This window comes from Astatotilapia calliptera, chromosome 15 (genome assembly GCF_964374335.1).
Source record: "Astatotilapia calliptera chromosome 15, fAstCal68.1, whole genome shotgun sequence".
Lineage (NCBI taxonomy): Eukaryota > Metazoa > Chordata > Actinopteri > Cichliformes > Cichlidae > Astatotilapia > Astatotilapia calliptera.
This window is the reverse complement of record NC_137436.1, coordinates 21,371,266-21,631,195: the sequence shown is the minus strand read 5'-3', so window position 1 is coordinate 21,631,195 and position 259,930 is coordinate 21,371,266. Positions and strand designations below refer to the sequence as shown.

Below are 259,930 nucleotides of genomic sequence, written 5' to 3'. Positions count from 1 at the left end.
ACCCGAATGGTAAGCAGAACCATCCTGGCTATGGTGCAGGGGAGGAAACAGAATGAAAAGAGCACCATGACAGCAGTGACCAGAAATACCGCTCTCTTCAGCTTGGTCCTATCCCCGACTGTTTTTTTCCTGAGTCGGTTGACGATGCGCACAGTGCAGTAGAGCAGGATGACAAACGGGATCAGGATCTGAGTAAAGATTACAGTCTCTCTGATGCCATCCACCACATCCTTAGATAGGGGGATAAAAATAAAAGGGAATGTCAGCAGTCTAACCTCTGTTTAAAAATCACTTTGCATGACTGCTGTGGAGGATTCCTAGATTTAAAACAAAATTAAACTCTTATTAAACTGTTATAAGTATTAAGACACAATGACCTTAATTTATGCACGTGTTGTCTACAGTAAGAGAGAATAAGGCATGAAACAAGTAAGCATTACCTTGATCACGGTAGCATTTTCTTTAATGAGGCTGTAAGAGCAGTCAAAGTTTTTGAGCATGGTGGGGATGGTGAGAGGCAGAAGCAGCACCCAGATGAGGACAGAGATCTGTGGAGACTTCTTAAGCGCTTTTAGGGGACTTTTTCGACCAGGGTGCACCACATGAAAATACCGATGGATGGAAGTCGCTGTTAGGAAGGCGATGCTAGCTCCACGGTTTAAAAACAACATGAAAAGCATGGCTTTGCAGACAGCGTCATTGTTACTATTTCTAACTCCCTGGATGAAGGTATAGGCCTTTATGGGCAAGCAGATCAGCAGGAGGATGTCAGCCAAAACCAGGTTGAAGAGGAAGATATTATTTGTGCTGGATTTCCAAAACCTTAGCTTGAAAATAAAGAGGTGGATGACAGATGCATTCAGAGGCAAAGCCAAGATAAAAATCACAATTATTGCGGCTGCATAGAACTTGTACACTTGTATCTCGGCAGCTTCATCGTCTTCAAGAGGTTGTTCAGTTCCATTGGTGCTTTCCATTTTAGCAGTCAAAAAACAAATTGCCTGGGGGTCAGCAAATATTAATTCCAAGCTTGAAAACAGAAACAGATTCTACCCTGGAAGCATAGAGCAAAGCATTGTCTCTAAAGTGAAGAGGAAATCACTTCAAAGATCGAGTTCCATCCTGCAATCAAAACAGAAGAAATCCTGTCAAACAGGTTTCCTCGGTGTCTTTAGTTTTGGTCCTTTTTAAAACTTTAGGTTTCTTCTTTCAGTCCTTGAGTCATTGCTACTTTATGTCCTTTCAGGCGAAAGTCAGTACCAGTTCCAGTTAAATCTGGAAGTAAGTCAGTGTGCAGGTACAGTAGGCATCTCTTTTGTACTGCTGCTCTGCCCCCAGTTTGTAGCTCCTCCTTATTGCATGAGGGGGTGAGTCACCAGCTGTTATTGCACTGTTAGACCAACGGGACTTACATAGACCAAAACTCACTTGTAAAATAGATATAGAATATAGAATACAAACAATTCAAACATCTAACTACGAAGCAAAAGCACCTTTGTTTTTTAATCATGGCATGTAAACAAACTTTCTGTGTAGCCTCGTTAAGCCCTGACAAGGTCTGTGTAACCAAGTTAAAACAAGCACTGATAGCACCAGCTTGACTTTTGACAGCGTGACAGCGGTATGGGGAAACATTGTGGGAACATTTCAGGTTTTTGAGAAAGAATTAACCATCTTGCCTTTGCTAAGCTACTGTGTCACTTAGTTTATCTAGAATGACAGCTGTCAAGCATCTCAGCTCAGAGATTTTTGCGTTTGTATCACTTTTAAAAGTGCAGGCCTCTTATGCAGATGCTAAAAATGCTACTTGGGGATGTTTGGGGAAAAACACGGGGTGGGGGTGGGTGGGGGGTGTATTGGCCTTAGGCCTCACTTTGCTCTGCATGCCTTCACTGCTTCAGCAAGTCCAAGCATCTCTAAAGAGTTAGATTCTCCCTCCAGGGTCATTGTGAAAACAATACTATTCATGATTTTAACAAGACTGGCTGAAAGACAGTTTTAAATAGTCTTTTAACTTTCTTTTGCTATCTTTAATTTTTCTTTTTGTTTAAAAACATATAAAAAATTAAGGCATAATGTTCTTATGATAAAAGTATCTTGAAAGAGAGAACACTGTCAATAGAGAACTTAGATGTAGATGCTTCTGCTTTTATAAAATATTAAGAGCAATACTGTAAAACCACGTGATCAATGTTTTTTAATCAATATTTGTAGCCTGTCAGACGTTAACCTGCTGTTTCCAGATTTTCAAGCCCACTTTTGAGTCCACTAGCATTCAGTTGTAACGTTGTACTTAAACTAACTAACGTTGATTAGTTTGATTATATTCAATTCAATTGAATTTTATTTATACAGCGCCAAATTACAACAACAGTCGCCTCAGGGTACTTTATATTGTAAGGTAAACCCTACAATAATATATATTGAGAAAACCCCAACAATCATATGACCCCCTATGAGTAAGCACTTTGGCGACAGTGGGAAGGAAAAACGTCCTTTTAACAGGAAGAAACCTCCGGCAAAACCAGGCTCAGGGAGGGGCGGGGCCATCTGCTGCAACCAGTTGGTGTGAGAGAAGGAAGAGAGGACAAAAGATGAGCTGTGGAAGAGAGTCAGAGATTAATAGCAAGTATGATTCAATGCAGAAAGGTCTATTAACACATAGATAGTGAGAAAGGTGACTAAAGAAGAAATACTCAGTGCATGATGGGAATCCCCCAGCAGCCTACACCTATTACAACATAACTAAGGTAGGATTCAGGGTGCCTCTCACACTGTACAAGTCACCGACCTTGGATTTAGCAAAACAGCCCCAGACCATCAAACTTCTTCCTCCATGTTTGACAGTTGATGCCAACACTGTGGAACCATCCCTTTGATACTCGATGGCATTCAAAGATCCTGCGTGGTGAACCGAAGATTTCAAATTATGATTCATCGGTCCAGAATACCTTCTTCTAGTCTTCAGTAGTCCAATGACAGTGTTTCATGGCCCAGGCAAGCCTCTTTGTCTTATTCTGACATCTTAGCAATGGCTTTCTTGCTGCAACTCGTCCTGTCAAACCTGCAGCTCAAAGTCTTCTCCTCACAGTTGAAACTGAGACTTGCTTACCACGACCACTATCAAGGCTGTGCTTGAAATGGTTGTCCTGTGAGCCGCCTATCACGTAAGCCGTTAACTCTCAGAAACCTGTCCTCTGATTCAACTGTGGCTTTGGGTCTGCCAGACCTGTTCCTGTCACAGTTTGCCCCAGTTTCTGAGTGCTTTTGATTGTGAAGGAAACTCTACTCAGTGACACCTTGACTTTCTTTGCAATTTCTGTGGAAGAAATACCTAAATTTTTTAATGTTATGAGGGTCTTTCTTTCTTCCATTGTTAATTGCCTTTTTCTCACCATTTTTGTAGCATCACACTACTTTCTGCAGTACAATACTGTTCTACTGGTGCTCACGAACATATGGTACCAAGGTGTGTTCCAACACTACTTTTATCCAGGCAGAGTAATCCAGGCAATTTGAAACACCTGTAGGAATTAGTAGCACCAGCTTTTAAGGCTTGGTCAACCACAATTGCTGCAGAACAGCTTTAATTTGTTAACCATTTTGTGTTCCCTGAAAAAGGCCTTTTTCAGAACAGTAAAACCAGAGTTAACCCTGCATGCTGAAGTGGCAACCCCTAACTCTACTCCAGTAAATTTAAGTAAATGTTAATGCTTGGAAAAATGTACTTCTAAAAGTACTTTTATTGCACCATTTTCATTTACTCATGAGCTGCTGTAACATGAATCAAATGGCTGAATTGCCACCTCAGCATGCAGTCAAGTTCAATAGAGCAGCGGTACCGGGGTACTGGTTTCCAAGGTTTTTATCGTTAACTTGGTTTCCCTGGGTCTTTTCCCGTGTTGTAGTTGTGTATCTTATTTTGAAAGAAATATTTATGCATTACCATAGCGTCCAGAGAGCATTAAGGGGCAGAGAGGAGGATGTTACTGTCAATGTTGTTGGTGCATTTCAGGAGGACGCTGCTAATAAAGTTACACAATAACACAGTAAATTTGCATTTATTATTATATTTACAAAATACCACACTTTTTGTCTTGGTCGTATCATTTTATTTTGTTGTATTTATCCGCGACACCTTAAAGGCCGGTCCGTGAAAATATTGTGTAGATTGGGTACATAGCCCCAAGTGCGATAGGAGAAGGATCGTTGAGTGCGAGGGGAACTGACCTGAAAAATAGGATCATGGCCAAGCTTGAAACCTGGATCCCCCGTAGCCGGTTACCAAGATTACGTGAAGTACCCTCAGAAGGTCTGCTAGATGATGTTAATGCAGCACTACGGTTGCAGTAGATGGCCGTAGTGATCGATGTAGCGGTTCCGAATGACAGCAATATCAGGAAGAAGGAACACGAGAAGCTGGAGAAATACCAAGGGCTCAGAGAAGAGCTCGAGAGGATGTGGAGGGTGAAGGTAACGGTGGTCCCCGTGGTAATCGGAGCACTAGGTGCGGTGACTCCCAAGCTGGGCGAGTGGCTCCAGCAGATCCCGGGAATAACATCGGAGATCTCTGTCCAGAAGAGCGCAGTCCTGGGAACAGCTAAGATACTGCGCAGGACCCTCAAGCTCCCAGGCCTCTGGTAGAGGACCCGAGCTTGAAGGATAAACAGGGGCGTGCTGGGTGTTATATATATATATAAACATAAAAACATTATTATACACTTAAGTAGCTTTTAACAATGCTGCAATTATTAGTTTTTATTGGCATGTAAAATTCTTGGTTAAATGAATGAAACCACACCTGTACATTCTTTACGCCACAAACTATTGATTTGACAGCTATTCTGCAGCATTGCTTAACAAACTGCTTCACATTGGTTAAAGAAACATGTTTCACAACACCAACTCTCCCGCTTGGCTTTTGAAACACCTTGTATGGCCTTTTGATGCATAACAGAGGGGAACCTTGTGAAACTGCAGTATATCTGAGGCATACTTCAATAATTATTTACTATCCTGCATTGATGAAAAGCTAATTTTAGTATTCTTTGAGCAGTGAACCCTGCTCACTCCTTCAGTGTGTGGGTTGGAGAATTGGTACCACTGATGTTACATGGTCGATTGCATTAAGGATCTCTGTACCTCAACAGTTCTTTCACATTAAATTTAGTTTTTCAGTGCAAGAGTTAAAAATATGACAATAATGTGGAAGCTGATAGTTCACTTCCTTTCATTTGGGAAATTACCACTGATGACTAATCCTCATTTTACCTGTCAAAGACCATCTGTTTGTAATTGGTTTTCTGTATTTATTTGAAATAATTGAGTATTGAGATTAAATTACATTCTGGCATTAGTCTGCAGTCTCATCTACTGATGATTACTTTGTGCGTTTTCAGCTGTTGGTACTTAGCTGGACAAGTTGCTGCCTGTCAGCCTTGGTACTGCGCTCTCTTGCACTTTCCTTCGTTTTGTTTATATTCCGTACATTTGGTCACTCAGACCACATCACTTTTTTTTCCAGAGATCAACTGCTAAACATCAGACAGTCATCTCAAAATAGTTTTTATCCTTTTTTCATAAACCTGGAAAGTTTTTTGGAGATTTTAGTCAAGGCACAGCAGCTCTCTGTGGCGCTTGAAGGAGACGCAGACGGAGGACCCGCGCTGGTGCACTGGTGAAATCACGTTGGCATTCCGCACGGCACTCCCCTCCATTCATCTTGCGAATCTCTGCTCTCTTCCAAACAAAGTGGAGGAATTACTGCTTTTAAACCGGGCTAACAAGGACTTTGCACGCTCTGCTGCCCTGTGCTTTACTGAAACCTGGCTCAATGAACGAATCCCAGACGCTGTCTCAAATGTGCCAGGCTTCCAACTTCACCGGGCAGACCGCAAAACGGAGCTCTCAGGGAAAACAAGGGGTGGTGAAGTCTGCTTCTAGATTAACGAAGGTTGGTGTACTGCTGTCACAGTGTTACAGAAATACTCCGGCCCAAACCTGAAAACTTTTTTCATCAACTGCAAACCACTTTATTCACCGTAGGAGTTTTCTTCCTTCATGCTTGTTGGAGTTTACATCCCTCCTCAGGCCAACCCGAACAACGCACTGTGCGAGCTGGCTGACCAGATTACCACCCTGGAAAGAAAATCCCCCAATTCCTTTACAATTGTCCTTGGGGATTTTAACAGAGCAAATCTAAACCACGAACTTCCTAAATATAGACAGCATATAGACTGCCCCACCAGGGACAACATGACACTGGACCACTGTTACACTACATTACAGTTTTTTTCAATCGCTAACAAGCGCCTACCCATACTTCAGATACTTTTTCTAAACTCTTAACACAGACTCACACCTACAAAACACAATTGGCCAAATGGATAATTTTCTTCTCAAAAATACATTTTGTTAAATATATACTAACTCTTCATTTCAAAATAGAACACATCTTTCTCTGCACACACTAACTGTACAAAAACACTATAAATCTGACTCAAAATGAAATTAGTCTGTCAAAGAATAACACTTGTTTTCACCTCACAAGGTACATGCAGTCAATCAAAGTACACCTTGTTTCAAAATACTGGCTATTATTGACATTACAAAAACTGCATAGACTTTTATGTTTCAGTTTTACAGGTATTTGCATGCGAAACATGCAATCCACCATTTTGACACCAGAAATGTCTTGGTTGGTAACTGTATGTCCACATGTACAGTAATGTTCACATTCAAAAGCATTCCAGTAAAAAGCAAACAAGTTTTTGTTTCTTTACTGTTTACTACAGGAGGTACAGTAGAAACACGGTATGATAGGACAGAGAACGTTTTACAGTATTGCTTACAGTGAACAAAATATCCATGAAACACACAAGAGCATTCTGAACAAAAAAACAACAGCAAAAAGCCAAGATAAAAAGGGGGGAGGGGGGCTAATAAAAGGCAAAAAAGTTGCATCTAATCTCTGCGATCTTCAGGGTTAGGCCACATGTTTTCATCAACATCACATCTGATGTCAGCCAAGTCGATGCACCTGGGATAAAACCGCCTGGTATGTCGGATCCACCCTTGGCAATCGTCAACTGTGATGTCCCTGGAGCCAGCATCCATGGCTTCAAGGAGGGACATCTGGTCATGTGGCTGATGGTCATAAACCTTCCACCTCCATGCAGAAAAAAACTCCTCTATGGGGTTGAGGAAAGGTGAATAGGGTGGAAGGAAGAGACTTACCAGTCTTGGGTGGACTTCAAACCATGTTGTTATTGCTTGCGAGTGATGGAAAGCCACATTGTCCCAGGTAATTACAAAGGTCCTCATGTTTTCACCCTCCTGACCCTGCTCTGGAACCAGGCGCTGGTGGAGATCATTGAGAAAGGCAAGCAAGCGCTCTGTATTATAGGGTCCAACCTGACATCTGTGAAGGAGTAATCCTGCATTTGCAATTGCTGCACACATGGTAATGTTTGCCCCTCTCTGTCCTGGCACATCAACTGTGGCCCTTTTTCCAATTAAATTTCGTCCACGTCGACGCCTTTTGGCCAGATTGAATCCTGCCTCATCGATGTATATGAATTCATGAGGGGCCTGGTTGGCCTCCAATTCCATAACTCTCTGAAACAAAGTTTATGTAAGTCATGTTATTACTGTATACCATACTGTACTGTAACCTAGTATTGTGTAGGTTACCTACTTGCAAAGTGCAAAGCTTATAGAACTGGACATTGGATTGAATATACACTGTACCTGGACATATTGTCGTCGTAGCTCCTTGACCCTCTCACTGTTCCTCTCAAAGGGAACAGTGTAGAGCTGCTTCATCCGCACTCTGTGTTTGGACAATGTCCGCGTAATGGTTGTGAGGCTGATTCTATCGATATTGTCAAATATCTTATGGTCCGCCACAATTCTAGTTTGAATTTCACGTAGTTTTATTGCATTATTTGCAGTAACCATTTCTACAATGGCAAGCTCCTGATCATTACTGTGGAGCTTTCCTCTTCCCCCAGAGGGTGGAAGACGTTGCATTCTTTAGAAAGACAGACAATTCAACATATGCATTACTGTATGACCATATTGACATGTCAAGTGAGAATAGAAACAATCCATGTAAAATGCAATACTTACCTGTTGGTTTGTTGAAAGATGCGTATAATGGAGGCAACCGTTGACCGCCTCAAATTGGGCTGCACTCTTTCACCAGCCTCTCTTAGTGAAAGACCATGGTTGATTACATGGTCAATGATAGTGGCACGAATTTCATCACTGACTACTGTTCTTGCAGCCCTTGGAATGCCACCACCACGCATTCTTACACCTCTACCTTGCCCTCTCCTTGAGCCTGCTCTTCTCCCTGGGCCCCTTGCTCTTACTCTTCCTCGACCAGACATTACAGTGTTTGTCTTTTTTTTGTTTCCAAAAACATCACTCCTCAAGGTCTTGCCTTATAAACCCCACTGAGTCTAAGCCAGAATGGAAGAAGCTGTCGTTGGCCCAATTTACCCAACATAAATCAGCTGTGTGTCAATTATTCAATTGTTTGTTTATTATCAGCTGAGATATATTTTTGATATTGATATTGTTTTTGTACTGATATCATTGCAGAAGCAGAGGTTTTTATACTGTATCTAAGGTTTGGAATATTGTTTTTGCTATTGTGGGATGTTGTTTGTTAACATTTGTAGATACTACAAAAACAGTCCATAATTTTGTTGGGAGGTATAGATTGACTGTTAAGAAAATGTAAGCATTGTGGAAATGTGTTCACTGACTGCATATTGGGTGAACACGACATGAAATGTGTGAATGGTATGGCCACAACAGACCGATGCTGTGCTAATTGTGTTTAGAGTTTTGCAAATGTGACAACTGTTTGGACAAACGCTTGTTAGCGACTGCAAAAAACTGTAAAAGATGCCTATTGCTCTGTCCCCCAGGCAGCTTTGGGACATTCTGATCACTGCCTGGTCCATCTTATTCCAGTTTATAGGCAATAACTAAAACGTGCCAAGTCTATAGTCAAAACTGTGAAGAAGTGGACTAACGCAGCAAAGCAGGAACCAAGGCCAAGGAGGACGCCTACAGAAGCGGTTACAGGGCCCTGTAAGAGCAAGCCAGGAGCACACTGACCAGGGAAATCAAAGCGGCTAAAAGGATCTACTCCCAGAAGCTGAAAGAGTTTGCCTACCAGGCAAACAGGTCGGTGGACGATGCGGTGAACATGGGACTGCATTACATCCTGCAACATCTTGACCGCCCAGGGAACTTGTGCCAGGGTCCTGTTTGTGGACTTTAGTTTGGCATTTAATACCACTGTGCCTGAACTTCTCTCCTTCAAACTCTCCCAGCACAGCGTATCACCAGCTACCTGTCGGTGGATCACCAGCACAATGGGGGGGTGTTGATATAACAATGCAGCTGAAAGTCAACAAAGAAAGATGTCGAGGCAATGGTGCATCTGCCGCTATGGCTTGACTCCAGGTTTCCCCAATCTTATAAAGAGTACATTTGCATAATAACTGAAACTAGCCCACTGAATGAACAATGGGATATGAAGTCAGTTCCTTGATCATAAATATGCAAATTGTCATGACCATTGATCAACAACCACTGATCAAAGTGACTGATGAAGTCACTTGGATGACTGACGAAACGTGTCTCCCACTGAAAACGCTATGTCCAGATAAACAGAATCAACCTTTTGGGATTTCCTTACCTGGATGACTTAGCATGCATCAAGCCATTTCAACCCACTTTGGCAAGGACTGGCTAAAGCTTGTACGTCAGTATGAGCAAACAACACGTAAGATGGCGGACTACAGGAAAAACCTGAGATTCAGCCTTCAGATGCAGACATAAACAAGGTTACTCCTAAAAGTTTGCAAATGAGCTCTTCAGTTAAGGGCCACCGAGCAACCAAAAGCCTACATAAGGCACAGCACCAGCTGCTCAGATTTTACCATTGACTTGCTAAAATTTAAAGTGGAGTGGATTCGACAGAGACTTGCAATGCTTCTAGATGAGAATATTCTTAAAAAGGTGTTTGGATTCATTGAGAAGACTCGTCTAGCACAGCATGAGAAGTAGGGATGGGTATTGATAAGATTTTAACGATTCCGATTCCATTTTCGATTCTGTTTAACGATTCGATTCCTTATCGATTCTCTTATCGATTCTTTTTTTTTTTAAAGGAGAACACTAAAGTCGATTAGCTTAGAACTGTGTTTTATATCTTCTCTTTGAACAAGATAGAAATTTAGGAGTAACATGGCCTTACAAACCCAACAGTGAGATCTTAAGAGATCCACAGCCTACGGCTCTTCAATGGGGTGTCACAGGGTCCCCAGGAAAAAAAATGTATATGTAAAATAATAAAATAAATATTCTCCTGTAGCAATAACAAAGTATATAAGGGCGACCGTGGCTCAGGGGGTTGGGAAGCGTATCTGTAACCGGAAGGTCGCCGGTTCGATCCCTGGGCTCTCTGTCCTGGTCGTTGTGTCCTTGGGCAAGACACTTTACCCTACTTGCCTACTGGTGCTGGCCAGAGGGGCCGATGGCGCGAAATGGCAGCCTCGCTTCTGTCAGTCTGCCCCAGGGCAGCTGTGGCTACAACCGTAGCTTGCCTCCACCAGTGTATGAATGTGAGAGTGAATGAATAGTGGCATTGTAAAGCGCTTTGGGTGCCTTGAAAAGAGCTATATAAATCCAATCCATTATAACATAAATTATTCTGTAGCAATTACACAAGAATATCCAGTAATGTCCCTGCCTACAATTAAACACATTCACTTACCAAAGTGAAATCGGGGGCATCTGCTGTGGCAAATGGGTGCAAGCCTTTGACCACAAACTTAGTCACTGCTCGGTGACATTTGTCTATCCTGGCCTGAAAGGATACGCTACCGGTAGACTGCAGCGAGAACTGCCAGCATCTGAGCCAGCCAGACTCTGTCTCTCTCATCATGGTTATCTAAATGCAACGCACAGTAATAGCAGGTTTTGTAATAAGGTAAATCGCGCTAACATAATATGCAATGCTAATTGATTAGTTACCTGCAGTATTAACGGGAGAGGACGTGGAAACGCTACCGCTGCTGCTGGGTTGAGCTTCGCTAGTCCGGAGCGGATCAAAAACACGACATTCGTTGAAAGCAATCGCGTGTTTTTTGAGCAAATGTTTTTGCATATTCGTAGTGTTTCCTCCCTTTGATGAAATCTCTACTTTGCAAGTATTGCACGTTGCCCTGTTGTCATCCTTTCTCATAAAGTGTAACCAAACTTTTGAGCGTTTGTGCCGCTCAGGCGCCGTGTTTCCTACTGGGTAAAAGACGCTACTCAACGTGATGACGTCATTCGGGGCGACTGGAATCGATAAGGGAATCGTTTTTAAAAGTGGCAAACGATTCCAAGGAATTGAAACAGTGGGAACCGGTTCTCAACAAGAACCGGTTTTCGATACCCATCCCTAATGAGAAGTCTAAGACCAGGCAACGAAGGAAGTTTGACTTACTTGTTGTGCGTCAGAAACCACAGGAAGATACAAACACAGTGTCCTCAGTGGCCAGAGGAGAAGAAGGATGCCACAATGAGGATGTGGACCAGTGGGTGAAAAATATGTCTGACAGACAGCTCACCCAAGCAGAGAAAATATTCTTGCAAAAGGGTTGAACTTTGCTGTGATGCAACTGGAACTGATCACAGCTACAGAAACAACAATTTGAAACACCAACATTGCAGACATGGAAGCAGAGCAACTACAGACAAAGTTTTCTGCCTGTCTCACCAATGCAAAGCCCCCAGTATCCAACATAAGTATGGAGGAGAGGAAGGCACTCACATCACTTAGTAATGACAATAACATTATCATCCTTCCGGTAGACAAGGGTAGGCACATGGTTTTTGCTAAACCAAAAAGACTATATTGAGAAAAAAGTTTCACTGCTCAGTGACAAAAATACTTATGAGCCCCTGAAACAAGACCCAGGAAGTGGTTACAGGAAGAGGGTGATAGACTAGCTATGTCCCAAAACGTAGGCTGCATCCTCCTGTGGCCGCATTTGAAGGCCGATTACGTCACAGCGACGCGACGAAGGCTGTCCCAATCCGTCGACTCCTCCGAATCCGGTAGACACATGCGTCCTCCTTTTCCCCAGATTTGAAGGATGGCCCACCATATCCCAGAATTCATAGCATGGCCCAGCCAATTCCATTTTCTAACAATGGCGGCCGCTACTAATTTTAATATTACTATTATTAATCTTTCTGGGTCACAAAATAAAATTTTAAATATATTTTCAGACGAGAAAGTAACCGTGTAAACTTCAAATAGGCACCTAAAGAAAGCTCTAGCCGATCCAGGAGAGAAGGACAACCGCTGCCTAAGCGAAAACCTGTAGTGATCTTGTATGTGTCAGGAGTATCGGAACAGTCGTGACACATTTTTTCTAAACACCAGGTCTCTGTGGCTTTTAAACCCCAAAACACGCTGCGTCAAAAATTTGTCCACCCCAAGGATCGGGTCCCCCGACACAAACAGAGTAACATAGTGTACGCTGTTAAGTGTCAGGAGGATTGCCAGGATTTATACATCGGGGAAACCAAACAACCTCTGGTGAAGCCTATGGCACAACACAGAAGAGCTACCTCGTCAGGCCAGGACTCTGCAGTCTATTTACACTTACAGGCCAATTGAATTGTAGACATCCTGGACAGGGAGGAACACTGATTTAAGTCAAGAAGGCCATTTACGTGAAAAGGGAAAGACCATCTCTGAATCAAGGGGGGCCTAAGGGTACATCTTTTGCCATCTTACAATGCTGTGATAGCAGCTATTCCCCAACTCTCTGTGAATGGTACTCATGGCCCTTGATCAGTGGTCCTTGATCAATGGCCATTGATTGATGGGCTTTTATCAGTGACTGTTGATCAATGGTCATAACAATTTGCATATTAATGATCAAGGAACTGACCTCTCAGCCCACTGTTCATTCACTGAGCTAGTTTCAGTTATTGTGCAATTTACTGTTTATGAGGTTGAGGAAACCTGCAGTCAGCTGAGGCTGAAGAAGTCCTTGGATGACTGATGAAAATTTTCTCCCATTGAAAACGCTACGTCCAGATGAACAGAATCAACCTTTTAGAATTTATTTAGTTGGATGACTGAGCATGCATGAAGACAACCACAGTTTTGGTTCTTGTGCAGTCATTTCCCTTGTTGGAGAGTTTAAAAAAATGACGGTCTTGATTTTTGTAAAGGAGTCGCTCTCATGACTCATCAAGTGACACCACTCACTGGCCAAATGGTAATATTGAGGAGGGGCTCAGCATAAAACCACTACCCTTTTTGTTAAAAAGAGCCAGCCAGTCTGATTCAGTTTTCTGACAAGTGTTCCTCCTACTGAGAGGAGACATCAGGCAGGATACTGAACACGTTGGACAGATCGACGTTTGGCTTGGATATGGTTTGGTATCCACCCTAAACAGCTGGAGGCACAGGTTTAAATCTTGGCTCAATACATACTTCCCCAAAGAAATTAAAGGAACACTCTGAAAACACATGAGATCTAAATGAGAAAAATAAAATCATGTTGGGTGTCCATACTGATATGAAATGGGTAAGGTTTTAGAAACAAAAAGAAGAAAACAATTTGATTGTTTGATAAAAATTGTTTGATAAAATTTTCATTTCATTTATTGATTGAAAATAAAAATTAGCAGCCTGCAGAGGCCTGACCTCAAAAACCCACCAAAAATCTGAGTGAAGAAATGATGCAGCAGCCTTGTAGCAATTCAAACTGGTACTCACGGTGTGACGTAAAGCGGCAGTTAGACACAGCATGGCGTAAATCTGCACAAACATTTACAAATACGCTTGTACTTCTTGAAGTCCACATATGAGTCACACACAGTGCTCCTGTACATGTTTTAACAAGTTTACACTGTATGTTTGTCTTGTGACTGTGCATGTATTTCTGTGTGTGTGTGTGTGTGTGTGTGTGTGTGTGTGTGTGTGTGTGTGTGCGTGTGTGGGTGCGCAGGTCCACAGGCAGCAGGTGGAGGCTCTTCAGCAGCAGTTTAAACAGAGAGACAGTTTGTAATCAAATGGCAGCTGCTGAGTGAAAACTGCCCTAATTAGAAAACTCTGTTATGCCACACTGCTGACTAGTGGTCAGATTATGTACTGCCCCATCAACTACTGAATGCAGACTGGCATACAGCAGACTGTAAAGTAAAATACAGTCTGTGACTTTGTCTGATGTAAATGTATCACATTCGAAACAGTTTTTGAGTATCCAGAACTGTGAACTATTGTTGCTTATCTGAAATAAAATATTTCCTGACAAAATAGTGTCATAAACTATAGCAATACAAAGCTCAGTATACAGGCCAAAAGTTCAGTTTCTTTCTTTAATTTTTCACCTGTCAACTGTGTCTCATCCTCACTGCTCACTATGAATTTAACCAAAAGTCCTTCTAAAAGCATGCCTTGCTGACCGGAGAGCATCAGTTTGAAAAAATAATTTTTAAAAACCACTCAAAGTTTGATAAATTAGCCTCAAAAGATTTCCTTTGGATGGCAAAATTCCACATTAAGGCTTCAGCAGCATGATCAACATATCTGGTTGAGCCCATTACAGCACATTGTGAATGTCGAGCAAGCAGGAAAGAGAAACTATATACAGACAACCACAAGTAATTAGCAGAGTAGTACGTAGCAGGCTGCTGGACCACAGATATTTATGTTACCACACAGTTTAAACTGGTCTGAATCTACTGTGCACGAGTGCAACAGCACCATTTGCAACAATCTGCAGCATGTCAGAATTATCCATAGAGCTGAAAGAATTTCATGGACAAGCGGCCACAAGCAATAATCACCTTTAGATTCACCTCTTCAGATTGTTGAACCTGATTAGAGCCACCTGATCAAAAGCTCATGCACATTCACTCATTTGCACAATCAGCACCGCAACAAACTCATATAAGGCTGACCTTTCTGCTCCATTTGTGAGGCGTTCATCTCACAAAAAAGGAGATTAAAAAGAATCTCACACTACAGGGCTTTAAATAGTTTCTGATCTCAGCAAGCAAAAGGATGATGGGATTATCAGTGCTGTAACATCTCTCTGCTTATATATTGTGCTTTTGTGCCTGTTCTCACCTTCGCCAAGTGCTTTTTCAGAGAGAAATGACTGTAGTTCAGATATCTTTGTTGATGTCTGTGTCTTGTGTAAAATTCATGCATACTGAGGCATTTTACATGTGTTCCCAACAACAAATGGAACAATTTAAGAATTCATAGTATTAATCGTATTTAAATGTCAGATAAGAAATGAAAGTTCATACAAGTGGTTTTTATTCCTGGCATTGCAAACCCTAAAACTCAACACCAAAACAGTAGATAGCCACTCAGACAAGCTGTGCTTTGAGGTCACTTTTTTCTTAACCAGCTATTAACTGAACAAATGACATTGTGGCTTCTGTGGTACTGTTTTCCTGGTGCCTTTCAGACATTCATGTACTCTACAGAGACAGAGAAGGACTCACTTGTGTTATTATGACTATTCTCCACGCTGCCCTCTGCTGATGCCACTTTCTCTGATAAAGAGAGATTTACTGGAAAGACAATTTTACATCTCAGAAATATATTAAGCATTTATTATTTGAGTAAGTATGCCTAACATGCCATGGAAGACAGGAAATGGACTGAGATACGCAATAATAGATTCCAAGTGTGTATCACGTTGCTGAATATGCTTGTTTTAATGTTTTTTCCCCCCCTTTACAACTTGTTTCTATTGTACAGAAATTCTAGAGTCCACCTTTGTGTCTGCAGTGCAAATCTTGTCAGTATCAAATTATCCAGGTATATAAAGGACTGTTAAGTGGTTATTAAGCACCCCGGCAATAATTTATGTGAAAGGACAAAAGATGATGTCAAAGCACTGACTGACCTCATTATAAGTTCATGTGGTGCAAACTGATATGTTCCCTGTGTCAGTTCAGTCGCTGCACAAACTTGATTTTTACTTCCCAAAGTGCATTAGTTCCTCACATGGAGCATAAAAACATGATTTAAAATTTTTTTTAAATTGCAGCAGCATAGTGTAAATAAGTCAGTTGACTAACATTTAAGCTAACGTTTCAAACTAATACATCAGATCCTCCCCTCCCGTGTCCATTATGTTTGCATTCAAAAATCAAACCTAGTTGATTGTGAAAAACCCAGCCGAAGGCTTCATAAATGGGGTTTAACTAACCCAGTGATTGACCTCACGATGGCTGCATCTGTCTTTTATATACAGTCTGTGTGTAGAGCTGATCATGACACACATGTAACAGCTAGCATATGTAAGGTGGAGCTGTGGCAACCAGACACACTGTTAGTCACGTGGCGAGTCAAGGCAGATGTGGGTCATATCTGGGCCTTAACATTTATTGTTTTCTGCTTTATAGCGTAAACCAGAGAAATATCACCTACACATACAGTTTCCTTCTGATATTTGAAGCTTTGCACTGAGTTGTAACTCATTATTATGACAACAAGCAAACTCTACACAGAAAGTTCCCAGCCAGATGGTTGAGTAGAGCAGGGCGATATGACCAAAAATATTTATCACGATATACATTTGAAAGTTTGCGATAACGATATAACTGACGATATAATTGACACAAAATACTTCACAACTCCACAATTTTATTAGTGCAAAAAAAAAAAAAAGAACCCATCAATGTATTTTCACTTAAACAAGCAGCTGTTTTTTGCATTAAAGTTATATAAAAATTTAACAGTGCAAATGCAAATTCCTTGCTGACAGTTAACCAAAAGGCATTTCCGGTGGAAATTGGCCGACATATCCTCAGCATAACCATGTATAATATCCACAAAACTTAAAAAGAGGTTATACACACACAATACGCCGCCGTGCCTTTTTCGCCATGTGCATATGAAAACAAAGGCACTGCGCATGCACGTTTTACCCATATTCTATCGTGATATTTCATTTTCTTATCGTTGCATGAAATTATACCGGTATTATCGTGAACAGTATGACATGGCCCAGCCCTATGGTAGAGTCAAACTCAGGTCCTTCTTGCTGTGAGGCAATAGTGCTAACCACTGTTCCACTCAGCTTTAATGCTATATACCTGTCCTTCAGGCAACTTTGAAGTCCACATTTTCACCAGTTTTGTGCAGAACCAGATCAGATGCGTGAGAGCAGCAGAGTTCATGGCAAATCCCCTCTTTCTAATAGATGTTTTCAAAGTTTCAAACAACTTAAAGAGCCACAGTACATTTCAGAGCCACACGACAAAAATGTGTACATTAACTACTTTAATTAGAAAAGAGTCACTGTCTCACAGCCCATTAAAATATGTGTTCACGTGTGAGTCTGTCAAAGTCCACTACTAACCAATAACGCTTTTTTATAATCATAAAAACAATCAATCACAGATACGTTTGTCTAAAAGTTTCTTTAACAACCACAGGTTTTCGTGTGGGTCGTGTGTTCTAACATAAAAGCTAATCTTGTTCCCGTGACTACAGCATATAAAGAAACTCAATTTACCAGCAAATTTGATCATATTTAACATATAAATGAAATATGTTCTGATGCAAGCTACACAAAGGGCTGTAGGATCCTCACTAATGATGTGTTAGGTCAAATAAACAAACCAACCCAGAAAAAAACAGCCTATCAGAGCCTCCAACCCTAAAGAAAACAGTAGAAAAGCACCATGCAGTATAAGTGAGTATTCATTTACACCAGCTAGAGTATGCCACAGGTTAAGTTGATTTGAAGAATTGGCTGATCAATGGAGGATCTTTTGGTCCCCACAACAGCGAATCAAAGTCAGTATCAGCATCCTTATCTGCTGTCACCTTCTCTTCTCTCCTGCTCTTCATCTTGTGTCCTTTGCCTGAAACCAACTGTCCAGTTAGGCTCTGAATCTCCTGTAGGACTGTCCTTATGTCCAGTTCGTGCTGCGAGGCTTTCAGAGTAGCCCTGTTAAATGGAAACGTCCTTATGAAGTCTCCAACCTTCACTGGTGGAATATTTTGTCCATTCCCTGTGGTTTTCTCCGCAGTGATCCGAACTGGCTTTGTGCTGTGAACGTTTGAAAAGAGTCAATTGTCATCCCTTTTTAAAAAAATTTAAAGGTTCTCAAACTGGCTTCAGTTTTATGAATTTCAAGGCATAAAAATGCAATTTTCACCAAAATTGTAAAATATTCCAAGTCAGAAGTAATTTAAGCAATAGTAATAGGTCAAACTTTCCACTTTTAAAACCAACGATTTGTTCTTCGTTTGACATTTTGCAAATTTACAGTACCTGTAAATGTTTGGGAGCTTCCAGGACGCAGCAGGCCGTGTGAACGCTTCCTCACTCTCCTGGGTGTCAGGTGTCAAAGAGGAAATGTCTGTCTCTCCTGAGCGCTGCCTCTCAGCTTCAGTTTCAGAGTTGTCATGGTTTGTAACATCAGACCTGTAAAGAGACCCGTTGTTCATGAGGTACGATACAAGAGGCTGACGAGACTGTCTGTTCAACGCTGACTCATTTGTCCTTGAATCCTGGCCCAGTATCGGGTTTTGGGTCTGGTTGGTGTGGAGTTTGATAGCACTGGTGTTAATTATTCTGCATCTAGCTTCACGTATCTTCGATAATTCAAAAGGCGGAAGGCATCTTTGGTAGTTGGCTTCAAGGTCACGCTGTTTAAGCTTACCCCGTTTTGTCTTTTCAGGCTGATGAGACGTTTTTAGCAGAGGGAGAATTTGAGTGTGTGAGCCCTTGTTACCTCTCTTTTTCTTCTGATGGTTTAACGTTGAGAGCACAGGTTCAGACGGGTGGTTCGCCTTAAAACAAGGTTGCTTGTACCTATGTTTCCGATAAGCTCTGTCTCTTAAGCTGTCGGTCGATGTGTAGTTCATCATATCAATGACATCACTGACTAGCTTTTTCTTCACTGAAATATCAGCTTGGCAGTCCAGTGTGAGTGCAGGGCTGTAGTTGACCTCCAGCAGCCAGGGCTTAAACTTGGCATCTATGAGGATGTCAAATCCAAACAACTCCACACAGTTAGGACAGGAGGGCACTGATGTAGCAATGGCGAGGAGCGTCAGAGTGACGATGTTGTTGATCCTCTGCCACAGAAGCAGCTCGTTGATCTGTTGACTGTGGAGAAAGTGTCTGAATTTGCTCATGGTCCACTTACATCCCCGGCCCACTCTTCCTTTTTCAGTTTTGTAGAAGGGACCGAACTTGTTGATGCTGGTGTTAGTGAGGTGAGCATACAGGTTATGCAGAGATGACAGGTTGAACTTCTCAGTGGCAAAACGCACCAGGCCTTCTTGATGAATGTACACAGTCAGTGGATGAAAGCTCTTCACACACACATAAATCCTCAAGTCAAACTTGTAGCCGGAGATCAGCAGAGAGCTGCTAATGTACCTCTGAATGACAACAGAGCAATCATAAACCAAGTCTTTAATATCCTCGAAGATGAAGATCCCTCGGCCTCTGGAGAGATCCACAGGCTTAACTATCCAGTAGACCGATGTTCCTCTGGCCAGACGCAGTCTGTTGTACTCAGCCAGGAAGCAGGTGTAGTCATTGGGGAGGATGAAAGTGGTGGGACTGAAGTCATAGAGAGCTGAACCAAATGTTGCTTTCATTCTCCTCAGGTTGCGTGCCAAGCAATCCTAAAGAAATCCGAAAGAAATGCAAATAATTCATTTGGTATAAATTCAGGTTTTCTTTTTAAAAATTACTTTGTTGAAAATGATGTAAAATCTTCCCAAATTAACTAAAACTATCAACAGAATGTGAAGAGACAACCACTGACTTTATATCACAAACATTTATGTGGTGTGCTGAAGATATTTCAGAAGTTGAAGTCAAAGGGCAGTAGATTACCACTTTGCACCACAGGATCATGAGAAAGTGAATCAATACAACCTGTATTTAACAAGGAAAGTCATTAAGAATGTTGTTAATTGCATTTTCCACCAGAAAAGACGAAGCCTGTTCAGGAAATAAGGGCAGGGAAAATAAGAAATATCAAAGAGAACAGCACGTCTGAAACTCAAACACTGGTATAATGCTGACCCCTGGTGATAAAAGTTTAATCAGCAGAGGGTAACGACAAAAAGTACATTTCAAACGGACCTATTATGCTCTTCCTTGTTGTTCTCATGTACATACTATTACACTTGGTTGAAGTTTCAGATGAAGTGAGCGTATGTACAAGTAGTCAGAGTCTACTAATCATCCATTTACAATTTTTTTTCTTTAATATTTTGCATTCCTGCCCAGATGGCACAGTGGTAGAGTAATTACCACGGACCCTCACTGCAGGAAGGTTCTAGGTTTGAATTTCCTGGCCCAAAATCATGCTTGTTAGTTGAACTGGTTGCAGATGTGTGAATCCCAGAAGTTATGCTTTGTGCTTTTCCAACATTTCAAGCACTGACACAAAAAATTTTAAACAGCTCAAGAGCTGAGTTTTGTTGTACGAGAGTCGTTTACATTTCTCGACGTAGGAATGAGATTCAAATGAACAGTTTCTTTTTCTGGTAATACATCTGTCATGACATGAAGTTAAAAAAAAAAAAATCTATGTAGACGTGCACCTTGCGTGTGATGCCAACAGTTTTAGGATGGTGGTTGAGGCGTTGCCACGGCAGCAGGTTGTGATATTGTGAGGTCTGAAATAAAGAGCCTCTCCAGTAAAGGTTCCAGTCTTCCTCCTCACGCTCTCCTTCATTATACTCCTCCCAGCCTCGCTCCAGAAGCACCTCCCTCACCAGCTCGGGGCCTCTGTCGTGCAGTCTGAACACCAAGGATGCAGCCATGCAGCATCACCCACTATAGATACAACAGAATAACGTCAGAATTTTATTGTAACTTAATTTAATAACCTTACATTAGCATTTTAGCATTTATAAAATTGGAGGATGTGGTGTGATATAAAAGGAAATTTAGCATGATAAAGTGCCATATAGGAGAAATAGTCATCACTTTATCAAATATTGGCAGACCATAAAACGTGCACGGATATCATCCAAAAAAAACCAACATCCAAATGCATCGCAAAAACATAAGAGAACCTAAAAAAAATAGAGCTGTTTTCCTAAAACACTAACAGTTTAAGCTTTCCAGAAAGTTTTATTTACATTTGATCAAAAGGTGTCATGTCCAAAATTATTCATACCCTTTACAAACTTTCACAGTCTCTGGGAAAATCCAAAGTTCTATATTATTCCAAAAAATCCAAGATGTTCTAAAGCATCCTAAATACCCTGATTAATTGGGAATAGCTGTTTTAATCAGCTCAACAGGTGAAAAAGAGCAGTTCTCTGCAGTTGGCTTGTGGACAGTCATGGCTGGGACAAAGAAGCTCAGGGAGGACCTGCGGCTTTGCATTGTGGCTGTTCACAAGTCAGGAAGGGGCTACAAGGCCATATCTAAATGTTTTCAAGTTCCAGTGGCTACAGTGCAAAGTATTATTAAAAAATACAAGGTGTTCCACGCTGTGGAAAATTGCAGAGGACGTGGTTGGAAGCCAAAAATAACACCTGTGTTGGCGAGGAGGATAGTGAGAGAGGTGAAAATGAATCACCACCAAGGCCATCCTGGTGAATCTGTGCTCTGCTGGTGACAATGTCTCTAGGCAGGCACTCCAACGGACTCTGACACTGCTTGGTTCCATGAATGCAGACCAAGGAGGACGCCACTTCTCCAGATAAGGCACACAAAAGCCCGCCTGGCCTTTGTAAAGGGTCATCTGGACAAAGAAGACGACTTCTGGTCTTCTGTGTTATGGTCAGATGAAACAAAAATGTAATTGTTTGTCCACAATGATGTTTCCTTCATTTAGTGTGAAAAATGAGAAGCCTTCCACCTTAAGGAGACCATCCCCACTGTCATGTGGGAACTTAATGCTTTGGGGGTGTTTTGATGGACCAGGAACCCTAATCACAGTAAATGGCACCATGGAAAAAAGAGCATATATATCGAACAGGTTTGATTACACAGAGCTGCCAGATGTGCCAACTCAAATCTGCGTCAAAATATAAGCATCCATTTGCTTGGCATGTTGATCACAGGCACACCAGTGAGTTTGTGAGCAAAATTACTAGATTTTGAGTGGGAAAATTTCCACATCCTTTTTGTATCTTCTAGGCAAAATTCAACTACAGTTCAAAGGTTTCAAACAACGTTGAGCTGCCACTTAACAGTTTATCTCTTGGCTGGACACTCAGCACCTTGTGTGTAATCCAAAGCATTTACACGCTAAATCTGAGACGCCCAAACAAAACCGACACTTTGTCCACCGTCTGCCAAGAAAGAGGGATCAGACTGGAGCTTCAGTATGCCAGCTTACCAATAGGCTCCTATTTAAAAGGGGGACTATGCTGCATTCCAGACTTTGAAAACCTCTTAAAAACATTTGAACATATGATTGCTTCTTCTCACACAAAACAAAAACAGTGGCAAGGATATTTCCTCACAATGTTTGCAGCAAAGGACAAAATGCAAGAAAGTCTTCATCTGCACTGCTTAAAGAAAATGCACTAATGGATGAAAATTGAATATAAATGTCAAATTTACTGAGCTTACCTTTAAACTGAGTTGACTTTAAAAGCCGTTGTTTCCTGACAGATAAATGAAAGGTAGGATGCAAAAGTCTTTCTTCTCTGATCACGTTACCCACAGCTTAATACCGACAGGCTTCCTGTTCTCTTAGCTCCTCCTACAGACCAAACTAGACTCTCAGCCTGCTACTGTTGATCGTTGTGGATATATGAAGTACATTTAGAATACAGCACTGGATGTCTATGTTCATATTACACAGTCTCCTTTTCAGACTGGACAAACTTCCCCACAATACCTCCATCACTCGATGTCGAGTCATGACTGATCATCATATACAGCTTTTCAAATGTCAATATTGAGCCTGAATCGCTCTAAACTTTTTTGTTTGCCCCTTCTGCTTTTACAAATTTCATCTTTTGATTCTTGCATGTGGCATGATGCTACTGTAGTGTTTCTGTTGTTCATAAGAAGACGACCATGGTGGCAACAAAAGTTATTGCAACACAGATAAATTTGACTACTCTGCTTAGGCAACAGTTGGATTTCCATTTGTACTGAAGCGAGACCTGCAAGACAGATGGGGTGGGGGTCCAGAGTCTGTTTCAAGTACTTAAAAAAAAATTGGAAATCATGAAATAAGGATGACTTCAACTTACAGCGGGTAGTGCATTATAGAGCTGGGATCATATTTTAGGTTTTGAGTGTTTCCATGCTTCACCTTGAGGTTATTTTCTTTCCCTTTAAGGAAAAAGACAGTAATGGTTGAATAAACAGAACAAATGGCTCAGAAGTGCATTTTTTTGTTTATTGCTGCGCGTCAGTATCCCGATATTTAGCCTGCTCTGGCCGTTTGTTTTAGAGGAGCTGCAATACCAACCATCCTGGGATTTACAAAGGAGTAAAGAAAATTAAATTAGTAAAGGAATTCATATTCTACTAATGTAAAGTAATCCAAGTCACTCAATGAACACCAACCTGCAGCTGAGCTGGTGGTATTCACGGTTCTATTGTATCACAATAGAAGTGTTAGAAATTCTTTAAGTCATCATTGTGTTCTAGCAAATCTAAAAATAGTGCAAGTGCATTAACTGATCACCAGTCTGGAGCAGAGCTGGTGGCATTGTGGGTGCAATTTTAAAAAGAAAAATAAAAGCATAATCTGAAAGAGACACGTCCAAAAATCTATCATATCATATTAGAACTCTTACAATAAGGGGAATTGCTGCACATTTCACACTGCATCCACTCTGAAATCTACATGCATGTAGTCTGCACCAACATCCAACCTGATGAGTATCTTTAGAAAAAAATAAATAAATAAAAGGACACCAACTGAAAGTTAAACTTTAAACATAAATACACTTTAAATGTTACTGATTATAAATAAAAATAACCTCTAGAGCAGTGGTGTCCAAACCCAGGCCTCGAGGGCTGGTGTCCTGCAGGTTTTAGAGGTGTTCTTGATCCATTACAGCTGATTTAAATGGCTAAATTTAAATCAGCAGGTTTGGCCATCGCACACTAGAACAAAGACTCTTAAATAAAAATGAGAAAGGGCTACTTTAAATGCATCATGTTTTTAATTTGCAAGTTCATAAGCATTTTCCCTTTCCATTTCACAATCAATTCTACCCCCAGATCAGAAATAGGTCTGGGAAAATGTCCCTAATATATTATTTATAAATACACCCGTCTAGCGGTTAATTGCATGGAGGCAGGACCTCACAGCAGAAGCATACTCCATAATGTGTTGTACATTATATGTACTGTGGTATTTTTCAATTATTGTATTTACCAACATCAAGAAGACATAAGCAAAGAAAGACCACACAATGGTGCATGTTTAAAAAAGGAGAGTTTACTGGTCAAAATTATTTATTAAACAAATAAACCACTTTTTTTTTTAAACCAACAAATACACGTTCAAAGCAACAACGGCAGCCCAATATCAGACAGAATTCCACTCAGCAGAGTGAGCAATCATTATGAAGCAGTTGGTTCTCTTTTGTGGATTCAAGCTGCTCTTCATATTTTTGGCCAGCAGATGTCACCAGAGAGGACTGCTGAAAAGCTTCGAGTAATGAACCGTTTTTTCAATACAAGCTTCAGAAAGCTTCATTTGGCCATCACTAATTATTAATATTCAGCTAAAAATCCACACTTTGTAGAACGTATGTTTTTATGCTGTACCTGTTGACATGCAGAAGGCAGCCAGCAGCCGCAGAAGGCAGCAAGGAATCTTTTGAGAAAGAAAAGTTGTAAAAGCTTTTGTCTCTCAGATATATACATGTTACCATCTCCACAGGTGTCATCACCTCCACTGATTACAGCGTTGCAAATTACAATTAAACCACAAGATGACGCTACATTATTCCTGTTTGGCTGTGATAGAAGAGACATTTTACAGGGAGGCGACATACACTTAATCTTGAACTGATATTATGGGAGAGACAGCAAAATGTCATTTATTATGCATTTGAGCTGAAGGGGAAACTCCTGAGATTAATAATTGATTTGTTTTCTTTACCCTTCTGAACCAATCTATAAAATACGCTGGGTATAGAATTTTTTGTGAAAGTGTCTTTTTATTTTTTTAATGAAAACATGTTATGTCATGTATTTGTTCTCTAATGCCCTTCCTATGTGGAAGTCATGGGAATCTAATGTGCTTGCAAAAGATGTGTATTCTCTCTCCCCCCCATCACCTGTGAATCTGTCCAGTAAAATCCAAATAAACAACTACCTCGAACTCTTCATATGTATTCTGGAGATATGACTGCTTAAATGAATATTTGAATGATTACTGGAAAAGTATTTTAAAATGACTGCTGTGCAGCGTAGTGATGTAGTGATTAACACTGTTGGCTCACAGCAAGGTGTTGGGTTGAATACACTAGCTGAAGGATTTCATATTTGTGTGGTGTCTCCACTTCCTCCCATGATGCAAAGATTTGCCTGGGTAACAATAACAACAGTGTTAAGACAAACTACTCCTGTCAGGCAGGAGGTACTGCAGTATCAGACCTAAGATAAGACCTGAAAGAAATTTCAGGGTTGCTTTTGTCTGTGCCACATTTACTGTCAATTCAACATGTAATGGTTATAAAATGAAACACGCAATTGTTTAGTTTCACAATTTACCACAGCTGTAGAGTTTATTCAATCTTTCTATGTCCAGCTGGCTCAGATGTTTCCTCTGACCTATCTCCACACCACTCTGCTTAGGCAACACAGTTGGATTTCCATTTGTACTGAAGAAATCCCTGCAAGACCAGGGGGGAGGGTAAACTTATCTGGAGTCTGTTTCAAGTACTTTAAAATTAGAAAATAAAATGAGGAAGTCGTCAACTTACCGCCCGTAGTGCATTATGGACGCGAGATCATATGGTAGGTTTTGAGTGTTTCCATGCTTCACCTTGAAGTTATTTTCTTTACCTTTAAGGAAAAAGAAATCCAAAATGGCATAGTTGAACATGATGCACCTACTGTATCACAATAATAGCCAAAGTAATTTCTTCATACTCAAGTTAATGTTCCTTTTTTGATGTGCATTACAAGAGACAGTTATAGTTCTTGTTTCAAGAAGATGAAGGCTTTGACAAGGAGGGACTGAGCTGGCAGGAGAGGATCTTAACATTCATGTGCACAAAGTCATACTTTACATTCCATCGACACCACTGGGGGCATATTTTCCATTATACAAACCAAGAGGTCTCACTTTTACTGACCAAAGACTTCAATTGCATCCAAAGGAACTGGGCTGAGTGAACAATCTGGATACAACTTGTTTTTAACTGCATTACAACTAATGCAAAAAGCAAACAAGCTTGTGTACCTGCCACAATATTCTGCCAGTTGACTGTGACATATTTATCCCGGTCTTCACGAGTGTGTTCATGATACAGTCCCAGAGCATGGAGCAGTTCATGGCAAAGGTTCCCCACGGTGCACTCTGAAGCAAAGAAGAGCCGCTGGGCTCCTCCTTGACAACCAACGAATGAGGCACAGCTAGGTGCAAAATAAATAAATGTTAGAGTTCAACCACTCAGTTCTGACCTGAGATTCTCCCTTAATGTCTGAATATATGGATAATGGAGGCTGAAGCCAAAATGTACCAAATTGAATGGAACAGGCCTCAATTTGTGTCACAAACTAGTAATAAGATTAAATAATTGTTGGGTAGGCTTTAATGAGTGCCTACTTTATGGGCTTTCCCTTTTGCTGCCAAGCATGTCGTTTCCCCATCTATTAATCTTTCATTAAAGCTTTTCTTCCCCATCCCTTTCTAGTATCCAGTGTTCAAGTCTCTAGTGAAACCACCACAGTATAAAATGGGATTGAATGATTGAAGCCTTTAGAGACAGACCTGTAATAAAAACAGGAGTGGCAAAGGGCAGGCCTGCAAATGCTGGAAGTTTCTGATTTTCCTTACTGTTGCTTTGCCATAACAAATTGTTTCCAAGGAAACAATTTGTTATGGCAATTTCCTGTACTGCTTCATCTTTAACAAAAATAACGAACCTACCCAGAGATAGTTGACTTCTTACCCATTGCCAGTCACAAGCTTCAAATAGCTCGACTCGGTGTCTCGTTTCTTAAAACGAATACATGTGACATCCGATATCATCTTAAAGGCAGCTTTAATTTCTGCCTCTCGGGAAACTGTTGGAGTCAAAACCAAATCCGTTATCATTCAGTAATCAAATATCTGGTCCTATTTGAGGGACAACAACCTACCCAGTTCATCAGTGATGATGTAAGAGGTGGTGGCATCCGGCCACAGAGTGTGTACAGCATTTCTGCTCTCCTGCAAGTTTAAACATACAGCAATCAGCAGTACCACACAAAACATAAATAAATATAAAACCCCTCCATCTTACCGGAATTAGAATGTCCCCCTCCTGGACTGGCATGTCTTGATCAAACTCTGACAAAGTGCAGGATTTAAAAATCAGAAAAAGTAGTCATTGGACATGAAAATTAAGTGGTTTAGTGTGGTCCACTAATCAAGAGGCTGGTTTTTCCATCTGGAGTAAGGCTCAATTTTGTGATTGGCTGTTCCATGGCCATATGTGCAAGGCAAGAGGCAGCGAGATAAGAAAGATCCCACAACAGAGCCAGCTGATTGGACATCGATTAACTGAAATAGTGCTTGATGGGATCTGACTATCTCATCTGGGCTGGCTAAAGCATCTTAAATACTGTCTATAATAGGATGTGTATAAGTGCTAACACTAGCTAATCTGCCAGGATTGTGGCCAGTCTAATCTCATGCTATGCTCAAGTTTTACCTTTCAAAGTTTCTGCACTCTTGTTCTTTGAAGATTCAGGTTCTGGAGCTGCAGCACCTGCAGACAGCCACATATTTAGAACACCTCAAACATAAAACCTGACAGTCTGAAGTCTTGTGAAAACAGACCTGGAGCAGAGCCAGTTGTATTTGAAGTAATGTGGGTGTCATTGAAAGATGTGGCGTAGTCTGAAACAGAAACGCATTCAACGTCCATCATGTTTACACTTTTAAGCATGTACAAAATACTAATCTAAAAACTAATTGTGAAGATGTAAACCACAAAAATAATGACCAACCTGCAGCAGGACTGGTGGCATTCAGGGCATCAGTTAAAAATCGTGGACCAACTAAACCAACTACAAGTACGCACAATGTTTTTAAATCAAGGATACAATTAATCTGCAGGAGCTGTCTGTCAATGTCTAATCTTAGAACAGTAGACTAGTGCAAGTGAGTCAAGCCAACACAAAACTGTAGCAGAGTCTGTATTATTGTGGGTGTCATTCAAATTTAAGGGATAATCTGAAACAAACATCCAATATTGACCATCTTTCCAATTTTTAAGCATGTACACAGTAAACTAACACTAATGGCCTTCCAATGACAAAGCAATTATTTGCACCAACCTTCAGCAAGACTGGTGATATTCAGAGCATAATTTAAAGGAGTTGCACCACCTGAAATATAAAGCACATCCAGGGTTTACATTGTGCAGTACAGATTCCATATAAATGACCGTAACAATACAAAAATAATAATAATCAAAGAATTTCACACACCAACCATCCTGGGATTTACAAGGGAGTTAAGAATAATGATGGAATTCATATTCTACCAATGGAAAATAATCTGAGTCACTCAGTGACCACCAACCTGGAGCAGAGCTGATGGTATTGAAGGTGATGGCATTGTCTGAAACAAACATCAAGTTTCGCTTTTTGAACAGGCAGAGTTATATTAACACTGATGACTTTCCAATGACATAACCCACAGAAACACATTAGCACAAACGTTCAGCAAGACTGCTTGCATTCAGGGCATCATTTAAAGGAGCTGTGCCAACCGAAATGGAAGCAGTGTTTATAAAGCGCACGAAACAAAATACTAAATCTGTTCTTTGGTTATACATAACCATAGAAATGGTACAATTCCCAAAACAATTTTCTTAATTAGAGAAAGTAACAAATGTATAAGGGTGCTAGTGAATTAACCAGATGCCAACCTGGAACAGAGCTCGTAGCGTTCAGAGTGTTTTCTAAAAAAATATGATCTGAAAGGCAAAGACCAGTATTGACAATTTCCACTTTTAAGCATGTACAAAATATATTGGACAATAATGGCTTTCCAAAGACATAACTCTAAAATAATTCCGAACCAACCTTCAGCAAGACTGCTGGCATTCAGAGCATCATTTAAAGGAGTTGCACCCACTGAAATGAAAATCCAGTACATATATTTCATATAAATGACCGTAACGATACCAGAATCAAATATTCTGGGTTACTGGACAGCCATTGTATGCAGTGGTCCACACTAAATAATACCAGATGCACAACAACCACCCTGGAGACAGTTAAGTGGACTGGATTCATGATCTAGCAAATGAAAAATATTCTGAGTGATTCAGTGAGCACCAACCTGGAGCAGAGCTGGTGGTATTCATGGTGGGTTTTAGAGAAAAGGCATAATCTGAAATAAAAATACAGCTAATATCAATGATGTTTCCACTTATTTTTAAGGGTGTAAAGAACTTTCACCATATGACACAAATGAAGCAAAAAATATTCTGTCTGTAGAAACTTCTATTGTATCAAGTGTTAGAAAATCTTTAAGTCATCATTGTATTCTAGCAAATCTAAAAACAGTGCAAGTGCATAAACTGATCACAAGTCTGGAGCAGAGCTGGTGGCATTGTGGGCGTAATTAAAAACAAACATCACATCAAAAATCTATCATGTCACAAGTAAGGGGAACTGCTGCACATCTCACACTGCATCCACTCTGAAATCCACACACACCCCCACACCCACACAAAAATAGGCACTAACTGAAAGTGACACTTTCAATATCTTAACTACATTTGGAAATGTTATTGATTATGAATTAAAAAACAAACAAACTCTGGAGCTTACCTCTTGGAGTCGCTGCAGTGGTGCTCTCATACCCACCCGTGGTAGTGGCATTTAAAGAAACATTACCTACAAAAATGTAGAATCCTCAGATTTGATATGTTGCAGCATATGCAAATCAAACATGCAAATGAATTTAATGAGCACCAACCTGCGAAAGGACCGGCGGGACTGATGGGAACACTGCCAACTACATACACACAAAAACATTATCACTATTAAGCTAAAAATCCATACTTTGCAGTACATATGTTTTTAGGCTGTACCTGTTGACAGGCAGAAGGCAGCCAGCAGCCACATAATGCAGCAAGACATCTTTTGGCAAAGAGAAAAGCTGTAACAGGTGTTGTCTCTCTGATATAGACATGTTACTGTCTCCACAGGTGTCATCACTTCCACTGATTACAACGGTCCAAACTAAAATTAAACCACTAGATGGTGCTACATTATTTTTGGTTGGCAGTGTAGGAAGAGACATTTCACAAGGAGGCGATATAACACTCAAACAATCTTGAATTGAGATTATGGGAGAGACAGCAAAATGTCATTTATTATGCATTTGAGCTGGATATCATGCCTTTTTTTAATGTGTCATATTATGTATTTGTTCTCTAATGCCCTTGCTTTGTGGAGGTCATGGGACTCTAATGTGGTTGCAAAATATATGTGTTCACCTTTTTGTCCACCTGTGACTCACCTGTAAATCTGCTGTCCAATAAAATCCAAATAAACAAGAACTACTTTTAAAGGACCCTCATACCTCTTCAACTCTTCTTCATATATATTCTGGAGATCTATGACTGCTTAAATTAAATTTTTTTTTAATGAATACTGGAAGAGAAAGTACTTTTAAATAAATGACTGCTGTGCAGCAGTGGTGGCGTGGTTAGCACTGTTGGCTCACAGCAAGAAGGTCCTGGGTATGAATACACTGGCTAAAGTATTTCATGTTTGTGTGGCGTCTCTCCACTTCCTCCCATAATGCAACGATGTGCCTAGGTTAGGTTGCTGTAACAATAACAGCAGTAAATACCTCAGATTGCTTAGCTGGCTCTGAACCAAGGTTGTCAAACACAGGGACCTGAACCAGCTTGCAAACAAATGTAATCTGGATATTTTTGCAAAGGTGAATATTTTTTGGATTTCATTATATCTTCACTGTTAATTTCATCCAAATCACAGGCCTGAATTATTGCTAATTTTATAGCCTTATTACTGACAGAGGCAGTACCCACAGCCTGGTATACTAAACTAACAAATAACAGATTAAATGTAATAAACTGAAAGTTTATTACTTTGTAAACAAGTAAGTCTGACACCTTTCCCAGTTTCGTTGCTCGAGCATGACCACAAGATGGCGCAAAATGAAAACCTAGAGAAGCTTATTTAATTGTATTTAATGTAATTTGGTCCTGAACTGCAGTTTAGTCACAGCTATGTTCGCTATCAGACTGAAGGATGTCTCACAGTAGAATCCTCTAATAAATGTTGTCAATGTTTCACGAGTGGAAGGTTAGAAGTCAATGAAGCGACTTCAGAACAGGATTGACCTGTAAGACAAACTTCAGGGCTAAATACTTCGAGTCAACCTCTTGGCTATGTGTCATGAGAAATGTCGCATTCATGTAACGTCGGACATACAGTGACGTATTTGTAACTAGAAAAATTCAACTTGTTTATTCTGTCACTTGGAGAATCACAAGAGTGATAAAATCTTTTCTTGTTGTTAATTCATTTTTTAATCAATAGTGATGCATTGGGGTGATAAGTAGGTTTGATAGGTACATACGTTTGACAGTTACAATAGCTCAAGTCATGATTGTGTGACATGGGTTTTTTGTTAGTGAGTAGCACTGTGTTGTAAATTTGTTCTGTTGTGTATTTTCTTGATTAACTGAAAAAATGATTAAATCTAATTCAGCCCAATTACAGTTTGTTTATCTAAAACTACAGCCCAACAGTCGTCTCAAGTCATCAAATGCAAATATTAGCAATTAACTACGGTTTAGAGTTTGTGAAGTTTGAAGTGATGACTTGGAAAAGAATCTGGTTCAGCACAGCGCAAAACAGTTACAATAATAACAAATGGTTAAAAAAATATGTGTGATTTTTAGTTTAAAGTGGTTTATTGCATGTGGGATTAAAAAAATATATCAATAAAACAACACCAGTAAGACACGTCATTTTTAGGATTTGTTGGACATCAATAAAAATATTTCAACACTTTAAAAAAATTACAATTTTTAAAAATCCATATAATGTCTTACCCTTTAACACAAAAAATCATGAAAATGAAAGAAGAAGAGTTGATGTGACTGTTGTTACTGTTAATGCTACTTGTTGCTAGTTTCCACATTCATAAATGTAAATTTACAATTACTTTCTTGCTATATGTCCTCACGTATGATCATTTTCTCGTTATTTTGTTTGTCCTTTTCTGTTTGACACATTGCTTTTGTTTCTATTGTTTGTTGGTTTGTTTGATTTGTTTGGTGTGTGGGGTTTTTTTTTGGTTTTTTTTTCATTTGTAACCTTTCCTAATGGTTCGCTTGTGTATTGGCTTGCATGTTTACCTAACAAGCAGCAGATATCCGGGAGGAGACACAAATTCCTTCTGTGGCCACCTGTTGTGAAGAAGTAGGCAAAATTGTTTTATTACCCCTGGCTATTACTTACGTCACACTTGACACTTTACACTTTTTCACGCGTTTTCAGATGTCAGATTTTTCTCACAGACAGCGAACGCCCCTTCAGTCAACATCATGAGAGTCATGTGATGTCCTGTCATGTGATGAAGTCACTTCCTACTGATTTGGTGAGGAGCAGAGACACTCTGCTGTATCATGTCGTCTTAGTTAGGCTCCACAGACGTTACCCGGTACAGTAACCATCATGTTTGGGTATAAATGTTCTCGCTTCGAGCCTCTGAAGCTGGCTCTGTGGTTCGCGGCCTTTCTAGGCTGTTTGTTGGTTCGGTCCGGAACGACGGAGAACAACAGCCCGTGGTACCAGGACCTCTGCAGGTAACAACACACACATACACACCTTCTGGGGGTACAAACACTGCAGCTGCTGACAGATTAACAGCGTTAAAGGTGCAGCCGTTGTCCTCTCGTGTACACACATCGTCTAAATAAACTGAATTGAGAAATATGTCTACTAATGCTTATTTCCAGTCATAGGTAGTTTTATTTCTTATTTAGCAAACAGCCTAAATAAGTTTGATTCAGCTAGCAAACCAGTACAGCTGAATCAGACTACCCCTGAAACTCACATACCGTCGGTGCTAGTTAGTTTTTCTTGTTCATCGAGGAAATAAGTGAAGCTTAGCTATAAATGCCGAAACGTGCACAAAACTGCCGTGCTTAATTGGGGAATGTTAAACCTTAACAACATTGCGTTTTTCTCACAGAGCAGCGGCGTATTTATATAAATAAACGCACCGGAAGAGAATAACAACATAAATATGGGAGTTAAAATAAAGTCAGCGTTGTCTCAGTAGCTGCTGTTCAAATATTGACTCAGCAATAAAGCGCAAATGATAACCCGGTGACTCAACGCTTAGGTTCAGCCTGGGTTAATATTACTTCCTCGATTTGGCAGCTTCCGAGGACCTTGGTTAGAAACACACATGGCTTACAGTTAACTTCTCCCTTAGTTTCTGTTCCTCGTCTGTTCCTTTACAGTCTGGTTTAGGTCAATATCCGTATTGATGTGTGGGATTACTCCTTACGTTCAGAGAACACGGTGTATTTGTGTATTTTTTAGGTTTTACAGCACCTGTTTTATTAGGAAAAACATAATATCACACAATACCATATCACGTTATACCCAACAGGGGGGAAATAATGATGCTAATGATCAATTCATATTTTAATAAAAGTGAAAATGACAAGAGCATTTCTGAACTGTTGGAATTTTTAGTATACAACCATTAAATACTGTCCTCACTTCTGTGTCATAAAAAGATTACTTCAATATTAGTTAAAAATCAGAAGTGAAACCGTGTGTGTGTGTGTGTGTGTGTGTGTGTGTGTGTGTGTGTGTGTGTGTGTGTGTAAGACTTGCACATGTGTTTTCCACACTCACTGAAATGGAAGCATGGGGCTTTTAAAAATTATTTTATGACCTCCTCCTTTCTTATCTCTGTTTTTAATCCCAGTTGGTTTAATCTCACTTAACTCAGATTAGTCCATTTTGTTTATTGTTATTGTTACATTTGTTTGTTAAAGAAAAGAATGCCTTAAATTTAAGTTTTAGGTATTTAGAGAAAGGCATCAGTTATTTTCTGCCAAGGATTGAAGTGGTAAATTTAGAAGAAGATAATTTAAAACTCGAAGGCACGTTTGTATTTCTTGTTTTGTCAAATCAGAAGTCAAAGCTTCAAATTTCCTCAAAGGTTGCGTGATGGAAAAAGCTGAAAAACGTACATTTGCAAAGCACGAACCGTAATTTTTACATAAATGCTGTACTTCTGTGAACCACTAGATATTTTAAACTGTCATTTATATGTCAGTGTGTTTTTGCTATACAGATGAGTGTGATTTATTTTATAGGAGAAATAAGTAAAAGAACACGAGTCACAGTATAAATTTTTAAAGATTCATTTCCCATTTGTTCATTGTAACTATTTTAACAATTTTCAAAAAAATTTACAGCCCAAAACAATGACTTATCTTTATAGTAGCAGTGGAAATGATAGTCATTTGTTGTCCCAGACTGTAATTTTGTGGGGTCGGGGCCAACAAGCTCATTTCCTGGGTATCTATTTGCTTATTGTCTTCTATTCCTTGTCTTGCAGATATAAATGGGAGGCAATAGATCAAGATAATAAAGTGAGATATACACTAAAGCTCTGTGACTCTTCACCACCAACCAGCTGTGGAGCTGACACTGCCATGTGTTTACGAAACCTCACAACCAACAAAGAGCAGTCTGTTGGTGAGTTTTCTGTCTGCCTTGTTCTTTATGTGGGTTATAGTGCCCACCAACCTGCCCACTGTTTGTTAGCTGTTCCTCCTCTTGCTGTCCCATCATGCTGAAGAATGACTGTTCTGCACAAATCATGATTCTGGTGCAGGGGGTAAAATGCTCAGTTCAGTGTTTTGTTTTGTTTTTTAAACCTGTCACTATCATCTTAAGCCTGAGATCCAGTATTAGTATCCATACAAAACACAATCATCATAGCAGGCTGGCTTCGTGTTACTAACTTTCTACATACACAGCAGACTAACCACAGCGATCAACTTCTCTTTGATTTTCTTGTTGAATGGACAGGCAGTCATCTCACTCTCTCGGGTTATTTTCATGACTTTAGCTGATTAGCTGGCACTTGAAAAGTTTTTCATGCCAAACACTGCAAACTAAGCAAAACAACAAATTCACAATTCAGTTTGGGTGATGCACGATGTCATCCCCATTGAAAGTGGATGAGAGATGCTGATTTAAAGCCTGAAATGCATAATCCTGCATATGTTGCTCATCAAAAAAATGGATGACCTCTACCATACATTAAGATATGCTCCAGAAATGCCCCTAGAAGCACAAATGTGCTGGAGCGATGCAGTTAACTAATTTAAAGTAGAGAAGATGAGACCTACGTGCATGTATCAGGACACCTGTCAGCCACAGCAGCCATGGCTTTAAAGCTTTAAGAAGATCCAAATGGAGAAGTTATTCCCTATATATATACGGATAGACCGTAAAGATGCTTTTTAGTGCCGTTAGGTTGGGTATACAGCTTGATGGCTGTTGGCTTTGAGGTTTTTGTCCAAAGGATTTTGAAAACTCTCAACAGCAAAAAGGGTGGAAGATGCTTCATGTAGTAGAAAGCTAACACAAACAGTCTACTTCTTGAGTCAGACTGTTCTCACTACAACCTACTGAGACAGACATCCGCCCACCACTGGTCTGGTTTTATTTGGGATCCTTTCAACAATAGTGTAAAGTGCCCTGGGATGACTGATCTTATTATTTGGCTCTATATAAACAGCACTGAATTGATGTCAGTAGGACAGCGTCTTGAATCACAAATCAGCCAGGCATGGCAGCATCCAGATGGCTCATTATAGTAGTATAGTGCTAGTAATATAGAAACTCAGTATGTTGTCTTCAGCGTGAATACAGTGCAATTTCCATGATAGTACTACAGCAAGACGCTACGTTAAGTAACTTTCGCTGTTCTGAGAGCGATGTTTATTGTGTGGCCAGTGATAGAGCGCGTGTGTGTGTTTGGCTAAGAGTTAAAGGAAATGAGTTACCGGTAATCTAATTCCTGCTAATTTGAGAGTTGAGTTTTAGGCGTTAGCTTTAGGCTTGTATGGAAAAACAAACAGGTTACTGCTGACTGAAAATCCTCATTAGTTGGTGTCCTGTGCACATTCAAGCATCTTATTGCTGTAAAAAGGATTTTATCTTACAATCATTTTGGTCTGTTTGCAAGCATGCTGTTAGCTGTGTCTCATGACAGTCACGCGGCAGAGTGCTTTACAGATCGTTAATGGGGATGTGTTGAAAACATGTACATCCTGTGGATGCTAAATATTATATTTTACGCACAATTTGGTAATATGTGCACTCTTCATTTTGTGTCTGAATGACGCATGAAACTGGACTTTGTCTTGAACCTTGAAGTCCTGCTAAAAGGCAAATGTTTTGTAGAGAAAAGTGTGTCTTCTGTAGAACTGATCTTTGTTTTGTTTTTTTGGTCTAGAATCCTAATATAACGTCTTTACAGGGTCAAAATTGTGAAAAGTCAGAGGGAAGGAAAGTGTTTTATTTATGTACTTATTTAAAAAACTTTTCCTCATACAAATTATTTGCTAACTACAGCTTGCCTATATACAGTGGGGCAAAAAAGTATTTAGTCAGCCACCGATTGTGCAAGTTCCCCCACCTAAAATGATGACAGAGGTCAGTAATTTGCACCAGAGGTACACTTCAACTGTGAGAGACAGAATGTGAAAAAAAAATCCATGAATCCACATGGTAGGATTTGTAAAGAATTTATTCGTAAATCAGGGTGGAAAATAAGTATTTGGTCAATAACAAAAATACAACTCAATACTTTGTAACATAACCTTTGTTGGCAATAACAGAGGTCAAACGTTTACTATAGGTCTTTACCAGGTTTGCACACACAGTAGCTGGTATTTTGGCCCATTCCTCCATGCAGATCTTCTCGAGAGCAGTGATGTTTTGGGGCTGTCGCCGAGCAACACGGACTTTCAACTCCCGCCACAGATTTTCTATGGGGTTGAGGTCTGGAGACTGGCTAGGCCACTCCAGGACTTTCAAATGCTTCTTACGGAGCCACTCCTTTGTTGCCCGGGGTGTGTGTTTTGGATCATTGTCATGTTGGAAGACCCAGCCTTGTTTCATCTTCAAAGTTCTCACTGATGGAAGGAGGTTTTGGCTCAGAATCTCACGATACATGGCCCCATTCATTCTGTCCTTAACACGGATCAGTCGTCCTGTCCCCTTGGCAGAAAAACAGCCCCATAGCATGATGTTTCCACCACCATGGTTCACAGTAGGTATGGTGTTCTTGGGATGCAACTCAGTATTCTTCTTCCTCCAAACACGACGAGTTGAGTTTATACCAAAAAGTTCTACTTTGGTTTCATCTGACCACATGACATTCTCCCAATCCTCTGCTGTATCATCCATGTGCTCTCTGGCAAACTTCAGACGGGCCTGGACATGCACTGGCTTCAGCAGCGGAACACGTCTGGCACTGCGGGATTTGATTCCCTGCCGTTGTAGTGTGTTACTGATGGTGACCTTTGTTACTTTGGTCCCAGCTCTCTGCAGGTCATTCACCAGGTCCCCCCGTGTGGTTCTGGGATCTTTGCTCACCGTTCTCATGATCATTTTGACCCCACGGGATGAGATCTTGCGTGGAGCCCCAGATCGAGGGAGATTATCAGTGGTCTTGTATGTCTTCCATTTTCTGATGATTGCTCCCACAGTTGGTTTTTTCACACCAAGCTGCTTGCCTATTGTAGATTCACTCTTCCCAGTCTGGTGCAGGTCTACAATACTTTTCCTGGTGTCCTTCGAAAGCTCTTTGGTCTTGGCCATGGCGGAGTTTGGAGTCTGACTGTTTGAGGCTGTGGACAGGTGTCTTTTATACAGATGATGAGTTCAAACAGGTGCCATTCATACAGGTAACGAGTGGGGGACAGAAAAGCTTCTTACAGAAGACGTTACAGGTCTGTGAGAGCCAGAGATTTTCCTTGTTTGAGGTGACCAAATACTTATTTTCCACCCTGATTTACGAATAAATTCTTTACAAATCCTACCATGTGAATTCATGGATTTTTTTTTTCACATTCTGTCTCTCACAGTTGAAGTGTACCTCTGGTGCAAATTACTGACCTCTGTCATCATTTTAAGTGGGGGAACTTGCACAGTCGGTGGCTGACTAAATACTTTTTTGCCCCACTGTATCAGAAGACAACAGGTGTTTTCTCTTTATTTTCTTTTATAACAGTTCATTTAAACTGCATAAAAACTACAAGATATGCAGTGAGCTCTAAACTGAATTGTCTGGAAGATGATGAAAAAAAAACAGATTTAAAAAAAAAAAAAAAAAAAAAAAAAATTGTAAATCAAGAAATACTTAAAACTTTGAATTGTGATTTTTTTGCCTGTCCTTCATTTCTTCCACATGTAAAGTATATTTGACAGCAAAGCACAATCAGCTGTATTTGACACAGACTGTCAGATTGTGTTGAGAATGTTGACGCTGGCAGACAAATACAGAGTAGGTGCGCCCCACTGAAGGCAACAGTGTTAATTAGAGCTAAAATCAGTAGTCAGTTAATCTCAATTCACTGCTGTTAAATTTAAACTTAACTGAATTCAGTGCGAGACATTAACGTCAGCATTAAGTCATCTTATCGACTGACAGAGGTTTACCCCGACTTTTACAAACAGCAGTGTTTTTCAAATACAACACTATGTTCTCCTGCTTGGAAAGGACAACTGGGTGAAACAAATGTGATCAATGCATTCACTGTCTACTGAGGTAAAGCAGACTAGCCCAGAGTTGCTTTGCAAATCTTTAAAGAGCTTTACTGTGTGAATCAGTGAAGAAAATTACAACTTAGTCTGCAGTCAGTTAGTGTTTATTATAATCTGTAACGAGTGGGGGACAGAAAAGCTTCTTACAGAAGAAGTTACAGGTCTGTGAGAGCCAGAGATTTTCCTTGTTTGAGGTGACCAAATACTTATTTTCCACCCTGATTTACGAATAAATTCTTTACAAATCCTACCATGTGGATTCATGGATTTTTTTTTTTCACATTCTGTCTCTCACAGTTGAAGTGTACCTCTGGTGCAAATTACTGACCTCTGTCATCATTTTAAGTGGGGGAACGTGCACAATCGGTGGCTGACTAAATACTTTTTTGCCCCACTGTAGGTAGCCTGTTAATGTGCTTATGATTTATTATTATTTATTGTCGGTGTCATTGTAATGTTGATGCCAGCTGTTCCCAAATGTGAGACTGCAGTGGCTCATTTCAAAGTCTGAAAACTTGCTGTGGCCTACCTAAACATTTAGTCACTAAACAATCGTTACAGAAACTTCACTGATTCCCTTCGATCCTCTAAAGATTTAATGGTTTCCATCACTTTACTTCTAGCCTCAGCACTGTGCCATTTCACTGCTAATGAAAGATGTAAGAAAAGTTCAGGAACAAAAAATACTTGAAAGTGGAGAAATTATTATAATTATTACTTTTTTCATTCTGCTTCAATTTTAAATGTCAACATTTCATGTTAATTAAACTTGAATGTTAAAAGTAGTTATGAAAGTCTACTTATTGCTAATAATGTCTCATGATCCATCTGCAGTACAGTCAAAGCCTGCACTTTGTAAGAATATATGAGTCTGTTTAAAAAAATTAGATAAGAGGGACACGAGAGGATGCTATCAAACAGAGCAACGCCAAAGGTTAAATACTGTTTACATATTAAAATGCCAGAATGAAACCCTCCTTTCACATAGTGCCGTTTGCTCATCTGTGACATTTAACTTCCATAAACTGAAAATGCAATAGTTCATCACGCTGTGAAGCGAATAAATTAATGCATAAACGGGCAGCTACAGCGTATTCTGCATGGTGTTGCCTCTATTGTCGCAGGAGCACTGATGGAGAAAGTTAATTTCAGATTTATTTTTAGTTTTTGAAGACCACAACCCCCCCCCCCCCCCCAAAATGAAATCACAACATGCTTGAATATACTTTGGATTTTCCTTTCAATCATTTTTTTTTTCATTTCATTCATTTTCATTTTTCATTTTCATTTCATTTTTTCCCTACAAGATGTCACAAAACGGTTTATAAATGCTCTTTAAAATGTGCAGTATTGTGTTTGAATATATTCAAATCACGTATAATAATTACTTTTCTGTTGATCGTGTCAAAGTATTAAAAAAGAAAAAAGGCTCATAATTACATAATTTTGAGTATAAATTTTTAATACTTTTGGAAGAGAGACCTTATTTGGTTTAGAAGGTGCATATATTATTGCACTTTCCTGTTTCGTAGGATGACAAGTGAGAACATTAGTACTGTTTTTCTTCTGGAAAATTTCAGTGTTGTTGCTGACAGCAGGGGTTACAGTGCTAATTGTCTTTCAGAGCTTCATCAGAGATCCCGTCTCTGTGCTGATCGGTCTGCTGATGCTGCCGATGCTGTGTGTCAGCAACATCCACAAACAGCATCTGTCTTTAAAGGCCTCTTGTGTCTCAGTGTCTTTATTCATCGTCCCCCAAATTGTTTGAGGGGTCCATCGTCTTTTTGCAATTCAGCCGAGCGAGTGGCTCTCCAACTTTTTCTGTCATGGTTTGTTTTTGGAAACAAAGAAAACGCTTTGTCTCAGGACCTGCAAAATTAATTAAGTTAAATAGAACTGGTGTAATCAAATGAAGACATCAAATCTATAAACTAGTCAAATAAGAATTACTTTGGAATCAATCTGATGATTGATGGCTTTATTAACCAAAAGTGCCTGTCAGGTCTTTTAAATGTGGTTCTTTGTTGGTTCTTCTAACCATTTAAAAAGTGACGTTGGGCTCTCAGAACTTGTAAGGTGATAAATCAAAACAAAAAGAAGTGTTATGAGAACTATTAGATCTCATAAAGTAGACATTTAGCAGAACAACACCTCTTTTTAGCTAAAAATGTTTTTAGTCTTTTAAAATGCCAGAATTTGACTTTCTTTTTTTCTATTACTTGATAATGAACTAAATATGTTTGTTTAGAGTAGTTCTTGGCCAAAATAAAACACTTCACCAGAGTAAATCATGAGCCACTAGAATTCATCACAGACCTTGTCGACCATTGTCTGTGTTATGCTCTGGTCTGCTTTGCTTTTCTGTTCTACTCCACTCCGTTACTTTTTTTTCCTGTTTACAGAACAAGTCTATTGTTCCTTTTACAGTCCAAGAAGTATTCATTCTGTCCTTCTGTTGAGAGGGGGAAAATGGTTTGGTACTCCTTAGAATTGATTCCAAAGTCAAGCTCAAGGAGTTGAATTTGTTTTCTGTTTTCTGGCCCAACACATCAGCTATTTTGATTCAAGATGATAACGATGATGTGAGATGAGACAATTTATCTTAAAAATTGTGAAGTTGTAGAAAAAGTGAAGATCTCAAAATCTAATATGATACAAAAGCTTGAATCTAAAATGAATGTAAATATTACAGGCTGAGGTGGTAACGATTTCCTGTATCTGCGACTAAGATTTTGGAGAGAGTGTTCAGTTGTATGGTCATTAAGTGGTGTTGTGGATCATCTGGACCCATTTATTATCCTCATCCATTCACACAGCCACAGTTGTTGGGATGAGCCTTGCATCAGCTGACAGAGGAATCCAAACGGTGTGTTGATTCAAACAGCAGCAGCAGCAATGACAAATTCCCTCAGCGAGTCACATGGATGCATTTCTTCAGCTTCAGTATTCAGGCCACAAACGTTTCTTTGCAGTAACATATCCAGGATGGCACCACGTTTCAATCACAGCTAGTGCAGTCTTGCCACATTCCTTCTTACCGCTCAGATTAATGTCCCAGTCCACCGGAGAAGCCCCGAAGCCATGTTTCGTTACACTGTATGAGTGTAGCATTGCCTCTTTGCAATGCTCAACAAAATGCATCAAACTGGACTCACAGTGCTGTTTAAGGCTTAATAAGCACCCTGAGAGATGCCTCATATTCCCCATGATGATCACTGAAACTTGTCTAGCATCGAAACCCCGTCATTGGCTGAGTATCATCCAGAAATGCATACTGTGATGGACCGAGTTGAAAAACAGGAGGAGCCCAGGAGTTATTAGAAAAATATAATTTCCATTTATTTAACCCCCAAAAATTATATTTACAAGACTAATAAATGTTGAGCTCATAAAAGAGGTCAAAGAAACAAAACTGAACTCAGGCAAAGACTGCAACCTTAACAAACCAAATGACTGCCCAAACGTACATAATTGACCTAAACATGAAATGACATACAAGGGTATATATAATGGCTGATCAGACCATTGTGACACATGAGGGGTAACAAACAAAACACAATCATAAATCACAAACGATGCAGTACAATCTAGTTTGTTAATAAACTAAACACTAAAGAAGAAAACCAAAAACCCCATTAAACCCTAAACTCAAATATTTAATTAAATACAAATACTTTGTTTTTAAAGTAAAGAAAACACACATTCCCCCCCTTCAGCAGGAAGTGGTGGTGTGGTCCAATTATCTTCCCTTGTATTTAATGGTTTCAAACCCTGGCTACCATCTTTTGTCCAGCAATTTAGAGTGTGGCCACGGGTTTGGCCATCACACACCCCCCCACTTCTGGATCTTCCATCAGGCAGCGAGAGAGGTAATCAGCAATGGTGTTGTCTTTACCAGGGATATAGTGAATCTTAAACCGGTATGGCTGCATAGCCAGATACCACCTGGTGATTCTCCCATTAGTGTCTTTCATTCTCTCCAGCCACTGCAGGGCTTTGTGGTCAGTTTGAAGGATGAATTCTCTTCCCAGCAAATAATACTTGAAAGAGTCAAGTGCCCATTTAATGGCCAAGGTTTCCTTCTCAACCGTTGCGTAGCGGCTCTCCCTTGGTAGCAGCTTACGGCTGATGTAGGCGACAGGATGTCGATCCTCTGGTGGTCCCTGCAGAAGCACTGCTCCCAAACCCCTTTCAGAAGCATCAGTCTGCAATGTAAAGTCTTTTGTGAAATCTGGTGAGTGCAGAACGGGGTCCTTACTCAGGGACTGGCGAAGGTCTTTGAAAGCTGCAACAGCTTCAGCTGTCCACCGAATCTTATTGGGACATCTTGAGCCAATCCTGTCCGTCAGTGGGGCTGCTCTAGCTGAGAAGTTGGGAATGAATCTGTTGTAGAACGCAGCCATGCCGAGGAAGGATCGCAGCTGTTTCCTGGTTTGTGGAAGAGGACATGATGCAATTGCATTAATTTTGTCAACCTGTGGTTTAATTGTCCCACCTCCAACAGTAAACCCGAGGTACTGGACTTCAGTCCTAGCAAGAGCACACTTTGCTGGATTGATGGTAAGGCCTGCGGAACACAGCCGATCCAGCACGATCCTTAGGTGATCCACATGCTCTTCCCAAGTTCCACTGAAAACAACAACATCATCAAGGTACGCACAAGTGAATGCTGAGAGCCCACAGAGTACCTTATCCATTAGCCTTTGAAATGTTGCTGGGGCCCCATGCAGACCAAATGGTAAGACTGTGAACTCGAACAATCCCCACGGAGTACGGAATGCTGTCAACTCTTGAGACCGTTTAGTGAGAGGTACTTGCCAGTATCCCTTGGAGAGATCAATGGTCGTTAGATATTTTGCCTTCCCCAAACGCTCAATGAGATCGTCAATGCGTGGCATCGGGTAAGAGTCAAATTTTGATATGGAATTGAGATACCTGAAGTCGATGCAAAAACGTATCGAGCTATCCTTTTTCGGAGCCAACACAACAGGGTTGCACCACTCACTTGTTGAAGGTTGGATGATTCCCAGAGACAGCATGAGGTCCACCTCCTCCTTTAACTCCACCAGGAAGCGTTCCGGTATCCTGTAACTCATACGCTTCACAGCTGCATCAGGTTTTAAAACAATGTCATGCTCCACCAGACTCGTGCGACCTGGGTACTTTTGAAATATGTCTGAATTAATCAGAGGTGTTACCTGAGACTGTTGCTCACTGGTGAGATGGCTCAGGTCCAGGACAGAGACTGTTACTGAAGGCAAGTAGTCATTAACTTCTTCCTCCTCATCCACGCTGTGAATAAGCAAACCCTCTGTTTTATTCTCAGTGCGTGGAATCCATTCCTTAAGAAGGTTAACATGGAGCACTCTATTCCCTCGCTGAAGACCTGGTGTAGAAACTTTGTAGGTAGTAGGTCCAAGTTTCTTCTGTACTTCAAAGGGTCCCTGCCACTTTGCCAGCAACTTGCTGTCAGAAGTTGGCAACATTACCAAAACCTTCTGGCCAGGGACAAAACTCCTGTGGCGAGCTTTTTTATCAAACAAAGTCTTTTGTTGCCTCTGAGCAGCTTCCATATGACTCTGAGCCAGTTCACTCATCTGCTGAAGCTTTTCTCTCATATGAATGACATATGAAATAACATTGACCGATTCCTCTTTACCTTGCTCTCCCTCCCATGAGTCCTTTAGCAGGGTCAATGGGCCTCTCACCTCATGGCCATAAAGAAGCTCAAACGGGGAGAAGCCAGTGGAGGCTTGAGGAACTTCCCTGTAGGCAAAAAGGAGGTATGGCAGCCACTGGTCCCAATCAGACCCTGTATCATTGACAAACTTTCGGAGCATTTGTTTGAGAGTTTGGTTGAAGCGCTCCGTCAGTCCATCTGTCTGTGGGTGATAAGGGGTTGTCCGCATACTCCTGATACCTAACAGCTTATAGACCTCTTTCAACAGTGTGGACATAAAATTAGTGCCCTGGTCAGTTAAAATCTCCTGTGGGAATCCAACCCTTGAGAACAGTTGAATCAATGAGGAAGCTACAGTTTTTGCTTTAACAGTTTTTAATGGAAAGACTTCAGGATACCTCGTAGCATAGTCTGTAATGACTAGCATAAAGCGATTTCCAGATTTACTTTTTTCTACAGGACCAACTACGTCCATGCCAAGACGCTGAAATGGTATACCAATGATTGGGAGAGGTTGGAGTGGTGCTTTGGTGGGGACTCTAATTGAAGTCTTCTGACATTGAGGACAACTCCTGCAAAACATAGCAACATCTGAGCGTAAACCAGGCCAGAAAAAGTATCGCTTGATGCGAGCGGTGGTCTTATGCTTCCCCAGGTGGCCAGCCCAGGGAATGGAGTGCCCCAAAGTAAGCACTGTTTCACGGGCTACTTTAGGGACCACTAACTGTTTAACCTGGCCGTGCTGGTGGTATAAAATGCCATCTTGCAGAATGTACAGCTCTTTATTTGTGTCAGATTCAACAGAGTCCTTTTCCTTAGCCCTCAGCAACATGGCAGACAAAGTTGGATCAGCCTGCTGCATTTGTCTGATGTTCGTAGGTACTGAAAAACCTAAAGGCATATCTGGAGCAGCCTGAACTGATGTCTTTCCAACAGTGTGTTGAAATTTTTCACGTCTTCTTTGACTGCGTGGCTTCCGAGACTTCCCGGGATCTGTCTCTAGTTCAGCCTCAAAGAAGGGTAAAGCACTGAGGGTTGCATGATGCTCATCCTGATTTTTAGTTTGAGCCCTTGTTATAGCAACATTGCACTCTTGCACTTCTCTCAACAAATCATAGATGACTGGCAGATCCTCCCCAAGAACTACAGGATAGGGCAGATTATCAGCTACACCAACCTTTAACAGATAGGGTGTCCCCTGCACTTCAATAAACAGATCAGCAGTAGGGTATGGTCTTTCATCACCATGTATACAGCAAACTGATATGGTTTCAGAGGGGCATGTGTAGTCTTTTGACACATATTTCCTGTGTACCAGAGTCTGTGTGCTGCCAGTGTCTATTAAAGCATTAATTTCTTGTCCATTAATCTTAACTGTGGTGATTTTATTTGACTGCTTTCTCTCAGATTTAATATCCACATTCCGGTGAGGCACAAAACACATCTGAGATAATTTGCTTTGATTATTAGGACACATGGGCTTAGTGTGACCTTCCTGTCCACAAAGGTAGCACACTGGTGGCCTTTTACCTGGCTTCGAGGTATTCAAAGGCTGCGTTTCCCTTGTAAAGGGCTTACCCACACCCGTCGCTGACCTCTGAGGATGCTGAGGGGGTTGCGACCGACGTGAATCTCTGGCAGCCTTCCATGCACTGTTGCTCCATGGCTGACTCTTACTTCGGGCAGCTACAAACACATCAGCCAGGGTGGCGGCCTCTGCAGCAGACTTTGGATTATGCTCCTTAATCCAGACCTGAAGCTCAGGACACAGCATTCTTAAAAACTGCTCCAAGATGATAATTTCACCAACTTCTTTTACAGTTCTGTTTTTCGGCTGAATCCATTTTTCATAAAGTTCTTTCAGTCTCGCATACAGTTCCTTGGGACTCTCATCAAAAACTTCAAGACAGCGAAATCTTTGCCTGTATGTTTCTGGGTTTATATCGTATTTTTGCAAAATGGCAGCTTTTACCTTCTCATATTGCAGTGAATCGTCCACATCCATATTAACATAGGCACTTCGAGCCTTACCAGTGAGAAGAGGAATGAGGTGAAAAATCCAGTCTGACTCTGGCCAACGACAAGCAGCTGCAATTCTCTCAAAAGTGGTCAGAAAATGTTCAACATCATCTTCAACAGCTAGTTTCTCCAGTTTAGGATGATGAATATGCACAGACTGACCTGTTAATATGGAGGCTGAGCCAGAACCCTCATGCTGAGATGTTGCTTGTGTCTGATAATCAGCTGGAGTTTCAACAGACTCTGGATCAGTTGATGTGGGCTCTGGAAGTGGGGTGGTTCTGGCCTGCACTTCCATTTGCAAAAGCCGAAACTGGTGTTGCAAACTCTTAAAACGCTGTTCTTGCAGTATAGCATCCTCTCTCTGCTTTTTATCTCGAACTTCCTGTTGTCCCATGAAAGCCTGAAGAATCCCAGCAATATCAAGGAGAGTTGGCTCCCTGGTATCCTCTCCTTCAGTGTCTCCAGCCACAACTGAAATTCCTTCTTCCATCTCCTTCTCCCTCTCTGGCTGCTGCAAGGCCTCTCTGGCCTCCATTTTATTTCCTCTCTTTGGGCGCACAGCATTCTGCATGGCTCAAAAAGTTTGTCAGGGGAGGAAAAAGGGCAGAACAATGCAAAAAAAAATCCTGTCTCCTCGACTGAAGGGTCCCACTTCTGACACCACATGTGATGGACCGAGTTGAAAAACAGGAGGAGCCCAGGAGTTATTAGAAAAATATAATTTCCATTTATTTAACCCCCAAAAATTATATTTACAAGACTAATAAATGTTGAGCTCATAAAAGAGGTCAAAGAAACAAAACTGAACTCAGGCAAAGACTGCAACCTTAACAAACCAAATGACTGCCCAAACGTACATAATTGACCTAAACATGAAATGACATACAAGGGTATATATAATGGCTGATCAGACCATTGTGACACATGAGGGGTAACAAACAAAACACAATCATAAATCACAAACGATGCAGTACAATCTAGTTTGTTAATAAACTAAACACTAAAGAAGAAAACCAAAAACCCCATTAAACCCTAAACTCAAATATTTAATTAAATACAAATACTTTGTTTTTAAAGTAAAGAAAACACACATTCCCCCCCTTCAGCAGGAAGTGGTGGTGTGGTCCAATTATCTTCCCTTGTATTTAATGGTTTCAAACCCTGGCTACCATCTTTTGTCCAGCAATTTAGAGTGTGGCCACGGGTTTGGCCATCACACATACACTATTATATATTGTACATATATTTATTAGTTTCAGGTTGGCCATTCTTGTATTTCGCTCGTTTGTGTTGTTGTGTTTGCACATCTCTGTTGCTTGTGGGGCTCGCACACAAGAATTTCACTCGCATGTGCTGTGCCAGTGTGCCTGCACATGTGATGTGACAATAAAAAGTGATTTGATTTGATTTGATTTGTAGCTCTTCGGGGAATAGTAAAGAGACTCCATTGCCAAGAACATGAGGAAAAAATTAGCATAAGCATACTCCTAATACTCAACTTTTATATGACTTACAAAACAAAGGATTTCCATTTCACCTTTGTATAAAAAACAATAAGCAATTAGTTTTAACTTCATCAGGAAGTAAAGTTATAAAAAAAAGCAACTCAGCAGATATGTGAAAGTAAATCTCAGACAAGATGTGTTTTGTCTTAATATCCTCACTTCATGTTTGACGAGTGTCACTTCTTTCCTTCTTAAAAATCCTCTAATTGATGAGAGGATTGAGATGGCATAAACTGCTGTTTATGCCATCTCAATGAATCTTGCAAACAGGCGTGAATGCTCTCTTTCTTCTTTATTGTTCCCACATCAATCAGATTCATTCAGCTTTGGTTGTGCTCCACATTTTTTTTTTTCTCTCCCTGTGAGTGCAAACAGCCCAAAGCATTGGGCCGTCTGGGAGGAGGAATGCCCAACTGTTTAGAAACCACTAATAAAAGGGTTTGTTTGGACCAGGTGACCAATGTGCTGCTTCCATCATCGTTCATTAACAGACACGTTTGTGTTGCATTTGCACCTTTAATAAAGGGTTAATTAACACATGGTATTTAAAACCAGTTTTCACTGAAATATTTAAAGAGATATTTATTTAATAAATCGCATCTTTATAGCCACTGTCGCTGATATGATGACATAAGCTCGCGGTGATTGTTTGAGGATTTTTCTCAACCTCAGTTATATCCCTGCCTTTGTTTTTTGTCTGGCTGCCAGACAGATTTATTTCAGTCCCACAACAACAACTTATCCTGCAGCTTGAGGTCATGACCTTCCTCTGGTGACAAAGTGGTGTATGGTACTGCTCGTCTGACTCCTGAGTGCATCTGTGGCCTGCATTTCCAGCTTATTTCATTAGATTGTCTTCATTAAGCTTTAGTTATTTTTCTTATGAGGAAGCGCCCACGTGTAAAGTGAAAAAAGACAAGCATGGACAACATGAAGTGCTGATCAGCTGAGCTGAAGTTCAGTCACATCAGCTGATTTATCACATGACCCGGGAACACATCATCAGGCATTCACGCTGACTAACACAGACATGACTCAGGCTTCCTCTCCCCCTCCTTCTCTCTTGTGCTGTTTACTGCCTGCTCGAGCCTTTATCCATGCTGTCTAGTGACTGTGCTCAGAAACCACACACTGTTCTCTCACACACTTTGACATTCTCGTCTCCTGTACTTCCTGAAGTCAAAATCTTTGGAGCAATGAACGCTTCCTCCACTCTATAAGAGGAAAGTAGCTCTTAGGCTGATCCTAGGGTTTCACTGTCTTTTACTATTGTGTTTGCAAGGCTTTCAGCTTCTATGTGTTCAATGTCATCTAAAAGACTGCCAAGAGAAATTTCCTGATACTTTGCAGAGAGGTAGACCGTGGACAAATAATAATAAAAATAAATAAATCTGTTTATTACAGTAAACTACAAGGAGAAAGCATTGCTAATTTTGTTGCTTTTCAAAATATGTGAACATTAATTTTCTTACAGCCAGCTTCTAAGCAGCATCTGAGCTCATCTAATCAAATTATGTAGATACATTTCTGTTAAATCCATACATGCTGCATACTGAATTTCATTGCTTCTTATCTATGTTGTGCCAGCTGCTAAAGAACAACAGATGACCACTGTAACTGAATATTACAGGCAGGGACGTGAGCCGTGTTTCAGCCAAGTTCAGTAGTTTGAAGACCTGCAGTAGCTGTCAGTGTTAGTAGGTCACATGGTTGTTTAGTTACACTCCTTTATTGTGTTCTCGTGATAGTAGTCTTATCAGAGCGTTCAGAGATCACGCTTTAATATGTCGCATCTAATGAAAACCTGTAAACCAGCTAAACTAAACCAATAAAAAAGTGTAAAACAACTAATTAAACCAGAGGAAGTAAAGGAAACAGAAGTCCCGGAAGGCAAAAATGAGGATCAATAAGCATTATATCTTGATTGTTTTATTTTAGTAATCGATGGAAGCTACAAGTGTTGCTAAATTTTCAAAATTAGATTGATTGCCCTAAACTCAAATGATCAATTAAACACACACAGCTCATCACTGAGGTCTTTGGATGTTTGATCCAGATTTGTTTTTTGAAGCTACACAGCATTTTTCAGCTTGTAACATTTTATTATCTTAGCTTTTCGTCTGCCTGACTTGCGGTGAGTTTATTTAACAGGCTGAGTCTTAAATCAAGTCAAATTCTTAACATGCACAAGACTTCCCACTGCTGCCAGTTTTCTGTTTTGTAGTGCTTTGAAATGATTAATGACAGTGTACAGACACCAGGGTCAAAATGTTAAGGTACAGAGCCGTCTGGTGATTTGGAAATGCGATGCAGAGTTTACATTGACCTGCTGGGTCAGTGGATGTTGGAGGGCAACAACATTATTCTGCCAAACTGTCTCAGTGACTGTTTGGGATGAATGGTCTGAGAACGAGAGCCTGTGTATGTATGTTTGTTGTACCAACTGAACGATCTTTGTCATACCTTTATTAGATAAATGTTTTCGTGCTGGCAAGCTCAGTGATCTATGTGATCTGTCCACATCAAGTTAAATGAATTTACATTGATCTAAAGGAAAGCTACCATTTCTGATGTTAAAATGAATCACCACTTCAAGGTTTCTCTGACCTGTTGTTATATTATGTAATTTAGGGTTTAATGATTTTCAGTCATTTAACTCTTTACATGCATGTTATTATTTTGTAATGACTGTTTTCTTTGTCTTTGCCAAATGTACAGGTGACCTTTCGCTGCAGAAGCTCTCTGACACTGTGCTGGATTTCAACAGCACGCAAACTTGTCCTGGAAGCAACAACAAGATTCAGACCAGCATCAGCTTCCAGTGTGGGAAAACCATGGTAAGACTGACATTCAGAAGAATATACCAAATATTCTTAGATGGATGATTACCTGTTGTTCAATAGCTGCGTTAATGGGAATGCACAGAAAATATCAAACTAACTGTTCGATGTTCTACATGAATTTCCTTTGTCCACTAACACCTGGTGTGTGCTGACGTGTTGTGCAGCAGCAGTCTCTGCAATCGTTCAGCCACTGATGTGCTGCAGTAACATTAGATGTAAACTTTTGACATAGTTTAGTCACATTGTGTGTTATATACATGGGTCAGAATGGAAGCATGGCATAGTAAACAGGTTCTGAATAATAAATCTTACTTGCAGCATGAATCATGGTGTCCACCAATTAGCATGTGAACTACTATTTTGAAGCCTTGGCTTCATCTTTATGGACACCTTTTCTTTTTTCATCTCTCGCTCTCTTTTTAACCTTTATGAACGATGAAGGGAGAAAGCAGAGCTCCCTGTGTAAGGAAAGCTACATGCAACCATGCATTGCTAATCACACTGCCACCTTGGCACATGCTCCTTTTTTAGGAGAGAGAATTCACCATATTTGGACAAGTTGAGTGTTAAGTTTTAGCTATAACACTAGCTTGGTGTGCAGAGTTTATCCATACACTTCCATACACAATGCTGATTAGTGCATGGAAATAACATACAAGTAAGCTAAATACATGGATGGATGGATCAAAAGACATTGTGTGTTGGCATTCTGTTGTTGCTCTTTTAATCCAAACATCATTAGTAAAACATAACATTAATCTTTAATAGCTGTGTGATGCATAGGAAGGTGGCAAGTGGAAATGATCTGTCCAGACTCTGTATTTGAATCAGGTTTTACACATGTCATTTTCAGCTCATATGTTCAAGGGCTTTCAGCAGGGGAGTCTGTGGAGTTAGCACTTGACATTGACATCATTATTTAGCCCCCAAAGGTTGCTGCTGTGCAGAGTGATTGCACAAATGATGGGTAATCCATTAGAGGAGGTAGGACATTTGTGATATTGTGATATTTGATTTTACGTAATTGTTCCTAAAGGCAGATTTTGTCAGTTGACACAGAGAGAGGGAAAAATGTTTTGGAAGATTATCTGTATTTTACAAACAGTGCAGCTCACCTATTCAAACAGACTTTAGAAATATGTTAAGTTTATAACAGGAAGACAAGTACAATCCACAAATGAATTTGAGGTTAATTACCTTATTTATTCTAAAATTAAGATGCACAGAAGGTCAAGTTTATTGCGTGTTTTTGCTGACACTTTCGATGTCTTTTGGATACAAAGTATTAAACATCCTGTTTTTCAACACAGGAAGTTAAATGGCGCTCTGTTGTTTCATCAGGTATTTGTGTCTGTGTGGAGAAATGTGCAAAAGACAAAAAACTAAAACACTAAGTTAATTGATTGAAAGTGAAACAAACATTTGGAAGTCGCTTTTGCTAAAACGAAACGTAACAACTCTAAGATGATGATTGTTGGATTCCTGTCGCTGCTTGTCAGTGAATCTGTGACTGGAAATGATGTAGAATAATGACTGATACCTCATAGCGTGATCCTGCTCGCTGCGTTGTGTGTATCTGTGGTTTTGATGGGGTGGGTGAGTGGTGGGTTGAAGTATCATTTCCTGTCGAGAAACAAAGAGGAGTTTTCTGTTTCAGAGTGTACGACGGGGAGAAATAAAAGTGGCTTCCACAATTTTTAGGGCAAATCACTAAATGCTGAAAAGAAGTGATGACAGCAAAATGCAGATTATAGTAGACGTTATCTTAACAGAACTGTGCCTTGTTTCAGACATGTTGCAAAAGAGTTTTAAAAAACCGAGCGCTTTAACGTTATTCCTATATTTACTTTGTTGTTGTAGTTTACCCCTCCTTTTTAAGTCCGGTCTAAATGGTAATGTTATAGATGTTATAGTTAAATCCTCTATCTCTATTTTTATCAGTACATTTAGGAAAATAAATAAAGGTTATTGGGCTAGAAGTTAATCCTTGATGTGTTTATTATTAATCACTTTTGGAATTTTCTAGCAAACAAATTATGTTCCTGTTTCCCTTTACTGTCATATGCCCAATATATATGTCTTTAAGTTTTTAATTTTACCTCTTTTTTTACTACTTTTTTTTTATTGTTATTTATTGCTGTCTGAACAGGTCTCTCCTGTAAATGAGAAGCTGAGTCTCAATGGGATTACCTGTTTAATAAAGGTTAAGGTTGCAATGTTCAGCATTGGCTTGAGGATCAGTGAAATGGAGTGACGTCTTGTGAAGCATTCAGAGATGTCCTTTCAGTCCACTAAAAAGGACTGCTAGAGTAGCACTGCACGATTCACAGCTCAAAATAATCCTGGTTTATCCAATACTTAGTTCACACCCGTTAATTCATCCATTGTCTCCAACAATTTTAACTCTTTACCTTTCTTCGAACCAACCAAACAGTGCCTGTGTGGGGGTATCAGCTCGCCTAAGGTGGCCCTATTAAGAATATCTGCTCTCATGTCACACAGCTATAGGCTGGCATTATTTGTACATGCACTGATCTTTTATGTCGTCATTTGAAATTTTAAGCATTTGTAATATTAGAATACACAATTATAACAGTAAAGTAAAAGGGATTAATGGGAGAAAATGTTGTTGTTTTTGACTCTGTAAAACAGCAGCTAAAATGTGGAGAATACCTGGAATTTAAAAAACAATGCTGCTGTCAAAGAGTTTTTGAGAAACTCTGAATGAAGCACTGAACCATCAGCAAATCCAGAAGCAGCAGCAGGCTGTGGTTGTGTTTGTTTGAGGCTCAACACTTACTTAGAAGTTCCTCCCCACAATATAACTACAACAAAGGTTAATACTCTGTATTTCTCTGTGATAATGGAAACAATGACACATTCAGCATCTTAAATGCTTAAATCTTTGATGTCATGGACGATGATGTGCCGTATACTTTAGCATGCATTCATCACCTGTGTCAACATGAAACTACCTTTCTTACTCATGTTCCTGTCTTTGTTCTGCAGGGGACTCCAGAGTTTGTGACCGTGTCTCAGTGCGTGCATTACTTTGAGTGGAAGACCTACGCTGCCTGCAAGAAAGACAAATTCAAGCCACATAAAGAGGTGCGGTGGAGCATCTGATGGGGTCGCTGACTCATTCAACAGACTTTTACATTTAGAAGAAAGAAGGAATGAAATCTTCACTGTGATTAAACACAATGAGCTGAAGAGGAAATGGAAAGCTGTATAACCATATTCCATCACTGCGAAGATGTTTACAGCGTTTATCTGTGCAGAAAATGGGTCACATGTTGTGACAGTGATCCTGTTAATGTGGAAACATTTGAAAAAATGTGTGAAATAAATTTGTTCAGGAAAATGTTAAAAGCAACAAAATAAACCAAAGAGTATGATATATCCATGATCACAGTTACTAAGTTGTGTATTATCAGATAGCTATAAACACACGTGCAAAGTTTGTGGTAACACAATAGTAAAACTGTTGAGGGGGGGCTTTTTTGTGAATGCAGCATAAAGTGGTGCACGAATACATCTGTATTGTAGAGTTAATCCAGCTCTTCTTTGCCCAGGTGCCCTGCTACGTGTTTGACTCTGATGGGAGGAAGCATGACCTCAGTCCTCTGATAAAACTGAAAGATGGCTATCTAGTGGACGACGGCGAAGACAGCATAGACTTCTACATCAACATCTGCCGCAGTCTCAGTGAGTACTTGAAGGAAAGGAAGTGATTGGATTCTGTAATAATGAGGGTTTTTTTTGTTTTGAGGAACACTACATTGCCAAAGTGTGCACAGAGCAGAAAGGGAGCCTGTTTAAAGGCCCTTCTTCTTTGTTTTCATGTATTCCCTAAATCTAGGTCCATTCCTTGAAGGTCTATAGATGGTCATTACTATAACGTGGCACAATAAAATATTGCATAGCGTCGCCACATTGTATGTTAAACAAAGCAATTACTGGAAAGCAATAGAAATAGAAGCAATAGTGGTGCTTTTGCAAATTAAAATTTTCAATTTAAATGTAAAATAAAAAAAATCAAGGTGTTAAAATTAAATATATAATTACTTGTAGTTTTCATGTTTCTGTCATTTCATTTACATGGATTCCAGATTCCACTATTTACATGGTTTTAGCTCTGTGTTTGGCTTTGAGGGCTTGAAAAGAAGGCAGCTGGACAAAACTTCTGGTGTTAATAAGATGTTTTTTCTCTCATTAAGAGCCCGGTTCAGTTCTAAGACGACTGATGGAGACTGCCGGGTATTTAACCACTAATAGGGGAGGGCTGTCCCCTTGATTGTCTTGAAGGTGGTTAACCCACTATAAGTTGTCAAATAAGCTAAGGTGTGCAAAGGCATAGGTGATTATTCTCACTGGGGCCAGAGTTCTATTGAAGAGATGATTCTAAGTCTCTCACTGTTGAATTTAAAAACTGACATTCACAGAATTGACAGTGCTAAACAGGCCAATCACAATGCATCCTACTGAGTGGTTGCTTGGGTTCTGTTGTGTAAAAGTTGCAGCATTGCTCACTGCATTGCATAGCACACACTGTTGCCAAATTTTCCACGACATAGTCACTGTTTTTACGTTTATGCTGTTTGGTGCGGAGCAGATGGTGTAAAATACTCTTTTGAGGCTTTTTTTTCTTTTTTCCCACTGAGATCAAGCTGTTTGCTTCAGTCAAAAAACAAAACACTAACACATTGGTGAGGGTGAACCAAAGAATTGTGTTCACCAAATGACACCAGTAGTGATGTGAAAAAATGTTGCTCGGAGGAACACCAAGCTCAGTGCTGTTTAACACCCGTTAAGCAGCTGTAAACAAAGGGGCAGGGACTTGTGACTGTTTACATGCTGTCCTGCATATCGTCATCACACTGAATTAGTTTTCTAACAAGAAGAAATTTAAGAATCTTTTTTTTAAATCTCATGTTCTCCTCAATCGTCTCTCAGACCTTCCAGACAAAGGCTGTACAGAGGGCTCTGCAGCCTGCCTCGTCACACAAGATGGCTCATACAACATGGGTTTTCCTACCCAGCAGCTAGAGCTAATGACTGATGACAGGTACTTTCTTCATGTTTGTTTATGACAGTGAAGTTTGCAGGTATGGCTCTCCTGAAGCTTGTTTTTGGAGCTGTCTTCTAAGTCTGGTGCTTCAGGTTTAGAGTTGAAACTTGAAGTTAAATTCTAATCTTGGCAGTCTAAGAGGCAGTATATGCAGGAATAAAAGATTATCAGAAGGTCAAGAATGTGCAGATGTGCTATAGTCATGTTTTTAAATACATGTATGTGTTGACATAACCTTTGGTAAGTTTGAACACAGGTTAAGTCAGCACAGATTGGTTATATGAAAAAATAAACATGAAAAGAAGACCTTTTCTTAGTAGTTTTTCATACTTCTTGCACTTTTTCGTCTCCAGCTTGAGTTTACAGTATTCTTTAAGTGACGACTCGAATCCTCCAGCAATCTGTGGATCAAGCAAACCAGCAGTCAACATCACCTTCAGATGCCCATCAAGCAGGCATTTGGTAGGTTACGCTACAGTCTTCATGATGAATTGTTTGTTTCACTGCTTAAAATGTATTCATACTCATTGTTATCATTGTTATTATTGTTGTTTTTTTGGGAGGGGGGGTGTTTTGTTTTTGTTTTTTTGCACAGCTAGCAGAATGAACCATAACCCCTAACTTTACTTAATTTTCACATTCACAGAGCAGCCCTCCTACGATGATAGCTAAGCCAAACTGCCATTACGAGGTGGAGTGGGTCACTGAATACGCTTGTCACAGAGACTATCTGGAGAGCCATACCTGCAAACTGACCAGCGAACAGCATGACATCTCCATAGACCTAACTCCTCTCACTTTAGCCTGTAAGTTTTTGTTCCTCTAAAACATCTTAAACAGCTTAAACAACCTTTTATAAGTTATTCCTTATAGTTGTATGAAGAATGAAATGTCAATGGGGGAACTATTAAAATCAAATGCAAATAAAAATAAAGTAGTAGTAAACCACACTCAGCTGATGTCAGATTAACATGACGAGTTATTAGCTTTACAAATGCTGCCATGTGACAAATACATCCTTGTTCCTCAAACTGGTTTCTACAATTAGAAAAATAAGGTTGTAACTATCAAAGGGCTGCTAGTAAAAACAAAACTGTCAGTTGCCTTAAGGCAGCTGTTGTTTATATAAATAAAACTGAATTAAATTGAAGAAGTGTAGTGTAAAAGCAAAATAAAGCTCAAACATTGTATTTAGTTTTTTGGCAGTTACACAAAACTTGTTTTACATATTTAACTGTCTCATGTTGCTGCTTTTTTTAGGCCCATTTAGAGGAAGTGACTTTATGACTAAATGGTGTATGAACCTCCTGGTTTTGTTAGAAATGTGAAAGGTTTTTCCACTCACTGCCACAGTCCATTTGAAGTCTGTGTGCCACGATGCAGTCTGCAGTTCGGGACAAAAGGATAGTTTCAAGTGAAAAACTTAAGGAAAAAGATGTTTTTCTCATATTTGTTTTCAGATCTCGGCCTGCTTCATTTTTTGGTGTGACTGTATAAACATTTTTCTTGTTCTTTAAATTGACAAACTGCTTATTTCAAATCAATGGCCATCAGTGATTTTCTTTCCCCCCCCCCCTTTTTTTATGGATAAGATAAAAAGGCATCACATTTTCTTTTGTACACTGCTCAAAAAATTAAAGGAAGCCTATTAAATGTCTGGAATATTGACCTACTCAAATAAGTAGCAGAGGGGGTTGCTAATCATATTTGATGTCATGAAATTAAGAATAGGTGTGCTGGGGGCAATACGGTGACAACCCCCAAAACAGGAATGGTTATATAGGTGGAGCCCACTGACATTTTTCTCCCCTCATCTTTTCTGACTGTTTTTTCACTAGTTCAGCCTCCTCAATGATGGCACATCAATATGTACCATTGCCACTAGGTTTATTGTGTTTCCCAGCACAGTTTCAAGAGCATAATAGAGATTCCAGGATATAGACAGTTACTCCAGGAGAGCTGGACAAAGCCATAGAAAGTCCTTAACCGATCAGCAGGATGAGTATCTGCTCCTTTGTGCAAGGGTAGAATAGGATGAGCTCTACTAGAGCCTTACAAAATGACCTCCAGCAGGTCACTGGAGTGTGATCTGATGAGTTTTGAATGCATTCTTTTCTTTTTTGAGCGCTGTGCTGAGATGCAGCCAGTATGCTTCCTTCATTTTTAGCTTAATAGAAAAAGTGGAAAAACCTTAAGAGGCTTTGATATTCTTCAACATTTTCAGGGTCCAGGAAATTCAAACACAGGTTTTATTCGACGGTTATTTAAAAACAAAACACATATACCAGGTGTTCGCAAATTCTTACATTATGTCCTGTTTTGATCTTCCACATATTAAGCAACAGTTTGTACAGTTTAATAAGAGTTTTAGAAGAGCTGCCTCCAGCCTTAGCTAAGCTAACTATCATCTAGCTATATGTATTATATATGTATAAACAAACATTATACACATACATATATGTGTAGTTATCATGTTGTCAGATTTTTGATATTGAAAAGTAGTTATTGGTTCTGTTGATATTCCTAATAGGTAATGTGCAGTAAGATAAAAATCAGTAACATGTTGACTGAAACTTTCAAATGCTTTCTTGTGTTTTTAGCTTCGGATCATCCATACTATACACAGTCTGGGCCCAGTGGCACACCTGACAGCTACATCTACTACCTGAACATATGTGGTAGGGTTCCCACTCAGGAATGTGGTGACGGGCCGTTCATATCATCCTGCCAGGTGAAGAATGGCGAAGGAAGGAAGATTGTGGCTGGACAATATCAGAACCAGACATTACGGTAATTTCTGTGTGTTTGTGAAGTGTGTGTGATCACTATTCGTCAGAGAATCACGAAATACAAAAGGATCAAAGATGGTTTTATTATTAAAGTTGTAAATGGTTTTGAAAATAAGTTTTCTAATTTGATTTAATAAACTTGCTTGTTGAGATGTGTAAATTGTCAAAATGATATCCTGACATTGATCCATGAGCATGGAACTGTAGAGCAAATCTTGCTTTTCCAACCCCCTTACTTCCCCTTTCCATTGTTTTTCCTCCTCTTCAGTTATTCAGATGGAGATCTGACTCTGATCTATCCAGATGGCCTCAAATGCTCCTCTGGCTTTGAGAGAATGACCATCATCAACTTTCAGTGCAACAAGACTGCTTGTGAGTCAACTTGTTTCTGCTTTCTCACAGATGCTGAAATTCTTGGCACCACCTGGCAGTAGAATAAAAAACGGAGCGGACATATCTGTATAGTAAAAGAGTTACACGGTGTTCTGCCTTGTAAAACAAAGCAAATTGCACAGACAAGGCAAATAGGAGGTCAAACTCCAAAAAGGGAAATCGAAATAATATTTAGTTTTCATGAGCATCGTTGGAGTTGATCTCTAAGACAACTCTAATAAAATTCACATTCATAAAATAAATGCACAATTTCCATTTAAATAAATAAGAAATGATTGTAAGGCTCACCTTGTATAATTTGCACATTGTTCCTTTAATGTATAAATATGGAGTTTCAGGTGAAGTTCAGTCTTTATTAACTACTTCTATATTATTTGCCTTTAATTCTTGCAGCCCACGGCGGGCGAGGGAATCCAGTGTTTGCTGGGGAAACCGACTGCACTTATTATTTTAACTGGGATACGGCGTTTGCCTGCGTCAAAGAGAAGGAGGATCTGTTATGTCGGGTCACAGATGGCAACAAGCGTTATGACCTTTCACCCCTCACAAGATACCCAGGTGAGTTTTAACAGATCAGTTAAATTTCTCTTCCACTAATGGTTTTGCTTTTCCACCAAAAGCCTAGTTTTTGGCAGGTGGTGCCTTTTTAAATTCTTAATTTAGTGTTTAGCGGTGACTTGAGCACAATTTCTTCCCTGGTGCAACTTTTGGTGACTGTTAGGTTACATATGAGTGACACGGGATGATGATGATGATGATGAAATGACATAATATATCTTGGAAAATTAAAAGTATTGGGATTTATTAGAATTTTTCATGTCGTTGTCGTGCAGTGATGTTGGTATTAAGTTTGGTTCAGATTGGCCGACCTGTTAAGGAGGAAATGGGGTACATAGCTACATAAATACATGTATATACCTAACTACAAATACCATATGCTTAAGTTTATTTACTCAGCATAAAGAATTTCTGTATTTCACTTTGAAAACTGTCGATCTAGCGTGTTTTGTCTCTTTAGGTTTACACACAATAATTTACTATGTGGTTCTAATTAAAATTATATTACTCTGTTTTCCCTGTTGCTTTTATTATAATTACTGTTAATTCACTTGGTTGTGCTCATAGCTTCTCATCGTAGCACCTGTTCAGTACCATGCTTTCAGGTGTGACTGAAAAATTAGGGGGAAAAAACAACTTTTTTTTTTTTTGTATGTTTGTTTTTTCTTTCTTGATTCAGAGTCAGAGGGCAGTGAGAACTGGGAGGTGGTGGATGATAAATCGTCAAAGGCAGACTCGCGTTACTACCTGAATGTTTGCCACAAAGTCATCCCTACAGGAAGGGCAGCTGGTTGTCCAGTGGATGCCGCCATGTGTGCCGTGGGTAAGAATGTCCACAAGGAGGGCGTTCTTAAAGATTAATCTGGTTGAATCTGAGTACTTTAATAGATTTGTTGACAAGTTATAGTATTTTGGTCCTCATGCATACTTCCCCCAATAAGTATGAGACAAACCGTATTTTTCTTGCAGTGAATATGACCATTGTGCTTTATGTATTGTCTCTTATTCAGATAAGAATAACAGAACTATCAGCCTGGGAAGCTTCCTCTCTTCTCCCCAGAAAACCAAAACTGGAAACGACATCAGGCTGGTGTATACTGATGGAAGTTTTTGCACCCAAAACAAGACAAGGATCAAAACTATCCTGACTCTCAAGTGCAAACCAGGTTTTTTTTTTTTTTTTAAACCCTCTTCTCCTCTGTTTTCTTAGTTATGTTTCTGCTACTTTTGACTCTTTTGCGTTTCTTTTTCCTGTACTCCTGCAGGAGATCTCGATAGTGCTCCTGTCCTTCTTGGCGTCTCATCTGATGAGTGTATTTATGAGTTGGAGTGGTACACAGCCGCCGCCTGCGTCCTCTCGAAGACGCAGGGAGACAACTGCAAGGTGGAGGACCCTCAAGCTGGTATGACACGCTCAGACAACTATAAAATATGTGTGGGCTTTTCCTCATTCGTTTTTAATTTGAGCAAGAAAAGGGATGGAAGAAAACAAGGTAGCAACAGGGTTAATAGAGGCTTTTAGGAAGGAGAAAATGGTATTTCTCAGCCACAAATCCATAAATAAGTTTCTGTGTAAGTTTTTCCTTGAAAGATAAAAGAGGGTAATCATGATCCTTCACGTCTCACTTGGAAATCTGATCGTATATCTTTCTGAGCTCTTAAAATTTATTTCCACTGGCTACAGTCATGATATAGTTTGTTTTGGCTGTGAACTGCTAGAAAATGGTACAATTAATCCCGCACTTATATTGAATTTAAAAAATGATAACAAACAGAAACACATTTGTAAAAGTGCAAAAATCAGACCCATAAATCAGTTGACTGTCAACATCTCTGTAGAGTTACAGATTATAATAAACACTAACTGACTGCAGACTAAGTTGTAATTTTCTTCACTGATTCACACAGTAAAGCTCTTTAAAGATTTGCAAAGCAACTCTGGGCTAGTCTGCTTTACCTCAGTAGACAGTGAATGCATTGATCACATTTGTTTCACCCAGTTGTCCTTTCCAAGCAGGAGAACATAGTGTTGTATTTGAAAAACACTGCTGTTTGTAAAAGTCGGGGTAAACCTCTGTCAGTCGATAAGATGACTTAATGCTGACGTTAATGTCTCGCACTGAATTCAGTTAAGTTTAAATTTAACAGCAGTGAATTGAGATTAACTGACTACTGATTTTAGCTCTAATTAACACTGTTGCCTTCAGTGGGGCGCACCTACTCTGTATTTGTCTGCCAGCGTCAACATTCTCAACACAATCTGACAGTCTGTGTCAAATACAGCTGATTGTGCTTTGCTGTCAAATATACTTTACATGTGGAAGAAATGAAGGACAGGCAAAAAAATCACAATTCAAAGTTTTAAGTATTTCTTGATTTACAATTTTTTTTTTTTTTTTTTTTTTTAAATCTGTTTTTTTTTTTTCATCATCTTCCAGACAATTCAGTTTAGAGCTCATTGCATATCTTGTAGTTTTTATGCAGTTTAAATGAACTGTTATAAAAGAAAATAAAGAAAACACCTGTTGTCTTCTGATACAGTGGGGCAAAAAAGTATTTAGTCAGCCACCGATTGTGCAAGTTCCCCCACTTAAAATGATGACAGAGGTCAGTAATTTGCACCAGAGGTACACTTCAACTGTGAGAGACAGAATGTGAAAAAAAAAATCCATGAATCCACATGGTAGGATTTGTAAAGAATTTATTCGTAAATTAGGGTGGAAAATAAGTATTTGGTCACCTCAAACAAGGAAAATCTCTGGCTCTCACAGACCTGTAACGTCTTCTGTAAGAAGCTTTTCTGTCCCCCACTCGTTACCTGTATGAATGGCACCTGTTTGAACTCATCATCTGTATAAAAGACACCTGTCCACAGCCTCAAACAGTCAGACTCCAAACTCCGCCATGGCCAAGACCAAAGAGCTTTCGAAGGACACCAGGAAAAGTATTGTAGACCTGCACCAGACTGGGAAGAGTGAATCTACAATAGGCAAGCAGCTTGGTGTGAAAAAATCAACTGTGGGAGCAATCATCAGAAAATGGAAGACATACAAGACCACTGATAATCTCCCTCGATCTGGGGCTCCACGCAAGATCTCATCCCGTGGGGTCAAAATGATCATGAGAACGGTGAGCAAAGATCCCAGAACCACACGGGGGGACCTGGTGAATGACCTGCAGAGAGCTGGGACCAAAGTAACAAAGGTCACCATCAGTAACACACTACAACGGCAGGGAATCAAATCCCGCAGTGCCAGACGTGTTCCGCTGCTGAAGCCAGTGCATGTCCAGGCCCGTCTGAAGTTTGCCAGAGAGCACATGGATGATACAGCAGAGGATTGGGAGAATGTCATGTGGTCAGATGAAACCAAAGTAGAACTTTTTGGTATAAACTCAACTTGTCGTGTTTGGAGGAAGAAGAATACTGAGTTGCATCCCAAGAACACCATACCTACTGTGAAGCATGGGGGTGGAAACATCATGCTATGGGGCTGTTTTTCTGCCAAGGGGACAGGACGACTGATCCGTGTTAAGGACAGAATGAATGGGGCCATGTATCGTGAGATTTTGAGCCAAAACCTCCTTCCATCAGTGAGAACTTTGAAGATGAAACGAGGCTGGGTCTTCCAACATGACAATGATCCAAAACACACCGCCCGGGCAACAAAGGAGTGGCTCCGTAAGAAGCATTTGAAAGTCCTGGAGTGGCCTAGCCAGTCTCCAGACCTCAACCCCATAGAAAATCTGTGGCGGGAGTTGAAAGTCCGTGTTGCTCGGCGACAGCCCCAAAACATCACTGCTCTCGAGAAGATCTGCATGGAGGAATGGGCCAAAATACCAGCTACTGTGTGTGCAAACCTGGTAAAGACCTATAGTAAACGTTTGACCTCTGTTATTGCCAACAAAGGTTATGTTACAAAGTATTGAGTTGTATTTTTGTTATTGACCAAATACTTATTTTCCACCCTGATTTACGAATAAATTCTTTACAAATCCTACCATGTGGATTCATGGATTTTTTTTTCACATTCTGTCTCTCACAGTTGAAGTGTACCTCTGGTGCAAATTACTGACCTCTGTCATCATTTTAGGTGGGGGAACTTGCACAATCGGTGGCTGACTAAATACTTTTTTGCCCCACTGTATATATAAATACAAAAAGGGGATAGAAAAGTGGATCTTGCTCCATTTAATATGTGATCGTTTTAAAAATTGATACTTCCAAATCCAAAATGAATTATGTTTTCTTAGCAATTAATTCCAGCTGTGTGCATCTGTCTGTGCATGTGTGTGCACACGCCAGGAATGACAAAATAATAATCTTGAAAAAGTTAATTAATAAAAAGTTATCTGATACCACCATGGTTTCACTACTCTTGCTCGATACTGCCACCTAGTGGAGAATGTAACACCTGTATCATGGTAGGTTACACGTGTGCCCTCTCACATGTTACTTTCATGATGGCAAACCAGGAAGAAAAAAACCTGTGGTTGCCTTTTTCTTGTCTCTTTACTTTAAATCCTCTTGTTAACCTCTAACTAACCTTAGCTTCTCCACAGGCTTCTCTTTCGACTTGTCGCCTCTCTCCAAGCCTCATGGTGGTTTTTACAACCTGACTAAAGGCATCTATCAGTATTACATCAACGTCTGTGGTCCAGTCAGTGTTTCGTCGTGTCCTGAGAAGGCCGGCGCATGCCAGGTGGAAAAGAAGTAAGACTACAGGCTACAAACATGCAAGAAGAATCGCACTTCTTTATTCTGTTCTGCCCCACTTTCTCAACTTTCACTCCACTTTTAAGCACTTTTAAAAACAACCGTGCTTAAAAAAATGAAGTGACGTGAATTTTCTCACAAATCTGAGAAATCAATGTAAATTATCCCTGAAGTATTCGTAGTGTGCTTTTGCTGTGTTGCCTTAGTTTGCTAATTTTAATACCAATTGGATCAAGAATTCAATAATAATCTGCCTCCATCTGATTGCACTGCAAATTCCTGCTGTATTGAAGGTGTAGTGGAAAGAAGAGGGATAAATGAGCGTCACGCGTTGTGCAACAATGTATTTAGTTTAGGATCTATATTTTTTTTGGAAGCCTAAGTTAAGCATTCCTTCTATCAATCTGCATTTTGTACATTATACTGGTCATTTTACATCCCAACACACAACATTGTGTGTAAAAAGTTTAGGTCAATATTGAATAACACACTCATTATTAAATTAAAGATCCTGAAACCGAGTGATTTAAATACACTCAGCAATGAAGAAACATGAATAAATTACATCATATTTTTTCTTTAGTTTTTGGAGTCTTGGGGAACAGAACTCCCGCCTGTCGTACTACGATGGGCTGATTCAGCTGAACTACAGTAACGGCACCCCATACAACAACGAAGAGCACACTCCCAGATCTACGCTCATCTCTTTCCTCTGTGACCCACAAATTGGACCAGGAAACCCAGAATTCCAGGTAAAATCCTCCCTACCTCTTTGTCAGATTGTTTAAACAGTGTTTGATGTATTTTGTGTCTCCTGTATGATTTGTATATAAACATCTGTTTGTTAAAATCTTCGTTCAGATAGAAGACAAGTACACGTACAACTTCCGCTGGTATACCTCCTACGCGTGCCCTGAAAGACCCCATGAGTGTTTGGTGACCGATCCAGACACACTGGAACAGTATGACTTATCCAGGTAATGCTTTTAAAAAGCATTGTGCAGCAACTGCTTTACCAGTGTCTAAATCCAAGGCCATGAAAATAAGTACATCCAGTCCAGCACTGAATTGTTGCCAATCTGCTGTCCTCCTCGTCAAGCTTTTCTTCTTCAATTTCAGCCTGTCACACACCACCTCCAACTGGCAGGTGATGGACTTATCCGACAGCAATAATCTGAAGAAGTATTACATCAACGTATGCCGCCCCATCAGCCCTGTACATGGCTGCGACCGCGATGCATCCATCTGCGAGATGAAATATGTAACCAAACAGGTCTGTAACATTAAACACCTCCACTGAATCAGAGAGATGCGACATTACTGAGGAAGAACACACAGCTCATGTCAGTCTTCTGGTGAATACCAAACTTTCCCTGGTGGAGACCAGACGGTGAACTGCAGTAACACAAAGCATAGCTTGAGTATCATCCTCAAAACACCTTGTCAAAATCAGAATCTGGACACCAGTGAGTCCAGCCATACACCCCTTTGCCAACTCTGATTGGGTAGTCGAGGCCTGGATGGGATGCGTTTTTCAAAGGTCTTGAGGCAAATTTGACTTTGAATCTTTTCTCATTGCATTGAAATCTTGTGTATATATAGCCTGACCAGAAGGACTGTGAAACTGACTTGAAAGGGGGCCTTGTTGTAAATCCACTTCGGGTTTATGATTGATTGTGTTAATTTTTCTTGCTGGTTTTAGAGAATTGTGACTATACCACTATGGGCCAGATTTACTAATGTATTGCTCATGAAAAAAGAACTATCTGTATTTGCAAAGAGAACAGTGAGAGGTATGACTTTACCACTGGTTAAAGGAATTCAACCAAGAAGCAGTTTGCAGAGTGGACTGATTTGAACTTTAAATTTGTCTGGCTTTGTCTCTAACTACCATCCCTACATGTGTAATTGACAGTTACAGTCAACTCTGACAACAGAGCTGGCAACAACAAATTCCTCTTTTTCCATCATATAATTTATATTACAGTTGACAGAAACGATAATACTTATTTTGCTACACTATTTTTAATATGTTAATATTTATTGATTAGTCTAGTGTGCCTTTAGAGATGGAAAGATCTGGACATGAATATAGGCGTACCAAACATTTAATAACCCAGAAGAAAGTGACACAAAATATGATTTGCTATATTTTTGTAAACAAAGTCATTCGGCAAATGTTTTTTCTGTGTTGTTGCTGCTCTTTTTTTATTTTTTAATATTGCTTCCACCCATTTTATAATAACATGCTCAGGGTGAACATTTGAATAAGAATCTCAAAGTAACTGCAGAGTGTAACTGGTGTCTGATACTCAATTATTCACCTCTTCCCTCCTGCCTCCCCTCAGGGCTCTGTAGAGGAGGAGGTGTCAGTCAGTAACATGGGCATTTCAAAGCGAGGGCCGATCATCGAAGCACGGGACCGCCTTATGCTGGAGTTCACAGATGGCTCTGCCTGTGATTCGGACGGTCAGAAACTCTCGTATACAACGCGCATTCACCTGGTCTGCTCCAGAGGGACTCTCGTGAGTAAATGCAGTTTTGAGAAGAGAATGGCTTGTTGGCTGTCTACAGTGGTGGTTTGAGTGTAACAATGTTTGCACTCCGCACTATTCAGGTTAAGGGACCGCGATTCCTGATGTACCAGAACTGCACTGCCACCTTTATGTGGGAGACCAATGCAGCCTGTGCCATCAGAACCATCACAAACAATGTAAGTGTACTTGCATGGATCTTAAGTCTTAATTTGACTTAATTGTAATTGATACACTGTGGTAAACTTAACAAAATACTTGAAATGGTTGTAATCTGTGTGGGGTTTTTGGGTTGTTGTTTTTTTTGGCATATCAGACATGTGCTGTGGTGGACCCCAACACTGGCTTTGAGTACAACCTAACGCCCTTGGCTTCCAAGACCGGATACAATACAAGTGGGAATGGCAAGAAATTCCTGGTAAGACACTTCAACAATATTCTGCCAGCATACATAATTTCTGCAAATTATAGCTCTCAAGTGTTGCATAGAAGTGTCGCAGTGCTATGGAAAACATTACATTTTTGCATTTCAAGTGATATTTTCCAAATGGTTGTATTAAATTCTAATCAAATAAAGCATTGTGAGGAGGGAATTTAATTGCCAGCCGTGTAGGGTAACGATTAGAGCTATATAGCGCATTACGTAGCACTAAAACATGGCAGATGAAGCTTTCTGATTGTAGTTCATGAAACTTCAGAATAAGATGAAAAATGTTTATTGTCCTTATTTAGTTTATTTTAAAAAATGTGAAAGTATGAAACAATGTTTTTCTTTTAAATGCTACTAAAAAGGGTAATGAATTATATTAACGGATAAACCTTATGAATGCAGACTGATGAAAGAACAGTTTCAGCTTTAAAATGATTGCACATCATTTAACTTTGGGTGTAACTAGCACTTTTTTCTTCTTTTAATTTTTTAACCTCTGCAGAGGTTTCTTCCTGTTGAAAGGGACGTTTTCTTTCTCTCTGTCGCCAAAGTGCTTGCTCATTAGAGGTTGTCTAACTGTTGGGGGTTTTTCTGTATTATTGCAGGGCCTTTACAATATAAAATGATTTGGTGCTATATAAATAAAATTGAATTTAACATTTTAAATAAAAATATAACCTATAAAAAAACAAACAAAAAAACATTAAAACTATAAAACGTAAACACCAACATTTATAAGCTTTGGCAGGCAAGTGACTAAAATGATCCAAAATATTGTCTTTATACTGCTGATTTACCTGTTGTTGTTTTGTATTCTTTTTAGTTTTTGAATTGGATGTGTGATGCTGGACTACATCATTCGATTGTGTATTCACAGACTTTGTCGTTAAGATGTTTACTTATTATATGGTATGAAATATCGCATAAAGCACACAAACTCAGTGGTATCCCACCTACCTGCAGGTAAACATCTGCTCAGATGTAGCTGAATGTGGTCAGGGAATGGCCGGCTGTGAGCTGGAGAACGAGCACCCCATCAGCCCTGTGGGGGAGGAGAAGACCCTCCAGTATTCAACTGACGGCATCCTCCAACTAACATACAGGGGACCTGTTGACGTTCCAACAGGTAGCAAAAGCACAATAGAAAACGTACAGAATAAAGCAGTTCACGCTGGATCTTGAAATGTGTCACACAGTGAGATCTGATGATGGACATGGCCAAGTGTCCATTCATTTTGTATTTTGATCAAACAACACTATGGTTATAAACAAAAATACTGATGCTATTTTTACGTTACAGTGGTGCACTTTTTGTGACTTTCCTCCATTTTTTTTATTTTTTTTTTATTTTTTTTTTGCTTTTTCATCAGCAACTCGGGACACCTTCCGGATTAATTTTGTGTGTGATCCAAAGTCTTACCCTGGATCCTTAAAACTGGTGCGAGAGGACATGAGTACTTCCCCTAAGCATGTGGTCCATGACGTCCTCTTTGAGTTCTCCACCGCTTTGGCCTGCATGCCTGCTCCAGTTGACTGCAGGATCACAGGTTTGGGCACACACACACACAAATTATCATGGCTTCTTTTTTTTCAGGTGTCCCTTTTTTTTAGAATTTGTTAGATTACAAAAAAGTTTACTAACTTGAACATGTCTTCATTAATTAATGAATAAATCTGATTTATTTTTTTCACTTCTAGATTTGCATGGTAATGAGTATGACCTGAGTCACCTGATCCGGGATGAAGATGACTACCCGTGGAATCCCATAAACACAGATTCAGGCACATCAAGGAGGTTTTATATCAACGTCTGCAAACCCCTCCCACGTGTAGATGAGTGTCCAGGTGAGAAATTAACAGGTTTAGATAGACATAAGAGGATTTGACGTTGACGAGGATTTGACACAACTAGGGCTGCAACTATTCATTGATTATTTTTGAATAATTTGTTTATAAAAAATTCTCGATACGAAGTCTTCGATGCTTTGTTTGAGGCACGGCTCCGTAGCTCGCCATTGTCACCATGGAAATGCTAATGTGAGCGTTTCACCCACATTTGCGACTAAAGCAGACGTGCAATGCAAACATGTTTAGAGCAGCTAGTGAATAAAAATTCTGACAACATTAAGCCCACACAGGGTGCAGTTTTAAACAGAAACACCAACAACAGCAGCGGAGACTATGACGTTGGCACAGTTTAATGTGAAACCAGAGTCTGTTTACACACTGCAAAGAGACTGAGCCAGTGCTGAGAAGATGAGCGCAGGTAGAGTTAAAGAACACGTGTTTCTAGCGCCCAAAAAAGCTGGTGTTCTGGTGACCACCATTTAAACTTTTACTTTTACCAAAGCCCCTGATCAGCAAACTCCAATGTGAAGAAGACAAGCAAACTTTGTATCTGCTCCTTCCACAGCCATTTGTTTTAAACAGCGAAAAATCAGCAGTAAGCCTCCAGAAGTTGTATTAAAATATGCAGATGAACTGTTAACCTAGTCTGATACCACATTTAAACTGTACAGGTTGCTGGTTAACTGATTTGCCTTCATTTACAATTTATTGTTATAAAATACACCCAGTTAAGTCTGACATATGTTTTTTGATAGTCTTACTTCATTTACTTGGTGTAAATAAGCAGAGCAGAGAATAAGAAGAGTCTTCCATTGGAGATCGGTGATTAATATTGCTTTGAGTGGAACGGGTTAATGAACCCTAACTGATGCAGTGAGTAGCTTCTCTCTTTGTAAACAACCACGTTGCCATTCTGTGGGCGTAGAAGAGATTTTTCTCCGTTTCACAAGGGTCAAATTATTGGCCTGCATCAAGCAAAGAAAAAACGAAGAATATGAAACTACAGAAACTCGTTTAGAAACTGTGCAATGCATTTATGAAAATCTGTAACCAAGGTGGGGAAATGGAATCTGAGGAACTGATGCGGTCCAATTTTAAAAAAAAGAAAAACCCCAAATAATTAATAGAAATCAACATTTGAAATCACAGCTATGTTTAACATTCAGAGAGCAATTCTACTTACAAAGTCAATGACCAAGTTTTTCCACAAATGGAAAAAGCTTTATGCAGCTGTCTGACTTTTCCATCATCAATACAAGTTCTTAACATTTAATTCAGTTCTGGATGTAAATAAATGTTGTGATGTTTATAAAAATGATCTCATAGCAAATGCATGTTGTCATCAAAGCTAAATAAAAATATGAATGACTTTTTTTTGTTTTTGTTTTTTGGAAAGGCATTTTCCTAAATGCTAGACTGTAAGGATGGCACGGGATATTACTGGAAAAATGCAGGCAAATAGTTAGAGTATAACATTTTGTATTGTCTGCAGTGGGCTTTTTGGGATCCTGCGTTGTCATTGATGGCAAAGGATACAACCTGGGATACATCCAGTCCAGCCCACAGGCAGCAGAAGATGGCTCCATCAGCGTGGTGTACCAGAATGGAGACAAATGCGGGTCTTCGTCCCAGTACTCAACTCGCATCATCTTTCAGTGTGATGAAAACCCGGTGAGTGTTTTTAGACTCTTGAACTAACCCAGTCATAATGTTCACAAGATGACTATTTGATATTATTATAATATAAATGTTTTAGTTGTGTGGATCAGATTTGGTAGGAAAAATGTGATGTTTATTTTCTAGTTTCTAACTGCAATAGAGGCTAAGTGAGAAAACGTGTACTGTTTATTTTAGTGCTTTCTTCAGTAGCACTGTTAGACTTTAACTCACTAACTGAAAGCTACATTTTATGGTTACTTTGTTACCAAAAATACATAAAATAAGTTCCCCTTGAGGTATTTGCAAATGGATTTCATGATAGAGGCATACCTTCATTTTATTTGTTTGAGATGTGTACCGAATTAATCTCTGAATACCTTTTGTAGCTTTTTCTGGTCTTGTCTGTTTTAGGCAAATCACAAATAAAAATTCATTTTTGTCTTTTAAATGTTGCATGTTCAACTCCAGTAGCAATTTCTTTTAATCTAAATTTTGATTATTTGTGTCCATTTGTAATTACTTCAAGGGCTCTCCCATGTTTGACCGTATAGATGGTTGTGAATATGTCTTCATCTGGCGGACGTCCGAGGCCTGCCCTATCAGGAAGTCACAAGGTAAAAACGTCTGTGACAGTGGACAGAAACTGTTCCTTAAGGTTAAACATAGAGACAAAATCTGTACATTTTAGCATTTGATCCACCATGGAAATGGACAATAAATTATCCGAACTTTCCCTCATAGGTACTGACTGTCGAGTTCGTGACCCTAAGAGTGGCTATGAATTTGATCTGAGCTCTCTGAAGGGTAGAGATTACTTCCTAAATGCTGCCAAGTACACTTACTATCTTTCAATTTGCGGCGGACTCCAAAAAGATGTTTGCACCCACAAAAAGACCGAAGGTGAAACTGTCTCCTCCTGCCAAGTTGCCGGAGGAAAACATAAGATCGCAGGTATGAAAAGACAGATTAAACATTACACTGTATAAGAAACTCTGTCATTTTTACAGTACTCGTGTTTTTAAATTTTCGCTCGTGTGAACACAGGAATGGCAAACCAGGTGCTAACTTATGTTGGAGACCAGATCATCCTGAACTACACCAGTGGAGAGATCTGCCATAAAGTTTATGAGAGGTCTACCAATATCTACTTCTCCTGCAACCCTGACAGGAATCCTGTAAGTTTAACACACACAGAAATTCTGCTCCTCCTATGTAGCTTTGAAGGGGTTGTTAACAGAGAGCAACAGATCAGATATCTGTAAGACTGACTGGTGACTGAGTGACAGTTTTGCACTTGGAGATTTGTGGTTGAAAGAATCATCCTGTGGTTTGTCTCCACATAAATGACCACTGTGTTTCAGGGCCTGCCTTCTGCACACATTACTGTTAGTTGCAGAATTGATCTCTGAATAGATAAAAAAATATAAACAAGATGTATACGAAATAAAAAAAAAATTAACATCTCTCTGATTCCTTTTTTTTTTTTTTTTTTTTTAACACATAATGTTGGGCCGTTATTTTTCACAACACACAGAGGTCTTCTAAGCTCTTAAGCAATTGTGTCTAATGCTACTTCACTTTTTCAGGGAGAACCGGAGTATATTAGGGAGACTCCAGACTGCACCTATTTGTTCAACTGGCCCACTGCACTGGCCTGTGTCCCAGTCAAGACCACCAGCTGCTCTTACAAGTAAGTCGTCCTCGTGTCATTATTGCCTTCCAATTTTATGTTCTAAAAGATAAGTGTGTGTGTGTGTGTGTGTGTGTGTGTGTGTGTTTGGGGGTGTGTGTTTGTGACCTCCTGCTCACCAAAAGGATCATAAAAGCAGGAAGATTACTAAGCAACAAACAGAACCCTCACATAGATGCCTACAATAAAACACTTCAGCCTCCCCCAGCAACAAACTGGCTGGAGAGGTGACAAAGGAACATCTTTGATCCTACAGTTTGAACTAAGACTTACAAATTTAAGTAACACAATGACAACATTTAACAATTTGACTCCAACACACGGACTTCTTTTTTTCTTATAGTGTATGTAGTTTGTGTAACTTAGTAGAATTTAATTATCATTTACAGAAAGGACCACAGTCCAGAATTTTCTCCTTTTTTCCTTTTCTCTTGTCAGTGATGATCAGGGTCGCTCGTACGACCTCTCACCTCTGGCTATGGACTCTGGGAACTGGGAGGCGGAACTTCCCACTGGGGACACGAATAAACAGTATTACATTAACGTCTGTAGGTCGCTGGTGAAGCAGAAAGGTTGGTGTAAAGGATACAGTAATGTCATTACATCTACCTCTGGTTTAGAGTTTAAATATAATTCTGGCCCAAATTTCTATGTCTTGAAATCCACTGAAAATCCTTCTCCTTGCTACAGACCCATGGAAGTGTCCCTCCACTGCAGCGTCATGCCTGAAGGTTGGAGATGAATATTGGAGTCTGGGTCAGGTCCATTCTGGTCCTACGTGGGACGGAAATGTCCTAATGCTGCAGTACACCAGCGGCCAGGCTTGTTCAAATGGAAGCCGCAACAGGATCAGTATCATCCGCTTCCAGTGTGACAAAAACAAAGTGGTAAGAACTGTACTCAAAAGATGGTCAGCTAAAATGTTTGATGGCAGTCAGGCTGTAAAACATGCAGTAAACAGTTTGTTGAGCATCAAATGGCTTTCTAAACCACACGTGAGGTGGAATGTAGGATCCATGTAGAAGAGGCTCACTGCTTTTCCCCCGTAGGGTCCAAATTTGAGTTATTTTAAAATATAAAAAAAAAATAAAAAACATGTATTTATATGCCCCACATAGAACTCTCGGCCTACTCTGATCTCTGACATTGAAGACTGTGTGTACACCTTCATGTGGAAAACAGCTGCTGCCTGCCCTCTAAATAGTGTCCAGCATGACAACTGCAGAGTCACCAACCCTGCTACAGGTCAGAAACACACACTTTCTCCTCATATCATCTTTGTTTATTTTGATATACCTGCTGGAGTAATAAAAGGAGAATGTTATGGTAATATGCATTTAAATTTAAGTTCTCAAAAAGCATCTGCTTTCCCTTTTTATTCCTCTTTATGTCTGCTGATCTCTGGTATTCTCTTAAGAGTGTGTAAAGATGTGCACAAGTTAAATATCTATTTCTAAATAGCCGCAGTGCTAAACCATGACATCTTCCATAGGTCATTTATTTGACCTGAACCCCTTGAAGAAGGATGAGGGTTACACTGTGCACCATCATAAGGACCAGAAGATGGTGTTCCGCATGAACATCTGTGGATCTGTGGCCAACACTGGTTGCAGCCCTGACACTGGTACGTCACTGCAATCGGCAAGTTGTTAATTTAGCCGCACCACATTTCTGGATTATATTAGACAATTTCTCATTACAAAAAATGAAAGATCTACCAAGTTGAGAAGTATACTTGGATTATTTTAATTCTATGAATTGTGAAAAATCAGCAGTGGTGGTAGCTTTTATTTGGTATGCTGCTTCACATATTTCTCTGGTCTAGGGCCTCTCTCAGTTGAATATTATACAATTTGGCGCAGCAGATAAATTTGACTCTGTTGTGCAATCATGTCGATGGAAGTCTAGCAGATCATTTCTCTTCAGTCACTGAGACGATCAGAGGTCTCTGTTATGTCATCATTGAATCAGAGTGTATACAGGAGTCACTTTCAGGCAATCGGTTCTGCTTTTAACCAGTCAGTTACTTTATAAAGAAAACAAAGTGCCTCTGTAGTTAGGAGAGATTGCTTCCTTCAACTTTAATCTGGTTACTGTTTAGTCTTGATAGATATTCAGAAACTTTATGAAACGCCAAGAACGTCATAACTGTTTGTCTGCAACACAAGCAACGACTGAAACCCAAACAGACACTTGAATTTCCAGGTTCTCTCAAATTATTGACCGCTCGCTTACCAGAGAGTTAAAAAATGGTCTGGATTTGTAACTTATGATGGCTATGCTAAGAATGTTTAATCAGCATCAGATACACAGTGGGAGAGAATAATATGTGGCAATACAAGTGCAGTAAGGTCATGGTTCGAATGCTCAACAATGGGATATATTTGCAGTCCTGAAAAAAATACTATTAATTAAAAGGTAATAATAAAAATGAATCCCAGAGTCTGAGCTGAATTTGATCACTCACTCGCTAAGAAATATAAATATTTCCCAAAAAACTTTGAGCGTTCTGCAGATTTCCAGCTGGTAGAACAGATCTATGGAATATTTATATTTTTGTGTTTTACATTTAAAGCTTTCTGAATGATCTCCATGAATATGTGTTATAGCTGTGTGCATTAAGGAAGGCAGTGATGTGGTCAGTGGTGGTAAGGTGAGCAATAAGCTCTCATACAAGGACCATGTTCTGGAGCTCACCTATGAAGAAGGAAGTCCATGCCCTGCAAACCGTAGCCTCACCCACAGCACCGTCATCAGCTTCATCTGCAGGTACATTTTCCTCCATTTGCATCTTAATTTTCATCTATAACTACGTCAAGCATAGAGCATTCTCAGGAATCACATTTTCTCAAACCTGCGTTGTTCAGGAATAGCAAACTGAGATTTAAAGTGCCCCTTAAGAGAAAATTCATACCTGTATACATCGTGATACTGTGTGTCATTTGTTTCCTCCAATTTTCCTAAATATAAAACTAACTTGAATTAATCCTTTATTTCAGAATCTGGTAGTGATGGAAAAGCTAGTGTGAGAGCTTTATTGATGAAGTAGTGCTTCATCTTTTAAATAAGAGTAAACTCACTACAAGTATTTACAGATTTGTTAAACGCCTTTTTAATGCAACCTTGGTGATTTTAATATATTTATTTAGAATAAACGAGTGAATGTTGTTTGTTTGTTTGAATGTTTTGTGTTTGTGCAGGCCAGCTAGCATGAGCTCAGCCCCCTCAGAGCCAGTGCTGATTGGCTCAAACACTGAAACGTGCACGCACTTCTTCGCTTTCCACACACCGTTGGTTTGTGAGCAGCCTGTAAGTATGTTTGTGTGAGAGAAGACTCACCAGTCCATCACAGGTGGAAAAGGAATGTACTTTTGTAATAAGATTTAAAAATAAATAAAGTTAGTGTTTTCCCTTGTAGTAAATTAAGTAGAAAAGTGCTGTATAAAAACTACTCCAGCTCCCATGAGTACTCAAAGCGCTTGTCTCATTCACCCATTCATACAAGCACCTTAAGTGCTTTCTAGCTAACAATTAGCACACCAATGGATGCAACAGAATGAACCTTGGTGTCACTACCTGCACACATGCAGACCCCAACCTTCAGATTAGTAGACGACCTGCTCTACGGCCTGAGCTACAGCCTCACAGCTGATGAAAAATCATAAATGATTATAGCGTGTTTGTGTTTGCTGTGATATAACCAGCTGCTTACTGTTCACTGCACAGATGAGGGAGAAAATTGTTTAGACAGAAAGACTGCATACAGTCAATACAGCCTGTTGTTGCAGTGCTTCCTTTATGTTGAAAAGCTGTTTTGACATACTGCAGTTCAGTTGGAAAACAGGGTGTGCTCTTTCCTAATATGGCACATAATTTCCCAGAGAGAAGCAAACTTAAGTTAACAGAGGCAGACAGGTCACCTGAAGTCAGCTTCTTAGTCATCAAAGGAGCGGGGAATGTCCAATGATAAGCAGATGTCCCTGAAGCTTTTGTGTAGTCTCTAAAAGTTTGGTAACATTAGAAAATAAACATGGTTGAACTCCTGGACTCTAAAGTTGTAATTGTTTGATGGCTCATGACTTGCAGTACAGTTTTGTGCTCTAAAAAGGGATTTTTCTTTTCTGCTTTTCCTTTAATAAAAAGGTAACTTGTTCAGTCCAGAACGGCTCTGCTCTCATAGACCTGACTCCTCTGATTCATGTCAGCGGATACTACACAGCAACAGGTCAGTGAGACACAGGTTCACCTCTCACACCTATAGATATAGCAGAGTTGCATCATTTTGAGTTAAAATGACGAGTCCCTGTACAACAATATGCACTGTGTCAGTCCTTAACAGTCTGCATGTTCCTCCTTTGAGAATAGATGATGACATTGACCCGGATAACCCAGACTTCTACGTCAACATCTGCCAGCCTCTAAACCCCATCCCTGGGGTCAACTGCCCACCTGGAGCCGCTGTCTGCATGGATCCAAATGACGGACCACCTGTGGTGAGTTCTTTGACAAATGCTGTCCTTTACACTATTTAAAAAAAAAAAAAAAAAGTTTAATTGCTTTGATCTGCCTTACCAAGGCAGTGACATCACAAGGACTTAATGTTAATAAAATAATAATTTTCATTATTGTCTCTTGAAGGAAATTGGTCGCACCACCCGTGGTCCAGAGCTCAACAAATTAACAAGGGAGGTATCCATCACCTACAACAGCTCAACAAAGTGTGCTTTGGACCCTCTACAGAACTACACTTCAACCATTGTCTTTACCTGCCGGAGAGGCCTCGAGCTGGTCAGCAGAGCTATATAATAAGAGTATTTACTTTTTGCCTGTTCTCTTTATCCTGGTTATTTTTTAACTACTTTCTATCTCTAAACAGGGCTCTCCGCAAATGCTGAGGCTGCAGGGCTGCGTCTATTTCTTTGAGTGGGCAACCCCGATAGTCTGTTCAGATGCCACTAACATCAGCGGCTGCCAGCTTACTGACTCTCAGCTCCAGTTTACATTTGACCTGTCAAACCTCTCCAAGGAAGTCCAGGTGAGCTGATGATATACTGAACACTTTCTAACCAAAGGAAGTCTATTTGATTCAAAAGTTTCACTGTAACAGAAATATTCTTTGTTTAGAAGCATAGGAAGGTCAGAGCTCTGTGTGTATGTCTAGGTAAACGGGAACTCGGGTACGTATCACATCAAAGTCTGCGGCTCAGTGGAAGTACCGGCCTGTGAGCAGAGTGCAGTGTGCCACGTTTCTGGTTCAGACAAGTTGGGGTTATCATTTGGCATCAGTAAAGCCATGACAATGGACTTCAAACACGAAGAGCAGGCTGTGCTGATGCAGTATGGTGGAGGATATCCCTGCGCACTAGGTAAAGTCTTCTGTAATTAGTAAAACTCTTATAGCTAGCTCAAAAACAAGGTATGATGTTAATGGGAAAAATGCTTCAAAAGAAAAAACTGAAAGAAAATGACGTTTTATTGTTCACAGCCTCAAAATATACACAATATGTCATACAAATTCGCAATAATGATATTAGTATTTATTTAAGAAAAATGACTGAACAGCATTTTTATTGGTCACCGCAGCTTGCAAATAGCAGCATTTATCAGAAGAAACAAATTAAGGAAGTTTTCCCTGCATGTTCTCCCTACGTTTGCATGTGTTCTCTGTGGGTAGTCCAGCTTCCTTCCTTCAGTTGCTGAGTATTTTGAGGAGTTGATGTGAGAGGTTTGTTTCTTTTAGACATAAGCTGGGACATGGCAACACGAAAGCTGGGTAATAAGAAAATAAGCACACAAAAAAATATGATGGCTACTATAAAATATGAACTTTAACGTTGGTATTTTTTTATTTTAACTTCTAACTGCAGTTGTCACTATCAGTGGTCCAAAGCACAGATAAAAGTTTTACAGAATAGCTAATCTTGTGTTGTGTCAGCAGTGCAACACACATGAAGGAAAGTAATGATAAATTTTGTATAGGTGCAATATTTCTGATTAGAGCAATGCTTAGATGCACTTCTGAAAAGATTAAACTCTTTCTTTCTTCATGCATGGCGAAAACATTTTTATGTGTTTTAGCAGTCAGATTTAGTTTGTTTACTTTTAGAGAAATGACTTATAATCAATTGTGGCTTCATGTTGACGTGGGAAAAAATACAAAACTAAGAACTGTATATAAAAGATGGATGTCGCCTCTTTGATGATACCTGTTTAAACTCGAAATTATTGGAGGTGAGGCCAGAGGAGAGCTGCCCTTAACAACACACCTGAACCAGTTTATTATAAAGGGTAAAACTAAAGTCCCAGTCCTTACACCTGTTATGAATGAGGAAAACAAAACAATTTTTTTATCAAGCTGTAAATGCTCATTTTTGGGCAACTTAGGATGGGGGTGGGCTTCTCGTTGTCTTCTTCTTCTGTCTAAATAAAGGCATTAACTCCTTCCTGATAGTTTAACATACTTATCCTAATGCTGTGTTGTCTTCACTTCCAAAACTGAAAATCTTTTGTTTTTCTTTTTATTTCCCTCTCTCTCTCCCAGCCTCGGCTAAGCATCAGTCCTCCATATTGTTTACATGCGACCATTCTGTAGGAAGTGGTTCTCCAGAGCTGCTCTCAGAGACAGCAGGTTGTACAGTCACTTTCCAGTGGCGCACCAATGCAGTTTGTACCCCAAGGAAGATGGAGTGTAAGCTCGTCAGCCAGCATAAGACCTTTGACCTCCGAGCACTTTCCTCCCTCACTGAGCCGTGGAAGTTCAGCTACAAACGAGATTCGTAAGTGTGGTTTTGATTCCTTAATCGAAGGCAGTAAATCCACAGTTCGATTCTGGAGCTCGGCAGTCGTTCTGCACACACTTTTGATGCTTTTCCAACTTTTCACTATTTATTAGATCTATTTATATTTAGCAATGCATATGCCTCATATAAGATGCATGTGAAGTAGTCACACTCGAACGTCAAGGAAGGTGGTAGGGAAGCAGACTATGCAGACATTTTGGGTTTCCAAGGTGAGCAATTTATTTGCAGTGAACTTAATTTAATGTGTAACTTAACAAAACTTTCCCCAAATCAATTCATTTAACAAAACTCAACATAACATGGCTCTGGTGACACAGCTCACCTCTCCTCTCTCCTGCATCTGGTAGAGACTGGCTTTAAATAGGGCCATCAATTTCCCTCCAATTGCCCAGCCAGTACCACTCACTCAACTGAGGGATCTAAAACTCTACTCAGGTTATCTAAAAACACAAAACCTCTACACACTTCTAATATGCACATTTACACAACTAAATGGCAGTATTAACAAAAGGAAAAACATTCAACAAATCCCTTTAAACATTAACACAAACAAAAGGAAGCATCTCTCTGGAAAAAGAAACCCCTCCACATGGTTTGACCTGATGATGTCATGTGTGACATGATCAGGACTTTAAAATGAGGAAATGCCAAGCGGGCGTTTCCCCACACCTGACACTCATGATGACTGAAAAGACAAACAGAGTAAGTATGAACAAATGACTTAATCTGTAAGTCCTAACATAATAAAGTATAAAGAAACATAACTTAGTATTTGTCTTAATTTGCAGAATGTTTGATTTGCCGGCAACAACACGCTTACACAAACAAACCCGGGATAGTGAGTGAAGCAATGTTACTTGACAAATAGCAAATCATAGCAAATACATAGAAACAGAATAATGTGTACAATGTGCAAAAAAAAAGGTAAACACATATGGAACAAATGGAGAGAATTACAACTGCTTCTCCACTTTGTCACACTCTTCCCCCCCCCCCCCCCCCCCTTAAGGCACTCACTCCTCCATGGAACGGGACAGAAAATCGGCCACCACATTCTTGTGCCCTGGTCTATACTGGATCCTGAAGCGAAATGGCTGTAGGGACAGATACCATCTAGTGATTCTGGCATTAGAGTCTTTCATTCTGTTCATCCATTGTAATGCACGATGGTCAGTTTCCAAAACAAACTCATCACCCATTAGATAGTACTTCAATGTATCCAGAGCCCATTTTATTGCCAGTGCCTCTTTCTCAATAGTGGAATATTTCATTTCCCTAGGAAAGAGCTTACGGCTTATATACACCACTGGTCGTTTATCCTCACCCTCACCCTGCAGCAACACTGCTCCAAGTCCTTCTCCGGAAGCGTCCGTCTGCAAAGTGAATGGCCGGGTAAAATCCGGGCACTGCAAAACAGGTTCACTACACAAACAGTTTTTAAGATCAACAAAAGCTGCATCACACTCGGCAGTCCATTTAACCTTTGTGGGGCTAGATTTGCGAGTAAGGTCACTAAGGACTGCTGCTCTAGCAGAGAAGTTGGGAATGAAGCGGCGATACCACCCAGCCAGACCCAAAAACGATTTCACTTTCCGTTTGGTCGTAGGAGGTGGGTAGGGCTTCAATCTTTGACACCTGAGGGCGGATGACCCCACCCCCAATGACGTACGTAACCCAAGTACTCCACCTCAGACTTAGCAATGTGACATTCGTGTGCATTTATGACAAGCCCGCCTCTCTTAATCCGTTGAAAGACATCAGAAAGATGCTGAACATGATCCTCCCAGGTCTCGCTAAACACCACAATGTCATCAATGTATGCTGCAGCATACCCATCTGCACCTCTCAAAACCTCGTCCACCAACCTCTGAAATGTGGCTGGTGCACCGTGCAGACCAAAAGGCATTGTTCTGAAGCGATAAAGTCCACTGGGAACTCTAAAAGTTGTCAAATCTTTCGAAGACTCAGTCAAAGGTACTTGCCAGTAGCCCTTGCAAAGGTCTAATGTCGTAAGATACTTAGCGTTCCCCAAACGCTCAATCAGTTCCTCTACTCTTGGCATCGGATAAGCATCAAAAGCAGAAACAGCATTGAGTTTAGAGAAATCCACACAAAATCTCTGTTTAGGGTCATTTTTCTTTGGCACTAGAACCACTGGACTACACCACTCACCTCTAGATGGCTCAATGACCCCCATGTCAAGCATGTCTTCCACCTCTTGTTTTAATGCTGGCATCAGCTTCGCAGGAACCCGTGAGGTGGTGTCCCTAATAGGTTTTTGATTGGGACAGTGGAGATGTATCTCATGTTGGATGAGATTGGTGCAACCTGGTTTGGTGCTAAAAAGATCAGCAGGCATAATTGCTTTCACCTCTGTCTGTTGTTTGGAAGTAAGATGACTCACATCAGGAACTAGTTGTTGACCTGCTGGAGAAGGAAAGAACAGCTCCCGTGGTTCCTCCTCTTCGACCACGGCACGAGCCCAACACTCTAGTGAAGATGCTGGCCGATCACACCATTCTTTCAACAAATTGACATGAAATATCTGATGCTTCTTGCGACGCTCAGGCATGTACAGTTCATAGGTAACTGGACCCACTTTCCTACTGATCACATATGGTCCCTGCCACTTGGCAAGGAGACTGTTCTCAGATGATGGAAGAAGCAGCAAAACCTTTTGTCCCTCTTGAAAAATCCTCCTACGAGCTGCTTTGTCATAACTCTGCTTCTGACGTTGTTGGACACCAACCAGATGAGTATTGGCCAGCTCTTGGAGCTCCTCAAGCTTATCTCTCATTTTCAGTACATATGAAAGAACATTGCATTGTTTTCTGGGATTTGGAGCCTCCCAAGCTTCTTTCAACACATCAAGGGGACCCCGGACAGCGTGGCCATACAAGAGCTGGAAAGGAGAAAACCCTGTGGAAGCTTGAGGTACCTCTCTGTAGGCAAAGAGCAAGAAAGGAAGCCACTGGTCCCAATCCGCTCCTGTATCTTTCACAAACTTCCTCAACATAGCTTTAAGGGTTTTGTTGAAACGTTCAACAAGGCCATCTGTTTGTGGGTGGTAGGGAGTTGTCTTAATACCTTTGATCCCCAGCAATCTATAGACTTCTCTCATGAAGTTAGATGTAAAGTTGGACCCTTGATCAGTAATGATTTCTTTTGGGATGCCTACCCTCGAGAACATTTGTATTAAGCAGTTGGCAATCTGACGAGCTTTAACCTTTTTTAAGGGGAAAGCCTCGGGATATCTTGTAGCGTAGTCACACACTACCAAAATATACCTGTGCCCTGCACTGCTCCTCTCTAATGGGCCTATGATGTCCATCGCAACACGAGAGAACGGGGTGTCTATGACTGGCATAGGGATCAGGGGAGCCCTGTCACCTTTCCTTCCGGGTGCTGTTAACTGACACTCGGGACAAGACTTGCAAAACTGCACAGTGTCCGTAAACTGCTGTGGCCAGTAAAATCTAGTTGACATACGAGAGAAGGTTTTGGCTTGACCCAGGTGTCCTGCCCAAGGGACTGAGTGAGCTAACTGCAGTACTGTGGATCTTAAACTCTTAGGCACAACCAACTGGTCTCCAACCCTACTACGGCGATATAATAGCTCGCCCTTTAGGAAAAATAGCTCTCTGCCTCTCTCAGTGACCTCTGTTGCGTTTGTGACACTCTTTAAAAACAGGGGAGCTAGAGATGGATCCTCTCTTTGAAGCTGAGCTATTTCATCAGGTACGACTAGTAATTCATCACATTGTGGCACTGGAACTGGTTCAGTGAACTTTGTCCCCCTCAGCTTAGCCTGTTGTCTCTGGGCTCTGCTCTTTCTTATGCGACCCTGACTTAATCCTTCAAAATCAGGAACATCACTGTTAGCGAAAGGAAATTCACCCCAACCTAAACCTTCTTCCGCGTGATGCTTATATTTTGACCTGGTGACTGCTACCATAGACTCAGCTGTAACACTTGGGTTGATTTCCTCTCCCCTGGCTATCAGATCTCGCAAAATGGGAAGATCACGGCCCAACACAACCTGATATGGCAGTTTACTCATAACTCCCACGGAAAGTAAATACAGCTTGCCGTCAATCTGAATATTAATGTTGGCAATTGGGTAATCCACATCATTACCGTGAACACACCAAACTTTTACCTTGCCACAAAATGTAGCATCCCTAGGAAGACATTCCTGCCTAACCAAGGTACGGCTGCTTCCTGAATCCAGAAGAGCCACACATGGCTTTTCCTCAATAAAAACGCATGTGGTGCGCTCATGCTGAGTTAGATTGTAACTGAGGCATTGCTGGATGCTCCGCAGTAGGCCTCAAACGTGTCTCTGAATCTGCTGTTGCACCTTCCACCAACAGCTGATGCTCTCGACGTTCTGATTGCACTTCCTGCTGGAGCTGAGTGAACTGGTGCTGAATTTTCCGCCAGCGATCTTCCTGCCGCTGCTTCTCCAGTTCCCATTGGGCCTCTCTGTCGCTTTGTTGCCTCATAAAACCATGCAGGAGGTTTGAAAGTTCAGCAAGGTTATGCAGTTCAGTACCTTGCTCTTGCTCTGCTTCCTCTAGCTGATTGAGCACTGGAGGCTCCTCACTTGCAGAGTCCATTGGCACTTGGTGCTTTTTTGGTCTGGCCCCTTTCTGCATTGCTGCTACCTACTGGCCTGGAGCCACTGCTGCCACCATTTGTGAAGTAGTCACACTCGAACATCAAGGAAGGTGGTAGGGAAGCAGACTATGCAGACATTTTGGGTTTCCAAGGTGAGCAATTTATTTGCAGTGAACTTAATTTAATGTATAACTTAACAAAACTTTCCCCAAATCAATTCATTTAACAAAACTCAACATAACATGGCTCTGGTGACACAGCTCACCTCTCCTCTCTCCTGCATCTGGTAGAGACTGGCTTTAAATAGGGCCATCAATTTCCCTCCAATTGCCCAGCCAGTACCACTCACTCAACTGAGGGATCTAAAACTCTACTCAGGTTATCTAAAAACACAAAACCTCTACACACTTCTAATATGCACATTTACACAACTAAATGGCAGTATTAACAAAAGGAAAAACATTCAACAAATCCCTTTAAACATTAACACAAACAAAAGGAAGCATCTCTCTGGAAAAAGAAACCCCTCCACATGGTTTGACCTGATGATGTCATGTGTGACATGATCAGGACTTTAAAATGAGGAAATGCCAAGCGGGCGTTTCCCCACACCTGACACTCATGATGACTGAAAAGTCAAACAGAGTAAGTATGAACAAATGACTTAATCTGTAACATAATAAAGTATAAAGAAACATAACTTAGTATTTGTCTTAATTTGCAGAATGTTTGATTTGCCGGCAACAAAACGCTTACACAAACAAACCCGGGATAGTGAGTGAAGCAATGTTACTTGACAAATAGCAAATCATAGCAAATACATAGAAACAGAATAATGTGTACAATGTGCAAAAAAAAAGGTAAACACATATGGGACAAATGGAGAGAATTACAACTGCTTCTCCACTTTGTCACAATGCATTAGCCCTTTCTTAAAAAGAATTTCTAAACTCATGCTGTGGTCTTATGATTCCTCACTCTTTAAAATTTGGCATCTTTGTTTCTGTGGCTTCAGGTATTTCATCAACCTGTGTCAGGGTATCCGTGGTGGGCTGCCAGGCTGTCCTGAAGATGCAGCCGTATGCCGCCGCACAGCAGCAGGAAAAACCGAAGTCCTGGGCCGAGTTTACACGCAGAAAATGGAGTCCAGTGGTGTGCAAACCATTGCAAATACTTTACATTTATTGGTGTCAGTTTGTGTAAAGGATATTTTATATAAATGTTTTTTACTACCATTATTATAAAAAATAAACTGAAAACAGTGTAGACTAAGAGTTAAATGTGTAAGCAAGGATCACTGATTAGACATTTGTTTGCCTTTAGGTCTTGTTTTCTTCTCTCACAGGAGTGTTTTTGATGTTAGAGAACTTTATCCCGACAGTCTCAAGAGATTTCCCTTCCTCTACAGGTGGGAAGATTTTTGTGAACTATTCAGCAGGAGATGAATTATGCCCTAAACGCCAGAAAGCCAAGACCATAATCCAGCTGAGCTGCGGCTCCACAGTGGGACACCCCAAAGTTATCAGGTAACAAAACCTCTTTTAGAGATTTTTTTTAATGTTTCCCTTCAGTAGAAATTTGATTAATTCATTTAATACAACATTGGTATTAAATTACTGTATCAAATTAACAGAATGTTTAAACTTTGAATCATTTATTATCCTGTTTATTTGTTTTAAGATTATAGCAAATTTTTTTTAGCTATTTTTTTCTTTTTTTTCTTGCTTTATTTCATAAACTTTAGTTTTAGTTAATTGAGTAACATAACATTTCTCAGCAGACTAAATGTTGTTCAGTTGCATCACATTGTCTGAAATTAATGCAACAAATGTTTCCTGTTAAATTGTCACGTGTTGTTTTTCCTGATCTGTATCTCTGTGTATATTCACATAAAAGTTGTGTTTACATTGCCTATTTTAAAACAATTTTAACTTGTTTCATTTGTCTTTTTTCCCACAAGTCTCAGTGCCCTTGTTTTGTTTTTGTTATTTTGTTATTTGAACTGGTCCTCTGCATCTTAAAGTAGACCTGTTATGCTTTATTCTTATTTGAATATCCTATATTCTCTTGTCTGTGCAGGGTTGATGAGGGTTCATGTGAGTTCTTGATAGGCTGGGAGACTCTGGAAGCTTGTGCAGTGAAACCAACGGAGGTACAGATGGTAAATGGAACCATAAAGGTTCCTAAAACTGGAGTCAGCTTCAGTCTGGGAGCACTCTACTTCAGGTAACAGAGTTCACCTGTGTCATCCACTCATTACACTTCACCTCATATAAATTTCAGTTTCAATCAGCAAGCAAAAAAACGCACTTTTAAAATTCTTTCTGTCATAAAAGTTTCATTTGGGGTTTTTTCTGCCTTTTAGCCACCATCAGGCGTCTGGAGACATTCGTAACAACGGCGACCGCTACATCTACCACATCCAGTTGTCTGGTATCACCAATAAATCCCTGCCTAAATGTCTTGGTGCCAACATCTGCCAGGTGAAACAGAATGACACCTACAGCCGCAAGATTGGCTCATCCAACAAAGCCAAGTACTACATAAAAGGTAAACAGAAGAGGATTTTGATCTATCATTCAAAACCCTTTGCAAAGCATGTGATTGACAATGACATCAGTGCAAAAAAAAACAAAAAACCCACACCTGCATAAGAAACAAAGTGCCATTTCATTTTAGCGTGAGTCCTTCCATTTGGAGGTCACAGCATCTTAACATGTTTTTGTTTTTCCATCAGGAGGAAATGTGGATGTGATAGTGCCTTCTGAGTCAGAGTGTGGCCGCGCGAAGAACAAAACGGTTTCATCCACAATAAGGTTTCACTGTAACCCGTCAGCAGGTGTCGGCATCCCGGAGTTTATGCTGGAGACGGACAATTGCCAGTATCTGTTTGTGTGGCACACAAACGCTGTGTGCGATCTGATGTGAGTCTTTTTTTTTTTTTTTTTTTTTTTTTTTTACAATCTGACTTTAATCCCAAGAGCACAAAACACTAGATAAATATGTTGAAGTCTCCTCTCTGGATTGAATTTCAGGACTGTTGACAGGCAGATAAATGATGACGGTGAAGACACTCCGTCTCTGTCTAGGCGGAGCCAAGCAATGGGGGTGGTGCTGAGCCTCCTGTTGGTGGTTCTAATTGTGTGTCTGATGGGGCTTCTGCTGCACAAGAGAGAGAGGAGGTGAGACCATGAGTATCCATTTTTGGTACATATAAATATATATATATATATTTTTAAAAATATATATTTTGTATGAAAGCCTCTTTCATAATCTCACCTGTCTGTGTCCAGGGAACTGGTGAGGCAGAAGATCGCTGGTTGTTGTAGGAGAGGAAACCAAGTCTCCTATAAATATTCCAAGGTTGGTTGAGCTAATGAATGAACGAGTTTCAAAGTTACTTTGTATTTTCCCCGGTCTAAAGATCAGAAAGCATAACGCAAGGAAGAGTCACGAGTGGGTTACTGGCACTGACAGGGAATAAAGCTGCTGCTCAGGGTGAAGCCAAGGCCAAAATAACAAATGGCACAATAAAACAAAACAAACAAAATAATTCAAAACTCCGACTCCAACATGATCCCTCATGTTATTTAAAGGGTTTCTGTAACTTGTAACTAGAGAAGGAACATGTTATGCTGCAGCCACTCCTAGGCTAATAATGGCTGGAGAAAGCAGCACAACCCAAATGAGTTCAACTTGGAGCAATTAACTGTCAGTCTTGTTGCCTTTGAAATGGTTGCTTCAAAGATGGGAACCAGTTGTGCTACCACTCGCAGTTAGTTTCTGCATTCAAAGCAACGTTGGTGCATCAAGGCTATCTGCTTGTGATTGAATGGGGGAAAGCTAGCAAATGCCTGGACTCTGACAATGATAAACGGTGATAAATCAGCGAAAATCACAAATCTGTTGCTGTCTACATACTCAGAAATTCACATCAACTCCTTAAAGAGTCAGAGTCCAGCCAGAAGAAAAATTAACAAATGCCTGCACAAATGAAGCAGCTGCAGGACATGGATTTAAATACAAATTGCCAAATGACAAAGCAGCTTTATTTTTGTGGCAACTTTGGTTTTATATAGAAATCTAACCAGAGTACAACCAGTTGGTAACCAGCGGAGTCGAGTCTGCGTTTACAACTAAATTTGTGCGAGAATACACTATTCCAATTTCAGCAAAGACATCTGAGTATTCACTGGTGCAGCCACGCCCACTTTGAAATGGCTGTATGAAGCTGTGGTAGCCGTGTCATATTCTAGCTGTACCTGAACTTGGACTTAAGTTTTTCTTAAGGTAATAATATAAAGTGATAAAGTAATCATATTAATAAATAAAAAAGGACAACTTAAGGATTACATGTTACATCACTAATGATTAAACACTAAGGTTATTTTTATAGCTTAGCGAATATTCAAAAAGCCATAGCATGCTAAAAAAACAGATACTCTAGTGAAGCTTTTTTTAAACAACCATGTAGATGAGTAAAAACTTAATATGCATCTTATTGTTTGTGCCTTTTAAATACTCAGGTCAGCACAGATGAAGAAGGAGGAGAGGAGGAGATGGAATGGCTGATGGAGGAGATCGATGCTCCTCCCACATCTTCATCGTCTTCGCACCGTGGCAAGAATAACCAAAGCAACGGTCACATCACGACCAAGCCTGTGAATACAGAGGGTCTGCGGTCGTTCTCGCTGGACGATCAGGATGACGACAGCGAGGACGAGGTGTTGAGTGTCCCCGGGGTACGTGTGATAAAATCGTCAGGACTCGCTAAGCACTCTACGGCTCATCGCAGCGCCTTCTTGCAAGTCAGTTCTTTGTCTTTTTCTCTGGTATCCTCTCAGTCGTTCATGGTAGCAATGATTGCACCCATTGCTCTCAAAAGCTCACAGAAGTCTTTCATTTCAGGAGGAGAGCGACGAGGACCTGGTGGGCCTCCTGGACGAGTCAGATAGGAAAAGGAAGAGCAGCAAACCTCGCTCTTCTGGCCTTAACCACGGTAACAACACGGCAGCGAACAAGAAACGGGAAGAAGACGACAGTGACGAGGACCTCCTCAGGGTGTGATGTCACTCTGTCCTTCCTGGTTCTCTCCATCCAATCCGAACTCTTCTCTCTCAGTGAATGTCTCCATAATAGCAACAGTGAAATGCCAACAACACACCGAAGACAGAAACCTTTCCTTTCTTTAGGGATATATTTTTATTGGGCTGCACCTTCATTCGGCTTACACCGACTCAGTCCAGTTCACCGTCCACATATAATTTTTATTTGACAGCTCATTTAAAGTGTTCTTAAGGTTCTTTTGAACTCCACCATATTGTCTTTCATAATCCCGATACTTCAGCCTTGCCACATTTGTCTGATGAAGAACGAACAGGCCAGCTCTTAAAATCGACTCTGGGAGCACACAAAGCTTCTTTCTAATGTGATTTCCAGCTTGATGTGTCAACTAGACATGTCACCATAACCATATGCACCAAACAGTAAACAATGATACCACAACACTATCATTACAAGAAGGGAAAATCTGATATCATCACTGAAATGAGGCATGATAAGATGTGAATGAAAATTAAGTTGTATATGTATCTTCTATTTTCTTCTGGTGTTTTGAACTGAAGCTGTTTTCCTACCTTGATTAATGGTACTAACACTGGCTGTGTGTCTGCTTGTGGACTGTGTGAAGGTACTTAATAAGGAAGACTTTTTTTTTTTCCTGTTTGGAGTTGTTTCTTTGCTCTCCATTGGCCCGCAGGTACTTTATGAAAAAACTGTCATGATATTTATTCCCATAGCTTAGGCAGTGAAGGTGCCAGCTTCTTTCTAAAAAGGGAATGAAGACACCAGTTTGTTTTCGTGCTGTTTACAGTTGCTTTTATAGCAGACCCGTTTTCCCCTTCTTTGCCCTCGAAAAGAAAGCACGATGCCTTCATACTGATGAATTTACTTTGCATTTTCATCTATGAATCATGTCCAGCAACGGATTGAATTTCTTTGATTGTCTTGATTTGATCAGAGACGTTGTAAATAGATGATAATGTTCTATAATATGGACGTTTCGTTTAGTCTTCACCGGTGAATTGTTCACACGTTTGTTTTGGTGATTATTTAACGGCTCGTCCGAGCTGATTACGTTTGTTTCTCTGTTCTGTGTGAAAATGGAGATGGCCTTAAGTATGAATGGATGGTTGAAGAAAGTTGAAAGTGAAACTGGAGGCGTTCCTTTGGATTGATTTGGTCCCCTCCCGTCCTGTTAAAGCCATATTTCTACTGCCACCCTTGGCACTAATGTAGGGAAATCGATTTTTATTTTTTTTCCCTTTTCATGCTCGTGTGCTCTTGTACTTTACAGGCTCGGTTGTTGTACTCAGATCTGATTGCTGCGTGAAAAGTGAAGCCAACTTTTCGTAGTGCTGAAATCCGCCCTGTTCAGCCAAATGCATGATGCAAAAGATGGTAGTGAAACTAAAATGCAGGCTGTTTTGCTTTTTCACAGAGGATGTCAGTAATAATGGAAACCTACTTTATGCCATATTTCCACATGAGAGTAATTAAATCTGTAAGCTTGCACAGTGTAAACACAGCGTGATTGAGATTGATTTTTCTACAACAGTTAGAGCTCAGACCGGGTGATTTTACAAAACAAACACACCTCAAATACGGTGATTTTATGGACACATGATCATCACAAAAAACAATTAGGTTGGATTATTCTGTTTTCACTTCACTCTTCTTTCTGATGTGCAGAGCAGCTGAAAACCAATAAAATAGCTCAATTTTTTCCAGTTAATTGGTTTAGAGAAAAGTAGCACACCCTCATAAAGGAAGGTGGACTTTTTGAAAATCGTTTAAAAAACAAACAAACAAACAAACTGAAAGTCTATTTGGTAGGTTTCCACTAATTAATCAGATTTGGTTGGTTGGTCAAATTGACTGAAATGTCAGTTTAAAACTTTGCAAACTCCCTGAAGACATCAAGTCTAAAGATTTAGCCTAATTACTGCTAACAGGGAGGCACATTTAAAGCTAAAACGATTTTTTAATTAAAATAATCTGTACTATTCTTTGGTTTTGACTCCTCTACTATAAACAACTGTTTGCTTTCACTGGCAATAATAAGTTTTGAGTTTCAGCCTTGTAATTGGAACAAAAAATATATCTGAAAACTGTGTTGCTGCTTGTATAACCAGGAAGGGGTGAGCTGCAGCCCTTGGTAGCATAAATCTTTATCTCTGTACATCAGTAATAACTTCTCATTTTCTCCAACTGGGGAAAGGAGGTGAACAATCCTGAGCTTAATTAAATCACTTTGCAGTGCATTTGTTGATCCATAGCCAGACATTTACTACCATAAAAAAACGTGCCCTTGATCGTATATTCATCACATTAGTTGCCGTTGCATTGCTGGTGTAGATTAATATTTGTGTTTTCTCAGTATTCAAATGTGAGTTTGTTGCTAAAACCTCAATAACAAAGATTTGCCATTCAGGGTATTTCTAAAGCTTTGTACACATAATTGTTAAGCGTGTTTTTGTACGATGCCACGTGCCCAAAAAATACTGATAAAATAACAAGAAACAGCATTTAATAAAATAATTGTCATTTGCACTGTAAACTTCAGTGTTTCACAGAAAGGGGTTCGAGGAGTGTTGTGATAGCAAAGAGTAGAAACAGATCGCACTCCTCCTTTTACTTTTTCTGTTTCTCTCTGATTACAAACTGAACATTTCCAAAGCAGCTTTTGACATTTTAAAACTCTCTTAATAAACTCTCTTATCATATAATCATATTATTGTGCTACTGATCTGAAATTCTGAACAGTGCAAGTGTATCTACCTTTAACAGCTTAAAGAATGAGAGTACACGGCACATGGTCAGGTTTCCAGAAACATGACAATGACATTGGTAACAGGTGAAATATTTATGATCAGTATTTATCATAAAATATGATTGTAACGAAGACTTTTTATAAACTTTCCTTTTACGTGTTCGTTCATTCAGCGTGTGGTTTTGCTATATGAACTTGAGCTGTTCTTCTTAAAGTTTTTTTTACCAGAATCCTGACCCTGTTAGTCTGAGAGGTGAATTGAAAGTGTCTGTGTTTGGCACTTTGTAGTCATCTCTCCCGAGTCTCAACATTGTAGCACTCCTCATTTCAGAGTAGCAGGAGGTAAAGTTTGTGAAGTTATTTGTTCATTGTTGCATTAAATTTGTTTCTGCTTTGCACCAAAGTTCCCGTGGCTCATCTGCATGGTACTGTACTGAACCATCTCTTTCTTGAAGTTATTACTGGACATTCTTGTGCTTTTTTTGTTTGTTTGTTTTTGTCCACAGTCGTGGAAACATTTGGGTATGATGAAACAAATTTAGTATGTGAGACTGACATCAAGCAGCACACAAACCAACTGAAAAAAGAGGGGAAAAAAAGCACAAGAAACTTTCTTCAATGATTTGGTACGATGGGATATCATCATTATGTTTTAGTTGATGTAAGGTTATGTTTGATGTTTTCAGCTCTTTGCCTGTTTTCCTATTTAAAATAAAAAATATGTAAAATATTGCATTATTTGAATAAATAAGAGATCTGCTGTTTATTACTTTTGTGGTGTAATCTCATTTTATGTCTGACAAAATTTCTAAAAGAAAGAAATTATTTAAAAGTCATCTTTGGCAACATTGCAATTAAGTTCTTATTTGGACGAACTTGAGATTTGACCTGAAGACGTCCTGACATCTGGCTTGTGCTCAATAATTTGAAACTTATTTTTGTCATCTCATCTTGTCTGGACTGACTTACCGTATGAAAGAAGAACGAGCCTTGAACGTTGAATGAAATGAACTTGTCTTGAATGAGACTTCCTAACATCTATTCTTGGGTAAAATGAGGTTTTATCCAAGAATAGGTCTTAGGTCTTTAAAATTTGTCTCAAAGAAGCTGAGACTAAAACCTATGCAAATATTAAAATATTTCAGGTACAATGTGGTAGGAGAATTTTGGGTGGGGGGGAGAATCCTTTGCTCTTGTTTTCAATAACTTGATCCTGTCTCGGGCTTCAAGTTGCTTAAAAATGATTTCACACTAGTTAAGACTTGAGTCTTAGTTTGATCTGTCTTCAAAAGGATTTCCAGCAACACACGAGCTTGTCTTGAAGATTAAATCTTGATCCTGTTAAGTCAAGATTCAGGCTTAACTTGACTGACTTAACTTTAAGGCACGTTTAGTGTCAGTCCAAGTTCTTTAGACTTGTCTGAAAAGACTCAAGAAACTCAACTTTCTTTCAGCTGATCTTATCTTTCTCAGTTCTTAATGTCTAACAGATTCCAATGAAGTACCTCTTAAATGTTAACTGATTAAACATCATCACTGTGTCACCGTCCAGGCCAATGTGTCCACGCTGATGAATTTATGTAAATTAATCCCCAAAGCAGACGTTCTGCTGGGCTCTGACGTCAGTAAATTGGATAGCAAACGTCTTTTAATGCTCTATGGGAACAGGCGGTGCAGTACCAACGCATTTCTATGGACCTTTGCTCCTTGTGCTGTTTAAAAACCCAGTGCATGTGCATTTCAATGGGCACTCTGCAAAGGGAAGCTCAGCATACAAATTAGACTCCGGCTGAGTGTTTTTTGCAGCTGGTTAAAGTAAAGAAACCCTTCTACAATCATGACCACTTTTGATGATATCTTAGAAGAAGCTGGGAAGTTTGGCCGCTGCCAGAAGCGTATCTTCATCCTGCTGTGTATGGTGTCCATGCCATGGGCAGGTGTGTATGTCGGGATAGTCTTCCAGGGTTTCACCCCTGATCACTGGTGTCGAGACCCTGCAGTGGTGGAGAGGAGAGAGGCATGCGGTTGGAACCTGGCAGAGAGTCGCAGGCTCACCTTACCTCTGGACAACAGCTCTGGTCAGCAGAGCAGCTGTGAGCAGTACGAGGTGGACTGGAATGCCACTGAGCTCACCTGTGACAAACAGGAGCTGGAGGACCTCAGCAGAACTCCCACAATCAGCTGCAAACATGGCTGGGAGTACGACTACGAGGGAAGACGGTCTTTTGTTACTGAGGTGGGGAACAAGAGGTCACAGCCAACACACACAGACCAAAAAACAAAACATAGACAAAATATTTTTTGAGTAAAAAAACTGAATTCAACAACATGACGCAGCTTGGAATATAGAAAACAGAAATAATGATTTGTTTTTTAAAAAAGGGGTCATTCAGTCTCGACTTAAAATAATTTTTTGCTGCTTTTGCACCTTGAAATCTGCGGCAGTGTCTGAACATGAATATCTCAAATAATATTAAAGGTAAAAGCCTGGAACTGTAATTTGGGGCAAATGCAAAAAAGGTCTGTGTTGGCTAATTAAAATATGCAAAAACAATTCAAGCCAACCTGTAAAGTCCCACATATTTATATTTGTCTATATTTAAATATATTTATTTTGTTTTTTTAGTTATTTTATTGATTTATAATTGGTAAAATTTAGATTAAGTCTACTGCTATTGTTGCTTTTGTGGGGCAGCTTGTCATATTTGCTCAATCCAACATGAAAGTTGAATGAAAATTGCATTTTCTTTATTTTTGAGAAAGAATTTCTTAAAAAGATTCTGCATGCTTTATTTTTGCATTATAATGAAATGTAACTATATATCATTCAGAAAGCATTCTCTGGCAATGTGAAGTGTTTTTTTAATTGGGTGCTCAAAGATTTTACAGAAAAATGTTCAGGCTTTTCTATTTAATAGATTTTAATGTGTGAAGGGAAAAAGTGGGTATATATATACATATCCATCTATCTTGTATGTGCAGATAACATTTTACAGCAATCATTGTAAGTGTTCTACTTTTCCTGTAATAAAATTGTTATGCATACAGTGGGGCAAAAAAGTATTTAGTCAGCCACCGATTGTGCAAGTTCCCCCGCCTAAAATGATGACAGAGGTCAGTAATTTGCACCAGAGGTACACTTCAACTGTGAGAGACAGAATGTGAAAAAAAAATCCATGAATCCACATGGTAGGATTTGTAAAGAATTTATTTGTAAATCAGGGTGGAAAATAAGTATTTGGTCAATAACAAAACAACAACAACAACAACTCAATACTTTGTAACATAACCTTTGTTGGCAATAACAGAGGTCAAACGTTTACTATAGGTCTTTACCAGGTTTGCACACACAGTAGCTGGTATTTTGGCCCATTCCTCCATGCAGATCTTCTCGAGAGCAGTGATGTTTTGGGGCTGTCGCCGAGCAACACGGACTTTCAACTCCCGCCACAGATTTTCTATGGGGTTGAGGTCTGGAGACTGGCTAGGCCACTCCAGGACTTTCAAATGCTTCTTACGGAGCCACTCCTTTGTTGCCCGGGCGGTGTGTTTTGGATCATTGTCATGTTGGAAGACCCAGCCTCGTTTCATCTTCAAAGTTCTCACTGATGGAAGGAGGTTTTGGCTCAAAATCTCACGATACATGGCCCCATTCATTCTGTCCTTAACACAGATCAGTCGTCCTGTCCCCTTGGCAGAAAAACAGCCCCATAGCATGATGTTTCCACCCCCATGCTTCACAGCAGGTATGGTGTTCTTGGGATGCAACTCAGTATTCTTCTTCCTCCAAACACGACGAGTTGAGTTTATACCAAAAAGTTCTACTTTGGTTTCATCTGACCACATGACATTCTCCCAATCCTCTGCTGTATCATCCATGTGCTCTCTGGCAAACTTCAGACGGGCCTGGACATGCACTGGCTTCAGCAGCGGAACACGTCTGGCACTGCGGGATTTGATTCCCTGCCGTTGTAGTGTGTTACTGATGGTGACCTCTGTTACTTTGGTCCCAGCTCTCTGCAGGTCATTCACCAGGTCCCCCCGTGTGGTTCTGGGATCTTTGCTCACCGTTTTCATGATCATTTTGACCCCACGGGATGAGATCTTGCGTGGAGCCCCAGATGGAGGGAGATTATCAGTGGTCTTGTATGTCTTCCATTTTCTGATGATTGCTCCCACAGTTGATTTTTTCACACCAAGCTGCTTGCCTATTGTAGATTCACTCTTCCCAGTCTGGTGCAGGTCTACAATACTTTTCCTGGTGTCCTTCGAAAGCTCTTTGGTCTTGGCCATGGCGGAGTTTGGAGTCTGGCTGTTTGAGGCTGTGGACAGGTGTCTTTTATACAGATGATGAGTTCAAACAGGTGCCATTCATACAGGTAACGAGTGGGAGACAGAAAAGCTTCTTACAGAAGACGTTACAGGTCTGTGAGAGCCAGAGATTTTCCTTGTTTGAGGTGACCAAATACTTATTTTCCACCCTAATTTACGAATCAATTCTTTACAAATCCTACCATGTGGATTCATGCATTTTTTTTTCACATTCTGTCTCTCACAGTTGAAGTGTACCTCTGGTGCAAATTACTGACCTCTGTCATCATTTTAAGTGGGGGAACTTGCACAATCAGTAGCTGACTAAATACTTTTTTGCCCCACTGTATATATATGTATGACCTATGGGACCGGTATAGGAAATGAATGGGAATCCACTAATTGGTTATGAGAAGACCTGGATTGATTACGAGAAGGCCTGGATCCTGGATCCTGGGATGCCTAGATCTATACAAGATCAAAGGAAGGCTCTCAGGGGGCAACACTAGAGGCCAACTTCAAGCCCATAGCACAAGTCACCATCAAGGGATGGTGCGGGATCTACCAAGGAGATGCTCTGTTCCCACTGCTGTTCTGCACAGGCCTGAACCCCTGAGATCATTAACAAGACTGGCTACGGATACCGATACAGTTGTCAGCCATCTCCTGTACATGGATGACATCAAGCTATATGCCAAGAATGAATGAGGCATTGTTTTACTGATCCACACCCCCAGAATATACAGCAATGACATTGGAATGTCAGTCGGACTGGAGAAATGTAGTTGGATGATAACAAAGTACAAGAAGGTAACATTGCAGACATAGAGGACAGTTACAAGTACCTGGGGATTCCACAGATGAATGGGAACCATGAAGAGGCCGCTAGGAAAGCTGCAACCACCAACTTCCTGCAGAGGGTCAGGCAAGTCCTGAGGAGTCAGCTGAATGGTAAGAACATGATCCGGGCTATCAGCACCTACGCCCTGCCCGTGATCAGCTACCCTGCTGGGATAATAAGTGGGCCAAAGGAGGAGATAGAAGCCACTGACCTCAACATCAGGAAACCCCTGACCATGCATGGAGGGTTTCACCCCAAGTCATGCACCCTGAGGCTGTACACTAAGCGGAAGGAAGGAGGCTGGGGACTAATGAGTGTCAGTACCCCAGACCAGGAGGACGCAGAAAACATCCAGGAATACATCAGGAAGATGACCCCAACTGACAGCGTGCTCAGTGAATACCTCAGGCAACAGAAACCCTAGAATGACGAGGAAGAGGAGGAACCATCATGGAAGGACAGGCCCCTGCACGGTATGTACCACCGGCAGATAGAGAAGGTGGCTGATATCCAGAAATCCTACCAGTGGCTCCAGCAGATCCCAGGAACGACATCGGAGGTCTCTGTCCAGCTAAGAGCTCAGATACAGCTGAGATACTGCGCAAGCCTCTCAAGCCCCCAGGCCTCTGGTAGAGGACCCGAGCTTGAAGGATTGACCGCCCGCAGGGGCGAGAGGGAATTTGTTTTTGTACACGTGTGTGTGTGTGTGTGTGTGTGTGTGTGTGTACACATAAATAAATACATAAATAAAAAGAGAACTGTGTTGCTCAGAGAATCTGACTACTTTGGTAAAACCTAAATATGTCCATATCCCAAGCAAAGATTTATTAATGACTAATATGGTAATTTTGTGTTGTTCATAAAATGAACAAAAACATGGGCAGCATGCCATACAATTTGTTTTGACAGATTCAGGACATTTTTCACTTTGTGTTTTCCCAGTTTGACCTGGTGTGCTCGGATGCATGGTTGGTGGACATGTTTCAGGCCACTCTGAACGTGGGGTTCCTGGTTGGAAGTATTGCCATTGGCTACCTGGCTGACAGGTTAGGCTATGATTGTGACAGTGATTGAAAATTGACTCAAAATACATTAAATTACTATCTATTTATATTTTTTTCTTGTTGTTTTTAGCACTTACATGACCAAATAATTGACATTATGTGAGACGGACTTACAGCAATGTGATGATTGTTGATGTCTGACTTCAGGTTTGGCAGGAAAATGAGCTTCCTCATATCCAACTTGCTGAATGGGGTTGCAGGGATCCTGGTGGCCGTGGCTCCAAACTACATATCTTTACTGGTTTTCAGGACTCTCTATGGGTTTGGAGTGAAAGGAGGCTGGGTAGCTGGATATGTGCTGAGTAAGACCACCTTATAACCTTTACCTTTGCTTTTCACCACAGTCAATCAAGGATAGTCATTCCCTGAACAGCTTTTACTTGCTAGCAAGGGAGACTGGTCAGAACCAGGGTTTTGGAGCTGAACGCCTTTTATTGAAAACAGTTACAGTACACACAAGCACCTCCCATAGTAAACCCCCCTATGGTTACAAAAGGGTGTGCGTGTGCGTGTGCGTGTGTGCGTGCGCGTGTGCGTGTGTGCGTGCGTGCGTGCGTGCAGGGTCATAAAAGCAGGAAGGTTACTAAACAACAAAACAGAACCCTCACACAGGATGTTCCATTAAATAAAACAATGCAGCCTCCCCCACCGTCCAACAGGCTGGAGAGGTGGTCAGAGACAAAGGCATGTCTTTGATCCTGCTGCTTGAACTAAGACTTACAAATTTAAGTAAAACAGTGACAACATTTAACAATGTGACTCCAACACACACCTTCCTCTATTCATCTCAGTCACAGAGATCGTGGGCGTGGAGTTCAGACGTACAGTCGGAGTAATTTACCAGATGTTCTTCAGTATCGGCATCCTCATCCTCCCTCTGCTCGCCTACTATATAACAGACTGGCGCTGGCTGCAGGTCGTCATCACCATTCCCTACATCCTGTTCCTGTCCTACTACTGGTAAGAGTCACCACAACCACATACAGCAGTATGAATGAAGTTTTATTAACCCATCTTTCAACTTTTATTTAACATATTTATTTGGGCTGTAGCCAATTTCAGTGACATGTAGGTGATTTTAAAATGTTAGAAATCTGTCTTGTAGTCATTTCCAAATGTTTTATAAAAGTGAGTAGTCTTCTCACTTATGCTAAAAAAAACATTATCCAGTTATTATATACATATTAATACATTTTAAATGCAGGTTTAGAATAAATGTTTTCTTTTGTAGAGCCAATGAGGGTATATTACACCAGAGGTACTGTGGAGAAAAGATATTATTACCTTTAGTTTTTTGCCGCTATGTCAACCTGTGCACCTTTAGCACTATATTTTATCAGATGCTACCCTTACGTGGGTTGTCTGTTTTGCCTGTTCTTTCTTTGTACGACCCATTAAACCTTAAAATAAAACCCAAAAATCTCTTTGTCTTAGTGAAAAAATACACGCACCTACTGATAATTTGTCATTATCAATTAAAAAAAGAAAGAATTTGTACCTTTAAATAGTTTTGTATTTAACAACAGATTTGTTGTTGACATTTTACATTTCCAGGTTCATCCCAGAGTCTCCGAGATGGCTTCTCTCTCAAAACCAAAACTCCAAAGCAGTGAAGATCACAGAGGACATAGCCAAAGAAAACAAGATGACTCTTTCCAAGAACATCGAGGTAGCCATTGGACACAAAATCTCTGCATCTGTTGCCTGGAATCAAAATCTATCAGCATATAACATGACAATTTGAAGTCTAATTCATTGTGACTTATTAAGTGAGATAAAACTTACATTTTAGGAAATAGAAATAGATTTACATTCCTGTAAATGTGTGAGAACTGAAAATACCAGTTTGTGGACTTTGGAGAGAGAAATGTTGTCCCATTTGTGTCTGATGAAGCTCCTCAACAGTTCTGGGTCTTGCTTGTTGTGTTTTTCATGTCATGATACACGAGATGTTTTTGGTTGGTGAAAGGTCTGGACTCCAGGCAAGCCAGTTCAGTAGCTGAACTCTTCTACTTTGAAGCCATGCTGTTTTAAAAGGTGCAATAAGCGGTTTCAAGCCTTCCATGAAAAAGACACGATCTGGATTGGATTAGACTGCATTATTTTTTGTGAGATTTTTTTTCATAGAGAAACATAGTAAAACAGGCTGAAGCTAAGGCATAAAAACAACCAGAAATACTTTTACTATGTGATGTTATATAAATGATCCTGCAGACCCTGAAAGATGATAACGCAGACTCAACCACCGCTTCCTTCATGGACCTGATCAGAACGCCAAACATGCGAAAACACACTTTTATCCTCAGCTATAACTGGTAAGGATTCAATTAAAGCAGGACACAACTGTTATTATAAATGACTCTTCTTTATCAAAAAAAAAAAAAAATCTATTTAGGATAAAGTCTCCCAATTGCCAGTCTTGGTAGCCGGGAATCGGTCCGCCAGGACCTCCGCCTGACGCACATTGCACCCGACCCCTACGTGTGTCTCCTGCGGGTGGTGGGACTGCAGGAAGATGGGCCCATGTCCCTTTTTCGGGCTGTGCCCGGTCAGGCCCCATGGACTAAGGCCCGGCCACAAGACGCTTGGCCTTGGGCACCCTCCCCAGGCCCCTGTAACCCTATCCTGGGCAGGGTAAACTGTTCCCTTGATGTTTTCCTCACAAGGGTCTTCTGAATCGCTCTTTGTCTGGTCCCTCACCCAGGACCAATTTGCCATGGGAAACCCTACCAGGGGGCAAAAGCCCCCAGACAACATAGCCCCTGGGATCCCTTGGACAGACAAACCTCTCCACCACGATAAGGTAGCGATTCACGGAGAGCTGAGTGTAAAAGCGAAGCTCTCAATTTACCGGTTGAGCTGTGCCCCTATGGCCACGAGCTGTGGGCAGTGACCGAAAGAACGAGATCGCGAATACAAGTGGCGGAAATGGGCTTCCTCCGAAGGGTGGCTGGCCTCTCCCTTAGAGATAGGGTGAGAAGTTCGGCCATTCGGGAGGGGCTCAGAGTAGAGCCACTGCTCCTCCACATCGAAAGGAGCCAGCTGAGGTGGTTCGGGCATCTGACAAGGATGCCCCCCTGGGCACCTCCTGGGCAAGGTTTTCCGGGCATGTCCCACTGGGAGGAGGCCCCGGGGCAGACCCAGGACACGCTGGAGAGATTATATCTCTCGGCTGGCCTGGGAACGCCTTGGTGTTCCCCCGGATAAGCTGGAGGAGGTGGCTGGGGAGAGGTAGGTCTGGGCTTCTCTGCTTGGGCTGCTGCCCCCGCGACCTGGCTCCAGATAAGCGGAAGAAAATGGATGGATGGAATTTAGGATAAAGATTCGAAGTTAATGAGATGTTTTTTCTCCCAGGTTCACCAGTGCTGTCGTCTACCAGGGTTTGATCATGAGGCTGGGCATTCTGGGAGGAAATGTCTATATCGACTTCCTCATCTCTGGCTTGGTGGAGTTTCCTGCCGCCTTCCTCATCCTGTTCACCATTGAGCGCATCGGCCGACGCCTCCCCTTCGCCACGGCCAATTTTGTAGCTGGAGTCTCCTGTTTCATCACTGCCTTTATTCCTGACAGTGAGTGATTTTATTTGGTGCTCTTGAACGTTGATTTCCAAGTTTTCTTTTAATGGTTCTGTCTGTTCTTGCAGGCATGTTTTGGTTTAAGACGGCAGTGGCATGCATCGGCCGATTGGGGATCACGATGACCTTTGAGATGGTGGTGTTTGTTAACACTGAGCTCTACCCGACGTTTGTCAGGTATAATACAGAAAATGTATTGTGTTTGGGATGAACAGGTATAATTTATACATCAACTAAGGTAATCAGTAAACAACAGTAAATTCTGTGTACAGTATAACAAAAGAACATCACAAATCACTATTGATAGAACTGTGCTCACAGAAAGCTTAGACTGCTGCCAAATCCGTTTGAAGCTGTACCTGGTAATATAAGTGTGAAACTGATCAAAATATGAACTTTTATCCTTTTCTTTTATGTCACAGTTTCAGAACCTGTCCAAATCCAGCTGTTTTTGTATTTGTATGTAGATAACTAATGTAACTGTGGATATTTAGCCTTTCAAACATGTCTTCGCATCAAAAGTTTAAAAAGTAAATATACTTTATTTTAGTAGATTAAAAGAAATGCTGTTTTTATGTCTTTAGGAACCTGGGAGTGTCTGTTTGTTCCACTCTGTGTGATGTTGGAGGCATTGTGGCTCCATTCCTGCTCTACAGACTGGCTGTGATCTGGCTGGAGCTGCCACTCATCATCTTTGGTGGGTTTTCTGAGAGTAAAAGTCAGATAAATGTGACTATCAAAGCTTAAATGCATTATTGAATTGTGTTGTGTAGGGTTTCTGGCTTTCCTGGCTGGAGGTTTGGTGCTGCTGCTCCCTGAGACCAGAGGCGTACCGCTGCCCGATACCATCGACGACATTGAGTTCCCAGAAAAGTGAGTAGTTAGTGCAGCAAGAAAATTAAGCCCCTTTAAATCCCGTCATATCTCTGTTATTGTATCTATAGTAAGTACAGATTGAGAGACTTTTTTTTCCCCAACACAGCACATTTAGTATTTTTGCTTAAACTGACTAAAACATATAATCAGTTATCAGAAAAGCTGTTGATTTATGTTCTGATTGACAATCAGATTTATGAATAATAATGCATGGGTGTTTTAGACTCGTAGCTTTGTAGTTGATGTGCATAACGCGACTTTGTGTTTTCAGAGCAAAGGAGAAAATCGGACTGAAGAACCAGCAGATGGTGAACCTGCTGCCCAACTACCAAAATACAGCGTCCAACAAAGATTGGGCAACTGTTTAAGCTCCTTTGCACACCAAAGTATTTATTTATGCTGTTTAACAGTGCTGCTTGTGGATATATTAGTTACTTCCTTGATTTTTATTTTAGGAGCCAATTTTAACAATTTCTCAGTTTTTCTTTGTGCACAGTGTTTAGTGTTTAGACTAACTTGTGTCTTTTTATGGAACCACGTCATACAGTTATTAAAGTTATCTTTAATGCAACCAAGCTTCAAGTATTTTCATTTAAAACATTTACTGTTATAAGATTTAAAGTGCGCCATCATCTGTGCCTTCACTTAATTAATAACCTCAGTAAACACTTTTCATATGAGTTTATGTTTTCAGTTGTCTCTTTCAACTCTTTTGTAAGCTGATGTTAACCTTTTGCATTTAGGTTTCAGAGTTTTCCACGGTACAGAAACCGTTTTAGTGAAAGTTACAAATGATCTTCTCATGGCCTCTGACAGTGGACTCATCTCTGTGCTTGTCCTGTTAGACCTCAGTGCAGCTTTCAATACTGTTGATCATAATATTTTATTACATCAATTAGAGCGTGCTATTTGTATTACAGGTACTGTGCTGCAGTGGTCTAATAGACTCCAATTTGTTCATGTTGTGGAGATCAGGGAAATATTTTACTGCTACTATTCATAACCATTATCATTAACCATTGCATTAATTCTTATTCTCATCAAAAACATTGATTGACGCTGTTGGTATTATGTTATAATTTGTATTACTGGTGTTATCATAATCACGTACTAACCTTTTCATTACAGGTGTAGTTGTAATCATTTTATATACACTTTGCATTTCTGTGCTTATTTAAAGAGTTGAAGCTCAGTCAGGTAGTTGAAGGTCGTGAACTTTGGCGCTATGATCAGACAATACGTGGTGTAAGGGATGTTGAGCTATGGAAAGAACACACAACACATATTTTACATTCTAATGGTGAGTCCTCTTCACACACACTAAGGTTAATTATGGATTTCCACAGGATTCTGTGCTAGGAGCAATTCTGCTTATACATGCTTCCCTTGGGCAGTATCATCAGAAGGCATAGTATACATTTTAACTGCTATGCTGATGACACCCAGCTTTATCTATGAAGACAGATAACACACACCAATTGGTTAAACTGTAGGAATGTCTTAAAACTAAATTAAGTCACACACAATCAAGTAGGAAACAACAACTGAATCTTTATCTTGTATTTCACTCAATGTAACCACAAAGAAGTAGATTTGTAATGCATTTTCTGAAAAGCATGGCTTCTAAAAAAAAAAAAAAAAGTTTAACCTGTTACAGAAACATTTTCATTGCTTTTGAAACCAGTAAGCTGCTCTGCTTTTAGTCTATCCACTTCAGGAGAGAATAGAAAACCGAAAAACTCCATGTCATGAAGTCAATCATTGCCAGAGCAGAACAATATATACAGGTTAAGACATCCTCAGTAAACACACTGCAGATGATAGCTTTTAGTTGGCTTTGATGGTTGTGTCTATCCAGTCCTTAAACTTAGACACTCGAGCGTAGACACCAGGTTTCATGGCATTGGCGCAGCCCAGACCCCACGATGTGACACCCTGCACGACGAACTTGTTCTGCTCATAGCACACCAGAGGACCACCGCTGTCACCCTACAGGAGGAGAACACATGTGTAGAAATAACTACAGTTTTTGATTATGTTTAAGTTAACAGCTGCTGAAACCAGCCTAAAAAAGAGCAGGAAACACGAAGGAAGTTGGGTTTTTTCTGCATTATTGTGTAAGCAATAAACTAGTGCATATTTGCCAAATAAACAAACTATTTGGAATATTAAAAATCTCTTTCTTAGAAAGTAAACATATTTGTGTTAAAATGATGGGGGTAAAAGTGAGAATGGCTCAGGAAATAAGCCAAATACCTGAAACTACAAAAACAAAACATTCGTATTTAGTTATTTCCCATCCATTTTAGAAGCAACACAAATTTTCTATGTCTACAGTCCACACTGTAAATATTTGGGCTTGTTTTTCCATGTTTCCATGTCTAATGAATGTGTATGTTTAATCAAAATATGTTTGTGCCAATACTGAAAGTGATGTGTGCTGTTTAGCCTTTTTAACACACAATAGACAAAGTCAAGTGTTTACTTAAATCCTCAAGAGTGTTGATGACACTCTTTGCAGCCATGCAAATAACCTTTGATCTTTGTCTTTAAATTGTGCTACTCGGGTTGACTGAAATTCTCCAACATTTCTATAATAATTTTCTGGAAAGAACCCCAATAACTCTGGCAAACCAAAGAACTTCCTCTGTGAACTTTTGCAGAATCACCTGACAAAAAATGTCTGATCTTTAACCTCCCAGCTAAATAGTGAAAAGTCTGTTTGTTGCTCGAGTGAAATTGATGTTTGAATGACACAAACAGCTGACCACTGCATTCACCAAAGTGAGTTTACTACTTTCTGTATGCTCCATCAAAGCAGCTCTTTCACCTCACACACTTGAAGAATTTTCAGTATTTGAAACTGCTTGCCTGTTGAGTGCTACATGTAAGAAAGGACAGCTGTGAAATATAGCCCAAGCCGGTTTTCCCCAAATGCATGTGTAAGAAAGCAAATTCATAATATTTGATTCTTATATTTTTCATTTGCATAGCCACATCATTACTCCTCATACTGTTTGACAACTTCAGCTTGAAAGATGTCAAACTATGAGTGAGCTCTTTTTAATTTTCTTTTTCAAGGACAACATATCCCTGCAACAAACCCTTGCAACTGGGTACGCCATGTTAAAACTGCCATTTTTCCCACACAGTTCTTTCTATGTTGATGTAAACCTATTCATATTAAAGCTACGACTTGGAATGTTAATGTACTCAGAAAATCCTTACTGTATAAACCACATATGGAAGAACGGATGTAAAAAGTTAAAACAAGTATGTGTAGTTTTAGCTGGACTAACAGGTTTTATTTAATATAATTAAACATTCGTATCAAAAGCATAAATTACCTGTTATACAATCAGATTTTTCCAAGTATTGGATTATTGTACAGTTCCACATGCAAGTTATTTGATTTTGGTCATTTTATCTGTAAATTTCACAAATGTCAAAGCATCTTTGAGTTTATATTAAATTACATTAACGGGCCATTCGATCCCTATACAACCGTTGCAAGAGCTTGCTTCGCATTGCCGGCAATAAGTCGGACTCGTTCCCGGTGGGTGATGGGCTCCGCCAGGGCTGCCCTTTGTCTCCGGTTCTGTTCATAATTTTTATGGACAGGATTTCTAGGCGCAGCCAAGTGGCGGAGGGCTTTCGCTTTGGTGGCCTCAGAATCTCATCTCTGATTTTTGCAGATGATGTGGTTCTGTTGGCTTCATCGGGTGAGGGCCTCCAGCTCGCACTGGAACGGTTCGCAGCCGAGTGTGAAGCAGCGGGAATGAGGATCAGCACCTCCAAATCTGAGGCCATGGTTCTCAGCCGGAAAAGGGTGGAGTGTCCACTCCGGGTCGGGGATGAGTTCCTGCCCCAAGTGGAGGAGTTCAAGTATCTTGGGATCTTGTTCGCGAGTGATGGGAGAAGGGAGCCGGAGATCGACAGACGGATTGGGGCTGCAGCTGCAGTAATGCGGACGCTGCACCGGTCCATCGTGGTGAAGAGGGAGCTGAGTGTAAAAGCGAAGCTCTCGATTTACCGGTCGATCTACGTCCCTACCCTCACCTATGGCCACGAGCTGTGGGTAGTGACCGAAAGAACGAGATCATGAATACAAGCGGCGGAAATGAGCTTCCTCCGAAGGGTGGCTGGCCTCTCCCTTAGAGATAGGGTGAGAAGTTCGACCATCCGGGAGGGGCTCAGAGTAGAGCAGCTGCTGCTCCACATCGAAAGGAGCCAGCTGAGGTGGTTCGGGCATCTGACAAGGATGCCCCCTGGGCACCTCCTGGGTGAGGTGTTCCAGGCATGTCCCACCGGGAGGAGGCCCCGGGGCAGACCCAGGACACGCTGGAGAGATTATATCTCTCGGCTGGCCTGGGAACGCCTTGGTGTTCCCCCGGATAAGCTGGAGGAGGTGGCTGGGGAGAGGGAGGTCTGGGCCTCTTTGCTTAGGCTGCTGCCCCCGCGACCCGGCCTCGGACAAAGCGGATGAAGATGGATGGATGGATGGATGGATGGGTGGAGAATAATTAACTGTTTGAATTTACTATAGAAACATTATTACTATTACTAAATTCTATGTTGAACTGTTGTAAACAAATGAAACATTTATATATCTGATTTTTTCAGTCATTAGTTTCTGGAAATCTATTAAAATATGTCAGGTCAGTAAGATGAAGTAAAACACACACATTTTATAAACATTCCCCAGTTTTCGTAGGTTTGTGTTTTTCATACCCGGCAGCTGTCCGCTCCTCCCTCGATATATCCGGCACACATCTCGTTGTTTTGAACTCTGCCATTCAGGTATTCTGGTAGATTACACACCTTGTTCTCGATAATCGGAAAACCCTCTTCTTTCAGGACACCATCGCCTCCTGTACCTGCCAACACACCTGTGTGCAATTACCTTCCTCCTCCTCATGGCCATCATCATAAGATGTGTAGCAATACATGTACAGTGGAGTTGACCAAACTGCTAAACCTCCCTGTCCAAGATGTAATGTGTTTAATTAACAAAGAATCATTAATTAGAAATTATGTTCAAAAATAGTAATTATTGCTGGTCGATATAGAGCCACAGTAAAGCTTATTGTTCAAATCCTGCCACTTGCTGGTGAAAGGTTTTCATTGCACTCAATGATTTTCCTTCTGTGTCAATCATCTCTACATTGGCATTTCTAAAGTGTGCGAATGAGTTTTTCAGCTTACAGTGTATCATGAGTTGTAAAGCAACTGTGAAAACATTTCAAACATTTGTTTTAAACATTTTCTTTAATCAAGAACAAAAATGCTAGAAAAAGATGTGAATGGGTATCACTATAGCACTAATACATCTTTGTTAGGAAAAAACTAACTTCAAATGAAACAGAAGAAAATAAAACTTGTGAAACAGTGGCTATTATCAACAAGAAAATCCTGCCTACTTGATGTCCCACCTATGTTTATGAGGACCAGATGTGGCTTCAAACAAACTTTGATTAAAAGCACATAAACGTGTGATTTGTATCAGTTTGTATCAGTCAGTTTTTACTCTGTCATTACAATAAGATCCACAGACATTAAAAAAAAAAGCACACATCTATGTGACGTACCTTGAGTCTCACCCCATCCAGTTACAAAACACTCTGCTGTACTGGAAACTATATAGTCCTTTTCTGGGAGACAAGCTGGCTGCACGTTATCATTTATTATAGCAGGGCTGAAAGAAATGCAAATATCTTTAATGGCATTCACAAGATTAAACTCGTGTCAACAAGTTACTTATTTTTCTGCATACTCCGTTCCAAAAAGGTTGGGACACTGAGCCAAATGTAAATAAGTTAATATCACATAATATAATATAACAATTTTAATGCATGGGTGTTACCATTTTATTGCTAGTATGTATCATATTGTTACCAGTTTGTCACTAAGCTATTGCTAATTGGTTTAACTCATGGGGATACTTTTGCTCCTATATTATTACACAATTACATACATTTTAATGTAATATTATTCCAGTATGATTACTCTTCATACAACATAACACTTATACATTACTTCCACATTATTGGCTACTCGTTTCCACCTTATTACCCCACTATTATGATAGTATAAGCAAGCTGTAATAGACGGTGCTACCCATTCACGGCTAATTATAGATGAATTTGACTGATAGCACTATTGGTTTTTTTTTTCACACTTTCTTTTCATAGATATTGTGATAATTGTAATATCAGATGGATAACTAAATAATTAATAGACAGTATCTGTATGCTGGATTAAAGTATGAGAGCCTGTTTTCTAACAAGTCTGGTAGCTGAGTCTCAGTGTTAATACTTTCAAAAACACATATTTCATCCATGCTTCAGTCCTTCAGGTTAGCTAAGATCAAAGTTCAGATCTGCACCAAGTTGTTTGTGTAATATCATTAATAGCTGACCCAGGATGATTAGAGCCATACTGACCTCTCTAGTTTAAGCAGAGCAATATCTGCTCTGTTTGGTCCCATTACTATTTTCTCAAGTCTCCTCTCTTGTTTCGATGGCTCATTGCCTCTCTCCGTGTGGATACCCAGGAATACCTTGTAGGCTGAAGGCCAAATGGAGCTGGTGGAATAATCAATCACTGTTTGAGTTATTGCAGAATTTGATTTTAATTGTTAATGGTGGTCCTGTTCCTACCTCTTGAAGCAGTGAGCAGCAGAAAGGACCCACTGAGGGTCGATCAGAGTTCCTCCGCAGACATGTTTTCCTATACTAGTAGAAATAGAAACAGGTGTTTCTTTCACAATACAGACGAGATGCAGCAGCAGCTTGCTTTCAAAAACAAATGAACTAAAAAGTGAACAGACAAACAAAACCCAGGCCAAAATCAATATAAAATACTGTAACATATCACTATTAACATTCAATGTATTTATTTCTATAACTACAAGAACAAGTCTTTACAGTATTTACAGTTAACAGTCAAAAGTATTTAAATTACTCTGTACATGTTATATTATGAATGTAAGTCCTTTTGGTGTTATTTTCTCACCTGGTTCGGAGGCTGATTTGCCAGGGCCATGAGTGAGGATTCGACACGCAGCCGCCGACAAGACGACTAAAACAACGTTTTGGTTTGATTACTGGTGTTCCGCACTTCATTTCAACTATAAAGCAGTAGTTCATTGTCATGAATTCTCAGAAGATGAGTGAAACAAAAACACTGAATTAGTTTAAACTTTAAACTTTATAGTCTCATTAGCAACAAGCCAATGGAAAAGTTTGCACAAAAATAGGTTTATTAATCCATTTTACTCACTAAATGGATTTTATCTGGTATCTCTAGCATGTCTTGGTTAGCTGGACAATAATTCAGCAGCACCATGTATTGCCTCACAGTGTCAAAGTCATGTGCTGGGATCCATCAGCTGGCTGTGTGAACATGTTCCATTGCATTTTAGGTTACTGTAGATTAAAAAGACTGGACATCTCTATGTGGTAATCCTGCACTTTTTACCCTCTGAAATCTGGGACAGGCTCCAGTCTCCACACATTATTGAGATCAAGAGATTCTGCTCTTTTGGTTTGGCTTTGGCTCTTATGGCCTCATTTAGCATCACTCTATGCCTTCTATTTAGGTATAATTTAACAAATACGAATGGTTTGTGTTTTTGTAAGCAATTTTTTACTGTTAAATTAAGTTTTACTTTTGTGTATTTACCACTACTGGGGAGAACAAACATGGGGTTTGAGGCCTGGACAGAAGTGTTTTGTTTTCCAGAGTGGAAAATAGCTAGAGGTCAGTGGGTATCATCTCAGTCAAGTCCTAATCTGTTTGTCTGGGGTGATTTGTTTTGGTTTGAATTGCAAAAAGCCATGGTACACCTGCAGCAGAAGTACAGCTGCACAGACTGTTGAACAGTTCTGAGAAGTATTTTTAGGTTTGTTGTTGATCCTGCTCTGATGGATATTTTCACATGTGTACCTGGCCTGTATCACTGCACTCACTGGCTTTAGAAAGTCTGCCCACTACCATCTTTCCCATGATGGTATGATTGTGTGTCTTTGCACATAGTGTGCCGATCAAAATAAAGTTCCAACTCTGCCTGGATTCTCAGCAGAGCTGAACAGGATTTGGCTCTCCCAAACAAGTCAGCTCTTCACATTCACTTACTGCCATTTGTCTTTATCTTTAATTATCTGAAGTCCAAAGAGAAAAAAATATTTATTATCATCACTGGCACCTACTAGCTGCAAATAGGTATTAGTCCTATTTCCACTTCTAAATAATGGGATTTATAGTAGCATGATAGAGCGGTGCAGCATAGATAGAGACAGAGATTTTTTATTGTTGAGACAATGTGTGAATTTCTCTGACCAAAACAATATTTGTTTGATAGTTGCTAATCTCATTGAACTAAGTGAGATATTCACTGTTGTTAACATGGTTAGAATACCAGAACACATGTGGATAGAATCAGACCCAGGTTGAGATGAGTGAATAGAAAGCAAGGGTTACTACAGTCTGCAGTTCAGACTGAGCATCATTCATGCTGATAGAGTGGTTAAAAAGGTTGGTAGATGGTAACAAATTAAAATAAAACACACTGAATCTGAATGCCAACACAAACAATGTTCATATACCACAGTCAGGGATCTGGCAGTGTTCCCATATCCTGTCCCTATCAGTAGTGTAGCACCACGGTCCAATTATATCGTTGTCTGGATTTCTGCAGCTCTGATAGTGGACAGAGAAGTTAGAAGCTAGAAAAAAAATCTGTTCTTACCACAAAGAGTTTTTATTGCAACACCCACGCACTTACATTGCCGTCCAGACCCTTGGTGGGGTGAGTCTCTGGGGTGAAGCTGATGTGACTGTGAGGAGTCTGAGAACTCCACGCCTGGCATGTCACACCATTCGCAGTAACAGAGGTTGGACCTCGGTATGTCGCTCCATTTCCGATCTTGCAGTCTAAAACAGCCGCAGCGAAACAGGGGAAGTAAATGAAAGGTCAAACAAGCTGGCAAGGAAGCACAACATGTGACACTTAAAGCTGATTCACCTTTTTCCGGTGGAGTCTGGATGGCAATGGAGGTGATGTGTGGCCGAGGAGAACTGACTTCTGAAGGTCTGACAGAGCATCTCTTCAAGTTGCAGTGCTCCCAGCGGACTGCGGGGTCTGTAGTGAAACACCAGGGAGCTTGGTCCCCGTCAGGGTTCCTGCACAGATTCCCTCTGAGGTCCCTGTTGTAAAAAAAAAAAAGCCCCTGAAACTTTAAGACATCAACCTATTAAACAAGATATTTTTATAGAGTTATAGAGTTACATATAGAGTTAAGCCCAGAGAGGGGGCTTAATAAATAGATGGATCTAATTGGGGTTGGAAAATTTGTTTTTTGGTTTTTTGCCAGTCAGAATTCTGACTGCTAAAAATTTTCAAAAATTAAAATTCATGGATTTTACCACATAGGTTTAAGGTACATCTTCAGCATACTAACATTCTTCTTGTATGTAGTGATGAATTCCTAGTTCATGTTTGTGTTAGAATATAGTTTTTTTTTTATAATTTTTTTCCCCCTCTCAAGGTCAGCTGTCTTATCCTCTTGTGTCATCCTGTTGTGTTAGCCATAAAAACTGAATGTGTTTAATACTTACGCATCAGGGTAGGCTTCTGGAGTTTTGTAATGTCTGTGAGGAGTCATGGAGCTCCAACTTTGACATTCTTTTCCACTGATGGTCTCTGATGTTATGCCCCGATAACTGAAACCGTTCCCTTCATAGCAGTCTTCCTCATTTGGGGGGATCACTGGATCACCTGCAGCAAGGGATATTGAAAGGGGGGAGATTCACTCATTTTTGAAACACAAGGACGAGATAGATTAACTAACACTATACCTTGTGTGCGTGCAACCCCACACCGTGGCACGTTGCAGTACTCCCAGCGTTTGCTGGGGTCAGTTGTGTAGCACCAGGGCATCAGTTCATTGTTGGGGTTACGACAGTAGTTATTATCCAGACCTCTGACAAAGAAGATGAAAACATATTTGCACTGAAAAAATAATTTTGAAGAGATTTCTTCTTTCTTTTCTCATATTTTTCTCATAAATGTTACTGAATAAATTCAATGAACATTTCAAACCATCTAATGTAAAGTAATATTAAACATTTTCTTTTTTGTTCTTTTTACAGTTCTTTTTAAATAAAAAGTATGCAGTGTTTACTTAATATAAAAATAAGTCAAAGGAGCTTGCAAAGAAAAGCATCTGGACTTCTTTAAGTTGCTTGAAGACGTTTCACCTCTCATCCGAGAAGCTTCTTCAGTTCTAAGGTCAAATGGTGGAGAGTCCCAGATATAAACCTAGTGGGAGTTTCCCCCCACAGAGGGACAAAAGGACCCCTGATGATCCTCTAATCGCCTGAGCCAAGGTGTGAAACTGGGTGTGGGTCCCAATCAGCCAGAGTTTCGGGTGAGCTCATTGTGAAAATGCCAATGTTCACATTTTGGACAGAGAGGACAGATGGTTTGAAAGAGGAGTGAAAGAAGCCATCTATGTCCACTGTGAGCGACCATCTTTGAACAGAGGCGGTGGTTTACAGACAATCACACACACACACACTCCTCATCGGACGGACTCTGTTGCAATACATCCGTTTGTCATGGACCCCACCGGTAACATTTGAACTTAAAAAGACTAATCTTTTACTTGTTCACAAATTTACTTTTATTCTATTTTTTTGCTACTTTGGGGGAAATTTTTATACTTGAAGTTCTGTTAAAACCTGTTGTAATCCTGTGTTGTTCACAAATTTCTTTTAAAAGGCTTAACATCACTGAAGTACTTTTAAGCCACACAACAGTGTTTGTCTGGTTCCTCTGCTGTTCATGTACCAGAGCTCTAAGGGTCGTTCTTAATCTTCTGATACTAGCCCAAAATTACTCATATACAGTACCAATGGATAATAATAATGGATTGCATTTATATAGCACTTTTCAAGACCCTCAAAGCGCTTTACAATTCCACTATTCATTTTACAAGACGAACTGCCAACTCTTGAGCCACGATTACCCTAATAACCAAGGTAATGACTCCACGTAGGTGCTACACACACTAGAGCTGAAAACTATTGACAAAAACTCCCACTAATATTTGGTTCACCACGTTAGGATGGACATTAATTCCTGGATACAGCTCTTACTTGCAAGGGTAGTTTTCTGGGGACTGGTTGTGTTTATGTGGCACCTGAGCCGACCAGCTCTGGCACGTTTTGCCAGACTCAGTTACAGCAATTGTTCCTCGGTATGCTACACCTTCCCCGGTGACACAGTCGACCTCTGGGACAATGGTGGAAGGTTCAGCAGCTGAAGACGGAAGAAAAGATGTATTTCATGTACAATCCAGCAAAAAAAGAAGTGAAGCATATTGTCTGTATTTTGTTGTCTTTTATACTTTCTTACAACTTCATTTACATAAAGTCTCCTTTAGTTCTATTCTTCCTTTTCTGTTATTCATTTTACTTATACTTTTAAGTAGTTTCTGGCAGTGGATGATGGTAGCTTGAGTTTATCTAAATATATATATTTCAATGTTTATTCAACATGGATTTCTGAATGGGCTGTTGTGTTTTGTCTACAAGCTGCTGAATTGGGATTTTGCCATCAATAAAGAACACCTGAAATAAATGTTGCCTGCTTAACTCTGCACCTTGATTGGATTTAATCATGGTACTTAAAATAGCAGGTCACTATAACATTAGTTGAACTTGAATAAACTGAATTTAAATACTTTGCTGCCTGTAAATAGATTGAGCAACAAAAACTATGAAGTTTGAATGTCTGGTTTCATTGGAACATGAATATATTTGTTTGTCTGCAACAACTCTTGCACATGACATTCTTAATTTATGACCATCATGCTAATTGTGTTGCAGAAGAACACGCTGGGCAACAAACAACAGCTGTGAAAGCCTTTTTGTGGTTCATTAATGAGGAAACATTTTAAAATGGAGACTTACTGCAGCGCGGTATGGCGCAGTAGTCCCACCGTTTGGATGGGTTAGTGGTGAAGCACCATGGTCGGGGATCTCCATCTGGATTTCTGCAGTAGTTCTCCTCAAGATATTTTTGTGGTAGACTGCACAGAGTATAAGAAGAAGTATCCAGAAAGTAATCCAGAAAAGGCTTGTTAAACTCACAAAGGTTTTGCACTTACCTGCTGGGATGGTAGTCATGGTTGTGAGGTTTCTGAGAGTCCCAGCGTTGGCAGGTGAAGCCGTTTTCAGTGGTGGAGATTTTTCCTTTGTAGTCCTCACCATTGCAGACTATACATTCCTCTGGGAAGGAAAATCCCTGATGTATCTGATATGCTGGGCCATGGATAGCAGATAATGTTGTCCCAAATTATATATTAGTATTAAACCAAATGAAGACCATTGAATGTAAAATAGCTGCTAGAGTATAATTAGATATGTGTGTGTGTGTGTGTGTGTGTGTGTGTGTGTGTGTGTGTGTGTGTGTGTGTGTGTGTTACCAGAGCAGCTGGGTACGTTGCAGTGCTCCCAGCGTTTCTGGGGGTCAGTGGTGTAACACCAGGGTCCCCCTTTGTCCCCATCAGGGTTTCTGCAGAAGTTGGACTCCAGATCTGCTCGTGGGTGGCTCTGTGGCGTGAAACTGCAGCAGAAACATTAACAAAAATTAATGTAATCAATAAAATACAAAATTTTATTGATGACTTATAAAGCACTGAATGGACAGGCTCCAGAATATCTGTCTGACTTACTGCAGCGTTATATGCCCTTTAGAGCTCTTAGATCAAGCGATCTCTTGATCTTGGTCACATCTAAGTCGAGACTGGTTCACAGAGGTGACCGGACGTTTGCAGTTGTGGCACTGAAATTGTGGAATGATTTACCTCTCCACATTAGAAAGGCCCCGACCGTCAATCTTTTCAAATCCAATCTTAAAACACATTTTTACTCATTGGCTTTCAACACTGCATGAGAGTTACTATCTATCTACTTACTCATCTGTTACCTGGTATTCGTTATTTGTTATTGATGTCGTTTGTTATTGATGTCATTTGTTACTGTGCAATTTTTATGTTTGCACAGCACTTTGGCCAACATTTTGTTGTTATTAAATGTTCTATAGAAATAAAATAATAATAAAAAGATAAGAAATGGTTAAGTTAAATCAGTTGAATACATACTTTGGCCTGTGTGGGTAGCTTGCGTCCCATCTCTGACAGACCTGTTCTGATTTTGTTCTGGACTTTGTTCCTCTGTAATCTGTTCCTATCCCATTTGCGCATTCTAAGAGATATTCTAGAAAAGAAAAGAAAAGAAAAAAGAAACAACAGGACTCTACTATTGTGTTGTATTCAATCAGATTGAACCACAGTAGTGTTTAACTTGCAATCCAGCTCCACTGTGTTTGCAGACACAGTCCAAACATCATTGATCATGACACATTGGCTAAAAATTAACCACAATGTTAGGAAAACTAAAAAGATCACACAAACCAGAGTAGAACAGTCACCAGAGACAAAGAAAATAAAATGCAAAAACAGACATCTCAGTCTTATATCACTTATATCAGGAATTTGAAGATCATTACCGTTTTTTTCATATAAAGCTGTGTTTCTTCTGCGCATGATATTCTCTGTTTTAGAGTTTGCAGCTGCTGTCCAGCACTCGCTGTCGTTTTCATCATACATAAAAGTCCTGTTTTTAAAAAAAGTACATATGTATATAAATGTAGTGTGTGTGCGCACTGTTTAATACCCAAGATGAAAACAATTGGGAGTGTGAGGTATGAACTTACCTGCATGTGAAGAGGGTTTCAGTGTTGCATTTGGTAGCACATTCGGCCAAAGTGCTGACTGAATACATTCGTTTATTCAGTGAGAGGATCCATGCCCCTTCAGTTCTGGAGTAGCCCTCTATCTCAGTAGCACCAACTGCAATCATACACACACACAAAAAAAAAATCCCCCAAAGCTTTATTTATTAACTGATTGATTTGTTAGCTTATTCTTTGCTGTTTGCCTGAACATTTCCAAAATTATTTAAGCTTCTGTTACATTACTGGGATGTAATTAAGGTAGATAGGATAAAAAATGTAAGAGAAATCACTTTCTTTTGTTGATTTGACCTAATCTTGAATCAGAAAGTCTACATTATTAGTTACACTGGTGGATACTCTTATTAAGCATGTCGAAATTTTCAAATGGGGATGTCAATGTATTTACAAATGATCCTACTAAGGAAAAATTCACGCTTCCGATTCCTCTAAACACTAGGTTTCAGGATTTTTTTTCTTTTTTCTATTTTTTCATTCTGTATGATGGCATTGAGAGTTGATATCTCTATTTTGGTCATCACAGCCACACAGGTGTGTCTATTAGCATAGAAGCCCCTCCTACCTCCACTCAAACCTTCTGTTTGCAAGAGATAGTCAATCAGATAAAAGACAGCTAAAGAAGGTCGTTTTAGACCATAGATGGGCTGAGAGAAATTCCATCCATTACATCCATTATATAAAACATCTTTGCTTTGAGCCCACAGTTAACATCATCTATCAGTTGTAGACATGAGGTTTAGCTTTAAATTGATTATTCAATGCTGTCTGTTCTGACCTGTTTCCATTACATTTATGTGGCTGTGTGAACAAAAACTCTGCATTTAAGATCCTAATACATATCGATGAGGCACTCTCACAGTGAATCCAACAACTGCCTCTTCAATGGCTATGATACATTTATTAATAATTATCATTCAAAGATGAATATCTTACCACTGCAGAGCAAAGCTCCAAGGAGGAAAGCTGCTGTGTTCAGGTCCATGGTGAGACCCTAATATGATCAGATACCTCCTGGTTTATTGTTGGACTTCTTTTAGCATGTTGGGAGGACCAATAGGACAGCTCAGTTATTAGTTAATCATTGTCCTGACAAGGACAGCAAAAGGGCAGCAGGTCGAAATCCTTGTTTATGAGAGATTTTGGAGCAAAACAGAAGAAAAAAATGTGATTAAAAACACAGCAATTTAATTATTTTCTGCTGCATCGTTATGAAACACAGCTGGAGTGCATGTAACACCTCAAGAATTTATCTGTTCTCAGATGTAACGACTGGCCTTTTGAACTAATTATTCTTCGGCCAATCCTGTAAAGTTTTGGAAACTTTGACTCTTCAGGTAGCACGTGAAGAAGATAATAAAGGTTTATTATCTTAATAAAGGTTTATTATCTTCTTTTTATATTTCACTTTCATCTCTTTTGTATAACAAAATATAGGCTAAAGGTTTGAGTCAAAGCAAGAATAGTTTTGTGTCTTTATTATTTTTTGTTTTGAATTCTGTTTGGTTGCAGTGTTTATTTATTCATTTTAGTTTAGTTTTTATTAATTGAGTGATAGGGTGTGACTACTTTATCATTGACAAGATGTTGCTGTGCAGCAAATAATGAATTCGAGACTGTGGAAAAAACCCAACACTTTCTGTTTCCTGGCTATGTCCATCTTTTCTATACAGTCTATAATGGCGTGGAGGCAAAAACAGGAAGAGGCAATCTTTCTAAAACTGGCTGGATGTTTGAAATCTGTTTTATTAAAAACTTAGGAAGATGAGACGATTTCTTATTATAACCAAAGAAACACAGCCTAGTCTTTGGAATTAATCTGGCTTAATTTAATTTTGTTCAAATCTGTGATATAAGCAATTTACAAATATGATAGAAGTAAGAGTTGAGAAATCTTACATGAGCACAACAAACAGCTGACCTTACATGTGACATACACAAGACAATGGTAGTAATGTTTCTGAAAAACAAAGCATGTAACAGAGGACAACTCATGAGACCATATGATCATATGATGATCCTAAGAAAGGTTAAAGTAAGAAAAACACATCCTATCAAAACCCTCATAATAATAATGATATTTCAGTAAAATCAGGGTTCTCCACGCAGCTTCCAGCTTCAGTCTAATTGTATCATAAAAGTCAACAATCAACTGTGTGTCATTGTTTCTTTCTACTGTGGTGCAGGAATAGCAGACACTGCCATTTACAATGAAAATAGATGAGAAGTTGCTTAATATAAATGCACTGACAGATCACTGCACAATAGTAACATTTTTAAGGACATGAAATGTACATGTCTTTAACTGAACCCTGGTTTTTCTGAAGGACTTAGAAAATGCTCATAACCTTTATTAATATGAAGACCATTCAAAGGTGGTTTTGATCAAAATCACTACATAGAAAATGAAAATGATGGTGAGGATGTGTTAGTAACAATGTCAAGTTTGAATAACACACACTGCACACTACAAAGATGCAACAATTATAGAAGGAAGAAAATACATTTTTTAAGTATTCATAAAATTTTTTCAGGTGTCAGTCTTTTAGAAGTCAAAATATTTTGGCTGTCATTTAAATGTCTCTCTTTGAAGAATTAGTTTTATAATGTAAGATAGAATTCATTTTACATTAGTGTTAGGGTTTGGCACTTACTTGTGAAGGTTAAACTTTGGGGTTAGCGGGTTGTGAATGCCTTGAAGTCAATAAATGCACTTACAACAATATCCACAAACATGTCTGTGTATTTATCCACGGTCCCTGGGCCTAAACACAGAGTCGGGCACAGAGCAGCTGCTCCAAGGTGAAGAAGGCCAGACAGAGATTTCTCTGATTTGCTCAACTTCTTTTAATCAAGTTAATTTTTTTCTAAATTCTATAAACTTCTTTGATTTCGGTTAAGAAAATAAATATGTACTGTTTAATGTAACACTGTTCTATATATACATTTTTTTTTTTTTTTTACAAATTCCAGGAATACAGTGGATGGAGGCAGAGTGATTCAAACACAGTCATTTTTATTGTGTAGTTAATACACGTCACACCATTTTCTTAGAAAAATAAAAGACAGCTGACCATCCGTGTCATGTGATGTGATGATCGTGCATAAATATTGAAGCTAAGGCCATTCAAGCATTCCTTAAGAAGACATACATTTAATGATTGCATAATCCTGCTTTCTTCCTGTGTTTGACTTTATTAAACAGTAACACGCTGTTACCCAGCTGTGTTTCATCTGGCCCCTTTGGACTTGTGGATCGACCAGTGTGAGGTGCACGAGGTCTAAGCACCCCTGAAGGGACTCTGATAGTTTGCACTGATCCATGGTTTGCTGAACAGAACAAGATTTGACTTGATTTCTTAAACTTTGCGACAGTAAGGATGACCTTTGATGACCTCTTGGAAGAAGCCGGGTCATTTGGCCGCTGTCAGAGGCGAATCTTTGCCCTGCTCTGCCTCTTGTCGTTGCCCTTTGCAGGGGTATACGTCGGCATCGTATTCCAGGGTTTCACCCCTGATCATTGGTGTCGGGACCCTGCAGTGGTGGAGAGGAGGCATGCATGCGGCTGGAACCTGACAGACAGTCGCAGACTGACGGTGCCTCTGGTCAATAACTCTGGACTGGTGCAGCACAGCACCTGCGAGCAGTATGAGGTGGACTGGAATGCCACAGAGCTGACCTGTGACACACAGGAACTGGACCTGAGTGGAGTCCCACTTACAGCATGCAAGGTCAGTTCCTATATGACTGTTTTTCACAGTGTTTATGTATAATTTTCATATAGTTTCATGTATAGTTTCATATGCACAGTTTACGTAGATAAATGGGTGATGTTTTATAATTTAACTATAGTTTTATAGTTTAATAATGTCAGTCTTGAGCATTAAATAATGGATTCAGTGCTGTTATAGGTAGTAGAAACAAAAAGAAGACTGAAAATGTTTTTTTTAATGTTTTTGTTCATCAGTGACGTTATGGAAAGGCCAAAAAACCCCAAAACAAAACAAAACAAAACAGCCTTTAACTACTTTTACACAAGATAAAGTGTTCAAGGTACAGTTTTTTGGTTGGTAGATTGTTCCAGCATGTTAGAGAAATTCACAGAGCTGTTCTGTGTTCTGCTCTCTCAGCCGCTTTTGATGTAATCAGTCCCACACAGACTCCATGATGTTGATAATACGACTCTGTGGGGGACAGACCATCTGTTGTAGAACCCCTTGTGGCTGAAGATAGTTTACACTATTTTTACTTATGAGACTGACTGGATGTTAGGACTCGTCGCTTTCCTTCTGCGGATGAGTCAGAGACCAGATATCTCCCTGAGCACTGCGTTAAAATAATTTGAATCAGCGCAACAGACATTTACTATGGTTTTAGATTCTACACATTGTTCTTGCTTGTTCTGTGCTCAGGGCCTACTCTACCCCCAGTGCACTTCTTTTAGTTTTCAGCCACTGGTGACTGAAGAAAAGTCATCCATGAAGAAAACAAAGTGCCAAATACTAAAGTTCCTCTAATGGACACTTGAGGCTGGCTCCAAAATGCCACTATGAGTATGAATGAATATCTCTTGCGTTCTGTTAATCTTCATATATTTTAATTCATTCTACTCAGTAGCACCTGAGTTGGCAATGTTTAATAATGGGTAGATAATAAGTTATTAAGAATACAACCAAAGAAAACAATTTTCCTTGTCCATATACACTGGGGCAAAAAAGTATTTAGTCAGCCACCAATTGTGCAAGTTCTACCACTTAAAAAGATGAGAGAGGCCTGTAATTTTTATCATAGGTGTACCTCAACTATGAGAGACAAAATGATGAAAAAAACGGAAAATCACATTGTCTAATTTTTAAATAATTTATTTGCAAATTATGGTGGAAAATAAGTATTTGGTCACCTACAAACAAGCAAGATTTCTGGCTCTTACAGATCTGTAACTTCTTCTGTAAGTGGTTCCTCTGCCCTCCACTCGTTACCTGTATGAACTTATCAGCATAAAAGACTCACTCCAAACTCCACTATTGCCAAGACCAAATAGCTGTCAAAGGACACCAGAAACAAAATTGTAGACCTGCACCAGGCTGGGAAGACTGAATCTGCAAAAGGTAAGCAGCTTAGTGTGAAGAAATCAATCAAATCCTGTAGTGCCAGACGTGTCCCTCTGCTTAAGCCAGTAAATGTCCCGTCTGAAGTTTGTTAGAGAGCATTTGGATGATCCAGAAGAGGATTGGGAGATTGTTATATGGTCAGATGAAACCAAAATTGAACTTTTTGGTAAAAACTCTACTTGTCATGTCTGGAGGAGAAAGAATGCTGAGTTTCACCCAAAGAACACCATACCTACTGTGAAGCAGGGGGTGGAAACATCATGCTTTGGGGCTGTTTTTCTCCAAAGGGACCAGGAAGACTGAAACATGTAAACAAAACAATGAATGGGGCCATGTTTCATGAGGTTTTGACTGAAAACCTCCCAAGGAGGCAAGAGCATTCCAGATGATGCGTGCCTGGGTCTTTCAGCATGACAATGATCCCAAACACAGCGCCCGAGTAACGAAAAAGTGGTTTCGTAAGAAGCATTTCAAGGTTCTGCAGTGGCCTAACCAGTCTCCAGACCTTAACCCATAGAAAATCTTTGGAGGTGTCATGGTCCTGAGTCTGAGGACTCTGTGTTTTGTGTTTCTTTATATTATTCTTTGTTCTCGGTTATTCTGTTTTGTCTTTTGTTTAGGTTTGCTATGTGTTAGTGTTTTTGTTTCATGCCTGCCTGTGTTCTCTCTGTCTGTCCATGGTGTTATTGTGTCTGCTCATGAGTCTGCCTGTCAAGTTCAGTGTCCTGTCTGGTTCTCTGTGTCTCTTAGTTTCCTGTTTTATTCTGAAAGTTCATGTCTCATGTCAGTGTGTTCAGTTTTACCGCTCCCCTGTCTCGTTAGCCTAATTGCTCCCAGCTGTGTCTCCCTCCTGTGGCCCATTCCCTGATTACTCCCTGTGTATTTAAGCCCTGTGTTTTCCTGTGCTCTCTGTTGCGTTGTCTGTCTAACGCCATGTCTGTCTGCATTACTCTGTGTAACCCGGTGTTCATTCTGCGTCTCTCCGCCATCTTTCTTTGTGCATTTTGTTCCTCCTCCCGTGCGTGTTTGGTTTAAGTTTAGTTCTTTAGTTTTCCCCAGTTTAGGTTTGTTTACTCCCTGCTCTGCTCTTCCTGTTTTTGTCACCTTATCACCTCTGTAAATAAACACTCACTCGCACCCCAGCCAGTGCCTGCATTTTGGATCCTTTTCTCAATTCACCACACGACTGCTGCCCAGCCGTGACAGGAGGGAGTTGAAAGTCTGTGTTGCCCAGCGACATCCCCAAAACATCACTGCTCTAGAGGAGATCTGCATGGAGGCATGGGACAAAATACCAGCAACAGTGTCTGAAAATCTTGTGAAGACTTACAGAAAACATTTGACCTCTTTCATTACCAACAAAGGGTATATTAAAAAGTATTGAGATGACCTTTTGTTATTGACCAAATACTTATTTTCCACCATAATTTGCAAATAAATTTTTTAAAAATCAGACAATGTGATTTTCTGGATTTTGTCTCTCATATTTGAAATATACCTATGATGAAAATTACAGACCTCTCTCATCTTTTTAAGTGGGAGAACTTGTACAATTGGTGGCTGACTAAATACTTTTTTGCCTCACTGTATTCAGTACGGATCAACAAGAAAAAGGTAAGACACTGTGTTGTAAGCAACACAAGGCTTCTAAAAGTGCGAAACCTTACAGTTTACAGAGTTACTTGTTAGTTGGAGCCTGTTCCCATTGGGGAAGACAAATGTCCGAAAAACAATTCAATTCAATTCAATTTTATTTATATAGCGCCAAATCACAACATAAGTCGCCTCAAGGCGCTTCATAGATACAGAGAAAAACCCAACAATCATTTGACCCCCTATGACCAAGCACTTTGGCAACAGTGGGAAGGAAAAACTCCCTTTTAACAGGAAGAAACCTCCGGCAGAACCAGGCTCAGGGAGGAGCGACCATCTGCTGCGACCGGTTGGGGTGAGAGAAGGAAGACAGGATAAAAGACATGCTGTGGAAGAGAGACAGAGATTAATAACAGATATGATTCAATGCAGAGAGGTCTGTTAATACAAAGTGAATGAGAAAGGTGACTGGAAAGGAAAAACTCAATGCATCATGGGAATCCCCGGCAGCCTACGTCTATTGCAGCATAACTAAGGGAGGATTCAGGGTCACCTGGTCCAGCCCTAACTATATGCTTTAGCAAAAAGGAAAGTTTTAAGCCTAATCTTAAAAGTAGAGATAGTGTCTGTCTCCCGAATCCAAACTGGAAGCTGGTTCCACAGAAGAGGGGCCTGAAAACTGAAGGCTCTGCCTCCCATTCTACTTTTATTAAATACTCTAGGAACAACAAGTAGGCCTGCGGAGCGAGAGCGAAGTGCTCTAATAGGGTGATATGGTACTACAAGGTCATTAAGATAAGATGGGGCCTGATTATTCAAGACCTTGTATGTGAGGAGCAGGATTTTTAATCCAATTCTGGATTTAACAGGAAGCCAATGAAGGGAAGCCAAAACAGGAGAAATATGCTCTCTCTTTCTAGTCCCTGTCAGTACTCTTGCTGCAGCATTTTGGATTAGCCGAAGGCTTTTCAGTGAGTTTTTTGGACATCCTGATAATAATGAATTACAGTAGTCCAGCCTGGAAGTAATAAATGCATGAACTTGTTTTTCAGTGTCACTCTGAGACAGGATATTTCTAATTTTAGAGATGTTGCGCAAATGGAAGAACGCAGTCTTACATATTTGTTTAATATGTGCATTGAAGGACATGTCCTGGTCAAAAATGACTCCAAGGTTCCTCACAGTGTTACTGGAGGCCAAGGTAATGCCATCCAGAGTAAGAATCTGGTTAGATACCATATTTCTAGGCTTTTCAGGACCGAGTACAATAACCTCAGTTTTATCTGAATTAAGAAGCAGAAAGTTAGCGGCCATCCAGGTCTTTATGTCTTTAAGACATTCCTGCAGTTTAACTAATTGGTGTGTGTTATCTGGCTTCATGGACAGATAGAGCTGGGTGTCATCAGCATAGCAGTGAAAATGTATGCTATGTCTTCTAATGATACTGCCTAAGGGAAGCATGTATAATGTAAACAGAATTGGTCCTAGCACTGAACCCTGTGGAACTCCATAATTAACCTCAGTGTGTGAAGAGGACTCTCCATTTACATGAACAAATTGGAGTCTATTAGATAGATATGATACAAACCACTGCAGTGCAGTACCTGTAATACCTACAGCATGTTCTAATCGCTCTAATAGGATATTATGGTCGACAGTATCGAATGCTGCACTAAGGTCTAGCAGGACAAGCACAGAGATGAGTCCACTGTCAGAGGCCATAAGAAGATCATTTGTAACCTTCACTAAAGCTGTTTCTGTGCTGTGATGAGCTCTGAAACCTGACTGAAACTCTTCAAATAAACCATTCCTCTGCAGATGATCTGTTAGCTGTTTGACAACTACTCTTTCAAGGATTTTTGATATGAAAGGAAGGTTGGAGATTGGCCTATAATTAGCTAAGACTGCTGGGTCTAGAGATGGCTTTTTGAGTAAAGGTTTAACTACAGCCAGCTTGAAGGCCTGTGGTACATAGCCGATCATTAGAGATAGGTTGATCATATTTAAGATCGAAGAATTAATTAATGGCAGGACTTCTTTGAGCAAAATACAACTGAAAAGCTTTGTGTGAAGTGTTTAAACTGTCCGTATTGGATTAAATGTTTACTTTTTTTGTCTTTCAGGAAAGCTGGGAGTATCAGTATGAAGGCAGGAAATCCTTCGTCACAGAGGTGAGAAGACAGTTTGCGTAAACTTAACAAAGTTGATTTAGATTTAAGAGAATTCCCTAAAATTTCTCTGTATTAATTGACTAAACTGTGCAGGTATGTAAGTGAAATTGGAAGTTTTCATATAGACATGAAAAAATGTCTTTGTTCCTTTTTCAGTTCAATCTGGTGTGTTCAGATGGATGGTTGGTGGACATGTTCCAGTCTACTCTCAATGTGGGCTTCTTGGTTGGCAGTTTCGCTTTTGGATACTTTGCTGACAGGTGAGGCTCCAACAACCATCAAGTTTACTGTGCTGGCCAGGTAACATATACAGGGTGGGCCATTTATATGGATACAAAATGGGAATGGTTGGTGATACTTAAGTCCTGTTTGTGGCACATTAGTATATGTGAGGGGGCAAACTCCTCAAGATGGGTGGTGACCATGGTGGCCATTTAGAAGTCGGTCATCTTGGATACAACTTTTGTTTTTTCAATAGGAAGAGGGCCATGTGACACATCAAACGTATTGGTAATGTCACAAGAAAAACAACGGTGTGCTTGGTTTTAACGTAACTTTATTCTTTCATGAGTTATTTACAAGTTTCTCTTTGTTCACAGCCATTGACATGTCGAGGTTAACACGTGAGGAGCGGATTGAAATTGTGTTGATATCTGGTGAACGCAGTAACCGGGTCATTGCAGCAGATTTCAATGCAAGACACCCTTTTCCAGCAGGATGGTGCACCACCACATTATGGGTGCCAGGTCCGAGCATTCCTAGATGAACAGTTTCCTGGAAAGTGGATTGGTTGTCATGGGCCAGTTGAATGGCCCCCAAGGTCTCCCGATCTGACCCCCTTAGACTTTTATCTTTGGTGTCATCTGAAGGCAATTGTCTATGGTGTGAAGATACGAGATGTGCAGCACCTGAAACTACGGACACTTGATGCCTGTGCTGGCATTTCTCCTGCGGTGTTGCTATCAGTGTGTAAAAAGTGGGAGAAGAGGGTTGCATTGACAATCCAACACAATGGGGCAGCACATTGAACACATTTTATAAGTGGTCAGAAACTTGTAAATAACTCATGAAAGAATAAAGTTACGTTGAAACCAAGCACACCATTGTTTTTCTTGTGACATTACCAATAAGTTTGATGTGTCACATGGCCCTCTTCCTATTGAAAAAACAAAAGTTGTATCCAAGATGGCCGACTTCTAAATGGCCACCATGGTCACCACCCATCTTGAGGAGTTTGCCCCCTCACATATACTAATGTGCCACAAACAGGACTTTAATATCAGTAACCACTCCCATGTTATTACGGTGTATCCATATAAATGGCCCACCCTGTATAATTACAACTGTGTTTTATAGAAATATATAACTATAACACCCCTGAAACACATGAAGGCATGTTTGTGTGGTATGAATAGGCACACTCCTGCAGGCCTCTTGTGGCTAGACTTGTGGCTCTGATGTGTCCTGGAGTGAATATATTATTTTCAAAATAATATTCATTCAACGAATCCCCACCTGATGTATTTTCCATTTCACTCTGCAGGTTTGGCAGGCAGATCAGTTTCTTGGTGTCCAACATTTTGAATGCAGTAGCAGGAATCGCAGTGGCTATAGCGCCAAACTACATCTCCATCCTTGTGTTCAGGACCATCCTTGGCTTCAGTGTCAAAGGAGGCTGGATGACCTCATATGTGCTGCGTAATCATCTCCATGTTTTCTGAAACAGATTTTTTCTCTGAGGCATTTTCATAGCTAACTGTGTAGAAATGACACGACCTAACTTTTGATCATACATTTTCAAATTATTTTTAGGTGAATAATGCAAGAATTTTCTTACATTTGTGGAATTTATATACTTGTGTTATTTTTGCATGTCACATTGTTTTGTTTCTAACAAAATTGTCTTACTTTTAATACCATTCCTGTCCCTCTGTTAGTCACAGAGATTGTTGGTGTGAAGTACAGGAGAACAGTGGGTATCTTGTACCAGATGTTCTTCAGTGTGGGTCTCCTCATCCTTCCTTTGCTCGCCTACTTTATCACAGACTGGCGCTGGCTCCAGGTCACCTTCACTGTGCCCTACGTGCTCTTCGTGTGTTATTACTGGTAAAAAACCAAACAAACAAAAAAGAAAAAAAAAATCTCAATGTTGTTTGACATTGTCATCGTGTACACATGACAATGTCAAACAAAAACAGACATCTGTCTGTGCCTGCCTTTGCGCTCATAAATGACCAGTGGCATTTATGACAGTGCGTCACCTTCATATATATATATATGTATATATGAATATTCCAGTGTTCAGCATGCTGATCGCCTGATCTCTGAGGCAATCATTGCATCACAGTAAGGGTTAGGGAGTCGGGGGCAAGGCATTGGACTACCAATCACGCCATGTGGACATGACAGTCCACATGGCGTGATCATCCAGAAAAAAATGCTCACTTGAAATGAACTACTAGTCACTTTTTCATCACTCTTATGTAAAATTTTAGATCTGTACTTGTTCAGAAATGTCCAACACTCTATGTCATTTTTTCACATAATAGTGTTATCAATATTGTCCATTGGCCAGAGGGGCCGATGGCGCGAGATGGCAGCCTCGCCTCTGTCTCGAAAAGACCCTCAAACCTGTTTTTGGCTTTCCTTGCACACACATTTGGATACTAATCAATTGGATACTAATCAAGGATTTTGTGCACTACTGCAAGTTGTTTGGATAATTGCACAAATAGGCATATATGCAGGTTACGTAATAAAGTGGTATGTGAGTTTGGATCAGGAAACAAGACTTACAGTACTTCTAGCATGAGATGGTGCTTCCCTTTTAGATCAAAATAGATTTTCCCACTAAATTTATTATAGTAAAAGGAAAACAAAAACTGCCCATTATCTTTGGGACTATGGTTTATATATGATGTATCTCATTGCTTTTGTTCTGTGCTGATGCAGGAAGCACTCTGGCCTTTAAATAGTAAAGCAAGAAGTAAGGTTATGGAAGTCAGCAAGGTGGACGGAGATGTAGTACTTCTTCCTCTCCTGCTGTGGTTTCAGAGTCAAGATTCAAAGTGTTTATTGTCATGTGTGCAAAGAAAAAGCTTCTCTCTGTACAATGAAATTCTTTCTCTGCTGTCCACACGCAGATGCCGGTTAACATGTACAAATAGATAAAATAAAAATATCATGAATAAATACACGGAGACAAAAAAATTTAAGTATTAAATAGATTTATGTGCAAAAGAGCTATGAGCTTAATATGCTGGTTTAATTACTTGTTCCATAATAATAACCATTTTCACCTTGCATATTTACCATAGTCACTTTCCAGGGAGTTAAAAAGCTCCTCATCTCCTAAATAATGTATAAATCTTTTCAGTTAAGATTTTTATCTACAGACTTGCACCTTTAGACACTTCTTTGTTTCTCAGGTTTATCCCAGAGTCTCCGAGGTGGCTCATCTCTCAGAACCGTTCCTCCAAAGCTTTGAAGATCACTGAAGCTGTGGCCAGAGAGAACCACAGGACACTGTTCAAGAATACGGAGGTAGGCCGATTAAATAGTTCACTTACAGAACAATTTAAGAGTTTATAGATAGCAATGACTAAAGGAACAATATATTCACCAAATATGTTTATCAGTTTACTGCTGATTTTAGTATTTAATGGAATTTGTTGACAAAGATAAAGAAAATCACCAAAACTATTCTCTAACATTTCATTTCCACTAACAGGAAACATTAAGACCTATTAACTCCTTATTTCTACCATTATTTTATGACACTTTTTAATCCTGCTTTAATCTCACATTTCCATGTTTTTATTTCCCAGTCACTGACTGATGGTGAAGGTGAGTCTACCTCTGCCTCTTTGCTGGACCTAATCAGAACTCCAAACATGAGAAAGCACACCTTCATCCTCATGTTCAACTGGTGAGACTTGCCTGAAATCACACACGTTTTTTTTGCCTACATGCAGTTGATGCTGAACCTCTGTGTTTGTTGTGCACAGGTTCACCAGTGCTGTGGTTTATCAAGGCCTCGTCATGCGCTTGGGGATAGCAGGAGGAAACGTCTACATTGACTTTCTCATTTCTGGCTTGGTGGAATTTCCTGCCGCCTTCCTTATCCTCTTCACCATTGAACGTATTGGCCGGCGTCTCCCATTCGCCACTGCGAATATCGTAGCTGGAGCTTCGTGCTTCATTGCTGCTTTCATTCCTGACAGTGAGTTTTATGCATAGACTGTACAGAAAACACAGACATGGTCACCACCCTGGTACCCATTGGTTATTGACTTCCTGTGTGTATCTCAGGCTTGTTCTGGTTAAAGACAGCGGTTGCCTGTATCGGTCGGTTGGGGATCACCATGGCCTTTGAGATGGTGGTGTTTGTTAACACAGAGCTCTACCCCACATTTGTCAGGTGAGGAAACTAATTATAACCTGCTGAAGTTATAACCAGGAAATTGTGTTTATCTCTCCATCATTTTGACTGAATACAGGAACCTGGCAGTGTCTGTTTGTTCTACTCTGTGTGATGTTGGAGGCATTGTGTCCTCATTCCTGCTGTACAGACTGGCTGCTATCTGGCTGGAACTGCCACTCATCATCTTTGGTGGGTTTATAATGTTTACCAGTAAGCATGTATATGAAAAAAAAAAACTAGTAACTGGGTTTTAAAAGGTAACAAATCAAGTTCATAGATTTACCTTTTCAAAAACATCCATAAAATGTTAATAATGTACTCTTAATAACAGATCCTAACAAGGAAAAACAAATGGATCAGATATAATTTCACAAAGCAGTGACACTATTTATGGAATAAAGTAGTAAGTAGTAATCTAGTAGTAATATAGCATCACTATGTTTCGATTTGCCATATTTGTCCTTAAAAACATTTAAAACTTTTTTTAAAAAGTCTACTGCTGCTGTAAAACCCCTTCATCACTTAATGTGAATTTTTACTTATGTAAAACTACAAAGAAATTACAAAAAATATTTTGGCACTCACAGTGTTGTTGAATTACATCAGTTATAGAATAATGTTCTTGCAGGTTTGAGTAATGGTTGTACTGGCTGCTGACTGTGAATGGTCCTTTTTTGTCACCCGACTTTAGCCAGTATTTTTTCGACAACAACTTCAGGATGTTTCCTGAAGCAGTAAACTAGAATTTAACATCTTATAGGTTATTCAAAGGAAGTAATCTGTTAAATTACAAGTTTCAGTTCATTTTATAGAGCCCACTGTCCAGAGTTTGAGCCATCCACACAGTATAATACAATGTTACTAACTGCCTGTGTAACTATTCTTTGGAGTGAATAATTCAAGTAATTCATTAAATGCAATATTTTTAGCTAATGCTCAGAGAATGTTTTATACTGATACCAGTTCCTTTAATGCTTTTGTAGGAGCTCATGAGTGTTTTAAAAAGTGATAATTGTTTATTCATTCGATATTTTATTTATTACAAAGATGTTAAAAGCTTTTTATTTAGTTTTTAATCAACAACAATTTGAGTCAGAAATATATATTTTTACTAGCCTAAGTGTGATTATGACACACTAAATTTAAAAAACAGAACAATATCTGAAATTGAAAAGTCTTTAGCTTTTTTTGTAGGAAATAATTAAAATAATTTTGCAATTACACTGACATTATCTGCATCTTGTTTTGGTACAGGCGCTGTGGCAATCATAGCTGGAGGTTTGGTGCTGTTACTTCCTGAAACCAAAGGAGTACCTCTCCCTGAAACCATTGATGATATTGAGTTCCCTAATTGGTAAAATGTCCCAGTTTTTTCAGTCATAACACATTCAGAATCCCGTTTACTGAGTACAGCTAAAGTATTAGTCCAGAGGTCCATATGAAGAGCACTGTGTATAACTTGTTATATTAATGAGTAAAGTAATCCTTCTTCTGAGTTCATATTACTTTTTAAAGGCATTACAATTAGCATTTGTTTTTCATCACTTCTTTTTGTAAAACTTACGTAAAATTCAAAGAAAGTCTGTACTAAAGTTTCATTGTAACTGATAAGGAAACTTATCTCAATAGACATTTACTATGCATTATTTGTGGGTGTAGTGTCAAAATGTTTTCTCTCTCTCAGGAAAAAGCAGAGCCATGAAGAAAATCATCAAATGAAGAATCTTCTGAAGTCTGAAGATCAGATGAAAAACAGGGAAACGACTACTGAATGATTACATTTTATTTCACCCAAACACAAGGAAGTACGTTTTTAATATTTGTATAATTTCCTTGTTTCATTTAAGTATTGTTTTTCCAAATTTCATTCATTGTTCATTGTCCTTCTTTTTTTTAAACCAGTAACATGCGCTGTTTATAGTGTATCCACATCAGTCAGCAGTGCTTGTAATATCAGAGCAGAACAGTGTACATATGTTAAGATCCTCAATAACCACATTGCAGTTTAGTTGGTTTTGATGGTTCTATCTATCCAGTCCACAAACTTAGACACTCGAGCGTAGACGCCAGGTTTCATGGCATTAGCACAGCCCAGACCCCAGGATGTGACACCCTGCAAGACAAACCTGTTTTGCGAATAACACACTAGAGGACCACCGCTGTCACCCTACAAGGAGAAAACACACACATATACATATATTTTACTGTTCAATTCACACACTAGCTGCTTTTGATGCCATTGAGGTTAACTGCTGGCAAAACTAACAGAGAAGAAACAGAGGAATTGTTTGGACAGTGGCTCATTTAAAAAATATAACAGAAGACTAATTAAGGCATTGGAAATAGCACATCTACTGTATTTGTTGTTGACTATATACATTGAAAAAGTGGGATACTAAGATTTATTTAACACATTTGACTTGAGTCCTTTTACCTTTTAGGCAGGCCAGACAATAAAACAAAATAAAAAAATAAAAAAATAATAAATTAGTAAAATTACAGAATTTACTCTAGACCCCAAAACAGGAACTTTCCTCTTATTTACTTGTTCCTGTTAGTAAATTATGTTGGTGTACTATGAATGGCAATGGGGGTGAGCAGTCTGATTAAATTACAGAAGTTCAGAATTGATACACTCGTTCACATTTTCTATCATTGTCCAGTGGGTTGGGTTTGAGTCTTCTTCAGGACTATCCTGGCCCCCGTGCCTTATGTTTGACACCCCAGAACTAAAGATCACTGATAACATGAGTGTGCCATAAAACACATTCATGTTAATATAATTTTAAAATTGGGTCACTTTTTCCATGTTTAATCAATGCTACAAATAAGTGGAGGTTTAATTCAAACAAGTATCAGAGAAATGTTTAGTCAATATTCCAGTTACTAAAACAACCATCAGGTAATCATTGTCAGCACAGTTCTTTATATCTCGATTTAAATCATCTAAATAACCATCTAAATATTTACTGTTAATATGGAAAATTTACATGCATAACAGATAAAAGAAGTTCAAACATCTGTCTAGTGTTGATTAGATTTTTTTTGTGTGTGTGATAACAGAGGACTCAAAAAACTTTAACATGTTTGTAAAATCAAATTTTTCCTGGTTTGAATGTTTGATTTGATTTGATTTTGGTAGCTTTAATTTATCAGTCTGCAATTTTAATGACTTTTAATGTGTTGTGAGTTTAATAGTTGATTGTTGAAAGAACTTCTAAATCCAAAGTACTCTAACTTTATGAAATCTTTTCTCATGTATGGTGAACTGTTCTACTGTAAACATATTTTAAAAAAAATTGTACCTGGCAGCTGTCTGTTCCTCCTTCGATATTTCCAGCACACATCTCATGATCTTTGACTCTGCCGTTCAGGTATGCTGGGCGATTGCAGACCCTATTCTCAATCACAGGGAAACCAGCTTCCTTAAGGGTGCCGTCACCTCCCGTACCTGCAGACACAATTCTCAGCGGTTATCCTCCTTGTCATTATGATAAGACATGTTTAAACCAGTGGCTGTTGTTTGCATAAAAAAATAAATAAATACTATTATCAACTTCTTGTATGTTGGTTCTATTGCACTGGTCTTTATGTCTCCTTAAAGGTAATTTTTGTCTTAAAAAAGCTACTTTGTTTGAACAAAGTGGAAAACATTCTATAAATGATTAAACAGCTACAATGTTATGTCCAAGGCACCTGTGCATTGTATTTCAAAGCGACATACAGTATCAGCACCATTCAAGCCAGAGTTTACTCAACATTTGTACATAATAATGATGTGGGGTATAGTTAAAAGATCACAAACTTATTTTTAAAACTAAACATAGAAGAATTGTTTATAAGTTGTCCTGTAAGGTAGGAGTACACAATTATTTCAATCAGAAGATTAAAGTGCTGGTTGGGCTAAGTAAAAACGCTCTGATTAAACAGTGCCACTTTGTGGTGAAAAGCTTTCATTACATCTTGCAGAGGATTTTACAAAACAAGACCTGATTGTATTTCATATTAATCTGCTCAGTGCTGAATTTCTAAAGCTTGTAAATTAGTTTTTTAAGTTTATTATCTATAATGCATTGTGAGTTAGTAAGCAAAAATATGTGATCAAAATTGGTTTAAACAACTTAACCAGACACTTTGCATTGTATTTATGTATTTATTTATACAAATTTATACAAATTGACGAGGAATTCAGATAATTCTCACAAATAACAACAATAGCACACATAAATGTGACCTACCTTGAGTCTCTCCCCATCCAGTAACATAACACTCTGTTCCACTGGGCACTATGTAGTCCTTTTCTGGCAGACAAGCAGGCTGTACTTTGTCGTTTATTAGCACAGGCCTAAAAACGCACACACAACATATATTCATACATTGAGAAGCATCAAATTTCAGTCCAATAACATATGGGGGCCACTATGAAGCATGAAGATGGGGTATTCTTCTCTGACACATAGCAATAGGACCAAATGGTGGACATACGAAGGTAAGAGTGTCCTAGTTATAATATTTACTGTGACATAAAGAGCAAATCAAAAACACATGAACACGTGTAAGTGTAAAAGATGTAGACAGTGTTTTTGCTAGATTTTATGAAGTTTTTAAAATTTTGCGTACATAGAAATCCACTTTTTCTTTTCATTGCCTCAGCACAATGTTGTGCTGTAAGGGGTACTCTTGAGGAAGACTTTGCTGACAGTGTGTTTATGTGTAATTAAATTTTATTTCATGTATTTGTGCAAAGATTTGTACACATTTCACATGTTGCTGATGTGATGCCTCTTGCGCAGTGAGAGACCATCAAATATTTTCTCTATTTCAGGGACAACAGCTGCCAAGCCACAGAGGATATGGGTGGTGAGACAAGATTTGGCCCTCTTCTAAGTCACAACAATATTAGACGGCATTCACAGCTTTGAAGTCTACCCTGGGAAGGCTGTCCAACCACCTGAGCTTCCAAGTGAATGGGCAATGTGGTCCTACATACAAAATTGCACGAATTCTGTGCAAATCCAAAAAATAAAGCAGCCAGTGATGGGATATCTCCAAAGTATGAAGAGAAGGAGAAGATACAGAGACCCACAGTTCCCATTCCAAACTGGGAATGGGTAGCAGGTCCACTAAGTTGCAAAAGTAAAGAAAACAATACACAAAGAAGAAAAAGCAATATGTATATATATAAAGTGGCTTTCAAAAGTATTCGGCCCCCTTGTGTCACAGGCTGGGTCTCCGACCCAGCACTTTGAGCTTTCTTTGTATTGTTCTCATTTTTTGAGATGTTGTTAGTTTTGTGGTATTTCCTATTTGCCTTTAGTTTAGGCAGTTATTGTTCCTGGGTTTTCTGTTTGAGTTCTTGCATTATTCATCACGTATTTGGTATGTTAAGTTTGTATTGTCATGTCTAGTTTTAGTGTTTCCTGTTTTATTCTGACAGTGTCATGTGTTCTTTGGTCATTGTATTTAGTTTCACTCCTCCTGGTCCTGTCATTAGATTCATGTCAGTCAGCTGTTTCCTCATGTGTCGCCACTTCCCCTGATCACCTCATGTCTGTATTTAAGCCTTTTGTTTTCTTCATGCCATTGTCAGTTCGTCTGTTTATTCTCACCAGAGTCATAGTCTGTTTATTTTTCCACCTCGGGCATAGTTATAGTTTTTGGTCTTAGTACCTTTAGTGTTTTGTTTCTTAGTGTTTTGTCAGTTCAGTGTTTTGCTTGTTTGCTTTGGTCTCTTGGTTCATTTCCTGCCGTCATCGCAATAAAGGTTCACTTTTCTGTTAATCATTACTATTCCTCGTCATCATCTGCTTTTGGGTCCTGTTTCCGCACACATCGGCGCACCCCGCCGTGACAGAACGAACTGACCAGTCATGGACCCAGCGGATTCTGCTCTCACCGAGTGTCTGGAGGAGACTGCTCGGATCCAAGCGATCCTCGACCGCTTCTTTACAGCGCCCGATTTGAAGAGCAAGCTAGTAATGATCAACGCTGCTGAAGCTATTATGGAGAGGGATCCCCGCCTTCTCCAGCTCCCGGACTCACCTGCCATCGTTGATGCCTTTACGAGGATAAAGGAGATGCTGCAGGCCCAGGGACTGTCGAGTCAGGAAATGGCTTCCAGCACCCACCAGTCACAACAACCCCACAATCAGTCATCTCCATTGCTGCCTCCGGAACCTGAGTGTGTTCGTGTCGGTTCGCTGAGATTCGCCGCAGCGTCACCACCTCTCAGCTCACCAGTTTCCACGCCCTCATCACAGTCTCGCCATACTCCTGTCACAGTTCAGCGCGAGGAAGCGCCGCACACCATAGACTTGGACGACGACGAGCGCCAGTCTATATTCTGCGCTCTCTTGGAGGAGGAGCTCCGGTGGAAGCCGTGGCTCATTCCGGAGCACGAGCACTCTTTCCGGGGAACTCGACTGGCTCTCGGGGGACCTCGGAGTTACCAGGGACTTCCACCCATCGCTCCGCCGTCTTCCACTCCTAAGAAAAAGCGGCGTGCGCGCCACCGACGCTCCGTATCACAAACGCAAGTGAGTGATTACATTTTGGCTCCTCATGTTTTCTCTCAGGAAGTTGTTGAAATTGACACTACTTTTCCGGTTAATGAGCCCGGCTATACAGAGACTGTTTGCCCTGGAAAAGCTAGCCATCAGGCTCAGCTAAGCTGCTGTGGTACTGCTATCCAGGCCGGTCTGGAGCCAGAGACGGGGGTACAGCTGGTGCGGCCAATTTCAGTGTCAGCCGGAGGGCCCGGGGAGCCCGTCCGGCCTCATGCTTCATCTGCTGGAGGTTCAGGAGAATCCAGCCAGCCTCATGTTTCGTTTGCTGGAGGTTCAGGAGAACCCAGCCAGCCTCATGCTTCGTCTGCTGGAGGTTCAGAAGAATCCAGCCAGCTTCATGCTTCATTTGCTGGAGGTTCAGGAGAACCCAGCCAGCTTCATGTCTCGTCTGCTGGAGGTTCGGGAGAACCCAGCCAGCTTCATGTCTCGTCTGCTGGAGGTTCGGGAGAACCCAGCCAGCCTCATGCTTCATCTGCTGGAGGTTCAGGAGAACCCAGCCAGCCTCATGTTTCGTTTGCTGGAGGTTCAGGAGAACCCAGCCAGCCTCATGCTTCGTCTGCTGGAGGTTCGGGAGAACCCAGCCAGCTTCATGTTTCGTCTGCTGAAGGTTCGGGAGAACCCAGCCAGCTTCATGTCTCGTCTGCTGGAGGTTCGGGAGAACCCAGCCAGCTTCATGTCTCGTCTGCTGGAGGTTCGGGAGAACCCAGCCAGCTTCATGTTTCGTCTGCTGAAGGTTCGGGAGAACCCAGCCAGCTTCATGTTTCGTCTGCTGAAGGTTCAGGAGAACCACATCAGCCTCGCCATGTCCAGCCTCACGCCACGTCTGCTGGCGGGCCCGAGGAGCCCGTCCAGCCTCACGCCACGTCTGCTGGCGGGCCCGAGGAGCCCGTTCAGCCTCACGCTTCGTCAGCTGGAGGGCCTTCTGCTTCACCACCTGTGGCTGCCTCACTGTCACCTGGTTCTGCCTCTGCTACGCCAGGACCAGCTCCAGCCTGTGCTTCGTCAGCCGCAGCTCCAGCCTGTGCTTCGTCAGCCGCAGCTCCAGCCTGTGCTTCGTCAGCCGCAGCCTCAGAGTCTTCGTCCTCGCCTGGTCCGGCTTCAGCCTCAGAGTCTTCGTCCTCGCCTGGTCCGGCTTCTGCATCAGCTGCTCCTGCTCCACCTGGTCCGGCTCCGGCTTCAGCCTCAGAGTCTTCGTCCTCGCCTGGTCCGGCTTCTGCATCAGCTGCTCCTGCTCCACCTGGTCCGGCTCCGGCTTCAGCCTCAGAGTCTTCGGCCTCGCCCGGTCCGTCCTCGTCAGAGTCTTCGGCCTCGCCCGGTCCGTCCTCGTCAGAGTCTTCGGCCTCGCCCGGTCCGGCCTCTGCCTGTGCTTCTGCTACGCCCGGTCCGGCCTCAGCCTCTGCTTTAGCGTCACCTGGTCCTGTGCCCTCCAAGCCTCGGCCGGTACGCCTGACACTTGGGCGCCGCCGCCGCCTTCCGCACGGTCGGCCGCCTGAACTGTTTCTACGCCGTTGCCGTCCGCACGGTCGGCCGCCTGAACTGTTTCTACGCCGTTGCCGTCCGCACGGTCGGCCCCCTGAACAGTTTCCATGTCGCCACCATTGCCGTCCGCACGGACGGCCCCCGGAACTGTTCGACCATGGACTTCTGTGCCGTCGGCCTCCGGGCCGGCCCCCTGATCACATGAACTATGATTTTCTGGACCGTCGGCCTCCGGGCCGGCCCCCTGATCACATGAACTATGATTTTCTGGACCGTCACCCTCCGGGTCGGCCCCCTGAGGAGTCATGAACTGTTCCCTGCGCTCCTGTGATTTTGATGGACGTTTTGTTTTGGGTTTTTTTGGCCTTGTTTCTGAGTGCAGTCAGTTGCCCATAGACATTGCCTGATGTATGCTAATGACTAAATAGAGTGCACCTGTGTGTAATCTAATGTCAGTACAAATACAGCTGCTCTGTGACAGCCTCAGAGGTTGTCTAAGAGAATATTGGGAGCAGCAACACCATGAAGTCCAAAGAACACACCAGACAGGTCAGGGATAAAGTTGTTGAGAAATTTAAAGCAGGCTTAGGCTACAAAAAGATTTCCCAAGCCTTGAACATCCCACGGAGCACTATTCAAGCGATCATTCAGAAATGGAAGGCGTATGGCACAACTGTAAACCTACCAAGACAAGGCCGTCCACCTAAACTCACAGGCCGAACAAGGAGAGCGCTGATCGGAAATGCAGCCAAGAGGCCCATGGTGACTCTGGACGAGCTGCAGAGATCTACAGCTCAGGTGGGGGAATCTGTCCATAGGACAACTATTAGTCGTGCACTGCACAAAGTTGGCCTTTATGGAAGAGTGGCAAGAAGAAAGCCATTGTTAACAGAAAACCACAAGAAGTCTCGTTTGCAGTTTGCCTCAAGCCATGTGGGGGACACAGCAAACATGTGGAAGAAGGTGCTCTGGTCAGATGAGACCAAAATGGAACTTTTTGGCCAAAATGCAAAACGCTATGTGTGGAGGAAAACTAACACTGCACATCACTCTGAACACACCATCCCCACTGTCAAATATGGTGGTGGCAACATCATGCTCTGGGGTGCTTCTCTTCAGCAGGGACAGGGAAGCTGGTCAGAGTTGATGGGAAGATGGATGGAGCCAAATACAGGGCAATCTTGGAAGAAAACCTCTTGGAGTCTGCAAAAGACTTGAGACTGGGGCGGAGGTTCACCTTCCAGCAGGACAACGACCCTAAACATAAAGCCAGGGCAACAATGGAAAGGTTTAAAACAAAACATATCCATGTGTTAGAATGGCCCAGGAAAAGTCCAGATCTAAATCCAATCAAGAATCTGTGGCAAGATCTAAAAACTGCTGTTCACGAACGCTGTCCATCTAATCTGACTGAGCTGGAGCTGTTTTGCAAAGAAGAATGGGCAAGAATTTCAGTCTGTAGATGTGCAAAGCTGGTAGAGACATACCCTAAAAGACTGGCAGCTGTAATTGCAGCAAAAGGTGGTTCTACAAAGTATTCACTCAGGGGGCTGAATAATTACACACACCCCACTTTGCAGTTATTTATTTGTAAAAAATGTTTGGAATCATGTATGATTTTCGTTCCTCTTCTCACGTGTACACCACTTTGTATTGGTCTTTCACGTGGAATTCCAATCAAATTGATTCATGTTTGTGGCTGTAATGTGGGATGGTAATTCCACTAAGACAAAAAAATATTGCACAGAATAAGGAAAGACTGAGATATTGCACATGTCACATTATGACATTTAATCATTAAATAATCTTGGACTAGTCTGTTTCTACAGTTATGCTTACATGCTTACAGTTATATATGTTGTGTCCAGTGACCAAATTTATGGATGAATTTGACTGATCCAGTTTTCCAATTGCTGTAGTATTTAACACAATTTCTATTTGTAGTTGATCAGGGATAATTAGACCTATACTGACCTCTCTAGTTTGAGCAAAGCAATGTCCGCTCCATTTGGTTCCTTCACTATTTTCTCAAGTCTCCTCTCTTGCTTTGATACCTCATTGGCGAGTTCTGTGTGGACACCCAGGAGTACCTTATAGGATGAAGGGCGGCTTGACCTGTATTGTATAACATGTAGAAACATAGGCACTAATTATTTAGGATTTGAGTTTGCAGAATTTGATTTTAGGTTTCAATGGTGGCTCTCTTCTGACCTCTCAAGGCAGTGAGTAGCAGTCACGACCCACTGAGGATGGATCAGTGTTCCTCCACAAAAATGGATTCCCGTACTGGTAGAAAAACAGACATTTAGTTCAAAATGTACAGATGAACTGTAACAGCTTGCTTCAAAAAATACAGATATTAAGAGGCAACAATGGTAAAACAGTGAACTGACAAATAAAAAAAATTATCAGACAACTGATATAAATCATCTCTAATTTTCTGCTTCTAAATCTAAGGTTATTGTATTCATCATGCAAGGTACACCATGTTTGGTTAGACACCACATTTCATCTTGTTACCTTGTCCATCAGTAACACTGTGAAGAATCTTGGAGTCATTTTTGACACACTCATTAAACAAATACGTAGGACTGCCTTCCTGCATTTACACAATATCTCTAAAATTAGAAATATCTTGTCTCAGAATGATGGTAAAAAACTAGTTCATGTATATAATACTTTTAGTCTGAATTTTAATAATTCATTTTTATTATTAGTCAGACCTAATACCTCAGTAAAAACAAAATCAACTAAACAAAAAACAAGTGAACAAAAAAAAACTTGTGTATATTTTTCGATCAAAATAATTTAAATTTCTGGATAACTCTACATATCTGTTAGGGAAATTCAGAGTATTTTAAAAATGTAACTCTTTGGTGTTATATCCTTACATGGTCCGGAGACTGATTTGCCAGGGCCACGAGTGAGGCTTCGATACACAGCCGCCGACAATACGACCAAAACAGCGTTTTGGTTTGACAACTGGCGTTCCACATTCCAGTCCAGCTGCAAGGTAATGATTTATTGTCATGAATTCTCACAAGCCCAGTGAAGCAAAAAAAGACAAAGTTAGCTTCAAGTTTTGAGGAATTAATTAATAGACAGAAGTCTTAACACCCTTGTCAGCCACAGGAAAATTGAACGGACAAAAAAAAAATTCTGTTGAAACTGAAAGAGTTGACAAGAGTTATTACCAGTGATGGGAATAACGACGTTACTAACAGCATTACTTTTTTCAGCAACGAGTAATCTAACGAATTACTATTTCTATCGTTACAACACTGTTACCGTTACTAACAACAAAATGCAGTGCGGTCGCGTTACTATTTTTCAACAAACAGACGGTTGAAGCTGTGTTCAGCTTACCGCATCTTATATCAGTTGCACGGAAGTAGCAATCTGGGCGCTACAGCTTTAAGCAACTGCGCGCTCCTGCGGACAGCAATCACTTTCTGCTCGACGATCACTTTTTGGTACACCTGGAGCTAAGCAGGTGTTTGACTGAGGAAGAATAAAGTAGTCGTGGTAAGCCAATCACATGACCACTTCAAGATGACAAAGCAACAAGGTGATATATACCTGTTTTTAATTATATTGATAGGCCATGTAAAACCAGAGTCATGATAAATAATATATACTCGGCGTTTTTCCTGAATAGTTTCGTCACATTTACTCTCTAAGCACAGAGCTAGCAAGCACTCTGTGCTTATGACCAAAACAAAACAAAAAAACAAAAAAAACCCTGCCCTTTTGTGTTGATCGACCAATCAAAAAATGATATGGCAACATGACATTTGGTTGTTTAGGAAGACGGGGCATTTTAGGAGTGACGGCGAGAGAGAGAGAGAGAGAGAGAGAGAAAGAAAGTAGAAAAAGAGAGAGAGCGAGTTTTGAGATGTGAGAGATTTGTGACATTTAGCGTGTTTGGAGTGTGTAGTTAATGTGTTGTCTTGTGTAGTTAGTGTGTAGTGTTGTGGATAGATTTGTGTTGTGTGTCAGAACAATGAGGTGACTGCTGTCTGCAGGTGTCAGGCTGTGATGTTCTCCTTTATAGTGGACAGAATTTACTTTTTAGGAGTGGCACAAATAATTTGTGTGGTATCTTATTGAATGCAGAACGCCTGATTGTTCTGTAAATAGTTTGAAATGGTTATAAAAAAGAGGGTAAAAGCTAAATGGCTGCAAATAACTTGTGGTTTGTGTTAACCCTCTCCAGGCAGACGTTGCAGATTTGCAACAGTTAAGACCTAACAACCTGATTACCCCACATACATATTTTATGAGTTTTTTTACTCAGAAGTACCACTGCAGGACAGGAAACTGTGACGGCCTCAGAGGTTGTCTAAGAGAATATTGGGAGCAACAACACCATGAAGTCCAAAGAACACACCAGACAGATCAGGGATAAAGTTATTGAGAAATTTAAAGCTTAGGCTACAAAAAGATTTCCCAAGCCTTGAACAGCACTGTTCAAGCGATCATTCAGAAATGGAAGGAGTATGGCACAACTGTAAACCTACCAAGACAAGGCCGTCCACCTAAGCTCACAGGCCGAACAAGGAGAGCGCTGATCGGAAATGCAGCCAAGAGGCCCATGGTGACTCTGGACGAGCTGCAGAGATCTACAGCTCAGGTGGGGGAATCTGTCCATAGGACAACTATTAGTCGTGCACTGCACAAAGTTGGCCTTTATGGAAGAGTGGCAAGAAGAAAGCCATTGTTAACAGAAAACCACAAGAAGTCCTGTTTGCAGTTTGCCACAAGCCATGTGGGGGACACAGCAAACATGTGGAAGAAGGTGCTCTGGTCAGATGAGACCAAAATGTAACTTTTTGGCCAAAATGCAAAACGCTATGTGTGGAGGAAAACTAACACTGCACATCACTCTGAACACACCATCCCCACTGTCAAATATGGTGGTGGCAACATCATGCTCTGGGGTGCTTCTCTTCAGCAGGGACAGGGAAGCTGGTCAGAGTTGATGGGAAGATGGATGGAGCCAAATACAGGGCAATCTTGGAAGAAAACCTCTTGGAGTCTGCAAAAGACTTGAGACTGGGGCGGAGGTTCACCTTCCAGCAGGACAACGACCCTAAACATAAAGCCAGGGCAACAATGGAAAGGTTTAAAACAAAACATATCCATGTGTTAGAATGGCCCAGTCAAAGTCCAGATCTAAATCCAATCGAGAATCTATGGCAAGATCTGAAAACTGCTGTTCACAAACGCTGTCCATCTAATCTGACTGAGCTGGAGCTGTTTTGCAAAGAAGAATGGGCAAGGATTTCAGCCTCTAGATGTGCAAAGCTGGTAGAGACAAACCCTAAAAGACTGGCAGCTGTAATTGCAGCAAAAGGTGGTTCTACAAAGTATTGACTCAGGGGGCTGAATAATTACACACACCCCACTTTGCAGTTATTTATTTGTAAAAAATGTTTGGAATCATGTATGATTTTCGTTCCACTTCTCACGTGTACACCACTTTGTGTTGGTCTTTCACGTGGAATTCCAATCAAATTGATTCATGTTTGTGGCTGTAATGTGACAAAATGTGGAGAAGTTCAAGGGGGCCGAATACTTTTGAAAGCCACTGTATGTGCGTGTATGTTTGCAGGTGCATGTATAACTTGTACATATCTTTCTTATGTAAATGTAAATTTGTCTGTTATTGTGTAAATACTTACGCTATTGTGTACTCCACACACATGGAGAGATGCCAAACTGCTTTTCATTGTTCTTGTAACAGTGACAATAAAAAGCTATTCTATTCTAACTTGGCCAACACTGGTTATCACTGCAGTCTGCAGTTGTGACTGAGCAACTGTAGAGTCACAGTGATGGAGTATTATTGCGAATACAAATAAAATATACTGAATATACAAACCACAGTCGGAGATCTGGCAGTAATCCCATTTTTTGTTTCTGTCTGTAGTGTAGCACCATGGTCCATTCACATCACCGTCTGGGTTTCTGCAGCTCTGAGAGTGGACAGAGGGGGAGAGTTAGATGGCTAGAGAAAAAAACAAAGAGTTCTGCCCTTTCCCCAAAGTGTTTATATAGCAACACCCACACACTTACATTGCCTTCCAGACCTTTGTTGGCGTGAGTCTCTGGAGTGAAGCTGCTGTGTTCGTGAGGAGTCTGAGCGCTCCACGCCTGGCAGGTCACACCCAGCACAGTAACAGAAGTTGGACCTCGGTATGTTTCTCCATTTCCAGTCTTGCAGTCTAAAACAGCAGCAGAGAACCAGGAAAAGTGAAAGAACTGACAAAAAAACTGACAAGCAAGCAAAATGTTGGCAAATCCACATTTTTAAAAAAGTTGATTTACCTCTTTCTGCTGGTGTCTGGGTGTTAGTGGAGGGCTCCTGTGGTTGAGGACGAGTGGTTCCTGAAGGTTTTGTAGGGCATTTCTCCAAGTTGCAGTACTCCCAGCGAACTGTGGGGTCTGTAGTGTAACACCAAGGAGCTTGATCTCCATCAGGGTTCCTGCACCAATTTCTACGGAGGTCTCTGTTGAAAGGTAGATCTGGAACATTAGGATATCGACCCACAAAACAACATACTTTTTTTCTCCTGGAGTCAAACCTCAGGAGGACTATAAATCTCTGCTGGCTCATTTATCATATAACAAATCAACTGGCACATCATGCTTAGAACAAATATTAGCCTTTGTAGCCTTTCTAGCTGCTACTTTTTTTTTACGAGTATTTGTCATCAGTATATTTTGACCTACAACACCGTAGGTGTTCAGAACAGTTTTGTCTATGGTTCTTAAGTAAGTTGAAGAAAAAAGTTATAAAATTAAAGATAAACAGAACAAAATGATTTGCAAAAATGAATCCCAATCCAGATAAGTTCAATATTTTATTTATAATAGGACATAGAAAACACACTGAATATTTAAACTGAGACATTTTTCTATTTCGTGAAACAAAACAACTCACTTCAAATGTATCAGGACCAACATGGAAAAGCAAGTGGTAGAAATTGTGGCACAACTTAAGGATAATATTCCTTGAGTAAAATTGTGAAGACTTTCAATATTTCATCATCTATAGTAGATAACATTATCAAAATATTTAGAGAATCTGGAGAATCCCTGTTTATAAAAGGCAAGGCCAGATAAGGGACCTCCTGGCTTGTTATCAGCACTCAGTTCAAAGGCCTGCATTTCTGATGGTGTCGGGGTAAATCAGTGCCTATGGAATTGGCACCTTGCACATCTGGAAAGGAGAGATTTCACCAACATTTTGTGCATCAAGAAATGAAGACTTTGCCAAAGAAGACCCAGGGCTATTGAGTAGCTAGAATCCTTAGCATTCCTCTCCCAAAAGTCCAAGTAAAGTACAATAATTAATCTCTAGACAAATTGTGGATTGTTTTGTCATTATGCAGTAGGCTTCTCAAAAATGTTAGGACGCTCTTCTGCATGTATAGAATTCTGCTGTGTATAAAATGTATTTGATCCTTACGCATTTGGGAAGGCCTCTGGAGTTTTTTCATGTCTGTGAGGAGTCATGGAGCTCCATCTCTGACATTTTTTCCCACTGATGGTCTCTGATGTTATGCCCCGATAACTGAAACCATTCCCTTCATAGCAGTTTTCTGCATCTGGGGGGATCACTGGATCATCTGCAGCAAAAGGTAAAGAAAGGAAGAACATTCCTGGCTACATTTTGAGAAGATGAAGCTGACTTTAAAAGAAGGAATAAGTTGACTAATATTATACCTGGTGCAGCTTCATTCCCACACCGTGTCACATTGCAGTACTCCCAGCGAGTGTCAGGGTCAGTTGTGTAGCACCAGGGCCTCCTTTCATTGTCAGGGTTGCGACAGTAGTTATTGTCTAGACCTCTGACAAAGATAAACATAGAAAAACACAAAAATGCGTGATCATCTTTCAGATTTCATGTGATACTTTTACCAGGGTCCTTAAACCAAAAACAGGTTATTGAGTAAGAGTCAACAATAGACATTCTTCTTTTTTTTCTTTTTAGTACAAGCACAGTGGTCATACTCCATAGTTCTGAGTATTGTGCTGAGTGCTGAGTATTTGATATACAGGATGACTGTTCCTCTCTCAGCAGCATGCTTTCTGTAGCAACATCCCATTTACAGTGCTCTTTCACAGCATGAAGCCATACTGCTGCTGACTGATCCTCGACTCTCTTTTCTTAACCTAGCACTTTCCCATAGCTTCATGAAATGGCTGATCAACCTTGCACCACTCCAGCTGCTACAGCTCTGCCCATAGTCCTTGTTCTTAAAAATTAGTACCAGTAAACATCTTCATTCCTCAGGCATCATTTTACCCTCGATCATTTGAGTTAAACAATCTGGTTAAAAACTAATCTGCCTTCTCACCCTAGGCCTCTCCATACCTCAATAGATATCTGGACTAAATGCCTTTCCACTCTTTATCCTCTTTCATAGCTGCCTTCATTTCTTTGTTTCTATTTCTCTGCACTTCCTTATTCACTTACTGCCCTCTTCTCTCTCATTTTCTACCTTTATCATGTGGATCATGAAGTTCTACAATAGATCTAAAAGCTATTAATGAAAAAGTTGAACTGTGCCACTAATATTTTGTTTACCATATTAAATCACTAAAGGCTGACACTGGTTTCAGGTTTAGCTCTTACTTGCAGGGATAGTTTTGTGGAGTTCGGTTGTGTATTTGTGGCGTCTGAGCCGACCAGCTCTGGCACGTTTTGCCAGTCTCCGTAACAGCAATTGTTCCTCGGTATGCTAAACCTTCATTGGTGACACAGTCCACCTCTGGGATGATGGTGGGAGGTTCAGTAGCTGAGAAAAGAAGACAAGATGGATTGTATAGAGAAGTCATAAAAAAAGATGTCAAACATCTGCACTCTCTTTATTATCTGTAAAAAGCATGTTTTAAACTCGATTCTGAAAGATGCTATAAAAACTGTTTATTGTTTTTACATATTTAAATTCTTTTTCTGTTATATTTCCACTGACTTGTACTTTTAAAGCTGGTGGGTTCTTGCAGTGGGTGATGTTGCTTTGAGCAGAAATATTCATTCAACATGGATTTCTGAATGCTTTGTTTACATTGTTGTCTAGAAACTGCAGGTGCATTTGAGGTTTACATCAAAGAAGGAAACCCCTATTAAATGGTGGAAATTTCAGTTGTATTTAAATTGATTTTCTGAAATAAATGAAACGAATATGAAATTAATATTGAGCCAGTTTTGATTGGTTCTGTACAGGAAATGGGATTAAACAGGCAGTCCCCTAGGTATACAACAGTGCATTATGTTGATTGTTAAGAGAAAAAATTTTTCAATCACATGGCAGCAACACAAAGCATTTAAGCATACAGATATGATCAGTGTGACCTACTGAAGTTCAAACTAATGATCAAACTTTTTTTTTTCTGAACATGTCGATCTCCTTATGATCACAGTGTACACTTCTTATCATGGTTGCTTCCAGCAAGATAACACACCATGTTACAAAGCTCAAATAATTACAGACTGGTTTCTTAAAGCTAATAAGGAGTTAGCTACATAAATGGCCTCAACAGCTATCAAATGTCAATGCAATAGAGACCTGTGGGGTCTGGCAACAAACATCAGTGGTGCACCAAATTTTCCAATATTGTGAAATTCTTATCCTCATTAAACGTGAGGACTTACTGCAGCGCGGTATGGAGCAGAAGTCCCACCGTTTGGATGAGCTAGTGGTGAAGCACCATGGTCGGGGATCTCCATCTGGGTTTCTGCAGTAGTTCTCCTCCAGATACTTTAGTGGAAGACTCAACAAAGCATAAATAGAAGTATTTAAGCTTTAGCGTAGCTTCTGGAAAATGTTTTCAATGTCCACAACAAGCTCACTGAAGTGTTGCTCATGTTGTCTTACGTGCTAGGATTGTAGCCATGGTTGTGAGGTTTCTGGGAGTCCCAGCGTTGGCAGGTGAAGCCATTTTCAGTGGTGGAGATTTTTCCTCTGTAATTCTCACCATTGCAGACCATACATTCCTCTGTGAAGGAAAAACACTGATTTATCTGAAATATCATAGCATGATAATTACCGTTCTTCCATATTGCATATCAGTATTTCAGAACATTGTGTAGTGCCTAGATTGCACATATTAGCTACATTAGATAATTTAAAAACCAAATGGCGATTGTTGAAAGAGAAATGGCTGCTAGAGGACAATTAGACATGTATGTTGGCGAAATAAAACAAAACAAAACAAACACAGAGATTTATTAATCTTACCAGAGCAGCTGGGTACGTTGCAGTGCTCCCAGCGGGTGTTAGCATCAGTAGTGTAACACCACGGTCCATTGCTGTCCCCATCAGGGTTTCTGCAGAAATTGGAGTCCAGATCTGCTAGTGGGTTGCTCTGCGGCATGAAACTGCAGCAGAAACATTATGAAACGTTTTAACAAAGGCATAAAAGGATATGAAATGATGATGCAAAATCAAACGCAAACACACACTTTGGCCTGTGTGGGTAGTTTGAGTCCCATCTTTGACAGATCTTTCCTGAGTTTGTTCTGGACTTTGTTCCTCTGTAATCTCTTCCTATTCCATTTACACACTCCAGAAGATATGCTAGAAAAGAAAAGAAAAGAAAAGACTAGAAATAGATTTATTGATGTTTATCACGCATTATCTATAGTAAAAAATGTATCTGATCTGAGTTCTGTGATGTTTTATGAAACTAAATTAAATTACAGCAGTGTTTAACTTTCAGTCCTCTACTGTGTTTATAACATTAACTACAATGTCAACAAAAAGAATTGGAAACAAAAAACATGTAAACTAGAATAGACTAGTCACTGTAGCTGACAGAAAGGACAACATGAAAACAGAAGCTTTAGTGTTAGTTTTAGTCATAGAGAAAAATTTGGATCATTACCATTTTTTTCATATAAAGCTGTGCTGCTTCTGCGAAAGACACTGTCTGTTTTAGAGTTTGCTGCTGTTGTCAAACACTCTTGGTCCTTTTCATTATAGACAAAAGACCTGTGAGGAAAAAAATGAGGTGTTGTTTGATTTCTTGCAAGTTGCTATACAAATCTAAGTTAAGTACACATTAGGAGTTGAGGTGGCCACTGGAACATACATGGACAAGGATTGATAACATGGTATTAATAGAAAGCTATTAATACCATGCTATTAAAGCTATATTACTACAAGAGAAGCTGTTATCAAAGCTTGAGATCCAGAGTCTACAGTACAATGGGAAAAGCAGTGAGCAGTATGGAAATATTGAGCCAACCCTCGTAGAAGAGAGCAGTGAATCCAAACTAAATGTTGCCCAGCCACCTGCAACGGCAGATGCATCTACTGAAATGAGAAAATATGTAGCCAAGGTAGCCACCCAAGCAAAAGCACGAGTCTCCTGGTTAACAGTCCCATCAGAGAAGATGCTTGCAGATGTGATGTTATGACATTGCTTTATACCCCATCCCCACCATCAGCATCACTGATTATGGGGATGATGAGCTCATATACACTGCCACAGTAATCTTAGAAGCACCTGCATAAAAGATCAAGGATGCAAGTAGAGGAAGTCTCCAGTGGAGAAAAAAAAGAAGCCAATCCAGGACGTACTCCCAACTACAAGAGAATAACAACATGGGCCAGACCCACCCAGAGTTGAAACTGAACAATACTGAAAAAACATCTGTGAGAAAGAGGTGCCACACCACACCAATGCCAAGTGGCTGGTGGACCTACAGTAACACCAGACCACAGCAACTTTCCACAGACATACGGAAGCTCCTCTCAAGCATCATAGCAACTAAACTGAGTAGAAACATGAGTCAATACACAAGAATAGCTCAGAAAGGCATTGGAAATACAACAGACAGCAGAAGCATCAGCTCCTGGTCTATAGAGCTGCAACACAGGACTTTACAACTACGCAGACCACCCTGAACGCCGCCTGGATTGACAACCTACAAACTCAATTCTTCACACAACCATATTAGAGTGCCTGCACTGTACAAGGCATAATGGTAGGAATAAGATCCCAGTCAAAAACACATACGGCTTACTGGTCATCAGATCCCCAGTGTGAAAAATACACTGGCCACACAAGGCAATAGATGCAGCTGATGTCGAGAAACAAAAACTCCACGCAGTGCATGGGGGTGTCCACCTTGCATTGTGAGGCACCTTCAGGTTCTACAAGCAGTGGAAAGAGTGTAAGGATCAATGAGTTTCAGAGCCACAACCTGAATCATGGAGCATCCACAAATACAGCTGAAGATAGATGATGATGAGGAACAGTTGTGATAGATGTGGCAATACCAGTGCAGAGCAACATCAGGAAGAAGAAGCACAAGAAAACTGAAAACCACCAGGAGCTAAAGGAACAACTGGAGCAGATGTGGAGGGTAAAATGCGGCCCTATGGATAATGGCAGGAGTAGGAGCTAAAACTGGAAAAAAAAATTTATTTGCATATACATAACATTCTATATATGTGCAGCATTTTGATCCACAGAACGAAATGAGATGTGAACTTACTTGCATGTGAAAGATGTTTCGGTGTCACATTTGGTGGCACACTCAGCCACAGTGTTAACTGAATACGCTCGTTTATTCAGTGAGATAATCCATGCACCTTCAGTTTTGGAGTAGCCTTCCACGTCATTGCCACCAACTGCAATCAATCACATCCAAACCCCCCCCCAAAAAATCAGTTACATCATTTATCAATGTTTTCTTTGTTGTGTGGCTCAAAGATGAGTAAAACTTGACTTCACATTTCGTTTTTTAAAATATAAAACAAAAGAATCTATCTATTATATTATATTCAATTTGTATCTCGATGATCTTTCTGTTGTGTAAAATGAATGTAAGACTGCATGTATGGTGGGTAACCTTCTTATTAATCATTTAATGTATACTGATGATTTGGCCCATTTTGTTTCCCTACAGTGCTGGTTTTGTCATGGTCTTCGTGCCTGCCCGGTCGGCCCCACAAGGCTACATTTGCTGTTTCTGTTCTCTCCCTCTCTGCCTGGGCGGAGCTCACTGTGGGCTCCTGCCCTTGGCACACACACCTGACAACAATCACCTGTCATCACCGGGAGCACTATTTGAGGCTGGAACACAGATCCTCTCGTCGCTGGATGATTGTACTACTGACGTTAGTGTTCTCACAGCTCCTGTGGACTTGTGCTTCATAATTCATAATTCGTGATTTGTGATTAGTTGGTGACTTTCCTTCTCTTCTGCCTCAGATCTCCCCCCCCCCCCCCCCCCGGACCTGCGACCTCCCTGCCGTGTGAACGTGTGTGAGTGTGAGCAAAGAAGACGTGAGCGAGTGTGAGAGAGCTACCCTGTGATTCCCCAGAGTTTTGGATCCCTTCACTGTACATATATTGCACTGGCACTGTAAATAAACTACACCTTGGAGACATCTAACCGCTCTGCGTTTGAGTCCCTGTAACCAGATCGTGACAGGTTTGAAGCAGGGACTTAGAGTGTGTGCTAGTTATAGTCCCCAGTATAATACTGCTTTTAACCCTAAAAAGAGTGAGTTATTGTGATTGCTACAACACCGTCTGTGATGATGATGTGAACTTAAAACAGTGTTTTAAGTTGCACATGTAAGCTAATAATAACAACAACTATTATTATTATTATTATTAAGATACAACAAAATAATATAAAAAACCTTTTTGTGTATTCAGTTATTATTCAGTCAGGTCTTTGGGATTTAAGCTTTTTCACTGTCATAGGCTGTAGGCAGTGGACTCTGGAGTCATAGAAATGTTAGCTAGACTTACATGTATAAAGGAGTAAAAGGAAAAAATATAATCATTCTGTTGGACACATAAATTAAATCTTTGCCTATTAACTCATTAAACTAACATAAAAATGAATGCAGTACACTTAGGAACACATTTTAGGAAATCTGCTAAATTTGGGAAATTAGCAATAACACAAGGAAACATAAGGGTGGAAGAGAACAAAACCAGCATCTCGAAAGCTCAACATTTCTTATTTGTTAGATCAATATAAAACCCAAAGTGCAAGTCACCTTTAGACTCCCACATCAAGAGTGCTATTGGACTTATCGTCTGTTGCTATTAGATACATTTCATTACAAATCTAGCAGTTCTCATAACAGCAAAATACAAATGCTGTCAGACTTAATTTTAGATAAAGGTTTTGGTTTTTTTTTTCCACCTTGCGCAGCAGCTAAATAATATTAATACTAAACAGTGATCTAACATGACTAACTGTCCTTTTTGTTATGTACCCAAATGTTATATTTTAAAAGAGAGTATATATTCATTGTCAATAAGCAGGTTTTGTCCAGTCAGTCAGTCAAGGTTGCTGATTAGAGGGTTTATCGGGAAATCGTGTAGCCAAACAATCCATTTTACGTCATCTGACTAAAAGGAACCAGTGTACAGGCTACAAAATTATTACAAAGTCATCCTTGACACTAATTACACAACTTTTTGAGTCTTTATAAACTAAATTACACAGAATTACCTGCAATTACTTTAATGTAAACTTACATTTATCAAATTCAATTAATTATTCAAGTCTTGAACAACAGTATAGCTTTGAATGTGCTGACGTGGTCTGTCACGACCTGTTTAGACCAACAAGTTTTCCATTATTTAAACTAAATGTAAACCAAAATGTAAATGTAAAAAACAACAACTTCATTGCACTGCCTGATCTTATTCCAAAAACCCACATTTAAACAAATTCTGTATTAATTTGGATTAGACCTGCTTTAACTAATGAGGATATATTTTTCTACTTTGGCTGAGTTATTTTTATTCTTCGTCATCTGAAAGAGGAAAAAGTGCTAGTCAGTCATTGTCCTGTGCTGTAAGGGTTTAGACCTCAAACCCTTGTTTATCTTTTAAATGTAAGAAAACAGAGCTAAACAAATAACAAGAAAAATCATCTTTACATGCCCTATAGTAGTTGTACTACTTACCAGTGGAGATCAAGGCTCCCAGGAGGAAAGCTGCTGTGTACAGGCCCATGGTGAGACCCAAAAACTAGCAGTTCATCATCGACTAACTCAAAGAGACACCTTGTGGTATATTATTGGGCTTCTTTTAGCATGTCGGGGGGAAAAATAGGGCAATTCAATTACTTGTTAATCATTGTCCCAACAAGGACAGCAAAAGAGCTGCTGGTCAAAATCCTTGTTTATGAGCACAAGCAAAATCATTGCATCACAAAGAAAAGCACAGCATTTCATTCTCAATTATGTTGCATATTGTTAATTTTTTTTAGCTGCAATTAATTTCCAGTTTTATTTAATTATTAAACCACATCAATTAGAGAGTGGAGAGAGAACTTTGAAGGTTTATCTGTTGTTGGATGGAATGATCAGCCTTCTGCCAATCACATAATGTTTAAAAAAACTACCCCTAAACTCTGACTTATTTAGATATCATGTGAGGGTTTGTGTCTTCTTTTGTATTCCAATTATGCTCTTTGTTTTAAGCATAGCATTACTTAAGCTTTGAATTAGAGCAATAACAATTTTAATTCAGTTTAATTCAGTTAGTTCACAGAGTGGATTTGCTCATTGCAGTTTAGTTTTCATTATTGAGAATGTTTACTTTTATTTTTGGTTTAGTCTTTAGTAGTTTGAGTTAATCTATATGTTTTTATTAAGTTAATATTAATAACGAGTTGTCAGGAGCAAAACTAATCACTTTCTGAAGGCAGGTCGTTCACACTTAACTAGATAACCCAGTCTAAATGAAGCATCAGTACCAAGTAATTCTTCATGTGTTTGCAAACTGAGGAACAAAGACATTTGTGACACATTTATTATAGTTTCATAATCAAACAATATTACTAAAATTATCTCTCATTTTTAAAATTATCCTTCAATTTTTAATTCACTCAGCAATACTTCCTTTTTGGTTTTCTGCAATAGGTTTTAGTTGAATAATGAAAGTCATCTAAAATTATAAATCCTGTTTGTGTTTGTTAATGAAAAAAGATAGCAGAATGTTCATTCTACAGGTAAATAATATGTGATCTAGATACAATGAAATCAATATCAGTGGTTAATCTTCAGCTAAAATGGACCAATGCCCCTCCACTGCAAACACTGGATTACCAAACAACCTACTCTAGACAGATCAGTGTACGACAAGAACACGTGTTCAATTTTACTTCATTAAGAAATATAATTATTCTTGTATTTTAGAGCATTTTTAGTCAAATTCGGAATATGGTTGCAAGAACAAGTAAATAACTCCTTAAAATGTGATCGGATCTTCATCTAAATCTCATTTGAGCAAAAACGATTGAACTAAAATACAATCCAGTTCCAAAAAGCTGTGAAAACTGTAAATGAAAACAGAACTTAATAATTTTAAATCACTGAATGAACCCATAATGTATTAACTGTTACTGTACTTTTATTACAAGTGTTATACTGTAAAGGCAACAGGCTGTACTCTGCTTCACCTCCTGTGCAGAGTATTAACATTCAGGGTATAAAAAAACATATCAAACGTTTAAACTGAGTCCTTGTACTGTTTCATGAACAATAACTATTTAAAAAAACGTTGGACTGGAAGTTGCTGTAAAACTAAGTGTTACTAAAAAGAAACAGCTGTAGAACATTTTGTTACTAGTTATTTTGTAACTAGTTAAGTAACAGCTCAGTAACATGGTTGGGTATAAAAAGCTCACAGTAAAGAGGCAGAGTTCCCCTAAAGTAAAGATGGGCAATTGATTAGTGATGGTAAGTTTGATTCTTTTGACTGAATATAGTTTGAATGAGTCACTCACCAAAGTGAATCGTGTTTTTTGAGTCATTTGAGTCACTGAGTCAGTTGCCCAGAGAGTGCAAAAAATGTACATTTTCACTCAAACTTAATTTGTTTCTCTTTTCATGTATATCCTACTGCTAAGATGAGTGACTGCAAAAGAAAAACAACTGTTTTATATTTTATTTTTTTGATATATGTCCACTGAGCTGTGAGCCAGGGGGCGGTAAAGCGCCTTAACATTGGTTGCCAACCAAGAAGAAGAACCTGTGAGCCAGTAGGGAGGGGACGAGATTCGTTCCTGCTATGCTTTATAACAGGAAGGGAGGGGGGGGGGGGGGGGGTGAGTCCTGAGCAAGGAATGTAGAAAACATGGACGATGCGACAGCTCCCCAAAAATGAAGCCAAAACGTCTCTATTGCTCCCTAGTGTCTGGCTACAGTATAGGTCATAAACCCTGCCTCCTCCATGTTAGTGGATGGGACTGGGGTCAGACTAAAATAAATTAATTCTCCTCAGATAATTTTTTTTCCCAAAGATTCTTTCTTTTGTTATCAATAGTTCTCATGATGGTGCTTTATGTCCAAGGAGTCTCCTTTCCCATCCATCCATCCATCTTCATCCGCTTTATCCGAGGCCGGGTCGCGGGGGCAGCAGCCTAAGCAAAGAGGCCCAGACCTCTCTCTCCCCAGCCACCTCCTCCAGCTTATCCGGGGGAACACCAAGGCGTTCCCAGGCCAGCCGAGAGATATAATCTCTCCAGCGTGTCCTGGGTCTGCCCCGGGGCCTCCTCCCGGTGGGACATGCCTGGAACACCTCACCCAGGAGGCGCCCAGGGGGCATCCTTGTCAGATGCCCGAACCACCTCAGCTGGCTCCTTTCGATGTGGAGCAGCAGCTGCTCTACTCTGAGCCCCTCCCGGATGGCTGAACTTCTCACCCTATCTCTAAGGGAGAGGCCAGCCACCCTTCGGAGGAAGCTCATTTCTGCCGCTTGTATCTGCGATCTCGTTCTTTCGGTCACTACCCACAGCTCGTGGCCATAGGTGAGGGTAGGGACGTAGATCGACCAGTAAATCGAGAGCTTCGCTTTTACACTCAGCTCCCTCTTCACCACGACGGACTGGTGCAGCGTCTGCATTACTGCAGCTGCAGCCCCAATCCGTCTGTCGATCTCCGGCTCCCTTCTCCCATCACTCGCGAACAAGACCCCGAGATACTTGAACTCCTCCACTTGGGGCAGGAACTCATCCCCGACCCGGAGTGGGCACTCCACCCTTTTCCGGCTGAGAACCATGGCCTCAGATTTGGAGGTGCTGATCCTCATTCCCGCTGCTTCACACTCGGCTGCGAACCGTTCCAGTGCGAGCTGGAGGCCCTCACCCGATGAAGCCAACAAAACCACATCATCCGCAAAAATCAGAGATGAGATTCTGAGGCCACCAAAGCGAAAGCCGTCCGCCACTTGGCTGCGCCTAGAAATCCTGTCCATAAAAATTATGAACAGAACCGGAGACAAAGGGCAGCCCTGGCGGAGCCCATCACCCACCGGGAACGAGTCCGACTTATTGCTGGCAATGCGAAGCAAGCTCTTGCAACGGTTGTATAGGGATCGAATCCCGTAGCAATGGGACAGACCCATACTCCCGCAACACCTCCCCACAGGACACCCCGAGGGACACGGTCAAATGCCTTCTCCAAGTCCACAAAACACATGTAGACTGGTTGGGCAAACTCCCATGCACCCTCAAGTATCCTCGAGAGGATAAAGAGCTGGTCCAGTGTTCCGCAACCAGGACGAAAACCGCATTGTTCCTCCTGTATCCGAGGTTCGACTAGCGGACGAACTCTCCTTTCCAGCACCCTGGCATAGACTTTCCCAGGGAGGCTGAGGAGTGTGATCCCCCTGTAGTTGGAACACACCCTCCGGTCCCCCTTCTTAAAGATGGGGACCACCACCCCGGTCTGCCAGTCCACAGGTACTGCCCCTGATCACCACGCAACATTGCAGAGGCGTGTCAACCAGGACAGCCCTACAACGTCCAGAGCCTTCAGGAACTCGGGGCGGACCTCATCAACACCAGGGGCTCTGCCACCAAGGAGTTGTTTAACTGCCTCAGTGACCTCGCCCCCGGAAATTGGCGGGTCATTCCCCTCATCCCCAGACTCTGCTTCCTCCTCGGAAGACGTGTCAGTGGGATTAAGGAGGTCCTCGAAGTATTCCTTCCACCGCCTGACAATTTTCTCAGTCGACGTCAGCAGTGCTCCGCCAGCACTATACACAGTGCAGGTAGAGCACCGCTTTCCCCTCCTGAGACGCCTGACGGTTTGCCAGAATCTCTTCGAGGCAGTCCGAAAGTCTTTTTCCATGGCCTCTCCGAACTCCTCCCACACCCGAGTTTTTGCTTCAGCCACTGCCCGAGCTGCATTCCGCTTGGCCTGTCGATACCTGTCGGCTGCCTCCGGAGTCGCACAGCCTAACCAAGCCCGATAGGACTCCTTCTTCAGCCTGGTGGCTCCCTTCACCTCTGGTGTCCACCTTTTGGTTCGGGGATTACCACCACGGCAGGCACCAACCACCTTGCGGCCGCAGCTCAATGCAGCAGCTTCGGCAATGGAGACGCTGAACATGGTCCATTCGGACTCAATGTCCCCAGTCTCCCTCGGAATGCTGTTGAAGCTCTGCCGGAGGTGTGCGTTGAAGATCTCGCGGACTGGGGCCTCTGCTAGACGTTCCCAGCACACCCTCACTACGCGTTTAGGTGCACCAGGTCTGTCCAGCGTCCTCCCCCGCCACCTGATCCAACTCACCACCAGGTGGTGATCAGTTGACAGCTCAGCCCCTCTCTTTACCCGAGTGTCCAGAACATATGGTCGCAGGTCTGGTGATACGATTACAAAATCGATCATCGACCTACGGCCTAGAGCGTCCTGGTGCCACGTGCACTTATGGACACTCTTATGTTCAAACAGGGTGTTCGTTATGGCCAAACTGTGATTAGCACAGGTCTCGCTGTCGTTACCCACGTGAGCATTGAAGTCTCCCAGCAGGAAAACAGAGTCTCCAGGTGGAGCACCTTCCAGCACCCCCCCAGGGACTCTAAGAAGGCTGGGTATTCCGAACTGCCACTCGGCGCATAAGCGCAGATGACAGTCAGGACCCGTTCCCCGACCCTAAGGCGCAGGGAACAAACCCTCTCGTCCACCGGGAAAAACCCCAACGTACCGGCAGCAAGCCGAGGGGATATTAGAATACCCACCCCAGCCCGCCGCCTCTCACCAGGGGCAACTCCAGACTGAGACAGAGTCCAGCCCCTCTCCAGGAGACTGGTTCCAGAGCCCAAGCCATGCGTAGAGGTGAGCCCGACTATATCTAGCCGGTACCTCTCAACCTCACGCACTAACTCAGGCTCCTTCCCCACCAGAGAGGTGACATTCCATGTCCCTATTGCCAGTCTTGGCAGCCGGGGGTCAGTCCGCCATGGCCTCCGCTCCTGGCCGCCACCCGGCACACAATGCACCCGACCCCTATGGCGCATCCTGCGGGTGGTGGGCCTGCGGGAGGATGGGCCCATGTCTCCTCTTCGGGTTGTGCCCGGCCGGGCCCCATGGACTAAGGCCACCAGACGCTCGCCCTCGGGCACCCTCCCCGGGCCTGGCTCCAGGGCGGGGCCCCGGTAACCCTATCCCGGGCAGGGTAAACTGTTCCCTCGATATTCTTTTCATAAGGGTCTTCTGAATCGCTCTTTGTCTGGTCCCTCACCCAGGACCAATTTGCCATGGGAGACCCTACCAGGGGGCAAAAGCCCCCAGACAACATAGCCCCTGGGATCCCTGGGACACACAAACCCCTCCACCACGATAAGGTAGCGATTCAAGGAGGAGGTCTCCTTTCCCATGAATTTGATTCTAATTCCTGCCGCGGTGATGTTAAATTGGGGTGAAACGTCATCATAGCAACTTTGACTGACAGCTGCAGTCACAGAGAAACAGAGTACCTCTGTTCGGGAATACAGATAGAGCGTAGGCTCTGAGAGGAGGGCCAGCGTTTACTTTTCGGAAACACGCCTGACTGTTTTACCCTGACAGCCTGAGGTGTTCTTCGGTAAACTGGACTACCCGACAAAAGGACCCGCTGCACTTTTTTGGTAAAGCTTTGGTACTACACGATGCACCACGCACTGTGCGATTTTTTTCAGTCGCGTTAATCAGCTTCTGCTCAAACTGCACGATTGACTCGCAGAGGTTATAAGTTCGTAGGTCACGATGCAGGGTCTCACACTATACGGCCCGATGCTCTGATGTGACCCGAGTGCTCACACTGTGCGTCCATAAAATGAAGGTTATAACAGAAAATCTGTCGCTTGCTCTCCCTCGCTGTCTTTTACTCACACAGCACCACCATCAACTTTGCTACATTGCTAATGAAAAACATTGACCAGGCAGCTGTGTTTGAGCAGCAATGTAAATCCAACTATTTTCACGGTTGTTGTGGTCGTGATAATTTTGTGAGGCCACATCGAAAAGGCTCGGATGAGCTTTCCAAAGTTCTACAAGTTGTGCCTCCATCGCTTGTGTCCAGATAACGCTGCACTGCTGTGCTACTCTGTCTTTTTCACCGACGTTTATGTGTTTGTGCGTGCGCAGTGTGAGCGGCTGCGGTGACACCCTCACAACGGTCGTGAGGATTTCAAACATGTTTGAAATACTCCCGACCAAGCAATTTCTGATCGGGAGGTGTTAATTGCTTCTCGTTACACCACGTATACTACACGATGCACCACGCACGATGAAGGCCAACCTCGGGCCGACCAACAAAACGGTCACACGACTCAAAAATCGGCTCAAAATAGGCCAAAGATCGCAAAGTGTAAGCCCGGCATTAGTTAAACGTGTTTGCAAGCTAATCCGTAACTACTGTGCTTAGCTAGGTCCTGAGACCTCGCTAGCTAAGATGAACACTCAGCTGTCGGGGAAACTTGCTTTGTAAAGTTTGTTTAGCTAATCCGTGCAGGTAAATGAATTTACACCGACTAAAGAAATCAAGAGAAACGCCCCGGGGTGCTCAGTCACTAATTATCGTTACTGTACTTTCATTACAAGTATTATACTGTAAAGGCAACAGGCTGCACTCTGCTTCAGCTCCTGTGCAGAGCTGATTATTAAATATGTGCAAAGACCAGCATGTTTTCAGTCTCCACATGTGTAAAGACAGTAACACTATTTTTTTAAGCTTGTACTTCAGTAACTCCTCATTAATCTGTAACTATGGATTAAACTGTAGAATTGACAAAATGTAAGATCCTGAGTGTGTGGGACAGAGAAGGATCAGCTTTATTTCAGATTTGAGAGATAAACATTATATTTCAGTTTGTGATGATTCTGTTCTCTTTGTGATTACAGGAGCTGCCCTCAGATTCAGACCTCAGCACCACCGAGTGACAGCAGACAGATCATCCAACATGTTCACATGTTAACTGCAAAAATAACTGATGAAAACAGTACAAAGGTTAAAGTACCACATGTGCTGTCAGTGAAAGCTGCAGCTGTTTTATTGATAAGGTTAAAGACAAAAAGTCAAAAGTATTAATCACCCCTGTAACTGTGTCACTGTATATCAGCATTACCAGGACCTCAGTTTGGTGTTTCCGAAAGCTGCTGATCTCAGACCTGCACAGCTTCCATTGTAAACACTTGATATACTCAGCTGCATGAAGAGCACGTTTGAGTTTCTCTGACACAATAAAATAAAACTTGATGAAGGTCAAAGGTCGTCACTTGTATGTTTAACTATAAACTTGTCATCTGGAATTCCTTTAGAGTTTTTTGCAGATAGTGTGTCATTTACCATAAAGTGATTCAGCTACTCATGTCATGGTCCTGGGCCATGTGGGCCCAGTATTCTCAGTTTTTGTGTGTTTTGTACTTTATTCCCTAGTTATGCCTTGGTTCCTAGGATTATTTAGTTAAAATGTTCCCTATTTGGTTACCTCCTGTGTGCCCCTGTGTATCTGTGAGCCCTCGTCTCTCCTTGTGTTTTATTCTATGTTTTCCCCAGCCCTTATGTCTGTGTTTTCCCCGTGCTCTCTCTCCTCCTGTCGGAACCGCTGTACTTCCTGTTTTACTTTGCCCGTCTCCCGTCAGTGTTGCGTTCACTCCTGCAGTGTCTTGTTATGATTATCAGTGTCACCTGTGTTCCCCGTGTGCTCCCACTTCCCTCGTTAACCCTCTGTGTATTTATGTCTGCGGTGGAGGTCTGAAGATTTCCCTGTGAGGGAGCTGCTGGTCAAGATCATGAGTCCTGCTTGATCAATGCCATGAGCTTCAGTCTTCCTGTTGTTTCTTAAATGGAGTTGACGTCATGCCGCAATGCATTGTGGGAGCGCGGCGCCATTTTCGGGGTCTACAAATCAAAACGAACACACTGTGTTGGAACGATGACTACAAGAAAGATAATTAAAAGCAGCTCAAAAGAGAATGGACTGTATAGAGACCGATTGCGTTCAGAAGCGAAACAGCGGTACTTACAGAAAATAGCGTGCATTGGAAATGAAATACGGCGGTGGAGTAGAAACCCTGAAGACCAACCGCTATTGACGTAGCCTGACATATTTTCGTACCTTGTCTGTGGAGTCAGCGCGTACAAGTCATCATTCAAACAAAGGTAAGTCAGCTCGAGTACTGCGTGTGAAATGCGTTTGATTTCCCTGCAAACATTCAGATTAGTGCAGCATAAATTCATTCATGAGGGGGAAATTACAGTGAGAACATGTGGAGGCTGTTAGAGGGATAACATAGTGAGTTCAGTGCATTGATGTGACATTGTCCTGAAGGATTTAGTTATTCTTTATGGTTAAAGAAATTGCAATAATTTATTCATATTTATTATAAATAATTCTAATTATACATCTTGCTTCCATATTTGTATCTTGTGTCACTAAAAATACATTTTGTTTTTTAGTTTTATACATTGATTAATGACCTGCAGAATCTCCTTATCATATTAAGTGATTCATAATTGTCACTTTATGCTTTCTCCATCTTGAAAGTGATTACATCCTTGCATTACATACTTTAGGTTCATTTTCTGCAGGCAGGTTTCTGAGAGAGAACAGGCAGATTTACACTATAACATGCAGCGTTCTATAGATGGACACATAAAAAAATGAAAAATTACATGTATGTGCTAACTTTCTAAACACTTATCTACATTTATGATAAAGTAGATAAAACACATTTGTGTCGGCCTTGGCTCATAGTTCTTGTCTTTAAATGAACTTTGTGTGTGTTTCAGGTACTGCACTCTAAGACTGAATGAACCAGCATTGCAGCCATAGGTCACTGTGAGCATCACAGGGAAGGTTGAAGCCGCCCACTGCACCTGTAAGGCCGGAGTCGGAGAGACCTGCACCCACGTCACTGCTCTTCTGTTTAATGTAGAAGCAACGCCTTCGATTGGTAACATCTGATACAGGAGCTGCCTCATGTTGCTTCCAGGTTGGGAAAGAATGAAAAGATAAACCATTTCAAGCTTATTCTCTTGCCGGTCGTGCGATTGAACATTGCAGCCGACCACACAGCAAATACGAACCATGGCTGTTGTGTGTGCCTTTGCTCCTTTTTGCGCTTTGTTTTGACCCCGAAAATGGTGCATCAGGCCAAAATCCTTTCCACGCCCACCCCCGTGACATCACGCTCTGAAGCCCTATTTTGTCTGATTAGGAGTTTTTCCAAGGGTGGTTCCAAGATGGCGCCGGTGTGCATGGCTGGCCGTCTTCGACTCCGTCTGCGCCTCTGCGTTGTATTTTTTGTCCTTTTATCCTTAGCTTTATGTTCACTAGGTGACTGTACGCTAATAACCTATGATAGAAACACGCTACTGAATCTTCGTTTTCCCTGTTCCCAACGACTGAACTGCTTTGAGACCGCGGGTGATGCCATTCCCTTGATGCCTTTTTCCCCCACTCATCTGACCTACCTACCTCTTCCCATGCCTCGTAGGAAACGTCCCAGGAGACGGGGTAGAAGGAGTGGTGTCCGTGTCCGCTTCAGGGCTTATATCAGAGCCATGGCTACGGATTACCCCTCTACTAGCTGGGATTCTTCTCGCCCTATCCACAATCTTGGTAGCCGCTTTGCGGCTAAACTGCTCAACCACCGTTGGATATGTCCCGTCGGCCCTCAACCCTATCCTGCCTGCCCAGTTGCCTTCCACTTTGCTCGTTCTTGGATAACACTGCCTGGCCGTGGTGTTCAACATGACAACCTCTGTACCCTTAAACGGGCTACTACTAAGGACAGGATTCCTCGGACTCGGATGGCCTTATTTAATGTTAGGTCTCTTTCTAATAAGGCCTTCCTCTTAAATGATTTTTTTCTTTCCTCGGGACTGGATGTTTTATTTTTGACGGAGACATGGACCTCTCCGGGTGAGTTCATCCCCTTTTCTGAACTTCTCCCTTCTGACTGTGCCTTTTTTAGCTCATCAAGGCCTACTGGTAGAGGTGGTGGCTTAGCCTCGGTTTTTAAAAATAAACTTGAGGCACGGCTGCTACCCTCCCCAACCTATCCTAGCTTTGAAGCTCAGCTATGTGAATTGACTGGTTCTCGAACTACTCTGTGTGTTGTGGTTTATCGACCGCCTAAATATCATAAGATGTTCATCTCTGAATTTGCTGATTTTTTGGGTTCTATTCTTTTTAAATATGATTCTGTGGTTATTTCTGGTGATTTTAATATTCATATCTGTTGTATGGATGACCTCCTGGCGAAAGATTTCTCTGCACTGACTGACTCTTTTAATCTTACTCAGTGGGTAAAGGAACCTACTCATGTTAAAGGTCATACCCTTGATTTGGTTTTTTCATTTAATGTGGAACTATGCATTAAGGAAATTAGAAATACTGGACTTTCTGATCATTCCACGGTCATCTTTGATGTTGACCTGGGTAATATTGACCACTTGGAGGTTCCTCTCCACCCCACTCGTACTATTAACGCCGACACTGTGGTCAACTTTTCTACGTCTTTTATGAATTCTTCATTTAATATGTCGGACTGTTTTTTCCCACACACACTTGAGAATTTTACCAATACTTTTTTAACTACATGCTCCTCTATTCTTAACACCGTTGCACCTATTAAACACAAACGCCCTAGAACCTACTCGCAATGCTGGTTAAACGACTCTGTCCGTGCTCTACGGCGTTTGTGTAGGCGTGATGAGAGGAGGTGGAGGAATGACAGACTTCAGTCATCATATGATTCTTTACGTATTAGCCGCTCGAAGTTCCAATCTGCTGCCAAAATGGCTAAAGCGGCTTTCTTTTCTAAGATTATTACCTCTAATAGTGACAATCCTCGCATCTTATTTAAAATTTTTAACTCTCTGGTGAATCCTTGCCCCTCTACGCCACTTTTGTGCTCCTCAGGTCTTTGTGAAAAATTTTCAAAATATTTTTCTGATAAAGTTTTATCTCTTAAATCTACTCTTCCTCTGGTGACTGACAGTACGTCTAATCCTGATCGTTCTGCTGCTTTACATCAATTTGAATTAATTTCACTTCCCACTCTGAAGCGTATAATTGGGAAATTAAATAATACTTATTGTGTACATGATGCTCTTCCATCTCGTATAGTCAAGGATTGTTTTGATGTAATTGGACCCTGTATATTGTCCATATTGAACCTTTCCTTGCTCTCTGGTTATGTACCGTCAGTTCTTAAACATGCCTTTATTCAACCTGTTTTAAAGAAGAGTAACCTTGATCATGGTGATTTTGCCAACTATAGACCGATTTCCAAGCTTCCTTTCTTGGCTAAAATTTTAGAGAAGGTTGTTCTGCTTCAACTGCAGACCTACCTGGACGAGAATGGTATAAACGATAAATTCCAATCAGCCTTTAAACAACATCACAGCACTGAATCAGCGCTGCTTCGTGTTTTTAATGATCTTTTACTTATGGCTGATAATGGTCGTCCGTCCGTGTTAGTTTTATTGGATCTTTCATCTGCATTTGATATGGTTGACCATAATATCTTAGTTGCTAGATTGGAGCAGACTGTTGGCATTAAGGGCATTGCCTTGGACTGGTTCAAATCTTACCTCTCCAATCGGCTCTCTTCGGTACATCTGGCCTCATCTTCTTCTTCCCCTGTACCTGTTTGCTGTGGTGTTCCTCAGGGCTCTGTGTTGGGCCCGACCCTTTTCTCTCTGTATATGCTTCCCTTAAGCGCTATCTTTGAGAAATACCACATTGCTTTTCACTACTATGCGGATGACATCCAGATTTATTTTGAGTTATCTGACGATCTTGCTTTGTCTTTAAATAACTTTTGTGAATGCATGAGTGAGGTCAAGAAATGGCTGTTGGCAAATACTCTTATCCTCAATGAAAAAAAAAGACTGAAATTATGATTTTTGGCAGTAATGCTCTTCGCGCCAAACTTCAAGATGCCTTTGGCTTTCTTACTAGCTCTTTTTCTGATACTGTTAGGAATCTGGGTGTCATGTTTGACAGCTCCCTTAAACTTGATAAACAGGTATCTGCTGTTGTCAGATCTAGCTTTTATCAGCTTCGCCTTATCTCCAGGGCCAGACACTATATCCCGTATAATGACTTAGAAAAGCTTATCCATGCTTTTGTAACGTCGAAATTAGATTATTGTAACTCACTTTATACTGGTCTCCATGTTACCCTTCTACATAGACTACAGATAGTTCAGAATGCTGCGGCACGTATTCTAACTAAAACCAAGAAGTTTGACCATATTACTCCTGTTCTTGCTGAACTGCATTGGTTACCTATCAAATACCGTATTCAATTTAAAATTCTGCTGTTTACTTTTAAAATTATCAATAATACAGCACCAATTTATCTTAAGGAACTTTTAACCCCCTATGCCCCTGCTAGGACTTTAAGGTCATCCTCGCAGTCATTCTTAGTTCAGTCTAGATCTCGATTGAAATCTAGAGGCGATCGATCGTTTGCTGTTGCTGCACCTGTGTTATGGAACAGCCTCCCGATTGGCATCCGGGAGTCTGATTCCATTTACTCCTTTAAAGCACGGCTTAAAACTTATCTCTTTAAACTTGCCTTCACTACTTGTTAAATGTTGACTTGTTAGCTGCGATTCATTGCATTTATTTTTATTATTTCTTTCTTTCTTGTTGTTCTCTATCATGGCGGCATAGAGTCTGTTTAACCTATGTGCTGCAGTCTATTCTATTAGTGGCTCTTATCTGTGAGCATTGTCTGCTGTTCTTATTAATTTGATATTAATGCTCTTAACTGTATTATTTTATTTATTTATTTTTTTTAATTTTTTTCTTTTATGTAAAGCACTTTGGTATGCCTAGGCTTTTAATGTGCTCTATAAATAAAGGTTGTTGTTGTTGTTTTGTATTTTGACTTCATTTTTGCACAATGGGAGGAGGCGCTGTCACGTCGTCCATGTTTTCTACAGTCATTGGTCCTTGTCGCTACCTGATCCGTACCGGAAACCCGATCGGTACCCTACATGCGCGAAAGGTGTCCACTTCCGGTCGTAGCGTTTTACGATAGTTGTGGGTTAGAGTATCTGTTAAGATGTTAAGAATAATAAGTATATCTTAAAATGTTTCCAATAATGAAACATTTCAATATAATGTAGACAAAAACGAAAAATAAAAAGATAGATCATGAAAAGTTGATGTATAACCTATATATGCACATCGAACGTGTTGCGCTTTTGCAGATAATTTATCCTCATATAACTGTCTAAAAAAATAGAAAAATGAAGTTGATATGAAGCCTTGACGAGCTGGTGCTGATGTTCGTAAACGAGAAAAGTGGGAAATGAAGATTGTGGTTCATCCGTTTCTCAGAGAAGACAAAAGCAGGGATAATATTATCGTTTGATCCTGGTGTTGAAGCTGTATCACGGCTTCCTAATGCATTGTTGCCAAATGCATTGATCTGATTAGTCTGATTTGTGTATTCGGATCCGAAACATCTGAAAAATCGGTTTGAATTATATGCACAAATTCGTCCAGTGAAATAACACGGTCGGGGCGGAACGCCTGCGTTAGGAGGCGAGTCTGAAAAATAATTTTAAGGGCAAGAAGCTGAACCAGGGCAAGCAGCAGCAGAGGAAGAAGAAATATGGTCCAAAGCAGAGAAGGTGATGGGGTCAGACAGCAGAGGGAAGGAGAGACAGCCTGAGTTCTCTGTGTTTATTCAAAGCGATCCCCATGGTAAGATGTCTATCTGAATCTACCAGAATGGTACAAAATACACCCTTGGTTGGAATATTCCCAGAGTAGAGACTCTTGTTACTGTTTTGCTGCAATGATTGCTTGGGCAGCGAATAACAAAATGAGTGAAAAAAATGAAACTCTGATGACGGCAATGGATGACCATCGCCAGAAACAAGTGCTTGAAAACCAGACTTACATTAAGTCTATAGCAGAAATTCTAATCTTGACTGCTACAGAAAATATAGCTCAACGTGGACACAGGGAGTCTGCTGACTCAAATAAAAGGGGCATTTTCCTAGAAATGTTGAACATGGTAGGCAATCATGATCTTGTGGTTAAAAGGAGACTGGAACAACAAGCCAAAAATGCTTTGTACACCAGTAAAACCATCCAGAATGAAATTGTTTCATGTTTGGCTGAAATGGTTGCTGAGGAGATCATGCGAGAAGTTAAAGACAGTGCACAATTTTCAGTCATTGCAGATGAGACTAAAGATGTCAATCAGAGCAAATTTCTTTTATAGTTAGATACTACTATAATGGTGCAATACACGAGAGTTTCTTAGGGTTTCAAGAGGCAGACAGACTGGATGCTGTTGGGCTGACCAGCAAGATTATTGGCTGTTTAGAAAAACATGGGCTGGACTACAGACAGAACCTTGTTGGCCAAGGGTATGATGGAGCATCTGTGATGAGTGGGTCACATTCTGGTGTACAAGCTAGGATAAAGGAGGTGGCAAAGTATGCTTTCTACATTCACTGTAGTGCCCACTGCTTAAACCTTGTCATAGTAGATGCAGTGCAAAGGGTGCCTGATGCAGGAAATTTCTTTTCTTTGCTAGAACGATTGTACACATTCATATCTGGATCTTACGTCCATCAGAAATGGCTGACAGTGCAGCAGGAAATGTTTCATGGGGTACCAAGAGAACTGCAGCGCCTTAGTGATACACGTTGGTCTTCTAGACATATAGCATGTCGCAATATCATGGACAGGTTGCCTGCAATTTTGCGTGTACTAGAAGAGATATCATCAGAGAACAATGCACAGAGAGCTGTAGAAGCAAAGGGCATTCTGGTTCAAATGGATCTGAATTTTGTTGGATGCCTTGCACTCTTCAGAAAAGTATTGAGTGATTCTAATATGTTATCAGAAATGCTTCAGTCCAAAACTGTTGACCTTTCTAAGGCTATAAACCTAGTTGAATCGCTTAAGAAGACAATGGTTTATTACCAAACTGAATCCTTTTTTGATGACCTGCGGACTGATATTGTATAAACATGTGAAAAAAGTGGCATTTCAACCCAACACATCCCAAAACGATCAATACAGAAAGCAAGAAAACTTCATGATTCTCTTGTTAATTCTACCCTTGGACAGCATGTAGACCCAGACAGCAAACAAATGTTCAGAATCCAAGTATTCTATCCAGTTATAGATTGTATGATGGGAGAAATGGAAAGACGCTTTTCTAGGCTGAACTGTAATATTATGAAAGGTATTCAGGCATTAAATCCATCAAGTGGCACATTTTTGAGAGAGGAGGATGTACTATTTCTTGCCCGTGCTTATGACTCCAATACTGATGATCTGAAGCATGAAGTACCTCAGATTAGGCGAGTCTTAGAAAGACTTGCAAAGAGTGATGAAACAGTTCCTACCACTCTCCTAAAATTTGTGAGTTTCTTGGAGTCGTATAATGATGTGTTTTTTGAACTGTTTCGGCTGTGCAAAATAGCTGTAGTGTTGCCTGTCAGCAGTGCATCTTGTGAAAGGACCTTTTTTGCTTTGAGGATAATTAAAAACTATTTACGATCAACTATGACAGAGGAAAGACTGTCCAATCTGTCTATACTCAGTATTGAGTCCAAACGCACAAAAACATTGGATTTGGATGAGTTTGTCAGACGGTTTGCTCATCAACATGGAAATCGCCGCATTCAGCTGTTGTAGACACAATATTCTTCAACGTGGCCTAATGTAATGAAAAATAAACTTTAAGTACTTGACTAGTGAATTTTGATGGTGAAAAATGTTTTTTTATATTATTTTGTTCAGTGTTTTTTGTAAAGTGCAGATTTCTGACCTTTTGCTGTAAATGTAAGGATGTAATACACTTTTGAATGTATTTCCAACATAAAAAGAGTGTGAAACTTAATTAAAAATACAAGTCCAACTTAATCCACCTTGTATTGTGTAGGTTTCTGGATTTTGTACTTATTGGGATATATGCTTATTTGTTGTATAGGCTATACAGTACATAAAATCCAAAATATTTTTTAATGTAACTGAAATATTTAGTTATATCGGCTAATGCCAAAAAGAATGTTAGGCTACGTTATATTTTTAAAAAAAAATTGATGTATTTTGACTATATATGGCATGTATTAGAAAATGTAGCACCTGCAAATGTGTAAAGAAATGGCTTCAACTTTGTCACCCTATCTGATCTCCATGCCACCCCCAAAAATTTTCTGTAGATCCGCCCCTGCTAATAAGGTCATGCACCCTGATTTTAAAAATGAATGTTCTTCATTGGATGATGAAGTGGCCTTTTTCATGTCTCCTTGTGATGTTCCTCTGCCTCCAAGACCTCCACCCATTGCAGAGTTAGGTCACTCTAGAAAGCACAGATATTTAAGTATTTCTTCTGTGGATAATGAAGAGGAACAACTGATGCCTAAGCATTAGGCTGATGACTTATAATGTTTCATTCAGGGGCAGCTCTAGAAGGGTGGCATGGGGTGGTAGGTGCTACCCTAAAATGATCTCTTGCCACCCGAAGTGCCACCCTAGGTTTGCATATGACAGTGTTGTTTATTAAAATAAGATACCATTAACACTTTGAGCGTAGTTACAGTTAACAGTGAATATAAATGCTAAAACTGAATATATTGCATAGTGTTACCTCCCTCCACAAATAACAAATGGTTCAGCCCATAGCGCAGACTGGCTTTTTTCTTGTTTTCAGTAGCAAGTGATGGTTATGATTGTGAATTGTGAATTCAGATTTCACACAGGTGGTTGGTTGATGCACTCTGGAAATGGAATAAGGGTGAGTATTATTAACCCTCTGGGTTCCACGGACTCGCTGCACCCCCAAATCACATGACTGATTTAAGCTGACATAGCAACAAGCTGCCACGCTGAGTCTTTCAGCCCGTGCTGAAAGATCGGACTTCAAAGTATACACCGTTTTTTAAATTTTAATTATAGGCCAGTAAATCCAGAGTTATATATATATATATATATATATAAACATATTAGGGGTGAAACGATACACAAAATTCACAGTTCGGTTCGATATTTTTTCGATACAAAAAAATGTTCATGCCTTTTTAATTTGTCATTTATTAAAATTATAAATATATATTTTAACTCAAAAGTACAGTTTTGAAATTTAATGTTGTTGAAACAACAAAGTAATAAAAAGTAAATCTATCTGATCGAGCTTAGCTTCTGTCTCGCTCATATATATAAGTATATATGAGCCATGCTTTTTTCTATATCACTTTTTAGGGGTTTTTTTCCAAAGCATTTTCTGAGGACAGCGCAAAAACAGTAAAGAAAGGGGGAAAAGCCACCTATTTGGGGTGGCTGTAGCTCAGGTGGCAGAGCAGGTCAGCCACTAATCAGAAGGTCAGTGGTTCGATCCAGGGCTGCCTCCTGGCTGCATGCCAAATATCCTTGGGCAAGATACTAACCCCATGTTTGCCTACTGGTGGTGGTCAGAGGGCCCGGTGGCGCCAGTGTCCGGCAGCCTCCCCTCTGTCAGTGCGCCCCAAGGCAGCTGTGGCTACAATGTAGCTTGCCATTGCCAGTGTGTGAATGTGTTAGTGATGGGATTTCCGGCTCTTTTTAGAGAACCGGCTCTTTCGGTTCGGCTCACTAAAAAGAGCCGGCTCTTTCGGCTCCGAACCGGCTCTTCAGGTTGTTTTGTTGCTTTAATTAATTTATTATTAACAGTATTATAAAATTATGCACAAAAGGAATTACTAACGTAAAAAAAGTGGTTTTATTTATATATGTTTATATATAAATATATGCGGTGGTCCCTAGAGACAAAACACGTACAAACTCCAAGACACATTTCTAGCATGAACTGAACTTCCAAAGCAGAGCTACTAGATCACTTAAATTACACAATTGAAAGCATGTGTGTATTGTTTGTGTATTTATACACAGGCACTCATATATATTCAAATAATTTTAAAAAAAATGTTCATTTACCTGTTACTACCACACAACAAATCCAGTCATTGGTACTTGCTGGCTTGTGTAGCCACTCGGTAACAAAAGTTCAACACTGCCCCCAGCATCCTGGAGCACTTCTGTTGTCTTTTGTACGTGTTTTGAGTTTTTATGTGCTTCTGAGTTTTTACGTGTTTTGGAGTTTGTATGTGTTTTTACGTGTTTTGGAGTTTTTACGTGTTTTGGAGTTTGTACGTGTTTTTACGTGTTTTAGAGTTTTTACGTGTTTTGGAGTTTGTACATGCTTCCGAGTTCGTACGTGATTTGAAGTTTGTATGTGCTTTATCTCTAGGGGCCACCGTAAATATACTTTTATTTATTCACTCCACATAAAATGTAATAAATAAATCATATAATACAAAAATCAACTATTCACATTTCAACTTTTAACTATTTAAATTTTCAGCTTTTTCCTTTTACAAATTTAAAGTGAAACAACACAAAACACTGCAAACCACAACACAATTAAATATAAATTAAAATATGAAAACAAAAAGAAACATGCACATTCTCTGTCAAATGGACCTGCATGAATAAACTTTCTGAATCCTTTATCATCTGCAACTGAAAATAGTTGTGGATGATTACTATACCTTTCTAATGTGACGTTGTTGTCCCTGGCTCTCTTTCTCTCTCTCCCCCTCTGGATCTGTTCCTGTGCTACTGAGTGTAACTACTGCCCCTCCCCCCTCTGCCCAGCGTAAAGCACAAGGCTCGCATGCTGAGTGAAGCAGAAAAAAAGTGCGAGAGAGAGGGTGAGAGAAAAAAAACAAAACAAAACACACGTGATGGCTCGCGATAAGGAGCCGGCTCGCGTCGTTCACGTCAAAGAGCCGGCTCTAAGAGCCATTTCGTTCGCGAACGACCCATCACTAATATTTAACCCCGTGCAGACGGATTCCCCATGCCAGTCCGTTAATCACCTCTCTGTGGTAACTTGCCTCCCGCGAAAGCGTTGTACTGATGTATCATTTGAACTGCGTTAACTCTGCCTTCATGTGTCTAGATTTCGATCTGGCGTCCTGCATCTGCCACCTGCCTGCTGGCTTGGACCACCTGGCCTCATCACTGACTCTACGGATACCGTTTCCACAGAATTTCACACTCCCTTCCCGAGTCCCACGGTCCCACTCCGATCATAAGCCAACTACACAAACCCTGTCTTGTTGCGTTTACCTGTTTTCCCAGCTCACTATTAATTTTCTCCCCTTTCTGTTGCAGCCTCTCACGGTCCCGATTTCGGCTTCCCCGCATCATCTATTTCCCCGGGTTTTTCAGTTCCTCGCTTGCTTCTCTGGTTATCCTGGGTCACCTTTTGTTAATATAGTAGTTTTTTGCTGCTCGCATTTGAGTGTGCTTTTGGATCCTTTTGGTGTACGTGCACCTCGGTGCCTGACAAATGACACTGACCAGTGTCCCATTCTACCTCCTCCTGAAGTCCCACTGCGCCCAAGTCCTCCACCTATTGGAGTTTCTAGTAACTACAGAAAACACCTAAATTCAACATTCTCAGAAAAGCCTCCTGGTGCAACTGCTCTTGAGGATTCACCGCGCCCACCTGATGAAATTGCACACTTTCCAAAGAAGAGATACTTCCATTTATCTACTGTTGCTTTTCCTTGTCTCGATGATTAAAGATGTGTTTGTAGTAATAAATACATTTTTGAGCAAATACATGTTGAGATGGTATGCTTATGGTGGTTATGAAAGGATTCAAAAAGGATTATTGCTGATAAACTCTTAGCTTTTCCTACTCATGTTCTCCATGAGCTATTTTGATGTATACTTTGAAGATCCACTCACATTATTATTAAATATGTATATTCTCAGTAGAGTATATAGCCACATGTGAACAAGGAATACATTCAATTCTACCAGATACTCATTAACAAGTTACCTCAACATAAACAGTGTTGTGGAGTAATGGAATACATCCTCTATGCTGTTACGTATATAAAATACAAAATATGCGTAACTGTATTCCTTTACAGTTACCCTATTAAAAGGTGGTATTCAAAATACAGTTACTTTGTTGAAATGAATGGATTACACAGCGATATTTTCCTGTTTCATAAGGCTGTGCCCTCTCTATTTTTGCCCAAACAAAACACACATTAAGGACCCGGCCATCGCAGTCTACGTGGGCCAGGTCCTCAGAAGGTCGGGTAGGCCAGAAGTAAACGGCTGTGAAATTGGACGGTCTAGCCTGATCTACTCCCGCCCTTAATTAAGAATATTTCCGGTCGTCAGCGCCCCGAAATCTTGCTCTGTTTTTTGTGTACATTTTTAATTATCGACAAGCTAAAAAAAACTGTGTTGCGGTCGTCATCGCCGGCATGCTTCGAACTGCAGGCTCATCAGAGAAAATCATATCCAGGTAAAACTATTAATCTAGATGCATTTAGGAATTACTTAGCTAGTTTTATGGATAATTTTGGTGACTGAATGACAGCGGTCATTCAAAATATATGAACAAAATCTCTTAGAAAATGTTCTTCTATAAGTTTCAATTTATTTTCAATTATTCATATGATCCTGTTACTTATTTGTGTACATAAAATGGCAGTAAAATTGTCAGAAAGCTGAAAACGGTTAATTTTTAGTTCATAAAAAAGCTTAGCTACACAGATGAAATGTTTAAACTGTTATTTATCAGTGTTATCAGTATTTCACTCAAGGTTAGTAATCAATATATGCCATAATATATATGTCATAAAATAAATGAAGTCATACCTTTCTATTAAAACTGTTTATGCTGTTCTCCACCTTTTCCTTAACCAGACAAGGTACTGCAGGATTAACCAAGGTGTACCAGTCCTGGACCGTTTTTTTAACCAGGAGGATCCAAGGCCTGATTTTCGGCTAAGCAGGGCATCTCTGGCAGTGTTGCTAAATCTCCTGAACCAGGATCGGCAGCATGGATGGGGTGCCACAATTGAGATACTGGTGTATCTTTTCTGGTTGGCAAGTGGAGCATCCTACAGGGTGGTCTCAAGAGTGTTTGGGATGCCTCGTTCTACTGTCCACTACATCGTCCACCGAGTCACAAAACAGGTGTTGGCCATTTGCTACCAGGTCATCCACCTCCCAACAACTCCAGAGGACCTGGAGGTAGTGTCCCGTGGGTTTGCAGGGCTGGCACACCACAGAGCCTTTATGAAAGCGGTGGGTGGAATCGACGGCTGCCACGTACGCATCAAGTGTCCAAGTGGCCCTGATGGTCAGTCCTATAGGAACAGAAAACTGTTTCTATCCATCATCTTGCAGGCGGTTTGTGACCATCGGGGCCGCTTTATCGACACATACGTGGGCTGGCCTGGGTCGGTGCATGATTCCAGGGTGCTCCGCCACAGCCCACTGTACAGTCAGTCAGTCTACCCTCCTCCAGGGCATTTCATCCCCGCAGATGGAGAGTACCCATGCCTCCAGCGTCCACTCCCTTTCAGCACACCCTACAAGAGGCCAGTCCAAGGTGTGTAAGCCCAGCGCTTTAACAGCCATCATTCCAGGGCACGCACCATCATAGAGCGTGCTTTTGGAATGATGAAAACGAGGTTAAGGGCCATCTTCCTGCAAGTGCTGGAGGTGCAACACACCTTTAAACCCCACCACTCAATGTCAAATTAATTGTGTGTACACACACATCTATATATATATTAGGGGCATAGCTGGACTGGCCATCGGGCATACCGGGCATTTGCCCGGTGGGCCGCTGGCGATTTTTATGTTTTTATGGGCCGATGGATTTTTTTTTATTTTATTTTTTATTTTTAGGAAGGGTATATATATAATGAAAGGTGTTGGATTGGCCAATTGGTCATGATCGACTCTGGGCTGGACCAATTACAGCCGAGGAGGCCGGATGCACCCTCCCCCTTGTTTAGCAATCACGTGATTTTCGCGCATTGCATGCCGGGAACTCGTGGCAAAACAATCCAAGTACCGCATCAAATGCAAGCATTTGCAGCACCGCAAAACGTTCATTCTCCGGTTCCAATACCTTCTTGTTTTTTCTTTGACGCACAAAAAAGGAATGTACAAAACAAAAGGAGAACAATGCCGTACAAAGACAGACTCGACGAAAAGACAGAGAAAAGATACGAGGAAAAAATCAAAGAAGTGAAAGGGTTAGACCCTTACGAGCACACAGAGTGGACAAAAGACATTAGCGTGCTGCCCAACTTTCACCACGCTCAGATTTATAATTATACGGTTCTTGGAGTGAGTGCATACACTCATGAAGTTTAGTAACTTCAGGTCACTGCAACAAGCCCAGGTACAGTTTACCGACGGATGGGTGCAGGACCTTGGTCCAAAGATTCGCACCAACATTTGTTTTGATCCAGCATTATTTTTAATGCAGGGGCAAATTTAAAAAAAAAACTTACGTTCATTGCCCTAGGAACCGTTTTCTGCCACGCCCCAAAAGTGCTATAAAAAGATTATATATTCATATTTTTTTCCACTTTAAATTAGCCAATCTTTTAAAACTACTTCTCATATAAAGTTTTAATTATATTTCGGGGGTTTTAGCCCTTTAAATCGCAGTTTAATTACATGAGCGCACCGTTTTTTTAGCCCCCCAAAAAAACCTTAATATTTTCCATAAAATACATTTGAAGTAATATTTCACTTTTATTATAATTAGGCCTTTGGATGGTCCAAAGATTCGCACCAACATTCGTTTTGATCCAGCATTATTTTTAATGCAGGGGCACAGGAAATTCAATATAATGGTATATTATGATTTTTCACTTTTTCCCCAATGCTTTTTACCTTGTTGTGTTCTAAAATAAAATGAAAAAAAATATGTAAATGAAAATACAAGATCAGTTTGAACCAGAAAAAAACTTTTATTTAGAACAATGAACATGAACATTTATGTTTTTGGGAACGGGAAAGATATAAGTAAGAAAAAGGGAGGGAGAGGGGAAAAGCATATGTGGAGGTGTGGTGTGTATGTGGAGGTGTGTCAGAGTCCTCAGTTGACGCAGTCTTTGCAAATGAACACAATGTGGTCCTTACATGTGGACTTCCCGCATTTGCAGCAGGTGCCGACGACGCGTCTCCTTTTCTCATCGCAGAAGTCGCACTGTCTCCTGCCCTTGGAACTAGGGATCAGGGCGGGGCCTGCAGCAGCACTCTGCCCACTCGTCACGATGTCTGCAGCACCTGATGAGCGGGGAAGGCGTCCTCGCTTCAGTATGTGTGGGTTTACTAAAGCTTCACCCACTTCTTCAACATACAGCCTCCGTTTGTAATTTTTCTGCTGTTTCCAGGATGGGCCAATAGCGGTCCACAGCACGTAGGAGTTGTACAGTGACACGTCCAGCAGGTTGTGGAAGAGTGCCACTGGCCAGCGATTTGTTTTCCTCCTAGAGGAATAGGTGCCAACAACCTAAAAAAACCACACACACACAAAACAGAAAATTTCAAACCTATGTATATTTTACACAAGAATATATGAGCAAGAATGAATAAATCTGTGCGTAACTGATGCGTGATGACACCTACCTTGTCAAGGTTGTCGACGCCACCTTTGCACCGATTGTAATCTTGGATGATTACTGGCTTTCGCTTCCCTTCCCCGCTCACATCCGGAGTGCGGTGTTTTGTGCTCATCAAGAGCACATTTTTGCCACGTCGGGGGACATAGGAGACGAGAGTGTGGGTGAGCGTGAAGGCGAACGCAGACGACAGGACCGCTCTCCCTCTTGTCTGGAGCAATCGAGGCGGAAGCTCCGGCTTATTTTTCCTAATCGTTCCAACTAGGGCCACTTTCCTCTTCAGCAGCTCTTCTGCCAGGGCAAAGGACGTGAAAAAATTGTCACATGTCACCACGTTTCCCTGGAGCCCCTCCATTAGCTCCAGGGCCACCCGCATCCCCTGGTTCACCTCCGCGCAATCGCCAGCTTTGCCGGTGTATACCTGGAGTCTCCAGGCGTAGGAAGTTTCCACGTCGCATACAGCCCATATTTTTAGACCGTACCTTGCTGGCTTCGTTGGTATATATTGCTTGAACTTGCACCTTCCCCGGAACGGGACGAGCTGTTCATCAACACAAATGTCTCTACCTGGGTTGAAGAGCAGCTCCAGGCGATGTGTCCACAAATCCCACACCTTGGGGAAGGCAGCCAACTTGTCCTGACGGGGTCGGGAAAGCTTATCATCAAAACAGAGCGCCCCGCCGATTTGATGGAAACGCTTGTGGGACATGGTGGCTCGAAAAATATCCCGTCCGCATTTATCACCCCAGAGGCTGCGAGACGATTCGTGTCTTGACCGGTAAACACCGGCCAAGATGAGCAGCCCAACATAAGCACGCAATTCATCACAGTCCATGTCACGCCAGCCGGCGACTGCGCGTCTCCCGTGCGGATTAGTCATGGCCACCGTGTGCTGCACAATTTCATCCGTGAAGAGGAGTGCAAAGCTGGATGCCGGGTCCCTGATTCGGGCGGCGGCGTAGTGTGTCGGTCCTGGGGTGACATTTGTAGCTGCAGGAAAATAGCGGAGGGTCTCCGTATGAGTGGGGGACCAAACGATTTTGCCATTTTTTGCAGTCCATTCCGAAGCTGCTTCCTCCATCTCCCCTTCGCTCTCAGCGTCAGATGTTTCTTCGTGGGAACTGGACTCCAGCTGCTCTAGTTCCACAGAATTATCCGTTTCCTCTCCAGAATCCTCGGAGGAGGATGAGGAGTTATCCTGGCACTCTGAGTCCAGGACCATTTCCAACACTTCATCTGTGCTATAATATCTTGCCATCCTGAAAATGACTACTCCCGCTCTACTGCTCATTCTTATAACCTCTGCTGCATTGCATCTGCATAAACAATTTGAGCCCGCAGACAAAACCCAGTCTAATTTGGTTTCGGCCCCTGCTTTTATGTTTATTTTGTTTATATTGCAGCGTGGCCTTCTAACAGAGGAAAGACTTTTGAAGTTAGACACAGACACACTTATTTTTCTCTTTCCTTTTTAAATTTTTTTAGGCATAAAGACCTTTATTTTACATTTTTTAAACATACACACCATTGTCTAAGACTGTTAGTGACACAGAATTATCATTTATTTGAGCAGAAAGTCTATGGAATAAATACGAGAGTTACTTCATTTCCTTCACTTGCCCAAAAGTGAAAAAATGGCGCCACCTGGTGGACAAATATAAAAAGTAAAACTTCAAGGCCCTGAGTCCTCATTGACATCCAAGCAAAATAAATAAATAAAATCATATAATAATAATTTTGGGATGAAAAATAGCTGTTGTGGCGAATCCACTAGCCAAAAAATGGATCGGACATCAATTGTAGAAACGATAGTTTTATATAAGGCTTCAAAAGGAGAATGTACAACAAATAAACTGCTCGACATCAGAGCAACATACAATGGCTTCCCAAACTTTCTTTTCTAGCTAAAAAACCCCAGAGTAACTTTCGTCTACTACAAAGGATTCTGGGAAACCCAGTTTTCTAATGAAAATACCTGTTAAATGCTCCCTTTTAGCATAAAATTAAATCTATAATTAACAGCCCTCACTAAACATGTGACTAACACTTAAATCACTTACAAAATAATCAAAATGCTGTTATCAAACAAAACTGCAATAAAGTTACAACAATAGCGTTTATAATGGAAGTCAATGGGGCACAAAACGGTCCCTAAGGTAATGGGTGTGGGGATTTTTGCTGCTCAGCCAGGCTGTTTTAAGAAATTCACACTGAAATTTTAAAAATCTTTTAAAAAAATAATCCTTTGGCAAGTTTGGTTATATTCCACTGAACACAGTGGAAATGGCATGCATTTAAAACAAAAAAGTGGCACAAAAAGGTCCCAGTATGACATGAGGGCTAGGGATCTTTTTTAATAGCACTTTTTCAAACTGTTGTCTGCTACAGAGTCACAAGTATTATACTAGTAGTAACATAGAATCCACTTTCTACGGTTTGCATATTTCTGAAAAACCTCTTAGTGGTGTGGCAGCCGTCAATTGAGCCAGCCTTGCAAACCCGTGGATGGACTATGCAGCGGACAGAGGGAGGAAGCATCCTAAAACTCTCTTTGCAGACCACCTTGTGTGATTCTCCACTCTCCGACCACAAAAGACAAACCACGCCCATATGGAAAAGATATATATATATATATATATATAAAAAAAAAAAAAACACCCAGCACGCCCCTGCGGGCGGTTTATCCTTCAAGCTCGGGTCCTCTACCAGAGGCCTGGGAGCTTGAGGGTCCTGCGCAGTATCTTAGCTGTTCCCAGGACTGCGCTCTTCTGGACAGAGATCTCCGATGTTGTTCCCGGGATCTGCTGGAGCCACTCGCCTAGCTTGGGAGTCACCGCACCTAGTGCTCCGATTACCACGGGGACCACCGTTACCTTCACCCTCCACATCCTCTCGAGCTCTTCTCTGAGCCCTTGGTATTTCTCCAGCTTCTCGTGTTCCTTCTTCCTGATATTGCTGTCATTCGGAACCGCTACATCGATCACTACGGCCGTCTTCTTCTGTTTATCTACCACCACTATGTCCGGTTGGTTAGCCACCACCATTTTGTCCGTCTGTATCTGGAAGTCCCACAGGATCTTAGCTCGGTCATTCTCCACCACCCTTGGGGGCATCTCCCATTTTGACCTCGGGACTTCCAGGTTGTACTCGGCACAGATGTTCCTGTACACTATGCCGGCCACTTGGTTATGGCGTTCCATGTATGCCTTGCCTGCTAGCATCTTGCACCCTGCTGTTATGTGCTGGATTGTCTCTGGGGCATCTTTACACAGCCTGCACCTGGGGTCTTGCCTGGTGTGATAGACCCCAGCCTCTATGGATCTTGTGCTCAGAGCTTGTTCTTGTGCTGCCATGATTAGTGCCTCTGTGCTGTCTTTCAGTCCAGCTTTGTCCAGCCACTGGTAGGATTTCTGGATATCAGCCACCTCCTCTATCTGCCGGTGGTACATACCGTGCAGGGGCCTGTCCTTCCATGATGGTTCCTCGTCTCCCTCCTCTTTCTTGGGTTTCTGCTGCCTGAGGTATTCACTGAGCACTCGGTCAGTTGGGGCCATCTTCCCAATGTATTCTTGGATGTTCGTTGTCTCATCCTGGACTGTGGTGCTGACACTCACCAGTCCCCGGCCCCCTTCCTTCCGCTTAGCGTACAGCCTCAGGGTGCTGGACTTGGGGTGAAACCCTCCATGCATGGTAAGGAGCTTTCTTGTCTTTATGTCAGTGGCTTCTATCTCCTCCTTTGGCCAGCCTATTACCCCAGCAGGGTACCTGATCACGGGCAGGGCATAGGTGTTGATGGCCCGGATCTTGTTCTTACCATTCAGCTGACTCCTCAGGACTTGCCTGACCCTCTGCAGGTACTTGGTGGTTGCAGCTTTTCTAGCGGCCTCTTCATGGTTCCCATTCGCCTGCGGGATCCCCAGGTACTTGTAACTGTCCTCTATGTCTGCAATGTTGCCTTCTGGTAGTTCAATCCCCTCAGTTCTGACTACCTTCCCTCTCTTTGTTACCATCCGACTACACTTCTCCAGTCCGAACGACATTCCAATGTCATTGCTGTATAGCCTGGTAGTGTGGATCAGTGAATCGATGTCTCGTTCACTCTTGGCATACAGCTTGATGTCATCCATGTACAGGAGGTGGCTGACAACTGCTCCGTTCCGTAGTCGGTATCCGTAGCCAGTCTTGTTAATGATCTCACTGAGGGGGTTCAGGCCTATGCAGAACAGCAGTGGGGACAGAGCATCTCCTTGGTAGATCCCGCACTTGATGGTGACTTGTGCTATGGGCTTGGAGTTGGCCTCTAGTGTTGTACGCCACATCCCCATTGAGTTCCTGATGAAGGCTCTTAGGGTCCCATTGATCTTGTACAATTCTAGGCATTCCAGTATCCAGCTGTGGGGCATTGAGTCATAGGCCTTCTTGTAATCAATCCAGGCAGTGCACAGGTTGGTCAGTCTGGTCTTGCAGTCTCGGCTGACTGTTCTGTCTACCAGTAGCTGGTGTTTTGCGCCTCTGGTATTCTTGCCAATTCCTTTCTGTGTCCCGCTCATGTATTGACCCATGTGCCTGTTCATCTTAGCCGATATGATGCCTGACAGGAGCTTCCATGTAGTACTGAGGCAGGTTATTGGTCGGTAGTTGGAGGGGACCGGTCCCTTCTTGGGGATCAGGACCGTCCGACCTTCGGTTAGCCATTCCGGGTGTCTCTCGTTAACTAGCAGCTGGTTCATTTGTGCTGCTAGACGCTCGTGGAGTGCAGTCAGCTTCTTTAGCCAGTAGGCGTGAACCATGTCGGGCCCTGGTGCTGTCCAACTCTTCATACTGGAGACCCTTTCTTGGATATCTGCCACTGTGATGGTTACTGGATCCTGTTCGGGGAGGTTGCTGTGGTCTGCCCTCAGATCCACTAGCCACTGAGCATTGCCGTTATGGGTTGCGTCCTTCTCCCATATGCTCTTCCAGTATTGCTCGGTCTCCAGCCTTGGTGGTGCTGTTCTCTTATTGTTCCCTTGCCACTGAGAGTACACCTTTGCTGGTTCTGTGGAGAACAGCTGGTTTATTCTCCTGCCTTCTATCTCTCTGGTGTACCTTCTCAAGCGGCTGGCCAAGGCTGTGAGTCTTTGCTTGGCAGTTTCTAAGGCCTCAGGTATGGACAGCTTGCTGTATTTCTTATGCACCTTCTTTGTCGCACCTTTCTGCAACTCCGTTAGTTGGCTAACCTCCCTCCGTGCTACTTTGATCTTGCCCTCTAGCCTCCTTCTCCATGGAGGGTACTGCCCCTTGTGGCTGTTCAACTTGTAGCCAAGCATCTCACTGATCACTGCTGCCGTATTGTAGATCAGCTTGTTAGTGTCGGTAATCGTGGTTGTAGGTATATATATATATATATATATACATATATATATATATATATATATATATATATATATATATAAAAAACACCCAGCACGCCCCTGCAGGCGGTTTATCCTTCAAGCTCGGGTCCTCTACCAGAGGCCTGGGAGCTTGAGGGTCCTGCGCAGTATCTTAGCTGTTCCCAGGACTGCGCTCTTCTGGACAGAGATCTCCGATGTTGTTCCCGGGATCTGCTGGAGCCACTCGCCTAGCTTGGGAGTCACCGCACCTAGTGCTCCGATTACCACGGGGACCACCGTTACCTTCACCCTCCACATCCTCTTGAGCTCTTCTCTGAGCCCTTGGTATTTCTCCAGCTTCTCGTGTTCCTTCTTCCTGATATTGCTGTCATTCGGAACCGCTACATCGATCACTACGGCCGTCTTCTTCTGTTTGTCTACCACCACTATGTCCGGTTGGTTAGCCACCACCATTTTTTCCGTCTGTATCTGGAAGTCCCACAGGATCTTAGCTCGGTCATTCTCCACCACCCTTGGGGGCATCTCCCATTTTGACCTCGGGACTTCCAGGTTATACTCGGCACAGATGTTCCTGTACACTATGCCGGCCACTTGGTTATGGCGTTCCATGTATGCCTTGCCTGCTAGCATCTTGCACCCTGCTGTTATGTGCTGGATTGTCTCTCTCTCTCTCTCTCTCTCTCTCTCTCTCTCTCTCTCTCTCTCTCTCTCTCTATATATATATATATATATATATATATATATATATATATATAATAAAGTTTGTATCTGCCTTGTGTGAAACTTGTATGAAAAGCATATAAGAGTGAAAACAGATATAAGATCCCTTGAAAAATTATATAATGAAACTTGTATGTTTTGGATACTTACTAAAACAATATATGAAAGTAATGAGAAAGTGGCCACTTTCATGAGTAAATCACGTAAGCCTTATATGATTTACTCATGAAAGTGTAATCACATATAAGTTTTTACTATTTCTTTTCCATATGGGCGGGTCACAGTCGCAGCACCCCATCCATGTCTGATCTTCCTTCGGCAGATCCAGCAACACTGAACCTGGCCCCACCTTATCATGCGAATATCATTTCGCATGATAAGGTGGGGCCAGGTTTCACAATGAACACACCCGAAACTCTGGCTGATTGGGACCCACGCCCAGTTTCCCACCTTGGCTCAGGCGATTAGAGGATCATCAGGGGGTCCTTTTGTCCCTCTGTGGGGGGGCACTCCCACTAGGTTTATATCTGGGACTCTCCACCATTTGACCTTAGAACTGAAGAAGCTTCTCGGATGAGAGGTGAAACGTCTTCAAGCAACTTAAAGAAGTCCAGACGCTTTTCTTTGCAAGCTCCTTTGACAGACTGATTTACAACACAACATGGGGACATGAACAGAGCACCAAGGACAGACACAGGTAGGGCTGACAATACACCAAACTACAGGTTCAACCCTAAACTAATACAAACCAGAATAAACACAAAACGGTGGGTCAACGACCCAGGACCATGACATTATGTGCCATCTTTGTGTACGCTTTCCCACCCAGACTTCTAGACTTCTGATTGGCCAACATTTCTACACGGTTAGGAATATATCGCCATTTGTTGCTTTGGCATGTTCCTAGCAGTGTTTTCCTTCAATTTTGCGTTTACATGTGGACGGGATTATTTTTTAAAACGAAAACGGAAAATCTCAGTTTTCAAAAATACCTGTGTACGTGTGCACGTAGCCCCAGTCTCCAAGTGTTTTAAGTCGATAAATATGTACTTAAAAAAATAATGACAAATAGAAAATCTGTCCATGTCTACCAAAAACATACATCAAATGCTTAGGTAAACTACTGTGCAACAGTTGAACTACAAAGTAGAGAAGAATGCAAATATACAGTTACAGCAATTCCTTAACTTACAAATTTCAAACCATACATAAAATGCATATTTATCACGACATGCTGTTTCTGTGATAGATCCCAACTAGCTTATGTGCAGAGGTTAAATTATGAACACTATATATATTTGAATTAGCTATGTCTTTCATTTTAGGCTATCATGCTTGTGTTAGCTAGCATGTGCTAACTAACACAGCTTGTGTTAGCATTGTGCTATATTGTTGCACTAACAAGCTAGCAAGCGTGGCTTAAACAGCCAGATTCACAACAACAAAAAAACCCCAAACATGAATAATTAACACTGAAAAGAATTAACAGACTAATGATACCTGTTCACACAAAGTATTTTCATCGAGATGGTTGAAGACAGATTCACTCTTTGTCACGTCCTGCGGAGCAGACCGAGTGGAGTGAGTGAGGTGGACCCAGGTGCATACTGACCTTAACCTCCTAAGACCCGAACTTATCCACGGCATGCATTTTAAATTTCTCTTTGATATTTGGGCTCATTGGGACCCGATGAATGTAAAAATAAAGAATTACCAGATTTTTTTTTTTTACCTAATTTTTGTTTCTAAGAAAAATGAGAGCCACATATGAGGATATCTGTTTACATTTTCCATAAAACAGTAGCAGTATAATGTCCTTGTAAGTGGATATCAGGCCCTTGTAGAGCAAAATTCAGTATTTTGGTCTAAATAACCCAAAATGTGATGTCCACATATGTGGACGCCAGGTCCTAAGAGGTTAATGAAAAACAAGCCTTTATTTTGGGGCTAACACTCACAGACAAGAAGCAAGGCAAAATGAGGGAACATCTTTCTTTCTTTATTTTGTCTTTGCCTGTCCCGTTCGGTACTTTAGCAATCACGCTTGTTGTCTGAAGGACAGGAAAGAGCCCAACGAATTTATTTTTTCAAGTGGAGAAAATATGCCAATGCCATGTTGTTCCACTTGATTAGTCTGTATTATCATTCTTTATTTATGTTATTTTTTTAAGTTATTACAAATTGGACAGACATATGGAAAGGGAGAAAGGAAGCAAAGGGGTAGGGGAGACGGTAAAAGAAGACACTGCGAAAATCCGTTTGATCACCCGTCAAAAGAAGAAAAGAGAAAACAAACAGCACAACATGATAGAGACAACAACCTAGATACATGTAAGTAACAGTAAATACTAAATATTGAATGTTACTAAGTGGCACGGAGGACCGACAGTGCACAATATGCTTTAAGTTAGCAGCCAAGGAAGATAGGTTTGTGTATGTGAGCGCCTGTGTGTACACCTGTATGCGTGAGCGCGTTTAAGTTTAAAAGGTTTCTCCATCTGGGGGTGTGAGGGAAAATCTAAACTTAAACTAGGAAACTATAAATAAGACTTTCACTATGACTTGACAAAATTAAACTGGATGTGGGGTAGGTAACACAGACGATGCAACAATGAACAAAGGGAGACGGAGGACTTTGTTACGACTGTTGTCGTAATGTTGTCTCATATGTAAATCTGAGTGTACAGGTTAGTGATGGGTCGGTCGTGAATGAAATGGCTTTTAGAGCCGGGTCCTTATTAGGAGCCATGGGTTTTTTCCTCTTTCTCTTGCTCTCTCGCTCTCTCACTTTTTTTTTTTGCTTCATGCTGCACGTTAGCCTTGTGTTTGGGCTGAGCAGAGACGGGAGACACAAACAGAGCCTTGTGTTTGTGCCCGAGGGGACAGGGGCGGTAGTTACATCGCAACAGCAGTAGCACACGAAAAGACCAGGAGGGAGAGAGAGAGAATGACAGAAACAACAAGAGACAACATCATTACATTAGAAAGTTATGTTAAAGAAAATGAGTGACACCAAGAAAAGAAGAAAAATCTGTAACCATTTCAATTTTATTGAAAATAGAAATGCTCTTCTGAATAGTTGCTGGGATGCTTAGAACTCAAAATTCACTGCTTTAAATAGTTTATTTTGATGCACATGCTGTTTTCTTTTGCAAAGAAAGCAGTCTCCATTGTTGACATACCATCACCTGATGTCCAGTAACATCATATCATCATTCCTTTCTCGGGCTTTTTCATAATGTAAAACAAAGTTTACACTTTAAATTGACTTACATTACATTTTCTTCTCTTCTATCTTGTACTTAATTTGTCACTAATTCCAACACAGATAAACATTCAGCCACATATGAATACACTTTAAGTTAACATTAAGTTTTTGCTATTTTAGTTCACATACATTTGTCATTAGTTCAATCCCACATGAACATCCATTTCAACGTGCTCGTTCTTATTCATTTTCTTAGGAACACTTTTCCTACATTTCTCTTCAAAACTCAGTTTTTGTCAATCACCAAATATTATAATATAACATAATAAATAGAATATTTTTTAAATCAGAACATCTTGTATAAAGTGTGATTTTCTGATTTTGTTTAACTTGTATTTTTCTTCTCTGGCAGAATTTGTGATTTTCATGCACTACTTAATGTGTATCCATACTTAATAAAAAATACTTTATAAAAACGTTCATGTCAGAGCAGAACAACGTATACATGTTAAGACATCCTCAACAACCGCATTACGGATGATAGCTTTTAGTTGGCTTTGATGGTTGCATTGATCCAGTCCACAAACTTAGAAACTTGAGTGTAAACACTGGCCGTCCTGCCCAACGTACATCACTCAGTCCATGTTGCGACACCCTGAAGGACAACTCTGTTCTGCTCATAACAAACCGGAGGACCACCTCTGTCACCCTACAGGTAGGAAACACAAAATAGATATTAGATAGTGGATACTTTACTATTTTACTCACACAGCTGTTTTTGACTGATGCTAAAACCAAGCTAAGAAAGTGTCAGAGTCTGCGTGTGGAGAGAGGAGAGCGGACCCAAATGCAGACAAAATGAAGCGTGGAACATAACTAGATTTTAACAAAAAGGGAGCTGTTCATTGTGGCTGTTAGAAAGGTGCAAAACAAACCTAAAGTGGAAAAACTAAACATAAACATGAAAACCTGGTGTGGAAGGGTGGATACCTGGAAACAGGGCGTGAACACAACAGACAACCTAACAATGGATGCATGACAACAGATCACATAAATACACAAAATTCCCGGTTCGGTTCGATACTTTGGTGTCACGGTTCGATATTTTTTCAATACAAAATAAAATGTTCATGCCTTTTTAATTTGTCATTTATTAAAATTATAAATATATATATTTTAACTCAAAAGTACAGTTTTTAAATTTAACCCTAACCCTTGTGCGTGTTTTTTATTTTGACAGCGAATGCGCACCTGTGGACCACTTATGTGCACCCCTGGTTATTTAGCTCGTCATATTGCAGCCACAGAAATTCTTTTGTCCATGAAACCATAAAGCTGCACTTTCTTTTTGCCTTATAGTCTGATTTGTCATAACTTTTCCGTTTTGCGGTAAGCTTTTCTTTGGCTGTCACTTCTTCACCCTGACCTGTCTTATTTGGCTCAGCAGAACTGAAATATATATCCTGCTGCTTTTACAGACGCACTCACATAAGCTCAGCGATTCTCTGCGCGATCAACCTCTCACATGTTTAAGCTTGCTGCGGGAGATTTCACTTGTCATGTTTGCATAGTAAGCTAACGATTGATAAGACGATGTCAGAGGAATTGGTGCACAAATTATCATCACTCACTAATCAGTACTGTCGCTCTCTATACACAGTTCACGCGATTGCAAAGTGAAAGCAAAAAAACAAGCGCAAATTCAAACGCGATTTCAATATGTCACATATTGACAGTGGCTCACCGATGCCAATGACATAATTACCCAGCTACATTTCCGAAAGAATGCAAAAGCATTGACATATATTTTTCCTTCCTACAATAGCCGGACGGGCAGGGCAGAGATAGATTTTGGTAGCCCGACTGGAAAAATCGCTAGCCACGGGACGTCGGGCTAGCGATTTTGCGAGCCCTGTATCTGATTGAGAAATCACTCATCTTTGGAAAAGAGAGTTTATTACAGAGAAATGGCTCTTTCCAAAATAAAAGCTATACTATCCGCTTCTTCTGGGCTATATTCTCAGCAGCATATTAAACATATCAGGTCCCCATAAGGAGACTCATGTGCTAACGGCTGTCTAAATGACTCGGGTAAAGTTTGTAGCATGCATGCTTGTTGTTTTTGTCTTTGCACTAGGATGATGTCGGCGTAAATGTGCAGTCATATTCGTTGTGTTCCCACTAGTGCTTTCAGGTTAACCTCGTTAAAATGACCTTAACGCCACAACACGGCAAATCTCCGTTAACGAGCTACCCCTGATAGCCCCGTGCATGGGGCTAGACGGCCAACACGTTAACGAGCTAACTGCGCTAACACACTAGCTCCCACCCATGTAATTGAGCATTGCGTGGCACATCCAACATACTGTTTTACTTTAGTCCATGACGCGCTTACCTTCAGGGTCATACGTCACATGAAAACCAAAATAATTCCAAACGCCAGATCTGAATGAGGGTGGGGGAGGTTCAATTTGCCATGTTGCAAGGAGAGCTTAACTTCTGTCTCGCTAGCTTGCCCTGCGCTCTTCCTTCTGACTATGCTGTCTTTGTGGAGCGCTCAGTGGATCTGCGCTCGACAGTGCAGCCTAGGCGGAGTAGTCGAACGCAGATTCACTGAGCGCTCCACACAGACAGCATCGTCAGAAGGAAAGTTGATAAAATAAATTACAAATGTTGTATTGTTCGATACATATGCGTACCGAACCAAAAGCGCTGTATCGAACGGTTCAATATCGATACGAATATCGTTGTACCCCTAATAAATACACACAAGGGTGACAAGGCAAATGGAAACACACGGGGAACACAGCTGAAACAGATGAACATGACGCCACAGGGGAAGAAAAATTAAACAAATTAGACTGTCAAAATAGAAAATACAGAGGTGCAGACTTAAGACACACGACCTTGACATGACATCAGGAAACAGGAGATGGGACACGGGTATAAGAAACAAATACAGAACATGACAGCGAGGGGGAGACAAGGAATGAGATACAAGGGGAAACGTAAACGAGGAGGAGACAAGACTGGGCACACGGGAAAGAGAGGGAACGAGAGCAACGCAAAGGGAGACAAAGGCATCACAGAGACGCACAAAGGGCGACGGGGACTTAAACACAGGGGACATGACAGACTCCCACACTAAAGACATGAAATTACAATCATCATAATGAGGAATAGTGGTGGGTCGGTCGCGAACGAAATGGCTCTTAGAGCCGGTTCTTTGACGTGAACGATGCGAGCTATATTTCTTTTGAGATTATTTACAAGGATAGAAACGGTTAAACTTTGGAGAAGAAAGAGAGGGATTGTTTGGCCATTGGTTCAGAAAAACACAAGAGTAGTAAAGAGAAAAGAAATGTATGTATATGGGTTGTTGACAACGGCCATAATTAAATGAATTATGAATCCTACCAGAGCAACTAGGTACGTTGCAGTGCTCCCAGCGGGCATTAGGATCCGTAGTGTAACACCACGGTCCATTGCTGTCCCCATCAGGGTTTCTGCAGAAGTTGGAGTAAAGCTCTGCTTGTGGGTGGCTCTGCGGCGTGAAACTGCAGCAGAAACATTAAGAACAAATCTCACAAAGGCATAAAAGGATATGAAATGATGATGTAAAATCAAATGCAAACACATACTTTGGCCTGTGTGGGTAGCTTGAGTCCCATCTTTGACAGATCTTTCCTGAGTTTGTTCTGGACTTTGTTCCTCTATAATCTCTTCCTATTCCATTTACACACTCAAGAAGATAGTCTAGAAAAGAAAAGAAAAGAAATAGATTGACTGATGTTTATCACAAATTTCTTATCTGATCTGAGTTCTGTGATGTTTTATGAAACTAAATTAAATTACAGCAGTGTTTAACTTTCAGGTGAAGCTGTTTTCAGTGGTGGAGATTCTTCCTCTGTAATTCTCACCACTGCAGACCATACAGTGGTCTCTGGCCTGCTGTAGAGGAGGGGTAGCACAGTGAGCTCGCAGGAGCGGCACGGGGGTGTGTTTGAAACAGGTATGCTGGGTCAGGTTAAATGACACTGCTATCTTTTGGGGGTTTTCCAGTGACAGTGGAGCAGAAGGACGTGTGTGTGGCAGCAGCCTTGGAGAGACTGTTCCAGCGTGCAGAGCACCGAAACAACAGCATCTGCTGCCCACAGATAATAAAAGATAACAGAGTAAACTGCCAACTGTGTGTGTGCGTGGGGTCCTTACCACAGTGGTGCTGAAATCTTGGTGCTATGTCGGACCCCCAGTCACTCTGCCCGCTCCAGATTGTGGGCCAGGTGATGTCTGCACAGCAGGCGGCTGCGCAGGAGGAGCAGCTGGGGGTATTGCGGGACCACTTGGAGTGGGACACCGCTGTACTGGAGCGGCTGATGGGGGCTGCAGCTGTGCCAGCGTGTCATCCCCCCCGCCCCCACGCTGTCAGTGGCACTTCACCGGATGGTACCGTTGGTTAGGGCTGCACGATTAATCATTAGAAAATCGCGATCTCGATTCATACTTATGTGCGATCTCATTTCCAAATGACAACGATTTAAAAGATTTTTTTAAAAAGACGACGACGACGATTGTACCCCATTTTGGTCCAGGACGTAATCTGCATGAAAACAAGCGCTCTCTCTTCCTGCTCAACAAATGACAAGGGCGGAGCCTTATACCACGTGATACAGAAGCTGTGCCGTGTGATGCTAAAATTAGCAGGGAAAAAAACAACGGAGAGCACGTCAGGGATGATGAGAAAGTGACAGTAGAAAATCCATCCCGGTCAACCACCCAAACATCAATAACGGGAACCTTATACAGCGCTTCCCTATACACGTCGAACTCCCGCAGGCACAAAGAAATTACGGAGGCTATCACTTATAACCTGACTAAAGATATGGCTCCCATCAACACTGTGCAAAACGAGGGATTTAGGAAAATGATCAACACCCTAGACAAATGCTACACAGTGCCGTCCCGCAACTATTTTTTCTATTGTTGCACTACCTGCTCTATACACGCAGTGTCGAGCAACGGTGGAGACGGAATTTCAAGCAGTACAACATTTTGCAGCAACAACAAAACGTGAGACATTTGTTGTTTTTATGTTTATTTATTGTTTTTATGTTCAGTCTCAACTGTTACGAAGTTGATGTGCAGTTAATAAGTGCAATAAATATTTATACTGGAAAAGAAAATCGTGAGAGAATCGTGATCTCAATTCTACCGTTGGTATTTATAGAGACTTTTCACGCCACAATGCTGGGGTGCTGCTGTCCGGAGGAAGAGTGGGCACCAAGGCTGTTGCCTCTGTTGTTGGGTGAAGCCCAGACAGCTGCCCTGAGCCTGCCTCCGGCGTCCCATGGAGTGTATTAAGATGTCTGTCAGGCGGAATTGGATCACCTTGGTCTTTCCCCGGAGGATTACCGGCAGCAGTTCCACGCTGGTCAGATGCCGGGAGGGGAGCGGCTGATAGCATGGGCAAGGCAGCTCGAAGACGAGGCGAGGTGGCTGTGTCCAGGGCGCATGTAGGAAGACGCCCGTATGCTGGACTTGGTGGTCATGGAGCAATTTGTGAAGGGGTTGCCCGACGCCACCACACATTGGGATCGCTACCACAGCCCCATCGATCAGAACGTGGCAGTCAAACTGGTGGAGGACCATCTGGCCACTGGCCAGGAGTACACGCATCTGAGCAGCCAGCCTACAGGATGCCGGCGACATTGAAGAAGGGACCTCAGCATGGACAGGACGGAGTGAGCACCGGTGTGGAGCCCCAAGAACCTGTTTGCACCCCTGCTTCCTGCCAGAGACCCAGAAATGTTCGTCGCCGCCTCTGAGCCATGGGCGGCTGAACAGACCCTGGGGCCAGAGTGCTGAAAGTGCGGGTGGCTGGGGCACCTACGGCGGGAGTGTCCGTTGATGGAGGTGGGCCAGGTGTTCCGCTTCGCTGGGGCTCCGGCCTTGGGGGCTGCACCCAGACCCTCGTCCACTGAAGCTTGGTTTGCCCCGGCTCATTGTTGGAGGCGGAGTGGGTGGAGGTAAAATGTGTGCATGGGGATGTTCACAGGTATTCCATAGTACCGCTGCTGCTAAAATTCCGGGGCAAAATGCATAGGGGAAAGGCTGCGGTTAGCCCGCGCCTGTCGCGTCCCCTGATTTTGGGTACAAATTGGCTGGGGTTTCATAGCTTGTTGGAGCAGTACATGGGGATGCGATTATGACTGGTAGATGCGTGTAATGTCTGCATGGTGCTCAGTGGTGACGCGGGGTCGTCCAATGCTGACTTTTGTGGGGAAGAAGAAGTGGGTCCTTCTACGGAGGTCCTTCTGTCTTCTGTGTCACGCCCTATGGAAGATTTTCCACTGGAGCAGTCTTGTGATGACACCCTACACTCAGCCTATGACCAAGTGATAGATATTGATGGTCACCTGGTGTGCCCTGAAGCCATGCAGACTTACCCGCACTTCCAATTGCGGAACAGTAGGCTGTATTGAGTGAGTTGCGACACTCACACTAACGAAATACACACCCAGTTGTTGGTGCCACGGAGCCGGCTGAAAATGATTTCCCGGGCGGCTTATTGCAACCCCATGGCAGGGCACATGGGATGCAAGAAAACTCAGGAACAAGTAATGGCCCGATTTTATTGGCTGGGCAGACGTGCGCCGATGGTGCGTGTCATGCCCGGATTGCCAGTTGGTGAGCCAGCCAGCTGTTCCAAAAGCGCTTTTGCATCCATTACCCTTAATGGAGGTCCCATTCGAACGCATTGGTGTGGACCTCATTGGGCCATTCCACCAGAGTGCACGCGGCTATCACTTTGTATTAGCTCTGGTGGACTATGAAACGTGATACCCGGAAGCAGTGCCGCTGCGCACCATTTCTGTAAAGAGCCTGGCTCAGGCACTGTTTCAGGTCATCTCCCGAGTTGGTATTCCGAAAGAAATACTGACTGACCAGGGCACGTCGTTCTTGTCTCGCATACTCAAAGAGCTGTATGAATTACAGGGCATTAAATCCGTTTGGACCAGCATCTACCACCCTCAGACTGACGTGGAGCGGCTGAATAAGACTTTGAAGTCCATGATTCGTAAGTTCATTCATGAGGTTGAACACAATTGGGATCGCTAGTTAGACCCTCTGTTGTTTGCAGTGCGGGGAGTTCCCCAGGCCTCCACGGGATTTTTTACCTTTGAATTACTGTACGGCAGGAAGCCGCAGGCAGGAGAAAAGTCCGAGCCCCGCAAAAAATGAAATTCAGTACGTGCTGGACTGCTAAAACCGCTTCTCCGGTGAGCCTGGTTAAGGAAAGAGATGAGTTGAGGCCGGAGGTACCAAATTCCACTACTCCTGCCTCCCTTCATTGTGATAACTATCTCACACAGGCCCAGAGAGCAGTTGATGCTGCATTGCAACAGCCTGGTGCAGCCTGGCATATGGTGTGTTCATGGCCCTACAGGCTACCCGAACATAAAAATTGTTCAGAGGTAATTGGCTTAGATGCTAAAGCTGGGAGTAATAGAAGAATTATGATATAGCCCCATCGTTCTTGTGGTGACAAAAGATGGGTCTATATGGTTCTGTGTTGACTATCGCAAGGTGAATGAGGTGTCACAGTTTGATGCTTACCCCATGCCCCGGGTCGACGAGCTCCTGGACCGGTTAGGCAATGCCTGTTTCTTCACGACGCTGGATTTGACTGAGGGCTACTGGCAAATTCCCTTTTCTGGAGAGTCCAGGGAAAAGACGGCTTTCTCTACTCCATACGGGTTGTACCAGTACCTTCCAGCTCCTCATGGACTGGGTGCTGAGACCACACACTGCGAATGCTGCCGCCCACTTGGATGATGTTATCATCTTCAGGGACACCTGGACGAAGCATGTGCAGTGGGTGGCCGCGGTCCTGGAGTTCCTGAGACATGCGGGGCTCACAGCCAACCCGAAGAAGAGTGCGGTTGGACAGAAGGAGGTAGAAGTATGTGGGGTACCACTTGGGGGGCGGGCAGGTTCGTCCTCAGGTGGAGAAGACAGCAGCGATTGCATCCTGCCTGCGCCCCTAGACCAAAATGGAGGTGAGACGGTTCCTGGGGCTGGCTATTATGGCCAATTTGTGCCAGGGTTTGCGGACCTGACCAGCCCCTTGATCGAAAGAGTGCCTCAGATCTGGTCCAGTGGACAGGGCAGTGCCAGGCAGCATTTGTGTGGGTGAAACAGGCTCTCTGTGATGAGCTGCTGCTATACACACTTAATTTCTCTCTCCCTTTTCTCCTTCAGACAGATGCCTCAAACAGAGGGCTGGGGGCCGTTTTGTCCCAGCAGGTCGGGGGAGTCGACCGACCGGTTGGTACATCAGCTGGAAGCTAATGGACCGAGAAACCTGGTACAGCACTGTGGGAAGGGAGTGCCTAGCGATCGGGTGGGCGGTTGACTCCCTTCATTACCAGCTCCCGGGATGCCCATTCACCCTCTGCTCAGACCATGCCCTGCTGCAGTGCATGAAGGATGCCAACGCCCAGATTACCCAGTGGTATCTGGCCTTGCAGCCTTTTAAGTTCAGTTTTTCAGAACATTGTGTAGTGCCTATATTTCACATATTAGCTACATTAAATACCAAACCAAATGGCAATTGTTGAAAGAGAAATGGCTGCTAGAGGACAATTAGACATGTATGTCAGCTGAACAAAACAAAACAAACACAATAACATGTATGAATCTTACCAAAGCAGCTGGGTACGTTGCAGTGCTCCCAGCGGGTGTTAGCATCAGTAGTGTAACACCACGGTCCATTTCTGTCCCCATCAGGGTTTCTGCAGAAGTTGGACTCTAGATCTGCTTGTGGGTGGCTCTGCGGCATGAAACTGCAGCAGAAACATTATGAAACGTTTTAACAAAGGCATAAAAGGATATGAAGTGATGATGTAAAATCAAAGGCAAACACATACTTTGGCCTGTGTGGGTAGCTTGAGTCCCATCTTTGACAGATCTTTCCTGAGTTTGTTCTGGACTTTGTTCCTCTGTAATCTCTTCCTATTCCATTTACACACTCCAGAAGATATGCTAGAAAAGAAAAGAAAAGAAAATCACTAGAAATAGATTTATTGATGTTTATCACAAATTTCATAATATAAATTATTTATCCGGTGCGAGTTCTGTGATGTTTTATGAAACTAAATTAAATTACAGCAGTGTTTAACTTTCAGGTGAAGCTGTTTTCAGTGGTGGAGATTTTTCCTCTGTAATTCTCATTATTTCAGACCAGCCATTCCTCTGTGAAGGAAAACACTGATTTATCTCAAATATCATGGCCATGCATTATAACTTACCAAAGCAGCTGGGTACGTTGCAGTACTCCCAGCGGGTGTTAGGATCAGTAGTGTAACACCACGGTCCATTGCTGTCCCCATCAGGGTTTCTGCAGAAGTTGGAGTAAAGCTCTGCTTGTGGGTGGCTCTGCGGCTTGAAACTGCAGCAGAAACATTTCGAAAAACTTTCACTAAGACATAAAAGGATATGAAATGATGATGCAAAATCAAATGCAAACACATACTTTGGCCTGTGTGGGTAGCTTGAGTCCCATCTTTGACAGATCTTTCCTGAGTTTGTTCTGGACTTTGTTCCCCTGTAATCTCTTCCTATTCCATTTAAACACTCCAGAAGATATGCTAAAAGAAAAGGAAAGAAAAGACTAGAAATAGATTTATTGATGTTTATCACACATTTCCTATAGTAAATAATTTATCTGATCCGAGTTCTGTGATGTTTTACAAAACTAAATTAAGCTGTTTATAGACACAGTACCTCACTCATCATGACACATATGCTAAACATTAACTACAATGTCAACAAAAAACATTGGAAACAAAAAACATGTAAACTAGAAAAGACTGGCCACTGTAGCCGACAGAAAGGACAGCATGAAAACATAGGCTTTAGTGTTTGTATTATTCATAGAGAAAAATGAGGATCGTTACCATTTCTTTCATATAAAGCTATGGTGCTTCTGCGAAAGACACTGTCTGTTTTGGAGTTTACCGCTGCTGTCCAACACTCTTGGTCCTTTTCATTATAGATAAAAGACCTGTGTGTAAAAAAAAAAAGAAAAGAAAAATTAAAAAATTGTTGATTCCTTTCTTGAAAGGTGCTATACAAATCTAAGTTATCTACACATTAGGTTTTGAGGTGGCCAATGGAACAACGCATACATGGACAAGGGTTGATAATTTGGTATTAATAGAAAGCTACTATGCCAGCTAACCCACTAAAAGAGATAAAATCAAATCACTTTTATTGTTATAACACATGTGTGCAAGTTTAACAAACAACAGTAGTGTGCAAAATACAAGAGACAGGATGCAAGCCAAATATAACAGGAATGTGAAAATTATGAGAATAAATATATGTATAAATATAAGAATGTATGCACATTAATTAATATTTATACCACATATATATATATATATATATATATATATATATGTGTGTGTGTGTGTGTATTAGGGGTGCAACAATACTAGTATCGATATTGAACCGTTCGATACGGTGCTTACAGTACAGTACAGTGCTCGGTACGCATATGTATCGAAAAATACAACATTTTTTATTTATTTTATCAACTTTTTTTCTGACGATGCTGTCTGTGTTGAGCGCTCAGTGGATCTGCGTTCGACTACTCCGCCTAGGCTGCACTGTCGAGTGCAGATCCACTGAGCGCAGCGCAAGCTAGCAAGACAGAAGCAAAGCTCGTTGCAACATGGCAACTCCCTCAACGCTACCTGAAATTGAACCTCCCCCACCCTCATTCAGATCTGGCGTTTGGAACTATCTTGGTTTTCATGTGAAGCATGACCCTGATGGACAAAAGTAAAACAGTATGTTGGATGTGCCACGCAATGCTCAATTACATTGGTGGGAACTAGTGCGTTAGCGCAGTTAGCTTGTTAACGTGTTGACGCCGTCCAGCCCCAAGCACGGGGCGATCCGCAGTAACTCGTTAACAGAGATTTGCCGCGTTATGGCGTTAATGTAATTTTAACGAGATTAACACTGACAGCACTAGTGGGATCACAACGAATGGACAACGAACACAACGACTGCACATTTATGCTGACATCATCCTAGTGCAAAGACAAGTAGAAGCAGACAAAAACAACAAGCACGCATGCTACAAACTTTATCATTTAGACAGCCGTTAGCACATGATTCTCCTTATGGGGACCTGATATGTTTAATATGCTGCTGAGAATATAGCCCAGAAGAAGCGTATAGTATAGCTTTTATTTTGGAAAGAGCCATTTCTCTGTAATAAACTCTTTTTTCCAAAGATGAGTGATTCCTCGATCAGATAGATTTATTTTTTTTATTTTGTTGTTTCGGCAACATTAAATTTGAAAACTGTACTTTTGAGTTAAAATATATATTTATAATTGTAATAAATGATAAATTAAAAAGGCATGAACATTTTTTTGTATCGAAAAAATATCGAACCTTGTCACCAAAGTATCGAACCGAACCGTGACTTTTGTGTATCGTTGTACCCCTAATATATATATATATATATATATATATATATATATATATATATATATATATATATATATATATATATATATATATATATAAACACCCAGCACGCCCCTGCGGGCAGTTTATCCTTCAAGCTCGGGTCCTCTACCAGAGGCCTGGGAGCTTGAGGGTCCTGCGCAGTATCTTAGCTGTTCCCAGGACTGCGCTCTTTTGGACAGAGATCTCCGATGTTATTCCCGGGATCTGCTGGAGCCACTCGCCTAGCTTGGGATTCACCGCACCTAGTGCTCCGATTACCACGGGCACCACCGTTACCTTCACCCTCCACATCCTCTCGAGCTCTTCTCTGAGCCCTTGGTATTTCTCCAGCTTCTCGTGTTCCTTCTTCCTCATATTGCTGTCATTCGGAACCGCTACATCGATCACTACAGCCGTCTTCTTCTGTTTGTCTACCACCACTATGTCCGGTTGGTTAGCCACCACCATTTTGTCCGTCTGTATCTGGAAGTCCCACAGGATCTTAGCTCGGTCATTCTCCACCACCCTTGGGGGCATCTCCCATTTTGACCTCGGGACTTCCAGGTTATACTCGGCACAGATGTTCCTGTACACTATGCCGGCCACTTGGTTATGGCGTTCCATGTATGCCTTGCCTGCTAGCATCTTTCACCCTGCTGTTATGTGCTGGATTGTCTCTGGGGCATCTTTACACAGCCTGCACCTGGGGTCTTGCCTGGTGTGATAGACCCCAGCCTCTATGGATCTTGTCCTCAGAGCTTGTTCTTGTGCTGCCATGATTAGTGCCTCTGTGCTGTCTTTCAGTGAAGCTTTGTCCAGCCACTGGTAGGATTTCTGGATATCAGCCACCTCCTCTATCTGCCGGTGGTACATACCGTGCAGGGGCCTGTCCTTCCATGATGGTTCCTCGTCTCCCTCCTCTTTCTTGGGTTTCTGCTGCCTGAGGTATTCACTGAGCACTCGGTCAGTTGGGGCCATCTTCCCAATGTATTCTTGGATGTTCGTTGTCTCATCCTGGACTGTGATGCTGACACTCACCAGTCCCCGGCCCCCTTCCTTCCGCTTAGCATACAGCCTCAGGGTGCTGGACTTGGGGTGAAACTCTCCATGCATGGTAAGGAGCTTTCTTGTCTTTATGTCAGTGGCTTCTATCTCCTCCTTTGGCCAGCCTATTACCCCAGCAGGGTACCTGATCACGGGCAGGGCGTACGTGTTGATGGCCCAGATCTTGTTCTTACCATTCAGCTGACTCCTCAGGACTTGCCTGACCCTCTGCAGGTACTTGGTGGTTGCAGCTTTTCTAGCAGCCTCTTCATGGTTCCCATTCGCCTGCGGGATCCCCAAGTACTTGTAACTGTCCTCTATGTCTGCAATGTTGCCTTCTGGTAGTTCAATCCCCTCAGTTCTGACTACCTTCCCTCTCTTTGTTACCATCCGACTACACTTCTCCAGTCCGAACGACATTCCAATGTCATTGCTGTATAGCCTGGTAGTGTGGATCAGTGAATCGATGTCTCGTTCACTCTTGGCATACAGCTTGATGTCATCCATGTACAGGAGGTGGCTGACAACTGCTCCGTTCCGTAGTCGGTATCCGTAGCCAGTCTTGTTAATGATCTCACTGAGGGGGTTCAGGCCTATGCAGAACAGCAGTGGGGACAGAGCATCTCCTTGGTAGATCCCGCACTTGATGGTGACTTGTGCTATGGGCTTGGAGTTGGCCTCTAATGTTGTACGCCACATCCCCATTGAGTTCCTGATGAAGGCTCTTAGGGTCCCATTGATCTTGTACAATTCTAGGCATTCCAGTATCCAGCTGTGGGGCATTGAGTCATAGGCCTTCTTGTAATCAATCCAGGCAGTGCACAGGTTGGTCAGTCTGGTCTTGCAGTCTCGGCTGACTGTTCTGTCTACCAGTAGTTGGTGTTTTGCACCTCTGGTATTCTTGCCAATTCCTTTCTGTGTCCCGCTCATGTATTGACCCATGTGCCTGTTCATCTTAGCCGATATGATGCCTGACAGGAGCTTCCATGTAGGGCTGGGACAACGCGTCGACGTAATCGATTACGTCGACGCAAAAAATACGTCGACGTAAAAAAATCTGCGTCGATGCGTCGTGACTTTCAAAAAAAGACATGGCGGCAGCGAGTAGCGGAATCATGAGTGAGGCAGTTGCAGTCAACTTAAATCACTCCACCTGAACACGCAGTTCTACAGTATGGGGATATTTTAACAGAAAAGGAAGTGATTCAGTCGTTTGCCGGCTTTGTGAGGTGGAAATGGCCTATCATAAAAGCACGACGGCTATGCACCAGCACCTCAAACGACTGCATCCAGGAGCAGCTTCTGCAAAGGACAAACCACCGTAAGTTTTCAACTTTTTTACTAACGCTAGTTTTTACCCGTTAATTCATCCAGACACCCCCCCACGTAGACGTACACTCACTTATAGACACAGAGATAAACACCCAACCTCCGTAAATGCAAAACTCATTTAAGCTGCTTAGCAGTAACATATAGCAGCTGCTGTTTAGTTGTTCTCTTTCATAGCATTCGTTTCGTGTCTCACTATGGGAACGCCTCCTGCGTGACCTCATCAGAAGCTAAGAAATTGCCGAAGGCGAAAAAGACGGGGAAGCATGTGTTGCCTGTTTTCCCTGAGCTACTCGATGAGATAGCGGTGACGTGGAAAGCAAAACCTTGCAGCGAGAAACACCCCATCGTGGGGAGCTCCCTGCTGGATTGTGAGGGGATGGAGTCTATCGGCCTCCGCCGAATGCCACAAGTGGAGCCGTTGGTGGCGAGCCATCTTCACCCGAAGACGTCTCTGTCCTCATCGGCCCCATCTCTCCCCTCCAAAGCAGACCGCTTCCAGTCTAGCCTTACAGATAAGTGCTACAAGGCAGTGACAGTAAGAGCCCACAATGCCTCTTCTATGCTAATGGCTTACCAAGCTGAGCTAGAAGAGGACATGACAGCTAACACAGATACCACAGTGTGCGAAGAAATCTGCGTTATAACTGAACACGTCCTCCGCCTCTACAAGGTAGCCATACAGGCTACTGGGAGAGCCATGGGCCTCATGGTTCTTCAGGAGCGAGCACGCTGGCTCGGGCTCACCAACCTGACGACTAAGGAAAAAGAGGAACTCCTCGACACCCCTGTCGTCCCTCACGGTCTCTTCGGTGCGGCTGTTACATCCATGCAGAAGAGATGTGAGGAGAAAAAGAGAGATGATGAGGCTCTGAAACTCTGCCTGCCGAGGAGGGCCCAGCACGCCACCCTAGCAGCGCCAGTCATTCGCGCAGGCAGCGTCTCGCCCGGTCCCCGCTTTCAGGATTCCCAAAGTGCCTAAGACGCAAGCAGCCCCCCAGGCTGCCGGGGCCCCTAAGAATCCATGGACTTGGAAGCAGTCTCCCCAGGCCAGACCTCAAGCGGCCCCTCCTCCTCCCCCCGCTGCCGCGATCGTGAGGAGGAAGAAGCGGCCGGCCTGACAGCCTCTCCTCTAGGCGGGAGCGAACCCAGTTTCCCCCTTTCATGGGCCACCCTCCCGCCTCCCAGCTCCGTTCCAGAGCAAGTTCAACGGGACATGTTCCACACAGAGTGCTTGACTCGGGCCGGCGTTCCTGTCACCGGACCCGCCAGAGGGTAAGAGAGCCAAAGTTCGCAGTGTTGTTTCACGAGCACTTCTCTCATGCATTCTGTATTAAAAAAGCCCCGACACGCGCATCCAGGCAGTTTGCCGAGGGCGCTGTCGAGTGTTGCAAAACACATGAGAAAATCAAACATGCTGAAAAACGGAGCACTGTCTGCCATAACGCAGCCCGTGGAGACTCGCGTTTCCACGGCTGTGATGATGCAGATGGGCCCGTCACCTCGCTCGCCTGTGACAGAGGTGACGGGACGCCGAAATGGCGTATGTTTCGCGCTGCGACCACAAGGGGGCGCCAAAACGCCATATTCGGTGGAGTGGCCAGTGAGCCCTCTGTCTCTCCACATGAAGAACTGGGCCACCTGCACTCAGTCAGCATGGGTGCTGAGGACATTGAAAAAGGGCTACAGGCTGCAATTCAGTGTCGCTCCACCACAATTCAAAGAAATTGTTTACTCTCGTGCTCCGGGCGAGTCTGCCAGTTTTCTCCTGGAGGAAATTTCCACCTTGAGAGACAAAGGAGCTATAAGAATTGTCCCTCCCGAGGAAATGCACAGCGGATTTTATTCGAGGTATTTCCTTGTGCCAAAGAAAGGGGGGAGGGGGATGAGAGCCATTCTGGATCTCCGTGCCCTGAACCGGCATTTGAGGACATACAAGTTCACGACGCACGCATCGCTGCTACGGTTTGTACGAGCGGGCGACTGGTTCACATCAATCGACCTGAGGGATGCTTATTTCCACATCCCCATATATCCCCCACACCGAAAGTATCTGAGATTTGCTTTCCAGGGGATGGCATACGAGTTTGTAGTCCTGCCTTTTGGTCTCTCACTGAGCCCAAGGGTGTTTGTGAAATGCACCGAGGCAGCAGTGGCCCCGCTCAGGAAAAAGGGCATTCGGGTGGCCACGTACATCGACGATTGGCTGGTGGCAGCCCCAACCCGCCAGGGAGCAACTTGTCACACAAATGCTCTCATACAGGGGTCCCCCAAGTTACACACGCTGGCACACAGACTGATAGTCTGGAGCAGTGTTCACTTGCTGTCACTGAGAGCAACTCACGTGCCGGGGATCTTGAACTTTGGAGCAGATCTTCTCTCCAGGGGCAACCCGCTGTATGGGGACTGGAAGCTTCACCCGGAGGTGGTGAAGCAGATCTGGCTGCGATTCGGTCTGGCGACCGTGGACGTTTATGCATCCAGGGAGAATGCTCAGTGTCCCCTGTTTTACTCGCTGAACGATCAGAGAGCTCCACTCGGGGTGGATGCTCTAGCTCACGAGTGGCCGAGAACCCTCCTCTATGCTTTTCCCCCAGTGGCCCTCATTTCTCCAACTCTGGCCAGAGTGAGGGAGAGAAGTCACTATATGATCCTGATAGCCCCGCACTGGCCAGGGAAACACTGGCTGGCGGAGATTTTTCAGCAGCTGTGCGGCCCACCTTGGCTGTTACCACTACGCAGAGACCTCCTGTCTCAGGCACGGGGGGAAATATTCCACCCCCACCCAGAGAGGCTGGCTCTGTGGGCTTGGCCCGTGAGTGGGTTAACCTGAACACGGTGGGGCTCCCTCATAGTGTTATCGACACTATTCAGTGTTCTAGAGCATCGTCTACTCGGACGCTATATGAGCATAAGTGGCGTGTGTTTGAAAGCTGGTGCTTAGAATCACAGGCCATCCCTTTTCAGTGCTCTGTGGCTGTGATTCTGTCATTTCTTCAGGCCCTGATTGATACGGGTAAAGCCTTCTCCACCATCAAGGTGTATGTGGCAGCAATTTCAGCCTGCCATATTGGTTTTGAGGGAAAGACTGTTGGCCAGCATCCCTTAATATGCCGTTTCATGAAGGGTGCACGGCGTAAATTGCCTACGTCTAGGCCATTGGCTCCATCGTGGGACCTTCCCACAGTATTGGCTGCGCTCTCCTGTTGCCCATTTGAACCCCTGGAACAGGTTGAGTTGAAATTTCTGTCCTTGAAGACGGCTCTTTTAATTGCTTTAGCTTCTGCTAAACGTGTGGGAGAGATACACGCTCTCTCAGTGCATCAGTCATGCATTCAGTTCTGTGTCTAAACAGCGCCTCTCCCATTGGATAGTAGGAGCAATTGCCCTGGCCTATACTAGCAGGGGCCTTGAGCCCCCTGCTGGCTTACGTGCGCATTCCACTAGAGGTCTGGCAACCTCATGGGCTCTCTTTAGGGGAGTTTCTATTCAGGAGGTGTGTGCAGCTGCATGCTGGACCTCACCTCATACATTTGCTAGGTTTTACAGGTTAGATGTGACAGCACCTAACCTAGCACATTCAGTCCTCAGTGCAGGTTCTTCCCAGGTGGGGGCCTCTCCCCTGTGAAGTGCTGTTGGGGACAGTTGTCTTCTTAACAGGCATGTCTGGCAATCCGGGAGTCAGTATTTCTCCCATAGTGAGACACGAAACAAATGCTATGAAAGAGAACTTAAGGTTATGTATATAACCCCGGTTCTCTGAGTAGCATGAGTGAGTGTCTCACCAGACCGCCCTCCTTGCTATGGAAGCGAGGAAGTGGTGGGCTTGTTTTGAATGACATCTGACGCTATGTCAGCCTATTATATAGGGAGGCACTGGCCCCTCCTGACATGGGCGTCACCTAGCCAGCCTGTAAGGGCTGGCGTAATGGTATTTGAGCTTCTGATGAGGTCACGCAGGAGGCGTTCCCATAGTGAGACACTCACTCATGCTACTCAGAGAACCGGGGTTATATACATAACCTTAAGTTATTGTTTTTTTGGTTTGTGGCCCATGCTGGCAAAATGAGTCGGAATGCATGCAGGCTGATTATCAGAATCGGCGAAAGACAAAAATGTGAGACAGCGAATTGGCCGCAGGAGAAATGTTAACAAGGATAATGCACCATCTGCTAAACGTAGCCATCGTGGACACTATTACAACATTGTTAAAGTGCTTGCAAAAGCAAAATGACAATGAACTCTTGATTTGTCAAATTTAATGTGTTTCATCCTATTTGAACGCTGTTTTTATACATAATGCTTCTCCAGCTTGATCTTATAGGTCAAAGTTATGCCATCTAATGACTAGAAAGCAGTGCACCAGTAAAGGTGCCATCAGCTATGGCTGTTTAAACGTTATCTTTTCCAGCCATCATGATTACTGCATATCATATGTTCAACATTGGGGATTATTATTAACCTCTTACTGTTATGCTATGAAAGCACATGGCATAACAGTGTGTGTGTATATATCTATCTATCTCAACCAGATCCATATCAAATTATTTTGCTATTATGCTTTCCATATAATTATTTAGTAATTATTCGAATTCATCTGTGTGCTGTGTGTGATTTATGATTTCAGGAACAAACAGAAAAGTCTGGAGGACTACTGTCAGAGAAGAAGTACACCATGCACCCCCCAGGAGGTGGCTGTACTTACTGAGAGCGTCTTATCTATGATTTTAAAAGACAAGAGACCACTTGCTGTGGGTGAGGGATTCAAAGAAATGCTGACCACTTTCCAACCAGGTTACACTCTGCCGTCTAAGCGTCATTTTACAAGCATGATGGAGAGAAAGTATGAAACTTCAGTGGAGAAACTAAGGAATGAACTAAAAAAAGCCACATCCAAAATCTCCCTTACCACTGATGCTTGGACAAGTCTGGTCACAGAGTCCTACTTAGGGGTAACTTGTCATTTCATTATTTGTTCAAAGACGCCATTGCTGCTGTTTGTATATTATTAATTTTTTGCTATGATTTCCTTTGTTATATTTGTTTTGCAAAACATAAAATTTTTTGTTAAAAACAGAAGATTGTAGTACAATGTTATTGTGGATTTTGTTTTGTGAATGAAGAGCACTTTTTGGCAGAAAGCAAAGTGAATGTTACATTTTGTTTGTTTAAAGACACCATTGTTGCTATTTATTTGAAATGTTTTGTTAACTTTTCCTTAATTTTATATATGTTTGCACATTTCATTTCTTGTTAAATGCTATCTCTATTGTATTGATTGTACGACCTCTACAACTTTATTTTGCAATTTTTTTTTTATTAAAAGGTCTTCAAATGAATAAATTTGTGTTTTTCATTTATATACATAAATTAGTAAATGTGAAATTGCTATACAAGTCAAATAATGGGGAAAAAAATCGTTAATCGAATCGAAATCGAATTGGATTGAAAAATGAATCGTTAGATTAATCGATGCATCGAAAAATTAATCGCTAGATTCATCGATTAGGAAAATAATCGTTTTGCCCAGCCCTACTTCCATGTAGTACTGAGGCAGGTTATTGGTCGGTAGTTGGAGGGGACCGGTCCCTTCTTGGGGTCCTTGGGGATCAGGACCGTCCGACCTTCGGTTAGTCATTCCGGGTGTCTCTCGTTAACTAGCAGCTGGTTCATTTGTGCTGCCAGACGCTCGTGGAGTGCAGTCAGCTTCTTTAGCCAGTAGGCGTTGTTAAGGTTCACATAATTGAGGAAGGAGAGTACAAACAACCAGGTCCAGAAGATCTTGGTCAAACAATTGATTTTAATGAATACACGCGTGGGAAGACCACTGTACGCAGACAGGAATTAATCTTCGACTTAATCAAAGCATACACAGATTTTTATAGCATCAGGGTTTGAATTAATGACGCCCCTTCATACGTCACAGACAGAATATATACATACGTCAAATCAAAACCACAATGACTTTTAACACAGTTTAAAAGAACGTTGTCTTCTATCTTCATGGCCGGTACTTCCTGTCACTGCCGGATGCTCTCTTGTCATCTTGACACCTCAGCAGCAGTTCTGCGACAAACTGCTCTTTTGCAACCCCAAGCAAAACATGATTAAACTTCCACCTATAAATGATTCTCTCTAACTGAGTGTGTGTGTGTCTATGTCGTCCTCAAATGCTCTCTCAATTCACCCGTTGCACTTCTGACCTTTTACCAGACCAGAGGCTCATCCTTATGTGTAATAACCTAACTGAAACTACATGTACTATGTTGAATAAATGTTTTAATCAAGAACCTCTACTAAGAGCTTAGTAAAAGAATATAAAAATATAACAGACAATTTGAATAACCTAGTAATTCAAATAGCCTCGTCTAACCTGCTCCTCAGAATAACTTAGACTCTGCTTTCACTTCTGCAAACTCTCTGCAACTTCCGGTCAACTCCTGCAACTTAGTCTTTCTGAAAGACACACACACTGTTTAAACCTCTGAATACAATATCGATGCTGCAGATTATATTATTAATGCAATGGTAATGATGATGATTATTTAACAATAGCAGTAAAATAATTTCCCTGCTCCACAGGGTGAACCATGTCGGGCCCTGGTGCTGTCCAACTCTTCATACTGGAGACCCTTTCTTGGATATCTGCCACTGTGATGGTTACTGGACCCTGTTGAGGGAGGTTGTTGTGGTCTGCCCTCAGATCAACTAGCCACTGAGCATTGCCGTTATGGGTTGCGTCCTTCTCCTATATGCTCTTCCAGTATTGCTCCGTCTCCAGCCTTGGTGGTGCTGTTCTCTTATTATTATTGTTCCCTTGCCACTGAGAGTACACCTTTGCTGGTTCTGTGGAGAACAGCTGGTTTATTCTCCTGCCTTCTATCTCTCTGGTGTACCTCCTCAAGCGGCTGGCCAAGGCTGTGAGTCTTTGCTTGGCAGTTTCCAAGGCCTCAGGTATGGACAGCTTGCTGTATTTCTTATGCACCTTCTTTGTCGCACCTTTCTGCAACTCCGTTAGTTTGCTAACCTCCCTCCGTGCTACTTTGATCTTGCCCTCTAGCCTCCTCCATGGAGGGTACTGCCCCTTGAGGCTGTTCAACTTGTAGCCAAGCATCTCACTGATCACTGCTGCCGTATTGTAGATCAGCTTGTTAGTGTCGGTAATCGTGGTTGTAGGTATTGTCCATAGTGCTGGATTAACATCATCTAGCAGACCTTCTGAGGGTACTTTACGTAATCTTGGTAACCGGCTACGGGGGATCCAGGTTTCAAGCTTGGCCATGATCCTATTTTTCAGGTCAGTTCCTCTCGCACTCAACGATCCTTCTCCTATCGCACTTGGGGCTATGTACCCAATCTCGGGTGGGGGTGATGATATCTCCCCCCTGACCTGGCGTCCTGACTCCTCCTTGCCGTAGAATTAGTGTTGTACCTCGTCAATCTCTAGCTGTGATATATATATATGTATATGTATATGTATGCATGCATATATATATATATATATATATATATATGTATATGTATATATATATATATATATATATATATATATATATGTATATATATATATATATATATATATATATATATATATATATATGTATGTATAGATGCCCCAGAGACAATCCAGCACATAACAGCAGGGTGGAAGACAGGCTAGCAGGCAAGGCATACATGGAACGCCATAACCAAGTGGCCGGCATAGTGTACAGGAACATCTGTACCGAGTATAATCTGGAAGTCCCGAGGTCAAAATGGGAGATGCCCCCAAGGGTGGTGGAGAATGACCGAGCTAAGATCCTGTGGGACTTCCAGATACAGACGGACAAAATGGTGGTGGCTAATCAACCAGACATAGTGGTGGTAGACAAACAGAAGAAGACGGCCGTAGTGATCGATGTAGCGGTTCCGAATGACAGCAATATCAGGAAGAAGGAACACGAGAAAGTCTTATTTATAGTTTCCTAGTTTAAGTTTAGATTTTCCCTCACACCCCCAGATGGAGAAACCTTTTAAACTTAAACGCGCTCACACATACAGGTGTACACACAGGCGCTCACATACACAAACCTATCTTCCTTGGCTGCTAACTTAAAGCATATTGTGCACTGTCGGTCCTCCGTGCCACTTAGTAACATTCAATATTTAGTATTTACTGTTACTTACATGTATCTAGGTTGTTGTCTCTATCATGTTGTGCTGTTTGTTTTCTCTTTTCTTCTTTTGACGGGTGATCAAACGGATTTTCGCAGTGTCTTCTTTTACCGTCTCCCCTACCCCTTTGCTTCCTTTCTCCCTTTCCATATGTCTGTCCAATTTGTAATAACTTAAAAAAATAACATAAATAAAGAATGATAATACAGACTAATCAAGTGGAACAACATGGCATTGGCATATTTTCTCCACTTGAAAAAATAAATTCGTTGGGCTCTTTCCTGTCCTTCAGACAACAAGCGTGATTGCTAAAGTACCGAACGGGACAGGCAAAGACAAAATAAAGAAAGAAAGATGTTCCCTCATTTTGCCTTGCTTCTTGTCTGTGAGTGTTAGCCCCAAAATAAAGGCTTGTTTTTCATTAACCTCCTAGGACCTGGCGTCCACATACGTGGACATCACATTTTGGGTTATTTAGACCAAAATACTGAATTTTGCTCTACAAGGGCCTGATATCCACTTACAAGGACATTATACTGCTACTGTTTTATGGAAAATGTAAACAGATATCCTCATATGTGGCTCTCATTTTTCTTAGAAACAAAAATTAGGTAAAAAAAAAAAAATCTGGTAATTCTTTATTTTTACATTCATCGGGTCCCAATGAGCCCAAATATCAAAGAGAAATTTAAAATGCATGCCGTGGATAAGTTCGGGTCTTAGGAGGTTAAGGTCAGTATGCACCTGGGTCCACCTCACTCACTCCACTCGGTCTGCTCCGCAGGACGTGACAAAGAGTGAATCTGTCTTCAACCATCTCGATGAAAATACTTTGTGTGAACAGGTATCATTAGTCTGTTAATTCTTTTCAGTGATAATTATTCATGTTTGGGGTTTTTTTTTGTTGTGAATCTGGCTGTTTAAGCCACGCTTGCTAGCTTGTTAGTGCAACAATATAGCACAATGCTAACACAAGCTGTGTTAGTTAGCACATGCTAGCTAACACAAGCATGATAGCCTAAAATGAAAGACATAGCTAATTCAAATATATATAGTGTTCATAATTTAACCTCTGCACATAAGCTAGTTGGGATCTATCACAGAAGCAGCATGTCGTGATAAATATGCATTTTATGTATGGTTTGAAATTTGTAAGTTAAGGAATTGCTGTAACTGTATATTTGCATTCTTCTCTACTTTGTAGTTCAACTGTTGCACAGTAGTTTACCTAAGCATTTGATGTATGTTTTTGGTACACATGGACAGATTTTCTATTTGTCATTATTTTTTTAAGTACATATTTATCGACTTAAAACACTTGGAGACTGGGGCTACGTGCACACGTACACAGGTATTTTTGAAAACTGAGATTTTCCGTTTTCGTTTTAAAAAATAATCCCGTCCACATGTAAACGCAAAATTGAAGGAAAACACTGCTAGGAACATGCCAAAGCAACAAATGGCGATATATTCCTAACCGTGTAGAAATGTTGGCCAATCAGAAGTCTAGAAGTCTGGGTGGGAAAGCGTACACAAAGATGGCACATAGTGTCATGGTCCTGGGTCGTTGACCCACCGTTTTGTGTTTATTCTGGTTTGTATTAGTTTAGGGTTGAACCTGTAGTTTGGTGTATTGTCAGCCCTACCTGTGTCTGTCCTTGGTGCTCTGTTCATGTCCCCATGTTGTGTTGTAAATCAGTCTGTCAAAGGAGCTTGCAAAGAAAAGCGTCTGGACTTCTTTAAGTTGCTTGAAGACGTTTCACCTCTCATCCGAGAAGCTTCTTCAGTTCTAAGGTCAAATGGTGGAGAGTCCCAGATATAAACCTAGTGGGAGTACCCCCCCACAGAGGGACAAACGGACCCCCTGATGATCCTCTAATCGCCTGAGCCAAGGTGGGAAACTGGGCGTGGGTCCCAATCAGCCAGAGTTTCGGGTGTGTTCATTGTGAAACCTGGCCCCACCTTATCATGCGAAATGATATTCGCATGATAAGGTGGGGCCAGGTTCAGTGTTGCTGGATCTGCCGAAGGAAGATCAGACATGGATGGGGTGCTGCGACTGTGACCCGCCCATATGGAAAAGAAATAGTAAAAACTTATATGTGATTACACTTTCATGAGTAAATCATATAAGGCTTACGTGATTTACTCATGAAAGTGGCCACTTTCTCATTACTTTCATATATTGTTTTAGTAAGTATCCAAAACATACAAGTTTCATTATATAATTTTTCAAGGGATCTTATATCTGTTTTCACTCTTATATGCTTTTCATACAAGTTTCACACAAGGCAGATACAAACTTTATAAGATATATATATATATATATATATATATATATATATATATAGAGAGAGAGAGAGAGAGAGAGAGAGAGAGAGAGAGAGAGAGAGACAATCCAGCACATAACAGCAGGGTGAAAGATGCTAGCAGGCAAGGCATACATGGAACGCCATAACCAAGTGGCCGGCATAGTGTACAGGAACATCTGTGCCGAGTATAACCTGGAAGTCCCGAGGTCAAAATGGGAGATGCCCCCAAGGGTGGTGGAGAATGACCGAGCTAAGATCCTGTGGGACTTCCAGATACAGACGGACAAAATGGTGGTGGCTAACCAACCGGACATAGTGGTGGTAGACAAACAGAAGAAGACGGCCGTAGTGATCGATGTAGCGGTTCCGAATGACAGCAATATCAGGAAGAAGGAACACGAGAAGCTGGAGAAATACCAAGGGCTCAGAGAAGAGCTCGAGAGGATGTGGAGGGTGAAGGTAACGGTGGTCCCCGTGGTAATCGGAGCACTAGGTGCGGTGACTCCCAAGCTAGGCTCCAGCAGATCCCGGGAACAACATCGGAGATCTCTGTCCAGAAGAGCGCAGTCCTGGGAACAGCTAAGATACTGCGCAGGACCCTCAAGCTCCCAGGCCTCTGGTAGAGGACCCGAGCTTGAAGGATAAACCGCCCGCAGGGGCGTGCTGGGTGTTATATATTTAAAAAAAAAAAAGAAAAAAAAAGAAAAAGAAAAAATATATATATATATATACTGTATATATATAAGTATATATATATATATGTATGAATATTGTGCAAAAGAAATGGCATGTATGTACAATATGGAGTGCATATATGTACAATATGGAGTGCGTAAATGTCAACATTTTTTTCACGTGAACAGCCCATGTGAGATCCTCCACCAGATATACACCTAAGAAACGGAAGCCGCTCACTCTCTCCACAGCTGCACCGTTGATGGTGATGGGGGTGTGTGCTTCTCTACACCTCAGGAAGTCCACTATCAACTCCTTTGTCTTGGCACCAGTGTGTCAGGGCGCTGATCTCCTTCCTCTAAGCCGTCTCATCACCTCTGGTGATAAGACCCACCACTGTTGTGTCGTCCACAAATTTCACAATGATGTTGGAGTTGCTGTATGGTGAGGGTGGCTGTAGCTCAGGTGGTAGAGCAGATCAGCCACTAATCAGAAGGTCGGTGGTTCGATCCCAGGCCGTCTCCTGGCTGCATGCCAAATATCCTTGGGCAAGATACTAACCCCATGTTTGCCTACTGGTGGTGGCCAGAGGGCCTGGTGGCGCCAGTGTCTGGCAGCCTCGCCTCTGTCAGTGCGCCCCAGAGCAGCTGTGGCTACAATGTAGCTTGCCATCGCCAGTGTGTGAATGTGTGTGTGAATGGGTGAATGACTGAATGTAGTGTGAAGCGCTTTGGGGTCCTTAGGGACTAGAAAAGCGCTATACAAATGCAGGCCATTTACCATTTGCTAGTGGCCGTGCAGTTGTAGGTGTAGTGTGAGTACAGGCGAGGGCTTAGTACACACCCCGACTGGCCGAATGGGGTGCGTAGGAGGGCTTTGTACGCATCCAGGAAGGAGGTGTAACAGTGGTCAAGCAGCCGCTCTCCTCGTGTTATGAAGTAAATGTGTTGGTGGAGTTTTGGTAAAACTTTCTTCAGGTTTTCTTTGTTAAAGTCCCCGGTTGTGATAAATGCCATCTCTGGGTGCATGGTTTTCTGGCTGCTAATCGCACTGTACAGTCCCATCATTGGCCAGTCAGCCTCGGTTTGTGGGGGAATGTAAACAGCCGTAATAATGACTGCTGTAAATTCCCTCGGTAGCCAGAATGGCTGGCACTTAATGATCAAGTACTCATCAGGATTATACAGCTCATGTGGGAACTATAGATGAGGAGAAAGCCAACATTCACAGTTACCAAGAAGCACCTAGTTGTTCAGTTTAACCCTTTAAGACCTCCAATAGAACCAGGTCCGCCAGAGCTTACTTTATATTTTTACATGCTGTAGTGCCATTTTTGGGAGCATTTCAAGTTGCTATACATTAATACAACTGTTATATCCCATATTTTAATAATATGTATGCATTAAGTCCATAGTAACTACATTAATTGCAAAAAAGTGCAATAAACCAAAAAAATTGAAAATCGTTTTTGTTTTTTTTACATAAATTTCTACTTGAAGAAATTTAAGAGGTTTATCGCTTAAAACTTTAAATACAAAAAAGTTGCAAAAAATAGTTTACAACAACAGGAAATTTATTTTGAGTGTTTTCATAGTTTTATTTTTGAGATACACCAATTTTTATATACTGCAGGAAAAACGAAAAACAATCCTATGATGCAAATTTGCAAAGAAAACAGCATGTGCATCAAAACAAACTATTTCCAGCAGTGCAATTCGAGTTCTAAGCATCCCAGAAACTATTCAGAAAAGCATAAAACATAACTCCAGTATAGGCTTTTAAGGCCTACAAATAAAAACTAAATTTTCCGCGAAAATGACATCACTTCCGGTTTCGAGCAGGAAATTACGGACATGCGATCGTTCGCGCTGACGTCTGTTTCGATGTGAGAAGTGTTACGAACAGCTGATCGGATCAGCAAAGCGTGTTTCTGGAATATTATGTTTTTGTTCCTGCAAGCCCTTTTTAAGCAATTTTTGCAAAGTTATATGTGGAAGGAAACCGTGACCTACGACAAGCTGATGGCACAAGATGTAAGTACAACTCGTCCGGTTTCATATGCAAAAAAAATTATTGCGCTAGCTTACGCGGTTCCGGTTCTACAGGGATTTAAAAATAGTTACGCAAAACGGAGCGTGCCAGTTCCGACTGGTTTTAAAGGGTTAATAACATCAAGAGAAGCTATTATCAAAGCTCGAGATCAAGAGTCTAAAGTACAATGGGAACAGCAGTGAGCAGTATGGAAATATTTAGCTAACCCTCGTAGAAGAGAGCAGTGAATCCTAACTAAATGTTGCCCAGCCACCTGCAATGGCAGATGCATCTACTGAATTGAGAAAATATGTAACTAAGGTAGCCACCCAAGCAAACGCACGAGTCTCCTGGCTAACAGTCCCATCAGAGGAGATGCTTGCAGATGTAAACAACTGAACAATACTGAAAGAACATCTGTGAGAAAGAGGTGTCACACCACACCAATACCAAGTGGCTGGTGGACTTAGAATAAGACCAGACCACAGCAACTTTCTATGGAAGGTTGCTGTGGCATAGCAACTATACTGAGTAGAAACATGCGTCAATACACAAGAATAGCTCAGAAAGGCATTGGAAATACAACAGACAGCAAAAGCATCAGCTCCTTGTTTATAGAGCTGCAACACAGGACTTTACAACTACGCAGACCACGCTGAGCACCACCTTGACAACCTACAATTCAATTCTTCACACATCCATATTAGAGTGCCTGGACTATACAAGGCATAATGGTAGGAATAAGATCCCACTTATTGATACATAAGCCTTACTGGTCATCAGATTCCCAGTGTGAACAATAAAGAAAGAAAGGAAAGAGTGTATGGGTTAGTTAGTGTCAGAGCCACAATTTGAATCATGGAGCATCGACAAAAACAGCTGAAGATAGATGATGATAAGGAACAATTGTGATAGATGTGGCAATCCCAGTGCAGAGCAACATCAGGAAGAACGAGCACAAGGAAACAGAAAACTACCAGGAGCTAAAGGAACAACTGGAGCAGATGTGGAGGGTAAAATGCGGCCCTATGGATAATGGCAGGACTAGGAGCTATAAATGGAAACATTTTTATTTGTATATACATACCGTTTGTATATACATGCAACATTTTGATTCACAGAACGTAATGTGAGATGTGAACTTACTTGCATGTGAAAGATGTTTCGGTGTTACATTTGGTGGCACAGTCAGCCACAGTATTAACTGAATACGTTCGTTTGTTCAGTGAGAGAATCCATGCACCTTCAGTTTTGGAGTAGCCCTCCACGTCATTGCCACCAACTGCAATCAGTCACATCCAAAAAAAAACAATTACTTCATGTATTTCCTGGTCAGAAGTGACTGCCATAGGAAATGAATGGGAACCCAAAAGCTAAATTTTCTAATCTTTTATTTAGCAGACCAAGTATTGGATATGAGGAGTAAAGTGAAATACTTAGGTCATATCTTAAAAAATGATCTCTGTGATGATGATGATGATGATGATGCGAAACCCCAGCATTGTAAGTTGCACATGCAAGCTAATATAAGGCCACCTAAATTTTACATGTTAAAAGAGCCATTTTCAAGCCTATTGTGCCTATGGCTCATTTGTGGTGTAATTATATCAAAGTCATAATGAAAAAAAAAACCGCTGGTGGCTTTTCAGGATGCATTTAAAATTTTCCTTAAACTTCCAAGATGGACATCTGCAAGTCAAGTGTTTGTCGTGAGTAACGTCCCAGCTTTTCGTGCCTTACTGAGGAACTATATGTACAAATTTATGTGCTGTTTGAATGAGTCAAGAAATTCAATAGTAAGAGCTGTGACAGTTATAACACATGGCGACACAACTGTAGTTCAAGTTTTTATGAACATTGCAATAAGTGTCCTTATATTTGTGAGTTTTGTCTTTGTTTTTTTATAATATGGAGGAATTTTGTCTGAAATATATATATTTATATAAAAATTCCCCCTTCGCCCCTGTGGACGGTCTATCCTTCAAGCTCAGGTCCTCCATCAGAGCCTGGGAGCTTGAGAGTCCTGCGCAGTATCTTAGCTGTTTCTAGGACTGGAAAAAAAGCACCGAAATAAAGCACCGAAATGTGCGTTGCTTGTCGGTCTGGTTACTACCGTTTATGTCAGAACACCGGTACCCATCCGTAGCCATGATTAGTGCCTCTGTGCTGTCTTTCTTTGTCCAGCCACTGGTAGGATTTCTGGATGTCAGCCACCTCCTCTATCTGCTGGTGGTACATACAGTGCAAGAGCCTGTCCTTCCATTATGGTCCCTTCTCTTCCTCTTCTTTCTTGGGTTTTGGTGCTCAAGGTATTCAGTGAACACGCGGATCTTGTTCTTACCATTGAGCTGACTTCTCTGCAGGTACTTGGTGGTTGCAGTTTTCCTAGCGGCCTCTTCATGGTTCCCATTTGCCTGCGGGATCCCCAGGTACTTGTAACTGTCCTCTAAATCTGCAAAGTTGCCTTCTGGTAGTTTGATCCCCTCAGTTCTGACTACCTTCCCTCTCTTCGTTATCATCTGACTACACTTCTCCATTCCGACTGACATTCCGATGTCATTGCTGTATATCCTGGTGGTGTGGATCAGTGAATCGATGTCTCTTTCGCTCTTGACATACAGCTTGATGTCATCCATGTACAGGAGATGGCTGACAACTGCTCCATTCTGTAGTCGGTATCCGTAGCCAGTCTTGTTAATGATCTCACTGAGGGGGTTCAGGCCTATGCTATGGGCTTGTAGTTGGCCTCTAGTGTTGTCCTCTACATTCCCATTGAGTTCCTGATGAAGGCTCCTAGGGCCCTGTTGATCTTGTATAGGTCTAGGCAATCCAGGAGGGAATTCCAGGACATATTTTAAGAAATCTGCTACTGCTAAATTTGGGGGATTAACAGTATCACAGGGAAACATAAGGGTGGAAGGGATCACAACCAGCACCTCAAAAGCTCAAAGATTCTTATTTTTTAGATCAAGATAAAACACTTTTAGACTCCCACATCAAGAGTGCTGTTGGATTTCTCATCTGTTGTTATTAGATACATTTCATTACAAGTCTAGCAGTTCTCATAAGAGCAAAACACAAATGCTGTCAAGACTTATTTTTCCATCAAGATTTTTTTTCCTTTGCCACCTTGCACAGAAGTTAAGACAGCAGGTAAATAAAATATTTTACTGAACAGTTATCCAATATGAAGGCATATCAATGTATATTCAAGGAAGTAATTAGAATTTCGACTTGTTTTAACCCAACAGGCCGGTGTGTAAAAGTAGTTATTAAAAGCAGAGGAGATATTGTAGCTGTCCTTTTTGTTATGTACCCAAATGTTACATTTTTAAAGACAGTATATATTCTTTGTCAATAAGCAGGTTTTGTCCAGTCAGTCAAGGTTGCTGATTAGAGGGTTTATCGGGAAATCGTGTAGCCAAACAATCCATTTTACGTCATCTGACTAAAAGGAACCAGTATACGGGCTCCAACATGGTTACCAAATCATCCAACACACTGTTTTAGGTCTTTATAAACTACACTACACAGAATTATCCTAAATTACTTTAACGTAAGCTTACATTTATCAAATTCCATTAATTATTCAAATCTAGACTAAAGGTATAGCTTTGAATGTGCTGATGTGGTCTGTCATGACCCATTTAGACCTGAGACTGTGAGAAAAAATGTGTCTCTGTGCTTCTTATTTTGTTGAGTTATTTCTAGCATATGTAATGTAAAAAAAAAAAAAAAGTGTTAGTGTTATTGTTGTATTCTGCATTATAAGAATTTAGCACTTGAAACGCATCCATTATTACCATTTAAACTAAATGCTAAAAAAAAGAAGCCAACCCCCCCCCCCCCCCCCCACACACACACACACACACACCTTGTTTGCTTTTTTAAATGTAAGAAAACAGAGCTGAACAAATAAGAAGAAAAATCATCTTTACATGCCCTATAGTAGTTGTACTACTTACCAGTGGAGATCAAGGCTCCCAGGATGAAAGCTGCTGTGTGCAGGCCCATGGTGAGACCCTAAAACTAGCAGTTCATCATCGACTTACTCAAAGAGACACCTTGTGGTATATTATTGGGCTTCTTTTAGCATGTTGGGGGGACAAATAGGGCAATTCACTTACGTGTTAATCATTGTCCCAACAAGGACAGCAAAAGCACTGCCAATCAAAATCCTTGTTTATGAGCGCCAGCAAAATCATTGCATCACAAAAAAAAAGCACAGCGTTTCATTCTCAATTATGTGTGACATATTGTTAAATATTTTCAGCTGTACCTGTCATGGTCCTGGGTCGGTGACCCAGCGCTTTTTGTTCGTTATCATTTTCTTGATGATGATTGTTGAAGTTCTATGTGTTATATTCAGTCTGCCTCTGTGTCCGCGTCTGTATCTGTCTGTCTATGGTGTCACCCCATCTGTTTGTGAATCTGTCTGTTTAGTTCAATGTCTTGTCTGGTTCCATGTGTCTGAGTTTCCTGTTTTATTGTGAAGGTCTGTGTCATATGTGAGTGTGCTCAGTTTACGTTTCCCCTGTCCCGTCAGCTCAGATTCCTCCCAGCTGTGTTGCCCTCCTGCCTCTCATCCCCTGATTACTGGTGTGTGTATTTAAGCCCTGTGTGTTCTCCTGCCTGTTGCCGGTTCGTCTGTGTAATGCCGTGTCAGTCTGTTACCCTGTGTTCCACGGTGTCCTGTTCCTCGTCTGCGTCTCTCTGCTTCTCATCCCGTTGTCATATGCTCCCAGGTCTGTTATTTTTAGTTCTCCCAGTTTAGGTGTCTTTAGTTATTTGTTATGCCCCACTGTTTGTTTGCCACTACACCTCTGTAAATAAAACCACCGGTATCTCATCCACTGCCTGCATCTTGGGTCCTTCTTCCAACTCCACACGGCTCGCCTCGGCAGCCGTGACAGTACGAACCGGCCACAATGGACCCAGCAGCATCCAACCCGCCCGAGGAGCTCCGGGAGGATATTATTTATTCTGTGGACTGTTTAATTAATTTATGGCTGGGGCATGAGGAGAAGGGATTCCGCCAAGCCATAGCTAATCGATTGGAGCGACTGGTTTCCGGTCTCCCCTGGCTGTTCGGCTCACTCCACCCACTTGTTCAGAATTTCTTTCTGAACGAGCTGCACCTTCACCCCCCTACCATTCGTCTGCTCAGCCCACCGGAGGATATGCAGTCCGAACTGCCGGATGTGAAGTTACCCGGCCTGTCGGAGCGTTCTCCGAGGAGGAAGCAACGTTCGCATCATAGGCGTCTCACCCCACAGCCGGGTGGTGGGACTTCAGAACCGCCGGCTGTGGTGAGTGAAAAAGACATTCTTTCTGTTTCACCAGACTTTAGGACTGTTAATTCCGGGGCTGTGTTTATTCAGTTAGCCGCCCGGCCTCAAGCTCAGTTAGCCGCCCGGCCTCAAGCTCAGTTAGCCGCCCGGCCTCAAGCTCAGTTGGCCGCCCGGCCTCAAGCTCAGTTAGCCGCCCGGCCTCAAGCTCAGTCGCCACCTCCACCACGTTCAGTCTCACAGTCCATAGCTCAATTACAGTCACAGCGGACTTATTACAAACCATGCTACAATCCATAGCAACTGTAGCTCAGTTGGCAGAAGAATCATCAGCTTTATCCTCCGTTCAGTCTCCAACTCCCTGCCAGAGGCCCGTGTGCCTGCTGGTTCTGTTGCGTTCCTACTCACACTCTCATTACACATACATATAGGATCTTGGGGGTGGGCACGATACACGGAATCCAAAGTACCATCAGGGTGTACACCCCACCCCTGGCGTCGTTGCCCACCTCTCAATGATAAATACACGTAGACATTGAGGGCCAGCAGGAGGGACCATGCGCTTACCTGCTGCTCTCTGGCAGGTAGCTCCATGCCCTCCTGGGTTTTAAATGCACCTTAGAACACACATGCATCAACACTACAATGAGCGGGTGGAGGGAGGTTTGGAGTCTTCTCTCACCCCCATTCTCTGCGACCTGCTGGAGCGGGGGGGCTAGGAGGAGGAGTTGGCCGTCCGACTGCGGTCTGGAGTGTGGGGCCTCCCTGCTGCTGCGGAGTCGGGGCGGTCTGCCTCCCCTCACCGCAGGGAAAAGGGTAACACCACCTGGGTCTGGGTGCAGTTCCCCCCCTCCAGGGGCAAGGGTACCTAGACCCGGTTCGTAGAGTACGCTTGGGGAGTGTGATCGTGTGTACAGCGTCTCTTTATGTCTGTCTCCACGTTGGTTGAGTGTGGAGTAAGTGTATATGAGAGCATGAGGGTGGGAATGGATGTTTGTATATGTGTGTGCCTGTATTTCTGTGTCTATATGTCAGGTTGGGTGTCAGGCGCCACTTCTCTGGGGACATCTTAGGCCCTCCAAGGTATGGAGGCCTATCTCCCCCTACCACCACTTCCCCTGCCAGTGGCGGACTCCCTCAGACGTCGGTGCGTTGGTGGTTCTTTGTGTCCAGGGATGGGCGTCAAGGTACACACCGGCTCACTCCTTGGCGGCCGCTTATCGGGGCCTGGAGCCTGGGGCTTGCTCGGGCCACTTCGGAGGTGGGGTGCCCCCGGCCTCTCGGCCTGGGGCTCGGTCACTCAGGCACGGCTGGCTGCCGGCGGAGCTCACGGGCGCGTCACTGCAACTCCCCCTGGCTTCTGCTCCGCGGCTGCTGAGTGAGCCCTCATCTGGGACTCTCCTCAGCTCTTTCTGGGACAGTGGCGCGGCTGCCCCTCTGTTGGTCTTCCTTGGTCTCTTGTGTTCTGGGGGCCTCTGGATGTCTGGAGTTTTGATCTCCTCCATACCTGCTTCATGCCCTGGAGGACGGGGCTGTGGCCCCCCCACACCCTCTAGCAGATCATTACATGAAGGAACCTTTTAAAAAACAAAAAACAAGCGCGTCACATGCTCACACTGTGTTCTGTTGATCTTATGTGCTGCACAATAATGTTTAATATTTAGTATTTACTGTCATATTCCCATATATCATTGTGATGTTGTTTATTCTATTACTCTTGTTCTCTTCTGCTTGTTTTCTTTTTTCTTTCTCAGCAGGTGACCCAGGTGATTGATATGTGCATTTTTTTTCTTTTTTTCTTCTTTTTTTTCTTTTTCTGCTCATTCTGTTGGTTTTTGGTTTTTGCCCTTCTCCCCCGTCCCTCTTCTCAGCTGTTTCTCTTTCCCTCTTTCTTTCTCCCCTTCTTTCCCCCAGTCAAGTCTGTCCCATGTTCAGTAAGTGAAAATAAAATAAACAATAAAAGGTGAATCAAATGGACCATTATGGCAAGGCTGGGATGGTCAATTTGGTAAAGTAAATCCGTTGGGCATCTTTCTTTGCCTTTAGACAACAATTCTGATGGCAAAAGAGCCAAACGGGACAGGCAAAAAAAAAAAAAAAAAAAGACTCTGGACCCCTGGAGTTTAAGAAGCCAGCTGAGGACTGCACCCGGCTGTCGCTGCCTGAGCAGGGTCAATGCTCTGCGCAGCTGCAGGCCGCTATGTGTTTGCCAGAGGCCTGTGTGCCTGCTGGTCCTGTTCTGTCCCTGCCAGAGGCCCGTGTGCCTGCTGGTCCTGTTCTGTCCCTGCCAGAGGCCCGTGTGCCTGCTGGTCCTGTTGCGTTCCTGCCAGAGGTCTCCGCACCTGCTGGTTCTGTTCTGTCCCTGCCAGAGGCCCGTGTGCCTGCTGGTCTTCTGTCCCTGCCAGAGGCCCGTGTGCCTGCTGGTTCTGTTGCGTTCCTGCCAGAGGCCCGTGGTCCTGCTGGTTCTGTTGCGTTCCTGCCAGAGGCCCGTGTGCCTGCTGGTTCTGATGTGTTCCTGCCAGAGGTCTCCGCACCTGCTGGTTCTGTTCTGTGTGTGCCAGGGGCTCCAGTGCCCACTGGTTCTGAGACTGTTTTTGCTGGGGGGCCCGAGCAGCCCGTCCAGCGTCCTGCCTCGTCAGCTGGGGGGCCCGAGGAGCCCGTCCAGCCTTCTGCCTCGTCAGCTGGGGGGCCCGAGGAGCCCGTCCAGCATCCTGCCTCGTCAGCTGGGGGGCCCGAGGAGCCCGTCCAGCCTTCTGCCTCGTCAGCTGGAGGGGCCCGAGGAGCCCGTCCAGCCATCAGCTGCAGTCTCATCACCTGCTGCAGCTTCATCACCCGCTGCAGCTTCATCATCCTCACCTGCTGCAGCTTCATCATCCACGCCTGCTGCAGCTTCATCGTCCTCGCCTGCTGCGGCCTCAGAGTCTTCGGCCTCGCCTGGTCCAGCCCCCGTGTCTTCGGCCTCGCCTGGTCCGGTTTCAGCATCTGCTTCAGCATCCTCCTCGCCTGGTCCAGCGTCTGCTTTGGCTTCATCCGCTTCGCCTGGTCCAGCCACTGCTTCATCCTCGTCTGGTCCAGCCTCCGTGTCTTCATCCTCGTCTGGTCCAGCCTCCGTGTCCTCATCAGCATCGCCTGGTCCGGCCTCAGCTTCAGCATCCTCATCAGCTGCATCGCCTGGTCCAGCTTCAGCATCCTCATCAGCTGCATCGCCTGGTCCAGCTTCAGCATCCTCATCAGCTGCTTCGCCTGGTCCAGCTTCAGCATCCTCATCAGCTGCTTCGCCCGGTCCAGCCTCCGCTTCTGCTTCAGCCTCGCCTGGTCCAGCCTCCGCTTCTGCTTCAGCCTCGCCTGGTCCAGCCTCCACTGCTGCTTCAGCCTCGCCTGGTACTGCGCAGCCTTCTGGTCCCCAGCTGCCGCCTCGACATCGTCGGTCATCTGCCAGGCCGCATGTTGGGCGTCATTGCCACCGTGGCCGGCCTCCGGACTTGCATTGTCGCCGCTGTTGCCGGCCCCCGGACTTGTTTCCACGCCGCTGTTGCCGTCCGCACAGTCGGCCCCCGGACTTGTTTCCACGCCGCTGTTGCCGTCTGCACGGTCGGCCCCCGGACTTGTTTCCACGCCGCTGTTGCCATCCGCACGGTCGGCCCACAGACTTGTTTCCACGCCACTGCCTACTGCGTGGCCGGTATCCGGACCTGCCCCGCTGCTGTTCGCATGGTCGGCCTCCTGAACTTGACCATCTGGGCCTTTTTGGACTTTGTCCCTCCGTCCTGGGCCCCCTCCGCCCGCCCTGGTCGGGTCGTTTTCTGTTTTGTTTTGGTTTGTGTTTCTGCTGGGCTGTCTGGTGCCAGCCCTTGAGGGGGGGGTACTGTCATGGTCCTGGGTTGGTGACCCAGCGCTTTTTGTTTGTTATCATTTTCTTGATGATGATTGTTGAAGTTCTATGTGTTATATTCAGTCTGCCTCTGAGTCCGCGTCTGTATCTGTCTGTCTATGGTGTCACCCCATCTGTTTGTGAATCTGTCTGTTTAGTTCAATGTCTTGTCTGGTTCCATGTGTCTGAGTTTCCTGTTTTATTGTGAAGGTCTGTGTCATATGTGAGTGTGCTCAGTTTACGTTTCCCCTGTCCCGTCAGCTCAGATTCCTCCCAGCTGTGTTGCCCTCCTGCCTCTCATCCCCTGATTACTGGTGTGTGTATTTAAGCCCTGTGTGTTCTCCTGCCTGTTGCCGGTTCATCTGTGTAACGCTGTGTCAGTCTGTTACCCTGTGTTCCACGGTGTCCTGTTCCTCGTCTGCGTCTCTCTGCTTCTCATCCCGTTGTCATATGCTCTCAGGTCTGTTATTTTTAGTTCTCCCAGTTTAGGTGTCTTTAGTTATTTGTTATGCCCCACTGTTTGTTTGCCACTACACCTCTGTAAATAAAACCACCGGTATCTCATCCACTGCCTGCATCTTGGGTCCTTCTTCCAACTCCACACGGCTCACCTCGGCAGCCGTGACAGTACCAAGTGTTGTTTAATTCCCAGTTTTATTTAGTTATTAAACAACATCGGTTAGAGAGTGGAGAGAGAACTTGGAGGGTTTATCTGTTGTTGGATGTAATGATCAGCCTTCTGCCAATCACATCAGGTTTAAAAAACTACCCCTAAACTCTGACTTCTTTAGATATCATGTGAGAGTTTGTGCCTTCTATTGTATTCCATTATGCTCTTTGTTTTAAGCATATCATTATTTAAGCTTTGAATCTGAGCAAAAGATTCAGTTTTAATTCAGTTTAATTTCAATTAGTTCACAGAGTGGATTTTAGTTGTAATGGTTTAGAATTTTTACTTTTATTTTTGCTTATTTTTTTTACTTTTATCTCCATTTGTATTAGTTTGAGTTCATCTGTATGTTTTTATGAAGTTAATATCAATAAGTATTTGTCAGGAGCAAAATTAAACACCTTCTGAAGGCCCTTCATTCACACATAACTAGACATCACATTCTAAATTAAGCTTCACTACCATGTCATGCTTGATGTGTTTGCCAATTGAAGAACATAGACATTAGGGCGACCGTGGCTCAGGGGGTTGGGAATCGCATCTGTAACCGGAAGGTCGCCGGTTCGATCCCTGGGCTCTCTGTCTGGGTCGTTGTGTCCTTGGGCACTTTACCCTACTTGCCTACTGGTGTTGGCCAGAGGGGCCGATGGCGCGATATGGCAGCCTTGCTTCTGTCAGTCTGCCCCAGGGCAGTTGTGGCTACAACTGTAGCTTGCCTCCACCAGTGTGTGAATGTGAGAGTGAATGAATAGTGGAATTGTAAAGCGCTTTGAGGTTCTCGAAAAGCGCTATATAAATGCAATCCATTATTATTATTTGTAATACATTTATTTTAGTTTAATGAGTAAACAATATTGCCAAAGTTATTTTTTATTTTTTGAAATTATACTTCAATTTTTAATTTACTCAACAATACTACCCTTTTGTTCCCCTATTTGAGTTTTACTCTTTGGCTTACTGTAATAACTTTTAGTTGAATAATTAAAGTCATCTATAATTATCGTACTGCTCTTCTTGTGTGTGTGCGTCGGTACACAATTCAGCAGCCAGCCAAACTTCATTCAAAAGAATACGGGAGTCAGGATATACAAGGCTAGCCACAAAAGACAAAGATATATTCATGTAATAGGTTATCCTATGCATACATGACATACATGTGGTTAGATTAGCAATATACTCAAACTTAGGCTTTAGAACACAACTCTCGCTAAGTTATCCTTTTCTAGTTGTTGTTTCTGGCTATTGATTTGTTCTCTCCTTTGGTTTATAAATTCCCCTGGACCTGTCCCAGCCCGTGTTTTTCCAGAAGTTTTGATGTGAGTGTTTCGAGTGGTGTGTGGCTGAAGAGGACATCCTTGTGTATGACTGAAGAGGATTAATGTGTGATTTTTCCACCCTAAAGGACCCCTGGATTTCTCCCTCCCCACATTTTTGTAGATAGCCCTTGGTGTGTTTTTCTCTTGTAAATAAACTGTTAAATGTTTTTCTGAGGTCCTGTGCCTGAATCCAGACCCGCTTCTGTGATATCTTAGTCCCTAGTGACAAGTCCATAGTGTTAAATTTTCACTTTTCTTCATTAAGATAAAAAATATAATTATTGTTATATTTTAGAGCATTTTAGTCAAATTCTAGGTATGGTTCCGAGAACAAGTAAAAAAAACAAATACATACATAAACATCTGGAATTGAGATACTTCTGCAATCACACAACCTTACACACAGCAAATTCAAAAGTGTTAAATTTTTTGGTGTTAATAGTCTCCTTGCAAAAGTAGAGTTAATTTTACTCTAAGCAGAGTCACATTCTTTTAATGTAACTCTGAGGTGTAAAATGATAGTAGTTAAAATCGAGTGTTAAAAATGAGTGTTTCTATTTCAAATCTGGAGGTGTTACAATGGAAACATTAACTCTTGACCTCTTAACTCTGAACTCCTAGAGGGGCTATGACACCAATAGAGTAAATTCACAGACTCCGCCCCCAGCACGGCTCCAATCGAAGCTGAAGTGAAGCCGTTTCAGAACATTTTGCTCTACATATTTGAGTTGTTTGCCATGCTTGGTAAGTCATTTTTTCAAAGATTGTTTCAATTGTTATTAGCTTTTACTTCTGTGGCTCTTTGGAGTTGAGACAAAGCTGTGTGAAAGGCATTAGCCATGTTGCTCGCTGATAGCATAATATTCTGTTTTAGCTAGCTGAAAGGTATTGTTTGCGGGCAAATACCACAGCCTTGAAAAAAAGCTTGCATGTGAATTTTCAGTCAAACTTTTGGTCAAATACACCTAAAACAATGTCTAGAATGTGAAATGTTGGTATAATGGTGCTACTTGAAGCCTGAAAACGATCGCCCATAAAAAAAAAAACAAACAAACAAACGAGCAAACAGCAGTAGCTGACGTCCTGACTCGATTCTACGGTAGCATTTAGATCCCTCCAGAGTTTTGTGCACACGGTTTAGGTAAAAATGAAAAAAGTTGAGGTTTTACATTTAGTTCAGTATTACCTGTTGCCTGTGTCCTTGTCTTTTGGGAAAATACTTTACACAAGTAATGGCTCAAAGAGGATTCCTTTTTTTTTTTTTACTGTGCTGCAATTGTTTACTGGATTATTTGTGCCGTTAATTAGTGTCAACTAATTTTTATTCAATCTCCACACAGGATATGCTTGTGAAGATGGAATATGGGGGAGAGCAGAAGTGCGTTGAAGTTCCACAAAGGGATGAATGAAGGACATGCATATTGTATTGAAGAAATAAGTGTTGAGAATGCTGTTATTTGCATTTACCATGTCAGACCTTTTGATAAACAACATTCTAATGAAAGTGAGAACATGTACACTGTTACATCTTTCAGAAAATGTTTTGAAATTGTGGTACACAGTTCAGAATAAATGTTTTTCAAAAACCATTGCATCTTTTTAGTAAATGTTTATTTCCAAAAGAAATTTCTAGAAGTTCAGAACAGTAAAATTCCCGCTTTTTAGAATGAATTAGAAGATAACTCTTACGTAGTTAAACTAAAATACTCTTTGAGAGTTAATATATAAACTCTTAACACCAAGTGTTAAATTATCAACTCCAGACAGATTTGGTGTTTAACACTAAATCAGAGTTAACGTACCAACTCTCCAAAAAGAGTTAAATTAACACTCTCTGGTGTGGACCCATATAGACACTTTAATAGTGTTGAAATCAAATCCGACAGTGTTAATTTGGACATGCTGGATTTGCTGTGCAGTTTCCCAACCTAACTCCAAAAAGGTTGGGAAACTGTAAGTGAAAACAGAACTCAACGATTTCAAATCATTAAATTGACCCATAATTTCTTAACATCCAGAGTATAAAAAAACATATCAAATGTTTAAACTGAGTCCTTTTACTGTTTCATGAGCAATAACTATTAAAATAAACTCCGAACCCATGCTGGAAAAGTAAAAGAAGCAGCTGGAAGAACATTTTGTAACTAGTTAAGTAACAGCTCAGTAACATGGTTGGGTATAAAAAGAGTTAGAGTTCCTCTAAAGTAAAGATGGGCAATTGATTGCCAGTCTACTTTATATCTCGTCATCTACTGTACATAGCATCATCAAAAGAGTCCAAGAATCTGCACAAATCTCTGTGAGCAAGGGACAAAGCAAAACATCATATAGGATCGTGGCATCAGAATGCTACCAGGCAGCACTGCATTCAAAACAGGCACGATTCTGTCATTGAAATCACTCCACTGGTTATCAAACACTTGTAGAAATCATTGTCTGTGAGCACAGTTCATCACACCATCCACAATTACAGTTTACAGTACTGGCAGAGTCATGCAAAAGTCGACACATCTGGAAATGCTGCAATCACTGCAGCTTTAAATTGTAAGATAGGGCCTTTACCTTTATGCATAATCACTTATCACTATTACTTTATGCATAAAGTGCCCCAATGAAACTATTGTTGTAATTTGGTATTATAGAAATAAAACTGAATTGAATTGAATTCTCTGGGTCAAAGCTCATTAAAATCCACTCAAGCACAGTGGAAAACATGGATGCTGTGTCATCTGGAATTAAGCAGAGACGGACCATCTGGCTTAGTACTGGTACTTTCAAAAGTCTGCATCTCTGATCGTATGGAGGTGCATCTGTGCTTATGAGTATGCACATCTGGAAAAGCACCATCAGTGATGAAAGGTTTATACTGATTTTACAGCAACATACCTTGGCCTTGCATTTTTCTGAGAGACAATGCTAAGCAGCATACTGCAGCTGTTCCAACAGCATAGCCGTCGAGTAGAAAAGTCCAGTTGCTGAACTGGCCTGACTCCAGTGCAGTGCTTTTAGCAGTTGAAAACATTTGGGACATCATGAAATAAAAACTACAACAAAGAGACCCAGGACTGTGAAGCAACTGTGCGTGCTCCCAACGCGAAACAAATTCTGTTGGGGATGCCTACCTTGGCCTCACCGTTGTGCAAGATACGTTTCATTATATTTTCTAGTCTTTGGCTTGGAAGGAAGTTGGTTTGGAAACATATTTGGCGATGCTTCATCTTCTGCTTTGCGTTTGTGTGGGAGCCCTGTCAAAAACCTGTCCATTATGCTAGCAGTGTCCAAGCATTCTTTTTTTATTCATATTGCACACCCCCTAGCTATGTCTTGATGCATGCTCAATCATCCAGGTAAGTAAATCTCCAAAAGTTCATTCTGTCCGTCTGGACCAAGTTTTTAGATGAATAGAATGAACTTTGGGAGACCCCCTAGCAATGGCTCTGTGTCCTAGCATCTGGTCTCCTCGGTTCCTGGTTATTTAGTCCTCCAGTGTAAATGAACATGTATAGCGTTTGTACCTGCACTGAAATGCAACTCATACAAGACCTTGATACTCTTTTGTAATAATAGTAAACTAACAAACTAACCATCAGATCTTGTTGACATTTTGATGAAACCTGTGGACAGAGAGAACCACAAAGGTTGGTATGCAAGCATTAGGTGACCTTAAGTCTCCAAATGCAACTGTGAAACAATACAAATTACTAATACTACACTCCACTACACAATTGCCAAGGTCCCCAGTACTATGGATAGAAGAGTGAAAGGTCTAATCAAGTACACATTTCTGGCATTGAGTAGTGATTGCTCCAAAGTGAAACAATGACTGTTTTGAATACATTTTTATTATTACTAAAATAATGCCAGGTGGTGTTATATGGTGTTACAGTAAAGAATAGACTATGCCATTCATACAAAATATTATTAACTTTGGACATCGAAAGTCAGTGAAATTCAGTTTTCATCCACCCGTCACTGGAATTGTACATAACTCAAAATCAGTCATCACGTTTTTTAATGACAGTTCCAGGACTGACTACAAACAGTGCTCACATTTAACAGAGCTACAGGACAGAGAGGAGTAGATATCTACATCTTACAGAAAGTAGTGGGTTAATTTTGATTGAACAAAGAAGCTCAACACAACAGTCAGCATTCTCTGTCAGATATGGACGGGGAAGATGGCAGAAGATTGCAGCAAAGGTTTTGGCAGAGGAGAATATTTACGCTGATGGACATCAAAGAAATGGCCCTCTAGTGTTAACAGAAAATGCAAATCAAAGTTGCTAAAACATTAAATATAGGAGGAGTTAACAGCTAATCAGGGAAGAAGAATCACAGTTTTACTGGAGCCATGCTGTTACAGAACACAGTATAGATGTTAAGACATCCTCAACAACCACATTACAGATGATAGCTTTTAGTTGGCTTTGGTTGCATCGATCCAGTCCACAAACTTAGAAACTCGAGCGTAGACACTGGGCATCCTGCCCAACGTACATCACTCAGCCCATGTTGTGACACCCTGAAGGACAAATCTGTTCTGCTCATAACAAACCAGAGGACCACCTCTGTCACCCTACAGGGAGGAAACACAAAATAGATATTAGATAGTGGATACTTTACTATTTTACTCACACAGATCTTTTTGATGGTGTTTAGGTTAACTGATGCTAAAAGCAAGCTAAGAAAGTGTCAGAGTCTGCGTGTGGAGAGAGGAGAGCGGACCCAAACGCAGACAAAATGAAGCGTGGAACATAACTAGATTTTAACGAAAAGGGAGCTGTTCATTGTGGCTGTTAGAAAGGTGCAAAACAAACCTAAAGTGGAAAAACTAAACATGAAAATGAAATCCTGGTATGGATGGGTGGATACCTGGAAACAGGGCGTGAACACAACAGATGACCTGACAGCGGGGACACGAAAGAGTGAGGGAGCGAGAGTGATACGAAGACAGACAAAGTATGTGTCCAAATTCAGGGGCAGCATCCTTCGGAGTCCGCATTTGTAGGCCAATTATGTCACAGCGACGCAACAAAGGCTGTCAAAATTCGAAGCCTCCTCCAAATGGGGCCCTACCTTTTCTCCAGATGTGAAGGACGAGTTGGGTGTATCCTCCGTGGCTGACCATATCCCAGGATTCTTTGCAAGTCAAAGGTTGAAGGAAATTTTGTGTAAAAAATGGCGGACGGTCGAAGCAAAGTGGAAACAAACTTTTAAAAGTAAGTACCGAGTTTTTATCTCAATAAATATATTGAGCGGAACAAATGTTAGCATAGTGAAAAGTCTTAAAAAGTTAAATTTAGCTAACCTTCAGCTAAGTTACGTGACGTTAGTGATATCGCCACTTAACGTGGCTCGGGTCATATGTTCAGTTCAGTTCAGTTCATTTTTATTTCAAACATTTAAAACATGTGCTTTGGTTAGTTTCTGACGAAGCTGATTTTATAAGAATGTCATGTTTCTGTATCATCTCTCTCCTGTTACAGCCTCTTATCCAAACAATAGCCTGTTTAATATTCTGATATCTTCAACATCTTAAGTAAATTATACTGCACAGTTTTCTCTCCAATAAAAGAATATTTACTGCATCAGTTTGACTCCCATTTTATCTGAAAAGGATCTAATCTTTTCAGTTTATTTTTGGGATATTTTCCATAAATATAACTAAAGCTTTCAGCCAGAGGTCACTGTATATTAATATTTGTCTGTTAGACAGTCACAAGTTATAAATGAAATGAAATAAAATATATACCTTGAATTTTGACTGAAATGTAATATTTGAGACAACTGAGTTAAATTTCACCGAGGATTTTTTTTTTTTCAAAACTGGTGTATATATAGTAAAATCTATTTAAAATCTATAACAGAAAAAAAATCTATTTTCTATTTTCTACTGGTGTATATATAGTAAAATCTATTTAAAATCTATAACAGAAAAAAAAATCTATTTTCTAGAAAACTATTAAAAATATCAGGTCACTAAACTGTTATCAAAACAGAGTACACACTGAGGCAGACAACAGTGCACAAACAGTTTTATAGAACTTTGCCCAGTTTTTATATCTTTTACTTTGTCATACCTGGCAGCTTGCTTTTCCTCCCTCTGTATTTCCAGGACATATTTCGTGGTCTGCAACTATATCAGTGTCGCGATTACAGATCTTGTTGTCGATCACAGGGAAACCAGTTTCTTCCAGGACGCGTCCACCTCCAATACCTGTCGACACAGCCCTCTGCAATTATTCTCCTCATCATCTAGATAAAATGTATTGTGATATCTTTACTGTGGGAATTGTTTGCGTAATGAATAATGCTGTTATCAGCTCTTTGTGTTTTATATCTAATGCATGCTGGTATTTTTTGAGCCTCTCAAAAGTACATTTTGTCAGAAAAAAAGACCTGTTTAACAAAAAAATGTTCTGCAAATGATTAAACTGATTAAACTGTTGCAATGTTAAGTGAAAGATGGGCTAGAAGACCATCGCCAAGCAGGTGAATGAGAAGGCGACAACAGTTGGTGCATTTATTCGGAAATGGAAGAACCATAAAATAACTGCCTATCTCCCTCCGTCTGGATCTCCACGCAAGATCTCACCTCATGGAGTTTCAAGGATAATGAGAACGGTGGGGAACCAGTCCAGTCCAAATAGCCTGGGGTTCAAATCATTTTTCCCTGACTGTATATCTAAAAAGTCTGATTTATTTCTTCTCACTCTGAAACTCTGAATTTTTACAAAGACGCACAAGAGCACACACAAATGTACCTTGAGTCCTACCCCATCCAGTAACATAACACATTGTTCCACCAGGAACTATATAGTCCTTTTTTGGCAGACAAGCCAGCTGCACTTGGTTGTTTATCACCGCAGGTCTGAAAACACACACACACACACACACAAAATCAATGGTGTGTGTGTAATCTGATTTCACCTAGGATAATTAGGCCCATACAGACGTTGCTAGTTTGAGCAGAGCAATATTCGATCCATCTGGTCCAGTCATGATTTTCTCAAGCATCCTCACTTGTCTCGATGGCACAGTGGCTCTAAGTGAGTGCATACCCAGCACTACCCTCAAGGCTGAAGGCTGACTGGAGCTGCAGTGTATAATATGTAGAAACAAAGGGAGTAATTAATCAATTTTTGAGTAATTGCAGAATTTGATTTTCAGGTGTTAACGATGACTTTATTCTAACCTCAAGCACAAAGCAGACGTTAAGACCCACTGAGGGTGGATCAGAGTTCCTCCACAGTCGATTCTTTCACTGGTAGAAAGAGAAACAGAGATTTATTTCAGAAGATGTGCAGCATATACAAAAGGGAAAATCGGCAAAAAGTGAATTGACAAATAAAGAAAAATCAGACAATTGACATGTAAATAGGTTTGAATGTAAAAGCTATAAACACTTAAATAAAATACTTAAATTAACTGTTTATCAGCAGTGACATGTTACAGTATTTTATTTCTCAATATCTGCACATTTTGTTGAGGAAATTGAAAGTCCTTTACAAATGAAAGTTGTCTTTGAACATATATACTCACTTGGTCTGGAGGGCAGTTTGCCAGGGCCACGAGTGAGGCTTTGACACACAGCCACTGACCACCATACTACGAAGGCAGCGTTTTGGTTTGATAGCTGGTGTTCCACAATTCAGTTCAACTGCAAAGTAGTCATTATTATTATCATGAATTCTCACAAAAAGAGTGAAGCACGAAAGTTAGTTTGGATTGGTGTTAATTAATAAAAGAGAAGATTTTACAGCCTTGTAAGCCACAAGAAAAATTGTTGGATTGACCAAATTAGATTCTCTTATTTTGAGACGTAACTCAATTTATTCATTTATCTATCATCTCTTTGTTTATTATTTATTTGATTCACAGAATCAAACTGGAAATAAGTTTTTTGCACGACCTGGATCTGAGGTGATTCTGAGGATCATCTAGAGCATGAATGGAGATTTTAAGGACATTATGAAGCTACCAGAAATGCAAATAAATTGACATACTATTGCCCAATAATAACAAAGATCTTAAATCAGTCTCAGAGAGGATGGTTAATTAGGGGTGTGTGTGTATGTGTTTATATATTTATATTATATAGGATCTCACTGGGATATTCTGTAATTGATACATAATTACGTTTGCATATCCACTGGTATGTAGCCCACATGTATTATCACAGCAGGCCTGCTGTACATCGAATGACCAGCAGATGACATTACTTCCAGATGAGCTGTTAAACAGGGCATCGTGTGATCTGCCTTTTGGGGAAGCAATTTGCCGGAAAGATTCAACACATTCATGGAGCTTCATCACGCCATCATTATTGAGGACCATATTTTGCACCTCCATTGCTGAGGGTGCTCTAAGGAGCTTTAGCTACGATATGGTTGGTGCTTGTCGTGGTGGAAGTCCCCGATTGGACATCGGAGGTGAATGGAGCCATAAAGCTGAGTCCTATCACGGTTGGTTAGTCTGTGGGCTGAGTGGAGCAGAGCTCTGGGGGGAGCTTAAGCAAAATCTTGGGTGTAAGTTTGGTTAAACAATGGGAAAAGACTTTCAGTCTGCCTCGTAGTGATCCTGGCAAACCGTCAAGCAAAGCAACTCAGGCAGGGAAAGTGGTGTTCTATTTATAAGTTGCAGGTAAGGTGCTAGCTGACTTCAACTGAGGATATAATCGTTTCCTGGAAGGAATACTTCAAGTACCTTTGGAAGCCCACTGATAAGCTTTCTGTAGAGGATGCAGAGTCTGGAAACAACGGTGATGACTCGCTCATCACCTGGAGCAAGATAACTGGGATGATTAACCTGTTAAAACCCCATTCCATCGTTTGTCAGTCAAACTTTTAGGTCAAATTACCATAACTTTTAAACCATTGGCGCAATCAAAAAATTCTGTTCCTGAAAGCATTAACACAAATAACATAGAATAACACAGCAAATAACACAGAAAACAACAAAGTAAATAGCCAAAACAAAACAAAAAACAGTACAAAGAACCCAAATGGCTGATAAAATGTCTGCTTTCAGGAACTGAAACAAACCAACTACAGGGAGATCCCACTCCTGGGCCTCCCAGGCCAAATCTATGCCAGGGTAGTGGAAAGGGGAATTCATCCATTTGTCAAACATCAGATGCAGAAGGAACGATGCAATATTCGTCCTTTTATGGAACAGCTATTCATTCTCTCGAGAATATTTGATGGTGCGACTGGACTTCTTTTAAGTTTTTCTTGTAGATGTTTCACCTTTCATCTCAGTAACTTCTTTAGTTCTATCACCCCAACAGACCACTTCACTCTCAGACTGCTGGCGGTGGTTCCTAGGATATTTAAAAAGCAGAATGGGATCATGGAATCAGGGAATCATTAGTGGCTATTATTCTAACGTTGTCTTCTAGTATGTTTTTTTAGATTCTCTCTGAGGTCCCTGTTGCAAAAAAAGACCTGATACTTCAGAACATCCACCTACTAAACAGTTTTTTTAAAATGTAATATTAATTTCTGGTATAACAAGTTAAGATGTACATCTATCATTCTGTGGAAAATATCATCTGAATTTCAGGAGCGGGACCACACCTCGTTCACGCCCCTTACGACCTCAGACTATAAATGCCCCCTTCTCCAATACCCGCTGTTCTCATTTCCAATGGAGCACTGATGGTCTCTGATGTTATACTCCAATAACTGGAACCGTTCCCCTCATAGCAATCTTTCTCATCTGCGGGGGTCACTGGAGGATCCGCAGCAGGAGATAAGGAAAGAAAAAAAATTCCTGGATGCATTTTTGTGTGAAAAAGAAAGAGGAAACAAGCTGACTGATATTATACCTGGAGTAGGTGCTTCCCCACACAGTGGCACGTTGCAAAACTTCCAATCAGTGTCAGGGTCAGTTGTGTAGCATCAGGGGAACAACTTATTGTCAGGGTTACGACAGTAGTTAGCAGCCAGACCTCTGACAAAGATGAGCATGGAAAAACATAGCAATGAGGCCATGAAAACAAACTTAATGCAGACATGTTAATGAAGTTTTAGTAATCTACAGTAACCTGATGGATTATTTAAATTGAAATTAAGTTGTACAAATTACTTCCCCAAAATGTTGACTACATGGTGAAAAGAGACTTTACAAATGTATATCAGGCTGATAGAGGACACCACTGCTGATGAAGTCACTCCTCATAACCTTAAAGGTACTGACTCAATTTTTACATCTTCTCTTGTATAAACTGGATAGACCCTGAAACAACAACTCATGGATTATTTTAGTTCTACCATTTAACAAGAGATAACTCTTAGCGATTCTTCACGTTTCTCATGTCAAACTCTTACAGGGATTTTGCTTTGACATTGCTTTCTAATGGCTTAAACACTATAGACAGAGTTCATTATGGGAAAAAACAGTTTCTAAATCTTGTGGTTTATTATCATATCTTTGTTTTTCTCCTGTGATTCCCATGTTGCAGCTGAAAACTATTAATCAAACCTACAAATTGAAAATACCCACTAATATTTTCTTCACAACATTAATATCACAGAGAGTGGACACTGATGTCTGGTTACAACTCTTACTTGTAAGGGCAGTTTTCTGGGATTTGGTGGTGTTTATGTGGCGTCTGAGATGACCATCTCTGGCACGTTTTGCTAGTCACAGTTACAGCAATTGTTCCCCGGTATGCTACACCTATATCAGTGATGCCTATATCACCTATATCCATCTCTGGGATGAAGGTGGGAGGCTCAGTAGCTGAGGACAAAAAACAAGTCAAACATATATTTATTATATTATGTAAAACATATAAGGATGTATATTTATGGACCATTAAACCCTATTACAAACATTTTGTTCAATTTTATTTATACAGCGCCAAATCACAACAACAGTCGCCTCAAGGTGCTTCATATTGTAAGGTAGACACTACAATAACAAATACAGAGGAAAACCCAAATGACCCCCTATGAGCAAGGACTTTGGTGACAGTGGGAAGGAAAAACTCCCTTTTAACAGGAAGAAATCTCCGGCAGAACCAGGCTCAGGGACCGGTTGGGGTGAGAGAAATAAAATATATTGCTTATTGTTACACTTCCTTTTACTTATGCCTTTCAAAGGTAGCAGGTGCTGGAAGATGGTGATATTCATTTAACTTGGTTCTTGCATTTTGGCTACAAGCTGCATATTTCACCCTTACCATTTTACCAGGTTTTACCATAAAAAGGAATTTATGGTAAATTCCTTTTTATGGTAGGAATTTTTTTTTATGGTGGATCCTTTTCATATATATATATATATATATATATATATATATATATATATATATATATATATATATATATACATATAGGGGTGCAACGATACACAAAATTCACGGTTCGGTTCAGTTCGATACTTTGGTTTTCGATACAAAAAAATGTTCATGCATTTTTAATTTGTCATTTATTAAAATTATAAATATATATTTTAACTCAAAAGTACAGTTTTTAAATTTAACCCTAACCCTTGTGCGTGTTTTTTATTTTGACAGCGAATGCGCACCTGCGGACCACTTATGTGCAGCCCTGGTTATTTAGCTCATCATATTGCAGCCACAGAAATTCTTTTGTCCATGAAACCATAAAGCTGCACTTTCTTTTTGCCTTATAGTCTGATTTGTCATAACTTCTCCGTTTTGTGGTAAGCTTTTCTTTGGCTGTCACTTCTTCACCCTGACCTGTCTTATTTGGCTCAGCAGAACTGAAATGCTTTTACACATGCACTCGCATAAGCTCAGCGATTCTCTGCGCGATCAACCTCTCACATGTTTAAGCTTGCTGCGGGAGATTTCACTTGTCATGTTTGCATAGTAAGCTAACGATTAATAAGACGATGTCAGAGAAATTGGTGCACAAATTATCATCACTCACAGATCAGTGCTGTCGCTCTCTATACACAGTTCGCACGATTGCAAAGTGAAAGCAAAAAAACAAGCGCAAATTCAAACGCGACTTCAATATGTCACATATTGACAGTGGCTCACCGATGCCAATGACATAATTACCCAGCTACATTTCTGAAAGAATGCAAAAGCATTGACATATATTTTTCCTACAATAGCCCGACGGGCAGGGAAGAGATAGATTTTGGTAGCCCGACTGAAAAAATCGCTAGCTCCGGGACGTCGGGCTAGCGATATTGCAAGCCCTGTATCTGATTGAGGAATCACTCATCTTTGGAAAAGAGAGTTTATTACAGAGAAACGGCTCTTTCCAAAATAAAAGCTATACTATCCGCTTCTTCTGGGCTATATTCTCAGCAGCATGAGGAGAATCATGTGCTAACAGCTGTCTAAATGACTCGGCTAAAGTTAGTAGCATGCTTGCTTTTTTTTGTCTGCTTCCACTTGTCTTTGCACTAGGATGATGTCGGCGTAAATGTGCAGTCATATTCGTTGTGTTCCCACTAGTGCTTTCAGGTTAATCTCGTTGAAATGACCTTAACGCCACAACACGGCAAATCTCCGTTAACGAGCTACCGCCGATTGCTCCGTGCATGGGGCTAGACGGCCAACACGTTTACGAGCTAACTGCGCTAACACACTAGTTCACACCAATGTAATTGAGCATTGCGTGGCACATCCAACATACTGTTTTACTTTAGTCCATGACTCGCTTACCTTCAGGGTCATACGTCACATGAAAACCAAAATAATTCCAAACGCCAGATCTGAATGAGGTTCAATTTGCCTGTTGCAAGTAGAGCTTAACTTCTGTCTCGCTAGCTTGCCCTGCGCTCTTCCTTCTGACTATGCTGTCTGTGTTGAGCGCTCAGTGGATCTGCGCTCGACAGTGCAGCCTAGGCGGAGTAGTCGAACACAGATTCACTGAGCGCTCAACACAGACAGCATCGTCAGAAGGAAAATTGATAAAATAAATTACAAATGTTGTATTGTTCGATACATATGCGTACCGAACCGAAAGCACTGTATCGAACGGTTCAATATCGATACGAATATCGTTGCACCCCAAATATATATATATATATATATATATATATATATATATATGTGTGTGTGTGTGTGTGTGTGTGTGTGTGTGTGTGTGTGTGTGTGTGTGTGTGTGTAAAACATATAAGGATGTATATTTATGGACCATTAAACCCTATTTAAAGTTTAATACAGCACTACGGACAATACCTACAACCACGATCACCGACACTAACAAGCTGATCTACAATACGGCAGCAGTGATCAGTGAGATGCTTGGCTACAAGTTGAACAGCCACAAGGGGCAGTACCCTCCATGGAGAAGGAGGCTAGAGGGCAAGATCAAAGTAGCACGGAGGGAGGTTAGCCAACTAACGGAGTTGCAGAAAGGTGCGACAAAGAAGGTGCATAAGAAATACAGCAAGCTGTCCATACAGGACTGGAAACTGCCAAGCAAAGACTCACAGCCTTGGCCAGCCGCTTGAGGAGGTACACCAGAGAGATAGAAGGCAGGAGAATAAACCAGCTGTTCTCCACAGAACCAGCAAAGGTGTACTCTCAGTGGCAAGGGAACAATAATAATAAGAGAACAGCACCACCAAGGCTGGAGACGGAGCAATACTGGAAGAGCATATGGGAGAAGGACGCAACCGATAACGGCAATGCTCAGTGGCTAGTGGATCTGAGGGCAGACCACAGCGACCTCCCTGAACAGGGTCCAGTAACCATCACAGACTGCATTTTTTATTTCTTTTTTTTTCCCTGCTCATTCTGTTGGTTTTTGTTTTTTGCCCTTCTCCCCCGTCCCTCTTCTCAGCTGTTTCTCTTTCCCTCTTTCTTTCTCCCCTTCTTTCCCCCAGTCAAGTCTGTCCCGTATTCAGTAAGTGAAAATAAAATAAACAATAAAAGGTGAATCAAATGGACCATTACGGCAAGGCTGGGATGGTCAATTTGGTAAAGTAAATCCGTTGGGCATCTTTCTTTGCCTTTAGACAACAATTCTGATGGCAAAAGAGCCAAACGGGACAGGCAAAAAAACAAAAAAAAAAAGAAAGAAAGAAGCTGACTGCACTCCACGAGCGTCTGGCAGCACAAATGAACCAGCTGCTAGTTAACGAGAGACACCCGGAATGGCTAACCGAAGGTCGGACGGTCCTGATCCCCAAGGACCCCAAGAAGGGACCAGTCCCCTCCAACTACCGACCAATAACCTGCCTCAGTACTACATGGAAGCTCCTGTCAGGCATCATATCGGCTAAGATGAACAGGCACATGGGTCAATACATGAGCGGGACACAGAAAGGAATTGGCAAGAATACCAGAGGTGCAAAACACCAACTACTGGTAGACAGAACAGTCAGCCGAGACTGCAAGACCAGACTGACCAACCTGTGCACTGCCTGGATTGATTACAAGAAGGCCTATGACTCAATGCCCCACAGCTGGATACTGGAATGCCTAGAATTGTACAAGATCAATGGGACCCTAAGAGCCTTCATCAGGAACTCAATGGGGATGTGGCGTACAACATTAGAGGCCAACTCCAAGCCCATAGCACAAGTCACCATCAAGTGCGGGATCTACCAAGGAGATGCTCTGTCCCCACTGCTGTTCTGCATAGGCCTGAACCCCCTCAGTGAGATCATTAACAAGACTGGCTACGGATACCGACTACGGAACGGAGCAGTTGTCAGCCACCTCCTGTACATGGATGACATCAAGCTGTATGCCAAGAGTGAACGAGACATCGATTCACTGATCCACACTACCAGGCTATACAGCAATGACATTGGAATGTCGTTCGGACTGGAGAAGTGTAGTCTGATGGTAACAAAGAGAGGGAAGGTAGTCAGAACTGAGGGGATTGAACTACCAGAAGGCAACATTGCAGACATAGAGGACAGTTACAAGTACCTGGGGATCCCGCAGGCAAATGGGAACCATGAAGAGGCCGCTAGAAAAGCTGCAACCACCAAGTACCTGCAGAGGGTCAGGCAAGTCCTGAGGAGTCAGCTGAATGGTAAGAACAAGATCCAGGCCATCAACACGTATGCCCTGCCCGTGATCAGGTACCCTGCTGGGGTAATAGGCTGGCCAAAGGAGAAGATAGAAGCCACTGACATAAAGACAAGAAAGCTCCTGACCATGCATGGAGGGTTTCACCCCAAGTCCAGCACCCTGAGGCTGTACGCTAAGCGGAAGGAAGGGGGCCGGGGACTGGTGAGTGTCAGCACCACAGTCCAGGATGAGACAAAGAACATCCAAGAATACATTGGGAAGATGGCCCCAACTGACCGAGTGCTCAGTGAATACCTCAGGCAGCAGAAACCCAAGAAAGAGGAGGGAGACGAGGAGCCATCATGGAAGGACAGGCCCCTGCACGGTATGTACCACCGGCAGATAGAGGAGGTGGCTGATATCCAGAAATCCTACCAGTGGCTGGACAAAGCTGGACTGAAAGACAGCACAGAGGCACTAATCATGACAGCACAAGAACAAGCTCTGAGGACAAGATCCATAGAGGCTGGGGTCTATCACACCAGGCAAGACCCCAGGTGCAGGCTGTGTAAAGATGCCCCAGAGACAATCCAGCACATAACAGCAGGGTGCAAGATGCTAGCAGGCAAGGCATACATGGAACGCCATAACCAAGTGGCCGGCATAGTGTACAGGAACATCTGTGCCGAGTATAATCTGGAAGTCCCGAGGTCAAAATGGGAGATGCCCCCAAGGGTGGTGGAGAATGACCGAGCTAAGATCCTGTGGGACTTCCAGATACAGACGGACAAAATGGTGGTGGCTAACCAACCGGACATAGTGGTGGTAGACAAACAGAAGAAGACGGCTGTAGTGATCGATGTAGCGGTTCCGAATGACAGCAATATCAGGAAGAAGGAACACGAGAAGCTGGAGAAATACCAAGGGCTCAGAGAAGAGCTCGAGAGGATGTGGAGGGTGAAGGTAACGGTGGTGCCCGTGGTAATCGGAGCACTAGGTGCGGTGAATCCCAAGCTAGGCGAGTGGCTCCAGCAGATCCCGGGAATAACATCGGAGATCTCTGTCCAGAAGAGTGTAGTCCTGGGAACAGCTAAGATACTGCGCAGGACCCTCAAGCTCCCAGGCCTCTGGTAGAGGACCCGAGCTTGAAGGATAAACCGTCCACAGGGGCGTGCTGGGTGTTTTTATATATATATAAACTATATTCAGTTTCATTTAATTGACCTTTAATATGGTAAATGGCCTGTATTTGTATAGCGCTTTACTAGTCCCTAAGGACCCCAAAGCGTCAATTCCACAGATTGTGATGCAGGGCCAGCATTTATTGATCCTCTAGAGGTAAAGGGAAGTCCCCTAAAACTGCAACTGTTAAATAGTTGAAATTTGGATTCTCAACATAAGAAACTTAACCAAAGTGTTAGCAGAGATATGAAAATGCGCAGGAAAATCTGACGTGCATGGCAAACTTCACAGACGATACTTCGGGAGGAATAAACACACATCAGCCTTAGGCCAATTTGGATGAACGCTCACGCCCCCTAGAGAGCGCCAACTTTATTAACAGCCACACACATGTAAAACACACATCAAACATAAATAAACCCTTTGGCTGTCTCCATAATTGAGAGCACTTTCTCTCTTCATGTCAACACAAAGATTTATGGGTTAAAAAAAAAAGCAAACGGATATATACTGTAGGCCTGTTCGACTTTTCATTAAGACAAAAAGCTAATAAGATGAGCAAATCACATGGCAGCAACTCAGCTCATTTAGGCATGTACACATGGACTAGACAACCTTGTAATGCTCATACCAAGCATCAGAATGAAGAACAAAGTGACTCACTGCAGCGCGGTTTGGAGCAGTACTCCCATCGTTTGGATGGGCTGGTGGTGTAGCACCATGGTCGGGGTTCTCTATCTGAGTTTCTGCAGGAGTTCTCCTCAAGATAATTAAAACTGTAAATAACCATATACAGAAGTTTAATAGAGTAAACTGTTGCCCCCCCAGTGGTAAAAATACAGACGTGCCTGTTACAGGGCTAGTTCATGGTTGACCAGCCTATAACAAGAAAACATGTACACAAGTAAGGGAAAAACAGTTTGAGGTTTTTATGTTCTGCTGTTTACAGTTCAATACGTACCCACATCCTTCCTCCCTGATAATTTCTAAGAGTCTAACCAAGAATATCACAAGAAGTATTTACACTTTAGCTTAACTTCTGGAAAATGTCTTGAAGATCCAGAACAGGCTCAATATATCTCACAAAGATTTTGCACTTACCTGCTGGGATGGTAGCTATGGCTGTGAGGTTCCTTGGAGTCCATACATACAGTCCTCTATGAAAAGACACTGATGTCTCTGATATGTCATGACATACAAAATATCTAATGTTGTTCCAGAACCAAAACATTTTCAGAATACTGTATAGTGTCTACATTTTACTGATTAGCCACTTTAAATGTTTTAGACAGTAAATGAGGATGGTGGAAAGTGAAAGAGTTGCCAGAGGATAATTAGACATGAATTTAGGACTAAATAAAAATGAAATAAAACAAAATTAAGTAAAGGATAAAGGATTTATGAATGCTACCAGTGCAGCTGGATATGTCACAGTACTCCCAGCGGGTGTTGGGGTCAGTGGTGTAACACCAGGGTCCATCACTTAACTCATCAGGGTTTCTGCAGAAGTTGGACTCCAGACTTGGACTTGGTTGTTGTCTGGTGCAAAGCTGCAGCAGAAAAATTCAGAAAAAATTAAAAAAGATTATAAAAATATGAAGGAATGATATAAAATCAAACAAAAGCCTGTGATTACATACAGTACATCATGTGGGTAGTCTGAATCCCATCTCTGACAGACCTTTCCTGATCTTGTAATGGACTTTGTTCCTCTGTAATCTATTCCTTTCCCATTTACACACTCCAGAAGATAATCTAATAAATATGGAGTATTTTTTTCATCATTTTGTAAATTGTTTTTTGAATCGGCATGCTCCATCTGCCTGTCACACTGTACAACTATTGCAGGATGTACTGTGCATTAGATGGAGGACATTTATAGGGACATATCCAAAGGCAGGAATGATTTCCTGTGTCGTTCAGTAATATTTGGGTAATCTCAGTCTCTCACTGAGCGTTCGCCTGTGACTACCATGCATGTCATGGGTGGGAGTTATTGTACAGCTCTTGGACAACATTCGCCCTTTTGACATTACCTTAAGAGAGTCCAGCTCCATCCCTACAACATTACTGGCCTTGCGGATCAGTTTATTGAATCTGTTGAGACCTTGAACCTGTTGCCCCAGCATGCAACAGTATAGAGGAAAAAGCAATCAAATCCTGATTAAACAGTGCATATTAGGTTAAACCACCGTATTAATTTTAGATTTATTAAATGTGTAAATCTATAGGATTACCACACTTCTTTATATTTCTGCCTCATAGCATTTCAGCAAAATAATAGGTCTTTTTACTCCACCACTGATAAAACAATTGAAAAAACATAGTATAATTTTAATCATCAACATTTTCAGTAACAAATAAGTATGTAAAAATTCCCTACATTAAAAGCACTAAATGTCCTTACATTATGGGATATATTATACTAAATACATTTTGCAAATATTTTTAAAGTTTATATTTGAATTATTGTATTTTTATTTTTGCATATGTCCCTCAGTGCTTATTTAATCACTGCCCATCATATCTTTGTAATGCAGAGCCTGTTTCATGGCATAGATCTTATATCTGGCTGCATTACAGTTTTTTCTGATTGCTTAAGCACATTTTTTGTAACTATTGGCTAATTTTGCAAAACTCTTCACACAAATAAGAAAACCTGTCACCCAATAATCAAAACATTGTAGTTCTCTTGCAAAAGCAAACACAGCTAGATTAACTCTTCACACCTTCGTAAAAATGGTGTTTCCGTATCAAACAGTACACACAAGCCATCATCTACTAAGCACACAATGCGCCAACTGCACACTGATGGTATGAATACAAAACACATCTGGCTTTTGCTTCCTCTGTGCACAAGGTAGGCTATGTCAGTTTGAGCTCATACTTCTGTCATAGATCCATAAGCATAGAGGGAGCCAAACTTCAAGTACTGGGCCCTGTTTCAGGAAGCCGGTTTGGAAAACTCAGAGTGAAAAACGACACTCACGGTTGAGTAACCCCGAACTGTCCAACTCGGAATATTCCGTTTCAGAAAGGCTGATAACAATTAGTTCAATCAAGGCGGAGTTGCTTTAACCCCAAGTGAAGCGCGCGGACGAGGATACATAAAGCCCTGATAAGCGGAGCACAGATTAAGCGAGTCACCATGGAGACGGAGGGAAAGAAGGCGCGGTCAATGTATTTTACAGCGCTTGAGGCCGAAATTCTGATGGCAGCATATGCCGATAACATGCAAATTCCGCGGAAAAAAGTAACACAGCGACAGCTGCAAAAGAAAGTGAGCATGCATGGCAAAACATAGCCGACAGAGTCAATGCGTGAGTGTTAATTTAAACATTGATCGAGGGATTTCCACCCATTTAACACGTTATTTTATCATATGTTATTTTATTTGTTATTTTATACATTTTATTTTGTGACGTGATGTGAGCGCAGGTGCAACCCAACAGGCCCCAAACGTGCCTGGCAGCAAGTAAAAATGAAATATAAAAATATAGTCCAAACAGGTAAGGTGTAATTGTATTATGAGCCATAGTGCTTGGTCTGTTTGTCCGATGTAAATCAATTGCAGTTAGAGGCTACATTAATTTTCTGTCTGTAAGCACTTATTGAAATTATCTGAGCACATTACAAGTACATATTTGCTTACTCTGTATGCTCAAATGTGACCCGTTATAGCCAACAGAAAAAAAGCGGAGGCCCGAAAAACAGATGGGGGTCCTCCACCACCACCACTCACAGAGGCTGAGCAGTTGGCCCTCAGCCAAAACAGTGGGCGCCCTGTGGCCGAAGGCATCTCTGCGGGGACATCCTCTGAGTCAATAACCCCGCAAGACACAAGTGCCTACATAGGGGGTAAATTCAAAATAATACATGATGTGCATACATCCTTTCTTCACAGTCACCTTCGCAGTGCTACTCATTCATTTGATAAACTCTTTACCATAATGGATTATTTTGTAGTGAAGTTATTTTCCTACTGATTTTGCCTTGCCTCAGTCTTGGTTGTCTTTGAGAGCATAATGACAATGAAGTGTAAGGTGCTTGGTATGTTTGTTAATTGCCATTTGGTCCCTTGTAAGTTATAAGTGACCTGTATAAACCTCATATTCTATCAGTTGATGGTGTACTGCATCTGGTGCAGCCTCCTGTTGAGCCAGACCAACATGCAGTTGTGAGTAATACTCCACAGATTATATGAGTTTACAGTAGAACAGCAATGTTGTTTATTTCTTTACTACAGGAAAATAATGAAGAAACATTGACAGCTGTTACAGAGGAGGAAGCAACAGAGACACTTTATGAGGTTTACATCTTTTAATACTTTGTGTACAGGAAATACAGGCGACCAATAAAGCCAGTTGAACAAAAAATCTGTTTATTCTTCTTTCAACATGTTGAGGTGATGGGTCAAAGGAAATGATTGTGACATATGGTGTCTCTGACTGCGCTTCCATCTTGTATGTCCGTGGGAGGGTCAGGATGTTCATGGTTTGGATCACTGCTGATGTTTGGTTCAGAAGGACAGTGTTCTCCTCTAATTGTGGCAATGTTGTGAAGAATCACACATGCCACAATAATGTCACATGCCCTTTCTGGGGTGACCCTGAGTCTTTGCAGGCACTGGAACCGGGCCTTAAGCATTCCGATAGTCATTTCAACTCTGGCTCTTGTCCTGCAATTAGCCAGATTATATCGCTGCTGTGGGCCCGGTTCAGGGTCAGAGTAAGGGGTAAGCAAATAGGGTAAACATGGATACCCCCTATCACCAAGCAAGTAGCCAGTGAACTCTCCTAAGACAGAAGGATACACTTCAGTTCAAATGTCCCTGAAGCAATTGGTCTTTATATATTTTAAAGTATTTTCAACTCACCATGTCCAAATTTTGTGCTCAGTGTACATTCACGGAATATTTGTGAGTCATGGACAGAGCCTGGCCACTTGGCTTCCACATTTGTGATAATGTTGGCAGCATCACATATGATCTTCACAGTGCAGAGAACACAAATTAGCATCCATTACTATGATGAAATAATTTGTTAGTTTGAAATGCTACAGGGAACTATGTACCTGTACATTAATGCTGTGGAAAGACTTCCTGTTCACATAGTCTCCTTCATTTACTGAAGGAGCAATAATTGGAATGTGAGTACCATCTATACAGCCAATCACGCCTGGGAACCCTGAAAATAAATGTAAAATTTAAGTAGTAGTTCAAGTATCACCACATCATAAATTAAGTTTTGTTCATCCTGATACCTGCAATTTTGTGGCATCCCTCTTTGATAAATCTTGTGGGTCTATGACCGGGGAACACCACACACGAGTACAGGAGACGTTTCAGTGCAACTGTAACATTCCTGACTGCCCGACAGACGGTAGCCTTGGAAACGTGCTCAGCGTAACCAATATTATACAGAAAGCTCCCGTTTGCAAGAAACCGAAGTGCAATACAAATAATATGTACAGAACTGAGAGCATGTCCGCGATGTGTCACATGCGTAATATATGGCCTGAGGATGTTATCCAAATAAATTATAGATTGTGCTGAGAAACGGTAACGTTCGCACAGGAAATCATCAGGTAAGATGTCCAGACGCGCTCGAATCACTCTCTCCCGGCGGAGAGCTCTGCGGAGAATTTGGGCTTCGATATCTACCGGCTCTTCAAGGAAGGGACACGCCATGTCTGAGACTTCCTACTGTCAGGTTTCCGACAAAGGGGCGGAGACAGTCAGGGTTAGTTGTGGTAAACCTGCTAGGGGGCAGGTTAGCTTCACGGCGTGTGTCGTCATAGTGACTCACTCAGGCTGCAGCTGAACTCGCTTTGTGAAACCGAAAACCCAGAGTTTTCGTTAACTCAGGGTATACTTACTCAGTTTTTCCACTAAACCGGCTTCCTGAAACAGGGCCCTGGTGTTTATTCAAACACATCAAAACAAACACAAGTGTTTATTTCCAAGTATAGGATTATTTGCAATCGCTATACAGTTTTTTACAGTCGCTAACAAGCGTTTGTCCAAACAGTTGTCACATTTGCAAAACTCTAAACACAATTAGCACAGCATCGGTCTGTTGTGGCCATACCATTCACACATTTCATGTCGTGTTCACCCAATATGCAGTCAGTGAACACATTTCCACAATGCTTACATTTTCTTAACAGACAAGCTATACCTCCCAACAAAATTATGGACTGTTTTTGTAGTATCTACGAATGTTAACACACAACATCCCACAATAGCAAAAACAATATTCAAAACCTTAGATACAGTATAAAAGCCTCTGCTTCTGCAATGATATCAGTACAAAAACAATATCAATATCAAAAATATATCTCAGCTGATAATAAACAAACAACTGAATAATTGAGACACAGCTTATTTATGTTGGGTAAATTGGGCCAACCACAGCTTCTTCCATTCTGGCTTAGACTCAGTGGGGTTTATAAGGCAAGACCTTGAGGAGTGATGTTTTTGGAAACAAAAAAAAGACAAACACTGTAATGTCTGGTCGAGGAAGAGTAAGAGCAAGGGGCCCAGGGAGAAGAGCAGGCCCAAGGAGAGGGCAAGGTAGAGGTGTAAGAATGCGTGGTGGTGGCATTCCAAGGGCTGCAAGAACAGTAGTCAGTGATGAAATTCGTGCCACTATCATTGACCATGTAATCAACCATGGTCTTTCACTAAGAGAGGCTGGTGAAAGAGTGCAGCCCAATTTGAGGCGGTCAACGGTTGCCTCCATTATACGCATCTTTCAACAAACCAACAGGTAAGTATTGCATTTTACATGGATTGTTTCTATTCTCACTTGACATGTCAATATGGTCATACAGTAATGCATATGTTGAATTTTTTGTCTTTCTAAAGAATGCAACGTCTTCCACCCTCTGGGGGAAGAGGAAAGCTCCTCAGTAATGATCAGGAGCTTGCCATTGTAGAAATGGTTACTGCAAATAATGCAATAAAACTGCGTGAAATTCAAACTAGAATTGTGGCGGACCATGAGATATTTGACAATATCGATAGAATCAGCCTCACAACCATTACGCGGACATTGTCCAAACACAGAGTGCGGATGAAGCAGCTCTACACTGTTCCCTTTGAGAGGAACAGTGAGAGGGTCAAGGAGCTACGATGACAATATGTCCAGGTACAGTGTATATTCAATCCAATGTCCAGTTCTATAAGCTTTGCACTTTGCAAGTAGGTAACCTACACAATACTAGGTTACAGTACAGTATGGTATACAGTAATAACATGACTTACATAAACTTTGTTTCAGAGAGTTATGGAATTGGAGGCCAACCAGGCCCCTCATGAATTCATATACATCGATGAGGCAGGATTCAATCTGGCCAAAAGGCGTCGACGTGGACGAAATGTAATTGGAAAAAGGGCCACAGTTGATGTGCCAGGACAGAGAGGGGCAAACATTACCATGTGTGCAGCAATTGCAAATGCAGGATTACTCCTTCACAGATGTCAGGTTGGACCCTATAATACAGAGCGCTTGCTTGCCTTTCTCAATGATCTCCACCAGCGCCTGGTTCCAGAGCAGGGTCCGGAGGGTGAAAACATGAGGACCTTTGTAATTACCTGGGACAATGTGGCTTTCCATCACTTGCAAGCAATAACAACATGGTTTGAAGTCCACCCAAGACTGGTAAGTCTCTTCCTTCCACCCTATTCACCTTTCCTCAACCCCATAGAGGAGTTCTTTTCTGCATGGAGGTGGAAGGTTTATGACCATCAGCCACATGACCAGATGTCCCTCCTTGAAGCCATGGATGCTGGCTCCAGGGACATCACAGTTGACGATTGCCAAGGGTGGATCCGACATACCAGGCGGTTTTATCCCAGGTGTATCGACTTGGATAACATCAGATGTGATGTTGATGAAAACATGTGGCCTAACCCTGAAGATCGCAGAGATTAGATGCAAATTTTTTTGCCTTTTTTTAGCCCCCCCCCCTTTTTTTTTATCTTGGCTTTTTGCTGTTGTTTTTTTGTTCAGAATGCTCTTGTGTGTTTCATGGATATTTTGTTCACTGTAAGCAATACTGTAAAACTTTCTCTGTCCTATCATACCGTGTTTCTACTGTACCTCCTGTAGTAAACAGTAAAGAAACAAAAACTTGTTTGCTTTTTACTGGAATGCTTTTGAATGTGAACATTACTGTACATGTGGACATACAGTTACCAACCAAGACATTTCTGGTGTCAATATGGTGGATTGCATGTTTTGCATGCAAATACCTGTGACACTGAAACATAAAAGTCTATGCAGTTTTTGTAATGTCAATAATAGCCAGTATTTTGAAACCTGGTGTACTTTGATTGACTGCATGTACCTTGTGAGGTGAAAACAAGTGTTATTCTTTGACAGACTAATTTGATTTTGAGTCAGATTTATAGTGTTTTTGTACAGTTAGTGTGTGCAGAGAAAGATGTGTTCTAATTTTGAAATGAGGAGTTAGTATATATTTAACAAAGTGTATTTTTGGGAAGGATATTATCCATTTGGCCAATTGTGTTTTGTAGGTGTGGGTCTGTGTTAAGAGTTTAGCAAAAGTATCTGAAGTATGGGTAGGCGCTTGTTAGCGACTGTAAAAAACTGTAATGACTATATGGGTTACTTGGTCTGCAGTGAACATGCTTCCTCTGCCCCCAGCATCTGGTCATCTAGCAATTCTGTAAAGTAACAATTTCAGTATTTTTACATCAATGGTATTGGTGTGTTTCTCATTGGCATATGGCAGTGCTACAAATCTTTGTGCGAAGTGACTGTACTAACCGACTCTCATTTCAAGATGTCCTTATGGTACTTGCTACAGTGTAGCGGCTCGAGTTAGGCTGGACCCGTTGGCCAGCTACCCTCAGGGTCATTCCACGGTTGATTACATGGTCCACTATTGTAGCTCTGATGTCATCAGCAATTCTATTTCTTACTCTTCCTACCCTTCCTCTCCCCCTCTCCTCATCTTCCTCTCCCCCCTCCTCGTCTTCCTCTTGCTCCTCCTTGTCCTTGTCGTCCTCTTCATTCTACTTCTTCACCTCCACGTCCTCTTCCTCGGCCTCCTCTACTTCTCACTCTTTCTGCTCCCTCCATTGTACTCCGCACACACAGCTTACCTGTATTATAGTGCTTAGGCTGATTGCAAAGTGAACTAATTATCTAAAAAAGTTTTCACATGTGAAAGTGTGCCAGACAGTTGGCAAATTAGTGTTAATGATAGCCATACATGTGTATACTTTTGCTAGGAGTGTGTTGGAAATTTGGTAATTGAGTGTTGTGCAGTGAATTGTGCCTACAGTTTTGCAAAGTGTGTGTTACAAAATTGCAAACTGAGTGCAAAGCAGTTTTTGTGCTTTTAGTTTTGCACACTCAGTGAGTGGTTTTGCTATAAGTCTGAATAGTTTTAGAGATTGTGCTACAGGAATCACAGTTAGGGTTTAAGCATTCAGAAAAAACTGTAATAAGTGTTTTCTTTTGTCTGGACTTTAGTTGTCTTGAAGAAAAAGAACCCCCAAATCAGAGCAATTGGCAGTCAGTGTAGTACCTATTAATGGCCTGAAGAGAGTGGTGTTGATCATCAACCTCAGGAAGCGTTACCCTTAAAACAAACTGCCTCGTCTCTCCAATTTCACCTGAGCCAACAATGGGAGCGGATATCACAGACAAAGGACGGCGTTTGTGCTGCATGTGAAAAGAAAGTGAGGAGAAATGGATGAAAGGTTGAAGCCAATATGTCCGTGTCAAGGACGTGAACTAAAATAGAGCCCCAGATGATGACATCTACAAATATAATAAACTGCTCCGTGTTTGTGGCTGATTCACATTGAATAGCCCATATAATGAATGACCAACACATATCATGATACAATTTGAGTAATTCTAATGGGGCAAATGGTTCATGGGAATGAGGAGCACCTCTACAGTTCTCAGTATTACTATTGAGAGAGTAAAGTCATGTTTTTACACTCATATTTGTTTTGCCTTCTCCAAAGGTCAGGTACTAACAATCTATTGAGAAGAAATTATAATTTAATTGAATGCACACATGCAAGGAAAATGAAAACAATTTTTTATACGTGATAGAGCTTGACATTGGCCTAAAACATTCCAAGTATTTGCATAGTTAGCCTTGATGGGTAATAAAATGATACAACTGAAAACCCCACTCAAACAAGTATAGAATTTATGAGACACTAGCAGGTACTTTGAGACACTTGTACTGCAGAATGAGCTTTTATTCCTCTCATTATGATCAGTGGTTGCAATTCTATTCTGCACAATAAGTCAGACTGTTTCAAACGTGTTTTCATGGAATTTAAATACTTTAAAATTTGAATCATAAAATCACTACATTGTATTTAGAATAGAATAGAATAGAATTCAACTTTATTGTCATTGCACATGTCACAGGTACGGGGCAACAAAATGCAGTTTCTTTAGCCATGATATAGATATATTACAATATATATTAGCAATAATATAGATATGTAAGTATATTACAGAAATTGGTCTATTATGGTATGTTATAATGTACACGGTATGAAGTATGTTATGAATATGCTATAACTATAAGTATGTACAGGCTGTAGTGAGTACAGGCTATGAACAGGATATAAATATGAAAAACTATACAGAATATGAAATAAATAACTTTACAGAAATATGAGATATACAGCTATACAGAAATGGGAACTATGCAAGTTGTAAACAGTTATAGAATTAAAAATTATCGTATGATTATTTACACAGAACTATACAGTAGTGCAGTTAAGAGGCTATATAAAGTGCTAGTGGTTGTGAGTGGTGGTTCAGTCCATGTTATTATTGTGTGTTTGAGGGTACAGTTGTCCATTGTGTGTGTGTGTAGGTGGTTGTGGGTGTGTGTATGTCCAGTCCATGTGTTAACGTGGGTCAGATGTCAGGAGGCAGCGTTCAGGAGTCTGACAGCTGTGGGGAAGAAGCTGTTCCAGTACCTGGTGGTCTTAGTCCGGAGGCTCCTGTAGCGCCTCCCAGAGGGCAGGAGGGTGAAGAGTCCATGTGATGGGTGACTGGGGTCTCTGATGATTTTCCCAGCCCTTTTCAGACACCACTTCCTGTAGATGTCCTTTATGGCAGGAAGTGGTGCTCCGGCGATGCATTGGGCAGTTTTCACAACCCTCTGCAACGCCTTCCGGTCCGAGGCAGAGCAGTTCCCGTACCAGACTGTTATACAGTTGGTCAGGATGCTCTCAATGGTGCAGCGATAGAAGTTCACCAGGATGTCTGAGGACAGGTGGTTCTTCCTCAGAGTCCTCAAGAAGAAGAGGCGCTGGTGAGCCTTCTTGACCAGTTGGTCGTCCAGATGAGATCCTCTGATTTATTGCTGAAATTATTCTAAATTAAGCCTACAATTAAGCCAATCAAACTAAACAAAATGCAGTTTTAAAATAAGGATTTACTTTATTAAAGCAAAATTGCTTTCTAAACCCTATGTGAAAATGTAATTGACATCTCTCAGTCTTAAAAGGATTACAAAGCGATTTCCAAGGCTTTGGGACTCCACCAAAAAACGGTGAGAGCCATTACCCACAAGTGGAGCAAATTTGGAACAGTAGTGAATGTTCCCAGCAGAGGCAAGCCTACCAAAATTACTCCAAAATGATCAACAATTCATCCAGTACGTCACGAAATAACCCAGGACAAAATCTAAAGATGTGTGGGCCTCATGTCTCGGGGTTAGTGTTTATAATTCAGCAATAAAAATTACACTGGATAAAAATGGTTTCCATGAGAGCGTTTCAAGGTGAAAACCTCAGCTGACCATAAAGAACAAAAGGGCTTGTCTTACATTTGCCAAAAAACATATTGTGAACTGATGAGAGTTGAAGATTTTGAAGGTTTGGGTCCCATTACATCTGGCATACAACTAACACAGCATTTCACAAAAAGAACACAATGTAACAGTAATAATCTCGGGCTGCCTTGCTGTTTCAGGATGACTTGCTGTACTTGATGAACTATGAATTCGGAGAATGCCAAGCCATACATTTCTGCTCTGCTCACCTTTTTTGAAAGTCTGGAGTCAAAGCTGATTGAAATACTTTGGCATTGCCTTAAACAGGCTGTTCAGGCTTGAAAAGTCTCTAATGTGGCTGAATTAAAGTGATTCTGCAAAGAAGAGGGAGACAAAATTCCTCCACAGTGAAAGATTCATTGGCAGTTCTCACAAAAACTTGATGGTATTTCTAACAAGGATTAAGTTATTAACCCCTGTTAGCAAGCTTAGGGGAAAATTACTTATCACAGGTAGATTAGAATAATATTTTTCTTTAATAAACTAAATCATCATTTAAAAACCGCATTTTGCTCCCTTGGGGTTTGTGGTGGCTTTGACCTCCTTGTCACGTGATGGGGGCTCCACCAGGTGTCAGGCGGTTCTTATGGCGCTGTGGTCTGGGGTCCCGTCCTCAGCTCGTGTTGGAGTGGCTGCGTGCTCCCCTGGCACTCCCGCCCTTGGCTGTGAGCACTCCCATCTGGCCCTCCCTCTTGCCTCGGCTAGGCTGGACGCACAGCTGTGATTGGGATGTGTGACCTCGGGTCTTCAGCACTTTTGGGGCGCCATGGTCGACTGGCTTCTCCTGGATCTTAACCGTCCGTCCTTGGCTCTTGCGGGCGCATTGTTGTTGCAGTCTATCACCTTCATTTTCAACCATATTTAATGACAAATGCTCATACGCAGAAACTCACATCCTCTCTCTCGCTTTCTCTCTTACACGTTCAAACAGAAAAATCGTATGTTTGCTTGTGTACCTCACTTTGTTTTGTCTTTCAGGTGCTTTGCATCCTTTGAGTGTGTTTTGTTACAGATGCAGCAGTTGGAGGCCCAGCACGTCTGTTTGCTTCATCGTTGACTTTTTCCCATCGCCCCTCTTCTTTTCTCTCTTTCTTTCTGTCCCTTTTCATGTTCTATTCCTCCGCTTTCTTCTCCCATCTCCCATTCCTGTCCACTCCAGCATAATATCCACACGCATGATAACACGAATAATAAAATAAAATAAGATAAATAAATAAAAGAAAAAGATTAACAAGGAGAGCCAACAGAGAGTCTCAGATTTGAGCATATTCAATGATACTAAAACTAGAATGTGTTACAGTTTTTTCTGAATGCTTAAACCCTAACTGTGATTCCTGTAGCACAATCTCTAAAACTATTCAGACTTATAGCAAAACCACTCACTGAGTTTGCAAAACTAAAAGCACAAAAACTGCTTTGCACTCAGTTTGCAATTTTGTAACACACATTTTGCAAAACTGTAGGCACAATTCACTGCACAACACTCAATTACCAAATTTCCAACACACTCCTAGCAAAAGTATACACATGTATGGCTATCATTAACACTAACTTGCCAACTTGCCAACTGTCTGGCACACTTTCACATGTCAAAACTTTTTTAGATAATTAGTTCACTTTGCAATCAGCCTAAGCACTATAATACAGGTAAGCTGTGTGTGCGGAGTACAATGGAGGGAGCAGAAAGAGTGAGAAGTAGAGGAGGCCGAGGAAGAGGACGTGGAGGTGAAGAAGTAGGATGAAGAGGACGACAAGGACAAGGAGGAGCAAGAGGAAGACGAGGAGGAGGGAGAGGAAGATGAGGAGGGGGGAGAGGAAGGGTAGGAAGAGTAAGAAATAGAATTGCTGATGACATCAGAGCTACAATAGTGGACCATGTAATCAACTGTGGAATGACCCTGAGGGAAGCTGGCCAACGGGTCCAGCCTAACTCGAGCCGCTACACTGTAGCAAGTACCATAAGGACATCTTGAAATGAGAATCGGTTAGTACAGTCACTTCGCACAAAGATTTGTAGCACTGCCATATGCCAATGAGAAACACACCAATACCATTGATGTAAAAATACTGAAATTGTTACTTTACAGAATTGCTAGATGACCAGATGCTGGGGGCAGAGGAAGCATGTTCACTGCAGACCAAGTAACCCATATAGTCATTATGGCGATTGCAAATAATCCTATACTTGGAAATGAACACTTGTGTTTGTTTTGATGTACTTGAAGTTTGGATCCCTCTATGCTTATGGATCTATGACAGAAGTATGAGCTCAAACTGACATAGCCTACCTTGTGCACAGAGAAAGCAAAAGCCAGATGTGTTTTGTATTCATACCATCAGTGTGCAGTTGGCGCATTGTGTGCTTAGTAGATGATGGCTTGTGTGTACTGTTTGATACGGAAACACCATTTTTACGAAGGTGTGAAGAGTTAATCTGGCTGTGTTTGCTTTTGCAAGAGAACTACAATGTTTGATTATTAGGTGACAGGTTTTCTTATTTGTGTGAAGAGTTTTGCAAAATTAGCCAATAGTTACAAAAAATGTGCTTAAGCAATCAGAAAAAACTGTAAATGTATTAGTTCATTGCTAACTCACTGAGAATTTCCAGCTAATTTCATGGAATGAAAATTCAGAAAACGTCTGTTAAGCTTCAAGGTTGCAATTCTACCAAGTGTTTAATAATGATGTCACCCATTAACAGACAGGAATAAGGCAATAAATCTACAAATATTAGAAAGCTTTTCAAATAATGCATAATGCAGTCCTGTGCAAACACCTTAGACTATGCCATAAATTATTAAATTTACCTCTTAAGAATCTTTTTCAGGGTCTCATGAACTTAAGAAAAGTCTTCACTTGAATGCTTGATCCTATTTGATAATAGTAGATGTAGCATTACTTTTTAGCAAGGCTGTTCTCAAAAAGTATTTTATTTAAAACTACAGTATTTGTGTGTAAATGCACTTGTGGCCTGACCTTGGCCACCTGTTTTGAAATGGTCTGTTGAGTTGGTTCATAATGGCTTTTAACTCAGATTAGACCATTATACTCAATGTAAAATCCATCAAATGTACTTTCAATGGACTCTTGTTCTCATTTTTGTGCACAGGAGCAAGGGATACATTCAGAGAAAGAATCAGCCCATTTTTCTATGAGGTTCCTACTTTCAGCTATAATAACTCACCATATTGTTTCACTAAGTGCAGTGGTTTTGTTACATGTTTCTGCAAGTTGAAGGTCAGGTTCCTCCATAAAGTGGGATGACAACACTTCAAGCAGAAGATAGCAAGTGAGAGCTGTGGGTGCAGTGTCCAAGGTTTGCTGCTCAATCAATATCCAACTATCAGACCTCAATTTAGAAATGTCCCTCTCCTTAACAAGGGAAGAATGCCTTCCTTCTACAGCTGCACCAATCAGAATATAATTTGTTCTGCTTCTCCTTCATTTCTCTCTCTCTTTTTGTGTGTGTGAATGAATTCAAACTAAACTAAATCTACAAATGTTCGTCTTTCTGATACATTTTTCCTTTCTTTTGTTTACTCTGTCCATTTATGACTGAAAAAGCATTGTTTTTCTGTGCTTTCAAAGTTTCATCTGCGTTAATATTTTCTAAAGCCGCTGTGCTTTAAATAGGGAATTCTTACCAAAATTGTCTTGAAGTGGTTGATTTGTAAAGACAGGTACAACAGTCATAACCCATCATAGACAAAAGGTCACTACATCATTACTACTATATCATTTTCTAGTTTGGTGTGACATTAACCTTTCACCAACAAAAATCTGCTTCACTGTCAAGTCTCTGTGAACAAATCTGAACAAATTGTCTCGAGATGGTCAGCAGATATCGTGCTCACAGGAATGGGACAAAAAACCTGAAAAGATAATGTTCCAGCAGTGGTTGTTGCCGGTAAGCTTTGTGACACGGTGCTGCAGCCGTCATGATGATGATTCTCATATAACGCTTTTCTACTCTCCTGGAGCACACAAAGCACTTTATACAACATGCCACATTAAACCATTCACACAAGCACTTTCTTCTATGATTTTAAAGGCTTTCTAACTAACATTCGCACACAATCATACTCCGATGGATGCACTGGAGAGCAAGTATATAGACTGGGGGAGCCAGGGATCAAACCTCAACCTTCTGATCAGATCTACCAGCTGAGCGACAGTCACCCCATTAACAGTGGTCTTAAGGGATGGACATGGTCAGCTACGAACCTCGGGTAGAGTGTGACTCAGCAGGTACTAAAGCTTTCAAAGTGTGCCATGAAAATATCCCTTACATGATTATACTGCCACTACCAACCTGAACCGCTGATGGAAAGCAGGATGGATCCATGCTTTCTTTTTGTTTATGCCAAATTCTGATCCCACCTTCTGATGCAGAAATAAAGACTCATCATACCAGACAAACATTTATCATTCAATTTCAGTGAACCTGTTTGAACTGTAGCTTTAGTTTCTGGTCCTTAGCTGACAAAGGTGGCACCTGGTGTGGTCGTCTGCTGCTTCAGCTGTACTTCAGGGTTTTGCATTCAGAGATTAATTTCTGCATACTTTTGAAGTAATGAATCGTTATTTGAATTACTGTTGCCTTACTATCAGCTGGAAGCAGTATGGCCATTCTCCAACAAAAACCAGTGAACTGCCACTGTCCTTTTTTGGACAGTTTCTGAAATACTCCGACCAAGCACGCCTGGCACTAAAAACTGTGCTGTGTTCAAAATCACTACAAAACTTTTCTTTGCTATTGTGGTGCTCAGTTTGAACTACAGCAGGTGTATTTGACCATATTTACATTCCACAATGCATTAAGTTTCTGTTATATGATTATCTTAGTTAACGAGCAATATACCTAATAAAGTCCCTGGTGAGTGTAGGCTTCCCATGTCCTATCAAAGTGATGTATTTCGTCCTCATGTGACCTTTGCTTTTTTTTTTTTCTCATGCTGCAATCTGACAACATCATGCATTATATTATTCTTGCCCAAAAACAATAGCTTGCATCTGGATTATCATAATAATCCATGTGATTGCAACGCATAATCAGTTTGAGTTTTTCCTCCTGACTGTAAACCCAATTAAACCCCAGAAACCTATCAGGGTCACTTTGTCACTTCAAAATATCATCGCTTTGTGTGTTTTCAATTACAACCTCATCGAACAGAAGGTCTCGACAGATGGACACAGAACGATGATACATTAAAACTGCGTATTTTAAAAAAAAGTAAAAAAAAACACACACACATTGTTCCTTAAATTGAGTGCATTTTTCCTTTGATTAAAGCATTGCTTAAGTGACTTGTCCTTGACTGAACCATTGTAGAGCACTGTGGTTTTGAAGGATGTGGGATTAAACACTCTGCACACCTCACAGTACAGGTATCTTGTGCTCTGTGTGCCCATGGATTTTACAACTGTTGTACATGGACATACAAAAAAAGAGTGAAAGCGTGCTTTGGACCATCCACATTGCACATATGGTTCAAGTCTTCACTGCTTTTGTCTGCCAGATACAAAAGTGAAATTGTTGGATAGAAATGCTAACCTGGTTAGCATCATTGTGTCAAACCCTTGTTATTATCAGATGGGAAAGGCAACCCTCTCTCCTCTTGACTGAAAAGGAAAAATATTTCCACTTTGGGTGAGTGCTTGTTATAGAAACCTCTTTGTCTGTGCTGGAGGTTGTCAGCGTTTGCTGTCATGCCAGAGAAATAAGAGATTCTGAGATTGACAGCTTTAGACAGAAACCTTATAACCTTAAATATGGCCAAACCTTATTAATTTTAGATTTCATCTTAAAATTGCCTGAATTTTAAAAGACAGCAGATCACTTTAAATTTAGCTTTTTAAGTGGCTGCACAAAAGTCTCACAGAACATTTAGTCCTGAAAGCTGGTATTTTATCCAGTCTTGGCTTTAATGTCTCTTTACGTAGACAGACAGACAGACACACACACACATACACATACACACACACACACACAGACACACACACACACATACACACACATACACACACATACACACACAGACACACACACACACACACATACACACACAGACACACACACATACACACAGACAGACACACACACACACACACAGACAGACACACACACACACACATACACACAGACAGACACACACACACACACACACACACACACACACACACACACACACACACACACACACACACATACAAACAATCAGCTGCACATCTTATTTTTTCCCACCTAATATACTTTATTTAATTATCAATTTTATGTGTTTTGAAAGGGTACCCAAATCACAAGGGTAAAGATGCATTTCTTAATTTCATTTTACTAGTTTTCTTTTCTTTTGATTAGTGATAAATACTAGCGCATCTCACAAAAATTGTTTTATTTTGAAAGCTCTTTTTTTCTGCAAACTACTTCAAAAAATGTAAAATTTCATATTCAGGGCTATAGTCATAACACATAAAGCAAAATAGTTCAAGCTTTATTTCTGTTAATTTAGATTTCTGTGAAAATCAGAAACCAAAGATCTATTACAGTTTTTGCTCGTTGCTTGAACACTATAAACCCATGCTTAGACTAAAGTAACACAACTTGAAGCTTTTGTTACCATACCTCAAACACATGTACCCCTACCTTAAACAAAAGCGCTGCTTTGCACCCTAGTTGCAATTATGCAACACACATGGTACTGCATGCTACACTCTATTTCATACATAAGACACTTCGTTCAAAAATGAAATTTCAGGGTGCCATTTGGAAAACACATGTATCCAAAATACAAAACACATCGGGTAATTGCAACCACTCAAATACACACCTGAAGGCACTTACTTGCAAAACTGAACACCAATTAGCCAACTACAAAAAGCCCTCAGTTTAGCCAATTCAAGAACTTTGCAAGCATGGATGGAGGGAGAGCAAGAGGAAGAGGAGGAGGAGGTCAAAGAGGCCATGCACGGACCCATATTTCTGATGATATAAGAGCAACTTTGGTGGACCATGTCATCAACCACGGCCTGACTATGAGGGAAGCTGGGCAGAGAGTCCACCCACATCTAAGCCGCTTCACAGTGGCATCTGTAATAAGAAAATTCCGACTAGAAAACAGGTCTGTCTTCATCTCACTGCCTTCTACTCTACTCAGATGGTTTTCATAGTACTGTTCTACAGTTACCATATCAAGTGTACAGGGTATTGCAGGGTGCTAAGGCTCCTTTTGCAGCCAAAGTGGTAGTTTCTGTGAAACATAGCATGATTACTTATATTGAAGTACAGTGGATGACACAGTACATACAGTGAAGTACTGTAAGAAAAATAAGCAAACCGATGACAATATGTGGTTGTATTTCTCTAGAATGACTCGAAGACCTTCTGGGGGAGGACGCCAACGCCTGTTCACACAACGGCAGGAACTTGCTGTTGTGGACCTAGTGAGGGCAGACAATGCCATCCGTCTCCACCAGCTACGACGGAAAATACTTGCAGACAGGCGAGTGTTCAGCAACATAGACCATGTGAGCATCACCACCATCAGACGCATCTTGGGTAAACACAGCATCACCATGAAGCAGCTCTACAGAGTCCCATTCGAGAGGAACAGTGACAGGGTCAAAGGACTTCGAGCTGAATATGTACGGGTAAGTGTAACTGTCCTTTACATGTACAATACAGTATTGGTGAAATCCAGTAGCAGCTGAATATGTACCATATCAGTACCACATGGATCCATTCTGAGAGCTACACAGGTACCTGTGTGATGGGGTTCTGTATGTGTAGCACTGTAGT

The 259,930-nt window shown here is 41.5% G+C and overlaps 10 protein-coding genes and 3 long non-coding RNA genes across 23 annotated transcripts in view; 6 read left to right on the top strand and 7 right to left on the bottom strand.

Moving 5' to 3' along the window:
- gpr31 (G protein-coupled receptor 31) overlaps nucleotides 1-1,291 on the bottom strand; it is a 1,731-nt gene extending 440 nt beyond the window's left edge. Inside the window, exons 1-2 of the mRNA XM_026143651.2 lie at nucleotides 441-1,291; nucleotides 1-230 (exon numbers count right to left, since the gene is read on the bottom strand). The exon at nucleotides 1-230 is cut by the window's left edge and continues 440 nt beyond it. Of these exons, the coding sequence (XP_025999436.1) occupies nucleotides 1-230; nucleotides 441-977 (767 nt within the window). The 5' untranslated portion in view covers nucleotides 978-1,291. The remainder of the gene's footprint in view (nucleotides 231-440) is intronic.
- A 15,391-nt stretch (nucleotides 1,292-16,682) lies between these two features.
- ttll2 (tubulin tyrosine ligase-like family, member 2) lies at nucleotides 16,683-24,384 on the bottom strand. Its single transcript, XM_026142944.2, has 4 exons — nucleotides 22,629-24,384; nucleotides 20,639-20,873; nucleotides 18,342-19,708; nucleotides 16,683-18,116 (listed from the first exon to the last, which is right to left on the bottom strand). The coding sequence occupies exons 2-4, from the start codon at nucleotides 20,858-20,860 to the stop codon at nucleotides 17,795-17,797; spliced, it is 1,911 nt and encodes a 636-aa protein (XP_025998729.1). The 5' UTR covers nucleotides 20,861-20,873; nucleotides 22,629-24,384; the 3' UTR covers nucleotides 16,683-17,794.
- A 1,340-nt stretch (nucleotides 24,385-25,724) lies between these two features.
- Nucleotides 25,725-30,409, bottom strand: LOC113007156 (hatching enzyme 1.2-like). 7 transcript variants are annotated; one of them, XM_026143619.2, is made up of 17 exons: nucleotides 30,293-30,407; nucleotides 30,178-30,216; nucleotides 30,030-30,095; nucleotides 29,536-29,586; nucleotides 29,277-29,327; nucleotides 29,120-29,167; nucleotides 28,771-28,809; nucleotides 28,524-28,574; nucleotides 28,194-28,253; nucleotides 28,024-28,083; nucleotides 27,896-27,952; nucleotides 27,485-27,531; nucleotides 27,342-27,411; nucleotides 27,152-27,266; nucleotides 26,440-26,612; nucleotides 25,958-26,039; nucleotides 25,725-25,867 (listed from the first exon to the last, which is right to left on the bottom strand). In XM_026143619.2, the coding sequence occupies exons 1-17, from the start codon at nucleotides 30,339-30,341 to the stop codon at nucleotides 25,735-25,737; spliced, it is 1,191 nt and encodes a 396-aa protein (XP_025999404.2). In that variant the 5' UTR covers nucleotides 30,342-30,407; the 3' UTR covers nucleotides 25,725-25,734. The 7 variants fall into 7 exon arrangements, 6 of the variants coding, with proteins under 6 accessions (XP_025999404.2, XP_080146011.1, XP_080146010.1 ...); XR_013901879.1 differs by lacking the exon at nucleotides 26,440-26,612 and having other exon boundaries at nucleotides 30,293-30,409; XM_080289885.1 differs by lacking the exon at nucleotides 28,194-28,253.
- Nucleotides 30,410-31,773: 1,364 nt separating this feature from the next.
- igf2r (insulin-like growth factor 2 receptor) lies at nucleotides 31,774-92,806 on the top strand. Of its 2 annotated transcripts, none has more exons than XM_026194141.2 (50): nucleotides 31,774-33,049; nucleotides 34,828-34,967; nucleotides 50,979-51,097; nucleotides 54,113-54,211; nucleotides 54,679-54,811; nucleotides 56,060-56,171; nucleotides 56,528-56,636; nucleotides 56,821-56,980; nucleotides 58,775-58,964; nucleotides 59,232-59,335; nucleotides 59,750-59,914; nucleotides 60,594-60,737; nucleotides 60,925-61,080; nucleotides 61,180-61,317; nucleotides 64,475-64,625; nucleotides 65,212-65,380; nucleotides 65,490-65,605; nucleotides 65,748-65,901; nucleotides 66,977-67,153; nucleotides 67,246-67,341; nucleotides 67,479-67,580; nucleotides 68,556-68,718; nucleotides 68,963-69,139; nucleotides 69,291-69,437; nucleotides 70,933-71,111; nucleotides 71,626-71,713; nucleotides 71,841-72,050; nucleotides 72,144-72,274; nucleotides 72,686-72,789; nucleotides 73,228-73,361; nucleotides 73,480-73,676; nucleotides 73,908-74,034; nucleotides 74,282-74,413; nucleotides 75,399-75,558; nucleotides 75,990-76,098; nucleotides 76,933-77,014; nucleotides 77,155-77,282; nucleotides 77,428-77,577; nucleotides 77,666-77,824; nucleotides 77,951-78,155; nucleotides 79,331-79,565; nucleotides 85,225-85,361; nucleotides 85,618-85,735; nucleotides 86,289-86,435; nucleotides 86,575-86,759; nucleotides 86,947-87,133; nucleotides 87,245-87,391; nucleotides 87,503-87,572; nucleotides 88,736-88,951; nucleotides 89,118-92,806. In XM_026194141.2, the coding sequence occupies exons 1-50, from the start codon at nucleotides 32,919-32,921 to the stop codon at nucleotides 89,274-89,276; spliced, it is 7,248 nt and encodes a 2,415-aa protein (XP_026049926.2). In that variant the 5' UTR covers nucleotides 31,774-32,918; the 3' UTR covers nucleotides 89,277-92,806. The 2 variants fall into 2 exon arrangements, with proteins under 2 accessions (XP_026049926.2, XP_026049925.2); XM_026194140.2 differs by having other exon boundaries at nucleotides 31,778-33,049; nucleotides 88,736-89,017.
- A 1,058-nt stretch (nucleotides 92,807-93,864) lies between these two features.
- LOC113006605 (solute carrier family 22 member 2-like) lies at nucleotides 93,865-103,278 on the top strand. Its single transcript, XM_026142671.2, has 11 exons — nucleotides 93,865-94,276; nucleotides 98,135-98,238; nucleotides 98,404-98,558; nucleotides 99,048-99,216; nucleotides 99,811-99,925; nucleotides 100,471-100,571; nucleotides 101,611-101,825; nucleotides 101,900-102,008; nucleotides 102,416-102,528; nucleotides 102,605-102,704; nucleotides 102,979-103,278. The coding sequence occupies exons 1-11, from the start codon at nucleotides 93,878-93,880 to the stop codon at nucleotides 103,073-103,075; spliced, it is 1,677 nt and encodes a 558-aa protein (XP_025998456.2). The 5' UTR covers nucleotides 93,865-93,877; the 3' UTR covers nucleotides 103,076-103,278.
- Nucleotides 103,279-104,238: 960 nt separating this feature from the next.
- LOC113006847 (plasminogen-like) lies at nucleotides 104,239-117,585 on the bottom strand. Of its 2 annotated transcripts, none has more exons than XM_026143056.2 (19): nucleotides 117,463-117,585; nucleotides 116,491-116,626; nucleotides 116,284-116,390; nucleotides 115,877-115,991; nucleotides 115,199-115,338; nucleotides 114,881-115,034; nucleotides 114,684-114,802; nucleotides 113,868-114,030; nucleotides 112,566-112,690; nucleotides 112,326-112,485; nucleotides 111,733-111,914; nucleotides 111,493-111,641; nucleotides 111,314-111,407; nucleotides 109,722-109,836; nucleotides 109,367-109,441; nucleotides 109,151-109,291; nucleotides 108,296-108,402; nucleotides 107,439-107,584; nucleotides 104,239-104,696 (listed from the first exon to the last, which is right to left on the bottom strand). In XM_026143056.2, exons 1-19 carry the CDS (start codon nucleotides 117,509-117,511, stop codon nucleotides 104,535-104,537), a joined length of 2,439 nt encoding a protein of 812 aa, XP_025998841.2. In that variant the 5' UTR covers nucleotides 117,512-117,585; the 3' UTR covers nucleotides 104,239-104,534. The 2 variants fall into 2 exon arrangements, with proteins under 2 accessions (XP_025998841.2, XP_080146006.1); XM_080289880.1 differs by having other exon boundaries at nucleotides 114,881-115,001.
- A 1,430-nt stretch (nucleotides 117,586-119,015) lies between these two features.
- On the top strand, nucleotides 119,016-133,389 carry LOC113006848 (solute carrier family 22 member 2-like). Of its 2 annotated transcripts, XM_026143057.2 has the most exons (12): nucleotides 119,021-120,257; nucleotides 125,354-125,401; nucleotides 125,558-125,661; nucleotides 126,945-127,099; nucleotides 127,339-127,507; nucleotides 128,830-128,944; nucleotides 129,229-129,329; nucleotides 129,409-129,623; nucleotides 129,713-129,821; nucleotides 129,901-130,013; nucleotides 131,079-131,178; nucleotides 131,509-133,389. In XM_026143057.2, the coding sequence occupies exons 1-12, from the start codon at nucleotides 119,907-119,909 to the stop codon at nucleotides 131,597-131,599; spliced, it is 1,671 nt and encodes a 556-aa protein (XP_025998842.1). In that variant the 5' UTR covers nucleotides 119,021-119,906; the 3' UTR covers nucleotides 131,600-133,389. The 2 variants fall into 2 exon arrangements, 1 of the variants encoding a protein (XP_025998842.1); XR_013901875.1 differs by lacking the exon at nucleotides 129,901-130,013 and having other exon boundaries at nucleotides 119,016-120,257.
- Nucleotides 131,593-152,984, bottom strand: LOC113006846 (plasminogen-like). The gene is made up of 19 exons (XM_026143055.2): nucleotides 152,827-152,984; nucleotides 150,384-150,519; nucleotides 148,766-148,872; nucleotides 148,344-148,458; nucleotides 148,120-148,259; nucleotides 147,757-147,877; nucleotides 147,534-147,652; nucleotides 146,514-146,676; nucleotides 145,601-145,725; nucleotides 145,344-145,503; nucleotides 144,200-144,381; nucleotides 143,948-144,096; nucleotides 143,754-143,847; nucleotides 140,761-140,875; nucleotides 140,081-140,155; nucleotides 139,844-139,984; nucleotides 134,063-134,169; nucleotides 133,130-133,275; nucleotides 131,593-131,991 (listed from the first exon to the last, which is right to left on the bottom strand). Exons 1-19 carry the CDS (start codon nucleotides 152,873-152,875, stop codon nucleotides 131,830-131,832), a joined length of 2,406 nt encoding a protein of 801 aa, XP_025998840.2. The 5' UTR covers nucleotides 152,876-152,984; the 3' UTR covers nucleotides 131,593-131,829.
- Nucleotides 152,985-171,642: 18,658 nt separating this feature from the next.
- On the top strand, nucleotides 171,643-172,792 carry LOC145420557 (uncharacterized). The gene is made up of 2 exons (XR_013901878.1): nucleotides 171,643-172,050; nucleotides 172,125-172,792. It is a non-coding gene; the product is annotated as an uncharacterized LOC145420557 (long non-coding RNA).
- Nucleotides 172,793-185,749: 12,957 nt separating this feature from the next.
- On the bottom strand, nucleotides 185,750-217,436 carry LOC145420554 (plasminogen-like). Of its 2 annotated transcripts, none has more exons than XM_080289882.1 (10): nucleotides 217,282-217,436; nucleotides 214,149-214,284; nucleotides 195,888-195,994; nucleotides 195,464-195,578; nucleotides 195,240-195,379; nucleotides 194,859-194,973; nucleotides 194,635-194,774; nucleotides 189,570-189,684; nucleotides 189,346-189,485; nucleotides 185,750-186,637 (listed from the first exon to the last, which is right to left on the bottom strand). In XM_080289882.1, the coding sequence occupies exons 1-10, from the start codon at nucleotides 217,286-217,288 to the stop codon at nucleotides 186,633-186,635; spliced, it is 1,020 nt and encodes a 339-aa protein (XP_080146008.1). In that variant the 5' UTR covers nucleotides 217,289-217,436; the 3' UTR covers nucleotides 185,750-186,632. The 2 variants fall into 2 exon arrangements, with proteins under 2 accessions (XP_080146008.1, XP_080146007.1); XM_080289881.1 differs by lacking the exon at nucleotides 217,282-217,436 and adding an exon at nucleotides 216,968-217,094.
- Nucleotides 217,437-224,475: 7,039 nt separating this feature from the next.
- On the top strand, nucleotides 224,476-225,736 carry LOC145420555 (uncharacterized). The gene is made up of 2 exons (XR_013901876.1): nucleotides 224,476-224,891; nucleotides 225,488-225,736. It is a non-coding gene; the product is annotated as an uncharacterized LOC145420555 (long non-coding RNA).
- Nucleotides 225,737-228,020: 2,284 nt separating this feature from the next.
- On the bottom strand, nucleotides 228,021-231,754 carry LOC113037562 (plasminogen-like). Its single transcript, XM_080290047.1, is given in 6 exon segments — nucleotides 228,021-228,723; nucleotides 230,228-230,364; nucleotides 230,912-231,018; nucleotides 231,103-231,243; nucleotides 231,343-231,411; nucleotides 231,690-231,754. Coding segments are annotated over 6 exon segments (678 nt in total). The 3' UTR covers nucleotides 228,021-228,564.
- Nucleotides 231,755-236,673: 4,919 nt separating this feature from the next.
- LOC145420556 (uncharacterized) overlaps nucleotides 236,674-259,930 on the top strand; it is a 91,410-nt gene continuing 68,153 nt past the window's right edge. Inside the window, exon 1 of the long non-coding RNA XR_013901877.1 lies at nucleotides 236,674-236,810. This is a non-coding gene — a long non-coding RNA (uncharacterized LOC145420556). The remainder of the gene's footprint in view (nucleotides 236,811-259,930) is intronic.

Excerpts from the sequence above, each read along its gene's own strand:
- ttll2 (XM_026142944.2), bottom strand. The coding sequence starts at position 20,860 with ATGGCTGCATCCTTGGTGTTCAGACTGCACGACAGAGGCCCCGAGCTG. Across the intron at positions 19,709-20,638 it reads CTGTTGGCATCACACGCAAG|GATTGCTTGGCACGCAACCT; the intron begins GTGCACGTCTAC and ends GGATTTCTTTAG. Across the intron at positions 18,117-18,341 it reads AAGCTCCCAAACATTTACAG|CACAAAGCCAGTTCGGATCA; the intron begins GTACTGTAAATT and ends AAACGTTCACAG.
- LOC113007156 (XM_026143619.2), bottom strand. The coding sequence starts at position 30,341 with ATGTCTTGCTGCATTATGTGGCTGCTGGCTGCCTTCTGCCTGTCAACA. Across the intron at positions 29,328-29,535 it reads TACCACCAGCTCTGCTCCAG|TGGGTGCAACTCCTTTAAAT; the intron begins GTTGGTGCTCAC and ends TTTTCATTTCAG. Across the intron at positions 28,810-29,119 it reads CGCTACGAGCTCTGTTCCAG|ACAATGCCATCACCTTCAAT; the intron begins GTTGGCATCTGG and ends TGTTTGTTTCAG.
- igf2r (XM_026194140.2), top strand. The coding sequence starts at position 32,919 with ATGTTTGGGTATAAATGTTCTCGCTTCGAGCCTCTGAAGCTGGCTCTG. Across the intron at positions 65,381-65,489 it reads CAGGAAACCCAGAATTCCAG|ATAGAAGACAAGTACACGTA; the intron begins GTAAAATCCTCC and ends ATCTTCGTTCAG. Across the intron at positions 77,283-77,427 it reads CAAATGACGGACCACCTGTG|GAAATTGGTCGCACCACCCG; the intron begins GTGAGTTCTTTG and ends TGTCTCTTGAAG.
- LOC113006605 (XM_026142671.2), top strand. The coding sequence starts at position 93,878 with ATGACCACTTTTGATGATATCTTAGAAGAAGCTGGGAAGTTTGGCCGC. Across the intron at positions 98,239-98,403 it reads ATTGGCTACCTGGCTGACAG|GTTTGGCAGGAAAATGAGCT; the intron begins GTTAGGCTATGA and ends GTCTGACTTCAG. Across the intron at positions 98,559-99,047 it reads GGTAGCTGGATATGTGCTGA|TCACAGAGATCGTGGGCGTG; the intron begins GTAAGACCACCT and ends TATTCATCTCAG.
- LOC113006847 (XM_026143056.2), bottom strand. The coding sequence starts at position 117,511 with ATGGACCTGAACACAGCAGCTTTCCTCCTTGGAGCTTTGCTCTGCAGT. Across the intron at positions 115,339-115,876 it reads AGCTACCCACACAGGCCAAA|TTTCACGCCACAGAGCCACC; the intron begins GTATGTATTCAA and ends TTTCTGCTGCAG. Across the intron at positions 112,691-113,867 it reads CCAGAAAACTACCCTTGCAA|AGGTCTGGATAATAACTACT; the intron begins GTAAGAGCTGTA and ends CTTCTTTGTCAG.
- LOC113006848 (XM_026143057.2), top strand. The coding sequence starts at position 119,907 with ATGACCTTTGATGACCTCTTGGAAGAAGCCGGGTCATTTGGCCGCTGT. Across the intron at positions 125,402-125,557 it reads GGAAATCCTTCGTCACAGAG|TTCAATCTGGTGTGTTCAGA; the intron begins GTGAGAAGACAG and ends TTCCTTTTTCAG. Across the intron at positions 131,179-131,508 it reads GATATTGAGTTCCCTAATTG|GAAAAAGCAGAGCCATGAAG; the intron begins GTAAAATGTCCC and ends TCTCTCTCTCAG.
- LOC113006846 (XM_026143055.2), bottom strand. The coding sequence starts at position 152,875 with ATGGGCCTGTACACAGCAGCTTTCCTCCTGGGAGCCTTGATCTCCACT. Across the intron at positions 145,726-146,513 it reads CCACAAAACTATCCCTGCAA|AGGTCTAGACAATAACTACT; the intron begins GTAAGAGCTAAA and ends TATCTTTGTCAG. Across the intron at positions 134,170-139,843 it reads GCTTTGCTCAAACTAGAGAG|GCCTGTGCTAATAAACGACA; the intron begins GTCAGTATAGGT and ends GTGCGTTTTTAG.
- LOC145420554 (XM_080289881.1), bottom strand. The coding sequence starts at position 217,016 with ATGGGCCTGCACACAGCAGCTTTCATCCTGGGAGCCTTGATCTCCACT. Across the intron at positions 195,579-195,887 it reads AGCTTTATATGAAAGAAATG|CATATCTTCTGGAGTGTTTA; the intron begins GTAACGATCCTC and ends CTTTTCTTTTAG. Across the intron at positions 189,486-189,569 it reads AGCTACCCACACAGGCCAAA|TTTCACGCCGCAGAGCCACC; the intron begins GTATGTGTTTGC and ends TTTCTGCTGCAG.